We start from the raw sequence: 256,810 nt of genomic DNA on the forward strand, positions 1-256,810 counted from the left end.
CACAGTGTCACAGTCTCACAGCATCACACACACAGTCATACACACAGCATCACATACTGTCTCACAGTGTCACACACAGTGTTACATACCTTGTGTCACAAGTGTCACATACTCAGAGTGTCACACACACAGTGTCACAGCGTGACATACTCTCACAGTGTCACACACACACAGTGTCACACACATACACAGCGTCACACACACATCGTCACACTGTCTCAGTGTCACACGTGTCACACACAGTGTCACGCACAGTCACACACAGTGTCACAGTGTCACACATACACAGTGTCACACACTGTCACAAACAGTCACACACTGTCACAAACAGTCTCACAGTGTCACACACAGTCACACAGTCTCAGTGTCACACACACAGTGTCACACACACAGTGTCACAGTGTGACATACTCTCACAGTGTCACACACATACACAGCGTCACACACACAGCGTCACACTGTCTCACAGTGTCACACGTGTCACACACAGTGTCACGCACAGTCACACACAGTGTCACGCACAGTCACACACAGTGTCAGTGTCACACATACACAGTGTCACACAGTGTCACACACAGTCACACACAGTCTCAGTGTCACACACACAGTGTCACAGTGTCACACACAGTCTCAGTGTCACACACACAGCATCACACAGTGTCACACACACAGCGTCACAGTGTCACACAGACACAGTGTCACACACAGTCACACAGTGTCACACACACACACACACTGTCACACACACCTCCCACACTGTCACACACACCTCCCACGCCGCTCCCGCTCACCCCGCCCCCCCGGCGCTGCCCCGCCCCGCTCCGCTCCCGCCTCCCCGCGCGGTTCCGGCCCGGCGGGGGCGGTTCCGGTTCCGGTGGGGGCGGTTCCGGTTCCGGCGGGGGGCCGGTCCCGCGGGGCCATGGCGGACCTGGAGGCGGTGCTGGCGGATGTCAGTTACCTGATGGCGATGGAGCGGAGCCGCGCCGCGCCCGCCGCCCGCGCCTCGCGCCGCCTCGCGCTGCCCGAGCCCAGGTGAGGCCCGTCCGGCTGCGCGGCCTCTGTCCCGCCGGGAGCGGCCCCGGCCCGGCCCCGGCTGTCCGCGCCTCTCTCTGTCCGGCTGTCCGCGGGTCTGTCTGTCCCTCCCTGTCCCTGCGTGTCTGTGAGTCTGCCTGTCCCTCTTCCTGGGTGTCCATCTCTGTCTGTCCGTCCGTCTCTCTGTCCGTATGTCCAGGTGTCCATCCCCGTGTCCATCCCTGTGTCTCTCTGTGCATCCGTGTGTCTATCTGTCCCTCTTTCTGTCCCCGTGTCAGTCTGTCCGTTTCTGTCCAGGTGTCCCCATGTCCGTGTGTCTGTCCCTGGGTCAGTCTGTTTGCGCATCCATGTGTCTGTCTGTCCCCCTGTCTGTTCCTCCCTGTGTCTGTCTGGGTGTCCATCTACATGTCTGCCTCTCTGTCCATGTCTCCCTCTGTCCATGTGTCCATCCCTGGGTCCGTACATCCCTGGGTACGTCTTTCTGGGTGTCGGTGTGTCCGTCCCTCTGCTCTCTCTCTGGGTCTGGGTGTCCATCCTTGTGTCTGTCTGCTGTCTTTGTGTCTGTCTGTCTTTCTGTCTGTCTCTGTCCCTGTGTGTCCATCTGTCCATCCATGCCTCCTCCTGTCCCTATGTCCGTGTGTCCATCTGTCTGTGCATCTGTGTCTCTGTCCGGGTGTCCCTGGGTCCCTGTGTCCGTCCCTGGGTCCGTGCATTCATGTGTCCATCTGTCTCTTGAGCTGCCTGTCTGCCCCTGTGTCCGTGTGTCCATCCCTGGGTTTGTCTGTCTGTGCATCCATGTGTCTGTTTGTCCCTCTGTCTGCACGTCCATGTGTCCATCCCTGTGTCTCTCTGTCCGTGTGTCAGTCTGTCCCTCTGCCTGTCCCCATGTCTGTGTGTCCATGTCTCTGTCCAGGTGTCTGTGTGTCTAGGTGTCCACCCCTGTGTCTGTCAATCCATGTCTCTCTCTGTCCAGGTGTGTCTGTCTGTCTCTGTGTCAGTGCGTCTGTCTGTGTGTCCATCCCTGTGTCTGTTTGCATGGCTATCTGTCCATGTGTCTGTCCACGTGTCTGACCCTGTGTCTGTCTGTCCATCCATGTGTCTGTTCCTGTGTCTGTGTGTCTCTCCGTGTGTGTCTGTCTGTGTGTCTGCCTGTGTGTCCGTCCCTCTGTCTGGTCCTCCCTGCTCCCCCCTGCCTCCTATTTGCCCCAGGGGCACAACCGACAAGTCATGTGACATATGGGACGGACACAGAGATGTGGACACGGACAGACAGACACGTGGGTGCTGGTGCCATGGGCACACACAGACAGACGGATATAGACAGACACATGGATGTGGATGTGCGTGTCAGCTGGGCATGAGTACTTATGGACAGACAGACAGACATGTGGGTGCCAGTGCCTCAGTCATGCACAGACAGACAGAGACAGACACACACAGACATGGACGGATGGACATGTGTGTCCAGCCTGTCTTGGGCACCCACGGACAGACAGACACATGGACACAGACAGACGGACACACGTGTGCTGCTGGCTGGGCACCCACGGACAGATGGACGCGTGTGTCTCCGCAGCATCCGCAGCGTGATGCAGAAGTACCTGGAGGACCGCGGCGAGGTGACATTCGATAAGATCTTCACACAGAAGATCGGTGAGCGGGGGACACAGGAGGGACACCTGCAAACACGGGACACCGGTGGTGGCCATGGGCAAGTCGGGGGGGCTGGGGTGGTGGCTGTGTGACATAGATGGTGGCCATTCCTCCGTCAGGGAGGCTGGATTGATGGCCGTGTAACAGGGGTGGTGGCCGTGGTGGTTGTTCCCTCTGATGCTGGGAGACGGGATTGGTGACTGTGTGACAGGAGTTGGCCATGGCGACGTCCTCCACCCCTGGGAGGCTGGATTGGTGGCAGCATGACAGGGGTGGTGGCCGTTCCTCTGTCCCTGGGAGGCTGGATCAGTGGCCATGAGACAGGGGTGGTGGCCATACTTCCTCCCTAGGAGGCTGTATTGGTGGCAGCCTGACAGGGACAGTGGCCAATGGCCTGGGGGCTGGGTTGGTGGCAGTGTGACAGAGGTGGTGGCCGTGGTCGTTCCCTTCATCCGTGAGGGCTGGATTGGTGGCCGTATGACAGGGATGGTGGCTGTGGTCACTTCCTTCACCCCTAGGAGGTTGGATTGGTGGCAGGGTCACAGGGACAGTGGCTGTTCCCTCTGCCCCATAGCCTGGGGGCAGTGAGGCTGGGCAGGGATGCCCTGGGGGCTGTGGGTCCCCACCCGTGTTCCCACCCGTGTTCCCCCGTCACTTCCCCAGTGTCATGCGAGGCATCCGGCACAGGAAGCGCCTCTCGCTTCCTCCCGCTGGCTCTAGTGGTTTCCTGCCCCACAGCGCCTGCCTCTGCCCCAGCCCCACTGCAGCCCCGTAGCACCCCATAGCTCTGCTCTGCTCCTCTCTGTGCCCCTGCCCTGCTGCTGCCCCATAGCACCCCATAGCTCTGCTCTGCTCCTCCCTGTGCCCCTGCCCCACTGCAGCCCCATAGCACCCCATAGCTCTGCTCTGCTCCTCCCTGTGCCCCTGCCCCGCTGCTGCCCCATAGCACCCCATAGCTCTGCTCTGTTCCTCTCTGTGCCCTGCCCCACTGCAGCCCCACAGTGCCCCACAGCTCTGCTCCTCCCCGCACTAGCTGGTGGCCTCGCCTCACCTTGCCAAAGCCAAGCCAGGTCCCCAAGCCTGGTGTGGGCTGGTTGTGGGGACAAGTGGACCCAGGGGACACCCTGTGCCCCTTGGCGTGCACCGTGGGGCAGACACTGCCGCTCTAGGGCAGACCCCTCTCACCCCACGGCTCTTTCTCTCACAGGGTACCTGCTCTTCCGTGACTTCGCCTATAACCAGGCAGAGGAGGCCAAACCCCTGATGGAGTTCTATGAGGAGGTGAGATCCATCTGGATGTCCCTGTGGTCACTAAGAGGGTCGGGGTGAGATTTGGGACCTACAGGAGCCATAGATGAGGCACCAATGGTGCCAGGTGCCCAAGGGAGATGGTGCTAATGGGGCCAGGAGGTGACATGCTGGTACCGAGAGGATGCGATACCTATCAGATGCCCATGAGATGAGGTATCCATAGGGGCTGGAGCTGTGGTTCCTGGTGTACCAGGCCCTGGTGGCCACCCAGCCTCATGTAGGATGAAGGTTTTGCCCCTGTGTCATGGAGGTTGTGCCTTTCACAGATCAAGAAGTATGAGAAGCTGGACTCGGAGGAGGAGCGAACCACTCGGAGCCGCCACATCTTCGACCATTACATCATGAAGGAGCTGCTGGCCTGCTCCCACGTGAGGGACCAGGATGGGACCCTAGATCGGGTGGGAAGGAGGTACCAGTACTCCCACGAGTCTGGTACCCAGTGTCCTCAGAGGGAGCTCCAAACCCACTATCGTTATGGGTAGATGAGGTGCTCCAGGATCTGGGCAGGTGTGGTTGGACTTGATCTCAAAGGTCTTTTTCAACCAAGCCATTCTATGATCTTATGAAAACCACCACCCATGGATCTCTGGGAGCCACTGATCCAGCCCTAGGGATGAGGGTTCTTCCATGAGTTCCTCCACTTGTGTGGGGCTGTCTTGCCCCTGTGCCCATGTCCTTTCTGCCCAGAGTGACACGGTCCCACCTTGCCCCACAGCCCTTCTCCAAGAGTGCCACAGAGCATGTCCAGAGCCGCCTGAGCAAGAAGCAGGTGCCCCCGGACCTCTTCCAGGTGGGCATCGCCCGGGACAGAGAGGGCGTCCCTGCCACCTCTGGTACTCAGAGGGTTAATCCTTGCGGGGGGGGGTGGTGACAGGGGCCTTTAGGGGTGTTGGGAGGTCCCAGAAGATGTGGGGACCCTGAGGGATGCTAAGAAGGTCTCCAGGAGGTTGGGAGCAAGGGGGATTGCTGGTGGTGCCCATGGGGTGGGCTGGAGGTGACACGAGATCCTCAGAAGATGCTGGTTGGGACCCTGGACCTAGAGGTGACCCAGGGTGCCAGTGGGGTCCCCAGGAGTGAGGATGTTGGGGTCCTCAGAGCCTCAGGTGACCTTGGGTGGCAGAAGCATCCCAAGGGACCTGCCAGCAGAGATACATGAAATCCCAGGGAGGAGACCTCCTATAACGATGGGATCGGAGGGGAATGGGTGACCTGGGTGGCACTGGGGACCCAGCGCTGAGCCCCGTGTCCTCCCCAGCCCTACATTGAGGAGATCTGCCAGAACCTGCGTGGGGCCATCTTCCAGAAATTCATCGAGAGGTGAGATGGGGGGAAAGTCCCACATGGATCGTGGCGCCCCATCCCACTGGGGACCAGGATCTCCTGGCATGGAGAGGGACCAGGGAACCCTTCTTAGATAGGAGCTCCAACGGTGTCTGTCCCAAACCAGGAACTCAGGCGACTCTTCTCATCCTCAGGTCTGGCCCAGGGTCTCCCAGAGAGGAGTCCCGGGAGTGCTTCCTGTCTCCAGAGAAGTCCAAGGGGTCTTTCTGTCCCGAGATGGGTCTTGGGGGGTCTCTTCAGGGCCTCCACTCTTGCCCTCTCTGTGCTTTGTTGCAGTGACAAGTTCACACGGTTCTGCCAGTGGAAGAACGTGGAGCTGAATATACATGTGAGCAGGGACCTCTGCACCTTGGGGCACCTCGGGGTGCTTCCAGGGAGGGGGACATGGGCAGAGGGATAGGGCTGCTGCCCAGGACTAACCAGGGCTGGTGTGGGACCCTTGGACCTTCACACACAACCCAGGCTTTCACTCATTCACAGGTGGCTTCCACACTCACAAGGATGTGTGGAGCAGCCTCCTGTTTCTCACCTGGGGAAACTGAGGCACAGTGTGGCCTACAGACACACACAGCTCTTGGTGCAGAGCAGATGCTGCAGGGCCCAAGTGTCCAGGCTCACTCCCACCTTCTCTCCACACCCCCTCCAGCTCACCATGAATGACTTCAGCGTTCACCGAATCATCGGCCGCGGTGGTTTCGGGGAGGTCTATGGCTGCCGGAAAGCGGATACAGGCAAAATGTAATGGGTGATGCTCCAACACAGAGAGGGATCCAACTGCGGTGGGGCGAGTGCTGGGGTGGTGGTGGTGCCACAACAAAGCATAGAATCATAGAAGGGTTTGGGTTGGAAGAGACCCCAAAGCCCATCCAGTTCCACCCCTTGCCATGGGCAGGGACACCTCCCACTGGATCGGGGGTTCCAAGCCCCATCCAACCTGGCCTTCAACACCTCCAGGGATGGGGCAGCCACCACTGCTCTGGGCAACCTGGACCAGAGCCTTCCCACCCTCATTGTGAAGAATTTCTTCCCAAGAGCTCATCTAGATCTTCTCCTCTCCAATTTAAAGCCATTCCCTCTTGTCCTGTCACTCTAGGCCCTTGGAAAATGTCCCTTCCCAGCTTTCCTGGAGCCCCTTTCAGTCCTGGAAGCTGCTCTAAGGTCTCCTCAGAGCCTTCTCCAGGCTGAAGAACCCTAACTCTCTCAGCCTGTCCTGGTACAGGAGGTGCTCCAGCCCTTGGATCATCTCCATGGCCTCCTCTGCACTTGCTCCAACAGCTCCATGTCCTTCTGTTGGGGGTTCCAGAATTAGACACAGAGCTCCAGGTGGGGCCTCAAGAGCATGGTAGAGGGCCAGAACCTCCTCCCTGGCCCTGCTGGCCATGCTTTGGGTACAGCTTAGGACATGTTGGTTTCTGGGTTCCTGCAATTTTGATCTTAGGAGGTTGCAGGAATATTGCCATGGCTACGGATCTCAGGGGGATCCAGGGACAGCAGCATGGCCATGGGTGGAAGCTGGATGAGGTGATGTGGCCATAGGTGCTGGTGGTTTAGGGACACAATGGCGTGGCTGTGGGCAGGGTGGTGGCCCCGAGGCCACTGGCAGCAGCAGGACCCTGCATGGACTTCTTTGCGCTCCAGGTATGCCATGAAGTGCTTGGACAAGAAGCGCATCAAGATGAAGCAGGGCGAGACCTTGGCCCTCAACGAGCGCATTATGTTGTCCCTCGTCAGCACCGGGGTGAGGGGATACAGGCTGGCACCGCAGTTCCGGGCTGTGACATGGGACAGGGCGGGAGGGTGTCCCCAGGGCGCTGTTGGCGCTGCGTGACCCCATTTCTCCTGCCAGGACTGCCCGTTCATCGTCTGCATGTCATACGCCTTCCACACACCCGACAAGCTCAGCTTCATCCTCGACCTCATGAATGGTGAGAAGCTCCAGGAGACCCCCAAGGCTGACCTCAGAGCCCCCTGTCCTTACCGTCCCCAGAGCGCAGAGGACAGTGCCAGGGTGAGACCTTGTCCCTGTTATCACAGGAGGAGACCTGCATTATCACTTATCCCAGCACGGCATCTTCTCGGAGGCAGAGATGCGCTTCTATGCCGCCGAAATCATCCTGGGCCTGGAGCACATGCACAGCCGCTTTGTGGTGTACCGCGACCTCAAGGTGACTTGAGACCATGAGTTCCCATAGCCCTATGGCACCCTTGGACCCTGCAGGTGTCCCCAAGCCCTGTAGAACCCCTCAAGGCTCTGTGGGCACCCCCATGGCAGTGTCAGACCCTGCAGGTGTCCAGAGGTGCTTCTGGTGTCCCCAAGCCCTCTAGAACCCTTCAAGACTGTGGATATCCCCATGGCACCCTCAGACCCTGCAGGAGCCCTCAGACCCCATGGGCAGTCCCTGAGTCCAGAGGGTACTGCAGAGACACCCCCCCAAACTCCCTAGGGGTGGCACTCACAGACTCCACCGACACTTCTTGGTCCCCTCATTTGCTTGGGCACCCCAAGAGCCCCCCAGCCTTGGATACCCACGTGGGCATCCCCAGCATTGCTCAGGGGTCGCTGCGGTGTCTTTGGCAGCCGGCAAACATCCTCCTGGACGAGTTTGGACACGTGCGCATCTCAGACCTGGGCCTGGCCTGCGACTTCTCCAAGAAGAAGCCCCACGCCAGCGTGTGAGTGTCCCTGTGCTGCGGCCAGCCCCGCGCACCCCCCTGCCACGTCCCTGACCCTGCTGCATGTCCCTGCAGGGGCACCCATGGCTACATGGCTCCCGAGGTGCTGCAGAAAGGGGTGGCCTACGACAGCAGCGCCGACTGGTTCTCGCTGGGCTGCATGCTCTTCAAGCTGCTGCGGGGGTGAGTGTGTGGGAACGTCTGGGCACAACTGGGAATGACTGGGCATGAATGGGCTCCAACGAGCACCCCTCTCCCTCCCGGCTGCAGGCACAGCCCCTTTCGGCAACACAAGACGAAGGACAAGCACGAGATCGACCGTATGACCCTCACCATGGTGAGCATCCGGCACCTGTGTGCCCGGTGTGGGTGCACCTCTGGGTGTGTGGGTGCATTGTGAGTGTGTGTGCACCTCTGAGTGTGTGCACGCATCTTTGTATGCATACCGCTGAGTGTGTGTGTGTGTGTGTGTGTGTGTAAACGTGTGCATGCATCTATGTGTGTGCGCACATCTGGGCGTGTGTGCTCACATCCATGTGTGTGTGCCCATACGGTGTGTGCACGTGTGTGTGTGTGCTTGCACAGGGCTGGGTGTGCACACACCCATTCTCATGCGTGTGCAAGCACTGGTGCGTGTCACATGCATGTGCATCCCCATGTGCATCCCCGATGCCACCCCACAGGCTGTGGAGCTGCCGGATTCCTTCTCCCCGGAGCTGCGCTCGCTGCTGCAAGGGCTGCTGCAGCGTGACGTCAACCGCCGCCTGGGCTGCATGGGGCGCGGGTGAGTGCCGGTGCCGGGAGGGCGCTGGGGATGGGGCAGGAGGCAGCAAGGGGGAGAAGGTGGGCTGGGCAGCATCCCGGCCCCCCGAGCCCACAGCACTCACCCACCTCGCCCCGCAGGGCTCAGGAGGTGAAGGAGGAGCCGTTCTTCAAGGGCCTGGACTGGCAGATGGTTTTCCTGCAGAAGGTGAGCGCGGGCACGAAAAGGGGTTGTGGGTGCAGGCAGCCACCCCTCTAAAACCTCTTCCTGCCTGCAGTACCCACCGCCCCTCGTCCCACCCCGCGGTGAGGTCAATGCTGCCGACGCCTTCGATATCGGCTCCTTCGATGAGGAGGACACCAAAGGCATCAAGGTACTGTGTCCAGTTCTGGTGTCCTCAGCGCAGGAAGGACATGGAGCTGTTGGAGCAAATGCAGAGGAGGCCACGGAGATGATGTGAGGGCTGGAGCACCTCGAATCCGAGGCCAGGCTGAGAGAGTTGGGGTTGTTGAGCCTGGAGAAGAGAAGGCTGCAGGGAGAGCTTAGAGCAGCTTCCAGGACTGAAAGGGGCTGCGGGAAAGCTGGGGATGGGCTCTGGATCAGGGAGTGCAGGGACAGGATGAGGGGAACGTTTTGGAGCTGAAAGAGGGGAGATGGAGATGAGATCTTAAGAAGAAATTCTTCATGATGAGGGTGAGGAGGCCCAGGCTCAGGTTGCCTGGGGATTTCATGGTTGCCCCATCCCTGGAGGTGTTCAAGGCCAGGTTGGATGAGGCTCGGAGCCCCTGATCCAGTGAGAGGTGTCCCTGCCCATGGTAGGGGATGGAACTGGGTGGGCTTTGAGGTCCTTTCCAACCCAACCCAGTCCATGATTCCATACCAGAGAGGAAGGGCTGAGCCTGGTGGTGCTAAGGTGGTGGCACCTCCTCACTGGTGATGCCTCCTTGCCCACCAGCTGCTTGAGAGTGACCAGGAGCTGTATCGCAACTTCCCACTCACCATCTCGGAGCGGTGGCAACAGGAGGTGACCGAGACTGTCTTCGAAGCCGTCAATGCTGACACCGACAAATTGGAAGCTCGCAAGAAAGCCAAGAACAAGCAGTTGGGCCACGAGGAGGGTGAGTGGGGCTGGGTGGCCCCCGAGTGGCCACCCTGGTGCCCCCCCCTGACCCTGCATCTCCTGGGCACAGAGTACGCCCTGGGCAAGGACTGCATCATGCATGGGTACATGGCCAAGCTGGGCAACCCCTTCCTCACCCAGTGGCAGCGGCGCTACTTCTACCTCTTCCCCAACCGCCTCGAGTGGCGTGGAGAGGGCGAGTCGCCGGTAAGGTGGACGGGGGGGAGTTGGGGGGCACAGAGAGGTGTGGGGCAAAGTTGGGGGCACTGGGAGGCACGGGGCAAAGTGGGGTGAGGTGGGGGACACAGGGTAGTGTGGGGCAAGGTCGGGGCACCAGGCAGCACAGGGTGAGGTGGGACCCTTGGTGTGGACAAAGGCATCTTGATGGACACACGGTGGGGTTTGGGGGACTGGGGGCAAGGGTGGGGCTGAGCCTGTCCCCCCAGCAGTCCCTGCTCACCATGGAGGAGATCGACTCAGTGGAGGAGACGCAGGTGAAGGAGCGCAAGTGCATCCTGCTCCGCATCCGTGGTGGCAAGCAGTTCGTGCTGCAGTGCGATGTGAGTGTGCCCTGGGGCCATTGGCCACCCCCTGCCCTCACTGGCCACTTCTGGCTGCCACTCACTCCTGCTGGGCTCTAACCACCTCCTGCGAGCGAGCGGCTGGCCACCAGCCCCGCACATTTAGCCTCCCAAGCCATCGAGGGCACAAATAGAGAAAGCTTGGGGCACCCTGGGACCCCCATCCTGACCCAGACCCTGCCCTGACACCCTGAGGAGCCCCAGACTGCCTCCGTACTCTGCCTTGGCACCCCAAGGAGCCCCAGACCCCCGCAGGCCCTGACCTGGCACCTCGAGGAGCCCCAGACCCCCCCAGATCCTGCCATGGCACCCCGAGGAGACCCAGACCCCCACACACACCCTGCCCTGGCACCCCGAGGAGACACAGATCCTGCCTTGGCACCCTGGGATCCCTGTCTTGACCCCTGCCCTGCCCTGGAACCCAGGTGTGCCCCAGACTCTTCCCTGACACCCTAGGACCCTTATCCTGACCCAGACCCTGCCCTGGCACCCAAGGAACCCCGCTGTGACCTGTGTCCTGCCCTGGACCCAGGGGAGCCCCAGACTGTGCTGTGGCACCCAGGGGAGTCCCAGACTGCCGGACTCCCAGAGCCTGCCCTGACTCCCTGGGGAGCCCCAGACCCTTCCCTGGCACCCTGGGGCCTCATCCTGACCCGTGCTCTGCCCTGCACAGAGCGACCCGGAGCTGGTGCAGTGGAGGAAAGAGCTGCGGGACGCGCAGCGCCAGGCACAGCAGCTGCTGCAGCGGGTGCCGCTGATGCAGAACAAGCCCCGCTCGCCCGTGGTGGAGCTCAGCAAAGTGCCGTTCATCCAGCGCTGCACCAACGGGCTCTGACCCCGTGCCAACGCCTCCCCGCACCGTCCTCCCCTCTTCCCACCCCGCCTCTAATTTATTGGGTTGGGTTCCCGCGTGCCCTCGCTCCTTTGTGTCGTCCCTGGGTGCCAGGCACCGGAGGCTGCCCTGTGCCGGTGCGGAGCGGGCATGGCTGCCAGGTCGCCAGCCCAGATTCCGGCGCGTAGCTGGTGCTGGGCATGCAGTTCGGCACCTCTCCCTGGCATCCCCTTCCCAATCCTTTACGAACTCTCCGGCTAAAATGAAGGCAGCCCCCACGTGCCCTCTCCGTGCCTGCCCGCTTCGCTTCGCGTGCCAAACGGGGCCGGGTGAGTGCCAGCTCTGGCCGGGCAGGGAACTGGCCGGCTCTTCTCACCTGGAGCCTTTGCCCACATCCCTCCAAGCTGGCACATTCCAACTCGGCTGTGCCCGTCGTTTGGGTGCCAAGTGTGTGGGGGGTGTGTGTGTGTGTGTGTGTGTGTGCGCACGCGTGTGTGTGCCCAGCGGGACCCCCTGTAAATACTGTGCCATGGGTCCCCTGTGCCCCCTCCCCGGGCAAAGGGGGCGCCCCTTGCCTCCCCCCCTGCGAGCTGTGGGTCAGCCGACGAGGACGGACCCCCAAATCACCCTCGTGTGACGCTGGCCCCAGTCCCTGGCTGGTGGGCGTGGGGGGTCCCCCACCCCCTGCCCATCCGTGGTGGCATCTGTAAATATTGGTGACTTTGCCTCAGGGGGGGCGGGTGGCACCGTGTGACTGAGATTTTAATGAGCAGAGATGGGAGAACGCCAAAAAAAAAGAAAAAAGAGTTTTTTATAATAAAATGCTGAGAAAGCATCGTGTGGCTCCACCTTGTTGAGATGTCCCCGTACCCGCCTAGGGCCACCCAGCGCCCGTCACCTCGGGGATGTGGGCAAGGAGATGGGGATGGGATGGTGCAGGGAGATGCCAGGCACCAGGTACTCACCACAGCACTGAGGTCCACAGCTTGGACTTGGAATCTTCACCTGGAGCCCTGCGTCCAGTTCTGGAGTTCTCAGCACAGGGAGGACATGGAGGTGCTGGAGCAAGTGCAGAGGAGGCCACGGAGATGATCCGAGGGCTGGAGCACCTCCTGTCCGAGGCCAGGCTGGGAGAGTTGGGGTTGTTCGGCCTGGAGGGGAGAAGGCTGTGGGGAGAGCTTAGAGCAGCTTCCAGGACTGAAAGGGCTCCAGGAAAGCTGGGGAGGGGCTCTGGATCAGGGAGTGCAGGGACAGGATGAGGGGGAACTGGTGCCCAGTGCCCCCAGTGCTTCCAGTCCCCTGTCCCAAGCCCCAGCTCCCCGTTCTGCTGCCCCATCTGCTGCCCTCACACCCCAGTTCCCCCTCGCCTCTCCCACCGCCCGATGCCCTATGGTTCCCGTTTCAGGTGCCGGTGCCCTGTCCCTCCCCGTTCTCGGTTCCAGTGCCCGATTCCCTGCGGCTGCCATTCCCTGTTCCGGGCCTTGGCCCCCCCCGTTTCCCTTCCCGTTGCCCTGTTGCCCCTGTCCCCCCCATTCCAGGTGCTGATGCCCGATCCCCCCCCGCCCCGTTCCCGTTCTCATTCCGGTGCCGGTGCAGCGGTGCCGCTTCTGGATGCTGCTGCCCGTTAAGCCCTTCCGTTCCCTTTACCGCTCCTGTTCCCCTTCTGGATGCCGGTGCCGGTTTCCCCATTCCCATTCCAGATAACGATTCTCGGTGTCCCCCCCAATTCCTGCTGCTGATGCCCAGTCCCCCCCGTTCCCTTTTCCGTTCCGGTTCTGACGCCGGTTCCCCCCGTTCCCGTTCTCTTTCCTAGTTCCGGTCCCATTCCAGTTCTGGATGCCGGTTCCCCCCGTTCCCGTTCCGGACGCCGGTGCCGTCTCCCCCCGTTCCCTTTCACATCCCTGTTCCGGATGCTGATGCCCCGCGTCGTCCCCCGTTCCCGTTCCCTCTCCGGTTCCGGTGCCGTCTCCGGATGCCGCTGCCCGTTCCCCCGTTCCGGTGCCGGTTCCCCGGTTCCGGTGCCGCCGCCCCGCCCCGCGCCGCCGCTGTTCGCCGCCGCCCCCGCCCCGCAGCCATCGCGGCGGCCGGGATGGTGCCGGGATGGCCCGGCCCGGAGACACCTTCCCGCTGCACCGGCTCGTCTGGCACAACCGGCACCAGGCGCTGGACAGCGCCCTGCGCTCCGGGGCGGTGAGCGGGGCGGCAGCGGGCGCGGGGCCGGGGCAGAGGCGGCAGCGGGGGCGGCGGGGGCTGATCCGGAGCGGGGGCGGCGAGGGCAAAGCCAGAGCTGATCCGGAGCGGGGTTGGAAGCGTCACGGGCAGCGGGAGCGGAGCAGCGCCGGCAGCGGGCACCGATCCGGAGCCGATCCGGAGAAAAGCGGGGGCGGGAGCACCGGCAGCCGGAGCCGATCCGGAGCGGGGCTGCGGGCGGTGGGGGCAGCGGGAACCGGCCAGCACCGGCAGCGGGCACCGATCCGGAGCCGATCCGGAGCAGGGGCAGCGGAGGTGGCTCCAGAGCACCGGGGAGATGGGAAGGGGACGGGGATGTGAGAGTAGAGGGGCCTCGGGGACAGGGGACTGGGAGCACTGGGGGCACTGGGGGGGTGCTGTGCGCACAGGGGGGCTGGGAGCACTGGGGGAACTGGGAGTACAGGGAACTGGAATCACTGGGGGCACTGGGAGTATTAGAGGAGTCTGTGGGCACAGGGGACGGGGTGGCCTGAGGGCACTGGGAGCACAGGGAACTGGGGGCACTGGGGTGGGCTGGTGGCACTGGTTGCACTGAGGGAGGCCCTGGGCACGGCAGGGCTGGAAGCACTGAGGGAGACCGGGGTCACTGGGAGCACTGGGGAACCTGGTGGCACTGGGAGCACTGGGAGAGGCTGTGGGCACAGGGGACTGGAATCACCAGGGTGGACTGGGGGCACTGGGAGCACCAGAGGAGTCCGTGGGCACAGGGAACTGGGTGGCCTGAGGGCACTGGGAGCACAGGGGACTAGAAGCGCTGGCGGGGGCTGAGAGCACTGGGGGCACTGGGAGCACTATGAGAGGCTGTGGGCACAGGGCACTGGGAGCACTGGGGTGGGCTGGTGGCACTGGTGGCACTGAGGGAGGCCCTGAGCACAGCAGGGCTGGAAGCACTGAGGGAGACTGGGGACACTGGGAGAGGCTGTGGACACAGGGGACTGGGAGCACTGGTGGCACTGGCAGCACTGGTGGCACTGGCAGCACTAGGGGAGGCTGTGGGCACTCAGACTGGGAGCACGGGTGGCACTGGGAATACCAGAGGAGTCCGTGGGCACAGGGAACTGGGTGGCCTGAGAGCACTGGGAGCACAGGGGGCTGGAATTGCTGGGGGGAGCCGAGAGCACTGGGGGCACTGGGAGCACTACGAGAGGCTGTGGGCACAGGGCACTGGGAGCTCTGGGAGCTCTGAGGTGGCCTGGGGTCACTGGGGCAGTCTGTGGGCACAGGGGGGCTGGGAGCACTGGGTGGACTGGGGACACTGGGAGCACTAGAGGAGTCTGTGGGCACAGAGGAATGGGTGGCCTGAGGGCACTGGGAGCACAGGGGACTGGGGGCACTGGGGCAGCGGTGACCCCGCGTGCCCCCCAGCACGACGTGGAGCTGCCGGACCCCCGAGGACGGACCCCGCTGGAGCTGGCCGTGTCCCTGGGCCACCTGGAGTCGGCGCGGGTGCTGCTGCGGCACAACGCCAACGTGGGCCGCGAGAACGCCGGCGGCTGGACGGGTACGAGGGCAGCGGGGACACCGGGGCGGACACCGGCATGGGGGGGCTGGTGGGACTCAGCTGACGGTGCCCCCGCGTCCCAGTGCTGCAGGAGGCAGTGAGCACTGGGGACCCCGAGATGGTGCAACTGGTGCTCCAGTACCGCGACTACCAACGGGCGACGCGGCGCCTCGCCGGCATCCCCGAGCTGCTCAGCAAACTACGCCGGGTACGGTCCTGACACGGGCATTGGGGTCCCACCACCCTTCCCCAGCACTGGGATCCCACCACCAAGCAATGGAGTCCCACCACCCATCCCCAGCATTGGGGTTCCACCACTCACCCCCAGCACTGGGGTCCAAGCACCAAGTAGTGAGGTCCCACCACCCATCCCCAAGCACTGGGGTCCCACAACCTGCAACTGGGGTCCCACCACCAGGCAATGCAGTCCCACCAGCAAGCACTGGGGTCCCACCACCAGGCAATAGGGTCCACCACCAAGCACTGGGTTCCCACTCCGCATCCCCAAGCACTGGTGTCCCACCACACTGGGGGTCAGGGTGGGAAGAGAGGAGCCCCAGGTCTCGCCATGTCTCCCTAGGACCCCCATCTCCTCCCACTCTTACCCCAGGAAGCCCATGCTTACCCATCCCTGCCAGCCCCCACCCAAGACCTCACCCTGCATGATCCCCACCCAGGACCCTCATCCCTCTCTCCAAGACCTCCAGGTCTCCTTGATCTCCACCCAGGACCCCCATCCCTGTCCCCGAGACCCACCATGAACCCCCGATCCCCATCCAAGGCTCCCACCCCTGTCCTCAGGTCCCCAGTGATCCAATCAGGGTCCCCTGACTCCTCCATCTCCCCCTGTGTCCCCCAAGTGCTTGGTGACCTCCTCATCTCTTCCAGGCATCCGACTTCTACGTGGAGATGAAGTGGGAGTTCACCAGCTGGGGTGAGCAGGGCTGGCGGGGACCCGGGGGGAGTGGATGGGTGTCACCTCTTGTGGTGACGCTGAGGGGACACATGTTCCCGCAGTGCCACTGGTCTCCAAGGTCTGTCCCAGTGATGTCTACCGCGTCTGGAAGCGCGGTGAGAGCCTACGGGTTGACACCACGCTGCTGGGCTTCGAGCACATGACGTGGCAGCGCGGCCGCCGCAGCTACATCTTCAAGGGAGAAGGTCAGCTCCACCTCCCAAAGGGCACCCTGAGACACCAAATGCCTTCAGGGACCCTCCAGTGACCCCCAGAGCCCATATGCCATGAGAACACCTCCATAAGGACCACACATCCCCTATGGGGACCTCCTGGTGACCCCCGTCCAGCAGCACTGGGGACCACCTCAGCCTCCACACCATGGTCTGGATCTCAGTCCCTTGCAAGGACCCCAAATTCCCCACCAGGACCACCAAAACCTCTCAAGATGAGATACTGGGGACCACCTCAGCCCCCACGCCATGCCAGGGACCTCAGTCCCCTGCAAGGACCCCAAACTCCCCACCAGGACCACCAAAACCGCTTGAGATGGGACGCTGTGAACCCCAGGCTCAGAGGGTGCCATGGGGAGTCCTGGGGCAGATGTGGGTGCTGAGGTGGCCATGGTGGGTGCTGACCCATGTTCCCGTGCACAGATGAAGGAGCGGTGGTGATGGAGGTGGACCACGACAAGCAGGTGGTCTACACGGAGACGCTGGCCCTGGCCCTGCACGAGCCTGACCTGCTGCTGGCGGCCATGCAGCCCTCGGAAGAGCACGTGGCCGGGAGATTGACGTCCCCCATCGTCTCCACGCACCTCGACACCAGGAACATCGCCTTCGAGCGGTGAGTTGTCACCCCAGGAGGGTGCTTGGGGGTGAGGAGGGAGTGAGTGATGGATCCTTTGAGTGCATCTCCAGCAAGGTTGTTGATGGCACCAAGCTGAGTGGCATGGTTGACATGCTGGAGGGAAGGGGTGTTCTCCAGAAGGACCTTGAATTGGGAGGAGGGGCTGTGTGAACCTCACGAGGTTCAACAAGGCCAAGCACAAGGTCCTGCACTCGGGTCGAGGCAATGCCAAGGACAAGCATGGCTGGGTGGAGAATGGATTGGGAGCAGCCCTGAGGAGAAAGGCTTGGGGTGCTGGGGCAGGAGAAGCTCAACAGGAGCCGGCAACGTGTGCTCACAGCCCAGAAACCACCCGTGTCCTAGGCTGCATCCAGAGCAGTGGGACCAGCAGGGAGGGAGGGGATTCTGCCCTGGTGAGACCCCACCTGGAGCCCTGCGTCCAGTTCTGGAGTCCTCAGCACAGGGAGGACATGGAGCTGTTGGAGCGAGTGCAGAGGAGGCCACGGAGATGATCCGAGAGCTGGAGCACCTCCCGTATGAGGAGGGAGTTGGGGTTGTTCAGCCTGGAGAAGAGAAGGCTGCGGGGAGACCTTAAAGCAGCTTCCAGGACTGAAAGGGGCTCCAGGAAAGCTGTGGAGGGGCTCTTGATCAGGGAGTGCAGACACAGGATGAGAGGAAGGGTTTGGAGCTGAAAGAGGGGAGATGGAGATGAGATCTTAAGGAGAGATGTTTTGCTGTGAGGGTGTGGAGGCCCTGGCCCAGGTTGCCCAGAGCAGTGGTGGCTGCCCCATCCCTGGAGGGGTTGAAGGCCAGGTTGGATGGGTCTTGGAGCCCCTGATCCAGTGGGAGGTGTCCCTGGGGTTGGAACTGGTTGGGTTTTGAGGTCCCGTCCAACCCAAGCCATTCCTTGACCCTGGCCTGGACAGGACAGCGAGCACCTGCAGGGAAGGGGCCGTGCAAGTGCTCACACGGAGCCTCATGCGAAGGGGAAGGAAACGCTTGTGCAAGTGGGCTGATGCCTTCCCTCTCCCCAGGAACAAGTCAGGGATCTGGGGGTGGCGCTCAGAGAAGATGGAGGTGGTCAGCGGCTACGAGGCCAAGGTGTACAGTGCCAGCAACGTGGAGCTGGTCACCAAGACGAGGACGGAGCATCTCTCTGACCAGGACAAGTCACGCAACAAAGGTGACAGCCCAGTCGGCCAAGCAGAAGCCTGCGCACAGCTGGGAGACATCTCCTCCTGGTGCAAGGTCCACTCCTTTCTGGGTGGGATGGGTGGCATGCATTGAGTGCCACACTGGGTGTTGGGTGGGAAGCATTTCAGCCATGGGACAACATGTAGGGTGTCACCCATCAGATGTAGGACACTGTAGGTGACCCATCAGATGTGGCATGGGACACCATGGATGCTGGGTGTGATGTGTCAGGTGTTGCCCAACAGGTGTGGGACACCGTGGGTGACTCATCAAACATGGGACTCCATGGATGCTAAGTGTGACGCATCAGGAGTGGGACATCATGTGGGGTGTCACCCATCAGGCGTGGGACACTGGGGGTGCTGGATGTCACCCATCAGGTGTGGGACACTGTGTGGGCTGTGACCCTCAAGGTGTGGGTCACCATGTGTGGAGTGTCCCCTTATCAGCCCTGGGACACCATGTGGAGTGTGAGCCACCAGGCATGGGACACCATGGGTGTGGAGTGTCCCTCCTCAGCCTTGAGACACCGTGGGTGCTGCATGTGGCCTGTCAAGCGTGGGTCACTGTGGGTGCCACCACCAGTGGGTGACAAAGGCAGCCATGGGGGAGCTGTGCCTCCACGTACCTCCTCTTTCTCCTGGACCAGGCTCCAAGACCCCATTCCACTCGTTCCTGGGCATCGCGCAGCAGCATGGCACCCACAATGGGGTGAGTGCCCAGGGGTCCACGGGGGTTGGGGGGTCCTGGAGACAATGCTGAGTGGGGCTGGTGCCACCGCAGGCACCCGTGCTGCAGGCGGCCAGCCCCACCAACCCCACGGCCATCACCCCCGAGGAGTACTTCGACCCCAACTTCGACCTGGAGACACGCAACATCGGGCGCCCCATCGAGATGTCCAGCAAGGTGCAGAGGTGAGGCCACCACCTGGGGGCAACACGGTCCCTGAGAGGTGACACCAGGAAGGCAGGAGCCGTGGAGTGGTGATGGGGTCCCAGGGAACGTGGTGTTGGGTGTCAGGGCTCATGGGGTGGTGATGGGGCCCCAGGAGATGTGGTGTTGGGTGTCAGGGCTCATGAGGTGGTGATGGGGTCCCAGGGGATGTAGCACTGGGTGTGAGGGTGCTGGTGGGGTCCCAGGGGACATGGTGCTAGATATGAGGCTGGTGACAGGGTCCAAGGGACGTGGCATTGGCTATGAGAGTGGGGGGGGAGCCCCAGGGGACGTGGCGCTGGGTGTGATGGTGGTGATGGGGTGGTGATGGGGGCCCAGGGGATGTGGTGCTGGGGGGTCCCATGCCCACGCCGGTGCCCGGGCAGGTTCAAGGCGACGCTGTGGCTGTGCGAGCAGCACCCGCTGTCACTGGCGGAGCAGGTGACGCCCATCATCGACCTCATGGCCATCTCGAACGCCCACTTCGCCAAACTCCGTGACTTCATCACCCTCAAGCTGCCTCCTGGCTTCCCCGTGAAGATTGGTGAGGGCGGTGGGGCCGGGTGGGGTGGGGTGGGACCGATCCGGGGGACTCGCTGATCCCTGTTCCCCCAGAGATCCCCCTCTTCCACGTCCTCAACGCCCGCATCACCTTCAGCAACCTCTGTGGGTGCGACCAACCGCTGGGCTCCGTGCGGGTCTGCGCCCCCACCCAGCCCCCCAGCACCCACCCCCCCGGCCCCAAAGGTGAGGCTGAGGGACAGGGGGGACTGGTGGCTGTGGGGCTGCTCTGGGATGGGGTCTCCAGGGAGTTGAGGAGATCCCAAGGGTGGGGTGGGTGGGTGCTGGTGCTGGGGGGTGGCTGGGATTGCTGGGATGGGGCGTGTGGGGTGATGGGTGTTGTGGGGTGCAGGGTTGTGGGGGGTCTCAGGGCTCGTGGGACCTCTGTGGGCTGGGGGTGCAGGGCACTCAGGGGTGTGGGGTGATGGCGATGGGTGGAGGGTGCTGTGGGGTGATGGGGGTGCCATGGGAGGTCACGGGATGCCACAGGGTGCCGTAGGATGCTGTGGGGTGCCAAGGGATGCCATGGAATGCTGCAGAGTGCCGTGGGGTGCCATGGGATGCCATATGGTGCCATGGGTGCCACGGGGTGCCACAAGGTGCTTTGGGACACCATGGGGTGCCATGGGCACAGGGTATTGTGAGATGCCGTGGGACAGCGTGGGGTGCCATGGGGAGCCAAGAGGTGCCATGGGGTGCTGTGGGGAGCCAAGGGGTGCTATGGGCATAGGGTGCTGTGGAGAGCCATGGGGTGCCGTGAGGTGCTGTGGGGAGCCATAGGGTGCCGTGGAGTGTGGTGGGGAGCCAAGGGGTGCCGTGGGGTGTGGTGGGGAGCCAAGGGGTGCTGTGGGGTGCTGTGGGATGCTGTGGGGTGCCATGGGACGCTGAGGCGTTGTGCGGTGCAGGCTGGCCGTTCCCATGCGAGGTGGAGGCGGGGGTGTTCGAGGTGCCAGCGGGGTACACGGTGCTGGGCGCGGGGCGCAGCGAGCCCCTGCGGGACGAGGACGATGACCTGCTGCAGTTCGCCATCCAGCAGAGCCTGCTGGATGCAGGCACGGAGACCGACCAGGTGCGAGCCCCTGGCCACGCCCCCTGCGCACAAGCCACGCCCCCTATGCCAAGCCACGCCCACTGTAGACCAAGGCATGCCTCTGGTAGACAGACCCCGCCCCATTGGGGCCAGACCATGACCCCAGTAGACAACGCACGCCCCTTTAGGACCAACCCACGCCCCCGTGATTCGACCCACGTCCCTTAGAGCCAAGCCACGCCCTCGATTGCAAACCGCGCCCCTCTGATGATCAGACCACGCCCATGGGTGAAAGCCCCGCCCCTTACGGTCAAGCCCCGCCCCCCGCAGGTGACCATCTGGGAGGCACTGACCAACACCCGGCCCGGCTCGGAGCCGCCCCCGTACGACGAGGAGCTGCAGCTGGAGCGGTGAGGCCACGCGGGGTGGGCGTGTGGGTCGCTGGGTGGGCGTGGCCTGGGGCGGGGGCGTGGCCAGTCGGACCGGTCATCGGGGTGTGTGTGGCCTTGCCACGGGGCTTGATCAATGGAGACTGGGGAGTGATGTGGGCGTGGCCTCGCGAGGGGGCGTGGTCAGTCGAAGTGGGGAGCTGTGTGTGCGCGCCAATGGGGTGTAGATTGCTGAGTGGGAGTGGTCTCGTGAAGACGGCATGGCCAACGGTGAGCGGAAAGCCGAGTGGGCGTGGCCTCGTGAGGGCGCACAGCCACCTGGAGTGCATCCCTGTGTGGGCGTGGCCAGTCAAAGTGGGGAGGTGGGTGTGAATGGTCATTGTGAAGGGGGTGACCAATAGGGGTGGGGAGCTGGGTGGGCGTGACTTTCTCGATGGGGCGTGGCCATCTGGGTGTGGTTCGCTGGGTAGGCGTGGCTTATGCGAGTGGGCGTGGTCGATAGGACAGCGTGCTCGGTGGGCGTGGCCTTGTGAAGGGCGTGGGTAACGGTGAATTGAATGCGGTGGGCGTGATCTCGGGGAGAGGCGTGGCCAGTCGGAGCAGGGCGTTGGATGTCTGCGGTCACTGTGAGGGGGCGTGGCCAGACAGGGCGGTTAACTGGGCGGGCGTGGTTTAGCTAAAGGGGCGTTGGTACTGGTGAGTGGAGTGGGCGTGGCTTTCGCGAGGGGGCGCGGCCAATTTGGGTGCTGCGGTGGTGGGCGTGGCCTCTGCTGGGTGTGTGACCAATGGGGAGCGGTGTGGTGTGTGGGCGTGGCAAATCGAAGAGGGGAGCTGGGCATGTGCGGTCTATGCGAGGGGGCGTGGCCTCAGGCCGCCGGTCCCCGCAGGGCGCTGCAGGAGAGCCTGCTGCTGCAGGCGGGTCCTAGCGCCGCCGCCCCGGCCGCTGGCAGCCCCCCGGAACCCGGGGCAGGACCCCCGGCGCCCCCCGGCGGGATCGGCGGCAGCTTCGCGGAGCAGCTGCGCTTGGCCATGGCGCTGTCGGAGCGCGAGCAGGAGGAGCGGGAGAGGCGGCGGCGGGAGGAGGACGAGGAGCTGCAGCGCATCCTGCGCCTCTCCCTCACCGACAAGTAGCCACGGGGGCTGCTCGGGGGCGACACCTCCCCCCCGGCATCGCAAGGCATGGGTGGACACCCCGACACAGGCACAGCCTGGGGTGCCCCCCCCACCTCGTGCCAGGGCCCCCCTGGCTGCGGGCACAGTGGGGGGAATCGATCCAGGGATCCTCCTACCCCCGGCCCCCCCAAACTGGGCCCCGAGGGACCCCGCTGTGGGGACCCCAGCCCCAAGGACACCCCCGGCCCCAGGATCCCTCCCCCGATCTCTTCGCTGTTGTACCCCGGGGGGGGGGGGCAGGGTGGAGCCGGGGGTCCCCGTGGGATGTGGTTGAGTCCTGTTTAAAGGCCCCCCCAAACGTGGGGGCTGCGGGCACCCCCCAGGCCTCTCGGTGGCAGTGGAAGGGGGTCCCCAAATGTATGTACAGATCCATATACAGAGAGCTATATGTACGGGTGTGTGTGGAGTGTGCCTGGGGGGGACCCCGCGGGAAGGGGGGCTCGGCTGGGGCCCCACGGCTGAGCCGGGGGGAGAAAAGGGGCTCCTCGGGGAGCCAGGGCGAGGAGGGGGGCAGGGGGGGCTGGGAATGGTGGGGGAGAACTCCTGGAGGGGGATTGGGGACCCTGGAGGGGTTCCCACCTGCTGGGGGTTTGGGGGGTGCTGAGGTGCTGGGGGGAATCCCGGAGAGGGGGTCTCAGCTGCTGGAGGATGGATCTGGGGGGGATCATAGCTGCTGGAGATCCGGGTGGGGGGGTGGAGGGGGAGAGGAGAGGGGCTCAGGTGCTATGGGGTGGATCTGGGGGAGATTTGGGTGCTGGGGGTGAATCCTGAGGGGGGGTCTCAGGTGCTATGAAGTGGATCTGGGGGGGAGGAGAGGGGCTCAGGTGCTGAGGGAAGATCCTGAGGGTGGATCTCAACTGCTAGGGATCCTGAAGGGGGGTCTCAGGTGTTGGAAGGGGGATCCTGAAGGGGGGTCTCAGGTGTTGGAAGGGGGATCCTGAAGGGGATTCTCAGGTGTTGGAGGGGGGATCCTGAAGGGGGGTCTCAGGTGTTGGAGGGGGGATCCTGAAGGGGGGTCTCAGGTGTTGGAGGGGGGATCCTGAAGGGAGGTCTCAGGTGTTGGAAGGGGGATCTCAGGGTGGATCTAGAGAGGATTCAGGTGCTGGGGGTGGATCCTGGAGAGGAGGGTGTCTGAGCTGCTGGAGATCCTGGGGGGGGTGGGTCAAGGTGTTGGGGAGGGATCATGGTGGGAGGAGGGCTCAGGTGCTGGTGGTGTATTCTGGAGGGGCTCTAAGGTGCTATGAGTTAGATCGGGGGGGTGGGGGAGGTGGGGGTGGTGGTGTCTCAGGTGATGGGGGGGATCTTGGAGGCAGGGGTCTCAGGTGCTGGGGGGATGGATCCTGGGGGGGGAGGGAGTGTCTCATGTGCTGGGGAGTGAATTCTGGAGGGGTATCTCAGGTGCTGAGGGGTCTCAGGTGCTGGGGGATGGATCCTCGGAGGGGGGTGAGGGCTCCTGGCAGGGTTCTCTTGTGCTGGGCAGTGGCTCTCGGAGGGTCCCTGGGCAGCAGACATGGGGTAGGGGAGGGGTCTGGGGGGGTCCCTGGGCTGCACAGATGGGCTTGAGGGCGTCTGAGGGGTCCCTGGGCTGCAGAGATGGGGTCGCGGGGAGTTCTGGGGGTCCCTGGGCTGCACAGGTGGACCTGGGGGGGCTCTGGGGGTCCCTGGGCAGTCGAGATGGGGTCGGAGGGGATCTGAGGGGTCCCTGCGCAGCAGAGATGGGATCGCGGGGGGCTCTGGGGGTACCTGGGCTGCACAGATTGGGGGGGCGCATCTGAGGGGTCCTTGGGCTGCACAGACTGGGGGGGACGGGATGGAGGACACTCTGGGGGTCCCTGCCGGGGGGGGGGGCCGTGCCGTGCCCGCTCCCTCCCTTTCCCGGGCGGGCGGGGCGGCGGCGGCGCTTCCTGGAGCGGCGGGGCATGGCGCTGGTGACCGTGCGGCGGGAGGCGGTGAGTGCGGGACCGGGACTCCCCCGGGATCCGGATACCCGGGTATGGGACTCTCCGGGGCTGCGGGACCGGCCCGGGATACGGATACCTCAGGACGGGACGGGACCGGGACCCCCACCCGGTGCTGCAGGGATGGGTTCGGGATCCGGATACCCCTGCCCAGGATCCCACGGTGCTGCGGGACCGGACCGGGATCCGGATATCCCGGTACGGAACCGCCCCGGTGCTGCCGGGACCGAGAATCTCGGTACGGGACTGGTCCGGGATCCGGATGCTCCGATGCGGGAATCCCGGTGTGGGACGGGACCGGGACCCAGACTTCCCCCCGGTATGGGTCCTCTGGGGCTTTGGGACCGGTCCGAGATATGAACACCCCGATGCGGGACCCCCGTGGATGCGGGATGGGACCGGCATCCGGATACCCGGTACGGGACCCCCCCGGTGCTGCCAGGACCGGGGTCTGGATACCCCAGTTCGGGACCCCACGGCCTTTGGGACTGGTCCGAGATCCGAACCCCCCCGGGTACTGGACCCCCCGGTGCTGCAGGGATGGGTTTGGGATCCGTGTATCCCGGTGCGGGACCCTTGGGCTTTGGGACCTGTCTGGGATCTGAACACCCCGGTGCGGGGCCTCCCGGTGCTACCGGGACCGGGATCCAGACACCCCGACCAGGGCCTCCGGGGTTGCCAGGACCAGCCCGGGATCCGGATAAACCGGTACGAGAGCCTCGGGGCTGCGGGTTTGGACAGGCATCCGGATGCCCCGGTACGGGACCCCCGGTGCTACCGGGATCTGGATCCCCCGGTGCTGTGGGACGGGACCGGGAGCAGCAAGTGGGGGTCCCGAGGGGTCCCCGGGGCGGCTGTAGCGCAGAGAAAGGTCCCGGTGCAGGGCTCAGGCTGCTCCAGTGGCTTCCAGCTTATCCCAGTTGCTCCCAGTGGGACGTTATTGGGAGCCCAGGTGCTCCCAGCACGTGTCAGGGTTGCTGCTCCCAGCCAAGGGTGACCCCATCATTTGGGGAGCAGGGGCGGTTGTTCCCAATGGCTCCCAACCAGGCTATGGCTGTTCCCAGTAGCTCCCAGTATCCCTGTTCCAGTAAGCACTGGGCCTTACCAGAGTGTGCAGCCCAGGCCTCCCCTGCGAGTGCTTCCCTGCGGGGGGACGAGGGGACAAAGACCCCCCAGCATCCCAGGGCTGATCCCCAGGGACCCCTCTCAGAGTGACTGGCTCCCACTGTCCAGTTGGTATGTGCTGGGAGCACTGGGAATGCTCCTTTTCTCTGGATCGTGCTCCCCCCCCAACCCAGGAATGCTCCTTTGCTCCGGATCATGCTCCCGTCTGGAATGGTCTTTTGCTCTGGATCATGTTTCACCCCCCTAGAAATGCTCCTTTGCTCAGGATCATGCTCCCCTCTGGAATGGTCGCATTGCTCCAGATCATGTTTCCCCGCTCTGGAATGGTCCATTGCTCCAGATTGTGCTCCCCCCAGAATGCTCCTTTGCTCTGGATCAGGCCCACCCCAGGAATGTTCCTTTGCTCTGAATCATGTTTCCCCCCTCTGGAACGGTCCTTTGCTCCGGATCATGCTCCACTTTGGAATGCTCCTTTTCTCTTGATCGTGCTCCCCTCCAGGAATGGTCCTTTGCTCTGGATCATGTTTCCCCCCCTGGAATGCTCCTTCACTCCGGATCTTATTCCCCTCTCTGGAATGGTCCTTTGCTCTGGATTGTGCTCCTGCCTGGAATGGTGCTTTGCTCCAGATCATGTTTCCCCCCCTGAGAATGCTCCTTTACTCTGGATAATGCTCCCCACTCTGGGATGGTCCTTTAGCTCTGGATCGTGCTCCCCTCTGGAATGCTCCTTTGCTCCGCATCATGCTTCCCACCCCCCCAGAATGCTCCTTTGCTCCGGATCGAGCTCCCCTCTCCAGATCAGTCCGTGCTCCCCCAGAGATAAGCCCCCCCCCGTTTTTCAGGAGGAAGATGCCCCCCGGCGTGGCCGACTGCAGCGGCGGTGAGAGGGGACCCTGGGGTCGGGGGGGGACGGGACACGGGGACCCCTGAGGACCCCCCTGCCGTGCCCCAGCCCTGGGGGTGCCTTGAGGACTCCCCCATCCCGCTCAGCCCCCCCCGTGCCCCCCAGGCAGAGCTTCGTGCTGGTGCGGGGGGCGGCCCTGCTGCTGCCCGGCGAGGAGGCGCTGCCGGCAGAGCCCCCCGCCCCGGCCCCCGCGCATGCACTGCACCTGCAGCTGATGATGCAGCTCCTGCGGCCCCAGGACGCCATCCGGCTGGTGGGATGGGGACAGGAATGGCGTGGAATGGGGACAGGGATGGGAATGGCATGGGATGGGGACAGGGATGCGGACAAGGTTGGGAACGGGGTGGGATGGGGACAGGGCTGAGTTGGGATGAGGATGGGTTGGGATGGGGATGGGATGGGACAGGAATGGAATGGGATGGGATGAGGACAGGGACGGGAATGGCATGGGATGGGGGCAGGGGTGGGAATGGAATGGGTTGAGGACAGGATGCAGACAGGGTTGGGATGGGGACAGGGATGGGGACAGGGTTGGGTTGGGATGGGGACAGAAATGGCATGGGATGGGGACAGGGATGGGAATGGCATGGGTTGGGGGCAGGGATGGGGATGAGGACAGGGTTGGGGACAGGGATGGGATGGGGGCAGGGATGGGGATGGGGACAGGGTTGGGGACAGGGATGGGATGGGATGGGGACAGGGTGGGGGCAGGAATGGGTTCAGATGGGGATGGTGATAGGGATGGTGACAGGGACACTGGAAGTGATGGAAGAGGAAGGGGCTGGAGACAGGATGAGATGGGGCAGGGGTGGGGACAGGGATGAAGAAAAGGCAGCTATGGGAATGGAATATGGATGGGGACATGATGGAACGGGATGGAGTGGGATGAGATGGGATGAAGAAGGGAATAGGATGGGGACAGGATGGGATTAGGATGGGCCACAATGCAGATGGGAACAGGGAAGGGGACAGGAAGGGTATGGGAATGAGATATGGATGGGATGAGACTGGATGGGACATAGATGGGGCGAAGATGGGGATGTGATCAGATGGAATGAACAGAGGACAGGGATGGAGATGGACTGGGATGGGGACCCGTCCCAGCCTGTCCCAGTGTACTTGATGCCCCTGTCCCAGGCGGTGCGGCTGGAGTCGGCGCGGCCACGGCGGGTTCGGTACCTGCTGGTGGTGCGGCCCGAGGAGCCGGGAGCTGAAGGGCAGACGGCGCTGCTGGGTGTGGATTTTGCCCACGAGGGGTGAGCGGGGCACGGGGGGGGAGGACACAGGGGGAGCTGATGGCACCCCCTGACCTCTGCCCACCCCAGGGCCACCCGCTGCACCCTGGGCATGGTGCTGCCCCTCTGGAGCGACACCCAGGTCTTCCTCGATGGCGATGGGTAAGGGTGGGAGGGGATGGGCGTGTGGGGGTCTGTGGGAAGGGGACAGGATGAGGTGCCCACCCTTACGCACCTGTGTCTTCCCACGGTGTCCAGAGGGTTCAGTGTGACGTCAGGTGGGGAGACCCGCATCTTCAAACCCATCTCTGTCCAGACCATGTGGTGAGCGAGTGCCGGGGCTGCTGGTGGGCATGGGGGGATGTGGGGACGAACATGGGAATGGGCACCAATGTGGGCATGAGGGGATGTGGGCACAGGGGGATGTGGGGGGATGTAGGGACCAACATGGGTATGGAGGACGTGGGCACCAATATGGGCGTGGAAGAATGTGGGCACGAGGGGACATGGGTGTGGGGGTGCCTGGGCACCAACGTGGGTGTGGGGGATGTGGGCACCAATGTGGGCATGGGGGGATGTGGGGACCAATGTGGGCATGGGGGAAATGGGGGGATGTAGGGACCAACGTGGGTGTGGAGGACGTGGGCACCAATATGGGCATGGGAGAATCTGGAGACCAACGTGGGCATGGAGGATGTGGGCACAGGGGGACATGGGCGTGGGGGTACCTGGGCACCAACGTGGGTGTGGGGGATGTGGACATCACCATGGGCGTGGGGGGACCTGGGGACCACTATGGGGGTGGGCAACATGGGGAACAAGGTCAGGGACGTGGCGAAGCATGGTGGTGCCACCATCCCCACGGTGCCGGGGCGATGGTGGCTGGTGGCGTGCGGTAGGGCCGTGCTGCAGGAGCTGCATCGCGCCTGCGAGGAGGCCTCGCGTGGTGGCCACATCCCGGGCGGCCCCGCACTGGGCTGGGCCTGTGCCTACGCGGCCGCCCTGGACTCAGAGCAGAGCTGCCTCAACGAGTGGCTCGCCATGGCGGGGCTGGAGTCTGTGCGCCCCACGTCACCCCTGGGGTACAGGAAAGGGGCGGGGCGTGAGGGAAGGGGCGGAGCCAATCAGCCCCAGGATTGGGGCTGAGGGGCGAGGCTTGAGACCATGAGGGATGGGGCTTGAGAGAAGGGGTATTACTTGTGGGCGGGACTTGAGGGAAGGGGAGGGGTTGGGGCCAATTTGTGTCCTCAGGCTGAAGGGCGGGGCTTGTGGAAAGGGGCGTGGCTTCACGAAGGGGCGGGGTTTAGGTTTGGGAAAGGGGTGGGGCCAATCACAGCCTGAGGGGTGAAGCTTGATTGAGGAGAGTGTGGGTGGGGCTGAGGGGTGGGGCTTAGACCTAGGGCCAATCACTGTCTATGGGATGGGGCTTGGGGTGGGGCTTGTGAAAGGGGCGGGGCTTGAGGGAGGTGCAGGACCATGGCTGGAGGGGCTTTGTTGAGGAACAGGTGTGGGGATAGATTGGGCTGGTAAAGAGGCGGGGCTTTGTGGGGGCGTGGTCAATGGGTGGTGCTGAGGGGCGGGGCATGGGCTGAGGGTGGGGCATGTGTCAAAGAGACAGGTGACGGTTTGGAGCTGGATGGGAGTGGGGGCTTTTGCTGAGGGGCTCCTGGAGGGGTGGGGCTTGATGGAGCTGGGTGGAGCTTCCAGCCTGGGGAGGGACCATGGGAGGCTGGGCTTGTTACAGAGGAGGCAGGGTCTGGGCAGGTGGGGTCAGGGTGGGGTGGATGGGTGAAGCCACCCTTGACGCGGTGTCCACCAGACCAGCGGCATCGGAGCTGTCGGAGCAAACGGTGCGGGCGCTGCTGCGGGAGGTGATGGCCAGCGCTGACCTGGAGAGTGTCACATCCAAGGAGGTGGGTGCCACCATGCGAGGTGTCCTGGTGGGGCCAGAGCCTGGTTCCAAGCAGGGACAGGCTCATCCCTCATCCCACTGTGTATCCAGGTGCGAGAGGAGCTGGAACGGCGCATGGGGCACAGCTTGGCCCAGCACAAAGACTTCATCGACAATGAAATGCTGCTGGTGTTGGCACAGATGGACCGTCCTTCTCGCATCTTCCCACACCTCTATCTGGTGGGCAATAGGGCAGGCAGGGTGGGCAGGGTAGGCAGAGGTGTCCCCATCACTCATTGCTGTCACCACGCAGGGCTCCGAGTGGAATGCAGCCAACCTGGAGGAGCTGCAGCAGAACCGGTGAGTGTGGAGTGGCATGGGGTCATCTGGGGGGGCTTGGTGGTCATTGTGGATGGGCATGGGGTCATTGTGGGTTTTCATGGTGGGATAGGCATGGGGTCATCGTGGGTTGTCATGATAGAGTAGGCACAAGGTCATCATAGGGTGTCATGGTAGGGTGGGTATGGGGTCATTGTGGAGTTTCATGGTGGAGTGGGAATGGGGTCATCAGGAGCGTCATGGTGTGTTGGGCATGAGATCATTGTGGAGTGTCGTGGTGGGGTGGGCATGGAATCATGGTGGGGTGTCATGGTGGAGTGCCACAGGGTCTTCATGAGGTGCTTCAGTAGAGTGAGTATGGGGTTGTCATGGTGGGATGGGCATGAGGTCATCATGAAACGGCCTGGTGGGATGGGTTTGGGGTCATCAAAGGACACTGGTAGGGCCAACATGGGGTCATCATGGAACACTTGGCAGGGTGAGTGAAGCAGGGCCGTGGTGGGGTGGACATTGTGCAGTGTGGGGCATCCCACAGAGCTCAGGCAGAGCCCCAGCCTTGCACGCCCACCGTGCCCCCTGCCCATGGCACCACAGGGTCACCCACATCCTGAACGTGGCACGGGAGATCGACAACTTCTTCCCGGCGCTCTTCACCTACATGAACGTGCGGGTCTACGACGAGGAGACAGCCCAGCTCCTGCCCCACTGGAATGACACCTTCCTCTTCCTCTCCCGTGTCCGGTCAGTGGGGCTGAGTGGGCTGGGGGCACATGAGGGGTCACAGAGGGGCAGGGGCTGGAGCCAGGTGTAGGTTGGGAGGGGACACATGGGTGGGGAGGTGCTCAGGAAGGCTGGGGGTGATGGGGGCATCTTGATGACAGAGGGGCTGGAGGACAGTGAGGAGACTGGAAGCCTTGGGGACACTGGGAGCCCTGGGAGCTGTTGGGCCCTGGAGATGGTCCCTGTGGACACTGGTGGGCCTGGGGCACAGGGTCTCTGGGTACATGGGATCCTTGGGGACATGGGAAGACTTGCGAGATGGGATCTCTGGGGACACAGCGAGTACTGGGGACAGACGAGCCCTGAGACACAGGGTCCCTGGGGACATGGGGAACACTGGGTCACTGATGTACTGGGGACACAGGGAGCACTGGGTCTTGGGGTCCTTGGGGACACGGGATCCTTGGGATGTGGAGAGCCCTGGAGACACGGGGTCTGTGGGAACATGGGAGTCCCTGGAGCCCGGGAGCCCCGTGCAGTGGTGTGAGCTGGTTGTTTGCTGTAGGGCCAGTGGCGGTCGGGCACTGGTGCACTGCCGCATGGGGCTGAGCCGCTCGGCCGCCACGGTGCTGGCGTATGCCATGAAGGAGTTCGGGTGGCCCCTGGAGCAGGCGCTGCGGCACGTGCGCCACTGCCGCCCTGGCGTCCTGCCCAACCCTGGCTTCATGCGCCAGCTCGACTTCTACCAGGGCATCCTCAGCGCCAGGTGGGCGGGGCCGGGGCGGGAGGGGCGGGGCTTGTGTCGGCGGGAGGGGCAGGGCTGATGCTACCAACCCCATTGTGTGTAAAGGGGCGGGGCTTGGTGTGGCTACACCCCCCCAGCAGGTGTGCTGCATGGCCACACCCCTTAGCTGGAGGGTGTGGGGTGACCACGCCCCCTTAGTTGAGGGGTGGGGCTTGGTGTGACCCCGCCCCCTTGTACTGGAGGGGCGGGGCTGATACTATCAACCCCATTGTGTGTGAAGGGGCCGGAATTGGTGTGACTGTGTGGCCACGCCCCCTTTGAGTTGGAGGGTGTGGTGTGGTGAGAACACGCCCCCTTCAGCCGGGAGGGGCGGGGTTTGATGTGATCACACCTTGTGCATTTAGAGTGCTGTGGCCACGCCCCCTTGAGCTGGAGGGCAGTGCTTGAGCTGACCACGCCCCCTTTTGGGGGGGTTCCAGGGCTGATGCACCCTATTATGTGCAAGGGGATGGGGAGTGATGTGACCACGCTCCCTCTGGGCACGAGGGGTGGGGCTTCACATGCCCACGCCCCCTTGGGGCTTGAGAGCGTGAGCTGGTGAGGCCACGCCCCCTGTCAACGAGGGGCGGGGCTTACTTTGACCACATCCCTTTAGGTGGGGAGGGAGTGGGCTTATCTGTCCACGCCCCTTGAGTGGGAGGAGTTTATGTTGCTGTGGTCACACACCCCATTGACCAGGATGGGTGGGACTTGGTTGGACCACACCTCTTGAACAGGAGGGGGTGGGGCTTGGTGTGACTGTGCCTTGTTGTGAATGAGGGGTGTGGTCTCACGTGGCCATGCCCTCTTTTGGATGGGAGGGGCATGGCCTGATGTAGCCACGCCCCCTCTGGGCAGGGAATGTGGGTCTGAGCGCCTTTCCCGGAGTGGGCGTGGCTTCCTGCGACCCCACCCCTCATGTCACTTACGGGCATGTTTTGCTGCCCCTGTGTCCCCCTGGTGCTCGTCCCCATGGCATCCGTGGCCATCACTGATGTCCCCATGGTGGCCGTGGCCATCACCAATGCCCCTGCCTGCAGCCGGCACAGCAGCCTCTGGGAGCCCAAGGTGTTGGAGCAGCCGCCCCAGCCGGACAAGGAGAATATAGAGGTGGCCCCAGGGGACGTGGGTGCCCCATCCCCGCAGTCCCCTAAGGAGGCCACCTCGCCAGGGCTGTTGGGAGCCACCCGTCGCCCTCGCATCTCCCTCTGCGCCGTCATGCGGAGCATCAGCCAGATGGAGTCCCCTCAGGTCCCTGAGCTGCCCGGGGACCCCCTCGACGGGGAGGTGAGCACAGGGCAGACGAAAAAGTGGGGTTCACTAGCCCCATGGTGCTGGCTGAGTCCCACGTGTGTCCTCCTGCAGGTGTTCGAGGCTGTGGAGGCTCTGGGAGGTCCAACCAGTGGTGCCAACCACCCCGGAGGTCGGCCATCATCCCGGCCTCGCCGTGTTGTCCGCCAAGCCAGCCTGGATGGTGGCCCAAACCCCACCTGTGACCCCCAGCCCAGTGCTGACCCCATCTTCCCCTCCACCCCATCCCCTGACCCTTAACTGGGAGGGGATGAGGCAGAGCACCCCCAGCCCCACAGGAAGGAGCGAAGCCTACACCTGCTGGAGGCATCACCCCCCCCGGCTGCTGCACTTCGGGGGATGGAGGTGGCTCTGCCTCATCCCCCCCACGCACAGGGCCCCACTGCCACACCGCACCACGCTGGCACAAAGAATAAAGAGTGGCAAGGACTTGGTGCTGGAAGAGGAGAAGCTTGATGTGAGCCAGCAATGCGTGCTCCCAGCCCACAACCCACTCGTGTCCTGGGCTGCATCCAGAGCAGTGGGACCAGCAGGGAGGGAGGGGATTCTGCCCCTCTGCTCCACTCTGTGAGACCCACCTGGAGCCCTGCGTCCAGTTCTGGAGTCCTCAGCACAGGGAGGACATGGAGCTGTTGGAGCGAGTGCAGAGGAGGCCACAGAGGTGATCCAAGGGCTGGAGCAGCCTCCTGTCCAAGGCCAGGCTGGGAGAGTTGGGGTTATTCATCCTGGAGAAGAGAAGGCTGCGGGGAGACCTTAGAGCAGTTTCCAGGACTGAAAGGGGCTCCAAGAAAGCTGAGGAGGGGCTTTTTCCAAGGGCCTGGAGTGATAGGATGAGGGGGAATGGTTTTAAATGGGAAGGCGGAAGATTTATATGAGACTTTAGGAAGAATTTCTTCACAATGAGGGTGGGGAGGCCCTGTCCCAGGTTGCCCAGAGCAGTGGTGGCTGCCCCATCCCTGGAGGTGTTGAAAGCCAGGTTGGATTGGGCTTGGAGCCCCTGATCCAGCGGGAGGTGTGCCTGGGGTTGGAACTGGTTGGCTTTGAGGTCCCTTCCAGTCCACCCTGTTCTATGAAATGTGTGCCCCTGGTGTGAGCCCTGCCTGGAGGCGGAGGGCACAAGCGTGGGGCCTCCTGCGAGGCTCAGCCCCGCTGCAGGCACGGGGTCGGTGCTCTTCTCGCCACCAGTAGGGCCCAGAGTGAACGCCTGGGCCACGGGTGCGGGAAGCGCCATCTTGTCGGCGGCCGGGGCAGAGTGCAAACTACGGCTCCCGGCGTGCCTTGCGCGAGGGGCGGGGGTGTGCGCAAGCGCACCGATGTCCGTGCTGGGCGCAGGCTTCAACTAGAGGGCTAGGGCGCAGTGTGGGGCAGGGGAAAGGAACCAGGGACCGGGGCAAGGGATCAGGGGGACAGGGGACAAGGAGGGACAGGGATAAGGGACATGGACAGGACGGGGGACGAGGGTTGGGGCTGGGTTGGGACAAGAACAGGGGCAGGGACAATGAAAGGGGACAAGGACGGACAGGGATAAGGACACGGATAGGGGTAGGGGAGAGGGATGGGACAAAGGTCAGGCAGGGACAGGGGACAAGGATGAGGACAGGGGACAAGGGCAGGGGCATGAACAGGGGCAGGGACAAGGGCCAGGCAGGGACAAGGACTGGGCATCCCCATCGTGAACCTTATCCCCATCTCCATCTCTGTCTCTGTCCGTGTCCCCATCATGAACCTATCTCCATCCCAATCATCTCCATCCCATCTCTATCCCAATCCCATTTCCATCCCAATCCCATCTCTATCCCAATCCCATTTCCATCCCAATCATCTCCATTATCCCCATCCCGTCCCATCCCACCTGGGATTCAGCCCAAGCTCCTGCCAGATCCTCCCTTCCACCGCTGGATTGTGGGGCTTGGCATAAAACCAATTGCTTTTATTGATTAAGCAACAAGCTACCAGAGCGCTAATGAATTCAGTAATCAATAACCTGAGTAATCAAGAAACGCATCCTATGATTAATTAACAACAAAATTATTCCACACCCAACAATTGTGCCTTTTCATTCCCCAAATCCCACAGGACCACTCTTGGATGATGCCTCAGTTGCTCTTCCTTCCTCTCTGCTTTTGGAGGAACGATTCCATGGGACTCCTGATGGCCAGGTCGATGTCACCGCGGTCACCTCCACCCCTCAAACCCCAAAATTTCCCACCCCAGGTTGACCTTCACCTGATTTTACTACATCTTCTCCAATTTTTGGCCCTTTTTGGTACCCTTCCACCTTCCTTTCTCCACCCAGCCTACTCCAAAGTCATTTTTCTCTGCTTTTCTTTCATCCAGGAGAGGAGAGCAGCAAAGCCTCTTCCTCTTCTCTTTGAGGCCCTGGCCCAGGTTGCCCAGAGCAGTGGTGGCTGCCCCATCCCTGGAGGTGTTGAAGGTCAGGTTGGATGGGGCTTGGAGCCCCTGATCCACTGGGAGGTGTCCCTGCCCATGGCAAGGGGTGGGACTGGATGGGCTTTGAGATCCCTTCCCACCCCAACGTGTCCATGATTCCCAACAGATATGGAGAAAGGGAGAAGCATCTTCTGACCCACAGATGCCCCATGGTGGGGATTGTCACCTGTTCTGTAATGGGATCTGTGGGGCAGAGGCATTGCCACCTACTCTGTAACACAGGATCTGTGTGACAGAGGGATTGTCACCTGCTCTGTAACGGGATCTGTGGGGCAGAGGGGTTGCCCTCTGCTCTGTAATAAGGGCAATCTGTGGGGCAGAGGGATTGCTGTCTACTCTGTAACATGGGATCTGTGGGGCAGAGGGATGGATCTGTGGGGCAAAGGCATTGTCATCTGTTCTGCAACACAGGGGATCTGTGGGGCGGAGACGTTGCCATCTGCTCAATAACACGGGATCTGTGGGTCAGAGGGGTTGCCCTTTGCTCTGTAACACGGGGGATCTGTGGGTCACACCTCCCTGGCTCTCTCAGGCTGGGGGACTGTGCCCCATAGAGGGGCTCCCCCCGATCTGTGCCCCCCAAGCAGCATGCGGCAGCCCCACACCTGCCCCACTGCAGCCTTGGTTGCGGATAAGGCTTGGGGGCAGCGGCACGGCCCCCCCTCTTCCGTGGGGTGCGGGAGTCAGAGCGGATACTCGTGCCAGAGGCTGTGGGACACAAAAGAGAGGGGGTCAGGGGGTGCCCAGTGCCCCTCAGTCCCAGCTGTGGGCAGGTGGGGGGCACTGGGCACCCTCTCCATCTCTCAGTGCTCCCCCAGTTCTGGCTGTGGGGGTTGGGGAGCACTGGGAGAGGATGCCCAGTATGGATTGGGGGCACTGGGAGAGGGAGGGGTGCCCAGTGCCGCCCAGTTCTGGCTGGAGGGGGGGCACTGGGAGAGTGGGGAGGTGCCTGGTGACCCCATTCCTGACTGGGGGTCACTGGGGGGGTTCCCAGTGTGTGGGAGTCACTGGGGGTTGCTGAAGGATGTCACTGGAGGGTGCCTGGTGTGAGTGGGTCACTGGGAGGGGAGGGTGGGGATCCCTAGGGGTGCTCGGTGTGGGGGGTCTCTAGGGGGGTCCCAGTACATGGGAGTCACTGAGGGTTCCTGGGGGGGTCCCAGTGTGTGGGGGATCCCAGTGGGGGGGGTTACTGGGGGGGTGCCCATTGTGAGAGGGTCACTGGGAGGGGAGGGTGGGGGTCCCTGGGGGTGCTTGGTAGGGGAAGATTCTTGGGGGGGGTTCCCAGTGTGTGTGGGTCACTGGGAGGGGGGGGTCACTGGGATGGTGGGCATCCCTGGGGGTGCTCAGTGGGGGGGTCCCGGGGGTCCCCACCTGTAGGTAATGTCGGGGTGGTCGCGGTGCTCCAGGAGAGCCTCTCGCACAGTTGCAGGGGGGCTCAGCCCCAGCGCCTGCGCCCGCTCCCAGCGCTGCAGCCGGGTGATCCCTGTGGGGGAAGATGTTAATGGGGGATTCAGGGGGTCTGGGGGCTCCCAGTGCTGGGGGGGAGAGGTGTCCCTAGGGGGTCCAGGTGGTATGAGGGGGCTGGGGGGACTGGAATCTGGAATCTGGGGAGGGGGGGGGAGTTCAGGTGCCCAGGGGGGCTTTCACCCATACAAGTGGGTTTGAGGTCCCGGGAGGTTTGGGGGGGCTCTCAACCATGCAGGTGGGTTTGGGAGTGGAGGGGAGTTTGGGGGTCTCTCACTTGTGCAGGGAGGGCAGCTGGGGGTCCTGGGGTTGCTCTCACCCATGCAGAGAGGGATTTTGGGGTGACAAGAGTAGTGGGGGGGCCCAGGGACGTCTGGGGATGCGGAGCTCTCACCCGTGCGGGGGGGGCTTAGGAGTGCTAGAGGGGTTGAGAGGGGTCTGGAGGGGTTTGGGGTCCCGGGGCGGTTCTCACTCGTGCAGGGGGGATTTGGAGGTCCAGGGGGGTCTGAGGGGGCTCACACTCGTGCAGGGTTGGGACTGGGAGTCCTGCATGGGCTGTCACCCATACAGAGGGGTTTGGGGTCCCTGGGGGAATTTGGGGTCCAGGGAAGTCTGGGAGACTCTCACCCATGCAGAGGGGGGTTTCGGGGTGCCAGGGGGGCTGAAGGTGTCCAGGGCGGTTTGGGGGGTGTGGGGGGAACTCTCACCCGTGCGAGGGGGAGTTGCAGGGGGGTGCCAGGGAGGTTGGGGGGCTCTGGATGGGTTTGGGGGGGGCAGGGGGGCTCTAACCCGTGTAGGGGGGGTGGGGAGTCTGGGGGGACTCTCACCCGTGCGGGGGGAGGGTTGGGGGTGCCAGGCGGGTATTGGGGGCTCCTGAGGGGATCTCAGACGTGCAGGATGGGTTTGGGGATTCCAGGGGGAGCTCTCACCCATGCGGGGGCATTTGGGGGGCCCCGGACGGGGTTTGGGGTTATAGAGGGGCTCTCGGCCGTGCGGGGGAGGGGGGGAGGGTGTCCTGGGAGGGTTTGGGAGTCCCGGGGGGTGCTTGGGGGGGGCTGTCACCCTTGCTGGGGGGGGGGGGGGGGGGGGGGGGGGTGTCCTGGGGGTGTCTGGGGTCCCTCACCCGTACGGGGGGTTCGGGGGTGCCTCACCCGTGCAGGGCCCGTACTCCCAGGCCAGGTCGAAGCTGCGCAGCATCTCCAGCAGGGTCGGGTCCGGGACAGGGCGGGCCGGGGGGGGGTCCCGTGCCCGGGGGGTCCCGCAGCCCTTGTCCCGGTCCCTGTCCCTGTCCCGGTGCCGCCGCCGCCGCGGGAAGGACTCGGTAATGCGGGAGGGGCGCTGCATGGGGGGACCGGGACCTGCCGGGGACGGGACACCCCCGGTGCCACCCCCCTCGGTCAGTGTCACAGTCCCCCCTCGGTGTCACCACCCCCAGCTCGGTGTCACCTCCCCCTCGGGCACCGCCCCCCGCCACTGTCACCGCCCCCTGGATCGCTGTCACTCCCCCCCCACCGTCGTCACCCCCCCGCCCTTCATCTTTGTTACTCCCCCCATCCACTGTCACCCCCTCCCACCCTTCCGACCCTGTCACCACCCACTTCCACCCACTGTCACCTCCCCCCCCCCTCTGTCACACCCCCTCAGCCACTGTCACCCCCCTGTCCCCACACCCTCGGGCTCTGTCACCCACCCCCGTCCTCATCCCCATCACCGTGGCCTCTGTCACCCCCCCAGGCTCTGTCACCCCCCCTGTCCCCCATCCCCCTGGCCTCTGTCACCCCTCGTGTCCCCACCACAGTGGCCTCTGTCACCCTTTGTCCCCATCACCGTGGCCTCTGTCACCTCTTGTTGTCCCCACCACCCCAGCTTCTGTCACCCCCTGTCCCCATCACCCCGGCCTCTGTCACCCCTTGTCCCCATCACTCTAGGCTCTGTCACCCCCTGTGTCCCCATCCCCCTGGCCTCTGTCCCCCTTGCTGTCCCCACCCCCCTGGCCTCTGTCACCCCCTGTGTCCCCCTCCCCCTGACCTCTGTCCCCCCCTGTGTCCCCCTCCCCCTGGCCTCTGTCCCCCTTGCTGTCCCCACCCCCTGGCCTCTGTCACCCCCTGTGTCCCCCTCCCCCTGACCTCTGTCCCCCCTGTGTCCCCCTCCCCCTGGCCTCTGTCCCCCCCTGTGTCCCCATCCCCCTGGCCTCTGTCACCCCCTGTGTCCCCATCCTCCTGGCCTCTGTCCCCCTCCCTGTCCCCATCCCCCCGGCCTCTGTCACCCCCTGTGTCCCCATCCCCCTGGCCTCTGTCACTCCCTGTGTCCCCATCCTCCTGGCCTCTGTCCCCCTCCCTGTCCCCATCCTCCTGGCCTCTGTCCCCCTCCCTGTCCCCATCCCCCTGGCCTCTGTCACCTCCTGTGTCCCCATCCCTCTGGCCTCTGTTGCCCCCTGTCCTCCTGTCCCCCCCAGGAGTCGTGACCCGAGCTGTGACTCACGCCGTGCCACTGTCACCCTCTGCCCTGCGCTCTGGCTGTGTCACCCGTGGGTGCTGTCCACCCCGTCCCAGCCATGGTGACACTGTCCCACGGGGACACTGCAGGTGCCACCACCGGTGCTGATTTGCCTGTGGCTTTTCAGCCTCCCCAGGGGGGCCGAGAATAGAGACACGGCTGTGATGTCCTGGCACAGGGGACAGGGTGGCTCCCTGGGGACACAGCTGTGTCTTGGTGGTAACACCACTCTGCCGAAGCCACCAAGCTGGGTCACAGCTGTAATGGTTGGTGTTGGCGCTATAGACACAACCCTATAGCAGCCATCAGAGAGTCCACAAGGCGTTATCGGTTGGGTTTGGTTTTCTCCTTTGTCTCACAGTGTGGGGACATCGCTGCCCCAGGGAGGGGATGGGGGACACTCATGGTCCTGTGAGGACATCAATGGCTTGGGGAGGGAACCATGATCTGGTGGCGACATTGCTGCGCTGGGAAGGGAACCCATGGTCTGGCGGGGACATCACAACCCTGGAGAGGTGACCATGATCTGCTGGGGACATTGCTGCCTTAGGAAGGGGACCGGGGACTTATGGTCCAGCTAGGACATTGCTGGCTTGGAGAGAGGACCCGTGGTCTGGTGGGGACATCACTGCCCTGGGAAGGGGACCAAGGGCACTGATAGTCCAGTGGGGACATCACTGCTTTAGGGAGGGCACTCAAGGACTAATGGTCTGATGAGGACATCGCTGGCTTGGGAATGGGACCAGGGTCTCATGGTCTGCTGGTGACATCACTGGCTTGGGCATGGGACCAAGGGACTCGTTGTTTGGTGGGAACATCATTGGCTTGGGTAGGGGACTGGGGGGCTTATGGGCCGGTGGGGACATCACTGGCTTGGGGATGGGACCAAGGGAACATTGTTGGCTCGGAGAGGGCACCCATGGTCTGGTGGGGAGGAGACCCATGGTCTGGTGAGAACATTTCTGCCCTGGGGAGGGGACCAAGGCCACTCATGGTGCAGTGGGGCCACGGGTGGCCCGTAGAGGATCCGTGATGCTCATGGCAAAGCCTGGCACAGGCTGGGGTTGTGCAGGATGAAGCGACAAAGCTCGGGCAGGCGTTGGTGGCCCAGTCCCTCCTGCAGTCGCTGCATGGGGACATTGCCTGGGGCCGTGTGCCCGTAGGAGGGGAACCCCCTGGCGTGTGCCCTTTTTGCGGTGATGGCCAATGCAGCACGCATGTAACCATGGCGCCGATGAGCGCGGAGGGTGTAACCGTGAGCTCCAGTGCCGAAGTGGTCGGTGAGGACCCAACAGACGGGGTACCGGGTCTCATCCTGCAGGCAGAGGTTGGGCAGGCGGCTCAGCATATCCACCAGGTACTGCCGGCTTCTTGATGTCCCCCCGTATGGCCACGTCTCCGTCAGCAGCTCGGCGTGCTCCACGCTCAATGAGCCCACACGGATATTGGGGGGCAGCCTGCAAAGAGGTGGGTCAGTGGGGCAGGATGGGGGGCGCTGGGTGGGGCAGGATGGGAGCGGGGCGCTCACCGTGGCTCGGGGATGGTGCTGGGGTCGGGGTGCAGGAAGGTGTAGAACTCGGAGATGTCCAGCTCCACGCCCTTGGTGGCTGCCAGGGCCTGCGAGGTGGTGGCCAGGCCATCCTGCAGGCCTGGGGGGCAACGGGTGGAGTGGGGGATGATCCCCAGGCACCCCCCATTCCTCACCCAGTGACCCCATTCCCAACCTGACCCACCCTGCTCTGACCCCAGTGCCCCCATTCCCCTATTCTGACTCCAGTGCTCCCAGCACCCCCATTCCTGTCCCAGTATCCCCATTCCCACCCCTGATCCCCCCGTTCTGACCCCAGTGCTCCCAGTGACCCCATTCCTGCCCCAGTGCACCCACTCCTGACTCCCCCATTCCTGTCCCAGTGCATCCAGTGACCCCATTCCTGTCCCCAGTGCACCCACTCCTGACTCCCCCATTCCAGTCCCAGTGCATCCAGTGACCCCATTCCCACCCCTGACCCCACCTTCTGACTCCAGTGTCCCCAGCACCCCCATTCCTGCCCCCAGTGCCCCCATTCCCACCCTGACCCCCCATTCCTGCCCCCAGTACTTCCAGTGACCCCATTCCTCCCCCTGACCCCCCTATTCCTGCCCCCAGTGCCTCCATTCCCACCCCTGACCCCTCTTTCTGCCCCCAGTTTCCCCAGTTCCCCCATTCCTGCCCCAGCCTCCCTCTTTCTGACCTCAATGCCTCGCCAGCACCCCCAATTCTTTCCACCAGTATCTCCCAGTTCCTTACTCCTGTACCACCAATGCCTTTCCCCAGTGCCCTGTTCTCCCAGTACCTCAATCCCTTCCATCAGTACCTCCCAGTGCCTTCCAGTTCCTTACTCCCACACCACCAATACCTTTCCTCAGTGCCCCACACTCCCAGTTCCTCAATCCCTTCCTCCAGTGCCTCCCAGTTCCTTACTCATGTATGACTAATGCCTTTCCTCAGTGCCCCAGTCTCCCAGTACACCCAATCCATTCCACCAGTGCCTCCCAGTTCTTTGCTCCCTTATCACTAATACCTTTCCCCAGTGTCCCACACTCCCAGTATCCCCAATCCCTTCCACCAGCCTCCCAGTTCCTCACTCCCGTATCACCAACAGCTTTCCCCCATGTCCCACACTCCCAGCATGCCCAACTCCCATCCCCAGTGTGCATGACCCCTCCTCCCAGTGCCTCCCAGTGCCTCCCAGTGCCCAAGCCACCGATGATGTGGAAGGCAGAGTCCCAGCGAACGCAGCCGGGGGTCTCCAGCAGCGCCCGGTAGGCGCCCAGGTCGCGGTAGAAAGCGGCATGTGTGTTCTTGTAGGAGTCATCCACCGGCATCTGGGGGGCACCCATGGGTGACGGAGCCCCCAGGACACTGGGACACCTCCTCCCTCCATGTCCCATGGGTCCCCTCCAGCCACCTCTCCGCTTTGTCGTGCCAACACAGCGCCGAAGTCAGGCCACGAGTCCACGGCCACCTCCATCTCACCGGGGTTCCCCCGGTTGATGTGCATCACTGCCCCATAGACCTATAGGACAGAGGGTCAGAGCTGGGGGGGGGGCAGATCTGGGCGCAGGGGGGCAGATATGGGCACAGGGGGGCAGATGTGGGTAGAGGGGGCAGATGTGGGCACAGGGCAGTAAATCTGGGCGCAGGGGGGCAGATATGGGCACAGGGGGGCAGATGTGGATGCAGGGGAGCAGATATGGGAACGGGGGGCAGATGTGGGTGCAGGGGGGGCAGATCTGAGTGTGAGGGGGCAGAACTGGGTGTGAAGGGGCAGAATAGGTGTGAGGGGGCAGATGTGGACATGGAGGGGGGGCAGGTCTGGGTGTCAGGAGGGCAGATCTGAGTGCAGAGGGGCAGATCTGGATGTGAGGGGGCAGAACTGGGTGTGAAGGGGGCAGATCTGGGTGCAGGAGGGCAGAACTGGGTGTGAAGGGGGAGTAGAACCGGGTGCCCGGGGCAGAGCTGGGTACGAGGGGGGAGCAGATTTGGGTGCAGAGGGGTAGAACTGGGTGTGAGGGGGGCAGATCTGGGTGTGAGGAGACAGATCAGGATGCATGGGGACAGATCTGGGCGCAGAGGGGCCAATCTGAGGCTTCCCGGGGCTCCCAAAGTTATTGGGGGGGGGGGGGGGGAAACGCCCTTGCCCTCACCAAACATGTCTCCTCCACCCATAGATCCCAATAGGTGAAGGCATAGGGGCGGAGCCTAAGCCGGGCAGCCCCTGAGTGGGCGGGGGCTTGGGCAGGCAGGGAGCGTGCGATTGGCTGCTTTGCGCCGGTCTGGGCTGCGATTGGCTGGAAGGGGCCGGGCTGGGGCGGAGCCGAGCTGTGATTGGCTGGGACAGAGCCAGCGCAGGGAACGGGGCTCGCCCGAGAGCTGCCTTGGACTTGGGACCCTCGGGGTGGCGGGGGTGGGGACAGAGGGGACACTGTGCCTGCTGGGCGAGGCTGGGGAGGTGGCAGCGGGGTGGCCATCAGGGGAGGCAGGGGTGACAGTGGGGTCCCATCTTGGCGGTGGGGTGACAGTGGGGTCCCCATCACAGCACAGGGCAGGGGTGACAGTGGGGTCTTTGTCACTGGCAGGGGGGGCAGTGGATGATTGTGGCACGGGGCGGGGGGGGCAGCGGGGTCCCTGGTGGGAGTGACAGCGGGGTCCTTGGTGGAGGTGACAATGGGATCCATGGCGGGGGTGATAGCGGGGTCCCTGGTGGGCGTGACAGTGGGGTCTATGGCGGGGGTGATAGCGGGGTCCCTGGTGGAGTGACAGTGGGGTCTATGGCGGGGGTGATAGCAGGGTCCTTGGTGGGGGTGACAGTGAGGGTCCCTGGCAGGGGTGATAGCGTGGTCCCTGGTGGGGGTGACAGTGAGGGTCCCTGGCAGGGGTGATAGCATGGTCCCTGGTGGGGGTGACAGTGGGGGTCCCTGGCGGGGGTGACATCGGGGTCCCTGGTGGGGGTGGCAGTGGGGTCCGTGTCACCGGCAGCGAGAGGGGCAGGCTCCTCCTCAGCGTGGCCTCCAGACTCTGCAGCTTGGCTGGGCACGTCAGGATCTGCATGGTCCTGCCGAGAGACCCCATGCTGGCAGGGGCCTGTCCCCATCCCTGTCCCCACCTCTGTATTCATGTCCCCCAGCCCCCAGCACTCACCTCGCACCAGCTGTGGGTCCTGGGGGGCTGTGGGGCAGGAGGTGACACCAGCAGGTCCCTGCTCCTGTGGGGCAGACAGTGACACTGGTGGGTCCCAGAATGCCACCAGCTGTCACGGGCCATCGAGTGTCCCCTGCCTGGGGGGTGGCTCCAGATGGGGCAGTGGGCAGGGTCCATCCGGCGCTGCTGGGGGTGGGCATTGAACCGGGGCAGCCTGGGGTCACCACGTGCCACACGGATCCTCAGTGTCACCATATGTGCCATGGATCATTGGTGTCACCACATGCCACAGGCATCCTTCATGTTCCCACATGCCCAGTGGATCCTCGGGGTCACCATGTGCCCCATGGATCCTTGGTGTCTCCATGTGACCCACAGATCTTTGGTGTCCCCATGTGCCCCATGGATCCTTGGTGTCCCCACACACCTAACGGATCCTTGATGTCACCACCTGCCCCACTGATCCTCAGTGTCACCATGTGCTCCGCAGATCCTCTGTGTCACCAAGTACCCCACAGATCCTTGGGGTCACCACATGCCACATCCTTGGTGACACTGCCTGTGCCACAGATCCTTGGTGTCCTCCCATGTCCATGGATCCCTGAGGTCACCATGTGCCCTATGGATGGGGTTCCCTCAGGATAGGGACACAGGAGTGGCCATGGGCACCAGGACTGGGATTCTTCTCAGATGGGAACACAGTGGTGGCCACAGAGGACGGTCCAGAGTGAGCTCAGACATTGTCATGGCTCCCCGTTCACCCTGGTCCCTACTGATGGCGCCGCGGTGTCCTCGTGCCCCGTCGTCACTGGAGAAAGGCTTTTATTTGTTCATACAAGAATAGATCTTCTGCAATAAATACCCCAATAAATAACATCTCCAATAAATAAACAGTCAGACGCAGCGGGACCCCCCTGGGGCAGCTTGGGTGAGGGGGCGGGGCCTATTGCTGCTGGTGGGCGGGGTTAATCCTATGTTGGCAGGGAATTGGTCCTTTGGGGGTGGGCAGAGCTTGCACCCATTGCAGAGCCCTTAAGGGAGGAGGTGCTGTTGTCCTCACCCCATGGGGGGGTGGAGACAGCAGAGAGGTGGGGGCACCTTGGTGGCATCACCCCCTGCCTCAAGGAACAGGTGGTGGGGATGTGGCTTCGGTGGCACTTGGGGTTCAGGACCCCCTTTCTCAAGGGACATTGGTTATAGAAAGGAGACATGAGTGGCTTTGGTGGCACTTCGGGGTCAGGAGCTCATATCTCAAGGGACATTGATGTTGGAAAGGAGACATGAGTGGCTTTGGTGGCAATTGGGGGTCAGGACCCCATATCTCAAAGGACGTTGGTGATGGTGGGGGGATGTGAGTGGCTTTGGTGGCACTTGGGATCAGGAGTCCCATCCCTTAAGGTACATTGGTGATGGTGGGGGGATATGGGTGGCTTTGGTGGCACTTTGGGGTCAGGATACCCCTCTCTTAAGGCACAGGGTAGTGACAGAGGGGCTGTGGGGTGGCTTTGGTGGCAGTTTGGGTTCAGGAGTCCCATCCTTTAAGGCACAATGTGATGATGGCAGGGCTGTGGGGTGGCTTTGGTGGCATTTTGGGGTCAGGATCCCCATCTCTAAAGGCACAGCAAGGTCATAGTGAGGATGCAGAGTGGCTGTGGTGGCATTTTGGGGTCAGGAGACCCATCTCTCAAGACACAGTGTGGTGATGGCAGGGATGTGGGGTGGCACTTGGGGTCAGAAGCACCATCTCTCAAGGCACACTGGTGATGGAGAGGTAACATGGGTGGCTTTGGTGGCACTTGGGGTGAGGACCCCCATCCCGCAAGGAACAACGAGGTGAGGGTGGGGACGTGGTGGCCTGTCAGGGGTCCTGGCAAGGTGAGGTGGACGCTGGGGGGCGTTCAGAAGCCCCTTGCCTCCAGGCGCAGTGTGACCACGGCAGGTGGCACCTTCTTCTTGAGGCGGTTGAAGTCCTTGGCCGAGCGCCACAGCCAGGTCTGCAGCTCCTTCAGCAACCAGAAGTCATCCATCTTCTTCAAGAAGTCATTTGGAGCAACAGTGGTGCCAGGGGGTGCGGGGGGACCCGCTGGGCCGGCGGGCAGCGGGTACCCCAAGGAGGACATGACACTGGCGATGCTGAGCACCAAGCCTTGGAGGCTGGAGCAGAAGTGGCCGAGGCGGTGGCGCAGCTCGGCGGTGCCCGCCTGCCCATCCAGTGCCCGCAGGTAGCAGAGCAGGCGGCTGTAGGCACGGTAGTTGGCAGCCAAGCGGGCGTTGTCGGTCAAGCCTCGCCACAGGTCCAAGTCCACCGTGGCGCTGGGCACCCTCTCGGCACGCGCCAGTCGCGGGGGGTTGAAGTCGGGCTCATTGAACGGGGGGCCCAGGTAGTTCAGCTGTGAGGGATGGGGAGGCCGTGAGCCATGGGGGACAGGGAGGGATTGTCCCCCTTGTCCCCAGCCTCTGTGGACCCATGCCTGCCACGTTGCAAGTGCCCATGCCCACCATGCCCATCATGCCCACCATGTCCTCAGTCTCCATGTCCCCCAGCTCCCAGGTATCATAGTATTATGGTATAGCTACAGTTGGAAGGGACCTTAAAGATCATGTAGTTCCAAACCCCTCTCATGTGCAGAGACGTTCCACTGGATCAGGCTGCCCAAGGCCCCATCCAAAATGGCCTTGAACACCTCCAGGGATGGGACAGCCACAACTTCCCTGGGCAACCTGTGCCAGTGTCTCACCACTCTCATGGTGAAGAAATTCTTCCTAATGTCCAGTCTAACTCTGCCCCTCTCCAGTTTATACCTGTTCCCCCTTGTCCTATCACCATAAGCCTTTATGAATAGCCCCTCTCCAGCTTTCCTGTAGGCCCTTCAGGTACTGGAAGGTCACTATAAGATCTCCTCTGAGTCTTCTCTTCTCCAGGCTGAACAACCCCAACTCTCTCAGCCTGTCCTCATATGGAAGGTGCTCCAGCCCTCTGATCATCTTTGTAGCCCTCCTCTGGACTCGTTCCAACAGCTCCATATCCTTCTTACGTTGAGGATTCCAGAACTGGACACAGGTTTCCAGATGAGGTCTCACAAGAGAGGAATAGAGGGGCAGAATCACTTCCCTCGACCTGCTGGGTCGCTTCTTTTGATGCAGCCCAGGATACGGTTGGCCTTCTGGGCTGCAAGCGCACATTGCCGGCTCATGTCGAGCTTCTCATCCACCAGCACCCCCGAGTCCTTCTCTGCAGGGCTGCTCTCAATCACATCATCCCCCATCGTGTACTGAAAACGGGGATTGCCCTGACCCAGGTGCAGGACCTTGCACTTGGCCTTGTTGAACCTCATGAGGTTCTCAGAGCCCCACTTCTCCAGCCTGTCCAGGTCCCTCTGGATGACATCCCATCCTTCCGGTGTGGCAACTACACCACTCAGCTTGGTGTCATCCACAAACTTGCTGAGGGTGCACTCAATCTCGCTGTCAATATCATTGATAAAGATACTGAACAGCACCGGTCCCAGTATGGACCCCTGAGGGACACCACTTGTCACGGATCTCCATCTGGACTTTGAGCCATTGACCACTACTCTCTGAATAGGTTTCCATGTTTCCCTGTCTCCATGTCAATCCCTCTTTCCAGGTCTCCACATCCTCCTCTTCCCAGCTCTCCATGTCCCTTATCTCCACATCCCCCTCTTCCCAGCTCTCCATGTCCCATATCCATGTCCCCCTGTTCCCAGTTCTCCATGTCCCCCTCTTCTCAGCTCTCCATGTCCTGTGTCTCCGTGTCCCCACCATGCCCCCAGGTGGATATGCCCACCGTGTTCAGGTCCCATGTCCACCACGCTCACATACCTGCCCTGTCCCATGTCCCCCAGTTGGATGTGTCCATCACGTCCCAGGTCTCCATGTCCCCAGGTGGACAGGCCCCCCATGTCCCAGAAAAAACATGTTCCCCAGATGGATAAGCTCACCACATCCCAGGTCCCAGTCCCTGAGGTGGACATGCCCACCATATCCTAGATCCATTGTCTCCCAGGCTGATTTGCACATCGTGCTCCTGTTCTCCATGTTCTCCATCCCACCCCTGTCCCCAACCTCCACTTCCCACGGTACCCCCAGTCTCCCCATTCCCCCAGCTCCAAGCAACAGACTCAGAGGAACCCAGCCTCATGGCCATGCCACCATCATCACCGCTTGGCACCTCCTGTGCCGGCACCATCAGGGCTGAGCCAATGGCACTGGGGGCAAGTCAGGGCAGAGACAGGCAGGGAGAGGTGGTTGACTGCAACCCTACCTTCACCCTGGGCTGAGGGTGGGGGCCCAGGAGACGCCCTGCATCCCAAGGGCCCCCACCCTCAGCTGATGAGACATTTCCGTGGCCGCCAGCATGGGTGCAGCCTTGGCCACCTGCATGGGTGCAGCCTTGGCCGCCAGCATGGGTGCAACCTTGGCCAACAGAATGGGCACAACCTTGGCCACCAGAATGGGTGCAACTTCGGTTACTGGTATGGGTGCAACCTTGGCCACCAGCATGGGTACAGCCTTGGCCACCAGAATGGGTGCAACCTTGGCTGCTGGCATGGGTGCAACTCTGGCCACAAGAATGGGAGCAACCTTGGCCATTGGCATGGGTGCAACTTTGGCCACCACCATGGGCGCCTTCCTGGGGAGCACCACATCCCCCAGGAAGGGTGGGCAGCACCAGCACCGTTGGCAGCGACCAAGAGCACATGAGGGCAAACACGTCACCGGCCATTGCAGGGCGTGTCAGGGCACATGCGTGTGCATGGAGCTGCAGAAGAGCAGGAAGGGACACGCCTTGCGTGTGCATGGGGGTAGGAACTGTGCTGGATGCGCATGCGTGAGGCATGGAGATGCACACGTATGTGCAGGCACAAGCAGGTGTGTGCATGCACAGCAATGCACGCACACACGTACATGTGGGTACAGTGATGTGCACACACGCGTGTGCAGCCACCCCAGCACACACATGTGCACGCCTGCACACTCCCACATGTGTGCGATGCCCACCTGGTGGCTCCTCTGCCCCACCCATGGACTTGGTGCCCTCTGGCTGGGCTGTGGGGCGCGAGGGGGACACGGGGCCAGGGAGCGGGGGGGCACAGGACCCTGGTGGGGTGAAACGGCCCCAGGGAGCCTGGATGGGCTGGGGCATGGAATCATAGGTAGGGTTGTGTTGGAAGAGACCTCAAACCCATCCAGTTCGCCCCATGGGCAGGGACACCTCCCACTGGATCAGGGGCTCCAAGCCCCATCCAGCCTGGCCTTGAATGCCTCCAGGGATGGGGCAGCCACCACTGCTCTGGGCAACCTGGGCCAGGGCCTCCCCACCTTCACAGCAAAACATTTCTGCCTAAGATCTCATCTCCGTCTCCCCTCTTCCAGGTACAAACCCTTCCCCTCAACCTGTCCCTGCACCCCTTGATCCAGAGCCCCTCCCCAGCTTTCCTGGAGCCCCTTTCAGTCCTGGAAGCTGCTCTAAGGTCTCCCCACAGCCTTCTCTTCTCCAGGCTGAACAACCCCAACTCCCTCAGCCTGGCCTCAGACAGGAGCTGCTCCAGCCCCCAGATCATCTCCGTGGCCTCCTCTGCACCTGCTCCAACAGCTCCGTGTCCTCCCTGCGCTGAGGACTCCAGAACTGGACACAGGGCTCCAGGTGGGTCTTACAAAGTGGAGCAGAGGGGCAGAATCCCCTCCCTCCCTGCTGGTCCCACTGCTCTGGGACAGGTTGGTTTCTGGGCTGTGGGTACATGTTGCTGCATCTCCTGGAGGCGATGGGCATGGGGAGGACTGACAGGGGACACCCCAGGGCCATGGGGCTGGGTGGCATCAGCACAGTCAGGGAGGGTTTGGGGGACCCTCTACTCACGTAGGTGCCGGCGAGGGTGCGGAGCTGGTGCTCCAGGTAGCGGGTGAGGTCGTAGGTCTTCTGGATGGACTGGCCAGCCCCCAGCTCCTCGGTGCAGTTGAGGGCAGGCAGCGCCGGCAGGTTGCAGAGCGCCGCGCACAGGAAGGTGAAGATCCCCCAAGAGTCTCCTGTGGGGACACGGCAGCTCAGGGTGGGGCACGAAGTGGGGGGCCACCTCCTCCCACCCCCGGGCCTGGGGTGACAGGACCCCCAGTGCCCTGTCCGTGAGTGCCAGGGCGGCATGGCTGAGCAGTGGGGAAACTGAGGCACGGAGGGGGTACGCGTAGTGGGGCGAGGGGCACCCAATGCCTGCAACAGAGCAGCTCAGCACCTTCCCTGGCACAGAGCAGCCCAGCATCTTCTCTGACACCAGGCAGGTCAGCATCCCCCAGCACAGAGCAGCTCAGCAGCCTCTGGTCCAAGGCAGCTCAGCGTCCCTGTGAACACTGGGCAGCTCAGCACCTTCCCTGGCACAGAGCAGCTCAGCATCTTCTCTGACGCTGGGTGGCTCAGCATCCTCATGAATCCTTTGCAGATCAGCATCCTTATAGGCACAGAGCTCAGATCCCTCCTGGCGCAGGCAGCTCAGCATCCTTGTGGGCACCAAGCAGCTCAGCACCTTCCCCAGCACCAGGCAGCTCAGCATCCTTATGGGCCCAGGGCAGCTCAGCATCCCTGTGGGCACAGAGCAGCTCAGATCCCTCCCAGCACAGAACAGCTCAGATCCCTCCCAGCACAGAGGAGCTCAGCATCCCAGTGGGAACTGGGCAGCTCAGCATCCCTAAGGTCACAGAGCAGCTCAGCATCGCCTGGCACCAGGCAGCTCAGGAATCCCATGGGCATTGAGGAGCTCAGCACCTTCCCCAGCGCTGGGCAGCTCAGCATCCTCATGGGCACGGAGCAATCCTGCATCCCGTGGTCCAAAGCAGCCCAACATCTCCATGGCACTGGGCAATTCAGACCCCTCCCTGGCCCAGAGCAGCTCAGCATCCCCCGACCCCATCATGTCATGCCTTGGCACAGCCAGGGCAGCACTGGGAGCCTGGAGCGATGCTGCCGGCACGGCCAGTTCACTGGGGACCCTCTCCTTGCCGCACTGACCCCACCAGCGCCGCAATCCCGGGCTCCCCTCCACGCGCTCCCGCCCGCAGGCTGCAGCAACAATCCTTTATATGGTCTGGAGCTCGCACAGCTTGCGGCGTTCCCGCCGGGACGGCACAGCTGGGTTATATTTGGGCACCGTAACTCACCCACCAGCCACTCCGGAGCGGGCTGGGCATCCCACGGGGCTGCCAGCACCCCCAGCAAAGGCACTGCGACCCCACGGGGCGGACAGGGCGTGGGGTGGCCTTTGCCGAAGCTGCCGGAAACTGCCAACGGGGTCCCCGTCATCACCCCTGACGTCAGGGCGGCCTGATGAGCTGCGGCCTCGTTAGCCGGCGGCTCTGCAAAGGTCACGGCCCGCGGCCAGGATGCTCCAGCCAACTGGCACCTCTCAGCATGACGGAGATGGGCTTCCCGGCAACTCCTCCGCCGGGATGGCCCGCCGCTGGCGTGGCTCATCACCGCAAGCCTCGACGGGGCTCCCGGCGTGGGCAGCCGAGGCCGCCGGGAGCCCCGCGGTGCCCTCACACGTCACCACTCCCCGTCACGAGCCACCGGGAGCTTTGGAAAGGCGGGAGCAGCCACGCGGTGGTGACGCACAAAGGTCCTCGGGGACACTCGAGCTGTGGCTGTGCCAGCTCCACGGTGGTGGGTACCAGGCTGCCCCTCCGCCTGCGGCAGGGAGGCGGGTGTGCAAATCCCCTGCGGGCATGCAACACACCACAGGTGCCACGGTGCAGCCTGCAGCTCTGCAGCACCGGTGTGCAAAACATCATGTGTGCTAGGATAGACCTGGCGGGCGTGCAACGCATCACGCAAGTGTGCAACACTCCAGGTGGGTTTAACACATTGTGCAGGTCCATCACACACCATAGAGGTGTGCCGTGCACCGGGTGGGACCTCACATGCGTGTGACACACTGTGCACACGTGAGATGCACCACGCAAGCAGGTGGATGCGCGCTGTGACACGTTGTGCATGCGTGATGCAATGCAAATTCATGTGACACGCTGCGCACGTGTGCATGGTGCTGTGCAGGCCTGAGACACTGTGTAAGTGTGCAACACATCACGCATGCATGACATGCTGTGCAAGTGTGTGATGCAACACGCTGTGCATGCCTGACACAGTGTGAGTGTGCAACACACTGCATGCATGACACATCATGTGTGATGCACTGGGCATGCGTGAGACACCATGCAAGTGTGCAACACACCATACGTGACACACTGCATAAGTGTGCAACACGCTGTGCATGCATGACCCACCGTGTGTGAGATGCAACACGCTGTGTGTGTGTGACACACCATGTAAGTGTGCAACATATCGTGGCTGCACAACCCACTGTGTGACACGCTGTGCATGCATGACACACTATGAAAGTGTGCGACGCAACACACTGTGCATGCACGGCACAGTGTAAGCGTGCTACATGCCATGAATGCACGACACACTGTGTGAGTGTGTGACACACCACGCATGCATGACACACCGTAGAAGGGTGCAACACATCGTGCATGCATGACCCACCACATAAGCGTGCTATGCACCGTGCACACATGTGATGCTCCACGCAGGTGTGATGCACCGTGACAGACCGTGACGCACTCCAGACAGGTGCGACACATCATGCCCGCGTGCGACACACGGCACACGCCCCGCTGGCCTCGCCGTGCCTGTGGTGGGCACGTGTGACCACTCGCCCGTGCCAGTGCAGCAAGCCGCAGTTGTGCCTTGCGTGCAAGCGCGCGTGGGACGGGTGCCGGGGGGGCCCCGTGCCGTGACTCGCTCCCTCCCTGCGTGTTTGCTTTGGCCGGATCCTCGCCCGCCGCCGGCTCGAGTTTCCAGATTGGGATTTACACCAGTGCTGGCCCCGCGGCAGCCAAAGCAAACAGAGCCGGGGAGCCAGGACCGGAGGGAAGGGATGGGGACGGGGTGGAGGAGAGCGAGGAGGAGGAGGGAGGAAGGGAACGGGGAAAGGCCGGGTGGAGGTGGGTGGTGGATGGCCGGGAGATGGTGGGATGCACAGCAGGGGTGGTGGCACAACGGTGGCGGTGGAACAGTGGCAGCGGCACAATGGCAATGGTGACCACGGCACAGTGGTGACCACAGCACAGTGGTGGCCACGGCACAGTGGCAATGGTGACCGTGGCACAGCAGAGGCCATAGCACAGTGGTGATGATGACCACAGCACAGTGGTGGCCATGGCACAACCATGACCATTGCATTGTGGTGGCCATGGCACAGCAGTGATGGTGGTCATGGCACAGCGGTGACCGTGGCACAGCCATGGAGCAGCCACTCTCCCTCACTCAGCCCGGTCGCAGTGGCCTGGTGCCGGGTGAGGAATATCTGGGCACCGGCACAGACGGCAGTGGCGGCCAGCAGGGAGGAGGGAGCCCAGCACAGCTGGATCCTGGTGACGTCGGAAAGGAAGAGCCCGAGGGTTTCAAAACCGGCCCTGGACTCTATCCAGGACGATCCCAGCCCACGTAAGCAGCTCGTGGTGTGGCTGCCCGCCGTCACCCACCTGGTCCTGGAGACCCAGGGTGGCCAGGGGCCTGGGACCAGGGATCCCCCAGTGCCAGCAGCGCCCGGGGCACCCACAGTGCTGGTTCCGAGGGTCTGGGGGTGACAGGACACACTGTCAGTGCCACCAGCATCACCCACATGGCAGCAGGGATGTTGCTCCCTTTGGTGGGACACGCGTGGAGCCACAGGAACACAGGCAAGACCCCTGCCCCCACTGTGGCGCAGGGCGGCCAGCGCTGGCCAGACCTCCTGGCTAGTAGCCGAGGCGGGAGTGTAGCCGTGTGAGCTGTTCGCTGGGCATGCTGTGGGCAGAGCCACCGAGGTCAAGGGCGACCACAAGCCGCTTTCCCGTAACCCTCACACAAAGCGTTTCCCAGGGCGGGGGTGGCAGCCAGGAAGGGGGGAGCCCTCGCCCCGGAGCCCCGCGGGGCAGCAGATGGAGCTGAGGTGGCCCCATGGCTCCTCAGGCCATGGCGGGAGCAGCCGTATCTGATGGGCCGGTGGCCAATGGCCCCGGATCCCCAGCCCACCCTATGGCCCCAGTCGCGGCGTTCATTGAAAGCTCAGCTTGGGGGGGCTTGTGGTGGCCAGGCATGAATGTGGCACTGAAGACAAAGTAGCCCTGTCTGTGGGCAAGGAGGGAGCAGGCGGTGGCCACCGCCTTGGCCAGGCTGCCTGCAACTGCGACCAGCACCACTTAACCCTTCCGTGTGTGCTGTCGAGTCTCCCAGCCCAGCCTCTGCCCAGTCTTAGGGTGGGTGATGCCCAAGAGGACAAGGACAGACACCTCCATGTCCCCAGGCTGCCGGCATCTAACCTCACTGAGGCTCGGGAGGCAATGCCATGGCCACAGCAAAGCCACGTGTAGCTGGAGGTGCAAGGATGCTCATGCACTGCATGTCCCCAACACCCAGACATCACTGGTGACAGCGGCCTCTGAGCATTGATGGGAAAGACGTGTGTGTCCTTCATCCCTGGAAGTGGCCATGGCCACAGCAGTGGGGTCCCCACGCTGTGTCATCTTATCCCATCTCACCCCAGGCCATCCCATCCCACCCCATGCCATGCCATCTCATGCCATGCCATGCCATCCAATTTCATCTCATTTCATGCCGTGCCATGTTGTGCCATCTCATGCCATGCCATCCTATCCCATCCCATGACATCCAATTTCATCTCATCCCATGCCATGCCGTGCCATCTTATCCCATCCTATGCTATGCCATCTCATCCTATCTCATCTCATGCCATGCCATGCCATGCCATGCCATGCCATGCCATGCCATGCCATCCCATCCCATCCCATCCCATCCCATCCCATCCCATGGGATGCCACCTTCTTGCTCCCAGCCCTGCCTGTCCCACCCCTCTCTCCCAGCTTTCCAGGAGCCACGGAGCCCCACCAGTGCTGCCTGCAGCCTCTGCCTCTGCCCTGCCAGCACGTCCCACCACGCCCCACCGTGCCACCTCCTGTGGTGTTGGGCACCTGCGGGAGGGTCTGGGTGGGCAGGGGGAGCAGAGCCCCGTGTGTCCCCCCGAGCCGTGCCTGCGCTCGCGGCGCTGAGTGTTTACATCCTGTCTCGTCCGTGTGTTTATAAATGCGAGCGCGCACGGGAGACTCCAGCGAGGCTGTAATTAACCGGGCCTGGATTTCCCATCAGGCTCCAGCCAGCGGCACAAGGGATGGAAACACCCCCACCAGCGAGGGGGACACAGGCCCCTAATCCCAACCAGACCCTGCTGGCCAGCACGCACCACCAGCCCGGCACAGTACCCGGTGCCACCAGCACCATGCAAGGTGCCCATCTCCTTGCCCACCTCTCCCAGTGTGGGTCACGGAGCCGTGCAGACCCTGGAGCCATTGCCAGCCCCTCTGGGGTGTTCCACCAGCAAGGCCAGTAGAAACAGGGTGAGTCCAGCACCAGAATCAGGCTATTCCCTCTCCTGCAGAGCAGAGACCCCCGGTGCCAGCCCACGTGGTGCTGCAGAGCCCCGCACAGCACGGCCCTCTCCATCTCCTGGCACCTCCAGACCCGCTGCCATCACTGGCATCTCCTGCCCAGCAGCCACCATCATGCCATGGGGACGTTCCTTGGCCAGGTTAGCAGGGAGCCAGGAGCTCTGCATGGACATGACTACTGGGAATGGCCAAGTTCTGATGGGAACGGTCATGTCCTGATGGGAATGACCGTGCCCTGATGGGAAGGGCCATGATCTCCTGGGAATGGCCATGTCCTGATGGGAATGACCATGTTCTCCTGGGAATGGCCCTGTCCTTGTTGGAATGGCTATATCCTGATGGGAATGACCATGCCCTGATGGGAAGGGTCATGCCCTGAGGGAAACGACTATGTCCTGGTGGGAGTGGCCATATTCTAATGGGAATGGCCATGCCACAATGGGAATGACCATGCCCTAGTGGGAACAGCTGTGGCCTGCTGGGAACGACCATGCCCTGATGGGAATGGCCATGCTGTGATGCCCAAGTCGGCCCCATGTCCCCCAGCGTCCTGACCAAGTCTTAGCCACCTCCATCACCCGTGGGCCGCGTGGGGCCACCACGCCGATGGCTTGCCAGGCCAGCTGCCATCCAGATGTCCCATCTGTGCTGGAGCGAGCACATCCCCATGTTGGTGTTGGCGCTGCTGCTCAGCACATGGGTGAGGGACCACGGGTACCCTGTGCCGGGTAACGAGGTGCCACCCGCATGGGAGACCGGACAGGTAGAGTGGGGCTGGGTGGGTGATTTATGGAACTCCGTGCCACTTAGCAGGGCATAAATCTTCCCCCAGCCCGGCCCTGTAAGCAGAGCCCTCCGCATTTCCCTTCGGAGGCTGCGCCTAATGCAGCCCAGATGTGCGCCGTCACCGTGCCCTCGCGCAGCCTGCTAAGTAGGGACGGCGACATCGGTGCTGCCGAGCGTCCCCAAGTCCTACTAGAGCCAAAAGGCTCAGTGGCCACCTCATGAGGTTGCCCCAAAACAGGGAGTGGGGTCAGGGTGGTGGCTGAGCTCTCGCCTTGCAGCTCCTCCGGCTGTGCCGGATTTGGTGCCCCCTTCCCTGCCCAGTGCCGGCCACTGGCTAACCGCGGACCCCAGCAAATGGTTGTGCCACCAGCTCCGCTGGCTGCATCCACACGCCCCGGTGGAGGGTGGGAAGAGGAAAAAGTGATGGAGCCGCTGGGGATCCCGGCCTCGCTTTTCCGGTTCCCCGGCGCTCGCCCAGCTTTGCCCTGTCCTGCGTCACGGCAGCACCGCGGGAGACGGAGCCAAACCCGGCACCAGCCTCGTGTTGCCCCAACCCCAATCCCACCGGGTGGGAGCCTCGCAGGGCCCACGGTTTGCCCTTTTAAGGGGATTTTCCAGCCTTTTCCCCATCTTTTCCGGGTGAGGAGCCCCCGATCCCGGTGTGCCGTGGGGCTGGGCAGCCCCATAACCGTCCCAGCTCTCCTGGGACCCCCACGGCAGTTGCTTGAGTTGGGGGAACAAAGCCACCCCACAGCCATGGGGATGATTTCGTCCAGAGAGTGGCATTCCCAGCACCTCAAAACTCCCGCTGCCACCTCCCAGAGGGATCTCGCCTGCTTTGGCAAAGCTGTTTTGGAGACAAGCCCCGAAATCCAGCCTTGGGTAGGAAAAAGAACTCTTCCTGCCCCTCTAAATCCCGACAACTTGGCTTTTCCTCCCCTCTGTCAGTGGTGGGGTTTAATTCTCCGTGCTCCGCAGCGGTTCCCTCCCTGGTAATCACAAACATGCATGGAAAAGAGGGAAGGAGAGAAAGGGAAAGAGAGGGAAGGAAAAAAAAAAAAAAGAACCCAAACCCTAGAGAGGGGAAAGTCTTAAATCAATCCCAAAGCCAGACAGACGTTTTAATCACATCAAATTAAAATCAGCAGCGGCTCGGAAAGGAAAGAAACCACGGCAGGCAGAGAGCAAGCGGCCCCCAACCCCAGCGCCTCGCTCCTTACCTGAGGGCTCCCCAGCGACATTGAGCATAGTCGGGGTGCAGGGGGGGATTGGGAGGGCGAGAAGAGCCCAAAGTTGGGGTTTGGCTCTCGCTCCGAGCAGCCGAGCCCGCCTGCTCGCCTCTACCCTGGCTCCTTCGCTTGGGGTTGGGTTGGTTGGGTTTGGTTTCCACACACACCCCCCCTCTCTCCCTATTTGTTTTGGTTTGTGTTTGCTCGGGTGTTAGGTGGAAAAAAAAAAAAAATCAAAGCTCTGCGGGTGGGGCGGGTGGTTTTTGGGGGGCGAGGGTGGGTGCACGGGGCGCACCACGCTCCGGCTGCCTCGCTCGCCGCCTTTTCCCCCTTCCACCTCCCTTGATTTGCTCTTTTGATTGGTGTCCAGGAATGCAAGAATAAAAAAACGCGAGCTCGCGTACACCCTCTCCAAGCTGCTGCCTCCCTCTCTCTTTTTTTTTTCCTCCAGAATTCAAGTGTTAAGCAGAACCAGGTTGCTTTCAAGAATGTATTTGATGCAATTGTACACAAGAGCGGGCTCCATTCATTCCTTCCCTCTCGTCTGGCCTTTTCCGCCCCCCCAAAAACCCCCATTCCTGGGTCCCGGCACTGGGAAGAGGTGGGGAGGGAAGGAAAAGGGTTGTGGGGTTCCTGCAGCTGAGCCCCAAGGTGAGGGGAAGGGAAAGGGGTGATGGGGAGGCTGGAGCTGAGCCCCAAGATGATAGGGAGGGAAAGGGGTTACTGGGGTTACTGGAGTTGAGCCCCAAGATGATGGAGAGGGAAAGGGGTGATGGGGGAGGCCGGAGCTGAGCCCCAAAGTGGTGGGGAGGGAAGGGAATGGGGTGATGGGGGAGGCTGGAGTGAGCCCCGAGGCGATGGGAAGGGAAAGGACTTCCTGAGGAGGCTGGAACTGAGCCCCAAGGTGATGGGAAGGGAAGGGAATGGGGTGACTGGGGAGGCTGGAGCTGAGCCCCGAGGTGATGGGGAGAGAAAAGGTTGACTGGGGAGTCGGGAGCTGAATCCCGAGATGATGGGAAGGGAAAGGGGTTACTGGGGTTGCTGGAGTTGAGCCCCAAAGTTGTGAGGAGGGAAAGGAAAGGGGTTGTGGGGTTGCTGAGGCTAAGCCTCAAAGCAGTGGGGAGGGAAGGGAATGAGGTTACTGGGGAGGCTGGAGCTGAGCTCCAAAGTGGTGGGAAGGAAAAAGGCTTGTGGGGTTCCTGGATCTGAGCCCCAAAGTGATGGGGAGGGAAAGGGATGACTAGGGAGGCTGGAGCTGAGCCCCAAGTCGATGGGAAGGAAAAAGGGTTACTGGAGTTGAGCCCCCAAGGTGATGGGGAGGGAAAGGGGTGACTGGAGAGGCTGGAGCTGAGCCCTGAGGCAGTGGGAAGGGAAAGGACTTCCTGGAGAGGCTGGAACTGAGCCCCAAGGTGATAGGAAGGGAAAGGGGTTACTGGGGTTGCTGGAGCCAAGCCCCAAGGCAATGGGGAGGGAATGGGATGACTGGGGAGGCTGGACCAAGCCCCGAAGTGGTGGGGAGGGAAAGGGATGACTGGCGAGTTGGGAGCTGAGCCCCAAGGCGATGGGAAGGGAAAGGGGTTACTGGGGAGGGTGGAACTGAGCCCCAAAGTAGTGGGAAGGGAAATGGGTTTGTGGAGTTCCTCGAGCTGAGCCCCAAGATGATGGGAAGGGGAGGGAGAGGGAATGAGGTTACCGGGGAGGCTGGAGCCGAGCTCTGGTGCTACAGAAGGTGGTGGGAGAGAAGGAAAGAGGGTTCCTGGGGTGGCCGGAGCTGAACCCCGGTGCTGCTGAAGGGAGTGGGTAGAGAAGGAAAAGGAAAGGACTTGCTAAGGAGGCTGGAGCTGAGCCCCAAGGTGGTGGGGAGGAAAGGCAAAGGGGATCCTGGGGTGGCTGGAGCTGAGCCCTGGTGCTGCGGGAGGCAGAGGGGGAGGGAAGGGAAAGGGGGTTCCTGGAGTAGCTGGAGCTGAGCCCCGGCGCTGTGGAAGGCGGTGGGGAGGAAATGGAAGGGGGATCCTGGGGAGGCTGGAGCTGAGCCCCAAGGCGGTGGGAAGGGAAGGGAAAGGGCGATCCTGGGGTGGCTGGAGCTGAACCCCGGTGCTGCAGAAGAAGGAGACGAGGGAAGGGGGATCCCGGAGAGGCTGGAGCTGAGCCCCGGTGCTGCAGAAGGAGGAGAGAAGGAAAGGGGGATCCTGGAGCTGAGCCCCAGTGTTCGGCAGAGGTGGGGAGGGAAGGGAAAGGGGAATCCTGGAGAGGCTGGAGCTGAGCTCCGGCGCTGCAGAAGGCGGACGGGAGGGGGTTCCTGGGGTGCTGCTGCTCAGGAAGGAGGAGGGGGACTGCTTGCTCTCTGCCTCCCCTCGCCCCCCAGCCCTGTCTCCCTCGCGGCTTTTGTTGGGGGTCGGTGCGGGGCAGGGGGGGCTCGTACCTGCTCGCAGCTCCATGCGGGCTCGGGGCGGGCAGGCAGCGGTCCCGCACACCGGCCCGGGGCTGCGGCTCCCATTTGCCGGTCCCGAGCCCTCTCGCCTCTTCTCCTCCAGCCGTGCGGAGCCGCCGCACGCCGAGAGCCCGGTCCCGGGGGGGTGAGGGGGGATAAAGGGGGGCAGGAGGGGAGGGGGGGTCCGGGAGGGGAGGGAGCGGCTCCTTTGGCAGCGGCGATGGGGAGGGAGGGGGGGTTTTGGGGGGAGGGGGTGCCAGCCTGTGTCTTCCCCCCCCCGCTTCTAACCCCCCCTTTTCCTTCCCCGGGGCAGAGGTGGGAGCGGGGAGACGCGGGTGGAGGGATGGGAAGGAGCGGAGACGGGCGGGCAGCGAGGGACGGACAGACAGACAGACAGACATGCAGGCAGGGGGAGGCTGTCCTCGCCTCTCGTCGGGCACGGCCGGCCCCCTCCCCTGCCGGCAAAGACAGGGGGTCCGCAGGGGTGAGGATCAACCCCCCCTCCTCCCCTCCATTCCCCGGTTCTGCGGCCAGCGGCGGGGATGGGAGAGGGACTGGGAGTACTGGAACAGGGAGAACGGGGACTGGGAGCGAGGAGACCGGGTCTGGAAATTCTGGGACAGGGAGAACGGGGACTGGGAATACCGCGACAGGGAAAACGGGGACTGGGAGTACTGGGACAGGGAGAACGGGGACTGCGAGTACTGGGACAGGGAGAACAGGGACTGGGAGAGCGGGACCGAGAGGACTGGGAATGCTGGGACAGGGAGAACGGGGACTGGGAGTGCGGAGACCGGGAGAATGGGGACTGGGAGAGCGGGACGGGGAGAGCGGGGACTGGGAGAGCGGGACCGGGAGGACTGGGGATGCTGGGACAGGGAGAACGGGGACTGGGAATGCGGAGACCGGGAGAACCGGGACTGGGAGAGCTGGGATCGAAAGAACGGAGACTGGGAGAACAGGGACCGAGGAAGGGGAACGGGGAGAGGGAGGACTGGGAGAACGGGGACTGGGAGAACGGGGACGTGGGACAGGGAGAGGGGCGATAGGGAATGCGGAGACTCGGAAAGAGGGGATTGGAAGTGCAGGACAGGGAGTGCCGGGAGCGGGAATGCGGGGACCGGGAGCACAGCCGCCGCCCCGCTGGGCTGAACCCCGGGACGGGGCAGGTGAGCGGCCGGGAGCGGCTCCAGCTCCCAAACCCCTCCGTGCCGGGTCTGGGAAGCTTCTCCCGGAGCCCTCCGTCCCGGCCAGGACCCCGAGCCCCTCCTGCGGGATACGAGCGCCCCTTTCCTTCGCCAGGAGCCTCTCCCGTGGGGATGAGCCCACCCCGCTGCCCCTGGGGGCTCCGGGGATGCTCCTGGTGCTTCTTCCAAGCCCTCTGGGAGTGAGGGCAGCCCCTCGGGGCCAAGCGTGGGGCCAAACCCCCCTGAGCCCCCGCAGCAGAGGATTGAGGGAACCCGACAGCTGGACTCCCCTTCTTTCCCCCCCGTGACCCACATCCCCGAGTCGGGGCTGGCCCGGCGAGAGCCGCATCCTCACTGCTGGCCAAGAAAGCCAGAGGGGCTCCCCCAGCAGCGAGGGGAACATCCTCGCCCAAGCTGGCTCCCCCGAAAAAGCTTTGTTTAAAACAAAGGCGCTGCTGCTGTTCAGAAGCGCCAGGAGGTACAAGGCGGATTCGTTTCCACTCCAGCTCCCGGCCCTGGCCAGGTCTGAACCCTCCCAGCTCCTCGGCTGGCAGCAATCGCATCCTCTTGCTCAGAGCATTCCAAGTTCCCCAAATCCACCGGGACTCTCAAGGCTGAACCCACCAGGCGCGAGTTTAGGGACCCCCCCTGTGCAGATAAACCATGTGCTGCGGCGGTGCCGGGGTGATTTATTGCTTGGGAGCCATGGGTTTGGTGTTGGATCCATGAGGAAGCACCCAATCGATGTGATCCGGGATGGTTCTGGATCCCCCCAGTTACCATGGGGAATTCTCTGATGCCGCTGCTCGCTCACGGTGGGGAAGGCAATGCCATCAGTCACGGAGAGGGGAAGGCTCCCCAGGGGCCACGGAGGTGTTGGGACGTGGCTGCCCAAGTTCTTGCACCGGGAGAGCCAGCGAGAGTGGCTCTGTGGAGGGAAGGTACCTCGGCTCGGCTCCGGCAGCATTCCGAAGGGGTTCCCCACCTCCATCGCTGCTCACACGGCGTGCGGCCAGCTTCTCCGCTCCCCCAGCCGCTGCGTAGGGTATCTGGTTTCCCCCCTCCTCGAGCAAACAGCCCTCGCCAGCAGCGTGGAGCAGTTGGGAAAAGCCGTCTTCACGTCCCTGGGGGGCTGCAACACGGCCGGGGCTGCAGGAATGGCTGCCAGCCCGCGAGGGCCATCAAGTCCTGCTCCATCCCCTCCCCAAAAAGCAGCGCCAAGGTTGTTCTTGGGTTCTGGATGGCTCCTGCTGGGCCAACACCTGAGGGAGAAGAGAAGAGGAGGAGGAAAAGGCGGCCAGAAGACGTGGCACAAGCACCCCAATCCAGCAGCACCATGGTAGCCCCCCAAAGAGCCCACAGTGAGCACAAAACCCCCCACTCCAAGCTGGTGCCTTCCTCTCCGGCTGCCTCCCAGGTTCCCCAGCCTCGGAGAGCCCTGTGCCAAAAGGTGGTGCCAAGCTGAGCCCCAACCCCAGGATATGGGGGCACAAGGCAGGTCAGGCATCCTCCTCCTTCTCCGGCCTCGTGTGGGCGAGGCCGTGCACCCCTTGGCCTCAAGCAGCGCGTCACCGGCCGCACCGTGGGCAGCTGACCTCACCTTGGTCACGGCACGGGTCCCTCCGCCGGCGCCGCTGCCGGCTCTGCCTCCCACTGCTGACCTTTGTGTCGGGCAGCTCGCCGTCTGCCCGCCTGCGGCCACGCCACAGCCGGTGGCCACTCGCCCTCCTTCCTGGCGCCTCCGCAGACCCCAGTACCCAATGAGGGAGAGAAGAGGAGCTGGTTGGTGCCCAGAGCACTTGGACAGACCTGAAAGTGTGGCGTCAGGGAGGGGTTTACCCCCAAACCCTTGGAGCCGTGGGTCAGGACACCGAGCAGACATGGAGCCCGGTGGTGGGCGCCTGTCCCCTCCTGCCAGGATTCCAGCTGTGTCCGTCTGTCTGCCTGGGCGAGGGCACCGCGCCATGTGCTCAGAAATGGCGGTTCCCGGGAGAGCTGGCAGCCACCGGTGCGTGGAGATGGCCCCGAGCCCGGGAGCACAAAGGGGGCACCAAGGAATGAAGGTCTCCCACCCCCAGGGTTTGCTGGGAGAAGTAGAGCGGCAAGTTGAGGGGTGCCAGAGCCCCCCAAAGGCTGCCAGGCTCCTGCCCCCAGCCTGTATCCAGCCCTGTCGGCACTGGCTCGGGGCGGCCAAGGGAAGAGGGAGGGGTGCGCGTGGCTTTGGCCACCGCGGAGGTGTGTGTGTCACGACCGCAGCCAGCTGCGTCCTATCCGCAGCCCCATAAAACACCGAGCCCCGAGGCCAGAGCCCCTCTCCTGGGGACCTCCGCTCCAGAGGAACCCGGCTGCTGTTCAAGAGCTGGAACGGACGCTCACACACAATCCCATCCTCCTCCTCCTGGGAGGAAGGGGCTGGTAGCCAGTGCTCACCCCAGGGGCAATGGGAAGCAGATCCAGGCAACCTCGGGGGGGCTGGACCCCCAATCCCAGGCCAAGGCAAGGCTGGGAGTCCCTGGAGCTCCATTCATGAGGTCTGATCGCAGCCATACGCATGTGGCTTGGCCGCAGAGCAGCTCCAAAGGTCGAAAGTTTGCGTACCTGGAGGGGTCAGGTCCGAAATCCTGCATGTGGGTCATTCCAGGAGGCGCTGAGCACACCCGAGATGGAAAAGAGGAGAATCTTTGGCAATGCGTGGGAGGATGGCAGCGTGGGACAGGGGTTCCACACCCTATCCCACCTCCTGCTGGGGGTGTCAGCACTGCTGGCTGCGCTCTGGGACCCCTCGGCTCCAGTTCCACAGCCAATGGAGGAAGAACTTGGGCTGATGCTGATCCCACCACGAGCTGGCAGACCCTGCCGTGACTGCAAGATCCTCACAGCCAGATCTCCTGGCTCTTCCTCCCTTGCTCTGGTGTGGGTGCCTGTATATGGAAAGGTGTGTCCAGTTCTGGAATCCCCGATAGAAGGAGGATGTGGGACTGTTGGAATGGGTCCAGAGGAGGCCACGGAGCTGATCCGAGGGCTGGAGAACCTCTACCCATCCAGTTCCAACCCCTGCCACAGGTAGGGACACCTCCCACTGGATCAGAGGCTCCAAGCCCCATCCAACCTGGCCTTCAATCCCTCCATGGATGGGGCAGCCACCACTGCTCTGGGCAACCTGGGCCAGAGCCTCCCCACCCTCACAGCAAAACATTTCTCCCCAAGATCTCATCTCTATCTCACTTCTTTCAGCTCCAAACTGTTCCCCTCGTCCTTCCCTGCACTCCCTGAACAAGAGCCGTTCCCCAGCTTTCCTGATGACACCAAATTGGGCGGGAATATTGATCTACTGGAGGGCAGGAAGAATCTAGAGAGGGATCTGGACAGGGTGGATCCATGGGCTGGGTGGCAACCTGGCTCTGGGGAGCTGCAGCCCCTTCCCAGCCCCACAGACACAGGGGTCAGGGGGCTTGCGCATGGGTTCGGTGGCTTGGAGATGGGTCATGAGGGCTCAAGGTAGGGTTAGGAGGAGCTTGGGGATGGGTCAAGGGGCTTAGGGATGGGTCAAGGGGACTTGGGGTTGGGTTGACATGCAGGGCAACAGGTCAGAGGATCTTGGGGACGGGTTGGGGGAAACAGGATGGGGTCAGGGTGGCTAGGGGATGGGTTGAGGGGAAAGGGAATGTGTCTGGGGGGCTTGGCGATGGGTCAGGTGGACTTGAGGATGGGTTGGAGTGCACAGGATGGGGCCAGGGGGAATGGATTGGGGTCAGGGTGCCCCAGGGACAGGTCAGGGTGCCCCAGAGATAGGTTGGGGAGCTCGACAATGGGTTGGAGTGCATAGGAATGGATCAGAGGGGCTAGGAATGGGGTCAGAGGGCTTGGGGACAGGTCAGGAGGTGCAGAGATGGGTCAGGGGGCCTCAAGGATGGGTCAGGAGGCTCAGGAATGGGTCAGGGGTTTAGGGATGGGGTCAGGGGGGTCGGGGATGGGTCAGGAAGTGAAGAGACAGATCAGAGGGGCTCAAGAATGGGTCAGAAGGGCTAGGGATGGGATCAGTGGGCTAGGGAAGAGGTCGGGAGGTGCAAAGACAGGTCGAGGGGGCTCAAGGATGAGGTCAGGGGGCTTGGGAACAGGTCCGGAGGTGCAAAGATGGGTCGAGATAAGCTCGGGGTGGGACCAGAGGGCTCCGGGACGGGTCGGGCGGAGCTCAGAGATGGGTCGGAGGCAGCAGGAACCGTGTAGGAGCTCGGGAAGCAGAGCCAGGTGCAGGGAGCCCTGCAGCGAGTTCGCTCCCCGCGCCACGGGCCGTCGAAGCCCCATTGGCTGAGCCACACGTAGATCAAAACGCCGCCCAATCGCGGGCCGCGAGGGAGGGGGGAAGAGCCCGCCCCCCCTCGCGCTCACCGCCGGGTCACGTGAGGCGGAGCGGGTGGGAGGGCACCGGAGCGCCGTCACGCAGCAACACCGACCAATAGGAGCGTGGTAGAGGCGGGGCCAAGGCGAGTACCACCCAATGGGAGCGCGGAGTGGGCGGGGATAAGGCAGGGTTTCAGCCAATGGGAAAGCAGCTGGCGAGGGCGGCGCGGGAAGCGGGAAGGTGCTGGCGCGGCGCGGTGGGGAAGCGGGCGGAACCACTGCGGGGTGGGGAAGGGGGGGAGGAAGACATCATTGAGAGGGCGCTGCGGGGAGGCGGGGGGGGAAGGCCCTGCTGAGGCGCTGCAGGGCGGCGGGGGTGGCAATTGCTCGAGGAGGGAGAGGGCGTGTGCTGAGGGGGCGTGGCCTCGCACAGGGAGCGTGACCTCCGTTTTGTGTCGCGTGGGGCGTGGCCTCTGGGGAGTGTGTTGAGGGGGCGTGGCCTCCACCGAGAGCCGGACGCGTCGCTGAGGGGGCGTGGCCTCGGGTTCAGCCCAGTGGAGGCGTGGCCTCGCTCATAGGGGCGTGGTTTTTACAGCTGAGGGCGTGGCCTCAAATGGGGCGTGGTCTCAGTTTTGCATTGGGGCGCGATAGCCGCATAAGGGACGTGGTCTCAGTTTTGCATAGGGGCCTGGCCTCGTAGCAGGGGGCGTGGTCTCCACTTGGGGTCCAGATGAGCGCGCTGAGGGGGCGTGGCCTTACCATATAGGGGGCGCGCTCTTCCGGGCATGCGGAGAGGGGGCGTGGCCTCACCATATAAGGGGCATGATCTCCCCAGGCTTCTGCATGAGTGCACAGAGGGGCTCGTACTAGAGGGGCGTGGCTTACTCATAGAGAAGGCGTGACCTCGTGCTGGGGGCGTGGCCTCACGGGGGGCGTGTCCGGGCCCCTCAGGCGCGAAGACCCCACGTGTTGCTGCCCACGCCATGAAGTGCATCATCACCGGCAGCAATGTTAAAGGTGAGTGTGGCCCCGGGGGACCGGGGGAACAGGGGGAAACCGGGGGAAACCGGGGGGGCCCTGTGTCACCTCCGCTCCCCCCTGTTTCTACCCCAGTCCTCGGCCGAGCTGTGCACTCGCTGTCGCGCATCGGGGACGAACTGTACCTGGAGCCCACCGAGAGCGGGGTAGGGGATGCGACGGGGGCTGGAGCAGGGGGTGTGTGGCCCGTGCCCCCTCTGTCCCCATGGGGGGGGCACAGGTGGTGCCAGTGCGTTCTGTGTCCCCCCAGCTGTCCTTGCGCACCGTCAACTCGTCCCGCTCCGCCTTCGCCTCCTTTCTCTTCGCGCCCCTCTTCTTCCAGCTGTATGAGGCGGGTGGCCGCCAGCCCGACAGGGAGCTCGGCCGCTGCAAGGTCCTCATGAAGGTGCGGCACCCACTGCCCGGGCACCCCCAGAGCTCTGGGGACAAGGAGGGGGCAGGCAGGGTCACCGTACCCATATCCATCCCATATCCATCCCCACAGCCCTTCCTGGCCATCTCTGGGGACAAGGAGGGGCCAGACAGGGTCACAGTCTCCATATCTGTCCCCACAGCCCTTCCTGCATCTTGTTGGGGACAAGGGTGGACCAGGCAGGGTCACCATCCTCATAGCCATCCCCAAAGTCCTTCCCAGATGTCGTTGGGGTGTCACCAGGCAGGATGACAATCCATGTACCCATTTCTGTATTCGTCCCCATATCTGTCCCCACAGTTTATCCTGAGCATCTTTGGGGACAAGAAGGGACAGGTAGGTTGACCATCCCCATATCCGTCCCTACAGTCATTTCTGGAGATGAGGAGGGGCCAGGCAGGGTCACCATCCCTTAATCCATTCCCATATCCATCTCCAAAGTCCTTCCTGGGCATCTCTGGGGGCAAGACGGGACCAGACAGAGTGACCATCCTTATATCCGTCCCCACAGCCCTTCCTGGACTGTATGGGGACAAGGAGGGCCCAGCCATGGTGACAGTCCCTCTGTCTATCCCCACAGTCCTTCCTGGGGGTTTTCCGCTCACTGCCATCGCTGGATAAGACAGTGGGGCAGTGCCTGATCCTGCTGCGCCCCCGCGCCAACCGCCTCGTTGTGCAGCTTCACTGCAAGCACGGTGAGTGCTGGGGGGACACGAGCTGGGGACACGAGCACTGGCCCCGTCCTGCCCTGCTGAACCCATGTTGTCCCTGCCAGGTGTCACCAGGACCCACAACCTGGCCTTCCAGGAGTGCGAGCAGCTCCAGGCCCTCTTCGACACCCAGCACTATGGCAGCAGCCTCTGTGCCCCGGCACGGTGAGTGGGGGATGCTGGGGACACTGAGTAGCACTGGGGACACTGGGGTGGCAAAGAGGGCTCTGGGGACATTTGGGTGATAAAGGGGACTCTGGGGATGCTGGGGTAGCACTGGGGATACTGGGGTGACACCAGGGACAGTTGGTTGGCAAAGGGGATGCTTAGAACATTGGGGTGTCTCTGGGGAGGCAAAGTGGACTCTGGAGACACTAGGGTGGCACTGGGGACACTGGGGTGACACCAGGGACAGTTGGTTGGCAAAGGGGACACTGGGGTATCAAAGGGGACATTTGGAACACTGGAGTGTCTTTGTGGATGCTAGGGTGGCAAAGGTGACTCTGGGAACACTGGGTCGCTCTGGGGACAGTGGGGTGGCTCTGAGGACACTAGGTGGCACTGAGGACAGCGGGGTGACTCTGGGGACACTGGGGTGGGTGGCAGGCGGTCCCCGGGGCCGTGGTGCCTGGCGCCAGCCCCGTGCCGTATCCCTAGGGTGTTGGCGGAGGCCGTGCTCCACTTCTCTCCTGCGCAGGCGGAGGTGACACTGGGTACAGGTTCTGGGGACAGGATCGGGCTCCGCAGCCACGTGGAGGACATGGCGGGTGAGTCTGGTGGGGTCACAGGGTCCCCTCCCCAAGCAGGGGTGCCCTGACCCCCCCTTGCTGTCCCCCCAGAGCCCAGCAAGGCGATGATGACAGAGCTGTGGCTTGGCAGGGACGAGTTCCAGGCAGTGGCTGTGGCGCCGGGGTCCCACGTCACCTTCTGCCTCAAGGAGTTTCGCGTGAGCTTGGGCCTCCACCTGCCCTTTGTCACCTCCAGCCCTTTGACTCCTCCAACCTGCCCTTTGTCACCACCCAACCCTTTGTTACCTCCCCACCTCCCCTTTGTCCCCAGGGGCCCTGACCTTCACTGAGACCCCCACCCTGCCCTTTGTCACCTCCCCGGCCCTTTGTCATCCCCCCAACTCTTTGTGTCCAGGGGTCACTGACCTTCACCAAGGTCCCCAACCTGCCCCTTTCCCCCCCTCCACTCTGTCCCCAGGCACTGCTGACCTTCGCCGAGGCCTCCAACCTTCCCCTCACTATCCACTATGACACACCCGGCAGGTAGGACTTGTCCCCCTCCAGGTCCTCCTGTGCCACCTTTGCCCCTTTCCACCCTCCTCTGATGTCCCTGTGTCCCCAGGCCGGTGGTTGTCACCCTGGAGGACACAGTGTTGGAGGTCCACCTGGTGCTGGCCACCCTCTCGGACCTAGAGAGCAGCTCACAACCCGCCCAGACCAATCAGTAAGCAAGGCTCAGTCAGCTTTAGCGAGAGATTCCCAGTCCTTGCTCAGATGCTATCAGTAGGGACCAGAGTGAACAGTCCCCAACTGCCACCCCTGCTCACTTGCTGTCCCCACCAGCATCTCCCATCTCGCTGCCCCATCGGATGATGACTTGGAATCCTACATGATCGCCCTGGAAACCAGTGCCAATGAGGGAGGGTCAGGGGTGCCCCCCAGCCCCACCTTCCCCCTGCGCACCCCACGTTCTGCCTTGAGCGATCCCGAGGATGAGGATGATGAAGCAGCTGTGCCTGGGACTCCCCCTCACAAAAAGGTCTGGGATGAGCCGGGGGGGTGGGGGCAAGATATGGGCCTAGCCCCCTCCTGACCACATTTCTTGCCCCCCCAGTTTCGCTCCTTGTTTTTTGGCTCCGTGTTGACGCCGGGGGGGCCCGGCCCAGCCCCCAGCCAGGAGGTGCTGGCAGAGGACAGCGATGGCGAGTACTGAGAGCACGGAGCAGCCAACATCCCCGCTTTGCAAGCCCCTCCTGTGATCTGGCAGTGACCCCCAAACACACACACTCCCTGATGTCCCGTTAACAAGTTTATTCCCCCAAAATCCTCCTGTCCCCCCTCCCTGCCCCAACCTCCTCCACTGCTGTCACAGAGCTGGGCTTTGGGCTCCCCCCTCTGTGTTTGGTAGAGAGGGGGTCCCAGGGTTGAGTTCTAGGCTCCCCCCTGTGCCCCAGGGCTGTGTTTGGTGCAAGAGAGAGGTCCCAAGGTTGAATTCTGGGCTCCCCTCCGTGTCCCAGGGCTGTTTGGTGCAAAGGGGAGATCCCAGAGTTGAATTCTGGGCTCCCCCTCGCCGTGGGGTGTTTGGTGGAGGGGGGGTCCCAGGGCTGAGTTCTGGGCTCCTCGCTGTGCCCTGGGGCGTTTGGTGGAGGAAGGGGGTCCAGGCTTGGGCTCTGGGCTCCCCCCTCACCCCAGGGCTGCATTTAGTGCAAGGAGGTTCCAGCCTTGGGCTCTGGGCTCCCCCCTCACCTGCATTTAGTGCAGGGGGGGTCCCAGGGTTAGGCTCTGGGCTCCTGCCTCGCTCCAGGGCTATGTTTGGTGCCGGGGGGACACGGGGACGGACATGGCCAGGGGACGGAGCAGGAGCTTCCAAATAAAAAACAAGTCGAAAGAAAAGCGACCTGATGCTGCGGGTGGGGGCTTTTGGGGGTGAGGGGGGGCGGCACGCGGCTCATTTCTTGGCTTTGGCAGAGTTGCGGGGCGGGGTGACGGGGCGCCCGGCGGGGTTCAGCCCGCTGAACTGCCCGTACTTGCCCTTGTTCTTATCAGCCGGCTTCAAAATCTGAGGAGGTAGAGGGAGAAAAAGAGGTGAGTAGGGTCTGCACGTTGTGTCCATCGCTGGGTTGGAAAAGATCTTTGAGATCATGGAGTCCAAGCGTCCCTGTCCACTGCAGAACCGTCCCTGAGCACCTCACCCACCCAGCTTTTGAGCCACTCCAGGGATGGAGACTCCACCTCCACCCTGGTCAACCCCTTCCAGGGCTTCACCACTCTTTTGGTGAAGAAATTGTTCCTGATATCCAATCTGAACCTCCCCTGGCACAACTTGAGGCCATTCCCTCTCGTCCCATCGCCTGTCACTTGGGAGAAGAGCCCAGCACCCACCTCCCCACAACCTCCTTTCCAGGAGCTGCAGAGAGCGATGAGGTCTCCCCTCCGCCTCCTCTTCTCCAGGCTAAACAGCCCCAGGTCCCTCAGCTGCCTCTCATAACCCTTGTTCTCCAGCCCCAGCTCCATTCCCTTCTCTGGACGTGCTCCAGCCCCTCAATGGCCTTCTTGGAGTGAGGGGCCCAAAACTGAACCCAGGATTCAAGGTGCAGCCTCACCAGTGCCAAGTCCAAGCCAGGATGCTGGTGGCCTTCCACCTGGGCCACTGCTGGCTCATATTCAGTTGGCTGTCAATCAACACTCCCAGGTCCTTCTCCTCCAGGCAGCTTTCCAGCTGCTCTTCCCCAAGTCTGGAGCTGCTCAGGGTTGTTGTGACCCAAATGCAGGACCTGGCACTTGCTGAACCTCATCCTGTTTCCCTTGTCCCCTGGATCCAGCCTCTCCAGGTCCCTCTGCAGAGCCTGGACCCATGGATCCAGCCTGTCCAGATCTCTCTGCAGAACTTTGACCCCTGGATCCAGCCTGCCCAGATCCCTCTGCAGAGCTCTGACCCATGGATCCAGCCTGTCCAGATCTCTCTGCAGAGCTTTGACCCCTGGATCCAGCCTGCCCAGATCCCTCTGCAGAGCCTCCCTGCCCCCCTGCAGAACAACTCTTCCTCCCAGCCTGGTGTCATCCACGAGCTTACTAAGCATAACCCCCGCTCCAGCTCCTTGCTCTCCTCCTTCCTTGAGGGCAGAGGCTCCCTCCAGTCCCCTGGGCCCCCTCCTGTCACCCCAGCACTATGTGAACCAGTCCCAGGTCCTGGAGGAACCCCCTAAAGCCCTCCCACCTCCCCCAAAGCTCCCCCCAGCCCACCTGAAATGAACACATCAGTGTTTCGTCCACACTCATCATGGCGCCCGCGTTGTCAAACTCTCCGCAGTAGTTGGGTGCCGAGAAGAGGGTGACGAGCTGGCGCTTGGCGAAGAACTCGTAGCCGTCCTCTACCACCTGCAAGGGCATCAGAGCTGGAGCTGAACCCGACACCCCAGAGGCAAAAATCCACCCCTTGGCGCAAATACTCACCCCCTGGGGGCAAATAAAGAGCCCTATGGGGCAAACGCACACCCCTTGGCAAACCCCTATCCCCCAGGGGCAAACCCCCACCCCCTTGGGGCAAACAACCCTCATCCAGGGGCAAATGCCCAGGCTGTGGGGAAAATAAACACCCATATGGGGCACATACCCATCCCCTGGGGCAAATAACCATCCCTTTAGGGCAAAACTCCCCCTCCAGGGCAAATACCCATTGTCCAGGGGCAAATAACCACCCCGAGGATGTAAATACCCATCCCTGGGAGCAAATGCCTCCCCTTGGTGCAAATGCCCAACCTCTGGGGCAAGTACTCAATCTCCAGGGGGAAAAAAAACACCCCTCTAGGCAAATACTCCCCCAGTATCCATCCCACAAAAGCCCCTAACACCCTCAAGTTAAACATTCCCCTCTGGGGGCAAATGCTTCCCTAGGAACCCCACTTGTAGGGACCCAGACAGCCCCTAGGGGCAAATACTGCCCTTGAGGGGCAAATCCTGGGATTAGAAACGCCTGCCCCCAACCCGATACCCGTAAGGACCCCAATTCCACCCCAAATTCCCACAGCAGTACCTGGTGTGCCCGGCAGATGAGATCCAGGTCGTGCTTGTGCAGGAACTTGGCCACCACCTCGGCCCCGAAGGTGAAGGAGACGCCGCGGTCGTTCTCGCCCCAGCCCTGCACATCCTTGTCGGGATCCGACCAGAGCAAATCGCAGAGCAGGCCCTGATCCGGCACGTCCGTGGGACGCATGATCCGCCGGATTTGCTCCATCGATTGGAGGTCAGGAGACAACCCTATGGGGAGAGGGATCAGCATCAGGTCCTGGCTCTTCACCAACAGCCCCCATCCCACCCTAAAAGCTCCTGTCCTCCTCCACAGACACTGTCCCAAAGCCCCAGACGGGCTGTGCCCACCTCCATGGCAGCAGAAGATCTTCTCATCCACGATAGCGGCGATGGGCAAACAGTTGAAGCAGTCGGTGAAGGTCTTCCAGAGCTTGATGTTGTACCGCCGCTTGCCTGCAAGGCAGAAAGTGTGGGTGCCTAACATTGCTCCTCAAGGATGCCTGGGGCTCCCCATGACCCCACCATGGGTTTGTGCCTCCCAGGGAAGTCCATGCAGCTTCCCAGAGGCCCAACAGATCCACCAAAGCTTCAGCTGCACAGGGACAATGCCATGGGGTGTCCCAGGAGGGGGCTCAGCAGCGTGGGACACTCGGTGTGGAAGGTGCTGGGAGCACCACAGTGATAGAACTTGGTTGTAGGTCCAAGGGTGGCACAGGGGTGGCAGGAGGACTTCCCTGCTCGCAGCAGCTGAGGATGGGGCTGGTGTGGGACAGCACAGGGACAACACAAGTTGATTTGCAGATCACAGAACCATGGGTTTGGGTTGGAAAGGACCTCAAAACCCATCCAGTTCTAACCCCAGGGACACCTCCCACTGGAGCAGGGGCTCCAAGCCCCATCCAACCTGGCCTTTAACACCTCCAGGGATGGGGCAGCCACTACTGCTCTGGGCAACCTGAGCCAGGGCCTCCCCATCCTCTTCGTGAAGAACTTCTCCCTAAGATCTCATCTCAATCTCCCCTCTTTCAGTTGAAAAACATCCCTCCTTGTCCTTGCCTGCGCTCCCTGATCAAGACCCCTCCCCAGCTTTCCTGATGACACCAAATTGGGTGGGAATATTGATCTACTGGAGGGCAGGAAGAGTCTACAGAGGGATCTGGGCAGGATGGATCCATGGTCTGAGGCGAGCAGGATGAGGTTCAACAAGGCTGAGTGCCGGGTCCTGCACTTGGGTCACAACAACCCTGAGCAGCTTCAGGCTTGGGGAAGAGTGGCTGGAGAGCTGCCTGGAGGAGAAGGACCTGGAGCTGCCGATTGACAGCAGCTGAACATGGGCCAGCAGTGGCCCAGGTGGCCAAGAAGGCCACCAGCATCCTGGCTTGGATCAGCCATGGTGTGGCCAGCAGGAGCAGGGAAGGGATCATCCCCCTGGACTCAGTGCTGGTGAGGCTGCACCTTGAATGTGGGTTCAGTTTTGGGCCCCTTACTCCAAGGACATTGAGGAGCTGGAGTGTGTCTGAAGAAGGGAATGGAGCTGGGGAAGGGGCTGGAGAACAGGGGTTCTGGGAGCAGCTGGGGGACCTGGGGGGTTGATCTGGAGAAGAGGAGGCTGAGGGGAGACCTCATCGCTCTCTGCAGCTCGTGGAAAGGAAGCTGTGGGGAGGTGGGTGCTGGGCTCTTCTCCCAAGGTAGAAGTGACAGAACAAGCGGAAGTGTCCTCAAGTTGTGCCAGGGGAAGATTAGATTGGATATTAGGAGCAATTTTTTCACTGAAAGAGCGGTGAAGCCCTGGAAGGGGTTGACTAGAGCAATGATGGACTCTCCATCCCTGGAGGGGTTTAAAAACTGTGTAGATGTGGCACTTGGAGACATGATTTAGTCAGCACGGTGGGGTGGGGCTGATGGTTGGACTGGATGAGCTTAGAGGGCTTTTCCAACCTCAATGACTCCATGATCCTAACACTAACTTGAGGGGCACACAGGATGGCAGTGGGGTTGTGGGGACACACAGCCATGGCCGGAGCACTCACACTCATCGTAGAAGCCGTAGATGCGGTTGATGCTGGCGCACTCATGGTTGCCACGCAGCAAGAAGAAGTTCTCAGGGTATTTGATCTTGTAGGCGAGCAGGAGGCAGATGGTCTCCAGCGACTGCTTGCCTCGGTCCACGTAGTCGCCCAGGAACAAGTAGTTGCTCTCGGGAGGGAAGCCCCCGTACTCAAAAAGCCGCAGCAGATCGTAGTATTGCCCGTGGATGTCACCTGGAAGGGACACCAGGGGGGGTTTGGAACCTCAGTCCCTCACCAGGGAAGCACAAGGACCCCTGGTTGTCCCCTGCAGCCACCGCTGGGGCTGGCCCAGCCCGTGTGTGGTGTGGCATGGGCCTAGCACTCACCGCAGATCTTCAGGGGGGCCTCCAGCTCCAGGAGGATGGGTTGGCTGAGGAAGATCTCCCGCGACTTGAGGCACAGCCCTCGGATCTCGTTCTCCGTCAGCTGCACGTTCTTGCCCGGCCGTGAGCCCTGGACTGGTCCCCCCCCACCCCAAGAGAGAACAGAGTCAGGAATCGGGGCCCAGCCCATGCCCACGGAAGTGTTTGGGTGTCCTCCCCACTCCCCTGAGACCCCCAACTCCCCCCAAACTCCCCTGTTGTCTCCCAACCCAATATCCAGGCCTCCATTCCCTCACGATCCCCCCAGTATGCAGCCCCCCAACAGCCAAGCCCAAGACCCGCTCCCCACCTCTACGTGTTCTCACAGCCCTGAGCCACCCCAAGGAAAGGGGGCTGGTTGGGGGGGAATTGGGGTCAATGTGTGGGAAGAATGAGGATGTTTGGGGGGGGCTGGAGGCTGTTAGAGGGGTCTGGAGTCACTGGGGGTCGAGAACATGGCTGTTGAGGGGGGAAAGGGGATGTTTGGGGGCCCTGGAGGCTGTTGGGGGGGGAATAAGGATGTTGGAGGGGGAAAGGCGTGTTTGGGGGGGGAGCTGGGGGCTGTTAGAGGGGGCTGAGGTCACTGAGGGGGGGAGAATGGGGACGTGGGGGGGGGCTGGAGGCTGTTAAGAGAGGACTGAGACCACTGGAGGAAATGGGGCTGTTGGGGGGGAAAGGGGCTGCTTAGGGGGGGCTGGAGGCTGTTAGAGGGGCCTGGGGTCATTGTTGGGGGGAATGGGGCTGTTGGGGGGAAGGGGATGTTTGGGGGGGTCTGGAAGCTGGGGTGGGAATGGGGCTGTTGGGGGTGGAATGAGGATGTTGGGGGGAAACAGGAGTGTTTGGGGGAGCTGGGGGCTGTTAGAGGGGACTGGGGGTCACTGAAGGGGAGAATGGGGATGGAGGGAGAAGAGGAAGTTGGGGGAGAGACAGAAGGAATGCCTTTGGGGGGGTTCTGAGGCAGCAGGGGGTCTCTGAAGCCATTATGGGGGCGATGTGGTGTCTTTGTTGGGGGGGGACCCTGAGACCATTACAGGGGGGAGGGGAGGTCTTAGGAGGGGTTCCCAAAACTATTTGAGGGGGTTCCAAGCTCACGGGAGGGACCCAGACTGGTGCGGAAGGGGTCTGTGAGACCGCAGGGCGGGCTAAGATCGTTATAGGATGGAGGGGATGTCTTTGAGGGTGGAGGGGGTCTGAACCCATGGGGGGGGTCCCAGGCTGTGGAGGGTCCCTGATATCATTACTGAGGGGAGCAGGGGATCTCTTTGGGGGGGTCCCAAAACCAAGGGAGGATCCGAGTCCACTGGGGGTCCCTGAGACCATTATGGGGTGGGGGGATGCCTCTGGGGGAGGTCCCGAAGCCATGGCGGAGCCCTGAGACCATTATGTGGGGGGGGTAGGGGAGATCTTTGCGGGGGGGTCCCGAGGCCATGGGAAGGACCCTGGAGCCATTCTTGGGGGGAGAGAGGATGTCTTTGGGGGAGGTGCCAGGCTGCGGGAAGGCCCTGGGGCCATTGTGGGAGGAGCAGGAGATGCCTTTGGCGGGGGCCCCGAAGCCATGGGGGGGTTCCAGGCTACGCGAAGACCCTGAGACCATTGAGGGGGGAAGAGGATGTTTTTGTGGGGGTCCCGAAGCCATGGGGAAGGGGGGTCCCAGGCCGGTAGGAGGGGGGTAGGGAAGGTCTTTGGGGGGGTCCCAAGCTGCAGGGGGGAGACCTTGAAACCATTATGGGGAGGTAAGAGGATGACTTTGGGGGCGTCCCGAGCCCTCGGGGGGGTTCCAGGCCGCGGGGGGGCCCCAGGCCGCGGGGGTCCCCGAGGCCATTACGGGGGGGATGGGAAGTCTCAGGGGGGTCTCGGACCCTCGGGGGGGCCCCCGGGCCGGTGGCGGGTCCCCGGGGCCGGCGGCGCCGCTCACCCTCCAGGAGGCGGCTGATGATGGAGTCTAGGTTGAGCTTCTCGGTGTCCGCCATGGCCGCCCAACGAGCCGCCCCGCCCCGGCCACCGAGAGTGGCTCCGCGGCCAGAGCGGCGCCCCTGGAACCCGCCCGGACTGGCGCCCCCGGCGGGGAGGAGGGGGCAGTGCAGGGGGCAGAGGAGACCCGGGGGGGAACAGGGGAGAGGGGACAAAGGATGGAGAGAGGGGACAGGGAATGGGGAGAGAATGGGAACAGGAGAGAGGAGACAGAGGATGGGGATAGGGGACAGGGAATGGGGAGAGGGGAGAGGAACTGGGGACAGGGGATAGAGGACAAGGAATGGGGAGAGGGGACAAAGACTGGGGATAGAGAGAGGGGGCAGCAAAGAGAGGATGGGGGCAGGGAATGGGGACAGGGAACAAGGAATGGGGACAGGGGAGAGGGACAGAGGAGAAGGGATGGGGGACGGGGAGAGGGGACAAGGAATGGGGACAGTGAAGAGAGAAGAGGGGACAGGGTATGGGGACAGGGGACAAGGAATGAGACGGGGACAGGGGACAAGGAATGGAGATGGGGAGGTCAAGGAATGGGGACAGGGGAGAGGGGACAGGGAATGGGGACAGGTAAGAGAGGGCAGAGGAGAGGTGACAGGGAGTGGGGACAGGGAGAGGGAAAAGGGACTGTGGGCAGAGGGAGAGGGACAGGGACATGGAATGAGAAAGGAGAAAGGGGACAGGAGAGAGGGTATAGGGAATGGGGACAGGGGAAAGGGGATGGGGAACGGGGACGGGACAATGGATGGGGACAGGGGACAGAAGAGAGGGAACTGGAGACAAGGGACAGGGGACAAGGAACAGGAGGCAGTGGAAAAAGGACTGGGGAAAAGTCACAGGGGATGTGGGAGAAGGGACAGGGAGCAGGGGACAGAGGACTGGGGCAGAGCACAGGGAGCAGGGGACTGGGGACAGGGGACATGGGGAGCACAGTGACATGAGGACACCTGTGGTTTGGGTACACTCTGTGCAGGGGGACACCAGGTACCCCAGGTGCCCATATCCCAGTCCTGAGGGCACAGGGACAGCCTGGGGCCAGGGGGCACAGGGACAGCTTGGGGACTGGGATGGGGGCATGGGCACAGCCTGGGGACAGGGGACACAGGGACAGCTTGAGGACAGGGACAGGGGGCAGCCCTGGAGGAGTGAGGGCAGATGGGGTCCCTGGAATGGGGCTGTGACCGGGCGTGGGGATGCTCGGGCTCCCTGGCATGTCCCCACTTGGGGACTGCAGGGACACGTTGCGAGCAGCTCCAGGTGTTGCCAGGAGGCTGTTGCCATCCCGGTGTCCCCAGGGCCACCTCGAAGCCTGAGGTGTCCCCAAGTGTCACCCTGGACACGGGGAGGGGACTCTGGGGCCATGGCAGGGGACAAACTCGTAGAGGGTGGCAGCGCCAGGCCTGGGAGCGAGGGAAGGGATGCAGGGATTGTGTCCTCCCTGTTTGTCCCCTGCCTGCCCCCCTTCCCATCCCCTCCCTGCCCCCTCTCTCTCCCCCTGCCTGCTCTGCCTGTCCCCAACCTGCCCCCTTGCTCCCCCCCTCCCTTTCCCCTGCTGTCCCCCTCCTTGTCCCCTGCCTGTCCCCCCCAGCAGCCATGAATCAGCCCCCAAGGTGTGGCCCAGGTAAACAGGCCGTGGGGACAGATCAGGGGTGGCACTGGCACTGCCACCACCCGCGCTGTCCCATGCCAGGCTGTCCCATGTCATGTCGTGCCATGTTGTGCCGTGCCAGGCTGTCCCATGCCACACTGTCCCATGCCACGCTGTGCCATGCTGGCACATGCCACGTGTGCCATGCCACGCTGTGCTATGCCGGGCCATGCCGTGCCATTCCCCGTGTGCCGTGCCATGCCAGCGGGGTGGTGGGGTTGTCCTGGCTGGTGACATTCCCCTGGCCCCCGCGGTGACATTTCTGCTCCGCGGTGTCAGCTTCGCCGCCGGCCTGGGCTGACCCCGCTGAGCTGGCCCTGTCCCTGCCCCATCTCCCTTGTCCCCCCTCCCTGTCTCCTATCCACCATTCCTGTTCCTTTCCCCGTCCCAAGTTCCTTGTTTCCCTGTCCCCTATCCCCCATCCCTGTCCCTCTCTCCATCCCATGTCCAAAGTCCCTTGTCCCCTCTCCCTGCCCCTGTCCTCCATCCCTTGTTCCCTGTCCCACATCCCCTGTCCCATGTCCAATGCCCCTTTTCCTCTCTTCCTCTCTCCTGTCCCCCCTCCCTGTCCCCTATCCCCTGTCCCCCCCCCCGCCCCCCCGCCCCGCCCCCGGGGCCGCCCCGCTCGGGCAGGAGGCGCCGCAGCCACCGGAGGGACCGGGTGTCACCGCCACTGCCACCAGTGCCACCAGTGCCACCAGTGCCACCGCCGGTGGGTGCTGCCGCGAGGGGAGCGGGGCTGGGTGGGAGCTTGGGGGGCGCCGTGCACGCACCGGGGGCGGGGGGCTTGCACGAGTGAGTGTGCACGAGTGCGTGTCTGTGCGTGTGCACGAGTGTTTGCGTGTGTGCATGAGTGCTTGTGCACCAGCGGCTGTGCGTGTGCACGAGTGTGTGTCTGTGCCTGTATGTGCGTGTGTGCATGCATGAGTGTGTGAATGTGCACGAGTGTGTGTGCATGTATGTGTGTGTACAAGTGGGTATTTTTGCACAAATGTTTGTGTGTGCGCATGTCTTTGTGTGTGCATGAGTGTGTGTGTGCATGAGTGCTTGTGCAAAAGTGTGTGTGTGCACAAGTGTGCATGTCTGTGTGCCTACGACTGCGTGTGTGCACGAGTGAGTGCATCTGCACAAGTGTGTGTGCATGCATGGGTGTGCATAAGTGTGTGATGCTGTGTGTGTGCGTGTATGTGTGTGTATGAGTGAGTGTGCACAAACATGAGTGTGTGTGCATGAGCATATGTGCATACCTCTGTGTGTGTACGAGTGTGTGTGTGTTCACGAGTGAGTGCATCTGCACAACTGTGTGTGCATACATGGGTGTGCATAAGTGTGTAAGCCTGTGTGTGCGTCTGTGCACCTGCATGTGTGTCTGTGTATGTCTGTGTGTGTGTGCACAAGTGTGTGTGTCTGACATCGTGTGTGTGCACACGTGCATGTGTGTGTTCACATGCATGTGACACTGTGTATGTGTGCAATACCATATGTGTGTGCACAGGTGTGTGTGCATGGATGTGTGTGTTTGCACTAGGGCTCTGTATGCATGAGTGCATGTGTGTGCATGTGCATGCATCTGCATGTGTGTGTGCGTGCACACCGGGGCTGTGTGCATGTATGCATGTGTGCATGCCTCTGTGTGTGCACCCATGTGTATGTGTGTGCATTTGTGCATGTCTGTGTGTGCATGCGTGTGCATGTGTGCATGTGTGTGCATATGCACATATGGATGTCTCTGTGTGTGCATGCATCTATGTGCACGTGTGTGCACGCATGCATCTGTGTGCATGCATGGGTGTGCATGGGTGTGTGCGTGGGTGTGTGCAGTGCATGCATGTGTGCACGCGTGTGCAATGGATGCATGTGTGTGCATGCACACGCGTGTGCGCAGTGGCAGTGGGTGGCAGGCGTTGGCTGTGCTGGTGGCCCTGTGCCTGGGGTGACAGTGACACCGTAGGCAGCTGGAGCTGAGCCAGGGGACGTGCGAGGTGGCACCTCTGCCATGCTGGGGGGACAGGGACACACTGGCACCCGGAGCCAAAGCCCCGCTGCATCCCCACACCCCTCTCTGTCCCCATGGCCATGCTTTGCCCCCACCATCCTGCTGTGTCCCCACACCCCGCTGTATCCCCTGCCCCAGTGTCCCCACACCCCATTGTGTCCCCAAACCCCCCTGTGTCCCCAAACCCCTCCGTGTCCCTATGGCCCCACTTTGTCCCCATCATGCCCTTGTGTCCCCAAACCATGTCCCCCTGTGTCCCCGCACCCCACTGTGTCCCCACACCCCGCTGTGTCACTATGGCCCTGCTTTGTCCTCACCACCCCCTGTATCCCCACTGCCCCCCTGTGTCCCCACATCCCACTGTGTCCCATCTGTCCCCCTATGTCCCCAAACCCTGCTGTGTCCCCACCTTCCTGTGTCCCCACACTCTGCTGTGTCCCTACATCCCACTGTGTCCCCTCCATCCCCCCATGTCCCCACACCTCGCTGTGCCCCCAAACCCCCCTGTGTCCCCACACCCTGCTGTGTCCTCACTGTCCCTCTGTGTCCCCGTGGCCCCCCTGGACTCGTCCCCAGCCCTGGGGACAGGGGTGCGAGTGTGGCCCAGGGCGCGGGTGCCAACGCTTGGCACGAGGTCCCTGTTCCCCCCCGGCCCCCGAGGGGACAATGGGGCTCTGTGCCACCCGCCTAAGCTGGGGCACGGGGCTGGGGGACGGGCACCCCGGCTGGCACGCTGCGGGTTTAAAGGACAGGGTTGTCCCATGTCCCCTGTGCCTGGCGTCCCTTGTCCCTCTCAGGCCATCGCTGGTACCCCAAGGTACCCGGGGGTGGCACGGGGGACACAAGTGTCCCAGCTTGGGGACAGCAGGCATGGAGGGGGCACAGGGGGATCCCCGGCGAGGGGACACAGGGAGCCCTGTGCCAGCTCCAGGTCTGGGTTTGGGGGAGCCAGTAAGCAGGGGACTGAGCAATGTGTCCCCAAACCCTGTCACTGTGTCCCCAAACACTGTCACTGCATCCCCAAACCCTGTCACTGAGGGACACCATGAACGGGGGAGGGCTGCAGCACTCAGCTCCATGCCCAGGCGCCCTGCTGGAAGCTGGGGGACCTCCTGGAGGGCACAAGAGGACCCTGAAAGCCTGGCTGGGTGTCCCCAGGCCACCTTGGTACCCCTGGACAAGAGGTCGCACCCCACCACGCTGAGCCGGCACGGGATTACATTAATCCCTGTGCTGGCTCAGCTGCTGCCAGGGTCACCGGGGCTGGCACCGAGGGGACAACCCGGGGTCAGGGGAAGGTGACAGGGGGTGGTGGGTTCCCAGCAGCCCCGGTGATGCTGCCCGTCGGTCTCTTTGCAGCCTCTCGGTGCCCAGGATGGTGAGTGTCCCCCCCGGTGCCGGGCAGCAGGGCACACGGTGCCCACCGGCCGCGTCACCCCACGGGGACAAGGGACGCTTTGTCTGGCCCTGGTGGCCCTGGTGGTTGGCACTGCCCCGCTGTCCCCGAGGCAGTGGCACAGTGCCCGGCACACGCAGCCCCCCAACACCCACGGTGCCCCTGCCCCGTGCCAGCCCCTCAGCCCATACCAGCCCCACATCAGCCCCATATCAGCCTCACGCCAGCCCCATATCTGCCCCACACCAGCCCCATATCAGCCCCACACCAGCCCCCTATCAGCCCCATGCCAGCCCCTCAGCCCATACCAGCCCCACATCAGCCCCATATCAGCCTCACGCCAGCCCCATATCTGCCCCACACCAGCCCCACACCAGCTCCCTGCCAGCTCCATATCAGCCCCTTAGTCCCATGTCAACCCCTTAAACTCATGCCAGCCCCTTAAACTCATGCCAGCCCCATTCCAGCCCTATATCAGCTCCACAGTCCCATGCCAACCCCTTATCCCCATGCCAGCCCCATTCCAGCCCCATATCAACGCCACAGTCCCATGCCAACCTCTTATCCCCATGCCAGCCCAATATCAGCCCCACAGTCCCATGCCAACCACTTAAACCCATGCCAGCCCCATATAAGCTCCTTATCTCCCTGCCACACCATGCCAGCCCCATTTGAGCCCCTTATCTCCACGCCAGCCCCATGCCAATCTCTTATCTCCATTCCAGCCCCATGCCTGCCCCTTATTCCCATGCCAGCCCCATATCAGCCCTGTAGTCCCATGCCAACACCTTAAACTCATGCCAGCCCAATATCAGCCCCTTATCTCCATGCCACCCCATGCCAGCACCGTATCAATCCCTTATCTCTATGCCAGCCCCATGCCAGCCTGATGCCAAACCCTTATCCCCATTCCACCCCCATGCCAGCCCCATATCAGCCCCTTATCTCTATGCCAGCCCCATGCCAACCCCTTATCCCCATTCCAGTCCCACGTCTGCCCCTTATTGCCATTCCAGCCCCATGCCAGCCCCATATCAGCCCCTTATCTCTGTGCTAGCCCTATGTCAACCCCTTATTCCCATGCCAGCTCCATCTCAGCCCTATAGTCCCATGCCTGCCCCTTATCCCCATTCCAGCCCCATATCAGCCCCTTATCCCCATTCCAGCCCCATGCCAGCCCCATGCTATACCTTTATGCCCATACCAGCACCATTTCAGCCCCACAGTCCCATGCCAACCCCTCAAACCCATGACACCCCATGCCAGCCCCATATCAGCCCCTTATCTCCAAGTCAGTCCCATGCCAACCTCTTATCCCCGTTCTAGCCCCATATCAGCCCCTTATCTAGCCCCTGCCAGCCCTTTAAGTCCATGCCAGCCCCATATCAACCCCATTCCAGCCCCATATCAGCCCCTTATCCCCCTTCCATCCTCATGCCTGCCCCTTATTCCCATGCCAGCCCCTTGCCAGCCCCATATCAGCCCCTTGTCAGCTCCATATCAGCCAACCTCTTAAACCCATTCCAGCCCCATGCCAGCCCCCTATCTTCTGCCACTCCATGCCAGCCCCTTATCAGCCCCATCTCAGCCCCATGCCAGCCCCATCTTAGCCCCATGCCAGCCCCTTATCCCTATATCAGTCCCATAGCCCTGTGCCAGCCCCATGCCTGCCTCATCTCAGCCCCACAGTCCTATTCCAGCCCTTTATCCCCGTGCCAGCCCCACACCAGCCCCCTATGTCCCTGCCCCCCGTGCCAGCCCGCGTGTGCCCGCAGCTCTCGGTGACACAGGCGAGCGCGGAGCAGCCCCACAGCCCGAAGGAGCAGGATTGGGCCGGCCCCGAGGCGCTGTGCCCAGGCTGGCTGGAGGATGAGGGCCCCGATGGCCCCGTGCCCGAGGACAGCGGGGACCCCAGCGGTGCCACCCACGCCTACGAGGTGCTGCAGGGCGCCCTGCGCCACCTCGGGCTGCCCCACACGCTGGATCGCTCCTCAGAGCCCCGCACCGGTGGGGCACGGCGAGGGTGGCATGGGGGGACAGGGGATGGGGACACGGGGTGGCAGGGCTGGGATGGTGCTGGGGACACGGTGACAGGATGGGCACATGGGGGTGGTAGGGACTGGGATGGCAATGGGGACACAGTGACAGGTAGGGGACACAGGGGTGGAAGGGACTGGGATGATGATGGCGACACGGCACCAGGGTGGGGACATGTTGCCAGGGTGGGAACACGGGGGTGGCGAGGGCTGGGATGGTGCTGGGGACATGGTGCCAGGGTGGGGACATGGGGGTGGCAGGGGCTGGGATGGTGCTGGGGGCACAGTGACAGAGCGGGGATACTGTGGTGGAAGGGATTGGGATGGTGACAGAGTCATGGTGCCAGCCTGGGACATGGGGGTGGCAGGGACTGGGGTGGCAATGGGGACACGGTGCCAGCCTGGGGACATGGGGGTGGCAGGGACTGGGGTGGCAATGGGGACACAGTGCCAGCCTGGGGACATGGGGGTGGCAGGGACTGGGGTGGCAATGGGGACACGGTGCCAGCCTGGGGACATGGGGGTGGCAGGGACCAGGATGGTGACTGAGTCATGATGCCAGGTTGAGGGCACGTGGGTGGCAGGGACTAGGATGGTGCTGGGGACACAGCAGTGGCAGGGGACACGTCTCGGAGCTCCCAGGGTGCTGGGGACAGGATGGCAGCAGGGTCCCCATCCGCGGGGCTGTTAACCCTTGCCTGGCTGGCAGGATTTGGCCCACTGGACGTGACTGTCTGCATCCTGGGCTCACCCACCGTCTTCCTGCCTGTCCTGCTGGAGGGTGGCACCCGCTGCCCAGGTGGGTCCCAAACCCCCATCCCCACCCTGTGACCCACACGGTGGGCTCCCCATCCCCCCACCCTGGCTGCTCCAACCCTTGGCCAAGGGGTCCCCAGACCTTCCACCCCAAACCATGCACCTGCGGGACCAAGACCGGGAGGGAAACTGAGTCAGGGGGTGAAGGTGCCACCAGCCCCACATCTCCAGCCCCATTAATACCAGTTTGAACCAGTGCCAGCACCAGAGGCCACCCCAGGGTGATGGGGCAGCAGCACCCCCTTGCCCTGTGCACCCTCCCTGGGTGGGTGTCCCCCAGGGGAGGTCTCAGGGCAGGGGATGGGTGACATCCACTGTCCCCCCCAGGTGCCATGGTGCTGTGCCTGTCACCCACCTGGGCCACCCGCGTGCCCTCGGTGACGTCCCCCGGTGCCTGGTCCCTGCTGCTGTCCCGAGGGGTCTCCTTCGAGGCGGGGGGACACAGCACCCTGGACACCTTTGTCCCCCCTCGCCGTGCCAACTACGTGACAGGCACCATCGCGGCGGAGGACCCCAAAGGTGGCTGGGTGGGCGAGGTGGCCCGTGACCTCGATTGCCCCACGGGGTGCTCGGTGCCACTTGCCCACCGCCTCGAGGACACGCTGGTCACCCGGTGGGTGCTGGCAGCCCGCGCCGGGCTGCCTGTGCCCCCCACCCTGGCTTTTGTCCTGGAGGCTGCGGGCCACCTGCCCGCTGAGCTGGTGGCCCCCGGGGTGAGGCTAGTGAGGCTGGAGGATCCCCAGGGCCAGGAGAAGTTGGTGCAGGAGGAGGTGGACGCCTTTCTGGGGGGCAGCACCATGGAACCCTACAGCAAGGTGGGCATGGGGAACCCATGGGGCGTAGGGTGGGGTGGGCAGTGGCACCCAGGGACACGGATGAGGTGTAGAGGTCAAGGTTATGGGCATGGGATGTCATGGGAGGCACCCATGGGGCATGGTGGGGCAACCATGGGGTATAGATGGGGTGGAGGAGTCAAGGTCGTAGGCACCGGAGGGCGGTGGGATGGAACAGGGTGGCATGGTGACGTGGGTAGGTAGTGGGCTGGCCATGGTGTGGGTGACATGGGTAAGTGGTAGAGTGACACCATGGCATGTGGTGGCCCGTTGGTGCCCGCAGGTGGTGGTGCGGCCAGCGGGGTGGCGGTGGCGTGGGACGGGCGCCCGCAGCACCCACGGGAAGGCGGAGGTGGTGGCGGTGGCACAGGCGCTGGTGGCCCGGCTGCACGGGCTGCGTGAGGAGGACAGTGTCCTGCTGGAGGCCTTGGTGCCCACCGCCTGCCTGCCCGCGCCACCCCCACGTAAGCCCCCGCCACGCCTTGCCATGGGTGGGTTGGTGGCCACTGGGACAACGAAACTCCTGGGCTCCTGGGGCAGCACGTGAAGGCGGCCATCCTGGATCCCTATGGCCTCCTGGGGTGGGGGAGAAGATCAACTTGGGCCCCCACTGACCCTTGGGGTGGAGGGGATGGGGGCCATCCTGGTCCTTCATGGTCCCTTGGGGTGGGGGAGAAGGCCACCCTGGTCCCTCATGGTTGTCTAGAGCAGGGGAGAAGATCACCCTGGTCCCTCATGGTCCCCTAGGGCGGGGGAGAAGGTCACCCTGGTCCCTCATGGTCCCCTGGGGTGGGGGGAAGGTGACCACTCTGAACAATCACACTTCCCTAGGGTGAGGGAGAAGATCGCCCTGGTCTCTCATGGTCCCCTGGGGTGGGGGAGAAGATCACCCTGGTCCCTTGTGGTCCCCTGAAGCAGGGCAGGGTAGTGGGGTGACCACCTTGGGCTCCACTGGGACTGGGGGTGACCATGGCCCTGCTGTGTCCTGGGGCTGGGGTTGGTCCCGGGTGCCCAGGGGGTTGGGCAGGGTCCCCTGTCCCCAGACGATGGCCGTGCCTGCCCTGTCCTCGCCCCCCAGGCAGCCCAGCCCCGCGGCTGCCCGTGGCCCTGCGCATCTGCACCCTCGTCTGCAGGTCCTGGGGGAACCGGCCCCAGCTCTGCCAGGTACGGCCCTACCACCCCACGGGGGCCATCCCCACCCCCAGGCCATAGTGGCCATCCATCTCCCCACACCCTGGTGCTCCTGTGTGTCCCCAAGCCATGGTTGCCATTCATATCCCCACGCCCTGGTGTCCATCCATCCATCTCCTCATGCCCTCATGGCCCTGCATGTCCCCAAGCCATAGCTGCCATCCATATCTCCATGCCCTGGTGGCCCTGCACACCTCCAAGTCATGACAGCTATCCATGTCCCCATGCTCTGCTGGCCTCGAGTCCCCCCAAACTATAGTGGCCATCTATGCCCCATGCCCTGCTGGCAGCCAACGTCCCCAGGCTATGGGATGACAGCCAATGTCCCCTGGCTACAGGGTGGCAGCCAATGTCCCCAGGTGATGGGGTAGCAGCCAGCATCCCCACTCCCTGGGGTGGCAGCCAATGACCCCAGGCTATGGGATAACAGCCAGTGTCCCCACTCCCTGGGGTGGCAGCGGGTGTCCCCAAGCTATGAGATGACAGCCGGTGTCCCCATGCCCTGGTGGCAGTGGGTGTCCCCAGGCTATGGGATGACAGCCGATATCCCCATGTCCTGGGGTGGCAGCGAGTATCCCCAAGCTATAGGATGACAGCCAGTGTCCCACTCCATGGGGTGGCAGCAGGTGTCCCCAAGCTATGGGATGACAGCCGGTGTCCCCATGCCCTGGTGGCAGTGGCTGTCCCCAGGCTATAGGATGACAGCCGGTGTCCCCATGCCCTGGTAGCAGTGGGTGTCCCCAGGCTATGGGATGACAGCCGGTGTCCCATGCCCTGGTGGCAGTGGGTGTCCCCAGGCTATGGGATGACAGCCGGTGTCCCCATGCCCTGGTGGCAGTGGGTGTCCCCAGGCTATGGGATGACAGCCGGTGTCCCCATGCCCTGGTGGCAGTGGGTGTCCCCAGGCTATGGGATGACAGCCGGTGTCCCCATGCCCTGGTGGCAGTGGGTGTCCCCAGGCTATGGGATGACAGCCGGTGTCCCCATGCCCTGGTGGCAGTGGGTGTCCCCAGGCTATGGGATGACAGCCGGTGTCCCCATGCCCTGGTGGCAGTGGGTGTCCCCAAGCTATGGGATGACAGCCGGTGTCCCCAAGCTATGGGATGACAGCCGGTGTCCCCATGCCCTGGGGTGGCAGCTGACGTCGCCATGCCGTCGCGTGTCCCCGCAGGTGGCGTGTGCGGTGGGGCGCGCTGAGTGCCTGGTGGGGCACGGGGCATCGCTGCCGCAGGGCCTGGACTCCAGCCTGCAGCAGTGGGGCGTGGTGGCCCCCGGCCAGCGCCAGGCCCTGGCCACACGCCTCCAGGCGGCTGCCGAGGCCGCCATGGCCGCGCTCATGGCCACTGAGGCTGAGCTGAGTGCCCAGCAGCGCGGCGGCGCCCGCGCCCGTACCGACCTCCTGGGTGAGTCTTGGGGGGCAGCGCCAATCCCCACAGGCCACCCCACAGCGCTGGCCCGCGGTGTCACCATCTCTGTCCCCAGGGGTGGATTTCTTGTTGGCGTGCGTGGACGACACCCTGGAGCTGGTGGCCTTGGCTGCCAACAGCCAGCGGTGCCTGGAGACCTGTCTGCTCGCCGAAGCCATGGGGCGCGCCGTGGGGCAGCCCTCTGGCGACCTGCCCTGCCTGCTGGCTGAGGTGCTGCTGCACCAGGCGCAGCGTCACCTCGTCGAGGGCAAGGACATCCTGCTCATCGGGGCTGGTGGCATCAGCAAGGGCTTCGTCTGGGAGGCGGCTCGCGACTATGGACTGAGGGTGAGCGAGGCTCAAGGGGCGCTGCCATCAGTAGGCTTCAGAGTGAACGCCGGGTGCCAAGCAGTGGCACCTCATGTGCTGCCTCCACCCGGTTGGTGAGGTGGCATGGATGCAGCGCTGAGGTGGGCACCCGACGTCTTGTGTCCTCTACCATGGTGACACCTCTTTGGGGACGCAGATCCACCTGGTGGAGTCGGACCCGGAGCACTTTGCAGCCGAGTTGGTGCAAACCTTCCTGCCCTATGACAGCCGGGAGCACCGGCATGATGAGGAGCACGCTGAGCGGGTGACCGAGCTGCTCCGCGCCCGGGGGCTGCAGCCCCACGCCTGCCTCTCCTACTGGGACGACTGCGTCGTACTGGCGGCACTGGTGTGCCAGCGCTTGGGGCTCCATGGCTGTTCCCCCGCCGCTGTCCGCGTGGCCAAACAGAAGAGCCGGACCCACCAGCACCTGCAGAGGTGCTGCCGCGGCCGCCCACCACCCTCCACCTTCGCTGTGCCGTGCCACCGGCTGCAGAGCCACGGTGATGTGGAACGGGCGGCCACCACCGTGCCCTTTCCCGCCGTGGCCAAACTGGAGTTCGGGGCGGGTGGTGTGGGCGTGCGGCTGGTGGCGAATGCTGAGCAGTGCCATGAGCATGCCGCTCGGCTTTGGCAAGACCTGCGGGATGACGCTGATCACCCCGGCATCGGCTTGGGTTGGGGCAACGCTATGTTGCTGATGGAGTACGTGCCGGGCACCGAGCACGACGTCGACTTGGTGGTCTTCGAAGGGCGTTTGATGGGTGCTTGGGTGTCAGACAATGGCCCCACGCGTGTGCCTGCCTTTCTGGAGACAGCAGCGTGCCTGCCCTCGTGCCTCGCTGCTGACCGGCAGGCGCAGCTGGTGCACGCGGCGCTGCAGAGCTGCCTGGCGTGCGGGCTGCGCCACGGCGTCTTCAACGTGGAACTCAAGTTGGGGCCCGGTGGCCCCAGGTTGTTGGAGATCAACCCTCGCATGGGCGGCTTCTACCTTCGTGATTGGATCCAAGAAGTCTACGGGGCCGATTTGCTGCTGGCGGCTGTGCTGGTGGCGCTCGGCGTGGCACCGGTGCTGCCCGCACGCCCTGCGCCACGCACAAACTTGGCCGGCGTGATGTGCCTGGGCTCGGAGCACGGGGCAACGCTCGGGGGCGGCGGGGCGCTGGGGGCCCTGCGGGAGCTGCAGAGCCGCGGCCTCGTGCGCCTCAACCGCCTCTTTGAGGAGACATCGGGTGACGGCGAATACGAGGAGCCGTGCCTGAGTGTGGCGTGCAGCGGGGCGACGCGGGCGGAGGCGTGCCTGCGCCTGCTGGGGCTCTGCCAGGCACTGGGCATCGACTCGCCCCGCTACCCTGTTGAGCATTTCCTATCTCACTTCAAATAGCGCTGGGCAAGCAGCGGGGCGTGGGGAGCGAGGGTGACCACCCACTGCCCTGACACCCCCACCCAGAGCCCCGCCGCCCTTGGCCCTGGCATCACCCTGGCACCCTGTCCCACCACCCCATCCCATGCCATTGCTCTGACACCCCATCGCATCACCCAAATCCATGCCATCACCCTGGTACCCCATCCCATCACCCCATCCCATGCCATCACCCTGGTACCCCATCCCATCACCCCATCCCATGGCATTGCCTTGGCATCCTGTCCCACCACCCTATCACCCCATACCCTGTCCCACCACCCCATCCCATGGCATTGCCACGGCACCCCATCCCCTGTCCCACCACCCTATGACCCCATCCCATCCCATGGCATCATCCTGTCCCACCATCTGATCACCCCACCTCCATCGCACCGCCCCATTGCCCCATCCCATGGCATCACCATCCCATCCCATTCCATAGAAGCCCCCTGGCACCCCATCCCTGTCCCACCACCCCATCCCATGCCATCACCCTGGCACCCTGTCCACCACCCTATCACCCCATCCTCTGTCCCACCACTCCATCCCATGGCATCACCCTGACATTCCAACCCCTGTCCCACCACCCTATGACCCCACCTCCATCCCACTGCCCCATCCCATGGCATTGCCCTGGCACCCCATCCCATAGCAACCCCCCTGGCACCCCGTCCCCTGTCCCACCACCCTGGCACCCCATCCCCCAGCATCCCCCTTTCCTCCCAGTATCCCATTCCCTGGCACTTCCCCCTGTCCTGGCATCCTGAGACCCCAGCCCCTGGCATCCCCCAGCCCCTAGCATTGCCCCCCCTGCCCTGACTCCCTGGCCGCTAGCATCCTCCCCATCCTGGCATCCCATTCCTTGGCATATCTGCTTCCTCACTCCTGGCAATCCTCTCATCCTGGCAACCCCCCTGCCCTGAGACTCCATCCCTTGGCATCCCCCATCCCTGGCATCCCCCATCCCTGGCATCCTCTGCCCCTGCCCAGACTCCCTATCCCTTGCCATTCCATCCTTTCCTGTCACCCCATCCTGTGGCATCCCCCTCGGGTCCTGGCATTCCCCTTTTTTCCTGGCATCTCCCCAGCCCTGCCCTGACTCCTTATCCACTGGCAGCCCCTCTCACCCCCATCCTGGTATCCCATCCCCTGGCATCTTCCCCCTTGCCCTGAGACCCCATCTCCTGGCATCCCGCATGCCCTCATTCCCTATCCCTTGGCATCCCCACCCACTCCGGGCACCCCATGCCCTGGCATCCCCCCCCAATCCTGGTATCCCATCCCCTGCCCTGGCACCCCGTTCGCTGTCCCCCCATTCCAGCCGCAGTGTCCCCTGTCCCTGGCGGGGGGGGGTGCCTCTGCCCGCCCCGCGCTGTCCCCAGGGCACACAGGGTCCCCTTGGCCAACGGTGGGGGAGGGCAGCAGAGGAGGGGGTACCAACTGGGGGGGACACGGGGAGACCCTGCAACAACAAACCAGAGAGGGGAGACCCTACAAAAACAAACCAGAGACCCCAGAATAACAAAGGGCATGGGGAGACCCTACAAAAGCAAACCACAGAGGGGAGACCCCACAACAACAAACCAGAGTTCCTGCAACAACAAACCAGAGAGGGGAGACCCTACAAAAACAAACCACAGAACCCAGAATAACAAATGGCACACGAAGACCCTATAATAACAAACCAGAGAGGGGAGATCCTACAAAAGCAAACCACAGAGGGGAGACCCCACAACAACAAACCAGAGAGGGGACAGCCCACAACAACAGACCAGAGATGGGAGACCCTATAAAAACAAACCAGAGACCCCAAAATAACAAAGGGCACGGGGAGACCTTGCAATAACAAACCAGAGAGGGGAGATCCTACAATAACAAACCAGAGACCCTACAATGATAAACTGGCACAGGGAGACCCTGCAGTAACAAACCAGAGGTCCTGCGATAACAAACAGCGTGGGGAGACCCTACAAAAACAAACCATAGACCCTACAATAATAAAGGGCACAGGGAGAGCCTGCAATAACAAATCAGAGAGGGGAGACCCTACAATAACAAACCAGAGAAGGGAGACCCTACAAAAATAAACCAGAGACCCTACAATGATAAACTGGCACAGGGAGACCTGCAATAACAAACCAGAGGTCCTGCAATAACAAACAATGTGAGGAGAGCCCGCAATAACAAACTGGAGAGGGGAGACCCTACAATAACAAACCAGGGACCTCACAATATCAAACAGCGTGGGGAGACCCTATAATAACAAACCAGAGACTCTACAATAACAAACTGGCACAGAGAGACCCTACAATAACAAAACCAGGGACCTCGCAATAACAAACAGCGTGGGGAGACCCTACAATAACAAACCAGAGTGGGAAAGAGACCCCACAATAACAAACCAGAGTTCCTGCAATAACAAACCAGAGAGGGGAGACCCTGCAATAACAATCAAAGACCCTACAATAACAAAGGAGCCCCCAGAACTTGCTATGGGGGCAGAGCAACTAGGAAGAGAGCAGTGCTGGGAACCCCAGTGCTAAAGGGGGGCGCTGGGAAGATCCTAAAAGAACAAACCAGCCCCTATAGAGTCCCACGCCCTGCATGAACAAACCAGACCCTATAGAGCTCCACGCCCTGCATGAACAAACCAGCCCCTATAGAGCCCCACGCCCTGCAAGAACAAACCAGACCCTATAGAGCCCCACGCCCTGCATGAACAAACCAGCTCCTGTAGAGCCCCACGCCCTGCAAGAACAAACCAGCCCCTATAGAGCCCCATGCCCTACAGTAAAGCACAGACTCTATAGAGCCCCACACCCTGCAGTAGTGCACAGCCCCTATAGAGTCCCATGCCCTACAGCAATGCACAACCCGTATAGTCCTACACTCCACATTAATACACAGTCCCTATAGAGGCCAACACCCTACACTAAAGCACAGTCCTTATAGAGCCCCACAGCGATGCACAGCCCCTATAGAGCCCCACACCCTGTATTAATGCACAGCCCCTATAGAGCCCCATGCCCCACAGCAATGCACAACCTCTATAGAGTCCTACACCCCAGTGATGACCAGCCCCTATAGAGGCTGACACCCTACAGTAAAGCACAGTCCCTATAGAGCCCCACAGCCATGCAAAAACCCTATAGAACCCCACGCCCTACAGTAAAGCACAGCCCCTATAGAGCCCTGCATTGATGCACAGCCCCTATAGACCCCCACACCCTATATTAATGCGCAGCCCCTATAGAGCCCCACGCCCCACAGAAATGCACAACCCCCATAGAGGCCGACACCCTATGTTAATGCACAGCTCCTCTAGAGCTCCACACCCTATATTAATGCACAGACCCTATAGAGCCCTCCCCCGCCCAGTTCCCAGTAACACCAGTGCCACCCAACCCAGGGGGTCCCCGTGTCTTCTAGCACCGCCCCTCCTCTCCCGTGACGTCACGGCTCCGCAGAGGGGCAGGTCCATGCGGGGGATCCCCATTAAAGGCTGTGGGAGGCCAGCCTGGCTCTGTCGTGTTCTCCACGCGTCCCCCTCGCTCGACCCCAGGACCCCCACGCTTCCCACCGCTCGCAGGACTACAACTCCTGGCATGCCCCGCGGCGGGAGGATTACAACTCCCGGCATGCCGCGCGGCAGACACCCCCCCCCCTCGTACTACCACTATTTCTCCCGGCATGCCCTGCGGCGGAAGGACTACAACTCCCGGCATGCTGCGCGGCAGGGAATCCCTATAATGTAATTGTATCTCCGGGCGTGCCCTGCGGCGAAAGGACTACAATTCCCGGCGTGCCCCGCGACGGGGAGCCCCCCCCGGGCCGCGTGGGGGCGTGTCCAGCGGGAGGGGGCGGGGCTCCGGGACGGGGCGGATCCCGCCGGGGTCCCGGGGCGGTGCCGTCATGGCGGGGGTGTTCGACATCGACCTGGAGACCGAGGAGGGCAGCGATGGGGACGAACCCGAGCTCGGCGCCGTGAGCCGGGGCGGGGCGAGCGGCACCGGCTGGGAACGGGGCAGCAGGGACCGGGAACAGCGGGGAACGGGGGGAACGGGGGTGGGAGAGCGTGGAATGCGGTAGCTGGGACGGAGACGAGCCCCAGTTGGGCGCCGTGAGCCAGAGCGAGGGGAGCGACACCGGCTGGGGACGGGGGACACCGGGAGCGGCTGGAGACGGGGACACCGGGCACGGGGACACCGGGAGCGGCTGGAGACGGGGACACCGGGGACGGGGACACCGGGAGCGGCTGGGGATGGGAACACGAGAACCGGGAACGGCTGGGGACGGGGACACCGGTACTGGGGCATGGAGCGACAGGGACCGGGACACCGGGAGCAGGTGGGGACCAGGGGACCGGGTACTAGCGACCGGCTGGGAACGGGAGGCACCGGGGGTAGGGATGGAGCAACTGGGACGGGGGCACCGGGACCGGCTGGGGACGGGGGACATCGGTACTGGTGGGTGGATGGAGGGACTGGGATGGGGCCACCGGGACCGGCCGGGGACACAAGTACTGGGGGATGGAGCGACTGGGACGGGGGGCACCGGTACTGGGAGAAGGGAAGACTGAAGCAGGGACACCGGGACCGGCCGGGGACGGGGAGTGGCACCGGGAGCGGCTGGGGACAAGGGACACCGGTACTGGGGGATGGAGGGACTGGCTGGGGACAAGGAACACCGGTACGGGGGGATGGAGGGACTGGCTGGGGACAAGGGACACCGGTACTGGGGAAAGGGAGGACTGGGATGGGACGCCGGGACCGGCTGGGGACGGGGATGGGGACGTTGGGAGCGGCTGGGGACCGGGATGCGGAAAGAGGCGGGGAAAGGCAGCGGCACCGGGACCGGGGCGGGAGCACCAGGGCTGGAGAGACGGGGACCGGGACACGGGAGCTGCTGGGGACCGGGGGAGCGGGACTGGTACTGACTGGGGACACAGGACATCGATACCGGGGGATGGAGCGACTGAGACGGGGCGCACCAGTACCGGGGGATGGAGGGACCGGGATGGGGGCACCGGTACCGGCTGGGGGCGGGGCACACCGGGGATGGGGACGGGGGGAGCGTGGCCCGAGGTGGCCCGAGGTGGCCGGGACGGAGACCCCGGGAGCCGGTGGGGCGGGGGCAGCGAGGGCAGGGACAGCAGCCCGGGGGCCGCCGGTGCAGCCGCGGGGAGGGGACACGGGGCGGCGGGGACCGGGAGGGTGGGCAGGTCCTGTGTCCCCAAGCACCCTCCTGCCATGGGTGCTGTGTCCCCGAGCACCCTCCTGCCATGGGTCCCCTCCTGCCATGTCCCGTGTCCCCCCCAAAGCACCCTGCCCTGAGTCCCCTCCCTGTGTCCCCAGCCCACCCTGGGTGTCCCCAGCCCACCCTGGGTCCCTGCGTTGGGTGTCCCCAGCCCGCCCTGGGTGTCCCTTGCCCACTGTGGATCCCAGACCCTCCTTGTGGTCCCTGGATCCCTGCCCAGGGTCCCCTGCCCACCTGGGTCACCCTGTCCACCTTGTCCCCTGCTCCCCAATGATGGTGGGTTCCGTCCCGCAGGAGATGGAGATGGAGCCCCGGGGGAACGGCCTGGAGTAAGTGGGGAGCAGGAGGGTGGGGGGCAGGTAGGGGGGTCCATCCCCGCTCAGCCCCTGTCCCCCCAACAGGCCGGTGGGACACTACGAGGAGATCGAGATCTCAGAGAGCAGCGTCAACAATGGCCCTGAGAACATTGGGCCCCACTGCTTCGAGCTCCTCCGTGTCCTGGGCAAGGGTGGCTACGGCAAGGTGGGGGCCACGGAAGGTTGTGGGGGTGACTTGGGAGGCATCCCATGTTGTCCCCAACTACCCTCTCCTGTCCTTCCAGGTGTTCCAGGTCCGCAAAGTGCAGGGCACCAACACGGGGAAGATCTTCGCCATGAAGGTCCTGAAGAAGGTAGCGCCGTCCCGGCCCCCCTGCCCCCTCCGGGGAGCCCCCGCTCACCACCTCCCCCCCAGGCCAAGATCGCCTGCAATGCCAAGGACACAGCACACACCCGCGCCGAGAGGAACATCCTGGAGGCTGTCAAGCACCCCTTCATTGTTGACCTCATCTACGCCTTCCAGACGGGTGGCAAGCTCTACCTCATCCTGGAGTGCCTCAGCGGTAGGGATGGGGCGGCCTGGGGGGCCCAGGAGGGGCTTAGGGGGGGTCATAGAATCATGGAATGGGTTGGGTTGGAAGGGACCTCAAAGCCCATCCAGTTCCAACTCCTCCCACTGGATCAGGGGCTCCAAGCCCCATCCAACCTGGCCTTCAACACCTCCAGGGATGAGGCATCCGTGACTTCCCTGAGCAGCCTCCTTACCCTCATCGTGTGGAATTCTTCCTTACATCTAATCGTAGAATCATGGAAAGGTTTGGGTGGGAAGGGACCTTCAACGTCATCCAGTTCCACACCCTGCCATGGGCAGGGACACCTCCCACTGGATCAGGTTGCTCCAAGCCCCATCCAACCTGACCTTGAACAACTCCAGGGATGGGGCAGCCAGGACTTCTCCAGGTCCCACATGGTGTTTCTTTTTTGCAGGTGGAGAGCTCTTCATGCAGCTGGAGCGGGAAGGCATCTTCCTGGAGGACACCGCCTGGTAGGGATAGGGAGGGGACCATGGGGAGGTGTTGGGGGGGCTGCTGGGACCCCAACACCACTGACAGCCTCCCCCCAGTTTCTACCTGAGCGAGATCACGCTGGCACTTGGCCACCTGCATTCCCACGGCATCATCTACCGTGACCTCAAGCCAGAGAACATCATGCTCAACAGCCAAGGTGAGATGGGAGGGGTTTGGGGGATGCAGGGAAGGTCCCCAATCATGATATGGACTCCCTGTCCATCTCCCTCAGGCCACATCAAGCTGACAGACTTCGGGCTCTGCAAGGAGTCCATCCACGATGGGGCTGTCACCCACACCTTCTGTGGCACCATCGAGTACATGTAAGGCATGTGTAGCTTGGGGGGGACTTGGGGACCTTTCCTGGACCTAATTTTCTCAAGGAACCCCCTTCATGCTCCTCTAAGGGCTCCGGAGATCCTAGTGCGCAGCGGACACAACCGGGCAGTGGATTGGTGGAGCCTGGGCGCCCTGATGTATGACATGCTCACAGGATCGGCAAGTCCCACTCCTGCTCTTTCCTTCCCTGCGAGGTTGTGGGTGGGGAGGTCCCTGGTGGGGTGATGTCGAGCCTTCCTTGCCCACCTGGCTCTTCCTCACCACCCGGTGGTGCCTCTCGCAGCCCCCTTTCACTGCTGAGAACCGCAAGAAGACGATTGACAAGATCCTCAAGGGCAAACTGGTACTGCCACCGTACCTGACGCCTGATGCACGGGACCTGCTCAAGAAGGTACCACCACACCCTTGCTTGTTTATGGAGGTCCTACCGAAAAGATCATGGAATCACTGAGGTTGGAAAAGCCCTCTAAGCTCATCCAGTCCAACTGTCAGCCCAACCCCACCGTGCCTGCTAAACCATGGCTCAAAGTGCCGTGACCACATGGTTTTGAACCCCTCGAGGGATGGAGACTCCACCACTGCCCTGGGCAGCCCCTGCCAGTGCTTGACAACCCTTTTGATTAAGAGATTTCTCCTAACGCCCACTCTTTCGGTAAAGAAATTGTTTCTAATCTCCAATCTAAACCTCTCCTGGTTGCAACTTGAGGCCATCTCCTCTTGTCCTATCTCTTGTTACTTGGGAAGAGAGACCAGAACCCACCTCACCACAACCTCCTTTCAGAGAGCAATGAGGTCTCCTCTCAGCATTCTTTGAGCTGAAAGAGGGGAGATTGAGATGAGATCTTAGGAAGAAGTGTTTTCCTGTGAGGGTGGGGAGGCCCTGATTGCCCAGAGAAGTCAAGGACTTCTTCCCTAGGGGTGCTGAAGGTCAAGTTGGATGAGGCTTTGAGCAACGTCCAGAGCAGCGGTGGCTGCCCCATCCCTGGAGGTGTTCAAGTCCAGGTTGGATGAGGCTTGGCGCCCCTGATCCAGTGGGAGGTGTCCCTGCCCATGGCAAGTGGTGGAACTGGATGGGCTTTGAGGTCCCTTCACACCCAGCCCATGGTTCTCCAGACTAAATCCGAGCTCCCTGTCCTCCAGGATCTCCTCTCCATCCCGTTTTCTCTTCCAGTTCCTCAAGAGAAACCCCAGCCAGCGGGTCGGGGGAGGCCCAGGCGACGCGGCCGATGTGCAGGTACAGGCAGGGGTGGGCAGGGGGGGTGGATTCCAGCTGGACCCCCCCAACGTGTCCCCCCCAAAATGCCTGTAGAAACAACCCTTCTTCCGACACATCAACTGGGAGGACCTTCTGGCCCGCAGGCTGGACCCTCCCTTCAAACCCTGCCTGGTATGGCTTTGGGAGGGGGGGAGGGGGGGGACAAATGGGTGTTGGGGGACCCCTCGAGAAGCACCCACCACCCCCCCTGACCCTCCCGCAGCAGTCGGAGGAGGACGTGAGCCAGTTTGACACCCGCTTCACCCGCCAGACGCCAGTCGACAGCCCCGACGACGCTGCCATCAGCGAAAGTGCCAATCAAGCCTTCCTGGTATTGAGTTTTTTTTGGGGGGGGGGGCGGTGGTGATTATGGGCCCCCCCCAAACTGCAAAGAGGGGGGCACCCAGAATCCCTGACACCCCCCCTCCGCCCTGGCTTGCTCGCAGGGTTTCACCTACGTGGCCCCTTCGGTGCTGGAGAGCATCAAGGAGGGGTTCTCCTTCCAACCCAAGGTGCGCTCCCCCCGCCGCCTCAACAGCAGCCCCCGCACCCCCGTCAGGTACTGGGGGGGCAGAAAGGAGGGGGGCAGCAGCAGAGCAGAGGCTGGGGGGGCTTTGGAGTGGGGGGAAGAAGAGCTGGGAGCATGGAGGGGGGAGTTGGGGGGGAACAAGGAGGATGGGGGAGTTCTTGCGGATCATAAGGGTTGATGGGGGGACCTGGGGAGAGGGGGAGGGCAGAAAAGAGGGAATGGGGGGCAGCAGCGGAGCAGAGGCTGGGGGGGCTTTGGGTGGGGGGAAAAGGACCTAGGACCATGGCGGGGGGGGAGTTGGGGGGGGAACAAGGAGGATAGGGGGTCTTGGGGACCATGGGGGAGTGATGAGGGGGGGGCTTGGGAACTATGGGAGAGGGCTGGGAGGATGGGGGGAGCTGGGAGGATGGGGGGTGCTGGGGGACAATGGGGGGGAGCAGGGAGGATGGGGGGAGCTGGGAGGATAGGGGGTGCTGGGGGACAATGGGGGGGAGCTGGGAGGATGGGGGGAGCTGGGAGGATGGGGGGAGCTGGGAGGATGGGGGGAGCCGGGGTGAGGGCTTAGTATGGGGGCAGCAAGGAGAGAAGAGGGTCTGGGACGGGAGGGAACAGGAAAGATTTGGGGGGACTTGGGGACCAAGGAGGGGGGCAGGGAGGATGGGGGAGGCCTTGAGAACCCCATGTGCCCCCCCCTTTCCGCAGCCCCGTGAAGTTCTCCCCCTTTGAGCCGTTCAAGCCAGGAGGGGTGACGGCGGAGCCAATGGAATTGGGGGGCAGCGTCCCCCCCCCACCCGACAGCACGGCCCCCCTGCCCATCAAAACCTCGGGGGGGGGCAAAAAGCAAAAGGGGGGGCGGGGGAGGGTGCCCAGGTAAGGATTTGGGGGGCGAACACACCTGGTGCCCCCCGTGGGGTGTGGAGGGGCCCCCATGGAGTTGGGGGGGGGACACCTGGTGCCTCCCATGGGGTGTGGGGGGGCCTCCATGGAGTGCGGGGGACATCTGGTGCCCCCCATGATGGAGGGGGTAAAATGCTGCTGCTTGTGCTGCCCCCCCCTCCCCGGAGGAGCTGGGTTTGGGGGAGCAAGGGCAGCCCGGGGAGGGGGGCAATGGGGGGGAGGGTTAGGACCCACCCCCGGCTGCTGGATGTGTGCCAATAAAGGACTTGGTGATGCCATGGGGGTCCTGAACTGGGGAGGGGGCACTGGGGGAACTGGGAGGGCAAGGGGGAGAACTGTGGGGCAGAGGGAGACTGGGAGGAAAGTGAGGGGCAAGGGGCACTGGGGGGTGCAATGGGTGAACCAGAGGGTCGGGGGGGAACAGGGGGAGAAGGGGAGAGGCAATGGCGGGGAACTGGGTGGGAACTGGGGGAGCACTGGGTGCACAGTGGGGGCACTGGGGGGGATCCCCCCCTTCAGGTCACGCCCCCCTCGAGTAACACATGGCAGAGCTGTTATTTATTGGGGCAGTCTTGGGCGGGAGGGTCTCAAGGTGGTGTCACAGGGAGTGATTGGGGGGTATCAGGTTGGGGGTCTCAGGTGGCCCCCGGGGGGGTCTCAGAGGGCAGTGAGCTGTGGCCGTGTGTCCCCCCACACCGCCGTCCCCGAGAAGGCGTGCAGGTCACTGAGCAGGACCTCAGCACTGCCCCCCGATGAGTGACCCCCAGCTTCAGCCTCAGCCTCCTCCTTCTTCTTCTCCATCCCATCCTTCATCTTCTCCAACCCAACCTTCCTCTCCATCCCATCCTCCTTCTTCTCCATCCCATCCTTCTCCATCCCATCCTTCTCCATCCCATCCTTCTCCATCCCATCCTTCTCCATCTGCTGGTCTGGGCTCCATGACATCAACTCTTCCTCCTCGTCCTCCGGTGATGCCACCACCACGTCCTCCTCTTCCTCCTCCTCCATCCCGTCCTCCTCCTCCTCCTTCTCCATCCGCCGCTCTTGGCTCCATGGCATCAACTCTTCCTCCTCATCCCCGGGTGATGCCACCACCGTGTCCCCCCATGCATTGGAGTCCCCGTGTCCCAGCACGTCGAGTTGGCCGCGTCCCCTCAGGAGATGCCATCGTCCCCTTAGACTCGCCAGCGCTCGGCGTCCCCAGGGACGGGGCTGGTAGCGTCCCGGCGCCAGGCGGCAAAGATGGCGCCAGGCAATGGCCAAGCCCACAGCCAAGCAGAGCAGGAGGCCCACCAGGGCTCCCACTGTCCGGTCGCTGCCACCGCCCGCCGGCTCATCCGCCATCACCAGTCCGGCCAAGGCCAACACCAGCACTGGGCACCATCGCAACACAGCAGCCTGTGGACCAGGGCCGCGGCGTCACCTCCCAACCGTGGGGCTGGGACCCCACAGCTCCACCCCACGGACCCCCCCATGGATCTGGGACCCCCACAGCTCCACCCCATGGACCCCCCCCCATGGATCTGGGACCCCCACAGCTCCACCCCATGGACCCCCCCATGGATCTGGGACCCCCACAGCTCCACCCCATGGACCCAAATGGATCTGGGACCCCCTCCCAAGATCTGCACACCCACCCTGTGCCCTATAGCCCCCCCCCACCATGGGTCAGGGACACCCCCCACAATCTGCACCCACAGCCTCCATTTTGGGGTCCCAGCCCTTAATTTGCACCCCCCCAGCCCTCCAATTTCCCCCCCCTCCCTAATTTGCCCCCTAGCCCCCCTTGCCACCCTCACCCTCACAATCTGCCCCCCAATTTGCCCCATAACTTCCCAACCTGCCCCCCCAAATGCACCCTCAACTGCACTTTTATCACCTTTACCCCCCCAAAAAAGCTGCCTCCTCAGCTCCTGCCCCCCCAGCCCCACTTTGGAGGGGGGTTCTTGCCCTCGCCCCCCCCCCCCCCCCCCCCCCCCCCGGCCCTGGGGCAGCACCTTGAGGGGGGCAAATCTGAAGGAATCGCCTCCCCTGCCGCATTTCACAGGGGAAACTGAGGCACGAGAAGAACCTGTCCCCCCACATGGTCTCAGTGCCCCCCCAGGTCCCAGCCCACCTCCCCCCCCCCATCAGTTTTGGGGTGCTCACCATGAGCGGTGCAGCCGGAGCGGGTGCTGTGGGTACGAGCTGTGCTGGGGGGGGCTCCTCCCCACCCCCCCGTTGGGCGCTTCCTGCCCCCCACGCAGCGGATGTAGCGATACGGGTGGGGGATGGGGAGCTCTGTGACACCCCCCCCCCCCGTACCCAAAATGCACCCAGGAAACCCAGAGGGGGGCCCACTTTGCCCCCCATTCCTGAACACTGGGGTCACTGGAGGCTCTCCCCCAAACACTGGGGTCACAAGAGCCCCCCCATAAGAAGCCCAGGTTGGAGGGGCCCCACTTTGTCCCCCCTCCACAAATATTGATTGGGGTCCTTGGAACCCCCCCCCCAATCAGGTCACAGGCTGGGGGGGCCCACTTTGCCCCCCCAATACTGGGGTCACTGCCTCCCCCTCCCCATATACTGGGATCACTAGAGCCCCCCTTCCCAAAATACTGGGGTCACCAGAATCCCCCCATAAGGACCCCAGGTTGGGGGGGGCATTTTGCTCCCTCCCCCAATACTGGGGTCACCAGAGCCCCCCCTCCCCAAATATTTGGGTCATTGGAGCCCCCCATCAGGATCACAGGCTGGGGGGGCCCCACTTTGCCCCCCATAATACTGGGGTCACTGGAGCCCCCACGTAAGGACTACAGGCTGGGGAGGCCCCACTTTGCCCCCCCAGATACTGGGGTGCAACCAGTCCCCCCTCCCTAAAATCCCCCCCCCCTCAGTTTCACCCCTTTTTTCTTATAAAGTCCTTTATTTGAAGTGAAAATAGAGATTTCTGACCCTGCACTTTAACGGGGGAGGACGACAGGGGAGGCACCCCCAAAATATAGGCGGGGCAATATTTCACAGTCAGGGTGTCCATGGTTGAGGGGATCCATGATTTGGGGGGCTTGGTCCATGGTTTGTGGGGGTCGATAGCTTGGGGAAGGGGTCCATGGTTTGGGTGGGGAAACCATGATTTTGGGGGGTCTATAGTTTGGGGAGAGTTAGTCCATGATTTGGGGGGTCCATGGTTTGGTGGGTTAGGTCCATGATTTGAGGGAGGTCCATGAATTGGAGGGTGTCCATGGTTTGGGGGGGCTAGTCCATGATTTATGGGGGTGTCCGTCCATGATTTTAGGGAGGGCCCGTGATTTGGGAGTGTTGGTCCATGATGGGGGGGTTGGTCCATGATGTGGGGAGGGGTCTCCATAGTTTAGGGGGGGGATTCCATAGTTTGGGGGGGGTTGGTCCATGATATGGGAGTGGTTCGTGATTTTTGGGGGGGTCCATAGTTTAAGGGGGTCCATTATTTTGGGGGGGGGGCAGCACCCAGTAAGGCAATGGGGGCAAGGGAGGAGCTGCCAGGGGGGGCGATGGCTCGGGGGACCCCGGTGGTCCCTGCTTGGGGGGGGTTGGGGGGTCCCTGCGGGTGGGGGGTGTCCCGTGGGGGTGATAGGGGGGTCCCTGAGTTGGGGGGGGCCCTAGACGTGCCCATTCTCGAGGCGGCTGAGCTGCTCCTCCAGGCGGGCGATGCGCTGGCCCTGCTCGGCTACCAAGGCCCGCAGCGTGGCCACCTCCTGCAGCACCTCCTCCAGGCGGCCCCCACCCTGCCGAAGAGACCCCTGTCAGCAGGACACCCCCCAGACTCCCCGCTGCCAAAGGGACCCCTCCAAGAGACCCTCCTCCCCCTAGACACCCTCCCCCACTGTGGTGGGAACCCAGTCAGCAGGACTCTAGCGCACGCCCCCCACTCCCCAAGACCCCCCTGAGACACCCACTCACCCACCAGCGGGACTCTGGATCCTCCCCCAGAGATCCCCCCCTGCCACTGTCCTATCCTGAGACCCCCATCCCCAGAGACCCCTCACCCCCAGAGAACCCCATCCACTCCAATACCCTATGGACGCCACCCAGAGACCCCCACCCATTGTCTCACCCTGAGACTCCCACCCCCAGAGACTCCCCCTTTGTCCCATCCAGAGACCCCCACCCTACAGAGACCCCCACCCACTCCCAGACCCTACAGACACCCCACTCATTGTCCCATCCAGAGAACCCCACCCTACAGAGACCCCCACCCACTCCAAGACCCTGTAGATGCCACCCAGAGACCTCCACCCACTGTCCCACCCCCAGAGCCCTCCCTTATTGTCTCATCCAGAAACCCCCACCCACCCTACAGACCCCACCTCACAGACCTCCCACCCACTGTCCCAACCTGAGCCCACCACCCACTCCCAGACCCGACAGATGTCCCCCAGACCCCTCCACCCACCTCACAGACCCCCCCAACACCCCCAATCCCCCATACCGTGGGCGTGGGGGCAGTGGGTGCCGGTGCGGAGGCACGGGTGGGCATGGGGGGTGTGGGGGGCGCAGTGGCAGGGGTGGCGGGGGTCCCGCCGTCATGCAGGAGGCTGCGTCGTCCCCCCTTGGGGTCGCGCTGCTTGCTGGGGACGTAGGCGAGGCGCAGGGACACCAGCACGGGCCCCGCCGTGCGCCCCGCCACCCATTCGTCTGCCGCTAGCGCCGCCTGCGTCCCCGCCGTGTCGGGGTACAGGTCGTCCTGGAACAGGTCCGACTGCAGGGACAACATCGTGGGGGCTGGGAACCACAGTGGGGACCCCACACGGACCCCAGGGATCCCCACACAGAGCCATGGGGACCCCCAGCCAGGCACCCATCACAGACCCCACTGGGACCCCCACCCAGGCTCCATCTGCTGCCCAAGGACCCCCCACAGCCCCATGGGGACCCCCTCCCAGTAACCCATCACACACCCAACTGGGAACCCCCCACAGAACATATTGGGACCCCCTCCCAGTAACCCATCACACATTCAACTGGGACCCTCACCCAGACACCACCTCCTGCCCAAAGACCTCAAACAGACCCCACAGGGACCCCCCCCCAGACCCATGGGGTCCCCCAGCCAGGCACCCATTACAGACCCAACCGGTACCCCCCACAGCCCCATGGGGAGCTCTTCCCAGTCACTCATCACAGACCCAACTGGGACCTCCCTGAGACTGCAGGGACACCATTGAGGGGGTGGGACCTCACTCAGACCCATAGGGACCCCCAGCCAGGCACCCATTACAGACCCAACTGGGACCCCCACCCAGGCTCCATCTCCTGCCCAGGAACCCTGACCAGTGCACCTGGGGACCACTCCCCAGCCACCCTGACTGGGGACCCCCATCCAGACACCCTGAGCAACCTCGATGGGACCCCCACCCTGCCATCATCTCCTGCTCAAGGACCCCAGTACACAGCCCCCACGGGGACCCCCACCCTGCCACCTCCCCCTGCCCAAAGACCCCAAACAGCCCCCACGGACCTTCCTTGGCACCGTCATGATGATGGGCTCACACTTGCGCTCGTGCAGCTTGTAGAACCTGCCGGGGGAAGGTAAAGGGGATCATGGGGGGGACTGAGGGAAATGAGGACCCCCTCGCTGTCCCCACGCCCACCTGGCGATCTCGCACTTGCTGACGTCCAGCCCGCGCTTGGGCATCCAACCCATGCCCCGTTGGGGCTCCTTGCTGGTGAAGGTGTTGAGGAAGTGGATGTAGGGGGGCTCCTCCGTTATCTCAAAGTACCGGATGCTTGAGTCACCCTGAGGACACGGCATTAGAGAGATCCTCAAGTGGGCGAGGGGGACAGAGGGGACACGGTGGGGCCATACCTTCCCGCAGACATAGACCACGTTGGTGTCGGGGTCGTAGAAGGGGAGCAGAGTCCCGTTGCTGGAGTCCAGCTCCTGCAGTCCCATGGGTTCCTCCAGGTTCTCCTGGGGGGCAGGACATGGGGTCAGTGCCGTGGGGCACCCCAATGTGGTCCCATGGGACCCCTGGAGCCCCCCTCACCGGGTCCCACAGTGCCAGCTGCCGCTCGCTCATGCGGCTGAAGCCAGTGGTGAAGATCTTGCCATCAGCCAAGAAGATGGCCCTCATGGGCCGCGCACCCTCATGGGCCCGCTCCTTCTCCTGAGAAGGGGACAGAGGTCAGCAGTGCTGTCCCTGCACGCTGGGGACACAGACACCCAAGGGATGAGGCATCAGCACCCCAGGCTGGCACAGGGAGCAAGGGACAGGGACACCCATGGGACAGGGACTCCCAAGGTACAGGGACACCCAAGGGACAGGGAGACAACAGCAGTGTCCCAGCACCTCAGAGTGGCACAGGGAGCAGGGGACAGGGACACTCAAGGGACAGGGGGACAGCAGCACCATTCCAGCACCCCAGGGTGGCATAGGGAGCAGGGGACAGGGACATTCATGGAACAGGGACACCCATAGGACAGGGACTCCCAAGGGACAGGGAGTCAGCACCACCATCTCAGCACCCCAGGGTGGCAGAGGGAGCAGGGGACAGGGACACTCATGGGACAGGGACACCCAAGGGTGGTGGGACAGCAGGGAGCATTGGGGACAATGCTGGTAGATCTTCCCTGAGGAACAGGGCAGGATGGAGCCCTGGGGACATGGGCAGGGTGTGAGGACAGCCGGGGGACTCACGGCCACCACGGTGCCACGTCGGGGGTCGATGATGCGGATGCTCTTGTCCTTGCATGCGGTGCAGAAGCGGGAGCCGTCGCGGCTCCAGCTGACGCTATAGATGAGGTCGGGGTGCAGCCCATCCAGGCGGTACAGCTCCTCTGCCGTCCCCACGTTCCAGATCAGCACCACATTGTCACAGCCTGGATGGGAGCAGGGACATCAGCCAATCATGGAATGGGTTGGGTTGGAAATAACCTCAAAGCCCATCCAGTTCCAACACCAGGGACACCTCCCACTGGATCAGGGGCTCCAAGCCCCATCCAACCTGGCCTTCAACACCTCCAGGGATGGGGCAGCCACCACTGCTCTGGGCAACCTGGGCCAGGGCCTCTCCACCCTCTTCGTGAAGAATTTCTTCCCAAGAATTTCTTCCCCAGATCTCATCTCACTTTCCCCTCTTTCAGCTCCAAACCCTTCCCCTCATCCTAGCCCTGCTCTCCCTGCTCAAAAGCCCCTTCTCAGCTTTCTTGGAGTCCCTTTCGGTCCTGGAAGCTGCTCTAAGTTCTCCTTGGAGCCTTCTCTTCTCCAGGCTGAGCAACTCCAACTCTCAACTTGTACAGGAGGTTCTCCAGCCCTCGGATCATCTCCGTGGTCATCTGAGCCCCACACCAACCCCATCCATGGGTGGTCCCACCCCGTACCAGCGCTGAGCAGGACATTGTGGGCGGTTGGGTGCCAGGCAATGATGCCCACGCGCTTCGAGTGCCCTTCCAACACCACCACCGGCTCTGTCAGCGGCTGGCTCAGCCCATTCTCCGGGATCTGCCAGACCTGGTGGGCAGAAGAGGTGGTGGGCAAAGCCAGGGGGACCTCCAATTGCACCCCTGACCCTCCCTGAGCCCCCTGGCACCTCCTCACCATGACGGTGCAGTCCTCAGAGCCGCTGGCGATGACATGGTCATTGTGCGGACACCACTCGATGTCGAGAACAGGGCCTGTGTGTCCGCACACCGTCGGGTACGACTTGTCAATGCGCCCAGTCTGGGGACAAAGGGGACACGAGGACGGGGTCATCCATCAGCGCGGACATCCCAGATCCTCATTCCAGCATCTTGGAATCACCGCTGGTGGCACCTTGTGCAACGGGAGGACGAGGAAGGCGCCGCCACCGCTGGCCTCAACGATGATGGCGACGAAGGAAGGGTTGACAGCGCAGAAGGTGCTGTCCCAAGTGACACGGGAGACACGGATGTCATCGTAGCACTGCTCCGTCTTCACCGGCTGCCCAAACACGTGCCGGAATTTGCTCTGCCGTACCACCTTCCGGAACGACATGGCTGGGGCGCCCCCCAGGATGGTGTCAGCACCCCCAGATCAGGGTCCCCTTGCTCCTTGCTAGGTGGGGGTGACATTGACCCTGTCCCCCACCCCAGGGAAAGAGTGGCTTGGCTCCTCCTGTGCCCACCAGGAAAAGCAACCCCTCCCTGCCCTGCCCCACGGCGGCGGGTTGGGGGGACAGAGAGTGTCCCTGCTGGGATGGGGCCATGGGTGGCCCTTCCAGAGGTTGGGATGGGGACAAGGAGTGTCCTCTTGGGTAGAGGGATGGGGATCGAAAGGAGGGCAGGGACAGCCAGGTAGGGGCAGGGGACAAGGAGGGCAGGGATGAGGACACGGATGGGAACACGGAACGGGGACAAGGATGACCCTGCTGGGTAAGGCGACAGGGATAGGGACGAGGACATGAATGACCCCCTAGAGAGGAGGATGGGGGGGACCTTGGGAGACCAGGATAGGGACAGGGACTGGGACAGCGATAGTGCTCTGCGGAGGACGTTGGGGGACAGGAATGGTGACAGGGACAGGGATGAGTATGGGGACAGAAATGACTCCTGGGTAGAAGGATGGGGGGACTTTGGGGAACAGGGCTGGGGACAAGGATGGGGACTGGGATGAGGGTGAGGATGGGGTGACCCTTGTGGAGGAGATGGGGAGGACCTTGGGAGGTAGAGATGGGGACCGGGAACAGGGATAACCCTGCTGGGTAAGGGGTCAGGAATGGGGACAGGGGTGACCCCTGGGGAAGAGGATGGGGGGAAACCTTGGGGGACAGAGATCGGGACTGGGATGAGGACAGGCATGGGAACAGGGATGGGACTAGGATGAGGATGAGGATGCGGACAGGGATGGGGACAGGGCTGAGGATGGGGACAGGGCTGACTCCTGGGGAAGAGGATGTGGGCCGCTGTGGGCCGGGGCTGGGCCGGGGTACCCCAGGCCAGGCCCGGCAGCCCCCGCTCGCCCTCACTCACCGGCCGGGGGGGCAGGAAGTGATGGCGCCGCCCCGCCCCGCGCCTGCGCCGCACACGGGGGGACAGCCGGGGCGGGGGGGGGTGGGGGGTGCGCCGGGGCACCCTGGGAGCGGGGGCCCGTCCCCCAAGGGGTCCCCGTGGCCACAGCGCTGTCCCCAAGGTCCCCCCGTCCTCCTCCCCAGGAGTCATCCCTGTCCCCAGCCCCGTCCCGGTCCCTGTCCCCATTCCTGTCCCCCAAAGGACCCCCGTCCTCCCCCCCGGGGTCCTCCCTGTCTCCAGCCCGGCCCTCAGCCTCATCTCTATCCCTGTCCGCATTCCTGCCCCTCTCCCCATTCCTGTCCCCCAAGGACCCCCATCCTCCCCCCCAGGGGCCATCCGCATCCCTGTCCCCATCCCCGTACCTCTCCCTTTCCCTGGCCCCATCCCTGTCCCCATCCCCGTCCCTCTCCCTTTCCCTGGCCCCATCCCTGTCCCCATCCCAGTCCCTCTCCCTTTCCCTGGCCCCATCCCAGTCCCTCTCCCTTTCCCTGGCCCCATCCCTTTCCCTGGCCCCCAAGGTCCCCCATCCTCCCCAGGGCATCATCCCCGTCCCCATCCCGGTCCCCAGCCCTGTCCCCAGCCCCATACCTGTCTCCCAAGGTCCCCATCCCCATTGCTGTCCCTAGCCTTGTCCCTGTCCCCGGCCCTGTCCCTCAAGGACCCCCATCTTCCTCCCCAGGGCATCATTCCTGTCCCCAGCCCTTACCCCAGCCCAGTCCCCCAAGGTCCCCACCCCCATTGCTGTCCCCCAAGGACCCGCATCCTCCCACTCAGGGGTCGTCCCCATCCCAGTCACTCTCCCCTTTCCTGTCCCCATCCCCATTCTTGTCCCCTAAGATCCCCATTCCGGTCCCTATCCCTGTCCCCCAAAGTCCTCTCATCTTCCTCCGCAGGGGTCATCCCTGTCCCCTTACCCAGTGGGATCCATCCTGGTCCCTGTCCCCATCCCCATTCTTCTCCCCCAAGGTCCCCATTCCCATTGCTGTCCCCATCCCTGTCTTGCAAGGTCTCCCCATCCTTGTCCCCAAGGGGGTCATCCCTGTCCCCCTACCCAGTGGGGTCATCATGGTCCCCATTCCCATTGCTGTCCCCATCTCTGTCCCCCAAGGTCCCTCCATCCTCCTCTGCAAGGGTCACCCCTGCCTGCAGGCAGCGTCACCACATGGACAAAGTCACCACATGGGGCAGAGTCCCTGTGGGACAGCATCACCGTGGGCCAGTGTCCCCATGGATCAGAGTCCCCCTGTGGGGCAGGGTCACTGTGGGGTTGGATCATGTGATGGGGCAGGGTCATCCCATGGGGCAGGGTCCCCATAGGTCATGGCCATGGGGTGAGAGCATTGGGGACGTGGGTGGGTGCTGGGGACATGGGTGGTGGCCATGGAGTGAGAGAGTTACGGACAGTGGTGGGTGCTGGGGACATGAGTGGTGGCCATGGAGTGAGAGAGCTACAGACGTTGGTCGGTGCTGGGGACATGGGAGATGGCCATGGAGTGAGAGGGCTACGGACATTGGTGGGTGCTGAGGACATGGGTGGTGACCATGGGGTGAGACTGTTGGGGACATCGATGGTGACCATGGGGTCAGAGCACTGTAGATGTTGGTGGGTGCTGGGGACATGGGTGGTGGTAATGGGGACACAGCATTGGGGACATGGATGGTGGCCATGGGGAGAGAGTGTTGGGGACGTGGGTGAGTGCTGGGGACACAGGTGGTGACCATGGGTGACATCGTTGGGCGTGTTGGTTGATGCTGGTGTTGGGACTCAGAGCGTGGGCCTGGATGTGTGCTGAGGCCATGGCCAATGGTGGTGGCACCGTGGCTTTGTGGCTGTACCCTGGCACAAGGCCATGACCGATGGTGGTGGCCGAGGGCCGTTTCCTGCTGTTAATCACCGCTAATTGGCTTTGCGCAGCCCCATGTAGCCCACAGGGGTGGTGAGGACGACGTCGCCCTAAGAGGATTTCCCTGCTCCTCCTTCAAGCTTGGGCACCGCGGGGTCCTGCTCCTTGCCCACCCATGCCACGCTCGCGGGGGGACAAAGGGGTCCCCAAGGACACGGAGACCCCAGACAAGGGGAAAGGGGGAGAGGTGGGTGAGAAAAGCCCCAAAGCTCACGAAGACGGAGGCACCTCAGGCACCAAAAGCCCCGGCTCTGAGTCCCGGCATGGTGGCCACGGGCAGAAGAACAGCAAGAAGGGGGCTGGGGACGCCCACAGCGCGGCCACCAAGACCTACTCGCCCTTCCTCAACACCGTGTTTGGCAAGGTGGGCATGGGGATGATGTGGGACATGAGACACGGGGACAAGGTTGGAGTGCTCCAGGATCCTAGGGATGGAGGGGACGTGGAGCATGGGGATGGGGTTGGGGATGTTCTTGGGGAAGGAGGGGATGTGGAGCATGGGGACAAGGTTGAGGACACTCTGGGATCCTGGGGATGGAGTGGATGTGTGGCATGAGGATGGGGTGCTTCAGGATCCTAGGGGCAGAGGGGACATGGGGCATGGGGATGAGGTTGGGGATGGTCTTGGAGTTGGAGGTGACACAGGGCACAGGGATGAGGTTGGGGTGCTCTGAGACCCTGGAGATGGAGGGGACATGGGGTATGGGGATGAGGTTGAGATGCTCCAGGATTCTAGGGATGGAGGGGATGTGAGGCATGGGGATGAGGTTGGGGATGGTCTAGGACTCTGAGGATGGAGAGGGCATGGGGGCATTGAAGATGGTGTTGGGGATGCCTGGAAAGCCTGAGGGTGGAGGGGACATGCGGGCACTGGGGACAATGCTCCAAGATGCTGGGGATGGAGGCTCTGGGGATGGGGTTGGGGATACCTCAAGGCCTTGGGGATGGAAGGGATGGAGGGGACATTGGGACACTGGGGTTGGAGGGGACATGGAGGCACTGGGGATGGAGGGGACACCCCAAGGCCCTGGAGATGGAGGGGACATGGGGACACATGGGACGGGGTTGGGGACACCAGGGGACAGCATGGAGCCGAGCTGGCAGGGACCACCGCTGGTCCCCCCCCTCCAGAAGCATGGAGACCCCTTGGCAGCACCCAAGGGGGTGCCAGGGTGGGTGGTGGGACAGGGGACCTGAGGACCAGGACAGGGTGGGTAGGGGGGGCTGGCATGGGGCAGGGAAGGGCTTTGTCTCCAATCCCTCTAATCCCTCGCAACAGAGTTAATTTTGGCCCACGCTTAACGAAGGTGACACCGCGGGTGCCTGGGGCGGGGGGGTGGTGATGATCTGGGACTGATTCTGCTCCCACCCTTGGTGCACCCGGAGCAGGAGCGGGAGCTGTCACCAGAAGAGCTGGATGGTGAGCACGGGGCCACCAGGGGCTGGGGGGCATGTTCTCATGGAGGCATCTGCCATGGGGTGTGGTGCCATGGGGACACAGTGCATGGAGGCATCTGCCCTGGGGTGGAGTGATGTGGGCATACAGGGCATGGAGGCACCTGCCCTGGGGTGCAGTTATGTGGGGACACGGGGCATGGAGGCATCTGCCCTGGGGTGCAGTTATGGGGGGACACAGGGCATGGAGGCATCTGCCCTGGGGTGCAGTGATGTGGGGACACAGGGCATGAAGGGCTCTGCCATGGGGACACGTTCTCGTGGAGGCACCTGACATGGGGTGCAGTGTCATGGGAACACATGGCATGGAGGAATCTACCATGGTGTGCAATGCCATGGGGACATGGGGCATAGAGGCATCTACCATGGGGACACATTCTCATGGAGGCATCTGCCATGGGGTGCAGTGCCATGAGGACACATGCCATGGCACCACACCTAGGGTTAGTCCTACCCCATGGTTGCACGGTGCGTGGTGGACCTCCACATCTGATGTGGTGATGTCCCACGTGTCCCCACGTGTACCGGCAGAGCTGTTGGATGCCTTCAAGGAGTTCGACACGGACCAGGATGGGTACATCAGCTACAAGGACCTGGGCGCCTGCATGCGCACCCTGGGCTACATGCCCACCGAGATGGAGCTCATTGAGATCTCCCAGCACATCAAGATGAGGAGTGAGTGTGGGGGTTGTCCCCATGGGGCTGGGGAGGAGGTCAGAGGGGTGGGAGATGGGGCATGGAGCTCTGAGGTTGTCCCTTTTCTGTGTGCAGTGGGCGGCCGCGTGGACTTTGAGGACTTTGTGCAGATGATGGGGCCAAAACTGCGGGAGGAGACGGCCCACATGGTGGGCGTCAGGGAGCTCAAGATCGCCTTCCGGGAGGTAGGGTCACCACCACGGGGACCACAACCATGGGAGGGAACATGGGCATGGAAGGGATGAAGACCATGGGAAGACCATGGGGTGATGGTGACCATGGAGGTTGGTGGCCATGGGGATGACCAGTAGGCATGGAGGGGATGATGACCATGGGCTGATGGTGACCATGGAGGTTTGTGGCCATGGGGATGACCAATAGGCATGGAAGGGATGATGACCATGGGGTGATGGTGACAATGGGGGCAACACAACCATGGGAGGGAGCACGGGCATAGAGGAGAGAAAGACCATGAGGTGATGGTGACCATGGAGACGTGGCAACCACAGGCATGGAGGGGACGATGACCACAGGAAGACCATGGAGAGACTGTGAACACAGGGGAATGGTGACCATGGGGATGACCACAGGCATGGAGGGGATGATGGCCGTGGGAAGACCATGGGGTGACAGGGAGGGGGCTGGTGGGAAGGGTGACCCCGCACTGCGGGCGCTGCAGTTCGACATGAACGGGGATGGCGAGATCAGCAGCACGGAGATGCGGGAGGCCATCGCGGCGCTGCTGGGGGAGCAGCTGAAGGCGCAGGAGGTGGATGAGATCCTGCAGGACGTAGACCTCAACGGGGACGGGCGCGTGGACTTTGATGGTGAGGGGTCCCTCCTGCTCCCATGGCACGAGGTTGGGGGGCTGTGACGGGGGTGCTCAGCCCTGGGTCTCCTCCTTCGTCCCACAGAGTTCGTTATGATGCTGTCAACGCGGTAACAAAGCCTCAGTGCAGGAGAAGACCTCCCAGATCCTCAGCAGGAGGTCCCTGCCAGCCAACTGGCCCAGCCTCTCTGCCATCATTAGGGTTCAGAGTGAACAGCTGGAGCTGAGGTCACATCTGGGAATGGGGTGGACGTGAGAACCTCAACCTCACCAGCGTCCGGAGGGGGGTGGGTGGCGGTGCGGTGGGGCGACCCAATAAACCCCCTTGACCAGACCTGGGGGTACCTGATGGTCTTTGGGGTGGGGCGGGATGTGGGGTGGGGATGTCCCCAAGCCCTGCCTGTCCTGAGCCACCCTGGGGGGTAGCACAGGGGGTGGGAGCAGGTGTGGGGGACAGGCAGGAATGGGGTGACAGGAAAGGATGGAGGGCTCAGGAAGGGTTTGGGACTCCCCTGGCAAAAAGGGGGGGGACTGGGAAGGGGTCCCTGGGGAGATGGGGACACCCCCAACATGTCCCCTTGAGGCATGGGTGGCTCTGCTGGGGCTTGAACCCAGGTCCTTCTGCGTGTAAAGCAGACGTGATCACCCCTACACCACAGAGCCACAGGAGTGGTGCACCCCCAAATCCATGGGGGGGCCCTGGCCCAGGGAGGCTGGGCAGACACTCCAAGCCAGACCCCTGTGGGACTGGAGTGGGGGGCACGGGAGGGGGTTGGGGGACACCAGGGGTCCCACAGGCTGGGAACAGGCAGCAGGGACAAGGAGCAGGGTTTCGGGGGGCACAAGATTGGGTTGGGGGGCACAGGGGGGTCTCACAGGCTGGGAGGGGGCAGCAGGCACAGGAGTGGGTCTAGGGGGGCACCAATGGTCTCACAGGTAACAACAAGGACAAGGAACAGGAGTTCAGGCAGCACAGAAGGGGTTTGGGGGTCACAAGAGTGGGTTGGGGGTCACAGGGGGGTCCCACAGGCTGGGAACGGCCAGCAAGGACAAGGAGCAAGGATTTTGGGGGGCACAGGGGTTCACACAGGCTAGGAAAGGAAAGCAGGGAAAGCAAGGAACAGGGATTTGGGGGGCACAAGATTATGTTGGGGGGGCACAGGGGGATCCCACAGGCTGGGAAGGGACAGCAGGAACAAGGAGCCGAGGTTTGAGCGGACACAAGGGTTCACACAGGTAACAACAGGGAGAAGGAGCAGGGGGGTTGGGGGACACAGGAGGAGTTTAGGGGGTCACAGGGACAGGGGGCAGCAGGAACCAGGGTTTGCGTCCCCCAGGGAAGTGGGATGCACGGAAAGGATTTGGGGGTCACCCCAGGGTGGGAGGGACAAGGAGCCACGTCAGTGACACTTGGGAACCTCCAGGAAGAGGAGGAGCCTGTGGAGATATTGGGGGCACCTGGATGGGCTTGGGGCACACGGTGATGAGCCCAGAAAGTGAGAACAGCAGCAGGAGGAAGAGGAGGAGGCCGAGAACCATGACCTCTGCCCTGCACCCCAAAAATCTCAGAGCTGCTTGGGTAGCTCAGCTGACAGAGCATCAGACTTTTAATCAGAGAGTCCAGGGTTCAAGTCCCTGCTTGAGTGCTGTCCACCTATGTTTTTGGGGTGTAGGAACCCCCCCCGGATCCCTCAGTTATCCCTCTGTCCCTCACGACTTTGCCAAGAGCGTGGAGGCCCCCCAAAACCAGTGCCCACCCCCCAAGATGGAGCAGACGCAGCCGGGCTGGGGCATTCACAGATTTTAATTTAAGTTTTATCCTGGAAGAAAAAAAAGGGGGGGAAGAAAAAAAAAAAAGGCATCGTATGCTCCCCAACTTTTATTTTGGGGGTGCAGAGACCCCCCCCTCAGCCTCCCCCCAGCCCCTGTAGTGTTTTGGGGTGCAGGGATGGATGGGAGAGACCCCCCCTGCTTCCGAAACCTGGGAAGGCACCTCAAGGGGGGGGCCCAAAAAGGGGGGACAAGGCCCCCCAAGAAGGGCCCGGGTGCCCCAGAAAGGGGGGACAAGACCCCCCCCAAGAAGGGCCCCCCCTCTATGTATAATATACACCTATAGAACAGTGTGGGGCACAGTCCGGCCTCCCCTGTGCGCCCCCCCAACGCCTCGGGGAACCAAAAAGAGGGGAGAGACCAAGGCCAGCCTTGGGCTCGCCCCACTGCGCCCCAAAACCAGGGCAGTGATGAACATCCCCCCAAATTCTGGCTCCCCCTCCCCGCTCTCAGCATCAAGGTCAGTTTGGATGGGCTAAGGCAACCCCGGCAGGCGAGCGCAGGCGGTTAAGACAGACGGACAGACAGCTGGGAGCTGCGCCGGGCGGGCGTTACGGCTCCCCTGGCAGCCGGCCGGGCGCCTTTGTCCCCCTCTTGGCGCTCAAAAAATGTCCGGGCACAAAGACCAGTCCTGTTTCTCCTTGCTTTCCCAGTAACCACCCTTGTAGACGTGTGTCAACTCCTGCGTGACCAGATCCTTCTTCCTCTCAAACCACAGCGGCTTGTAGGGATCGTGGGGTGTTCCTGGAGGGCAGAGAGATGGGGTGAGGGAGGTAGGGCCGCGCAAGGAGAAAGATGAGGGTCACCAACTGCTTCCTCACCGTCCTCGGTGGCCCGGGCAGCCTCAGCCTCGCGTCTCTTGCGGGAGATGCGTTGTTTCTCCTCCAGCCGTTGTTTTTCAGCATTGGCTTCATCCCAGCGGCCATTCTCCATCAGGCGTTGGTCAGGTCGCCGGCGGCTGTCCGTGGGTGCTGTGCCGCTCTCTGGAGCGTTGAGTGTCAGCGCCAGGTCCGAGAAGTAGTACATGTTCTCCGCATACTTCCTGAGGCGAGGAAGAGGATGGAGCTCAGCCCCCTTGGGCTTCACACCCTTCACTGAGGGCCTGGAGGTGGCTCCCTCCCAGCTCTTGGGACACCTTATTCCATGTCCCTGAAGGCCTGAAGATGGTTCCCTCCCAGCTCTTGGGACATCTTATCCCATATCCCTGAAGGCCTGGAAACGTCTCCCTCCCAGCTCTTAGGACACCTTATTCCATGTCCCTGAGGGCCTGGAGATGGTTTCCTCCTAGCTCTTGGAAAACCTTATCCCACGTTCTGGAGGGCTTGCTTGGAGACAGCTCTTTCCCAGCTCTTGGGACGCCTTATCTCATGTCTCCAAGGACCTGGAAACAGCTCCCTCCCAGCTCCTGGGACACCTTATCCTACTCACGGGAGTGGGTTCCGCTTCCACAGCAGCACCCGGTTCTCCTCGGTCTCGTGGATTCTCTGCCGCCCCTCAGCTCCGTTGTCCCCAGAGCTTTGGGTCACCTTGTAGCAATCCATCTTCTCATCCCAAGTGCCCAGCAGGACAAAGTGCACCTTCCCTGTGGGATCCATCACCTCCCCAGTGACCTGGTGGGACAGGGGACAGCCTGAATCTAGATATCCCGGAGCCACAAGAACCTCAGAGCATCCCCCACGTTCTTCCCAGCCTTCCCACATCCCTACCTTCCTCGCCACATCCCGGGAGAAGTAGCTGTAGGGAACAAATTTGAGGAGGCATTTGTCGCCCGTCTTATGGTTGACGATCTCGATTTCACCTGACTGTGGAGAAGAAGAGGAGGAGAGGGTCAGAAAACCACGACACGTGGGATCCACATCTCCGTACGGGATGGGCACAAACGGGTTTCATCTCACCTGGTCTATCCAGAGCTTGCCCACGATGATGTTGTGCACGGTGGTGGTGACTTTTTTCCATGTGTAATGGTTGCCCGAAGAGTGGAAGACGCAGTGGATGGTACCTGAGGAGAGAAAGCTGGGTTGGGAATGGTTCCTTGGGGTAGAATCATTGGGGGTTCCTGGCTCACAGAGACTCAGGTGGTCCTCAAATTGCTCTGATCCCACACACAGTGCAGTATCCATCCCTTCCCAAGCATGTGAAGCTCACCCAGAGGCATGATGGAGAGGTATTTGCCCCTGAACTTGCTGGTGATTTTGATCTCTTGGCGAAGCGTCCAACCGTGCTTGGAGTCTGCGTGGTGGGCAGCGGCTGGCGGGTGGTGGCTCACCTGGCCGGGAGAGGGGACAGGTCAGTGCCGGCCACCCAGAGCGATCGGAGGGCTGGAGCAGCGGGACTGGCTGGTACCTGCTCACACAGGGAACGGTAGCCATTCTCCTCCAGGCGATCCAGCTCAAAGGTTTCCCCAAGGAGGGGGTTGAAGGGTTTGCTAGTGCGGAAGACGGTGGTGGAGTAGGAGGAGACGGTGAAGGCAGCCACGTAGCAGAGCTGCTCCAAGGAACTCTCGCACTTGGCCGCTCGGTCGAGCAGCTCGTGGTATTCCAGGTCCTCCGTCAGGCGCTGCAGCATGGACAGGGGCTCGTTGAAGTTCACCTGGAGGGGAACCAGAGGTAAAAAAGGGTTCCTGGGGTCCTCTGAGTGCACCAGCCAGCCGCATTCCCGCTCACCGGCATGGGGATCTTGGATAACTCCTTCCCGATGCAGTTCTTCATGATGCTCCAGAGGTTGAGGCTGTAGTTGGGTTTGTAGGGAATGCGCGTTCTCTTCTCCTTCTTGGTGTCCTCTACTTGGTGTTTGTACTGGGGGCAAAACGAGGGCTGCTGAGACCCCCACCCCTCGCATCCACCCCAGATCTGCTCCTCCAAGAGCCAGCTCAGCGCACGATGCCGGCAGAAACCCTCCCGTTCTACCTGCTCATCCAGGCTGATGTCGCTGCTGGTGCCACTGATGTTGCTGCCAGTGCGCCTGGAGCGGGAGGAGAAGGGCAGGATCAATCTCGAGCGGAGCGTGGCGGGCGGGTGGGCAGCCCCACATCCCTCACACTCACTTGTGGCCCATGCTCTCCAGCGGCATGGTGATGATCTCCGGCGCATCAAAGAACTCGTTGTCATCGTCTTCGTCACTCAGGTCTCCTTTTGCGGGGCAGCATGGATCTGGGAGAGGGAGGACGGGTTCAAGGTTCCTTCCAGTTTCCCCCAGCAGGGAAGTGGAGGGTCTCCCATCACCTCCAGCCGGGTGAGGAGCCACACACTGCCCCTGTCAAGGCGGACAAAGCTTCTGAGGAGCAGGGCAAGCTTCCTGGCGGTCAGTGATGCGAAGGAAGGTAAACCTGGCTTAGGAAAGGGGCTGGAAGCAGCCCTGGGCACAGCACTGTTGGCTTCCTTGACCCCTGTCCTGTACCACTAGCTCCATCCTGCACCAACAGCTCCGTCCCCCACCGCCAGGTCCATCCCACACCACCAGCTCCACGCCCTGCCATCAGTTCCGTCCTGCACCATCAGGTCCCCCTAATCCAGCCCCAAAAAAACCAGCACAGCAGCTCCTGACATCCCGGTGGTACCTTTGGCAGAGCCGCCGGTGCCAGACACGCTGGCGGGCAGGACGGTAGCACCACGGAAAGCCCTCTCCAGGTGGTTATGCTGCTTGGCCAACTGCTCCAACGTCTCCTCCAGCCGGATGCGCTGATCCCGTTCGTGCTGCAGCGATTTCTGCCACTTCTTGCTATGAGTTTGTGCCAGCACCAGAAAATCCCGGCAGGCCTGCGAAGAAGAGTGTCCCAACACCACAGGGTCCATGTCATGGCCCCACGAGACCCCCTGCCTTGCCCCACAGCATGTGGGGCGCATGAACTCACGTTGATCATGGCGTTGGAGGTGATGCGGAAGAGCGTAGCTCGCTCGTTCACCTGCTTGATCTTCTCGGTGCTCTCGGCCGGCAGACGGAGGGTCTCCAGCTCACTGAGGGAGCGCTGCAGGGCTGTGCCGTGCTTGGCGATCAGGTCGTTGCAGGTGCTCAGATCCTCCACCTTGCTGGACAGGGTGCGCAGCGTGCTCTGCAGCTCCGTCTTGTCCGTCTGCGACACCGATTCGTCACCGGAGTCATCTGCCAGCAGGATGGGATGTTAGCGGGGCCTGGTGGGGCCTCTTCTCTCCCCGCCAGGAGACGGGTGAGAATCGTGGAGTGGTTTGAATTGGAAGGGACATCAAAGTCCACCCAGTTCCACCCCCTGCCATGGGCAGGGACACCTCCCACTGGATCAGGGGCTCCAAGACCCATCCAGCCTGGCTTTGAACCCCTCCAGGGATGGGGCAGCCACCACTGCTCAAGGCTGCCCCACCCTCACAGCAAAACACTTCTCCCCAAGATCTCATCTCAATTTCCCCTCTTTCAGCTTCAAACCGTTCCCCTTGTCCTGTCCCTGTACTCCCTGATCAAGAGCCCCTCCCCATCTTTCCTGGAGCCCCTTTCAGTCCTGGAAGCTGCTCTAAGGTCTCCCCGAAGCCTTCTCTTCTCCAGCCTGAACAACCCCAATTCTCTCAGCCTGGCCTCAGACCGGAGGTCCTCCAGCGCTCGGATCATCTCCGTGGCCTCCTCTGCACTCGCTCCAACAGCTCCATGTCCTCCCTGTGCTGAGGACTCCAGAACTGGGAGCAGTTGCCCTTTGATCCAGGCCGGGATCTGACCACAGGGCTGCCGGGACGGGCACCACAGGCAGCAGCCCCACTTCCCAAAGGCCAAGAGCTGAACATAGGACACTCCTGACCACCACCATGGCAAGACAACGGCCACGAAGCACGGCAGGGAGCGGCAGCCTGGAGCAGATGGCGCACGAGCCGTCACGCTAGCAAGGAAGTGTGTGCCAGGCTGCTGGCAGCTCCTCAAACCAAAGCTGGGCAGGAGGAAAAGCTGGCTCCACGCCAGCATGGCTGCAGCAGGGCAGGACAGAATTGCCAAACTCACACACCGACAGACACGGCCACCCCTTCCAAATCCTGCTCAGGGAGCAGCCATCACCACCCCGGGCCACTCACTGTCTCCAGCAGGGACAATGTGACCCAAACCCTGCTCCTCATCCCAACTGGGAACGGGAGATGGATGGGGAAAAGCAGGTTCCTTGCCGCTTGGGAACTCGGATGGCGCTTGGAACAGCGACGTGACGTGGGATCATGTTTTACAGATGGGAAAAACAAGATGGGAAACCCACATGGGAGTCAGAAGTGGCTGGTGTTGCTGCCTGGCTCCATGGAGACCCACATGAAGTCATCCCAATGCGAGAGCCCTACCTGACTCCTCCAACATCTTGACGGCTTTGGCTTTGGCCAGCTCTAGTGCAGTGACCCAGCGTTGCCGCTCCACCTCTGAGCTGGCCTTCAGGTGATAGGTCTGGGCGCCGCCGTTGGAGATGATGAAGTTGCAAGAATCCTCCACCGTGATGTTGGCCGTCGCCAGGTTGATGGTGCCGCGGCAAGTGTGCCTCATCTCTGCCTTGGAGCTGAAAGAAGGGTGGCGAGGCGGGGTTGGAGGTGGCTCGTAGCCTGGCCAGGCAGTGGCCAAGCCCTCGGGAGGCCAGGGAGGGGGATGACATTCCCAGCTGGGCAGGCAGTGCTATTAATAGGGCTCTGCCGAGCTGGGCGGGTGCGCAGCCGGCGTGGGGTTTCACCGCTGGCGTGGGGTTTCACCGCCTGTGCCGGGTTTCACCGCCAGTGCCAGATTTCACTGCCAGCACGGGGGTATTACTGCTGGCATGGGTTCACTTCAAGCATCGGGGGCTTCACCGGCAGTGTGGGGTTCACCACCACTGTGGCATTTCACCGCCAGTGCTGGGGTCTCACCGCCACCGCAGGGGGTTTCACCACTGGTGTGGGCTTTCAGCACCACCACAGGGCTCTCACTGCCAGTGCGGGGTTTACCCCTGGCACAGGGTTTCACCACCAGTGTGGGGTTCATCACCAGCATGGGGGTTTCACCACCAACACAGGGGGTTTCACATCAAGCATGAGGGGTTTCACCACCGGCATGGAGTTCACCAGTAGCGTGGGATTTCACTGCCACTGTGGGGTCTCACCGCCAGTGCGAGATCTCACCGCCACTGAGGAGTTCAGCACCACCGTGGGGTTCCCCACCAGCGTCAGATTTAACCACCAGGCTTCACCACCAGCATAGGGTTCACTGCTGGCATGGGGGTCTCACCACTGGCACGGGTTTCACCCCCACTGTGGGATCTCACCGCCAGGGCCGGGGTTTCACTGCCATCACAGGGGGGTCACCGCCAGCGCCATTTAACTACCATCACGGGGGTTTCAGTGCCAACGTGGGGTTTCACCATCAGTGCCAGGTCTCACCACCAGCGTGGGGTTCTCGCTGCTGACACAGGGTTCACCACTACCAGTGCGGGGGTCTCGCTGCCAGGTTTCACCACCAGTGTGAGGTTTCACCGCTGGCATGGGGATCTCACCGCCGTTACAGGGGTTCACTGCTGGTACCAGGTTTCACTGCCAGCGTGGGGATCTCCACTGGTATGGAGGTTACACCACCAGCGAGGAGGTTCACTGCCATTGCATGGGGGTCAGTGTCGACATGGAGATCACCACCAGCATGGGGTTCACCGCCAGTGCGAGAGCCTCACCACCAGGTTTCACTGCCAGTGTGGGGTTTCACTGCTGACATGGGGATCTCACTGCTGGCATGGGTTTCACCAGCAGCGCAGGGTCTCACTGCCATAGCCGGGGGGTCACCGCCATGTGGGGGTTCACCACCAGTGCCAGGCTGCACCGCCAGCGTGGGGGGTCTCACTGCCTTGTGGGGTCTCACCACCAGCATGGCGGTTCACTGCTATTGTGGGGGTGTCACTGCCAGCATGGGGTTCACTGCCAGTGCCAAGCTTCACTGCCGTCATGGGGGGTTCACCACCAGTGCCAGGTTTCACCACCAGCGTGGGGGTCTCACCATCAGGTTTCACTGCCAGTGTGGGGTCTCGCTACCAGCGTAGGGGGTTCACTACCATCACAGGGGATCCCCACCAGCACTGAGTTCATTGCCAGTGCGAGTTTCACTGCCACTGGGGGGGTTTCACCGCCAGTGTGGGGTTCACCGCCACAATGGGGGTCTCACTGTCAGTGTGGGTGTTCGCTGCCATCGCATGGGGGTCACTGCCAGTGCCAGGCCTAACCGCTAGCACGGGGGTCCTACGGCCAGGGTTCGCTGCTGGATCAAGTTTTCACCGCCGGTGCCGGGGTTTGGCCCCGGTTCGGGGTTCCCCGCTGCTGTGGGGTTCAGTGCACCATAACGGAGCACAGGGTTCTGCGGGGGCTCCTCCGTGCCCATCACTCCCCGTTTCACGGTCCCAGACGCCGGGCTAGCCTGGCACCGCCGGGGCCCGGTACCAGGAGGGCGGGCCCGGTGCCTCCGGGACGCGAATCCCGAGCTTCCCGCGGATTCCGGTTCCCGGTCCGCCCCGGGAGGGGGTCCCGGGTCCCCGCTGGGCACCCGTCAGCGCCTCCTCCCCACCCCCCCCGTTCACCCCGGTGCCAGCGGAGCAGCGGCTGCTCGGGGCGGGGAACAGCGGGAGGCGGGTCCCAAGGTCACGGAGGGGCGGGTGCCCGGTGCCGTACCGGTAGTAGCTGAGGAGCCCGTTGCTGAGCACGAACCAGCGCCGCTGGTAGCCCTTGATGTAGTTGGTCCACTTGAACAGCCACCCCTCGCGGGCCGAACCGGCGCCGCCCGCCCCGCCCGCGCCGGCCCCGCCGCTGCCACCGCCTCCCGCCGCCGCCGGGGGCGCGGGGAGGGCCGGGGCGGCGCTGGGGGCCGCGGGCAGGGCCATGGGCCCGGGCAGAGCCGCCGCCACGGCGGCCGCGGCCGGGCCGGGGGGTACGCGCAGCTCCGCCATCGCCGCCGCTGCGTCACGCGCCCGCCCGCGCCGCGCCCTTTGGCGGGAAACGGGCGCTGATTGGCGGCGAGGGCGCGGGAGGGCGGGAACTTCTCGCCCATTGGTTGCGGCGGGAAGGCGGTGCTCGCCCATTGGCTGCCCGGCCGCCAGGGCTCTGCCGCGCGCTGATAGGTGGAAAGGGTAAAGAGGGGCGGGGACTGCGCTTTCATTGGTTTTCCCTCCTCGCTGACTCAGCCGCACGCTGATTGGTGAAACGGCATGAGGGGGCGGGGCCTGCGCGCCCATTGGCTGCCTCGCCGCTCTGACTCAGCCGCGCGCTGATTGGCGAAAAGAGCCGAGGGGGCGGGGACTGCGGGCCCATTGGTTGTTTCGTCTCCCTAACTGAGCCACACGCCCATTGGTGGAGCGGCCCCAGAGGGGCGTGGCCTGAGCGCCCATTGGCTGCTCTGGGATCGCTGCGCGCTCCCCCTGCGCTCCCATTGGCTGCCGGGCCGCTCTGACTCCGCCTCGAGCCAATGAATGGGGGAGGCGGAGGGGGCCTCGTGGCGGAGCGGTGACTCCGTGCCTGAGGGGGCGGGGCGTCGCTCTGCCATTGGTTGGCGGCAACCGGATCCGCGGGAGCCCCTCCGTCCCCCCGTTAAGCCGAGCCAGTGGTGGGGAGGGGCCAGACAGGGTCCTAGGTGCCCCCTAATGAGGGGGGATTTCCTGTCTCTGCACATGAGTTGGGTGGGGTCCTCTTCTTGCACCCTCTAAGGATGGGGGGGCCCTGTCCTTGCACTCCACGATATGGAGGGTGTCCTCTCCCTGCAACCCCTGAAAAAGAGGGGGGTTCTGTCCCTGCACCCCCTGAGTTGAGGGCCCGTCCCTGCACCCCCTGAGAGAAGGGGGGAACCTGTCCCTGCACCCCCTGAAAAAGAGGGGGCTCCTGCACCTCCTGAAAGGGAGGGGCTGGGTCCTGCCTGTGCCCCACCTCCCCAAGCAAAGCCCACGCTGCCACCAGTATACAATTCATCTTTATTTACAATACCCTATAAAAATGTAAATTTAGAAACTTTATTCTCATTAACCAGAACCAAAAACGAGGGCGGGGGGGGGGGCACAAAGAAAAAAAAAGAAATAATAATAATAATAATTTGATCGGTGGGAGGAGAGCGAGGGGGGGGCCGGGAGCAGGCGGGGAAGGGCTGGTTAATGCCAGGGAGGAGTCACAGGTTGTAAAATCCTTACATGTGCAAATCTTTCTGGTTTCTTGTTTAAAAGCAAAAAGAATAAAAATCCAACATCCCCTCCTCCCTCCCTGCCCCCCCCCCCCTTCCCCAATTCCAGAGGGAGGGCACGGCTGAGCCATCCCCGCCCTCAGCCTGGAGCTGCCGGGAGAGATCCCGGTGCAGGAAGGAGGGCAGGGAGGCTCGGGAAGACAAGGCAAGTGTGCAAAAATGAGGTGTGTGTGGGCGTTCACACAGCGATGTGGGGCTGGGGGGGGGCGGGGAAGGAGGAGGGGGCACCCCACGGAGCGAGGGGAGGGCTCTCTCAGCCCTGCCCAAGCTCCGTTCCTCCGTAGTGTGCGTGTGGTGGTGGGGAGATGCAGCAGCTGTTGTTGTTGTTGTTGGGGGGGGGTGCAGAACTTTGGGGGAGAAGCAGCCAAATTGCTCCCTTTCCGCCCCACCCCCCAGCCCGGATCCTGCACCAGGGGACAGCGGGGATACACCGTCCCACAGGGATCGATAGCAGGTGGGCCGCGTGCCCTCCCAATCCATCCTCTGGAACGTGGACGTGTCCTACCGGATCCCGTGCACCAAGCTGGAAGCGGGGAACAAGTGCAGAGAAGTCAGAGGAGCCGTGGAGGCAGCGACTCCCCTCATCCCGGGCTGCTCCTTGCACCTGCCCTCGGGTTTCACCCTTTTCCATCCCCTCCCATGGGAGAAAAGGGCAGGAGCTCTTCCTTTGCCCAGGATTTTGCCCTATTCCATCCACTCCAGTGGAAGAAAAAGGCAGAAGCTTCTCCCTTTGTATCTGGTTTTGCACTTCTTCATCCCCTCCAGTAAAAGGTGGGGACTTCTCCCTTCACCCCTGGTTTCACCCTCTTCCATCCCTTCCTGCAGGAGAAATGAACGGCCAACACTTACTGCAATTTCGTCTCCAACAGGTTCAGCTTCTGCTGGTCAACGTAGCGAGAGAAGAGGGAGATCAGGTTGGAAGGGGTGGACACTGGCTTCGCCAAGGCCGCCTGAGGGATCCGCAGGAGCTCCCGGGTCGCCATAAGCATCAGCTCCGTCCTGCCGGAAAGAGGCAGAGGAGTGAGAGGCGTCAGGAGCCGGGCGCTCTCCCAACTCCCCTCTGGGAAGAGGGAATTGCCTCGGGCCTGCCTTTCTCTCTGGCTGTTTCCAGTGCTGCTGTGCCGAGAGACCGTAATTAAACCTCCTTCTTCTTCATCAACTCCGACCCCGCCGGCATCGCCGCCTTCCCCCCAGCCCGAGGTGCAGCCAGGGATGACGCTCACCACTGGTTGTCCTGCATTAGCTCCGTGGTCGCATCCGAGCTCTGCAATTCCTCCCCGCGGCTCAACACCAAGTACAGCAGGGAGAGGCCAAACTGCGGGAGAGAGAGAAGGCATCAGGGGGTGCTGGTAAGACCACATTCTTGCTGGGAAGGCCATATTCCTGCTGGTCCTATCACAAACCGGTACTGGCACTCCGAGGGCTGCCAGGCATCCCAAGGAAATCCCTGCGGGCAGGGCAAGGTGAGCTTTCCTCCCACCGCTCCTCCCCTTTGAGTGTTCTTGGGTGCGTGGGAGAATAACCTCTGCTTTCCAATCCTGGGGATTCCCAGTTCCTCCTGGTGACTTCCTAATCCCTCTCAAGGACTCCCAATCATTCCTAAGGACTCCCAACTCCTCCTAGTAACTCCCAAGTTTCCCGGGGACTCCCAACCCCTCCCAGGGACTCTGGCACTAGCCAGAGGATCCCCAGCTGCCTTTGCAGACCCCTGAGGAGGAGGAGGATGAGGAAGTTTAGTGGCCTGAGTCACGCAGGCACTACTGGGGCTCCCCCATGATGGACCACTCCGTGCACAGCTCCGAGGGACGTTTCCACAGAGCCACGGCAGCGGAGAGGCTCTCCTGCCCTGGATTTCAGAGCAGGGATCTGCATCTCAGTGGGATAAACAAAGGAGCGGGCTGTGAGACTGCAGCAAAGTCCAAGGCCAGCTCAGAGGGGCTGATTAATCACCCAGGCACCCTTGTTAATCAGCAAGGGAAGGGGAGAGGGGCTCCTGTGCCATTCCTGTACCCAGTTTCACCATCCAGTGCCAGGACGCTGCCAGAGAACAATGCTTCCCAGCTCTGGGGAGACAGGAGGAGCTGCTGGGGTGTAGGAATGCGGGAAGCAGGGTGAGGGGAGCACCTTGTTTTGGAGCACAGCAGTGAGGTGTGGGTTGGTGGGCGCCGTCGCGCTCTGAGGTAGGTTCGTTAGCTGCTGCACAAGGCTGGTGACCGTTCCCAAGGGAAGGTGGTAGAGAACGTGTGAGAAGGGCCTCAACAGGCAGGGCAGCACCTGCAGAGAGCGGAACAGAGGGGTCAGGAGCAGGGAATCATGCTTCCCCAGGGCCAGACAGCCACTCCAGTGCCTCATGGACCCTGACAAGACGCTGCCTTGCTTCTACAGAACAAACTCTTCCTGAGTTCCAGCTCAGATTTATCTCACAGGCACCTAGATTTTTGTTCCCTGTGTAAAAACTACCACAAAGGACACTGAGAGCATGGAAGACGCTGCCCTCTGCTCCCTGTCTGTGGAAAACGGAGTCTCCCACTGCCACCCAATGAGTCAGAGATGCAGCCCTTTGGACAAGCACTTGCCAAGAGCTGGGATCGTTAAACAAAGGCATCATTTATCAGGAACACTCCCTGCTTCCTTCCCGGCGAGGCTGGGATGGGCTGTGCCAGCCGGCAGGCACGGGAAATGGATCTGGCAGCCTCCCAGGAAAGCCAGAAACAATCACCCGTTAGCCACATGATGCCGTTTGACATCTTCCTCCACGGAAGAGAGGAGATCTGTCTCTAGCCCTTGGAATCTCACCTCATCCTGAGCATCCTTCTTGATGAGGAAGGGCAGGTTCCTGGCCGTTGCCATGAGCACGTCGGCCGCTTGCTCGGGTGACAAGAAGGGGAGGATCCGGGCCACTAGGCGTTTCCCTTTCCGGATGCACATGATCTGCATGAAGTGGTCATCACTCAGCCTGAGGAGAGGAGAAAGGTGTTGGCCCTCCGCTGGGAGCACCCCAGGACACACGTGGTGTTCCACCCACAGGTGGCTCTGGGCAGAAAACACACCTGAGTACAAAAACATCCCCAAGGAGGGAAAAACAAGGCAGGAATGACAGCCCTGAGCCCAACCTCTGCCTGTCTGACAGGCTGGGCAGGAGAATCAGATTGTTTGGTTGGCAAAGACCTTTGAGATTGAGTCCAACTGTACCCGTCCAGTAGTACCTAGTCCAGTAACCATAGCCCTGAGCACATCTACCTGTCTTTTAAACCCCACCAGGGACAGGGACTCAACCACTGCCCTCGACAGCCCCCGCCAGTGCCTGAGAACCCTTTCAGTGAAGAAATTGTTCCTAATATCCAACCTAAATCACCCCTGGCACAGCTTGAGGCCATTTATTCTCATCCTATCACTTGTTACTTGGGAGAAGAGACCAGTGCCCACCTCACCTGGGAGCTGTAGAGAGCGATGAGGTCTCCCCTCAGCCTCCTCTTCTCCAGAGCAAATCCCCAGGTCCCTCAACTGCTCCTAGAACCCCCGTTTCTCCAGCCCCTTCCCCAGCTCTGTTCCCTTCTCCCCGTGTCCATCCTTGCCCATCCCTGCTGCTGCAGCTATAAAGCAGGCGAGAGGCCAAACACTTGAAACCAGGCAGCCGGAGATGTGCCAGGGTGGAAAGATGCCCAGCAACAAGGCAGACAAGCACTGTGTGCCACACCAGAGCTGCAGGGATGGAAGTTGTCATAGGACCACAACCACATCAACCAATCCCATGGGGAAAAAGGGGAAAAAAGGTAAAAAAAAAAAAGGGAAAAAGTGGTTCTTTCAACTCCCAATCCACCCCTGGAAGAATAATCCCAACTCTTCTTTGGGAAATAGGGCTTTGGAAAGCTGATTTCGGCGGCTGCATGTGCTTGTGGAATGCTGGAGCCCCAGGCAGTGACCAAGCCCTGCTCACCTCTCCTGCCCGGGTGCCTTCCCCCTAAGATTGTCATACATATCGCAGATCTTCTGCTTCCTCTCGCCCATCAGGGCCGGCCGCTCGCCTTCCAGGCTCAGGAGGTAGCGTCTCTCGTAGTCCTCCACGTCCAGGAGGAGGCTGTACGTCTGCAGGAGAGATGATGGTTACAGTGGGAAACTAGGATCTGCTCCACAGAGACCCAGGAGGGTTCCAGCCAAGGCCCTCCCATCTCCTTTGCTCCTACAGGAATGGTGCATCCAGCCCCGACCCCATCAAAGCTTCCCTCAGACCCAGCATGACAGCAAAATCAGGAAGGATTCTGTGAACGCAAGTGCCCACCCTCTCGCCCAGCGGCTGAAGTGTCACTGCCCTGGAGCTGTGAGTCACTATTAGACCCTGCAAAGCCCACCCAGGCTGTTTTGGGGCAGGGCTGGTACCCAGTTCCAGCTTTTCTGCTTCAGGGAATGCTCTCCTGCAAGCAGGAGCTCAGCCATTGTCAATTGCTGGCTTTTCCCCACCAGCTGGATGTCCAGACAAATTCATCTCCGTGGTCTCTTCCTTTGTTCCAGCCCCACCTTGGAACTCACCTTCTCGATTGTGACGAGGGTCTGGCGCCTCTTGTCCCGAACCTGCTTCTCCTTCGTCTCCTGGTGGGGAGGGACAGCGAGTGAGAGCTGCAGCTGCAGAGCTGCGTCGGCAGGGAGGCAGGGCCAGGACTCACATCATCCTCGCTGCGGGAGGTCACCACTGCGTCAATCATCTTCCGGGGGTTGTTCACACTGGACACCGTCAGCTTCCCGAGTGAGCCCTCAAACTGCACTGCAGGAAGGAGGGAGAAGGGAAGCAAACGGAATCAATCCAGGCCTGACCCCACCTCGCCCCCTTTTATCTCTGGCCCAAAGGCAGACCTGTGGTTTGCTCCAGACTTCAACTGGCACCAGTGAGAGCCCCTTCTCCAGCCTGGAAGGAAAACCCACCACCTTTCCCAACTGTGTGGAGAATGGAGAGCTTACCTGGCTTGTAGGCGTGCTCCAGCTTGGCCACCTGAGGTGTGATGAGTTTAGTGCGTTCCTTCTTGGGACCCTCACCCTGGACTTCCTCTGCTGCTGACAACTTCTCCAGCTTCTGGAAGTAATTCTGAGAGGGAGGAGGTTGAGACCCTCAAAAATCAGCTGGCGAGGACTGATGCAAGGCAATCCTCTCTCCAAAATGTGCTCCATCCCTCTCCCACCGCATTCCGCTCTTCCCAACACCAGCAGCAACATTTCAAACCACCATCCCCAGTGCACAATGGGATGACTGCATCCTCCTCCATCATCCCTTGAGGTGACTGTGGCTAAGGTTCCTCCTCAGCCTTCCCTTTCTCAAAACAATGACAAATCCACTCTCTCTGCGAGATCCTCAGCTTTCAGTTTGTCCCAGCATGCTCCAGTAACCTGCCTGGCTCTGTTAGCACCATGCTGGGGCCTCCCACATGGCTCCCCACGTGCTCTTCCCACCCACCCCGGCCAACGTTCACCTCTTTCGCAACAGCGCAGCTTTGTTGACTCAGATCCTGGCTGTGGCCACACCAGTTCCTCTCCTCTACTGGGGATCAGCTCATCCAACGGCTCCCAGAAAACCTCTGTCAGCACGAGGCCTTCCGCCAGCTCCAGAGCAGATGGACCCACTTTCCACAGCTCCCACTGGAGCCCAGACGGAGACGACTGGACTGCTTTGACCCATTTCGACTGCCCTCCCTGCTTTGCTCCACACTCACAGTCCCACCGGCCACTCCAGGACCTTTCTGGGCATATGGCTGCCATCTCCACACCCTGCTCCACAGAGACAGAGGCCAAACCCCCAGCACAGCTGGCAACTAACTGCCCTGGAGACGCTCCCAGACACTGTTCAATCTCCATCCTAAAGAGCTTAAAGCCCTCTGCAGATTTCCCTCATGTGAAGCTGCCTCAAGTTCCCTCTGTCCCAGCTGAGCTTTGAGCATCCACCACCATCAGCAAGAGCCCAGCTGCCACCTTGCTCCGTCTGCTCTCAGTCTAGCTCCTTCCAGCCCTGCCTGGTGCTCCTTATTCTTGAATGGAAAGGAGCAGGAGCAGTCTTTCCCTATCCACCTTCTCCACCTCGCCCTTTGGATCCCATGGGCTCCATCACCACCGAAGTCCTCCTTACTCAATGCAAATTTCCATTCCTTCCCCAGAGCTCTCCTCTGTGTTTTCCATTTACCCGCCTCCCTGTCTCCCCTTCTGCCTGTTTATTTTGCGGCTATCAGGCACAGATGAGCTACTCTACCGTTCTCCTCCTGCTGCACCCTCCAAATCCACGCTGCCAAAGTCTTCTCACCCTGAGAGACTGTGCCCAAGAGCAGGAAGGCAGCTTTCCTTTCTGGGAATGCTTGCCCCAACTCCATCCCTGCCTCCCTTCTCCAGTGCATTGTTCCCCACGACTGGATCTAGGAACGCTCCCGCACTACATCACTCTCAGGATTGGCTTCCTCTTCCCACCCAACTTGGCACAGTGGCCATGCTGGGAAGACACCAGATCACATGGGAGCGTTATGCCAGCAGCCGCGGACACGGGATATGCAGCAGAGTGAGCCGAGCGCTTCCTCCCCAGTACCTGGTAGTAATAGTCATCCAGGTAGGGATCAGTGCTCTGCAGCTGCATCATCTGGATCTTGGACACCCAATCCTTCTCCCGCTGCAGCATGAGGTTGGCATAGGGATCTTTGCGCATCTGCTCCTGGTGGCTGCTCCGGTGACCCCCTCGGTCCCCCACAGAGCCGTTGAGGCTCCGGTGCTGGCTGGCAGGAGGCAAGAAGGGCACCCGTGAGCAGACAGGAGCTACAGGAAGGGACAGAGAGCGGGGACAGGCTAGCCCCGGCAGCACAACATCCCCGCGGCTGAGGGGCGATGCAATTCCCCCCTTCCTGGCACCAGGCAGCCCCTCTCCCAGCTCTGGCGCTGGGCCAGCACTCACTTTCGGTTCTGCTGCTGCCGCTGATGCAGGAGCCGGCGGTGCTGGGGGTGCAGGTGGGTGGTGTCCGGTCGGAACATCTGGGGCTGCGGCCTGGGTAGAGTGGGAAGTCTCAGAGGTGGGTGTGGAGAGCGGGCAGGCATCTGGGAGAGGGATAGGACCTACCGGAGGCTCTGCAGGTGGGATCCAGGGCCTGGCGGGTGCTGCGGCTGTGAGGGAGGAGGAGCGGGAGGAGCCCCAAAGAAGGCACGAAACCCACCGGCTGGAGACATCATCTGCCCAACTCTACCCTGGAGCAGCTTAGGATTGACAGAGGGGAGGGGGCTTCCGACCAGGCCAGAGACCCGGGCAAACTGGCTGGGGGACATTCGGCCGGCCTGGAAGAGTAGAAAGGGCGCCTGCAGTCAGGATTTGAGGACAAAGGGAAAGGCCCAGCCAGGGAGGGCCAGGAAGAGCCAGGTGGAGGCAGCTCCCACAAAGGGAAACGCAGGATGCTGCCAGCATAGGAGAGAAGGGAGCTTTACCTGGGCTCCTCCAAGCAGCTGCGCTCTCTGCAGGTGGGTGAGGACAGGAGAGACGCTGTGAGGGAACGGGTGGCCCAGGAGGGAGGAATTCTGCAGGAAGAAAAGGGAAGAGAGATGCTGATCACAGCCCTGGCATAGCCGACAGCACAAAATGAAGTGCCAGGAAGCCAGGCTGGGTTGGGCAGCCGGGCTGATCCAGGCAGGACAGGGTTATGGAAGCAGAGACGAGCAGCTGGGTGGTTGCGTGTCACACAGACAGTCCAGCGCTGCCAGGGCCCAAAGGTGTGGGTGAGAGGAAGAGAAAGGGGCTTTAGGGGGTTCTGGGGAGGCTGGAAAACCTCTCAGCAACCAGAATACCAAAAGCAGTGCCAACACAGAGCAGAACAGAAGTACCGGTACGTTGCAGAGCTGGTTGGGGGACATCCTCTCGCCGTAGGAAGGAGGGTAGCGCTGTTGCATGGGAGCTCGGATGTGGACAGGCTTCGGACACAGGATCTAGGAGAGGGGAAGTGGCCCAGTTTCCCTGTCAGCTCCCCAGGGAGCAGCCCGCGCCCTCAGATCCATGAGCGTGGCCAGCCAGAGATACCTGCTGGTTGAAGTTGGGCATGGTGGCCTGCTTGGGAGGGGTGCCGATGGGAACAGCCCGGACAGGAGGGCTCCCGATGACAGGGGACGAGGAACGCCGGGGCAGCGCTCGCTCCGAGGGGTCCCGCTCTTCCTCTCGAGGCTGTGCGGGTCTCTGAGGCAGAGCGTAGTCCAGCACGGACACCGATGGCATCTCCTGTGAGCAGAAGGGGAGGGAAAGCTCCCCCCAGGGTAACAGTCACTGACTGGGATGGGCAGGATGAACACTCAGGGATGTGCCCAGGCAGTGACAGCCGCATCCTTTCTCCTGCCAGGTCTCCTCCACATCCCACTGCGTTTTCCCAGGAGCCCCATGTGATGGCAGGGGGTTCCTGGGGACCTCTAAATGCCCACTAGGGTGACAGCACTGCATGACCACAGGGTAGGAACTGGATGCCACACACCGGCTCACTTCCCAGCCTTCCTCAGCCCTGCTGAGCCGAGACAAAGCCAGCTGCGCTGCGCGCTCCGCTTGCACTTAAAAACCTGACTCTTAAATAAACTGCAACAAAAAAAAAAACCCTCTGCCTTGAAGCGCCGACATGCCCAAACCCTGACGAGAGTGTTGATGCCTCTCAGACGCAACCAGGCACCACGGATCCATGAAAAGACCACAACCTGGCTCTCTAGCCTCCAAGCAGGGATGTCTAAGAGCCAAGCGTGGCCACCTGAACCCTGCCAGTGGCAAGGGGAATGCTCTGCTATCCCAAGCCGATCTGGAGGTGCCAATGAGCCCGTGCCAGTGGAACCACAAGGCTTCAACGGGTGTTAGGGGAGCCACAGTGGCTGCTGCCACCACCACCCAACACCATACCTGAGTGAGCAGCGGCCCCCGGATGCGCTGCAGGACGGCCGAGCTATCCCAGATGCTGGAATTCAGCCCCCCAGGCTGCTGGAAAAGACACACGGAGTCAGCAAGGAGCTTGCCAGGCCCACGGGCACCTCACCCAGCCCTGCTCCCACCTGCGCAGGGCCCCTCGTCTGCACAGCCTGCATGATGGCGGGGTCCTCCAGCTCGCTGTCAATCACCAGCCGGGTGAGCCGCTCTGCCAGCGCGTCCTCGGGGTCACCCAGCAGGTCTGTGTCCTCACCGCCGCCTCCATCCCGTTCCCTGTTGGCCACCGGTTTCTCCTCCAGTTCTGCCAACCGCTCATGCGCCTCCTGCCAGTCATCGTCTGCCAAGCAAGTGCGGTCAGTTGTCAGGCCCTGTCCCTCCAGCCGTGTCCCCCAGATGTCACAGCTGTGTTCACAGTTGTGTCCCTCATTCATCACAGCTCTACTCCCCCAGCTGCAACCCCCAATTGTCACAGCCCTGTCCCCCCACCTGTCCCCTAGTTGTTATGGCTGCGTCCCCAGACATGTCCTCAACCGTGTCCCGCTATTATCACAGCCCTGTCCCCCTAGCCATGTCCCCCAGTTGTCACAGCCCCTCCTCCCAGCCACGTCCTGTGCCATTTCCCCCAGCTGTCAAGCCACATCCCCAGCTGTGTCCCCCAGTTGTCATAGCCGTGACCTGCAGCCATGACCCCCAACTGTCACAGCCGCGTCCCCCCAGCCTTGACCCCCAACTGTCACAGCTGCATCCCCCAATTGTCACAGTCCTGTCCCCAGCTGTAACCCTCAGTTGTCACAGCCCTGTCTCCAGCTGCATCGCCCAGTTGTCACACCTGTGTCCTCACTTAAGACCCCCAGTTGTCAGAGCCATGTCCCTTCAGCTCTGTCTCCTAACCCTCACAGCCACACCTCCCCCCCACCGACAAAGCTCAGTGACGGAAAGCAGGAAGAGCAGCAGGGAAGCAGCACAAAGATCACAAAGGGAGGGAATTCTGGGCTGGGGGTAAATTTTACCGACAGCCCCAGCTCCAAACGTGTCATCATTGAACTGATCGATGTCTTCGTCTTCCTCCCCCAACGCTTGGAAGGCGTCTTCATCCTCATCCAGCGGGCAGTCCTCCAGGGACTGCGGAGAGCGAGGAGCAACGAGAAAGAGGGAAGTCAGGGCCTCCCTGAGCCACAGAAATCACCGGCCCCGGTGCGGCCTAGTTGGGGCGGGGGGCTGCGGGGGCGGGGGGACGCCGGGCTGGACGGCCCAGCGTCCCCTCTCCCCACCTCCGCCCCTGCGGGCCCCCTGCCCGTGCTCCCAGCTTTCCCCTCCTTCCCCTCTTTCCGTTTTACCTGGTACCGGAACATGGCGGCGGCGCCCACCGCCCGCAGGCCCCGCGCGCCGCCCGCTCCCCGGCGGCCCCGCGCATGCGCCGGCGCGCGCGCATGACGTCACACACGCAGGGCGCGACTAACGGAAGGAGGGGGCAGGGCTTAATGATAGTTATTAGCATAAAGGCCGCGCCCACTGGAGCTCTTAAAGGGACAGCGGCCGCTGGGGAATGGGGAGGTGACAGCGACAGCGACATAGGCTCTGCACTGTCCCCAGAGTCGTGTCCCCACATTGTCACAGCCCTGTCCCTCCAACTCTGTCCCTCCATTTCTGTCCCCCTAGTCGTGTCCCCGATTGTCACAGCCCTTTCATCCCAGGCCCGTTCCCCATTGTGTCCCCAGTTGTCATAGCCCTGTCACCCCCAGCCCTGTCCCCAGTCATGTCTCCAATTGTCACAGTCCTGTCCCCAGCCCTGTCCCCAATTGTCACAGCTGTGTCCCCCCAGCTCTGTCCTCAGTCATATCCCCAATTAACAAAGCCCTGTCCCCAGCTCTGTCCCCCAACTGTCACAGAGGTTTCCCCCAGATCTGTCCCCAGCTGTGTCCCCGAATCATCACAGCCATGCCCCCAAAAGTGTTACAGCCCTGTCCCCAGTCATGTCCCCAGTTGTCACAGTCCTGTCCCTAGCTCTGCCCCCAACTTGTCACAGCTGTGTTCCCTCAGCCCTGTCCCCAGCTGTGTCCCCAGCCATCACAGCCGTTCTCCCAAATGTCACAGCCGTGTCCCCCCAGCCCTGTCCCCTATCCAGAGCTATGTCCCCAGCTCTGTCCCGCAGTCGTGTCCCCTAGCTGTCACAGCTATGTCCCCCGATTGCCACTCCATCCAGAGCCTTGTCCCCAGCTGTGTCCCCAGTTGTCACAGCTGTGTCCCCAGCTGTGTCCCCTAACTGTCACAGCCGTGTTCTCAGCTGTGCCTCCTCTCCCCACCCCTGCCCTGGAGCCTTGTCCACAGCTGCTTTTTCCCTGTCCCCAGCCGTGTCCCCTCCTCCTTGCCCCTCTCCCTAGCCTTTTCACCAGCCATGTCCCTTCTGCCCAGCCTTGTCCTCTGTTCCCAGACATGTCTCCAGCCATGTTCCCTCTCCCTAGCCGTGTCCCCTTCCCCAGCCGTGTTCCCTCATACCTGACCACTCCCCAGCCACGTCCCCTCAGCCGTGTCCCCTCTCCTCAGCCATGTCCCCTCCGCTGTGTCCCCCTCCCCAGCTGTGTCTCTCAGCCATGTCCCTCCTCCCCAGCCATGTCCCCTTATCCCTGTCCCCCCTTCCAAGCCATGTCCCCTCAGCCATGTCCCCCTCCCTAGCCGTGTCCCCTCAGTTGTACCCCCTCTCCCCAGCCATGTTCCTCTCCCCAGTTGTGTCCCCCTCCCTAGCCATGTCCCCTCAGTTGTGCCCCCTCTCCCTAGGTGTGTCCCCTTCTCTGGCCATGTCCCCTCAGCTGTGTCCCCTCTCCCCAGCTATCATAGAATCATAGAATCACCCGGTTGGAAAGGACCCATTGGATCATCGAGTCCAACCATTCCTAACACTCCCTTAAACCATGTCCCTGAGCACTTCATCAACCCGTTCCTTAAACACCTCCAGGGAAGGCGACTCGACCCCCTCCCTGGGCAGCCTCTGCCAGTGCCCGAGGACTCTTTTCGTGAAGAATTTTTTCTGACATCCAGCCTATGTCCCCCTCCCTAGCCGCGTCCCCTCAGCCATGTCCCCTTATCCCTGTCCCCTCTCCCCAGCCATGTCCCTTCATCTCTGTCCCCTCTCCCCAGCCATGTCCCCTCATCCCTCTCCCCTCCGCCATGTCCCCTCCGCCGTGTCCCCCCTGCAGCCTGGTGACCCAGGAGGACACGTCGTTGGTTCGTGACCCTGGTGGAGACCCGCTTCTCCATCGCCTGCGAAGCGAGGCCACCCCATCGCCGTCCCTGCCTGGCTGTCCCCTCCCTGGGGTCGCCTTTAACCGAGCCGGTGTCCCTGGGTGTCCCAGGTGCAGGGTGGCTCCACCTCGTCCCTCCCCTCGGCGCCTTCCTGCCTTCCTTGTCACTGTCACTGGGGATTAGCGAAGGGACAGCCCCAAGCCAGGGCTGGGGGACGGGGACAGGGCCACCGCCACCTTGCCTGGATGTAGAAGGCCTGGTAGGACCCCAGGGCTGCATCCCCCATCCCTGCGGTGGCCAAGGGGACCCCCCTGAGCCCCGCCAGCCCTTGGGGGCACCATGAAGGACCGGCTGGAGCAGCTCAAGGCGGTGAGAGGGGACGGGGGCCACCTCGGGGGGATTCTTGGGCTCGTGGGGAGGTGGGGGAGAGAGGTGACATGGGGATGGGGGTCTCTGAGAGCCCATCCTGTCGTCCATGGGGCCATCGCGGGGATGGGGGAGTTTGTGTCTTGGGTCTGGGGGGGATGAGGACATCATGGGGTGGACGGCATCATGATCTCACCCCATGGTGGATGGGGGTGTTGTGGGGGTCCCTGAGACCCCAGCCCGTGTTGTGTGTGGGTGTCCTGGGGGTGGGGGTTTCTGAGAGCCCAGCCCATGGTGCATGGGGGTCCCTGGTGGATGGGGGTCCCTGAGACCCTGCTCCATGCTGGACGAAGGTGCCAGGGGGATGGAGGACACTGAGATTCCCGCCACAGGGATGGGGGACCCTGAGATCCCAACCCACACTGGACAGGAGCACCGTGGGAACAGGGGACTCTGAGACCCCAAACCATCCTGGACGGAGCCACCACAGGGATGGGGAACCCTGAGATCCCACCACAGGGATAGGGGAGTCTGAAATCCCACCCTATGCTGGATGGGGTCACCATGGGAACAGGAGACCCAGAGATCCCACCTCACGCTGGATGGGACCACCACAAGGACAGAGGACACTGAGACCCCACCTTGTGCTGGATAGGGCCGCCACAGGGATGGGGCCACTGCATGGATGGGGCTCCTTTGATCCCACCTTGGGGATGGGAGACCCTAAGACCCCACCCCCTGCTGGACAGGGACACCACGAAATGAGGGTCTCTAAGACTCCATCCCGCACTGGATAGTGGCACAATGGGAACAGGGGGCCCTGAGACCCCATCCCATGCTGGATGGGGGCACCACAGCGATGAAGGTCCTTCCAAACCAGCCGCCCAACGAGGGTGCCAGGTGGAAGGAACTGGGGTGGGGGCTGAGCCCTCTGTGTTCTTTGGGGCTTGGGAAGGTTTTTTTGGGGGATCAGCCTCTAAGACAAGACCTGGACCTCCCCATGGGGTGCAATGAGGAGTCACCAGCTGCCATGTGGGGCTATGTGTGGGGCCATGGAGTAACTGTGGGCACCAGCACCCTTCCCACACCCCACACTTCCATCACCGCTTCCTCTTTCTCTTCCCGCACTGCCGTGGGGCTCCGCAGATCCTCAGGGTCCTTCACCCCCCATCTTCTCCCCGTGGGGTGGTGGTGGTGGGGCCCTGGAGCCCCCCAGCTCGCACCCGGGCCGCAGGAGGGAGGCTTGGCAGGGATTTAGTGGGGATTACGGCGCCAGCAGATAAAACCCTTAGGGGGGGAGAGAAGGGATTAATTTTATTTTTACTCCAGCAAGAAGAAGCAAAGGGGGGGGGGCTCCAAGCAGGGGCTGTGTCCCCCCAAATCCCCCCTTTGGGGACACCACAACCGCACACCCCAGGGTGGTGCTGGAGCTGATGGGGTCAAGGGGATGTGTTGAGTCTCAGGGTGGCACTTGGGGAAGCGATGGAGGCAGGAGATCGCAGTGGTGGGACCAGGCCTGGCATCAGGGTGTTGGGCAACCATTGCTTTTGGGCCCCTCACCAAGCCCTGATGATGCAATATGAAGGTTGGGGTCAGAAAATTTTGTCCTGTCCCCATTCCCATCCCTGTCCCCTCCTTCCAGCCAAGCCCAGCAATCCCTTAATTCCCTCGCTGTGTGTGGCCAGATGTGAGCAGAGCTCACCCCCCCGCCACGCTGCAGATGTCCCCTCCCGGGGCCCCCGGGGACCCCTGGGGTCATCACGTCACCATGGCTGCTGCCACCTCGTCCCTTCTTGACCCCACAGAGCTGGGCTGGCTGGTGGCCACCTTGGCCCCATGGGGTGGTTGTCATCTATGGGGGTGTCCCCAGGGTGCAGGTGGGTGGTGGCACCCCTGAGCACTGTCCCCTGTGCCCCATAGAAGCAAGACCCTGACGATGACACCGAGGAGCTGGAGATCGCCATTGACAACACAGCGTTCATGGATGAGTTCTTCTCGGAGGTGAGGTGGGAACAAGCATGGGGCTGGGGGTGCGGGCCTGCCTCCTGATCCCCTCCTCCATCCTTCTTGGCTTCTCCAGATCGAGGAGACCCGGCAAAACATCGACAAGATCTCGGAGAACGTGGAGGAGGCGAAGAAGCTCTACAGCATCATCCTCTCAGCCCCCATCCCTGAGCAGAGTGAGTGCGGTGGCCGTGTCCCCTCCATCCCCAGATCTACAGGTCCTGGAGACATTCCCTTGGTGGTGTCCCCATCTCACGTGCCATGAATCTACAGAGACCAAAGATGACCTGGAGCAGCTGACGGCGGAGATCAAGAAAATGGCCAACAGTGTCCGCAACAAGCTGAAGAGTGAGTGGCTGTGCCCCACTGCCATGCCACCCAGCCCCATGGTCCCTTTGTCCTCATTGGAAGGGCAGGGTGTGCAGGCAACACCAGGGTTGTGGGGTCTGGTGGGTGGGGAAGGTCCCTGATGGGCTGGGGTCTGATTCTCACCAGGCATGGAGAGGAACATCGAGCAGGATGAAGCACGGTCCTCTGCTGACCTCCGGATACGCAAGTCCCAGGTGAGCTCTGGTCCTTGGGAGCCACTGTCCCCACCCACTGGCCTCCAGGTCCTGAGGACCCCGACTTCCATGGGCTGGAGGTGTGGCATATCCTGGCTGTCCCCATGTCCCCCATCTCCATCTTCTGGCCCCACCCAGCACCCCAGGTCCTGAGCACCCCAAGGCTGTCATGGGTGTTATTTGGGGTGTCCCTGTCCCCAGCAGCTGGCCCTGTTACTTAGGGCTGGGACATACCATGCCTGAGGTGTCCCATGTCCCCATCTCTGTCCCCATCTCTGGATCTTGACCTTGGGGAGGTGTTATGCCAGGGTGTCCCCACCCCATGTCCTTGTCCCCAGCTGTGGACCCTGACCCCAGGGGCTGGGGAGGTGCCATGCCGAGGGAGGTGCCATGCCCAGGGTGTCCCATCCCCATGTCCTTGTCCCCAGCTCTGGATCCTGACCCTGAGGCTGGGGAGGTGCCATGCCTGAGGTGTCCCCATCCCTGTGTCCTTGTCCTCAGCTCTCTGTCCTGACCCCAGGGGTCCAGGAGGTGCCACATCCATGGTGTCCCCACTCCCATCTCCTTGTCCTCATCCCCAGCACTCGGTCCTGTCCCGCAAGTTCGTTGATGTGATGACCAAGTACAACGAGGCGCAGGTCGACTTCCGGGAGCGCAGCAAGGGCCGGATCCAGCGCCAGCTGGAGATCAGTGAGTGTCTCCCTCCCCACCACCCCCCAACTCTTTGGCAGAGGTGGGGCTGTGACCTTCAACCCCCCTGGGTTTGATGGAGCCGGTTTGGGGTCCCCACTGAGCCCACGTGCCCGCAGCCGGCAAGAACACTACGGACGAGGAGCTGGAGGAGATGCTGGAGAGTGGGAACCCCTCCATCTTCACCTCTGGGGTGAGCGACCACCATGCCAAGGGGGACAGGAGGGGACATTTGGGGACCAGGACGTCCCTGCTGATGGCTTCCGCTTGCTCTTGCTCCGTTCCAGATCATGGACTCGCAGATCTCGAAGCAGGCGCTGAGCGAGATCGAGGGGCGGCACAAGGACATCGTGCGGCTGGAGAGCAGCATCAAGGAGCTCCATGACATGTTCGTTGACATCGCCATGCTGGTTGAGAACCAGGTACGGGGACACGGGGATGGGCAGGGGCCTGTGCGTGGGGACAGGGACAGGCAGGGACTTTGTGTGTGGCTGGATGGAGACAGGGACAGGCAGGGACATGTGTGTGGGGACAGGGACAGGCAGGGATCCATGTATGAAGCCAGATAGGGACTGGCACATGGGGATAAGCACGCTGGGAATGGTACAGAGGAATTGTCACACAGGGACTGCCACACTGGGACTGTCACACCGGGACTGTCACACTGGTAATGGGCACACTGGGATGACCATGCTGGCACTGGCACACTGTCACTGTCACACAGGGAATGGCACACTGGGGCTGGTACATGGAGACGGATACACTGGGATGGTCACACAGGGACTGGGACACAGGGATGGGATGCTGGGAATGGCACATAGGGACTGACACGCTGGGATCGGCATGCGGAGACTGGTATACAGGGACTAACATACTGGGGCTGTCATGCATGGACTGGCACACTGGGAATGGCATGCAGGGACTGGGCACACTGGGAATGGCATGCAGGGATGGGCACGCAGGGACTGAGTACACTGGGAATGGCAGGCAGGGACTGGGCACACTGGGAATGGCATGCAGGAACAGGGTACAGTGGGACTGGCATGCAGGGACAGGCACGCTGGGAACGGCATGCAGGGATGGACATGCAGAGCTGCTCCCGGCTCCCTGGGCACACCGGGTGGCACACAGCCCCCTTGGCACCCGCACTAGCCCACCCAGGGCAGCACAGGGACACATTCCGGGTGACCCACACCTGGAACCCCACCAAGCTGGGGGGGTGCCCATGTCCCCGCGGTGCCCCCGGCACCCAGCCCCATGGGGACCTTGGTGTGGGGACATGTGGGGGGGTGGGGATGCACCCCACGCTCTCTTAGCTCCTCTCTGTCCCCTCCATGCAATGCGAGGAGCCCGTGTACGCCCCGGGGAAGGGTGAGTACCCGCGGCGGGGGGCTCTGCTGGGGCACTGTGCCCCCGGGTCCCCGCTGAGCGTGTCCCCTGGCGTATCCCTGCAGGGCGGGCTGCTGGACAACGTGGAGCAGTATGTGCTGCACACAGCCGAGCACGTGGAGCAGGCGGCCCAGCAGACGAAGAAAGCAATCCAGTACCAGGGCCAGGCGCGGAAGGTGGGTGGGGGGCAGCACCTCGGGGTGCTCTCAGTGTGCCCCCCCTTTCTTTTCTTGCTGTCTCTGCCTCTGCTCCGCCGTCCCCCGCCCCGTGCCCCGTAGGGATCCATGATCGACCGCATAGAGAACAACATGGACCAGTCCGTCGGCTTCGTGGAGCGAGCCGTGGCTGACACCAAAAAGGCCGTGAAGTACCAAAGTGAGGCCAGGAGGGTGAGATGGACCAACGGCCCCAGTCACCCCAGTGTCCCCTCTGTCCCATAGGCATCCTATGTTCCCCAGTGTTCCCTCAATCCCAATGGTATCCATCCTGAGTCCTCTAGTATCCCCTCCATCCCAAAGGAACCCCCAGTGTCCCCTCCATCCCAAAGGGATCCTGAGTCCTCCAGTGTCTTTTCCATCCCAAAGGATTCCTGTGTTCCCAGCATCCCCTCCATCCCACAGGCATCTTGTGTTCCCAAGCGTCCCCTTCATCCCAAAGACACCCTGTGTCCCAGTGTCCCTTCAATTCCAAAGGCATTCGTAGTGTCCTCACTATCCCAAAGACACCTCCGGTGCCCTCTCATCCTAAAAGCAATCCCAGTGTCCCCTCCCTCCCAAAGGCACCCCCAGAGCCCCTCTCTGTCCCCCAGCATCCTTTCACATCTCCTAGTTCCCCCAGGATCTCCCCACAGCCTCCAGCAGCTCTGAAACTGCCCTGTGGCCCCCAGCCACCCTAACTGGTCCCTGCTCCTCTCCCTTGTGACCTCCATGGTGCTGGCAGCTGTCCCTCTCTGTCCCTCTGCCCCCCTCAGGTGTGATGAGCTGGTGAGGGCTCAGCCTCTCCTGGCCCTGGGTCTGCAGCTTCTCTGGCTTTTCTGGGCTCCTCTGTGCCCACCTCTGCTCTCCATCCCCACCTCAGTACCGGGCAGGGATAATCGGCCCCACGTCCCCTTTTGCCCCTCCAGAAGATGCTCATTTTGGCGGCCGTAGTGGTGCTCTTGCTGGGGATCCTTGCCCTCATCATCGGACTTTCTGTGGGGCTAAACAAGAAATAGCCCCAGAGGCGGGGGCTGTGCTCTGTAAGTGCTGGGGGGGGCAGAGAGTCCCGCCGTGGGGCTGGAGGGTCTGGGTGGGATTGGGGATGGTGGGAAGGCATGGCCCCACCATCATGTCCTGTGTCCTCGTGCCATGGTCTGGCTCGGAGGTGCTTTGGTTTCAGCTGCTTTGGGGCTGAGGGTGCTGAGCTCTGGGTGCTCGTCAGGAGGCACAGGGTCTGCAGTGTGTGGAGCTCCGTGGGGCTCGAGGGTCTGCAGTGCTTGGGGTCTGCAGTGCTCACGGGTCTGCAGTGCTTGGGGTCTGCGGTGCTCACAGATCTGCAGTGCTTGGGGTCTGCGGTGCTCACAGATCTGCAGTGCTCACAGGTCTGTGGTGCTCACGGATCTGGGATGCTCGGGGTCTGCAGTGCTTGGGGTCTGCAGTGCTCGAGGTCTACATTTCAGCTCTGCGCTTGGCTGTGCATCCCCAACATCCCTCTCTCCCATCCCCTTATCGTTTTCCCCCCTTCTGGGTGCTGACTTCTCCCCCTTTCCCTCCTCCAGACCTTCCAACCATCCCAGCGGCGATGTCTCCCAGAACGACCCCCCCTGGCACCGCAGCCAGGCCCCCTCCTCGCCTCGCTCTCTCAGCCCTGCTGCCCTCAGCCCCACGACCCTGGACCATGCCCTGCAGCCCCTGCTGTCCTGCCCATCCCTGGGGTCTTGTCCCCGTGTCCCCTGCAGGAAGGGGACAGGACTCAACTATTTATTACCCCTTTTCTGATGAATCAACTTCTCCTGGACCCCATCTCTTGTTGAGGGCCTGCCACCATGGGGAAGTCCCAGCGAGGGGACACTGCGAGGGCTGGACCCTCACCCACGTGGGCATCCCAGGAGGATGAGGGATGGGAATACGGTCAGGATAGGGTGTTTGGTGGCACCAAGCAGGTGGCAGACGGAGCCCCCCGAGATGCTGTCCCCTCTTGGCCTTGATGTCTGCAGCTGGTGTGGCCCCAGATGCTGACTGCGCCCAGAGCCCGGGGTGGCAGGACGCAGTTGTCGCGGTTCTTTAATTCCCATTCCAATAAAGATCCTGCTGATGCCCACCCTGTGCCTCTCTGCTCCGTGCAAAGCACGATGCCGGGGTGCTGTGGGGACAAACAGGGTGCTGGCACCCCTAGACACCCCTATTTTAGGTCACAGCGGCTGTGGCATTGCGGCCAGGCTGGTGGCTTTTGCCAAGCTCCAGGGCTCAGGGAGCAGCCCGTCACAAAGAAACCACTCGGAGTGGAGATGTGACAGGGAGCACAGGGCAGGGGACACCCCCAAACCCCAGGGTGCTGCCAGCCCGGGTCAGTGTCTCCCGCCACGGGTCTGGGTAAGTGACAGTGACAGGGACACGTCCCCTCAGTGTGCTGGCACTTGGCTGCCTGTCCCAAGGGGACATTGGGACACAGCCACTTCCTGGTGTCACCCACAACGAGCTCACACCTGCCCCACTGCTGCCTCAGTCCCTGCCGTGTCACTTGTCACCCGTCCCCAGCCCATGTCCTTGTCCCTCCTCTCTACCCGTCCCTTGTCCCCACTCCCCAGCCTATCCTTGTCTCTTGTCCCAACCCCTGTGCCTTGTCCCCCACTCCCCAGTCCATGTCCTTATCCCTTGCCCCTCCTCCCCAACCTGTCCCCCGCCATCAGCCTCTGTCCCTTGTCCCACTGTCCCCTCCCCAAACCCCGTCCCCCACTTCCAGCTGGTCCCTTGTTCCTCCCCAGCTCATGTCCTTGTCCTCCATCCCCCATCCCCCATCCCCCATCCCATGTCTTTGTCCCCCCCTCCTCAGCCCATGCCCTTTTCCTCCAGCCCCTGTACCTTAATCCCAGCTCCCGTCTCTTGTCCCCCAGCCCCTGTCCTTGGTCCCTCAGCCCGTTCCCCTTCCCCAACCCCTGTCCCTGTCCCCCAGCCCCCTGTGGCCCTGCCTCACAGCCCCTCTCTCCCCATGCAGAAGAAGATCATGATCATGCTGTGCTGCATCATCCTCGTCATCATCTTGGCTGCCAGCATTGGGAGCATCTTCGCCTGAGACGCCCACCCGCTGCCCTCCAGGTGAGCGGGCGCACAGCAGGACGGTGGCAGTTGGGGCCCCTGGTGTCACCCCATACCTGGGGGGGTGGGTTTGGGTCTTGCTAGGGTTCAGACGAGTGGGATTCCTCCTCCTTGGACTTGCCAGTGTCCATTAGGCGCCACAAGAGACCAGGCACCCCCAGGCAGCCACATCGGGGAAGGATGGGGACAGGCAGGCTGGTGAGAGCCATATCCCCTTTCTCAGTGGTGCCTCACCTTCCCCCCCGCTGCAGGTGGCCTTTCTTCCTTCTGCCCCGATCCTGCCCACATCCACCTGCGGCTCCAGCCATCGGAGAGACCCCAACTGCCGGCCCTGGGCCCCACCTGCCAAGCCCTCATCCCTGGAGCCCCAAGGACATGCCTCTACCACAGCCCGTGTGTTTCTGGAGGAGTGGATCCCGCCTGTCCTGCTCCCTCTTTCCTGTCCACCACCAGGTGAACACCCTGACATCCCCCTCCTCGCTCCCCTCCTCCTCTGTTTGGGCTGAGGGGCAGCGACCCCTGCAAAAACCAGGGTGGCACAGAGTGGCCGGAGGAGCCGTGTTTCCTCCCTGGGGCAGCGTAGAGGGCTCTGCCTCGCTCAGGGTGGAAGGAGAAGCCTCTCCCCTCACTCAAGAGCTCGTCTGCGGCGACTTGATGTTGCGTCTTGACAGCTCTTTGGATGTGCAACCACCTGCGCCAGAGCCCTCTTCCCGAATAAAGAGATCACCCAAACTCTGCTCCGGTGTTTTGGGAGGGGGTCCTGGCCCTCCCCGATGCATAATCACCTCTAGAATGCTCCCAGCCCTATGTTTGTGCCTCCAAAAAACATGGTGGTATGCAGGTCCTTGTGGGAAAGTTTAATTAAGACATCCCCAGCCCTGGCTGCTGGTTAGACCCTGTGTTTGAGGAAGAACTTGCCCCAGTATCGTCCCTTTAGCTTCAGGTCGTAGGGGCTGAGGTATTTGCGCATTCCCAGCATGTTGCCTGTGACGACACGCTCAAAAGTCCAGGGATTTTGGTTGTTGAGCCTCTTTTCCTCCTCTTCCTTTCGCATCTGCTCGAGGCCATCGCGGCTGATGGCAGTGGCGGGGAAAGGCAGTTTCTTGGCCACCTGAGTGAGGAAAGCTTCCACCTCACCAAACTCACAGTGCCCGCCGATCTCCACCACCAGCCGCCCGCTCTTCACGGCCGTCACGTAGTGGTCGATGGGGCCTTTGCCTCCTCCCATCCGGTGGCCCAGGCTCTTCCGTGTCACCGGTTTGCTAGGGGGTGGCACACGCCAGATAGCAAACATAGTTTTGGGGTCCATGTTGCGGCCGATGGTCAGGCGGATCATCTCAAAGTGGCCCCAGTGGAGGTAGCCACCCCCTAAAGCCTACAGAGAGAAGGAGACACCTCAGGGACCAGGAACCGGTAGAGTGAGGAGGACAGAGGCTCCCCTGTCCCACCAGCTCTCTCCTAAGACCCTTCATGAGCGCTTCTGGCCAGGAGCAGCCTCGCGAGGATGTGTCAAAGCTGCTTATCAAACTGCATTCAGTTGTGGAGTCCTCAGCACGGGGAAGACATGGAGCTGTTGGAGTGAGTGCAAAGGAGGCCACAGAGATGATGCGAGGGCTGGAGCAGCTCCTGTTCAAGGCCAGGCTGGGAGAGTTGGGGTTGTTCAGCCTTGAGAAGAGAGGGCTGGGGGGAGACCTTAGAGCAGCTTCCAGGACTGAAAGGGGCTCCAGTAAAGCTGTGGAGGGGCTCTTGATCAGGGAGTGCAGGGACAGGACGAGGGGAACAGTTTGGGGCTGAAAGAGGGGAGATGGAGATGAGATCTTGGGGAAAAATGTTTTCCTGTGAGGGTGGGGTGGCCCTGGCTCAGGCTGCCCAGAGCAGTGTTGGTTGCCCCATCCCTGGAGGTGTTCAAGGCCAGGTTGGATGGGGCTTGGAGCCCCTGATCCAGCAGGAGGTGTCCCTGCCCATGGCAGGGGGTGGGACTAGATGGGCTTTGAGGTCCTTTCCCACCCAAACCATTCTATGGCTCTGTAACTCCATTCCTATCCCCTTGCTTAGGAAACTGAGGCCCTTCCCAATGGTTGTAGCTCCATCAATCCAATTTTTTGGAGTCACTTTGGCACCAGCCCCCTCTGCTGCTAGTTTGACTGAAGTTCTCCCCACCCACGCCAGAACTTAGCACCTGACAGGTTCTCCAGCCTGGAGATGCCCACAACTGCACCTCCTGGTGCCCAAATGCAGCCCTGGCCCCTCCGGCTCTTCCCTTGCCACCTCCCGGCTCCGGCTGCTCACCAGGATCCCGTACTGGCCCTGGGTGAAGTCGGTGGCTTCCTGGGACGGGCCACGGATGTCACGCAGCTGCCGGGGCTCCCGCCTGACCTTGGGCACCGACGGCACCTTATCCACGAACTTCAGCTTTGTCCTCTCCGGGATGATGATCCCTGCAGGGAACACAGCTGTGAGCGTCACTGGCCCCACGCTGGGTCAGGGGGCGCCCCCACTGCCCCACAGAGGGGGTTTCTGCCCTCACGGGACACCTTACCACTGTAGTCCGGGGGTTGCGTGTACTGCTTGAGGCCTGCCCGGGGGATGACGAGACCACCAGGACCTGGGGGACACAACGGAGACTTGGAGGAGGGCCTGGCACACTGGGATATGGGCCCGAGAGCGGCTCCAGCAGCACCAAGAGGGACCCTTTGCTGGATCCCATCACCCCCTCCTGTCCACCACGGCTTGCCTGCCAGCCCCAGACCCCAGCACCATGCAGGAAGGTGCCTGGACATCCTGTTACCAGAACCTCTCTGACCCTTGTCCCCCCACTCCAGTCCTTGTCCTCCTGTCCCCCTTCCCCAACCCGTCCCCCCTCCCCAGCCCGTACTCCCTCTCCAGTCCCTTGTCGCCCCTCCCCAAACTCAGTCCCCGCCACTCCTTCCCAGCCCATGTCCCCGCCTGCCGGTCCCCTTGTCCGCCTTCCCCAGCCCCTTGTCCCCACCCCCCTTTCTCTGTCCCTCGTACCCCTGCCACTGTTCCCCCCGCCCCATCTCCTATCCCTTGTCCCCCTCTCCCCCTCCTCTGTCTCCTGTCCTTGTCCCCCTCTCCCCATTCCCTGTCTCCCTCTCCCCATCCCCTGACCCTTGGGTGTCCCCCCCTGCCCACACTCTGTCTCTGTCCCCACCCCCGTCCCCTCTCCCGGACCCCGCTCGATGCGGATCCCCGGCTCCTCCCTCACCCGCCCGGGCCGCGAGCTGCGCCGGGAGCCACCATCGCCGCATCACCCCCAGAGCAACCACTTCCGATGCGGGGTATGGGCCTTCCGGTCCCCCCCCCCCCCCATCCCCGGAAACGCAGAGCGGAACGATCGTTCCGGGGTGGGAAGGGACCTCAAAGCCCATCCAGTCCCACCCCCTACCATGGGCAGGGACACCTCCCACTGGATCAGGGGCTTCAAGACTCATCCAACCTGGCCTTCAACACCTCCAGGGATGGGGCAGCCACCACTGCTCTGTTCCAGGGCCTCCCCACTGTTATGAAGCATTTCCTCCTTATGTCAGTCTAAAACTTCCCCCTTCCAATTTAAAGCCATTCCCCTTGTCCCATAACTCCACACCTTTATAAAAAGTCCCTCCCCAGCTTTCTTGCACTTTTTCATGGCACCAACTTGAAAAGACCTTTGAGGTCCTTGAGTCCAGCCATACCTATCCATTACTAAACCATAACCCTGAGCTCTTCTCGCACAAGAAGCACTTACTGTTACAAGAATTGGAATATTTTGATGTAATCTAGAGTTTAGTTTCATCTCAGTAGCTGTGTTCTTTGAAAGTTAGACAGAATGTCCCCCTGAGAGGAGGTTTTCTCCCTCTGACAACATGTTTTCTTTCAAGCCATATTTTCGCAGACACTGTTCATTTTTTGGAGATGATAACGCCTTGTGCTCAGTGTGATCCATGCTGAGCAGATGTTTCTTCTCTGATCATCTCAGTCTGCAGCCTTCCCCCATCTCAAACACAAGGTCAGACAGAGCTACACCCAGCTCTGAATTAGCAAGAGATTTGACTGTTGTGAAGTTCACAATAACATTAAAATGAGTCCTTGGAAATAACAGAATGTGCATAAGATTTCTGCGAGAATTTATCCATCTGCATGGAAGTGGGAAACACATTCTGTCCCAGCTCTTGTCTTGCTGCACAGCATTGATGGAGATCACTGCCTCGTGGTGCCCAGCCCTGAGTAAAGGGTGTTTGCTTCCTAAAACTTCAAAACAAGTTGTAGAGAGTTTTATTTGCTGGCGTTTTCAGTATCATTTCATCTACCTGTCTTTTAAAGCCCTCCAGGATGGGGACTCCCCCAGTGGCCTGGGCAGCCTTTGCCAGGACCTAAGAACCCTTTCAGTGAAGAAATTGTTTCTGATATCCAATCTGAACCTCCTCTGGCACAACTTGAGGCCATTTCCTCTTGTTCTATGACTTCTTCCTTGGGAGAAGAGCCCAGCACTCACCTCGCCACAACCCCCTTTCCAGGAGCTGCAGAGAGCAATGAGGTCTCTCCTCAGCCTCCCCTTCTCCAGGCTAAACAGCCCCAGGTCCCTCAGCCACTCCCAGAACCCCTGTTCTCCAGCCTCTTCCCCAGCTCCGTTCCTGTTTCTGGACACGCTCCAGCCCCTCAATGTCCTTCTTGGAGTGAGGGGCCCAAAACCAAACCCAGGATTTGAAGTGCAGCCTCACCAGCACCGAGTGCAGGGGGACGATCCCTTCCCTGCTCCTGCTGGCTGCACCATGGCTGATCCAAGCCAAGATGCCATTGGCCTTCTTGGCCAGCTGGGCTACTGCTGGCTCACATTCAGCCACTGTTGACCAACCCCCCCAGGTCCTTCTCCTCCAGGCAGTTTTCCACCCACTCTTCCCCATGCCTGGAGCTGCTCAGGGTTGTTGTGACCCAAGTGCAGGATTTGGCTCTTGGCCTTGTTTAATCTCAAACAATTGGCTTTGGCTCATCCTTTTGTATCCATTTATACCCTTTTTATATTGAGATGTCCAAACCTGCCCCCAGCACTCCAAGTGGGGCTGCACCCCTGCGGATCAGAGCGGGACAATCCCCTCCCTTGACCGGCTGGCAATGCCACGTTGGACACCTCCCAGGTCACGGTCACCCTTCTTGGCTGCCATGGCATGCTGTTGGCTTGATGACATGTCTTCCCATGATGTTGTTCCCACCCTGGACTGGGCAGGATCCCCCTGTCCACCTTGGTGTCCCACTAAGGCACTTATTTCCCCCTCCGAGGTCCTGTCCCAACTGATGGATCCATGCCCTGAGGGGTGGGGTAGCTGTGGGTGCCCTCTCCCCTCAGCCTCACGCACACAAAGCTCTGCTGGAAATGCCTTTTTATTGCCACCATGGTGGGCCCGGCAGGGCCATGTGTCCCTCGGTGGCCTCAGTAGGTGCTGAAGATGGCCTCGATGTGCTCTCCATTCCACGGTTTGTAGGTGCCGACCCCTGTGGTAGAGGGTTAGGGATGAGATTGGGGCACCATGGCCACCAGCATGGTCCGCACGTCCTCCCCAGGCTACCCACCTTCCTGGAGGGGCTCCTTCCCGCTGAAGAACTGCCAGTAGGTCTTGTCATTCGTGCTGGCAGCCAGCTTGTGGATGGAAACCACCATGGGACCCCAGGATGTCTGCTCCGTCTTGAAGCTGCCGGACGAGGTGGTTGAGTTTGGGGCTTACGGCCACCAATCCCCTCCAGCCTCACCTGGGCTCTCACCTGAATTTCTCGGGTTCCTCATTCTCTGCTTCCTGCAGAACCTTCAGCAGTGTGGAGCCAGCTGGGACATGCACGGTGATGGAGAAGCTGAAGTGCTTTCCCTGCAGGTTGTTGGTGATGGAGTAGTGCACCGTGATAGAGTCTGCAGGGAAGGGAGAGGAGCAGAGTGGGCTCCTGGTGCGGGGCAGGACAGGGCTGGGAGCATCCACCCAGCAAGGTGGGAGCAGCTGTGAACTCCAGTTGTATCCAGCTTTGGGGACAGGGACAGCTATGGGCTCAAGGACCTACTGGAACGGGCACAGTCCAGCTTAGATGCATTCAGGTAGGACTTGCCCACGAGGGCAGGCAGGACCTGGGCAATGGCCATGGGAAGGGTGTAGTCATGTTTGTACACAACAGAGAAGGCCTGGGTGCAATCCCACTTCCGCGGGGCATAAAACTTGCTGGTGGCGTCCAGCGCCTGTGGAGGGGAGGAAAGGAGAGGAGGTGTCACCATCCTGGAGGGCAGGAACTGGGCAGCCATGGTGCTGCAGCTCCTGCTGTACCTGCAGGACCAGCCCCATGCTGTAGATGTTCCCAATCATGCCATCGTTCTTCTCCTGCTCATCAAGAAAGCCGGAGGTCACCACCAATAGTGTTTCTGACAGCAGGTCCTGCAGGTCACTCATGTCCGTGTGCTCGTACGTGCATGTCAGCGCCAGGGCTGCCACAGCATTGGTGTCTGCGAGATCATAGAATGGGTTGGGTTGAAGGGACCTCAAAGCCCATCCAGTCCCACCCCCTGCCATAGGCAGGGACACCTCCCACTGGATCAGGAGCTCCAAGACCCATCCAACCTGGCCTTCAACACCTCCAGGGATGGGGCAGCCACCACTGCTCTGGGCAGCCTGGGCCAGGGCCTCCCCACCCTCACAGCAAAACATTTCTGCCTAAGATCTCATCTCCATGTCCCCTCTTTCAGCTCCAAACCATTCCCCTTTGTCCCATTCCTGCCTGCCCTGATCAAGAGCCCCTCCCCATCTTTCCTGGAGCCCCCTTCAGTCCTCTAAGGCCTCCCCGCAGCCTTCTCTTCTCCAGGCTCAACAGCCCCAACTCTCCCAGCCTGGCCTTGGACAGGACGTGCTCCAGCCCTTGGATCATCTCCGTGGCCTCCTCTGCACTCGCTCCAACAGCTCCATGTCCTCCCTGTGCTGAGGACTCCAGAACTGGACACAGGCTCCAGGTGGGTCTCACAGAGTGGTGCAGAGGGGTAGAATCCCCTCCCTCCCTGCTGGTCCCACTGCTCTGGATGCAGGCCAGGACATGGGTGATTTCTGGGCTGCCAGCACACATTTCTGGCTTCTGTTGAGCTTCTCCTCCCCCAGGATCCTGAGTCCTTCTCCTCAGGGCTGCTCTTGTTGTCCCCCATCCTGTACTGAAGCTGCAGATTGCCCCAACCCAGGTGCAGGACCTTGCCCTTGTTGAACCTCATGAGGTTCACACAGCCCCACTTCTCCACCTTGTTGAGGTCCCTCTGGATGACATCCCAGCCTTGTGGGCACAGGGATGAGATCCCAGTGTCACTGATGAGCCCACTGGGACAGAGCAGAGGGCACATGGCAGGACTTACCCACAGAGCGGCGGCGCTCCTCGGGGTCCAGCATCTTCTTGGCCAGGGCCACAGATGCCTCTTGGTAGCCGCCCACATTCGCCAGGCACAGCCCCAGGATGTCCAAGCTCACGCTGAACAGCGAGGTCTTTGGGACACCATCCACATCTGCAAATCAAAGGGTGGTGAGCTGACGGTGGGCTGGGTCGTGGGGATGCAGACCCCTCCAGGCACCCCGGTCTCCCTTTTGTCCCATCATACCCAGGCTGGTGACCTCCTCATCAGTTTTCTTCTGCAGGATGCTGATCAAATCAACGGTTTGGCTGAGGGCATGGACCTGCTGGGGGTTCTCACACGAGGAGAGGAGGGCGAGTACGTACAGAGCCACCTCTCCTGAGGACATGTCTACAAGGACCAGAGAGAGATGGTGGTGCCAAGCCTACAGTGCTGGCTCCTCCAGGATGGAGTGGGATGTCCCCCTCATCCTCCCCTACATTTCTCAGCTGTGTTCACGGCTTCCTCCTTCATTTGGTGGAGCAGCAGCTTGTGGTTTTCCTTGTCGGTGTCCCCAGCCAGGTTCATGGCCAGCAGGATGCTGGGGTTCGGCTTCTCGTCCACATTGATGGATTCCTCCATGCGTTGGAGCAACTTGGAGACCAGATGGTGTGAGGCAACTGGGAGAAGAGGGGCCTGGAGGTCACCAGGGACCCTCCGCTCCTCCTCTGGTGCCTCTGCAGGAGGGCTGGCACTCACCACATTTGTCACCAGCCATGCCACCCACCAAGGCCATCAGGACCCCCATGATGAAAGGGCTGGCACTCACCACATTCGTGACCAGCTGTGCCACCCATCAGGGCCAGCAGGACTCCGATGCTGAAGGCCACACCGAGCGTCATCTTGTCCTCACGGGAAGCAGGTCCTCTCAGACTGGCAGAATCCCATGGGCACTCGTTTCTCCAGGTGTCCTCTCTGCTTTTAGCTGTTCCAGGTGACATTCTTGGGTGACCCGCCCTCCCAGAGCCACCCCGGCACTGCCAGGCACCACCCACTTCTCTGTGTGCCCAAGAGTGTCAGAGCAGTGGAGAGTCACCGTGGCAGGGACAGTGATTTTCCATCAGAGGACACTGAAATTCCAAGCAACCAGGTGAATATCCATGAGGAATCTAGATGGGATCCATCCCAAGGCACTGAAGGAGCTGGTGGATGTCACAGCAGGGCCACCCCTTCCCATGTTTGGGTGCCTGGGGAGGTCCCTGCTGTCTGGAAGCTCGCCAGTTGTATCCCAGTTTACAAGAAGAGCTTGTGCTTCTCACAAAACCCCATCACTGTTGGTCCAATCTCAGGAAGATGATGGAGATGATCATGGTCACCCTGAGTGCATTTTAAGGACAATGCCATGACCATGACCCTGTCTGACTGGTGTATTATCCTCCTACAAGAAAGTCATGGATGAGGGAAAGGAGGTGGATGTTGTTTTTTTCTGGCTTTTAGTAAGTTTTTTATCATCTCCTTCACAGCAACCTTCAGGATAAGGTGTCCACCAGTGAGAGGAATATTTACAGGGTGGATAGGGTGAAGACCAGGCTGGATGGGGCTCAGAAGGGTGGTGGGAATGGAAGATCTGTCCAATCCAGCCGGAGATCCGTCACCGCAGCCGAACACACCCTTAGCAAACTTGCTGACAATACCCAGCTGGGAGGTGCTGAGGACTCTGGAGGCATGAAAGCCCTATGGAGACATCTGGCTGGTGGGGAGCTTTGGGCAATCGCCAACGGCAGGAAGTGTAACAGGAACTAATGCCGGATCCTGTGCTTGGGACCTTCCTTGTTGGGTGACCATGGAGATGTGCTCTTGGGGTGAGCAGGACACCGGGACTCGGGGGCAGCTTCAGGTCCACCAACCAGATCATCTTCTGCTCCAGGCTGCTCCCCATGGGCTGTGGAGTGTCCTGGGCTGCCGAGGGGGACAGGGTCCCCTATCTCCTGCCTGTCTTGGTGCCCCCAGTACCGTTGAGGAAGCTGGGGTGAGGAGGATAGGCTGGGGCTGCCTAAGAAAGCCACGTGCCCCCTCATGCCAGCAGGAGAAACAGGGGTCAGTGTCCTTCTGTGCCTCAGTTTCCCCAGAGGCTCTACTGCTGGAAGGTGTTGTTACCCCCATTTTCATAGAATCATGGAATGGTTTGGGTTGGAAGGAACCACAAAGCCATCCAGTTGCAACCCCAGGGACACCTCCCACTGGATCAGGGGCTCCAAGCCCCACTCAACCTGGCCTTGAAAACCTCCAGTGATGGGGCAGCCACCACTGCTCTGGGCAACCTGGGTGAGGGCCTCACCACCCTCATGGGAGAACATACCTAGGTCAGGATGCTGGTGGCCTTCTTGGCCACCTGGGCTGCTGCTGGTTCATGTTCAACCACTGTTGACCAACACCCCCAGGTTCTTCTCTGCCAGTCACTCTCCCCTAAGACTGGAGCTGCTCGAGGTTGTTGTGACCCCGCAGAGGAGTTGGGCTATAATGGAAGGTGCCCCAAGGACATGATTGTCACCCTACATGCAGGGACCAGCCTGCTTTTGGGGTGAGGAGACCAGCAGATGGCCAGAGATTGTTCCCCACCTTCTCTACCACCTCTACAGGCAGGGACAGGGACCAGAGCTGGGGCAGGGACCAGGAGCAGGGCAGGAGAAAGAGCCTGAAGCCCTTGATTTGCCCTCTGGGAGGAGGACAGCTCTGTGGAGATGGACCCCAGGTGGGTGTGAGGGGCTGGGCTTGGGGCTGCAGGGACCACCCAGCCTCCCATTGGAAGAGAGGCAACCGCCCACCTTGGCCCAGGTGTAAAAGCCATCAGTGGGGGCTGCTTCTTCTCTTCCTTCTCCATCACGATGAAGGCTCTCAGGAGAAGGTGGTTGGTGCTCCTTCTTGTGGCCGCAGCCTGGGCACAGGATGCCCTGGGTAAGAGGTTCTTTGTGTGAAGTCCTGCTGGCCCTGTATGCCCTCCCTGGGGTCAGGGTGCTGGGTGCTCCTGCCCTGGGCACAGCTCTTTGCGATGGGGTGGTGGGTGTGGGCCCTACCTGGAAGGGAGGACCATGGTGTCCTCTCCACACTAGATGGGAAGTTCTGTGGGTCAGACTACCCCGAGCACCAGACTTGAGGTTGGGAGGTTGGATCCAGAGCGAGGGAAGCCCTGGAGTGGGTCCTGCATTGCCCAATTTCCCTGTGCAGACCCTTCAGGAACATCATGACCCTGTCGGTCCCTGGGGAGGGGCCAGCACAAAGCACCTCATCCCCTCAGGCCACCTCCTTCCCTGTCTGCCCCAAGGGTGTAGGTGCTAAAAGGAGGACATTCGGGGTCCATCTGTGCTGGGGTATTTCTGGCTCGCTTGCCTGGCAGCTTGGGTGTCCTCGGTGAGCTGGCTCAGCCCTCCTTCTCCTCACCCTGCTGCAGTCTCGGTGACGTGTGGCCACACGTGGCTTTCTGTGACCGTGCCAGCTGGCGTCCTGGGGAGCCATGTGGCCGCTGGGGAGCTGACACTGGGATCCGGTTGCGGGGTGACGGCTGCTGACAGGGACGGGTACCGTCTGGAGCACCCGCTTGGGGGCTGTGGAACCACTCTGGAGGTGAGGAGCTAAGGGTGGCCATGTGTCCTTCGTGGAGGTGCTGTGGAAGCGTGGCCCTCCTTGGGGCTGGTGTAGGATGGAGAGGGGTAGGTGGGGAGAGTCCCATGTCCCAAAGTGGGGGACAGCAGCAAGACTTCCTTGGCTGTGACTATCAAAGCCTCTGTGACGGGAAAGGAAACCACTTGGGATAGGTGTGATGGGTCCTTCACAGCCACCTCTCTCCCCAGGGTGTCAACACCACCCTTGTTACAGCCCCCATGGATTGGATGAGCTCCAGGACTGGACCTCTGGGTCCTGCCATCCTCCTGGCATGGTCCCCAGAGACAGACACCACTTGTGAAGGTGGGAGAACCAGTTAAAACGAGCAGGGCTGCTACTGATGACCTGGAAGGCTCTGAGGAGGCCTTAGAGCAGCTTCCAGGACTGAAAGGGGCTCCAGGAAAGCTGTGGAGGGGCTCTTGATCAGGGAGTGCAGGGACAGGATGAGAGAATCACAGAATCACAAGGTTGGAAAGGACCCATTGGATCATCGAGTCCAACCATTCCTAACACTCCCTAAACCATGTCCCTAAGCACTTCATCCACCTGTTCCTTAAACACCTCCAGGGAAGGCGACTCGACCCCCTCCCTGGGCAGCCTCTGCCACTGCCCAATGACTCTTACTGTTAAGAATTTTTTTCTGATATCCAACCTGAACCTCCCCTGATGGAGCTTCAGGCCATTCCCTCTTGTCCTGTCCCCTGTCACTTGGGAGAAGAGGCCAGCTCCCTCCTCTCCACAACCTCCTTTCAGGTAGTTGTAGAGAGTAATAAGGTCTCCCCTCAGCCTCCTCTTCTCCAGGCTAAACAACTGCAGCTCTCTCAGCCGCTCCTCATAAGACTTGTTCTCCAGCCCCCTCACCAGCTTTCTTGCTCTTCTCTGGACACATTCCAGAGCCTCAACATCCTTCTTGTGGTGAGGGGCCCAGAACTGAACACAGTATTCAAGGTGCGGTCTCACCAGTGCTGAGTACAGAGGGAGAATAACCTCCCTGGACCTGCTGGTGACCCCATTTCTGATACAAGCCAAGATGAGAGGAAGGGTTTGGAGAAGAAAAGGGGAGATGGAAATGAAATCTTGGGGAGAAATGTTTTGCTGTGAGGGTGGGGAGGCCCTGGCCCAGGTTGCCCAGAGCAGTGGTGGCTGCCCCATCCCTGGAGGTGTTGAAGGCCAGGTTGGATGGGGCTTGGAGCCCCTGATCCAGTGGGAGGTGCCCCTGCCCATGGCAGAGCATGGAACTGGATGATCTTTAAGGTCTCTTCCAACCCAAACAATTCTATGAAGCCTGGCTCTCACCACGTCCTGAGAAGCTTTCTCTCTCCTGGGGTGCTGGGGACCAGGAGGGGATACACTCTTTGAGCCAGCTGACACCTCCAGCCCCATGTCTGCTCGTTTCCCAGATCCTCCAGGACAGCATCCGCTATAGCAACGTCCTCTACTACTGCCCCTCGGCCAGGGCCCCTGTGGCTCGTGCCAGGCCCTTCTCCCTCCCCGTCAACTGTTCCTACCCCAGGTAAGGGGGTGTTCCATGGAGCTGGGCCCACGGGCCCAGACTCCCTGGGGGTGATCCATGGTGGAACCCCTTGGTGATGGGTCTACCAACCCATCCTGGGTGGGCAGAGGTGCCTTGGGGCCCTGTTGTCCCACTCAAGGATGTTTTGTGGTGCAGGACAGGCAGTGTCTCATCCCAAGCCATCCAGCCCACCTGGGTCCCCTTTGGCTCCACCATCGCTCACCGGACACCTTTGAGCTTTGCCTTGGATGTGTATGACAGTGAGTGGGGGAGCCCTAAAACCTCCTTCACCTTGTGCGGAGGGGACCCCCCTACCTGGCTGGGACCCCTGGGTGGTTCTTGGGGCACCCACAACTCCGTGTCTCCCAGGTTCCTGGTCCTCCCAACTGCACCAGCCCACGTATTCCCTGGGGGAACTCATCAACATCGAGGCATCAGTGAGCTCTGATGTCCATCTGCCCCTGAGGGTCTTTGTGGATGAGTGCGTGGCCAGCCTGAGCGCAGCACCGTGGTCGGGATACAAGGTCATCACTGACAATGGGTGAGGAATGGGGATGGTTGTGGGGTGGTGGCCCAAATTCCTGCCCTCCCCCCCTTGCTGGGAGCCTGCGGGTGGTGGCAGTGACCATCTTGCCCCATCTGCCATCCTGGTAGGTGCCTGCTGGATGGGCAGCTTGGTCGTTCCCGCTTCCTCCCCCAGCGTGGTGACCACTTCCTCCGCTTCCAGCTGGACACCTTCCTCTTCCCAAACATCTCCAGCAGCCAGGTCTGTGTTGGTGGGGTAACACCCACCCATCCATGCAGGGAGGGGGTAGTGGATGGGGATCCGTGGGGCAGGCCAGGTGGAGATCCACAGTGGGGAATCCATGGGGCAGGTCGGCTGATTGATCCATGGTGGAAGATCCATTCTGAGGGATCCATGGGGCAGGTCAGGGTGTGATTCATGGTGGAGGATCCGTGGGGTAGCTCAGGTGGTCTTCCATGGTGGAACATCCATGGAGCATCTCAGGTGGAGCATGCTTGTCCCTACAGCTCTACCTCCGCTGTCACCTGAAGGCTGTGGCAGAGGGAGCTGGCAACAGTGTCGGCAAAGCCTGCTCCTACGACCACGTGGCAGCTGCCTGGCACTCCCCAGATGGGGCCAACTGCTCATGTTGTGGTTCTCCAGCCAGCTGTGGAGGCCAGCGGCAGCGCCGGCTGGCTGGCGGTGGAGGTAAGAGGACCTTCTTGGTGGGCTCCATGAACCCTGTGAGAGATGCTGGTGCCTGATGGGTTGTCCTTGCAGGGCTGCTGGGGGAAGCCAACATCCAGCTTGGACCACTGCTCGTCTCTGCCCTTCCCACTTCACGCCCAGCTCCCACTGGGCTCCCCACAGCACCAGAGCCCAGCACAGCACCACCTCGCCGCCCCTCAGTCCCCGTGGTGCGAGGGGAGAAGAGGAGGGACTCTGGTGAGTGCAAGGTGCTGGGGGGTGGCTGAGGTGACCCTGCTGTCCCCCTCACCCCATTGCCTCTCCCCATAGGGCTGGATCTCCCCGTCCCTGCCACCACGCTGGTCATGGTGGCCATGTGCTCCATCCTCGTCGCCGTGGGCATGGCCGGGTGCTACTGCTCGGTGCGGCGGCATCGCCTGGGGGGCTCCGAGGCAGCACCAGGGGACCCCCGAGCTGTGGCCATGGGTCCCACCATGGCTAGTGGTGGCCCTGGGGACCTCCTAGCTCCTGCCATCACATCCTTGGGTCAGGAATAAACCTGTGGCAAAGAAGGCTGTGGTGGGTCTGTGTGGGAGGGGGCTCAAGGGTGAGTGGGTGGGGGATGTAACTCCTCCAGGGCCTGTGGACCCCTAAAGGTCTCCCTGGCCCTCCAGGGTGCTCCTGGACAGTCAGAATTGTAGAATCCCTAGGCTGGAAGAGACCTTTGAGATCATCAAGTTCAACTGTCCCTGTCCACTACTCAACCAGATCCCTGAGCACCTCGTCTGCCCATCTTCTGAACCCCTCCAGGAATGGTGACTCCATTCCACCACCTCCCTGGGCAGCCTCTGCCAGGGCCTGAGAACCCTTTTCATGAAGCCATATTTCCTAATGTCCAGTCTGAACCTGCCCTGGTGCAACTTGAGGCCATTCCCTCTCATCCCATACCTGTCACTTGGGAGAAGAGCCCAGCACCCACCTTGGCACAACCTCCTTTCAGGAGGATGAGGTCTCCCCTCAGCCTCCTCTTCTCCAGGCTAAACAGCCCCAGGTCCCACGGCTGCCTCTCATAACCCTTGTTCTCCAGCTCCTTTCCCTTCTCTGAATATGCTCAAGCCCCTCAATGGCCTTCTTGGAGGGAGAGGCCCAAAACTGAACCCAGGATTCAAGGTGCAGCCTCACCACTACAGAGTGCAGTGGGATGATTCCTTCCCTGCTCCTGCTGGCCACACCAGGGCTGATCCAAGCCAGGATGCTGGTGGCCTTCTTGGCCACCTGGGCCACTGCTGGCCCATGTTCAGCTGCTGTTGTCCAGCACCTCCATGTCCTTCTCCTACAGACAGCTTTCCACCTGCTCGGGGTTGTTGTGATCCAAGTGCAGGACCTGGCACTTGGCCTTGTGGAACCTCATCCTGTTTGCCTTGGCCCCTGGATCCAGCCCAGAAACCACCTGTGTCCTGGGCTGCATCCAGAGCAGTGGGACCAGCAGGGAGGGAGGGGATTCTGCCTCTCTGCTCCACTCTGTGAGACCCACCTGGAGCCCTGTGTCCAGTTCTGGAGTCCTCAGCACAGGGAGGACATGGAGCTGTTGGAAGGGGTCCAGAGGAGGCCACGGAGATGATCTGAGGGCTGGAGCATCTCCTGTCCGAGTCCAGGCTGGGAGAGTTGGGGTTGTTCAGCCTGGAGAGGAGAAGGCTTTGGGGAGACCTTAGAGCAGCTTCCAGGACTGAAAGGGGCTCCAGGAAAGATGGGGAGGGGCTCTTGATCAGGGAGTGCAGGGACAGGACCAGGGGAAGGGTTTGGAGCTGAAATAGGGGAGATGGAAATGAGATCTTGGGGAGAAATGTTTTGCTGTGAGGGTGGGGAGGCCCTGGCCCAGGTTGCCCAGAGCAGTGGTGGCTGCCCCATCCCTGGAGGTGTTGAAGGCCAGGTTGGATGGGTCTTGGAGCCCCTGATCCAGTGGGAGGTGGAACTGGATCGCTTTGAAGTCCCTTCCAACCCAACCCCTTCCCTGGTCCTGTCCTGGAGCACGGATGCTGAGGCTGCTGGTTCCTCACACCCAGCCCCACCTCCTGGCTGTGCGGGGCAGAGCCCAGCCTGTGGCGATGCTGTTTCCGCAGGGACGAGATGTTTCGTTCCTAATGGCCTTTGATGGATCATTCTTCCAGGAACTCACTGCTGAGAGCTTCTTCCTTTCTATTTTTTCTCCTTTTGCCACTCCTGTAAACACAGCTTTGGGCGGGGGAGGGGGCGCTGCCAGTGTGTGTGGGGGACACTCACACTTCTGGGGGTGTTTAGGGCACTCTTGATCCCCTGGCACCTCGCTCTTCTCTTCTCCCTTTCCTGTCAGCTCGGCCATGGTGTGGGCTAGGGTCTCAGCGGCTTCCCTGGTGGGGCTGTGCTGCTCTTGACCTGTGAATGGAATGGGGGGGGGCCATGCTGAGCAGCTCCCCCCTGCCCCGCACTGCTGGGGTGCTCTCCTCTCCGCGCTGGGGGCTGTGCTCATGGGTGGGGTGGGGTAGGGGGATCATAAGGGGGGCTGAACCCATGGATGGGGCAGTTATAGGGTGGCTTTAGGGGTGTGGGGTGGGCTACATCCATGTGTGGGTGTTTTGAGGGGGGGGCACGGGGGAGTTGAGCCCATGGATGAGGGGCTTTAGGAGGGGACAGGGGTCTGAACCCATGGGTTGGGTGGTTTGGGGCGGCACAAGGGAGTGGAACCCATGGATGGGGTGGTTCTGGGGGGTACGGGGGAGTTGTAACCATGGATGGGGTGGTTATGGGGTGGCTTTAGGGGCATTGGGGGGGTTACATCCATGTGTGGGGTGGTTTTGGGGGACTGAACCCACAGATGGGGTGGTTTTGGGGGTCATGGAGGGGCTGAACCCATGGATGGGGTGGTTTGGGGGGTCGGGGGAGCTACATTCATGTATGGAGTGGTTTTGGGGTGGCTGAACTCATGGATGGGGTAGTTTGGGTGGCTTTAAGGGCATGGGGTTCCCTACATCCATGTGTGGGGTGGTTTTGGGCGGGGCATGGGGTTCCCTACATCCATGTGTGGGGTGGTTTTGGGCGGGGCATGGGGGTTTGAACCCCTTGGATGGGGTGATTTGGGGGATCATGGGGGGGCTGTACCCACAGCTGTTGTGGTTTTGGGGGGGTCTGCGTCTGCAGATGAGATGGTTGGGGGGGACATGGAGGGGCTGAACCCCTGGATGGGGTGGTTTGGGGGGTTATATCTCCTCCCATCTGTGTCCCTCAGCCACCACCGAGGTTGGGGACCCCTGGAGGGAGTCCTCTCGGTGGGGTGGGGGGGTCCCCTTGTTGGGGTGTCCCCCCCCCCCGCTCCGTGGTCTGGGCGGTGCCCAGGGATGCTGCAGCCTCTGACATCAGCAGTGCTGAAGCCAATTGGAACCCGAAGTGTGTGTGTGTGTGGGACACGCACACACGGTTCCCGGTGGGTTCTGGGGCTGCTCGGGGGGCAGGGGGTGGGGGGTGGTCCTGCTGCCCCCCCACCTCCATGCAGGGCATGGGGACCCTCCGCCTGGGCAGCCGCGCGGTGATGTACACGGCCGAGACCCTGCCCAAGGGCAAGAACCGGGTGATGGGGGTGAGTCTGGGGGGGAGGGAGGTGGGAAAGGGGGGGCATCCCTGGGGCCACCCTCCTTTGTCTCATATTTTGGGGTCTCTACCCTATTCTTGGGGGTTTCTGCCCCCTATTTGGGGGTTTCTCCCCCATACCTGGCGGTTTCTGTCCCCTATTTTAGGGTCTCTGCCCCAGTCTTGAGGATTTCTGCCCCTTATTGGTGGTTTCTGCCCCATTCTTGTGGGTCTGTGTCCCTTGTTTTGATGTTTCTGCCCCATACTTGGAGGTTTCTGCCCCTCTGCTCACCCGTTTGATGATGCTGTGGTCCAGAAGGAGCTTGGGGAGCAGGGCATCCCCATCCCCAGGGAGGTGGGGGTGGTTGGATTTGCCCCAGTCTCACCTTACTGCATCCCTCTAGACCATCCAGATCATGACCGGCTTCATGCACATCGGGTTCGGGATCGTCCTGACGACGCTCACCAATGTCTACACCTCTGTCTTCATCATTGGCGAGATCCCTTTCCTGGGCGGCGTGTCCGTGCGTAGCGTGGGGCCAGGGGAGGCGGGCCCACCAGGGAAAGGATGTCCATGGAGAAGGATGCCCACTGGGGACAGGAGGCCCACCAGGAAGGGATGCCTGTGGAGAGGGATGTCCACTAGGGAAGGGGTGCCCATGGAGAAGGATGCCCACCAGGGAAGGGGTGCCCAAGGTGAAGGATGCCCACCAGGGAGGGGATGCGCACTGAGGTCCCAGGGCTCCAGGAACTGGGGATGGGGTTTCTTAGTTCAATAGATGTGAAACTTGAGGTGTAACGATGTCCAAGGAGGGGTCACCATGCCCCAGCGAGCTGTGGGGCTGTGCCCGTGGGCAGTTTGTTAATGCTGCGTGGGTGTTTGGTGACCATGGGTTTGGGGGGCTCAGGGTGACCAAGGTGGTGGCTGACTGTCCCCTCTCTCCCGGCGCAGTTCATCATCTCCGGCTGCCTCTCCATCGGGGCGGAGAAGAGCCCTACGGAGTGTGCGGTGAGCGTCCTGGGGAATCCCCACCACTGCTCTATTGGCTGGAGGAAGGGGATGGGTGGGAGCTGCTCAACCTTGGGTGAAACCTATTGGTACAAAGCCACCTTAGAAGCTTGTACCAGGGTTACTTCTGGTTATGAGGTGCTACTTGCAGCTGATACCCTAAGTGGTGATCCCTGTGGATTTTGGGGTGTGACACCTGCCTCAAAGCTGTCCCCAAAGCCTCTCCATGCCCACAGGTGAAGGGCAGCCAAACCATGAATGTCATCAGCGCCATCTTTGCTCTGCTGGGCATCGTTGCCTTCATCGTAGACCTCAACCTGAATGGGCTGTACCGCTCCAACTTCAACCACGACAGCTATCTCGTCCTGGTAAGCTGCGGGCGTTTCCCCTCCTCCACCCCTTCCCCTGTGACCCCTTCGCCAGCAGTTGCTGTTCCTCCCCCTTGGATGTTCTCGAGGCCCTTCCTTGAGGGAGGCTTTGCCCAGCTCCTCTGCTGGGTCCAGCCCCGTCATCATTGAGGAGCAGTGCGCTCATGACTGGTGACAACCCAACGGCACAGCTGTCTGCTGGCGCGGTGCCTGACCTATTTTAGATTGATACCTTGGGAGATGACTCAAGCACTGGAAGCTCCCGTGTCTCTCCAAGCTTTAAAAGCCACAAGGTTGGAAAGCTCTGACCAAGACCTTGGTGCTCATGGAGGGAGGCTGCAGTGCTTGGATTTGGTGGGAGATGGAGGGTGGTGAGGTGGGATCAACCCTGTGGTGCTGAGCTCCTGGGCGCTGCTTGATGGGTCTTTCCTCATCCTGGAGCTCGCAGGGAACGGGATTTCCATCGTGCTGCTTATCTTCACCATCCTGGAGTTCTGCATCGCCGTGGCCACTGCTAATTTCTGGTGCCGGGCCACCCGCCTCAGCTCCAACGAGGTAGGACAAGGGTGGTGAAGGGTGAAGGAAAGGAGTTGGGGTGGTGTGACTGGACCCCCATCACTGTCTCCCACCTTGTTCTCCTCCAGTCCATGCTGATTGTCCCCAGCACCACGCGGGTGGACTTGACGGTGCCACCGGCTGAGCTGCCCCAGCCACCCAGCTACGCCGAGGTGATCTACACCCCCAAAGAGCAGCCCAGCTAGGAGCATCCGACCCCTGCCTGCATGCCAGACCTTCTCCCACCACTGCTGGTGCCTCCCCAACCCTGGGAAAGCATGCCACCCCAATCCCTGGGGAGCACCTTCACCTCGCTGTACCAGCCGCTGCTCCAAGCATGGGTGTGGGCGCAGGAGAGGTCAGAGACCCCCCAGACCCTGTGGGACAGAGGGTGATGGGGGCCACCTTGAGCCCTGGACCTCTCCGAAGCAGCAGTTCTTTGGCTTTCTTTGCAGCTGGTGGCCCCTGAATCCTAGGAAGATGCTGGAACCAAGGACATCGGTGTAGGGTCCTGTCTCCACACTCTGGAATCCGTCCCCAGCCAGGTCCCTGCCACCGCGCTGCAGGTTGGGATGTGCTGGTACCCTCTCCTGAAAGCCAGCCAGCACACCCAAATTGTCCTTTCCTTACCTGTCTCCTGCCCTAGATCTCAAAGAGGGGCTCGGCACTTGCTGGCTGCTTTGGAGAAGGGGCTTCTTCTGGGGGTGGAGGGGAGCATCTTGGGGCTTTGTGAGGTGTTCCTGTCTGTAAATACCCAGTTGGTTGCTGGGGTTTGTTGTTATTTGGGTTCAGGACCTCCGGAAGGTCTGGTGGCCATGTAGCAGGTAGCTTATAGAGACCACGACGGGTTGCCAGACCATCTACCTCTGCTCGTACCCTGTTGGCTTGATTTTATCTTTGAAATAAATGCTCTGGCCAGGCTTGTGTCTCCTCATTTTGGGCATTTCTCATGGTGGGACCTGAAGCGCTTCCTCTCAGAGCTGCAATACACCAAGCAAGGGGCTCATCCTGTCCAGGTTCAGGGGTCTCCTGTGCCCCTCACCTTCCTCCTCCCAGGACTGAAAGGGGCTTCAAGAAAGCTGAGGAGGGGCTCCTGATCAGGGAGTGCAGGGACAGGAGGAGGGGAAGGGTATGGAGCTGAAAGAGGGGACATTGACATGAGATCTTAGGGAGAAATGTTTTGCTGTGAGGGTGGGGAGACCCCACAGGTTGCCCAGAGCAGTGGTGGCTGCCCCACCCCTGGAGGTGTTGAAGGCCAGGTTGGATGGGGCTTGGAGCCCCTGATCCAGTGGGCGGTCTCCCTGCCAACACTGAAGGGGGTAGAACTGCATGGCTTTGAGGTCCCTTCCAACCCAACCTATGCCACGATTGTATGATCTAGTCCTACTGGAGATGGTGAGACTCACGGTCCTCCCCAGCACCTGCTCCCCACAAAGGAATCTGCCCTCCTAGATCCCCGCTGTTATTACACAGCAGCACAGGTCGCTATATTTAGCGCTGCCAGAGCAGCCGGTCAGCCAGCAGTGGTGGTGGTGACAGCAGCATCTCTGGGTTCCTCCGTGAGCTGAGGAGCTGCCCTGGGGCTGGGGCTGCTCTTTGGGGTGACACGGGGACACCAGTGACATGTGCTCTCTGTTCCCATAGGGCTGGGTGATCCTGTGTGATGGGAATGGAGCCGAGGGACCTGGTGAGAGTTCCCAAACCTCAACTGTGCTGGAGTCCCTCAAAAATCACTCATTTGGGGGCAGGGATTGAGACCAAAAGGCTCTTGACCCATTTTTAACCAGCAGAGAGCTTTGTTGGCTCCTGATGACCTTGTTAGTGACTTCCATCCTTAAGGACCCTGCAGCAGTGGGGTTGCTTGAGAACCTGAGGAGGAGCGAGGGTGGGGATGAGCGTGGAAACAGGTTATGTAAGGAACAGCTGAGGTCATGGAGAGCTTGGGATGGAGGTGAGGAGGGAGAGTCCGATGCTGATTGAGCAGACTGGGGAGCTGTTGGTGCCCTACAAAGAGGAGATCTCCATCCACCCTTGCTCCCACTGCCTGGGGACAGTGTCTGACCCCCAACTTCTCCTCCAGCCCCAGAGTAGGGTCAGAGAGCACCTGTTAGAAGCAAGTCTTTAGTTTTGGGTTGAGGGAGATGTTTTCTTGCTTGCTTCCCTCCCCCCCCACACACCCCCAGTGCTGCTCCCAGTGCTCAGCCAAAGCCTCATGGATTATTCACTCACGCTCAGTTATTTCTGTTCCTGGCTCTGAAAAAATAATGAGCTGGGTTGGTAGGAGAAACCCCAGGGACTGGAGGAGCGGGGATGAACAGGCTGGCTCTGCTCACCCAGTGTCCAACTCCAGCTTCTAACCTGTGGCTCTAGAGCCTCCTGTATCTCCTCGCCCAGGACAGCTGTCCCACCACAAAGCTCTGCTGTCCACCCAACCAAGTTGGGTCACTCTACCTTTGCCAGTTCTCCTCCTTGGTGGTGTTGGGTTTGGTTTTTGCAGAGCATCCCACTGCCCCGTCCCGAGGTACTGCTGGACTGGGGTCAAGGTGGCACTTCAGCAGAACACCCCATCCTGCGAAATCAAGCGTCAGCGTGGTGATAACTCAGAGCTCCTTGGAGGTCCTGGTCCTTGGTTGAGACAATTCCAAGCACAAACCCGGGCTGGGTGGAGAATGGATTGGAGCAGCTCTGAGGAGAAGGACTTGGGGTGCTGGGCAAAGGAGCAAAAAAGGGTCAACCTGCAGGGAGGAGCAGACAGGATGGGGAACCCAAAATTGCCCAGTGGGGTGTTCCATCCCATACATGTCATGCTTGGGATAAAACTGAGACATCATGAAAGTCAAGCTCTCTTCTTAGACATCAGGAGAAACTTCTTCACTGAAAGGGTTCTCAAGCCCTGGTGGAGGCTGCCCAGGGCAATGATGGATGGAGTCACCATCCCTGGAGGGGTTTGAAAGGTGGGCAGATGAGGTGCTTAGAGACATGGTTTAGTAGTGGACAGGGACGGTTGGACTTGATCTCAAAGGTCTTTTTCAACCTAGGGATTCTATGATTCTTTCATGGCTGGTGTCCAACATGGGCATCGTCTGTCCTTCTGTCCCCTGATTCATGCGTTCCAGACTCCAAGTCCTGAGCCCAGCTTTTGTCTGGTGCCGAGTCCAACCCAGGACGTTTCTCCATGTCTGCAGCGCAGCAGCAGTGGTGATGTACTCATCGAGGGGTTCGATTTCCTATACCCGTGTATATTTTATTAATAATATTTTCCTTTTTATTATTATTGCTTTGTTAAAGCTCTTTGAGTTTTAGGTTCCAGCCCACAAGTCCCTCTCTCATTTCCCTCATTTCATGAACAATGGAGACAGTGAGATTGAGGGCACCCTCAGCAAGTTTGCTGATGACGCCAAGGTGAGTGGTGCGGTTGTCACACCAGAAGGACAAAATGTCATCCAGAGCAACCTGGACAAGGTGGAGAAGTGGGGCTGCGTGAACCTCATGAGGTTCAACAAGGCCAAGAGCAAGATCCTGCACCTGAGTTGGGGCCATCTGCATTTTCAATACAGGATGGGGGACAATGAGATCAGCCCTGAGGAGGACTTGGGGTACTAGAGGAGGAGAAGCTCAGCAGGAGCCAGAAACATACGCTCCCAGCCCAGAAACCACACGTGTCCTGGGCTGCATTCAGAGCAGGGGGACCAGCAGGGAGGGAGGGGATTCTGCCCCTCTGCTCCACTCTGTGAGACCCACCTGGAGCCCTGTGTCCAGTTCTGGAGTCCTCAGCACAGGGAGGACATGGAGCTGTTGGAGCGAGTGCAGAGGAGGCCATGGAGATGATCCAAGGGCTGGAGCAGCTCCTGTCTAAGGCCAGGCTGGGAGAGTTGGGGTTGTTCAGCCTGGAGAAGAGAAGGCTTTGGGGAGACCTTAGAGCAGCTTCCAGGACTGAAAGGGGCTCCAGGAAAGATGGGGAGGCGCTCTAGATCAGGTAGTGCAGGGACAGGATGAAGGAAAGGGTTTGGAGCTGGAAGAGGGGAGGTTGAGATGAGATCTTATAGAGAAATGCTTTGCTGTGAGGGTAGGGAGGCCCTGTCCCAGGCTGCCCAGAGCAGTGGTGGCTGCCCCATCCCTGGAGGTGTTGAAGGCCAGGTTGGATGGGGCTTGGAGCCCCTGATCCCGTGGGAGGTGTCCCTGCCCATGGCAGGGGGTGGAACTGGATGGGCTTTGAGGTCCCTTCCAACCCAACCCATTCCATGATTCCCTTTCCCTGTGTGTGTAGGAGCCGGGATCCCAACCACTCGCGTTTAGCTGCCGACCAAGCCAGGAGTGCGCTTGAACCGCGGCAGCCGGGAAACATGGCACAGACAAACACCAGCTGCTTTTTTTTTTTTGTTTAATAACTCCTAAAACCTGTCCCAGCAAACATTGCTTTATTGTTCTGGCACCAGGATCCCATCAGCCCTGTGAGAACTAGAAACACTTGGAGGCAAAGTACAACCGTTGACTTGTTGGTATTTTTATGGGGATATAAAGTCTTGCACAGGAAGCAGCGACTTTGTGGGAAGCATTTCTCCATTACAATCTATTTTCTTTGGAAAAAAATCAGGGCTTTTGGGGTTGGAAAAAGGGCTTTTGGGTCCACCAGGCTTGTAAACATCTGCGCTGGTGGGAGGGGATGCTGGGACTCTTGAGGAACCTCCACCAGGCTGAACACCCAACCAGGCAGTCCCCATCCATGCTGGGACATCCCAAGGGAAACTGAGGGTTGGAAGGGGGATTCCCCATGGAAGCAGGATTCACGAGCTGCCAGACTGAGATTTTTCCACTCTTCCAACCGTGCCGAAAGCCTCGCTCATGGTGCAGATGTCGCACCTATCACCAACAAGTGTGTGCAACTCCTGGTGATTTAAAAGGAAGAATAAGCATCAAAGGGAAGATTTCCAGCTGTCAGGAGAGCAAACCTGAAAAAGAATGTGTTGATACGTCAGCAAAGCCAGAACTTCTGGCAAATAAAAGGCTGGAATGGGCCACCACCCACGTTTGCCATTTCCCTGCATCTGCTCAGCCTGGAGCTTAAGAGCTTCACCTCTTCTGGCATCCAAAAGAAATCATAATATCCCAGCTTGGGTTCCTGCCACCCCCAGCTGGACCTGGCTTGAGTTGAAAGGGGAAAAGCTCTTTCTCCACGGATACCTTGCTTGGAAAAGGGGGTTTTGCTCAGCCTCTTGGGCTGGTGCAGTTGTGGCTGTTTCTGCCCAAGAGGCTGATACTTCAGGAATGCTTTAGGAATGCGAAAAGGCGGCTTTTGGAAGGAAATCCACCCTAGCAAGCGGTTTCAGTTGGGAAGACAAGCTGTAGCTTGTGCTGGAGGCCATCCCACTTGTTTAAAGGCTAAAGAAGGGATCCTAGCATTTCCACGGCGGCTAAAGCGTCACTGACCCCACGGGTGCTGCTGGGGCTGGAACGGGATCCCAGCCAGCCCTGGAGTCGTTAGCAGCGGGTGTTGAGAGGTGCAATCCCTGCGGAGAGACATGCTGATGAGTGACCAGGCTAAGAGGCAGCAGGAGGGTGATGAAAAGGAGGAATCTCATCCGTCTCCGTGTTTTTCCTGGAAAGCCATGCCGCCAGTTGCAGCCCTTTACAAGGCCAAGCGTCTGTGCCCCAGCCAAGGCTTAGGAAAGTCATGGATGACATCAAGCTGCGAGGAAGCATTGATCTGCTTGAGGGTAGGGAGGCTTTGCAGAGGAATTGGACAGTCTGGATCCAGGGGCCAAGGCTCTGCAGAGGGATCTGGATGGGCTGGATCCAGGGGCCAAGGCTCTGCAGAGGGATCTAGATGGGCTAGAGCCATGGGTTGAGGTTCTGCAGAGGGACCTGGGCAGGCTGGATCCATGGGCCAAGGCTCTACAGAGAGATCTGGATGGGCTGGATCCAGGGGCCAAGGCAAACAGGATGAGGTTCCACAAGGCCAAGTGCTGGTTCCTGTGCTTGGGTCACAACAACCCCAAACAGCTCCAGGCTTGGGGAAGAGCAGCTGGAAAACTGCCTAGAGGAGAAGGACATGGAGGTGCTGGACAACAGCGGCTGAACATGGGCTAGCAGTGGCCCAGGTGGCCAAGAAGGTCACCAGCATCCTGGCTTGGATCAGCCCTGGTGTGGCAAGCAGGAGCAGGGAAGGGATCGTCCCACTGCACTCGGTGCTAGTGAGGCTGCACCTCAAATGTGGGTTCAGTTTGGGGCCCCTCACTCCAAGAAGGCCATTGAGGGGCTGGAGTATGTCTGGAAAAGGGAATGGAGCTGGGGAAGGGGCTGGAGAACAGGGGTCATGAGAGGTGGCTGAGGGACCTGGGGGTTTGGTCTGGAGCAGAGAAGGCTGAGGGGAGACCTCATCACCCTCTGCTGCTCCTGGAAAGGAGGTTCTAGTGAGGTGGGTGCTGGGCTTTTCTCCTAAGTGACAGATGATAGGATGAGAGTAAACGGCTTCAAGTTGTGCCAGGGCAGGTTCAGGTTGGACACCAGGAACAATTTCTTCACCGAAAGGGTTCTTGGGCACTGGCAGAGGCTGCCCAGGGAGGTGGTGGAGTCTCCATCCCTGGAGGGGTTTAAAAGACAGGTAGATGAGGTGCTCAGGGATCTGGTTTAGTAGTGGACAGGGACGGCTGGACTCCATGATCTCAAAGGTCTTCGCCACCCAAGTGATTCTACGGAAGGACACCACCAGGAGCTCTTCCCTGGCATACAGTGGCTGCGAGCGCCTGACGCTGTCAGCAGCAGCTTTTCTCCGCCTGATGTCTTCCACAATGGGATAGGGGATGCAGACGGGATGTCAGCTGTTCCAGCTGTCAGCTGTTCCAGCTTCTGTCTGAGGCTGGTTTGGTGGGAGATCCCTCCAGCTATGGGCAAATCTGTTGCTGTGCCAAAATATCCTCCCACTCCCTGGCACGTGGGAGGAGGGGGAGGATACGGCCTGGCCGTGTTTCAGCTCATTATTAAATGGACAAGGAGTTTGGGAAGCGACCTGGGTGCAAGAACCCAAAACAGGACAAAGGAGAGCTGAGACCTTGCAGCCCCAGCACCGTACTCTTTCCTCTGCAGCTCCGCCTGCTTCCAGGTTCGCGGCAATTGTCCCACTCAGCCGCTGCTCCATTTTCTGCTTTCCAGCACAGCAGGGATGCCAATAAAGCCTTCAGAGAAGTTCCTGGAGAAATATCGGATCTGCAGGGATGTGTGGCCAGACAGCTTTGCTCCAATGTCTCTGCAAACTCAAGAGACAAGGAGGTGGCCACGCCGCTGGTCCTTCTGCTCTCCCAGGAGCCACCAAGATTTGGCCGCTCTCCTGTGTCCAGGTTTGGGAACAGCTATCCTTCGGTTCTCCACAAGGATGGGGAGGCTGTTGCTGCTCACTCCTGGCTGGAGATCACGCCTCAACCACTGGCCCCAGTGCTGGGAGCCTCTGGGAGCTCTGGAAGTGCTGGTGCCTCAAAATCAAGTGTCTCAGCTCCCTCTAGGGTGAAAGGAAATGAAAAGCTCTTCCACCTGCTCCTAAGATCCTCAGCTGGAATGGGGCTGTGGAGGGTCCCCAGGCGCTGTGGTGAGGGGCTTGGGCAGGGACAGGGGTGTCGGGGTCCCTAGTGTTGATGTCCATGGCCAGAGCCAGCCCCAACTGGTACCCAAATATTCCAGTTCCACCAGGAAATAGTCTGGGAGGTGGTGAGACATTCGCAGCCTCCAAGGAGAGGAAAAGGGCAGGTTCCAGAGCTATGTCCACCAGCCCGGTGCTCTCTCACCCGCTCTATGAGCCAGCTCCCATGTCTGGTCCCATGGATGGAGGTCCAGTCAAACCTCATCCCTGTTGTCCCGTTCTCTGGCACCGCAGCACCACTGGGAATGAGGGGCTCAATTCTCCTGAGTGGTTCCAGAGCTGGAGGTCCCTGCAGCACCCAGCACAGGGGAGGATGAGGATGGGAGGGGCTCATAGAATCACTAGGTTGGAAAAGACCTTTGAGATCATCAGTTCCAACTGTACCTGTCTACTACTAAATCATGTCCCAAATCACCTCATCTACCTGCCTTTTAAGCATCTCCAGGGACGGCGACTCCACCACCTCCCTGGGCAGCTTCTGCCAGTGCCCGAGAACCCTTTTGGTGAAGAAGTTGTTCCTAATGTCCAATTGGTCCTGATGGGACCATCACCCAGCATCCTGGCACACGGTGTCCTACTCCCCATCCACTAAACATCCAGAAGAGCTGGGGGGTCCTCATGGACCAGTGTGGAGGACCTCAGCCCTCCTGGTGAGCAGATGGGGACGGAGGCCACAAAGGAAACCGCTGTTTTCTGGCAGACCTGAAGATCGATGGCCAACAGAGGGAGGAAGGGGCCTCCGAGCTTGCCCTTTGGGAGCCCCTCACCATGTGTGGTGGCTCCATTCCCAGGCTGAGCTCTCATTTCCTATTGGAAACAATCACATCTCCTTTCCCTTTGGCTCTTGCCAAGCCCACACCAGAGCCGTCCGGCACTGCACACTGCACTGCCATCCCCTCCTGGCTCACTCCTGCGGGTGGGTAGGAGCACTGGGAAGGAAGGAGAACCCCAAAGGAAATCAAAAGGCAAGAAAGGAGCTTCTCTGAGACCTTTAGAGCCTAAGGGGGTGTTGTGAGGTTTGGGAGGTGTCCTATTTCATTCCTTCTTTTTCCTGTAAGGCAAATCCCCAGCACTCGCTCTCTCATAGTGGCCTTAGTGAGGGCAGCCAAACAAATCTCTGAGTGCCTCGTTAGGGCTGCTATGTGGCTAATTATGGAGATGATGCCCAAGCAAAGCATCCACAACTCAGGATGGAGAGAACTTGCCCAGAAGCGGACAAGGGGGGTCTCCTCCTTGGAGCATCCCAAGGGCCAAGCATCTAAGCCCTTCCCCAGGCTGCAGCAAAGCCCTCAGAGGGGCTGCAAAGCCCTTTCTCCCCGCCACCCTCTCCCACCCCAGGCTGAGTTTTTGCCAGGCTCTCCGTTACCTCCATTGGCAAAGCCACCTTGTTGAGCAAGAGGTCTCCATGAACAAACTTCCTGCAGGGAGCAAAGGGCAGCAGGACCGCATCCCTGCCTAACCACCACCTCCCCAGAGAGGTTTGGAGAGCAAAGGCACCACAGCCGTGAGGAGGAGGAGGGCAAGCCCAGGCTGAAGGAGGTACCTTGCTTGGAGGAGAGGATGAGGTGTGGGACATCCTTGTCAGAGGATGTCCGTGTTCCTGGTGTCACCATTCCATGGGCTGGTCCCTGGGCAGAGTGGGAGCTGGCCTGGGCTTTCAGCTTCATTGTCTGCCCCAGCTCCCCAGCCCGGCTCTGCCCACTGGCAATGGCAGCCACCACAGTGACCGACTCCGGGGGTGTGAGGATCATCACGGAGGTCATCCCATCCACAGATCCCCGTGCAGCCCAGCTTTCCTCTGGCTCCAGACCGCTGGCATCTGCCATCTCGTCGTTTCAAGTCAGAGGCTTCAGAAAGGCGCAGCCCAAGGTGCTGGGGGTGAGAGACGGCAACCCAGGCGCAAAATGAGGACCGAGTATCCCCAGGGATTGTCCTGCTTGAGGTTCTCCTTGGCTGGGTCAGAGTTTTGGGACCAGCTTCTGGGGCTCCACCAAGCGCCAACACACCCAGCTGCCCTGAGTTCCCTCTCGGCACTGTGGGGTGCAGCCAGGACATGGGGAGGCAGTGGGATTGGGGTGGGACACAGCTAACAGCCGTGATATCCAACTTTTGCTGGTGTCGGCAGACCAGCAGTGCTTTGGGCCAAGAGTGATTTGGGCCATTGCTCTCCCCCATCCTTCCACAGACCATCCATATCTTCACTGGGATCATCCACATCTGCTTCGGGATCATCCTGACGATGTCAGAGCATGGGAACCCTTCCATTCCTGTGGCCAGTGGGATCTTCTTCTGGCTCGGGCTCCTGGTAGGAAGGGACATGCCTGGCCTTTGTCTCTGGATGAGGACAGGGGGATCTCGGGGGATCAGGGACCAGATCCCCTCATCACCAGGGCTTCCTCTTACACCCACATCTTATGGCCATCTTCTCAGGGATGGAGGATGTGTGCATGTAGCCCTGAATCCCAGCTGGCAGCTGGAAAGGTGCTGGGATGTGTGTGGTGGGTGATGGGGAGGACTTCCTTGCTGCTGATGCCCTCCTCCCTGTTTTCTGAGCAGCTCCTGGTCTCGGGTTCTCTGCTGGTGGAAAGTGAAAAGAGAGACAATATCTTGCTGGTAAGGAGGTCCCCTGCAGCCAGACTGAGAGGGACAAAGCATTCCCACCTTGCTTCCATAACTTCTGCCCCTCTGCAGCTTGGATTCACCCCGCAGGGTCGACAGCGAGGCACCTACAGCCTCACTCATTCTCCAGAGGTGCCCAGCTCCCTCCCTGTCAACCAGAGGGTGGGAAGTCTTTCATGGTCCAGGGCCTCCACGAGATGGTTGGAGTCTGGGGGAGTTACTCTTGGCTGAGAAAAGGTCCTAGAACCACAGAATCATTAAGGTTGGAAAAGCCCTCTAAGCTCATTCAGTCCAACTGTCAGCCCAAACCCACCGTGCTGACTGAACCATGTCCTGAAGTGCCACAGCCACATGGCTTTTGAACCCATCCAGGGATGGAGACTCCACCACTGCCCTGGGTAGCCTCTGCCAATGCTTCACCACTCTCACAGTAAAGGAATTGTTCCTGATGTCCAATCTAAACCTCCCCTGGCTCAACTTGAGGCCATTTCCTCTCATCCTATCCCTCGCCACTTGGGAGAGGAGATCAACACCCACCTCGCTACAACCTTTTTTTCAGGAGCTGCAGAGAGCAATGAGGTCTCCCCTCAGCCTCCTCCTCTCCAGACCAAACCCCCAGATCCCTCAGCTGCTCCCAGAACCTCCGTTCTCCAGCCCCTTCCACAGCTCTGTTCCCTTCTCTGGACATGCTCCAGTCCCTCAATGTCCTTCTTGGAGTGAGGGGCCTAAAACTGAACCCAGGATTCGAGGTGCAGCCTCGAAGGAAGATCCCTGCCCTGGCCCTGCTGGCCACACCATGCGTGATCCAAGCCAGGATGCTCTTGGCCTTCTTGGTGTCATGGAGGGTGTTTTTCCAGGAGGATTTCTGTCCTGAGCCGAATAATCCAGCTTGGAGCTGCCCCTGCTCAGACAGCTCAAAGACAAAGCCCCAGGTGGCCTCTCCCTCAGCTCTGCAGAACCTTGCAGGGGTCTGCAGCAGAGTGGGAGTCGTGCTGCCACCCACCCAGGTCCTGGCAGGAGCAGAAGGGATGGAGTTGATGCGAAGTAACTCCCACAGGTGAAGACTTGCTGCATTGTCAACATGGGAGTCATCCTGAGCACACTGGTGGCCACCCTTCTCCACACCACAGCCATCACTCACAACATCCCCGGCTGCCAGGCCAACGTGCTCTACCAGCTGAGACCCGAGTGGTGCTTCAGCCCAGAGAACAAGGTAGAACCTCCTGGTCCTGCTTGGTTCAAGCCTCTCACTGCTGTGTGGGACAAGCAACAGGGACAATGATGAGGGGGGCTGTGGCCTCCCTTCCGCTCTCTTCCCCACAGATGATGAGCAACGGGCTGGATTCCATCTTTGTCATCTTCAGCTTCCTGGAGTTCTGCGTGGCCGTGGTGGCCTTGGCTTTTGGCTACAACGCCATCAAGCAGCACAACTACACTCGCATGGTGAGGGGTTGGGCACCCAGAGCCCTGGAAACACCTGAGGAGCATTCCAGGATTCCTCAGAATGACCAAAAAAAGTGGGATTTCTCCTTTTTTCCCTCTTTCAGGTGCTGTAGCCAGGACCAAGCTTGCGACCATCCCTGTTCAGAACACCGACATACCCCAGTCTGTGCTGGAACCCAGAAGAGGTCTTGGTGCCCAACTGTGGAGCCTGAGCACCACAGTGCAGGTGTCTCTGTCTCAGCCTGGCCCCAGGATGGTGGCCACTGGCCCCAATAAAGTCCTCAGCCCCCCAGGCCAGGCCATGCATCTCTCTGGGGCTCCTCAGGGTGTGGGGGGAAGCCTCACTTTGGAGCAGCCCTGAAGAGAAGGACTTGGGGTGCTGGGGAGAGGAAGCTAAATAGAAGCCAGAAACGTGTGCTCAAAGCCCAGAAACCACCCGTGTCCTGGGCTGCATCCAGAGCAGTGGGACCAGCAGGGAGGGAGGGGATTCTGACCCTCTGCTCCGCTCTGTGAGACCCACCTGGAGCACTGCATCCAGTTCTGGAGTCCTCAGCACAGGGAGGACATGGAGCTGTTGGAGTGAGTGCAAAGGAGGCCACAGAGATGATCCGAAGGCTGGAGCACCTCCTGTCCAAGGCCAGACTGGGAGAGTTGGGGTTGTTGAGCCTGGAGAAGGCTGTGGGGAGACCTTAGAGCAGCTTCCAGGACTGAAAGGGGCTCCAGGAAAGTTGGGGAGGAGCTCTGGATCAGGGAGCGCAGGGACAGGATGAGTGGAAGGGTTTGGAGCTGGAAGAGGGGAGATGGAGATGAGAAGATGAGATCTTAGGCAGAAATGCTTTGCTGTGAGGGTGGGGAGGCCCTGTCCCGGGTTGCCCAGAGCAGTGGTGGCTGCCCCATCCCTGGAGGTGTTGAAGGCCACGTTGGATGGGGTTTGGAGCCCCTGATCCAGTGGGAGGTGTCCCTGGGGTTGGAACTGGATGGCTTTGAGGTCCTTTCCAACCCAAACCCTGATTGTACAACAGTGCAATGCGCACAGCTCCGCACCTGCCCGGCACAAACATGGCGGTGCCTTTGACAAAGCAGGAAGGGCTGCCCGATACTATAATGGCGATTGGGGACTACTAGTAGCCTCGCCTCCTCTCTGCGCATGCGCAATACTGTACCTCTGACGTCATTATCAGGCGCCGTGGGTAAAGGCGCAGCGTGGACCATGGACGGGGAGCGCGGGGCGGCGCTGGGCCCTGAGGAGCCCAACGGGGCGGCCCCGGCCCCGGCCCCGGCCCCGGCCCCGGCCCGGCGGCGGCAGCAGCAGCAGAAAGCGGCCAAAAAGCGAAAGGAAGCGGCGGCAGTGGCGATCCCGCGGGGCAGGCCCAAGTCTGGGCGGGTGTGGAAGGACCCGGGCAAGAAGAGGTGGGGGAGGAGACCCAGGACACGGGGAGGGGAGGGGGGGGGGGGGGGGGGTCCCAGGCCGCGGAGGGAGGGGTCTGATGGAACAGTGCTCTTTGGGGGCTCGAAGAGAGGCACTAAGGGTGTTTGAGGGGCGACTCGTTTGGAGCAGGGCCATTCTGGGGGTGGATTAAGCCAGGAGGGGTTTGGGGTGGGCTGATAGCGAAAATGCCAGCAAATAAACTCTTTAAGGCTTGTTTTGGGGTTTGAGAAAGCGAACACCCTTTAATGCAAGTGTGGGCAGCAGATGGCAGTGATCTCCATCAGACATCATCATCCTGTGATGGATGGATGGGGCTTGGAGCCCCTGATAAAGTGGGAGGTGTCCTTGCCCATGGCGGGGGGTGGAACAGGATGGGCTTTGAGATCCCTTCCACCCCAAACCATTCCATGATTCTATGAAAAGCATCCACCAAAGTGACTGTTATTCCTGGAAGGCACAGAACACAGTTTTTTACATGGGAAGCAGCTGGGAGTTCATCAGTGATACAGAAAATGCCAGCAAATAAAGTTCCCAAGACTCATTTTGGAGTTTTAGGAATTGAACACCCTTTGCTCAGCGCTGGGCACCACAAGGCAGTGATCTCCATCAATGCTGTGCAGCGAGACAAGAGCTGGGACAGAATGTGTTTCCCACTTCCATGCAGATGGATAGATTCTGTCAGAAATCTTATGCACATTCTGTTATTTCCAAGGACTCATTTTAATGTTATTGTGAACTTCACACCAGCCAAATCTCTTGCTAATTTGGAGCTGAGTCCAGCTCTGTCTGACCTTGCCTTTGAGCTGGAGGAAGGCTGCAGACTGAGGTGATCAGAGAAGAAACATCTGCTCAGCACAGATGATGCTGAGCACAAGGCGTTATCATCTCCAAAGGACAAACAGTGTCTGTGAAAACATGTCTTGAAAGAAAACATGTTGTCAGAGGAAGAAAACATGCTCTCGGGGACATTCTGTCTAACTTTCAAAGAACACAGTTACTGAGATGAAATTTAACTCTAGCTTACATCAAGAATGTTCCACTTTTTGTAATGGGAATTACTTCTTGTATTAGGGCCATGTTGAGGGAGGCTGTAGGGGGATCGTGGAGCGGCTGGAGGGATGTGGAAAGGGGACAAGGCTGCTTTGGAGAGTTCTGAGCTGAGGGAAAGGTTTGGAGGGAATATTGGGGGGCTCTGAGCTGGGGATTGCAGAGTTCTGGCCCAAAGAGCATCTGGAGGGATCCAAGAGGGGGACAAGGCTGCTTTGGAGGGCTCTGAGCTGGGGGAAAGATTTGAAGGGCATGTTGGAGGGCTGAGGGTGCTGTTGGGGGGCTCTGAGGTAGAGAGGGTCACAAAGTTCTTGTCAAAGGAGCATCTGGAGGGACCCAGAGGGGGACATGGCTGCTTTGAGGTGGCTCTGAGCTGGGGAAGGGTTCACAGAGTTCTGGTCCAAGGAGGTTCTGGAGGGAGCCCCGAGAGGGAAAGGCTGTGCGTGGTTCCTGTGAGCCACGGGGCCTTGGCTCTGCCTCCTCCTGCTGCTGACACGGCCCGTTGGCCCACACAGGTTCTCCCACATGGTCCAGGACAAGGCCCTTCGCACCTCCTGGGCACGGAAGATGAAGGAACGGCAGGAGAAGAAGCTCGTCCAGGACCTGGCACGGCAGCTGCAGGAGGGGAAGCAGAGAGAGCGAGAGGTAACGAAGCTCAAGAGCTGGGTGTGGGGCTCAGGATGCTGCAGGCAGCATCTCCCAGCCCCTCTGTGCTTGCTGTCTCCATGGGGCAGGTTTGGAATTCCCTCTTGTCCTGCCAAATCCAGGCTGCAACGGTCACGTGCTGCAAGTTACTGACTCGGATTAAGCTCACTCAGTCAGTTCAAGCCTCATTTGCGAGGGAGAAGCACTGCTGGCTTGGCTTTGTGCAGCAGATTTCATGCTTGGGGAGGCGTTGCTCGTGCTGCTGGAGCCGTGCAGCTCCTGGACCGGGGAGGTGTCTGCATCAGCCCTGCGTCGATGCTGGTTTGGGTTTAACCCTGGAGGGGGAGAGAGTGCTGCAGGGAATGATATTTTGGTGCTGCTCCCGCAGGAGAAGAAGCGGCGACGGGAGGAGAACCTGAAGCGGCGCCTGGAGAACGAGCGAAAGGCGGAGATCGTCCAAGTGGTGAGGCTCCAGTTTGCTCCTCTTCCTCTCCTTGGCTCCTCCTTTGAAGGATTCTGTGAGCAGCAGTGGGAGGATTGGGGAAATCCTACTAAACAGCTCCAGAATGGGGTGGGGGAACAGCTCTTTTGAGCTTGAGGAAACCAGAACTGAGGTTACAGAGCAAGGGAATGTGGCACTCATGTGCCACACACTGGGCTTTCATGTGGGGGAGTCACAGCTTTTCCAACTGGAAAAGCCCTGGGTATGGTGAAGATCGAGGATGAGGTTATTGCCTGTCTTCTCCAACTTGGAGATGTTCCCAGGGAGGAGTTTTAGGATAAATCTGATCAGGAGCTATACAGCTTTGTCATCGCTGCACCCGCTGTTTGGCAGCAGGAGGAAGAAGATTCCATCCCATGCGGAGCAGCTTGGCTCTGGCTGGGGCTGTGCCACAGGGGTGGAAGGCTGAGAGTCCCATCCTGGCATGGTCTCTGTGTCTCAACGCGCCCTCTTCTTCCCTTCCAGATCCGGAACCCGCTGAAGCTCAAGCGAGCAAAGAAGAAGCAGCTGCGGCGGGTGGAGAAGCGGGATACGCTGGCCCTGCTCCAGAAGACACCCGTACAGCGCAAAGTGGCCACGGAATGAGATGGAGGACAGGGCACTGTGATGCCCGGCACATGCAGCCGCGGTTTTTGCAGGTCCTGCTCCTCTCCTGCGGTGCTTCCTTGGCTCAGCGGGCAGGAGTCGCTGCCTGCGACCTTGGTGTTGGACAGACAGAAGGACAAGAGCTGTGATTTGCCCGAACCCGCTGCTGGATCCCCCTTGTCCCAGGAAGTCGGGGTGTTGCTGGCAGCTGGAAGAACTGTTTCACCTGCCCAAATTGACATTTTTTCTATATAAAACTGAATAGAATCTGACGCAGACTCAATTCCGATGGTTTTGGGGAGACTGCTGGCTTAAAATCTGCAGGTCACAGAGCACTATGGCCACAGGAGACCCCACCTGGAGCCCTGTGTCCAGTTCTGGAGTCCTCAGCACAGGGAGGACATGGAGCTGTTGGAGCAAGTGCAGAGGAGGCCAGGGAAATGATCCGAGGGCTGGAGCACCTCCCGTCCTAGGAGAGAGTTGGGGTTGTTCAGCCTGGAGAGGAGAAGGCTGCAGGGAGCAGCTTCCAGGACTGAAAGGGGCTCCAGGGAAGCTGTGGAGGGGTTCTGGATCAGGGAGTGCAGGGACAGGACAAGGGGGAATGGTTTTTAGATGAAATAGGGGAGACTGAGATGAGATCTTGCGGAGAAACGTTTTGCTGTGAGGGTGGAGAGGTCCTGTCCCAGGTTGCTCAGAGCAGTGGTGGCTGCCCCATCCCTGGAGGTGTTGAAGGCCAGGTTGGATGGGGCTTGGATGGAAGTGTCCCTGTGGGTGGAACTGGGTGGGCTTTGAGGTCACTCACAAGCCAACCCATTCCCCAAATTCCTCTGTTGGGAAGGAAGAGAACATGGGGTGCAGCCTCCTGTTTCCTTCCTGCGGTGCTGGGGGGGCAGAGCTGCTGCAGGGTGGGTTTGGCGGGGCTGGAGACAATTGGTGGGGGGCTTTGGGTGAGGAAAACCTCACAAATCTCTTCACCTTCCTGGTTTTTCTCACCCTGGCAACGCCCCTTTCTGCATTCCCGATCAGGGCTGGGTCTTCTGTCTGCTGTGAGCCAGAGCGAGTGGGGTGGGGGGCATTAGGGGAAGGGGGGGGGCAAAGGGGTGAGAGGAACCCTGAGGAGCCATGGGGTGGGTGAGCAAGGTGATGTCCGGGTCCAGACGCTTCATCCTGGCATGGCAGCTGTGGGGGGAGGAGCTTGTGGCCCAAGGAGGAGCTTGGGGGGAGGGCTGGTCCTGAGCCTCCCAAAGCAGAGCGAAGGGTGGGGTGGGTCAATCACAAGCTGGGGGCGTCGCGGGGGGACCCTGGTGTGGGGCAGAGCTCCCTGTTTCCCCTCTGAGTTGGAACTGGGGGGGGGATGTTGGTCCCAATCGAGGGGAGCCCCATGGAAGGGGTGAGGGAGCTGCTGGGAGCTGTGGGGCACAGGGGAGCTGTGGGGCAGCTGGAACCTGGCCCTGGGGTCGTTGGCCAGGAGGGCTCAGTGCTCTTGGTTAATGTTTGCCAGGACCATAAAAGCGAGCGTGGGGCACCCACAACCCTTCCTGCCTTCCCCCGCCGCCCCCCCAGCACAGCCCGAGGTGGGTAAGAGGAGGGCTTGGAGCCCATTCCCGTGGCTTCAGGGCTTTGGGAGGGGGGGGAGGGGGCTGCTTTCCTGGTGGGGTGGCTTTGGTGTCTCCTCCCAGGGCTGGGCTGGTGCCAGAACCTCGCCTGGCTCCCTGCCCGCTGCCACTGCCTGCCTAATTGGGAGAAACTGGGTGTGACTGGTAAGGGGAGGGCTGTAGCTGCTGCCCCCCAACCCCTGCTCTTGTCTGGCTTTGGGGTGCAGAGACGGGGGGAAGGGGACACCAGGGCTGGGGGGGAGAAGAAAGAGAGGTGTTCCTACTGGTGCGTGGGTTTGGGGGGAAGCAAGAGGTGTTGGCATGTCCTTGGTGGGGGGGGTGAAACAGGGACCAGGGATGCAGAGGGACCTGCTGGGCTGCAAACCCCATTGTGTGATTGCCAAGGGGGGAGAGACCCCCTGTGCCAGCCTGTGGTGGGGCCACCAACAGCCCTCTCATTTGGCGTGGTGACCATGGGGCCCAGGTGAGATCATGGAATGGGTTGGGTGTGAAGGGACCTCAAAGCCGATCCAGTCCTACTCCCTGCCATGGGCAGGGACACCTCCCACTGGACCAGATTGCTCAAACCCTGGTCCATCATGCCCATCCATCCATCATGGGATGCTGATGCTCATCTCCAACTGTCCTCAGGTGCACCATGGTGGAGGTGACGGTGACACCACAGTCCTCTCTGGCCGACCGGCCGGTGCAGGTGAAAGTGCGAGGGTTGTCCCCCTCCCAGCTGGTCACACTGCGGGCATCACTGACAGACGAGCTGGGCCATCGCTTCCAATCTCGAACCTTCTTCCGCGCCGATGGGGCAGGCGAGGTGGATCCCGGGCACCACGCAGCGCTGGGTGGCAGCTACACAGGCGTCTGGCCCATGGGTCCCTTCTGGTTCCTGCAGCCCGACACCCTCTTCCAAAGGCTGATCAAGCGAGATGTGGCCGGCAGTCCCTTCCTTGTCCGTCTGGAGGTCTTCGATGGCCTCTCGTTGGCCACCAGCCCCCAGGACCAGCCGCTGGCCTCCTGTGAAGCCGAGAGGTGGTATGTGGGTCCTGGCGTGCAGCGTGTGCCCATCCGGGAGGGCAAGGTCCGTGGAGCCCTCTTCTTGCCACCTGGTGAGTGACCTGCCCAGTCTTGGTTCGCTATGGACACCCCAGGGTGTGGGATGGCTCTGGTGGCTCCTCATCCCCAACGGTGACAGTTTCTCTGTCTGCTTGTAGGACCAGGACCCTTCCCAGGGGTGATTGACCTGTTTGGTGGTGCTGGTGGCCTCATTGAGTTCCGTGCGGGGCTGCTGGCCAGCCGGGGCTTCGCAGTGTTGGCATTGGCCTTCTTCGCTTATGATGATCTTCCCCGCAACATGCTCGAGCTCAACCTGGAGTATTTTGAGGAGGCGGCCAACCTGCTCCTTCGGCATCCAAAGGTGAGTCTTGGGTCTCACTGATGAGCAGGAATGTCCTGGACACATCCTGGTGAGTGGAATGTCCTGGTGACCAGGGACATCCTGATAAGCAAGATGTCCTGGTGGCTGAGAGCATCCTGGTGACATCTCAGTGACTGAGGACATCCCGTCGAGTGGTTGCTGCCATCCAGTTCCATTTCTACCCTCTACAGGTACGAGGCACTGGCTTGGGCGTCATCGGTGTCTCCAAAGGAGCAGAGGTGGCCCTGGCCATGGCCACCTTCCTCCCACAGGTGGTGGCCACTGTGTGGATCAATGGCACAGCCTACATCCATGGTACTCCACTTATCTACAAGGACCTCCACATCCCTCCCATCCCTTATTACGGTGAGCGCTTGCTCTTCATGGAGATGGGAGCCATGGACAACTCAGCTGTCTTCGGTGACCCCCGGGACCCTGCGTACAGCGCCTCGGCCATCCCAGTTGAGAAGGTCCGTGGGAAGGTCCTCTTCATTGTGGGGGAGGCCGATCGCAGCTACAACAGCAAACTCTTCGCCGAGCTGGCTATGGCACGGATGCCAGCGGGAAGTTGTCGGCTCCTCTCCTACCGTGGAGCAGGACATCTCATCGAGCCCCCCTGCTCACCCCTCTGCAGCATCTCCAGGATCCGGGCCAGCCCCTGGCTGGTGCTGTGGGGTGGTGAAGCCCAACCCCACGCCAAAGCTCAGGAGCATTCGTGGCAGGAGATCATCCAGTTCTTGAAGCTCCATCTGGGTTCTGTTGCCACCACGAAGCTGTGATGGCTGCAGGGAGGTGGGTGGGAAGGGGCTCCCACCACTCAATAAAGTGTAGCCCGTGGTACCCAATCTGCTTAATATCTTCATCGATGATGGAGACAACGAGATCGAGGGCATCCTCAGCAAGATTACAGATGACACCAAGGTGAGTGGTGTGGTTGTCACACCAGAAGGATGGGACATCACCCAGAGTGACCTGGACAAGGTGGAGAAGTGGGGCTGTGTGAACCTCATGAGGTTCAACAAGGCCAAGGGCAGGGTTCTATATCTGGGTCGGGGCAATCCCAAGCTGGGTGGAGAATGGATTGGGAGCAGCCCTGAGGAGATGGAGCTGAGGGAGGAGAAGCTCAACGTGAGCCGGCAACATGCGTTTGCAGCCCAGAAACCACCCATGTCCTGGGCTGCATCCAGAGCAGTGGGACCAGCAGGGAGGGAGGGGATTCTGCCCCTCTGCTCTGCTCTGTGAGACCCACCTGGAGCCTGTGTCCAGCTCTGGAGTCCTCAGCACAGGGAGGATATGGAGCTGTTGGAGTGGGTGCAAAGGAGGCCACGGAGATGATCCAAAGGCTGGAGCACCTCCTGTCCAAGGCCAGGCTGAGAGAGTTGGAGTTGTTGAGCCTGGAGAAGAGAAGGCTGTGGGGAGACCTTAGAGCATCTTCCAGGACTGAAAGGGGCTCCAGGAAAGCTGTGGAGGGGCTCTGGATCAGGGAGTGTAGGGACAGGACAAGGAGGAATGTGTTTGAGCTGGAAGAGGGGAGATGGAGATGAGGTATTGGGAGGAAATTCTTCACTGTGAGGGTGGGGAGGCCCTGTCCCAGGTTGCCCAGAGCAGTGTTGTCTGCCCCATGCCTGGAGATGCTGAAGTCCAGGTTGGATGGGTCTTGGAGTCCCTGATCCAGTGGGACATGTCCCTGCCCATGGCAGGGGGTGGAACTGGATGGGAAGTCCTTCCAACCTAACCCAGTCCATGGTTCCATGACTCCTGGGGTGGGGGTACCAGGCTGGATGTCCGTGGGCTCCTGGTGCAGCCACAGTGGTGGGGCCGGGGGTCTCAAGAGCTGACACCACTCTTGATGCCAATTTAGGGCATTGTAGCACCCCCAGCTCTGGGCACCCTTTCATCGTCACCCTGATGCCACAATCCAAGAGGACCTGGGGGTGGGAAGGAGAGGACAGGAGCTCCCATGAGGCAGGAGACTTGGAACCCCTCCAAACCACTGAGCCTGGCAGCTGGGTTGGCAAAGAGTCACCTGGACACGTTGCCATTTGGCACGTGCGGGGGCAGGAGCCAGCTGTGACCGGTGAAGCGCGGCAGAGGGGGTGATGAGATCTGGGAGGGCGATACCTGGTGAGTGAGGCAGAGGGAATCCATGGAGCACGAAGCCACTGAGGGGACCAAGGTCCTTCATGCCCATCCCAGGTGCCGGTGAAGCTCAGCTCCAGCTTTGCCATGTGTGCCAGGCCATCGATGGACTGTGTTCACCTTCCTGCATGGAGCTTGGGGACAAGGATGAGCATCCCGGGGCTCAGGTCCCCCATGGCACAGCTGGTGGGACCCCAACACCACCTAGTGGGACCCCAACACAGCTGGTGGGACCCTAGCACAGCCAACAGGACCCTGACACAGCCGGTGGGACTCCAACACAGGTGACGGGACCCCATCACAGCTGGTGGGACCTTGGGTGTGCAGCCCATGCCTCCCTGGTTCCTCCCAGGCTCTTCGTCCCACAGCTGCCCTGGCCAAGGATCAAGGAACCAGATGCCACCAGCTTGTGGCAAGTGCAGGTGGGCACACAATAACCCCCTCCTTCTGTCCACATGGCTTGGTCCAGCTGGACTTCCTGGCCAGTCTCCATTCCTTGTTTGTAGGGATAACGTCTCCTGTGGTGGGACAAACAGTTTCTTTGACCGGCTTTTGGTCCCTCCCTGGTCACTCTGGCACGGGGCCGAGGGCAGCGAGGTCGCCAGTGGCAGGGGAGCGAGGAGCCCTGGGCAAGCTACATCCTGGCACAGCCACGCTGGTCATCTGATCCCTCCCGTGTCCCGGCTGGCGGGGTATAAATCCAGTGACCTACGGAGAGCCCCGTGCTCCGACCTCACTCACCACCATGGGATGGAGCTGCTGCTTCCTCCTGCTCCTGTTCCTGGGGCCAGGAGTCATCTTCTCTCTCCTACGGTACCGCTACGACTGTGGGGACTACGGCATGCAGCTGCTGGCGTACCCCACCCGTGGTCGCACTGTCCGCTTCAAGGTCGTGGGTGAGTGGGGAGCGGGCAGGCATGAGTCCTCCAGCTTGAGTCGGTGCCCATGAATCAATCTGATCTTACCCCAAAACCCAACTGTCTCGGGGTGTTGGTGCTCTGATGGGTTGAAAGAGCATTTGGTGGTACCCCAATGCAATGAAGGTGGTTTTTATTGTCCCCTGATGGTTTGAAGGAGTGTTTGGTGCTTCCCTGATGGGTTGAAGGAGCATTTGGTGCTGTCCCAGTGGGATGAAGGTGTGTTTGGTGGTGGCCTAATGGGCTGGAGGACCATTTGGTGGTGCCCCAATGAGTTGAATGAGTGTTTGGAGGTGCCCCAATGAGTCGAAGGAGCATTTGGTGGTGCCCTGATGGGTTGAAGGAGCATTTGGTGGTGCTGCCAACAAGGGTTTCGCACCTGCATCCCCTGGGGAGCATCACAGCACCTGCTTGTGCCATCTCACTCCTCACCTTGTGTCCACCGTGTCACCGCAGATGAGTTTGGCACCCGCTTTGATGTGGCCAACTGCTCCATCTGCCTCCACTGGCTCAACACCGGCACAGATGGCGCTGTCATCTTCTCAACTGGCTACGAGGGCTGCCATGTCCTGGTGAAGGTAAGGGTCCCATCCTACCCACTTCCCACCCCTGCTGGTGGGCTGGAGGTGACTGTCCCTCCTACAGGAGGACCACTACGTCCTGAGGGTGCACCTGGAGGAGCTGTTGCGCAGTGGGTTCCTCATTGCCTCCTATGAAGTCAACATGACCTGCACGCAGCCGGGGGACTACGACATCCTCGCCAATGGCAACATTCACACCAATGCTCAGGCTGGCCAGGGCAACGGTGTCCACCACAGCCAGGCTGATGTCCTTGTCCCCCTGTCCCAGCCTGGCCTCCTCCACCATATGTCCCAGTCCACCCTGACCCTCTCGGGACCCCAGCTTGCTCCGCAAGGCAACTCGGAGAAGGCTCCCACCATAGCTCGGACTCAGCCGGAGCAGACAAACTCTGGGCTGCAGTTCCAGTCTGGCCGGGCTCGCCCAGGTCTTCAGCCCCAGCCTAGCGTGGTTCGCCCCATCGCCGAACCCCAAAACCAGCCTGGGATGGTGCACTCTGGAGGTCAAACCCAACCAGGGGTCTTTCACCCAGGTCTTCAGACCCAAAACCAACCTGGGATGGTGAACTCTGGAGGTCAAAACCAACCAGGGGTCTTTCGCCCAGGTCTTCAGACCCAAAACCAGCCTGGGATGGTGCACTCTGGAGGTCAAAACCAACCAGGTGTCCTTCGCCCAGGGATTCAGACCCAAAACCAACCTGGGATGGTGAACTCTGGAGGTCAAAACCAACCAGGGGTCTTTCGCCCAGGTCTTCAGACCCAAAACCAGCCTGGGATGGTGCACTCTGGAGGTCAAAACCAGCCAGGGGTCCTTCGCCCAGGGATTCAGACCCAAAACCAACCTTGGATGGTGCACTCTGGAGGTCAAACCCAACCAGGGGCCCTTCGCCCAGGGATTCAGACCCAAAACCAACCTTGGATGGTGCACTCTGGAGGTCAAAACCAACCAGGGGTCCTTGGCCCAGGGCTTCAGACCCAAAACCAACCTGGGATGGTGAACTCTGGAGGTCAAACCCAACCAGGGGCCCTTCGCCCGGGGATTCAGACCCAAAACCAACCTTGGATGGTGCACTCTGGAGGTCAAAACCAACCAGGGGTCCTTGGCCCAGGGCTTCAGACCCAAAACCAACCTGGGATGGTGAACTCTGGAGGTCAAACCCAACCAGGGGTCCTTCGCCCGGGGATTCAGACCCAAAACCAACCTGGATTGGTGCACTCTGGAGGTCAAAACCAACCAGGGTTCTTTCGCCCAGGGCTTCAGACCCAAAACCAACCTGGATCAGTGCATCCTGGAGGTCAAACCCAACCAGGCATCCTTCGCCCAGGGCTTCAGACCCAAAACCAGCCTGGATCAGTGCATCCTGGAGGTCAAGCCCAACCAGGTGTCCTTCGCCCAGACCTTGAGCACCCTGGAGTCCAGTCTGGCTTGACACACGCTGGTGCTCAAACCCAAGCAGGCTTTGTACGCCCAGGAGCTCAGCCCCAAAGCCACCCAGGCTTAGCTCGTCCCAACCTTCAGACCCACTCCCAAGCTGATCTCCTCCACCATGGGCTTCACGGCCAAGCTGGGCTGGTCCATCCTGGCCATCCCCGACCAGCTCTGACCCATCCAGGGCTCCAGACCCAACAAAGCTTGGTCCGCCCTGGTCTTCAGGCTCAGGCTCAGCCTGGTTTGCTGCATCCTGGGCTTCAATCGCAGCCCAGTCTGCTCCGACCCACAGCGCTCTTCTACCCCGCGGCAGGAGCAGGTGAGCCACCACGGGGGGGTGGAGAGGACAACTGGGGCTGGGTCCTCCCTGTCCTGCTCAGAGCAGATGCTTGGGGTCGGGATGCTTGGAGGGCAGGAGATGCGTGGGGGCAGGGAGGTGGTTGGGGACATGGGGGATGTTGGGGTGCAGGGGGGGTGGTTTGGGGACAGGAGGGTGTTGGAGGGCAGGAGATGCTTGGGGGCAGGGGATGCTTGAAGGTCAGGAGGTGCTTGGGGCCAGGGGGGTGTTTGGGGACATGTAGGGTGTTTGTGGGCAGGAGATGCTTGGAGGACATGGGGAGATTGGGGAGCAGGGGGTGCTTGGAGGGCAGGAGGTGCTTGGGGGGCCCCTGAGGTCCCCATCCCCCTGTCCCCCCAGCCCCCCAGCTGACGCGGGAGCAGTGCCGGGTGCCCGTGGGCAGGATGGCATGCGTGGTGGTGCCGGGGCGGGTGGCATGCCTGCAGGCTGGGTGCTGCTACGATGACACGGACCGCGTCACGCCATGCTACTACGGCAACACGGGTAGGCACCTCAGTGGGGACCCACGGCCAAGCGCCTTGGCCAGAAGCTGCTGGGATGGAGAAAGGGGGCTGGAGGTCCCTGGTTCCTCGGCTGATGGAGCCATTCCCCGGTGGCACAGCCACCGTGCAGTGCCTGCTGGATGGGTACTTTGTCCTGGTGGTGCCGCGGGGCTTGGCCACCCAACCCTACAACCTGGACAGCGTGCGCCTCGCCAGCACCCAACCCGGCTGTGAGCCCGTCAGGGCCACCGAGACCTTCGTGATGTTCCACTTTGCTGTCACGCAGTGTGGCACCACCGTCCAAGTAGGGATGGGACCCCCCCACACCCCAAAAGCCCTCAGAGCTCATCTGGGGACCCTCACCCTGTGTGCTCCTCCAGGTGATCGAGGACCAGCTGGTCTATGAGAACCAACTGATCTCCACCATCGATGTCCAGGGGTCCCATCGTGGCTCCATCACGCGGGACAGCACCTACATGTAAGGGGAGGGTGGGTGAAGCTGGGCCACCCCTGAGCAAAGCCCATCCTGCTCCCCCTCGCCCTGCAGCACCCCCAGACCAGCTGCTCCCCTTCCTTGCTCCTCTTGGTGTTTCTCTTGGAGACCCTTCTGGTGGGTGTCCAGTGGTGCCCACCCCTCCTTGGGCTTGGGGAGCCGACGCCACGGAGGACCCAGAGGGCATGGGAAGGGCATCCAGATCCACTCTGCTCCTGCAGCCTCCAGGCTCGCTGCATCTACAACGCCTCTGACCTCCTGCCGTTCCGCATGGAGGTGGCTGAGCCCACCACCGCCAGCACCATGACCATACCGGGACCACTGGGGCTCCAGCTGCGCATCGCAACTGGTGAGCAACCCACCTGCTCCCCAAGCCCAGTCACCCCCTGTCCTCAGCCCCGGCTCAGCCTCTCACCCTTCCCAAAGACGAGAGCTACAGCTCCTACCACTCCGACGGCGACCACCCCTTGGTGAAGGTGCTCCGGGACCCTATCTATGTGGAAGTTCGCCTCCTGCAGAAGACAGACCCTAACCTGGTGCTGGTCCTCCACCACTGCTGGGCATCCCCCAGCACCGATGCTGGCGCTGAGCCCCAGTGGCCCATCCTGGTGGACGGGTGAGCGTGGGAGACAGGAGGATGGAGAGTGAGGGGTCACCTACACCAACTGAGGGTTGCTCTTGCACGCTCAGGTGTCCTTTTGAAGGGGACAACTACAGGACGCAGCTCGTACCAGTTGGACCGGCATCGCCACAGGTGCCCTTCCCGAGCCACTACCAGCGCTTCGTAATCTCCACCTTCACCTTCGTGGAGCCCCCATCTATGGCAGCGCTGGAGGGAGAGGTGAGGGGGCCAGAGGTGCCCCATGGCTTCACTGCAGGGATTGCTCATGGCCTTCTGAACCCCCAGGTGTTGGCAAGGCTCCATCTCGGCACCCCCAAAACCATCCCAGCACCCTTCCTGACCAAACCTCCTGGTTGCTCATGGTGCTGGTGCAGCACCGTAGCCCCATGCTGCTCTGTTCCCCGGCACCACAATGGCAACGGGGAGAGCCCACGCAGCTTGAAGGGGTTCCTTGGGGCTTGGAATACCTCCTCCAGCCTCTACCAGCACCACTGGCCACCGATGGCGGCCCATTTGGCTTCCAGGTGTACATCTCCTGCAGCGCTTCTGTGTGCCACCTCTCGCAGCCGGAGCCCTGCCGGCGCTCCTGCCAGCTGGGAGTGCCCTCACGTAAGTTTGGGTGCCACCACAGGAGGGTCTCTACCTGCTCCCCCTTCCCATGCCAAGTCCCTGTCCTCTGCAGGAGCGCGCCGGGCTCTGGGAAACCGGAGAGATGAAGGCGTGAGTGTGGTCACCTCTCAGGGACACATTGTCTTCCCCAAGGTGCCCAAGCTACGGAGAGGTTGAGCATGAAGGTGCTGGGTGAGTGTCCCTCTTCTCCCCAAGCTGATCCTTCATTCCAGCTCTAACCAACTCTCCTCCTCTCCCTCTTGCACAGATCCTGCCTCCAGCCAGACACCATCAAGCTGGAAAAATAAACTAGCGAATAGAACGGTTCAAACTGGAGGCTCCAGAGGTGGTTTGTCCCCTGGGATGGGGGGAATCATGGACTGGGGTTTGGGTCAGAAGGGACCTTAAGTCCTAGACAGGGGTGAAGCAGAGAAGTTAATATCAAAAGACCTTCAGCTCTGTCTGAGAGAGCTCACCCCAGGTGAGAACTGGCCCATCACCAGCCTATCATGGAATCATGGAATGGTTTGGGTTGGAAGGGTCCTCAAAGCCATCCAGTTCCAAACCCACGGACACCCCCCCCCCGGATCAGGGACTCCAAGACCCATCCAACCTGGACTTCAGCACCTCCAGGCATGGGGCAGCCACCATTGCTCTGCGCAACCTGGGCAGGACCTCCCCACCCTCACAGTGAAGAATTTCCTCCCAACACCTCATCTCCATCTCCCCTCTTCCAGCTCAAACACATTCCTCCTTGTCCAGTCCCCACACTCCCTGATCCAGAGCCCCTCCACAACTTTCCTGGAGACCCTTTCAGTCCTGGAAGATGCTCTAAGGTCTCCCCACAGCCTTCTCTTCTCCAGGCTCAACAACCCCAACTCTCCCAGTCTGGCCTTGGACAGGAGGTGCTCCAGCCCTCGGATCATCTCTGTGGCCTCCTCTGCACTTGCTCCAACAGCTCCATGTCCTCTCTGTGCTGAGGACTCCAGAACCCGATGCAGGGCTCCAGGCAGGTCTCACAGAGCGGAGCGGAGCAGAGGGGCAGAATCCCCTCCCTCCCTGCTGGTCCCACTGATGGTCCCCTCATTCTGTCCCTGCACTCCCAGATCAAGAGCCCCTCCCCAGAAAGAGGGTCCCCATCCCAGTGGTGGCAACACCCACCCCTCCTCCCAGCTCTGTCGGAGCCTCCTCTCCTCTGTGCTGCGTCCCAGCTCCTCACAGGAGCTTCCTTTATCCTTGGGACAAGGACTGGCACGCGCTGCTGTGGTGGATGGTTCTTTATTCCCGGAATGAAACTGGAGAACTGCTTACAAAACCAGCACGGTCCTCCCCTCCCTCCCACATTCCCACCATGATCCCAGCCACAAACATCCACCAGGAGCCTTCTTGTTGCATGTTACAACCACAGAAAAAGAATCTAAAGCAGAAAAGACACACACGAAACTGGAAAAGAAGAAAACTAAACCATTAAATCCATAAAGCACAGGGGGAAGGTGACATCCAACTTCCCCTCTGCCAAGAGCTAAAGCAGGGGAGCCTGGAAAATTAAGGAACCACTCGCCTCCCACCCTCCCTCCAGCCTGACATTCCCTCCCGCCCTCCCACCCCAAATCCCACCACGGCAGCAAAATCCTGGCCTCACATCTGGAGCTACAGGCTGTAGAACTTCAGGCTCCGGTCCATGCCCGTCGAGGCAATAAATTTGGCGTGGTGGCCAAATGCCACTCCTGTGGTGAGGCCGCTGTGCTCTGGGGAGGGAAGACAGTGTGTGGTTACAGCATCAAGCAAGCCAGTCCCTTGCCAACTCTTTGCCAAAGGTGGAACAGGCATCACCAGGGCATCTCCACACCAGCTTGTGCCGAGGAGGCCGAGTGCCAGGCTGGAGGGTCTCGCTGCCGTGGTGCCGATGGGGTGGGCAGCGTTTTGCAGCAGGCAGCTCACTCCGCAGAGCTGGGACCTGAACGCCTTCCTATCTCACCTTTGCCCTCTCCCAGCATCTCCAGCCACTCACCTGTGAAGTGGAGGATCTCCGTCCATTGCTTGCAGATGTAGATCTGGACATCCGTCCCACCCAGTGCCAGGTAGGTACCGCTCTGGTCGAAGATGAGAGACTTCACCTGCAGAGGAAAAGGACGAGGCTTCAAACTGGGCTCAGGAACCTTCAAACCCGGCCCGGGAGGCTCCAAACAGCCTCTCAGGGTGTCAGGGAGGGCAGAACCTCAGCATCAGTCTCCCCCAGAGCACGGGCAGCAGCAGGGCTGGGATGGTGGGCACTGGGAGAAGAACCTGCCAGCCTGCCCAGGCTGCTCATTGCAGGGAAAAGGGACAATCACAAACCTCGAAGTTATTGTCCAGCTGCAAAGTCTTGAAGTTCTTGAGCTTACGCAAGTCCCACAGCTTGACGGAGGAGTCATCCGCTGCTGTGGCCAAGTAGTAGCCGTTCTCGGAGAAAGCGATGCTGGTGATGGGGCCCGAGTGTCCTGGGAAGTTGGCCACGTTGGTGCGTTCCTGGGGACAAGGCAGTTAGAGACGGGCTGCCCGCAAGGAACCGCAACACTCGACGGCCAGGAGGGTGGATCCTTGCAGCTGCAGTTCAGCTCGGCATCGTCAGAGTTAAAAACTGGCGGGTGACTGGACCACACGCTCTTTGTTGCCCTGAATTACAGCTCCAGAGGCCAATGTGGAACTTGGAGTAGATCTGCTGACAGCTGGAGCTGCTCCAGCATGGATTCATCTGGCCACAGAGCCAGGCAGCTGGCCTGCAAACCCTCCTGCTCCTCCCCAACTCTCTTGAAGACACAGCAAACACCCCCTTAACACAAAACCCCAGCTCTGGCACCAGAAGTGGCTGCTCCTGAGCTGAAGCTTGTATTTTTGGGAGAAAACCTCAGCAGAGGTCCCCCAAAGCCCCACTCCAGCAGACACCATGGACTGAATGCTCTGCTGGGCTCCAGAGCTCCCTCCCAGCTCCCCATCCTCCCCACGCACTCAGAGCCAGCCCTACCTTCAGATCCCAGATCTTGATCTGAGAATCCATCGTTCCTGTTCCAAAAATGAGCCCGTCTGGGTGGAACTGGGCACAGGTGAGAGCTGCAGAGACACAGGGGGAGGATTCAGATGGTTGGAGGGACTTTCTGTTACCAGGGTGAGTTCTTGTGAGCTCCAGGAGCCTGGGCAGAAAATCCCTTCTCTGCAGGCTCTCAAAAGCTTCCCGAGGTGGGGATACTCAGCCTTACCACAGCCAGAGCTCTCATCTGTCACCTTGGTGAGGACACGGCCTGTCTGGATATCTGAGAAAGCCCAGTACTGGAAAAGAGGAGCAGAATGTTGAGTTCAGAGAGATGAGAAGCAGGAGGAGGGGTCTCTGTGGCCTGGGGATGGGTCTCACCTGGTCATCAGAAGAGCTGAGGAGGTAATCGCCGGTCGCGTGGAGACTCAGCCCTGTCACAGAGCCCTCGTGGGCACGGACAACCTGCACGCATGAGGCGTTGGGCACAGACCAGATCCGGATGGTAGCATCAGGAGAAGCTGAGAACACCAGCTCCTAAACAGGGATGAGAAAAGGAGATTAACATCAAAAAGACTTTCAGCTCTCTGAGAGACCTCCCTGCAGGCAAGAACTGGCCCATCACCAGACCATCATGGAATCAGAATAGATCAGGCAGCAAGGGACCTTAAAGCCCACCCAGTTCCACCCCCTGCCAAGGGCAGGGACACCTCCCACTGGATCAGGGGCTCCAAGCCCCATCCAACCTGGCGTTCAACACCCCCAGAGTGAAGAACCTGGGCCAGGGCCTCCCCACCCTCACAGCAAAACATTTCTCCCCAAAATCTCATCTCAATCTCCCCTCTTTCAACTCCAAACTGTTCCTCTCGTCCTGTTCCTGCACTCCCTGATCAAGACCTCCTCCACAGCTTTCCTGGAGACCCTTTCAGTCCTGAAAGCTGCTTTAAGGTCTCCTCACAGCCTTCTCTTCTCCAGGCTGAACAACCCCAACTCTCTCAGCCTGGCCTTGGACAGGACGTGCTCCAGCCTTCGGATCATCTCCGTGGCCTCCTCTGCACTCGCTCCAACAGCTCCATGTCCTCCCTGTGCTGAGGACTCCAGAACTGGATGCAGGGCTCCAGGTGGGTCTCACAGAGCAGAGCAGAGGAGCAGAATCCCCTCCCTCCCTGCTGGTCCCACTGCTCTGGATGCAGCCCAGGACACAGGTGGTTTCTGGGCTGGGAGCACATGTTGCCTGCTCCTGTTGAGCTTCTCCTCCCTCAGCACCCCAAGTCCTCCTCCTCAGGGCTGCTCTCAATCCCTCTGCTGCACGAGGCCGACAGCCCACCAGAACAGAGCACCAGAAAAAGGCCCAGAACACCCAATCTGGGGCAGCCCAGCTGTGAGGGAAGGGGCTGAACGCAGGCCTGCGCGCACCTGAGATGGGTGGAACACAACACTGGTAACCTTCTTGGTGTGCCCTTTGAGTGTTGCAAGGATCTGCTCTGAGCTCTTGTCAAAGACAATGACGTTTTTATCAGCTCCACCTGGAAAACAAACCAGGGAACGGTGAGAAACAAGAGTCTGAGTGCAACCAAGTCCAAATCCACCCATCTGTCCTGGAGACCACCACCTCGAGAAGCTTTGCCAAGAATCTCTTGCATTCCTTGCCCCTCTTCTATCCACCAAAAGCACAGAGAAGAGGACCTGCCCTCAGGCAGCCGCAGGCTCTTAGCTCATACCAGGCCATCCCCAGCAAGCAGAGGCAGCTCCCTTACCGGTGAGGATCTTGTTGGTGTCGGAAGGACAGAGGTCCAAGGCAAGGATCCCTGGGATGCTGGCGCTGTGCAGCCCCTGTGCGAGGTAGGAGGATGCCAGATTAACACCACAAGCAAGAAAATGCCCCCAAAGCAAAGTGAGAGACCCTTGAAGGAGCCCAGTGTTTCATTCCAACGGCAGGAGACACTGCCACATCTACTCTGGCACAGATCCCTGCTGGCACAGAGCAGCACAGCTCTCTCCTGGCTCTGCCGGCAGTGGATTCATCCCTTATTGATGCTGTGAAGCGGCACAGGAAAGACCCAGCTGCACGGGGGAGTTTCTGAGCCCTGACCCTCATCAGAACACTCACCACATGCGAGGCAACCTGACGGTACTTGCTGAGCTCCTCTGGCTTCACCAGCTCCTCTGGAACAGTCTTTCCTCTCTGCAAAAGGAAAACGGCATGGAGATAAACATTGGGAAACCACGGCTTGGTGCTGCAGCATCTTCAAACTAAAATAGAGCCACTCACCTTCTTACGCTCCGTGGTCAGCACCGTAGCCTTGTCTTGAAGCTGCAAAAGAGAAAAGGGGTCACATCCTGACCGAGGTTCCCACTGGGAGAGGTTGGGGACCGGCCACCACCATGGGCTGCAACAGCACAAGTGGAAGATGCCTTTACCTTCTGGATGATCTCGGGGGTCATTCCTGCAAGCTCTCCCAGATCCATGGACTCCCCAGCTCCCTGCACAGGATAGAGAAGGGCTGGTTACACCCAGAGGGGAAAGGAGTGGAGACTGAAAGAGCACGGAGATGGGAAGTGAGGACTCACCGCCACATTTGGCTGGGCAGACGGCACCGTCTGGGGCACAATCAGACCAGCCTGCGGCTTCAGAGTGGCCAAAGCTGCAGAGGGAGAGAATGGCTGTAAGTTTAATGTACGCTGGAAGGGGAAAGGAGACAGCACGGAGTGCAGCCAGAGAACCATGGAATGGTTTGGGTTGGAAGGGAACTCAAAGCCCATCCAGTTACACCCCCTGCTATGGGCAGGGACACCTCCCACCAGATCAGGGGCTCCAAGCCCCAGCCAACCCGGCCCTGAACACCTCCAGGGATGGGGAAGCCACCACTGCTCTGGGCAACCTGGGACAGGGCCTCCTCACCCTCACAGCAAAACATTTCTCCCAAGATCTCATCTCAATATTCCCTCTTGCAGCTCCAAACTCTTTCCCTTGTCCCATCCCTGCATGCTGTGATCAAGAGTCCCAGCTTTTCTGGAGACCCTTTCAGTCCTGAAAGCTGCTTTAAGGTCTCCTCACAGCCTTCTCTTCTCCAGCCTGAACAACCCCAACTCTCTCAGCCTGGCCTCGGACAGGAGGTGCTCCAGCCTTCGGTTCATCTCCATGGCCTCCTCTGCACTCGCTCCAACAGCTCCATGTCCTCCCTGTGCTGAGGACTCCAGAACTGGACACAGGGCTCCAGGTGGGTCTCACAGAGCAGAGCAGAGGAGCAGAATCCCCTCCCTCCCTGCTGGTCCCACTGCTCTGTATGCAGCCCAGGACACAGGTGGTTTCTGAGCTGTGACTACACGTTGCTGGCTTCTGTTGAGCTTCTTGTCCCCCAGCACCCCAAGCCTTTCTCCTCAGGGCTGCCCTCAATCCATTCATCACCCAGCCGTGCTTGCCCTTGGCATTACCTGACCCTGGTGTAGGACCTTATGCTAGGCCATGTTGAACTCCCTGAGGTCATCAAGACCCCAGTCCCTGCTCACTCCTCCCCAGCTCCGCTTCCCCAAGGTCCCCAGCCCCACCTTGTCACCCCCGTCACCTTCTCTGGCAGCGGTGACCTCCTTGGTGAGGCGAGCGATGACACGGCAGGCGGCGTCGTGCTGGTAGAGCGCGTGGGACAACTCCTGGCGTGTGGTCTGCAGCTGCTGACGGAGGGTGAAGCTGTGCAGCATGACGGCGTCCTAGCGGGATCGGGCAGAGTCAGGCAAGAGAACACCTCCATCCTGGTGCTCCACTCCATTCCCAACCCTGGCACTCACCCACTCATCCTGGAGAGCTTTCAGGATGGCTGGGATGCTCGTGGCAGACGGAGGCTTGGGCCGAATTGGATGGGCGACTGCCAAAGAGACAGCATGAGGACATCAACCGTGGCCTGCCAATCCCTTTGGACATCATCACCACAACCCCAGCATCCCAAGCCCCGCGGCTCAGCATTCCCGTCCGCCTCCTCCTGCTATAAAGTAGCGGTAGAACATCCCTCATGGATCCCTCATCAAGTCCTTTCTCCCTCATCCTGAAGACTCACAGCTCACCCACGACAGGATAGTGTGGCCAGGTTTGGAGTCTGCCCAGCGTCCCCCATCGCTGTTTTGTTTCCAAACCTTTTCTCCCGGCCCTCCTCACGCCTGGGAGAAAAGGGATAATCCCAGTCCCCAGTTACCTTTGATGTCGATGAGCTGTTCCTCGGACAGGGGCTGGTTGTTGACAGGATCAGTGCCATTCTCGGCGATGTATTTCTCAATCAGGCGCCGCTCATAGACGTGGTTGGAGACTGGCGAGACGCAGGGGTGCTCGGGCACCTCGTTGGAAACTGCCGTAGAGACGGAGGGAATGAGGAGGGAAACGTGGACCCCCACCCCGGGAACAACGTATGCCCAGTAACCCCTACCCTCCCGGTACTGCCCTCCTGGTAATTCCCTCCCAGTAACTCCATTCCCCGGTAACCCCCAGTAACCGCCCCTTTCCGGTAACCACGCCCCCATTAACTTCCACCCCTCCCGTTAACTCCCATATTAACCCCCACCCTCTCACCGCACTCCCACCTCGGTACCTGCTCCCCGTGAGTTACTCCTGCCCCGTTAACCCCCTCCCCACCAGTAACCGCCCCCTCCTCGTTAATTCCCGCCTCAGTCCCCGCTCCCATGTTAATTCCCGCCCCCGTTTCCCTCTCGCACTGGTCCCCGCCCCCGTTTCCCTCTCCCCGCGCTCACTGGAGCAGATCAGCGCCATGGCGGAGGCCGGGCCCCTCACCCCCCCCTGCGGCCCCTCCGGTTCCGGTCACACGGCGGTCGCGGCGCCCCCAACTGCTCACGCGGGCGCCGCCGGAACCGGAAGCAGACCCTCGAACGGGAAGCGTGCCCGAAGCGGAAGCGCTCCCGGCATGCACTGCGCCAACTCCCTCCCCCCCCCTCCCTCCTCCCTCCTCCTCCCCCCTCTGAGCGGTGCCTCCACGGCGCCGCTCACCTTTCCTCCCCCTCCCCCCTTTCCACTTGTTGCCATAGCGACGCACTCCCAGGATGCAACGCGGCGCGGCGACTCCGAACTACAACTCCCGGCGTGCCCCGCGGCGGTGGGGGGGGCGCCCTGGGTACGCTCTTCGGCGCCCCCTGGCGGGTGGGCGGAGGGAGAGCGGGGGGCGTCCCGGGGGGGGGAAGCAGGGATTGGGGGGGTCGGGGGGGAGCACTGAGGGGATGGGGAGGGAGGGGAGAGGGGAAAAGGAGGGGCAGGGATTTAGAGGCTGTGAGGTGGGGGGCAAGGATTGGGGGGGCAGGGATTGGGGGGCCTCTGAGGAGGATGAGGAAGGGGGGGGGGGAAAGGGGGAGTCAGGGATTGGGGGGGTCACTGAGAGGGATGGGGAGTGAGTGGTGCAGGGATTGGGGGGCCTGGGGGAGATAGGGTGGGAGGGGATGCAAGGGGGACAGAGATTGGGGGGGTCCTGAGGGAGGGGGGGACACTGAGGGGCATGGGGAGGAAGGGGGAAATGGGACAAGGGGTGCCCTGAGGGGTGGGGGGCACTGAGAGGGAAGGGGGGGGAAGGGGGGAATGGGGACGGGGGGGATGCTCATGCTGTGGAAGGGGGTTTGGACAGGGGTCCCCAGCAAGTTGGGGTGTTGGGGCGGGACTGGGGATGCAATTGTGGGGGAAAAGGGGTCTTTTGGGGGGGTCCCTGTGACATAGGGTGCTGGGGTTGCTCATGGGGGAAAAGGAGTTTTGGGGAGGTCCCAACAAGCTGGAGTGCTGGGGGGGGCATTGTGGGGGAAAGGGGGTCTTTGGGGGGGTCCCTGTGACATGGGGTGCTGGAGGGGCCCATAGGGGGGGAAAGCGGTCTTTTGGGGGGGTCCCTGCAACAGGGAGGGCTCATGGTACGCGGGAGGGGCTTTGGGGGGGTCTCAGCAAATTGGGGGGCACTGAGGGGACTCCTTGGGAGGACGATGGTCACAGCCAGCGGTGGTGGCTCCATCACAGAACAGGGATGGTGTCCACGAATTGGGGGAGTCCCACACCGCTCCCCCCTCGCCTCTCCCGCTCCCCACAGAGACTCCGAAGTGGAGACAGGGGCCAAACGGGAAGGCAATCTGGGACGCCGGCTGCTGCAAGCCCTGCTGCTGTGCAGCCTCTTCCTGGGAGCGGTGGAGGTGTGGAACCGAGTGAAGGATGAGCATGACAAGGACATCTTTTTGGGCCTCCAAGGCGATGACCCACTGTCTCTGTTGGGCTTGGCTATCTGGAGGACTTTGGAGAACTGGGTGGGCCGCCCGCCCCTGCGGGTGGTGGCACTGGTGAGGGCCTGATCCCAAGGTTTCCCCACAGAGATGAGGGCTAAGATGTTGGGGTTGGAGCAAGGTGGTGGGCTCTTCTCCTAAGTGACAACTGATGGGGTGGGAGGAAATGGCCTCAAGTTGCACCAGGGGGTGTTTAGGTTGGAGGTGAGGAACAATTTTCTTATGGAAAGAGTTGTGAAGCACTGGAAGAGGCTGCCCAGGGAAGTGGTGGAGTCTCCATCCCTGGAGGGGTTCAAAAAACGTGTAGGTGTGGCACTTTGGGACGTGGTTTAGTGGCTGATGGTTGGGCTGAATGATCTTGGAGGTCTTTTCCAACCTGAATGATGCCATAGTTCCAAGTGGTGGAGTCTCCATCCCATGAAGGTTCCAAAATTCACGTGACCAGGGCACTTTGGGACATGGTTTGGTAGGCACAGTGTGGTTTGTCTGGTGGTTGGACTGGATGCTCTTAGAGGTCTTTTCCAAACTCAATGAATCCATGATTCCCTCCAGCACTGCTCTTCCCCTCAGGTCCTCCTTGTCATCCTCTGTATAGTGTCTGCTGTGATCTCGACAGTCCTGGTCATGGTTGGTGGACTCCTGAGGTACATCCTGATCTCCTACAGCATCCCAGGTGAGCGAGAAGTCCTGGATGGGGAGGGACATGGGTTTGGGAGATATGGCTGTGCCATCAGTGACGTCCACCTCTATCCCAGGGGAGCACCTGGTGCACATGGCGGAGCTGAAACCCAGCGAGGTGCAACGGGTGCTGCTGTGGGCTTTGGCCGCCGTGGTGGTTTCCTGGTTGCTCTCGTGGCTTCAGGTGCTGCTGTCACGGCTGTGGGGGATGGTGGTGCCCATGCTTCGTTGGGTGAAGCTCTTCTGCATCTTGGGTGTCTTCTTACACATCGCCGTCTCCAAGGAGAGCCCCACGGCGCAGGCGGGGATGCTGCTGGGGCTTTGGGTGCTCTGCACTCTCCTGGGGCGCTTGGTGGGGTCTCCAAACCCCGACACTCAGCTCGATGTCGCCGTCCGTGTCCTGGAGTGGAAGGTGGAGGAGCTGGAGCGGCGCCTGGAGTGGGCGAACCCTCGGGACTGGGATTAACCCCCAGATCCCAAGGGGTGACCTGGCCTCCCGGCCCTGGTGCACCCCAAGGCTTGGCTCTGTACCCCAAACCACGTGGTTGCCCTGCTGAGCCTCACCTCCTGCTGGCTCCCAGAGGCGAGGAAGGAGAGCATCCTCATCGTCACTCGCCCATCCAGCTGAGGCAAAGAAGGAGAGCATCTTCATCCCTGCTCAACCATCCTCATCCTTGCTTACCCATCCAGCAGAGGGAAGGAAGGAGAGCATCCTCATCCTCGCTCACCCATCCTCATCGCCACTTGCCCATCCAGCAGAGGGAAGGAAAGAGAGCATCCTCATCCTCGCTCGCCCATCCAGCAGAGGGGAGGAAGGGGAGCATCCTCATCCTCGCTTGCCCATCCTCATTCTTGCTCGCCCATCCAGCAGAGGGGAGGAAGGGGAGCATCCTCATCCTCTCACCCATCCTCATCGTCACTTGCCCATCCAGCAGAGGGAAGGAAGGAGAGCATCCTCATCCTCGCTCGCCCATCCAGCAGAGGGGAGGAAGGGGAACCCTGAATTTTAAGCTGCTCTTGAACGGTTTTGATACGTGGCTGGAATAAACAGGGTCCCCTGGACTCTGGGCTCCTCTCCCATCAGGAATGGGGCGCAGGGAGAAGAGGAGGGGATCCCTGTCCCCCCCAAATCCCACTCGGGGTGGGGTGTCTCAGTTGTGGGGTGTAGGGAAGGTGCCCCCTGCTTGCCCCATCTGTGTCCTTCTCCCTCTGTTTGCCGAGGCCCGTGCTGAGCACGGAGGAGGAGGAGGGAGTTGATCCGTGCCAGGATCCAGCCCCTCCTCCATGTCCTCATCGCCCTCCAGTTGTCCCCAGTGCTGGCTCCGTGCCCCCGGCCACATCTGCCCTCCAGTCCCTCCCAGGGACAGGGAGGGGTGGACGCTGGGGGTGTGAGAGCTCCTGCCCTGCTTGGGGGTCCCCACATGGGGTCTTGTGCTGGAATTGGACCCTGGAGTGGGAATGGGGATGAGGAATGGGAATGGGGACAGAGGGTGGGAATGGGGATGAGTGGGAACAACAGGGAGCAAGGATGGGGAGTGGGGGTGGATTTGTGGAGCAGGGATGAGGATGGGGAGTGAGATCGGGATGGGGACCAGGGATGAGGAGTGGGGATGTGGGTGGGATTGGTTTTGGGAGCAGGGATGGTTTTGGGGAGCAGGGATGTGAATGGGGTTTGGTTTGGGGAGTGGGGATGGGGAGTGGGGAAGTAGATAGGAGTGGGTTTGGGGAGCGGAGATGTGGATGGGATTGGGTTTGGGGAGCAGGGATGGGGAGTAGGGATGTGTTAAGATCGGTTTGGAGAGCAGGAATGGGAAGTGGGGGTATGGTTGGGACTGGGATTGGGGAGCAGAGATGCGGATGGGACTGGGATTGGGGAGCAGAGATGCGGACTGGGGATGTGGATGGGATTGGGGAGATCGGGAGCAGGGATAGGGATGGGACTGGAGAGATGGGGAGCGGGAATGTGGACAGGATTATGTTTGAGGAGCGGGGGTGGGGTTGGGTTCGGGAAGTGGGGATGTGCCAGGGATTGGTTTCGGGGAGCAGGGAGGCGGATGGGATTGGTCTGGCGGCTCAGTGCCGGGTTCGGTGCCGGGTTCGGTGCCGGTTCCCCGCTCGGTGCCGGGGCGGTCCGGGGCCCCGCGGGGCAGGCGGTGCCGGGGCGGTCCCGCCCCGCTCCATTGTCTGCGGCGGGGGCGGAGGGAGCGGAGGGAGCGGAGGGACGCGCTCCCGGCCATGGCCCTGGCGCTGCTCGCACTGCTCTGCGCCGCAGGTGAGTGCGGGGAACCGGCCCCGGGGATCCCCCAAAAACGGGAATCGACCCCTCTCCGTGCCTGGGGTCCCCGCGTCCCCACCAGTTCCTGTCCCTCTCTATGCCAGGGATCCCCGCATCCCGATGGGGTCCACCCAGGAACGGGGGAATCGCCCCCCACCCATGCGTGGGGTCCCCGCATCCCGAGGGGATCCGGCCCCTCTCCATGCCAGGGATCACCGCATCCCGATGGGATCTCTCCAGGAACGGGGGCATCTCCACCTCTCCGTGTGTGGGGTCCCCGCATCCCGAGGGGATCCGGTCCCTCTCCGTGCATGGGATCCCCGTATCCTGACCGGATCCCCCCAGGAACGTGGGAATCTTCCCCTCTATGTGCATGGGATCCCCCAGGAACGGGGGAATCGCCCCCCACCCATAAGTGGGGTCCCTGTATCCTGACAGGGTCCATCCACTCCTGTGCATGGGGCCCCTGCACCTCGAAGGGATCTGGTCCCTCTCCGTGCCAGGGATCCCGGCATCCCGATGAGATCCCCCCAAGGAAGAGGGGAATCTTCCCCTCTCCATGCATGGTGTCTCTGCATCCCCGTGGGATTCGGTCCCTCTCCGTGCATGGGATTCCCCTATCCCAGCCAGATCCCCCCCAGGAACATGGGAATCTCTTCCCACCCACCCCCCCGGATCCCTGCATCCTGGTGGGATCCAGTCCCTCTCCGTGCGTGGGATCCCCATATCCTGACCGGATCCCCCAGGAATGGGATAATCTTCCTTTCTCCACATGTGGGGTCCCCATGTGATCTCGATGGGACCACATGATCTCGATGGGACCAGCTCCCCTCCATGCATAGGATCCCTGCATCCTGACTGGATCCGCTCCCTCTTCGCTGCCTCAGATCCCTCCCAATCCCGATGGGATCCTTGCATCCGGAGGGAATCTGCTCCCCCCTCTATCCCATGGGATCCCCCACGATCCCAACAGGATCTCCCAAGGAATACGGGAATCTTCCTCCCCAGTGCACGTGGGATCCCTGCATCCTGAGGGGATCTGCTCCCCCCATTCCTGGGATCCAAGGATGTGCCCCAGTCCTGTCCCCACTCCCTGGATCCCCCATGATCTGCCCTGGGAGCTGCTCCCTCCTGTCCCTGCTGGGAGCTGGGGATCGACTGGGGTCTGCTCCTGGAGCCCTGGATCCTGGCGGAATCTGCTCCCTGCGGATCTGGATATCCCTGGATCCCACCCCTGGGGAGCCGGCACCATCCCTCTCCCCACTGGCTGAGCGGGTCCTGGCTGCTGCTGGCAGAGAGGAGTGACCTAATGAACGCCACTTCGTTAGCGGGGAGCAGCCAGGCCTGAGGGATCCCTGCTGGCCCCCAACACTGACCGTGGCTCGGGTGGATTCCCATCCCATTCCAACCACATTCCCATCCCATTCCTCCCCCATCTCATCCTCATCCCCTTCGCATCCTACTTTCATCCCACTCCACCCCACTTCCATTCTACTCCCATCCCATTCCCCCCACATTTTCATTCCATTCCCACCACATTCTCCTCCCATTCCTATCCCATTCCCTCCCCCTTTCTCCTCCCATTTGACCCCACTCTCATCCCATTCCCACCCCATTCTGACCCCATTCCCACCTTATTCCCATTCCCATTCCCATTCTGACTCCACTCCCATCCCATTCCCAATCTATTCTGAACCCACTCCAACCCCACTCCCATCCCATTCCCATCCTATTCCCAGCCGTGCCAGGAATGACCTCAGTGACCCAAGGCTGGTGGGGGCTGCGAGGTGCTCGATCCGAATCCAGCTTTGCCAAGCTGGAATCGGCATGGAGCTCCCCCGCTTTGCCACTGTGGCGACCAAGGGTGGTGACAGAGACCCTGTCCTAGCAGTGAGGGGTGACGGGGACCCCCCCGACCCTGTCTACCTGCCGGCGGACCTGGAGGTGCTCGGCGTGCCGGAACATTACCGGCTGCAGCGGGCAGACCAGGACCTGCCCGCCAACGCCTCCCTGAGCGCCCGCACCGAGACCTTCCTGCTGCTGCGACGTGGTGACACCACACAGAGCTTCGGTTCCACCACGGAGCCCCTCGTCCAGGCCACCTACTCACCCTTCAGCACCCGGCAGGTAAAACCACTATCCCCACCATCCCCACTACTGGGGCATCCCAGCACCCCGGCATCATCCCACCATCCTGGTCTCATTGCAGGAGGTGCCCACAGAGACCCCTCCCGGTGCAGAAGCCTGGGCCATCCGTGCTGTGTCCCTGGAAAGCGCTGTGTCCCCGGCCGAGCCCTTTGCCCGCGTCCTCTTCCACCTCCAGGGTCCTGACTGGCTGCCAGGGCAGCAGGACCACCTGGAGAAGCAGGACCACCTCAGGAAGCAGGACCACACCAGGGAGCAGGTCCACCTTGGACAGCAAGACCACCTTGAGCAGCAGGACCACCTTGGGAAGCAAGATCACCCCAGGGTTCAGGACCATCCCAGGGATTGGGACCACCTTGGGCAGCAGGACCACCTTGGAAAGCAAGATCACCCTGGGGATCAGGACCACCCTAGGCAGCAGGACCATCTCAGGAAGCAAGAGCACCCAAAGGATTGGGACCATCTTGGGCAGCAGAACCACCTTGGGAAGCAAGATCACCCCAGGGATCGGGACCACCGCAAGGATCAGGACCACCCTGAGCAGCAGGACCACCTTGGGAAGCCAGACCACTCTAGGGAATGGGACCACCTTGAGGAGCAGGACCACTCCAGACAGCATGACCACCCCAGGGAGCAAGACCTGCCCTGTGTCACCCTCCATGTCCACCACCGTGGCCGGGTTGTCCGTGGGACCTGCCGCCTGCAGGTCAGTGCCATCCACCAAGGTGAAGCCCCCCTACCCCAGGAGGACCACCCTGCTCAGCCCCCATCCCTGCTTTCCCCTCCAGGCACCCCTGGGTGCCTGCATGGTGGAGATGGAGATCCCACCACGCTAGTTCTCCCCACCATACCTGCTTTCCCCTCCAAGCACCTTTGGTCATCTCTGTGGTGGAGCTGGAGATCCCATCACACCGGTTCTCCTCACCATCTCCTGCTGAGCCTCCGCTCTTGCTTTCCCCTCCAGGCACCTCTGGGCACCTGTGTGGTGGAGCTGGAGATCCCACCGCGCTGGTTTTCCACACCATCCCCTGCTCCACGTAGCCGAGCTGCTGAGCCCCCCGAGCAAGCTGAGCTTCACTACAGTGTGGTGGGGCCAAGAGCTTGTGACCATGCTGGGATTCGGGATGGAAGCCGTGATGAGGAGACCCCACCGCGCTCGCTGGGCACCCTGGAGCTGCGGGCAGCAGAGCCGGCGCGGCGGCAGGAGGTGCAGCTGGATGAGAAGGTGCTGCTGAGGGTGCCCGACACCACGTTACGCCCCGGCCAACGCTTCACTGCCACCGTCGCCCTACGGCACAACTTCACCGCCGAGCAGCTCACACTCCGGTGAGACCACACGGGTGGGCGAGGGACCCTCGGGGGGGGAATGGGACATCGCATGATGAGGATCTGCTGTTAGGATCAAGGCGAAGAAGGGGCTGCAGGTGGTGGGCGTCCGTCCGGCATCCCCAAATGCCTGGACCACCCAGTTGGAGCGCAGCCGGGGACCCAAACACTCGACGGCCGTGGTGACGTGTCGGCGCACCGGGGACGCCCCCAGCGGCACCAGGTAGGGACCAGCGGGACCCCCGGGATGGGAGTGGGCTTCTATGGGGAGAACCAGTGACCACCAGTACAGGACAGGGCTTCTGCGTGGAGAACCAGTGCTCCCAGTACAGGAGAGGGCTTCTGCGTGGAGAACCAGTGCTCCCAGTACAGGAGAGGGCTTCTGCGTGGAGAACCAGTGATGCCAGTACAGGAGAGGGCTTCTGCATGGAGAACCAATGACGACCGGTACAGGGCACGGCTTCTGCATGGAGAACCAGTGATCCCAGTATGGGAAGGAGTTTCTGCGTGGGGAAACAATACTCCACTCCCATCCCAGTATGGCCCAGTTAGACCAGGAGAAGCTCTGTTTTACCCCACTGTCCTCCCAGTATGTCCCAGTCAGAGCAGGAGGAGCTCTGATTTTCCCTCTCCCATCCCAGTATGATCCAGTTAGACCAGGAGAAGCTCTTACCCCACTGTCCTCCCAGTATGTCCCAGTCAGAGCAGGAGGAACTCTGTTTTACACCCTTCCCTCCCAGTCCATCCCAGTGAGGGGGTTGTGCTGCACCCCTCTCCTCCCAGTGCATCCCAGTGGGGTGTCTGTGCCCCACCTCTCCCCTCCCAGTATGTCCCAGTCAGAGCAGGAAGAGCTCTGCTTTACCCCCTCCCCTCCCAGCATGACCCAGTTAGACCAGAAGAAGCTCTCTTTTACCCTAGTCCCCTCCCACTATGTCCCAGTCAGAGCAGGAGCTCTGTTTTACCCCCTCCCCTCCCAGTCCATCCCAGTGGGTGTCTGTGCTGTACCCCTCCCCTCCCAGCATGACCCAGTCAGACCAGGAGAAGGTCTGTTTTATCCTACTCTCCTCCCAGTATGTCCCAGTCAAAGCAGGAAGAGCTCTGTTTTACTCCCTCCCCTCCCAGTCCATCCCAGTGGGGGGATTGTGCCGCACCCCTCCCCTCCCAGTCCATCCCAGTGAGGGGGGTGTTCTGCATCCCTCCCAGTCCATCCCAGTGGGGGCGTTGTTCTGCGCCCCTCCCCTCCCAGTCCATCCCAGTGGGGGGGTTGTGGTGCACCCCTCCCCTCCCAGTCCGTCCCAGTTTGGCGCTGGGCTGACTGGGTGCGTCAGGGCGCTGCTGCACGCGGAGGTGCTGGTGGAGGACGGGCCGGGGCCGCCAGCGCGCCCGCTGTCCTGGCAGCTCGAGTACCCCGGGCAGGATCCCGACTCCCAGAAGGACAAACTGCTCTGGGAGATCCACGTGTCCCAGCGCGACGTCCGCGCCCTCGTTCCCCTCGTGCAGGTGGGTGACCCTCATCCCTCCCTCCTTTTCCACCCCATGGAACGGCTCCAAACTCACCCATCTCTTCCCCACAGGAGCTGGAGATCCTCAACACGGCGCCGCTCACTGGTGTCCCGCGAGTCGTACTGGTTAAACTGGTGGCTGTGGAAGCGGGGGGCAACGTGGTGGAGCTCAGTGAGGCGCCGAGCTGCGAGTCGGCCGACAAGCAGGTCCTGCAGGTCAGTGGGGCTTCTCTAGGGGTGTCCCCCCACCGAGTTTGGAGCCGCCCCCGCCTGCCCCACGGCGTGTCTCCCCCCAGGTGTCGGAGGGCTGCGACGCGGTGTTCGTGGGGGGCAAGGAGAGCCGTGGGGCGCGGGGGGCGCGCGTGGATTTCTGGTGGCGGCGGCTGCGCGCGGCGCTGAGCTTCACCGTCTGGGCGCCGCTGCTGCCCCTGCGCGTCCAGCTCGGTGACACCACGCTGGAGCAAGTGAGGGGCTGGCGCCTGCCTGGCGGCCCCGAGAGGTGAGAGGCGGGGGAAACCCTGCCCCATAGACCTGCCCCACAGCCCTGGGGTGGGGGGGGGGGAAGGGAGCAGAGCCCCACTGAGCTTGTAAGGTGTAGACCTGCCCTGCTGAGGTCCCACACACTCGTGACACGTGTGCCTGCCCCACCAAGCCCCACGGTACCCATGGGGTGAGCCCCTGCCCCACTGAGCCCCCACGCACTTGCGACGCATGTCCCTGCCCCACCGAGCCCCCACGCACTTGCGACGCATGTCCCTCCCCTGCTGAGCCCCCACGTACTTGTGACACATATCTGCCCTGCTGAGCCCCCACGCACTTGTGACACATGTCTCTGCCCTGCTGAGCCCCCACGCGCTTGTGACACATGTCCCTGCCCCGCTGAGCCCCATGGTGCTTGAGCTGCTCATCCCTGCGCCCATGCACTCATAACACACATCCCGGCCCTACTGAGCCCTATGGCACTTGTGACACATGTCCCTGCCCCACTGAGCCCCGTGGCACCTGTAAGGTGAACCCCTGCCCTGCTGAGCCCCCACACACTCATGACACGTGTTCCTGCCCCACTGAGCCCTATGGCACTCGTGCCACCCACCCTGCTGCGCCCCACGGGGTGGTGACACGGGTGTCCCCAGCGCCGAGGCGGAGGAGCCTGGGGAGGAGGGGGAGCGTCGGGCGCGTGGCTGCCGTCCCCAGTACCAGCGCACAGCGCTGAGGGTCCTGGCGCACTTCGTGGCCCACCCACTGGATGGTGGCCGTCACCTCGCCTACCTGCCCGGCCCCGAGTGGCTCCTGGATGTCACCCACCTGGTGGCCGGACGGACACGGGTGCAGGACCCTCGCGTGGCATCGCTGGAGGGGGGCACCGTGGTGGTGGGACAGGAGCCTGGGGTCACCTCTGTGGAGGTAGGGTTGGGGGGTGTGTGTGTCAGCCTTTGGAGGGGTGCGGGGCGGGGTGGTCCTGGGGATAGAGATGGAGGTGGGGGTGGAGGAGTTGGAGGGATGAAGATGAGGGGCTGGAGGAGTTGGAGGGATGGAGATGCAGGGCTGGAGGAGGTCCTGGGGGGAGAAGGAGGGAGATGGGGGGTCAGATGGAGATGGGGGTGGAGCAGTTGGAGAGATGGAGATGGGGGGCTGGAGGGGGTCCTGGGGGGAAGAGGAAAGAGATAGGGGATGGAGATAGAGATGAGGGGCTCAAGGAGGTCCTTGGGGGAGAAGAAAGGAGATGGTGGGTGGAGATGGGGGGCTAGAGGAGTTGGAGAGATGGAGATGTGGGGTAGAGGGGGTCCTGGGGGGAGAGGGGAGGAGATGGGGTCTGGAGGAGGTCCTGGGGGGAGAAAGAGGGAGATGGTGGGTGGAGATGGGGGGCTGGAGGAGTTGGAGGGATGGAGATGTGGGGCTGGAGGGATTCCTTCAGGGAGAAGGAAGGAGATGGGGGCTGGAGAAGTTGGAGAGATGGAGATGTGGGGCTGGAGGGGGTCTTTGGGGGTGGAAATGGGATGGAGATGGAGATGGGGGGCTGGAGGGGATCCTGGGGGGCAAGGAAAAGAGGTGGTGGGTGGAGATGTTGATGTGGGGTCCTGGGGGAAGAAGAAGGGAGATGGGGGCTGGAGGGGGCTCTGGGGGGAGAGGGAAGGAGATGGGGGGTGGAGGTGTTGGAGAGATGGAGTTGGGGGGCTGGAGGGGGTCCTGGGGTCTCACGAGGTCCCCCTGTTGTCCCCTGTGCCCCCAGGTCCGCTCCCCGCTCTCAGACTCCATCCTGGGGGAGCAGATGCTGGTGGTGTCGGAGGAGAAGGTGACGGTGACGGAGCTGCGCGCCCAGGTGGTGTCGGGGCTGGCCCTGACGCTCCGCCCAGAGCCCGGCCACCCCGGTGTAGTGACGGCCACCACGCAGGGCACGGCCACCTTGCGTGTCCCCAAGCAGGTGAGAGACCATTGTGGTCGTGGTGAGGGATGCCCGGTGTCCCCTCGGTGCCATCTCACCTGGCGTCCCTGGCAGGAGGCAACGGTGTCCGTCTGGCTGTCCTTCTCCGACCACACGCTGGCCCCGCTGGAGCTCTATGGCTGGCAGGACGCCGCGTTGACCGTCACCTCGCTGGACCCCTCGGTGGCCACCGTTGGGGGCTCACCCGGGGTCCTCGGTGCCCGGCCATGGGTGGTGGCCGAGGGACCGGGCCGCGGGGACCTTCTGCAGCTCAGCCTGCTCCCCCCAGATGCCTGCCGCCGCGGCCGGCACCGTGCCACCGCGCTGGCCACCAGCACCGCCTGGCTCGAGGTGGGCAGTGGTTGGAGAACCCCAACCCCTGGTAGCCCCCGGCCACGTGGTAGTGGCCCCCGGCCCAGCGGTGGTGGCCCTCGGTCCAGCTCGCCCTTCCCACGCGCTGAGGGGGCCATGTCTGGTGAAGCGGTGACGGCGGCCAGCGAGCCGCGGCGCAGGGACCCCGCCGGCGTAGGACCTGCCTCCACCAAGCTCCATGGGTTGGGGTCTTCCTCTGAGGAAGAGGAGGAAGAGGAAGGCTACGGCCACAACCGCACTGGCGGGGAGGAAGAAGAAGAGGAAGACGAGATGGTGAAGGCTCCTCAACGGGTGACCGACTTGGAGATCGGCATGTACGTCCTGCTGGGCGTCTTCTGCTTGGCCATCTTCATTTTCCTAGTCAACTGCATCTTCTTCGTCCTGCGGTACCAGCAGAAGGAGCTGCCGGACACCGCCGCGGGCCCCGCTGCCCCCCAGCCCCACAACTGGGTCTGGTTGGGCACCAACCAGGAGGAGCTGAGCCGGCAACTGGACCGCCGGCAGCCCGAGCCACCCATCCCCGAAGCAGGTGGTGAAACCGGGCGTTGTTGTTGTGGGGTCCCACCAGGTACGGCGCCCACTACCGAAGCTGGGGGTTCCCCCGGCACCCCGACCCCCGGCGCTCCATTGCTGCGCAAAGAAGGGGCGACGCCGGGGGGAGGCCGGAGGAAGCGAGTGGAGTTTGTCACCTTCGCTCCTGCCCGCGTCCCAGAGGAACCCCCTCAGCCCGCCCCCAACGTCCAGTCCATCCTGGTGGCCAGCGAGGATGACATTCGTTGGGTGTGTGAGGACATGGGGCTGCGGGACCCTGAGGAGATCAGGAGCTACATGGAGAGGATCCGGGGCAGCTCCTGACCCCCGGGGTCCCTCCAGTCCCAGTAAGGGACCAACCTCCTCCCCACATCACCCTGGAGGGGGTCCACGTCCCTGCTTTCCATGTCTGTGGTGAGCATGTTGCTCCTGGGGACCACAATTCATCCCTCATGGTGGCCCCCAAGAAGGCCACCCAAGGGACCAACCCCAGATGCCCACAGAGGGGGGAATCTCCTCCACCCACCCCTTCTTGAGGTACATGGTGGCCCCATCACTTCATTGGGGAGGAAGCTGGGGCGCCTTTAGTGCTTTGGGTCTCATTGTGACATTGTGTTCATAGTGATGATGATGATGATGATGAGTCCTGTGGTCTGATCCAAAGGAGGGTCCCGTGCCCCCCACCCCACCTGCACCGCAGGGAGGAGGTGGGCATGTGTCCTCCTCACCTTCATCCTGGCCACACATCGGTTTTTGTACGCCTGGCATTTTCTACCTGTCCCGGGGCTGGTATTTATGGGAGATTTTTAATTCTGACCTTGGTACAAAAATAAAAGACTCAAAAAAGAAGAGGCAGCTCCCAAACCATGGTGTCTGCTCCCATGGGTCACATCCTGCCTCCAGCCCAGGGGAGGGGGGATCAGAGAAACGTGGAATCATTGAGGTTGGAAAAGACCTCCAAGCTCATCCAGTCCAGCCATCAGCTCAACACCACTGTGATGACTAAACCAGGTCTTGAAGAACTATGGCCACATGGTTCTTGAACCCTTCCAGGGATGGAGACTCCACTACTTGGAGTCATGGAATCGTTAAGATTAGAAAAGACCTCTAAGCTCATCCAGTCCAACCCCACTGTGCCCACTAAACCGTGTCCTGAAGTGCCATGGCCACACGGTTTTTGAACCTCTCTAGGGATGGAGACTCCACAACTTAGAACCATGGAATCACTGAGGTTGGAAAAGCCCTCTAAGCTCATCCAGTCCCACCATCAGCCCAACCCCACCGTGCCGACTAAACCATGTCTCCAAGTGCCATGGACACACTATTTTGGAACCCCTCCAGGGGTGGAGACTCCACCACATGGAATCATTAAGGTTGGAAAAGACCTTCAAGATGGAGACTCCCCCACTGCTCTGGGCAGCTTCTTTCAGGGCTTCACCACTCTTTCTGTAAAGAAATTGCTCCTCTTATCCAATCTAAACCTCCTGCGGTGCAATTTGAGGCCATTTCATCTCGTCCTATCACTTGTGACTTGAGATGGTGGAGATGTGGTGCTTGAGAGCACCACCATGGTGTTGCTGGTAGCACCTGGCCCTGCCAGGCATGGCCAAGGTCATTGGGCTCCCAGGGATGGACATGTTCCCTTGACCTTGGCTCCACGTGGGGACAAAGCTGAGCTGGTCCTGGCAGTGACCCAGTCAGGGTGACCTTGGAGGAAAAGGAGGTCCCTCAGTCCCATCCTGCCATGAGGAGGGGCTGCCACCTTCCTCCTCCCATCCAGGGCAAACATGACCAGGGAGAAGATACTAGAGGGGATCTTAGGGAGAAACGTTTTGCTGTGAAGGTGGGGAGGGCCTGGCCCAGGTTGCCCAGAGCAGTGGTGGCTGCCCCATCCCTGGGGGGTCCAAGGCCAGGTTGGATGGGGCTTGGAGCTCCTGATCCAGCGGGAGGTGCCCCTGTCCAGTGGGGGGTGGGACTGGATGGGCTTTGAGGTCCCTTGCAACCCAAACCGTTCTATGATTTCCACCCCCTAAGCCCCTCATTTTCTCCTGGTGATCCCAAAACAACCCCAAATCACCCCAGGTGATGGCAGGAGAGGACACCCAAACTTCCCCTCCCTCTGCCCCACACGGGGGCTCAAACCATCCCTGTGGCTCCTCAAAAACCCTTAAAGCCACAGAGATGGGTGACCATTGTGGTTGCCCAAGGTCCTGTCCCTGCTGACCCACTGGCACTGGGACCAGCATCCCTGTCCCCAGGCAAGGAACGTGATGTCCCATCACCGTGTCAGTCTTCCACCAGCCTTGGGCAGCGGTGGGAGGCACGCAGCTGTGGTGGCCGGCTCTGGTAGCACCTGGACATCCAAATGAAGAGCAAGCAGGTGACCAACTGGATGCCGGCCAGCAGGAAGAAGTAGTTGCCCATGTGGCAGCTGTTGATGTTCCCTGTCAACGGGAAGATGGTCAGAGTGAGGAGTGGCCCTCAGGACAACCCCATGTCCCACACCCCTTCCCCACTGTTCACAAAGGTGTCCCAAAGCAGGAGGTGACACCCGTGTGTCCCTGTGCCGCTGCTCACCGTAGTCCTCTGGGCAGCGCATCCACCCATGGATGGGCAGGGAGAGGAGGGCCACGAGCCCTAACCCCAGCAGCAGGCCCACCCCGGACATGAAGAAGAAGAGACCCATGGTGGCTCCTTTCATGGACTTGGGGGCCTCAGCGTAGGCAAACTCCAGGCCTGTGTGGAAGCGGAGAGAACATGAGGAAAGGCTTGAATCCATTGAGGTTCCTCTCCACTGTGGTGGAGGGGCTGCCCTGGAGCCAGGAGAGGTGGAAACCACTCACCAGGGATGATGACAAAAAGCTCGCTGATGCCCATAAGCAGGAACTGGGGGACCTGCCACCAGATGGGCAGCGTGGCAGCCAGATAGTGGTCCTTGCCAATGAGCTGTGGCACCGTCTGGTTGTGGCGCACGTACCACAGCCGCTCCCACTCCACAATGCCTGTGGGATGCGGGCAGAGGGCTCAGCACCCATCAAGACCCTGCCCATGGCAGCATCCCACCCCAGCCCAGGTCCTACCTGCTGCAAGGACGGAGGCGAGGCTGAAGAACATGCCCAGCACCGCCTGCTTGAGAGCTGAGGGCAGCAGCCTCCGCCTGGCTAGGAAGGGGTCAATGACGTGGTCCTTCAGGGGCACCAAGGCCAGCAAGACCACCACGTTAGCCAGGAGCAGCCAAGCATCAGGGAACTGTGGAGACAGGTCAAGGCTGAGCCCACGGTGGGGAGCTGAGCACGAGCCATGAGCTCCAAGGAGCTGATGGCCCCATCCCTCACCGTGTAGCCCTGGAGGGTGTCGGTGTGGTCCTGGTCATGCTGGAAGATGTTGGGGATGTGGAGATTCAGACCTTGCAGGTAATATGTTGACTGCATCTGAAAGGCAGTGGCATGGTTCTCCACTGGCTTAGTTCACAGAGGGACCTGCCAGCACCGATGGTCCCTGCCTGGAGCAGCACTCACCCCACCCCTCACCTGGAAGTAGACCATCCAGTATGGAATGAAGGTCAGCATCACCGGCAGGATCCGGGCAAGCACTTGGAAGTTGGCAAGGTCCTCCTCGGGTGAAGGGGCTCCAGGCTGGGCTCCCTTGTTGGGTGGAAGGTCCCACCAGTGAGCGCCCAACCTGGGGAGAGGGACAGGGTGAGAAAGGCTGGGACTTGGAGGGCTCAGACCCTTGAAGACCCCCCTCTCCCTTCTCACCTTTCCCTGGTGCCCCCCAGCCAGGAGCAACCCCAGCTCTGCATGGCCAGCTTGATCATGGCAGAGACCTCGCTGCCCGTCGGGGGCTTGGTGACAAAGGTAGGGGTGGCCAGGAGGAAGATGAAGAGGGCCAAAGCCAAGCAGGTGACAGGGGTGAGGTAACCAGCCAGAAAGCTGATGTTCTGCTGGACAAAAGCCACCACCAGCAGGGAGAAGACAGCTCCGATGTTGGTGCTCCAGTAGAACCAGTTGAAGAAGTGCTGCGTGGTGTCTCTGCCCTGGTTCTTCACCTGCCAGCAAGGAGGGATGGGCCAAGGGCTGCCTCTGAGCTCAGCAACGCTGAATGCATGGCTTCTCCTTCATCCCCAGTCCTACCACCCTTCTTCATCCTTCTATGTCCCATTCCATCACCCTTCCATGCCCCACCCCACCCCTCACCTCCTAGTTCCTCTCCCTCAGCAAGGATGTCCCAAGGGTCCTGAAGGGTCTGGAGGTGATCTGTGGGGTGCAACCACATCTCCTCTACCCCATGGGAGACTGTACCCAACTTGGATCAGCAGAAGAAGACCCGCAGGTCCACGGAGGAGCTGGTTGGGAAGGGGCAGAGGGAGAAGGATGCTGCCATGCTCACCTGGTCGGCGCCAAAGGAGCTGAGGTTGGCTCTGATGGAGCTGACACCCAGCGCCAGGAGCATGAGGCCAGTGTAGATGGTGGGGGCACAATACTGCTGCTGCCCTTGACATGTCCCACCACCATGCCCAGAGCAGTTTTGGGTGGTGTCAGCAGGCAGCTGCCCACACACCGAGAGGCGTCCATCCGGCCATGCGGTGACAGGCAGCAGGCATGCTGCCACCAGGTAGATCATGAAGCTGAGGAGCACGGTGCCATAGCAGCCCAAGTAGACGTCGGCCAACCAGCCACCGATGGGCGAGAGCAGCTAGGAAGCTCCCAAGAAGAAGAAGCAGGCGTGGGACGCCTGGGTGCCCTCCCAGCCGAAGGTGCTGCTGGAGAGGTAGAGCCTCAGGTTGGCAGTGATGCCAAAAAAAGCTGCTTGCTCCAGCCCTTCCACCACCAGTACAGCCACGCGTGCCACTCCGTGTCCCTTGAGGGGTCTCCAACCCAACAAGGGGGTCCATTCCCCACTGTCCCACGTCCTAGGCATGCTCTGTGCTGCGTTTCTACCCTTCACCGCCCCAACTAGTGGGTTCCTGTCCCACCACGGCCCCTTCTCTGTCCACCACAGCCTCTTCTCTGTCCTCCTCGGCACCTCTCTGAGCTGCTGGGTGGGTGTCTTCTTCTGTCCCACCCCAGCTCTCAGTTCCCCCTTCCTGCTGCACAAACACAATCATATGATGGCTCAAAAGCGAAAATCCCCATCAGCCAGCACAGCTTCTCCTTCCTGGGGGCTTTCCCATTGTCCCCACCAACGCAGCCGTGATGGGTCCTCAGCATCAGAGCCCCTTGCTGAGGCTGGGGTCTCCTCCAACTTGGGGGGGATCCCATGTGCAGGGGGAGGTTGGGCACTTTCCCAGTCGTCTGCACCCCTAAATCCCGCCCATCCCATGGAGTTTCCAGCCCCTCACAGCATCCTCCAGCTCCCCCACATCCTTGCACCTCCAAATCCCACGCAGACCATGGAGCTTCCAGCCCCTCACAGCATCCTCCACGTCCTTGTACCTTGCTCCTGCCCAAAGAAGCTTCTCCAGAGTCCCCAGAAGAGGGTAAAAGCCCCAAAGCAGTGCTCCTCACCTGCAGAGGTGGCTCCTGGCATCCCCCCAGCAGAGATGGTGGGTACCACCTCTTTGGGATCACCATGGGTTGTCCCCTGCAGGTCCTTGGGGCTGAAGCAGCATCCAAAGGCACTGGCCGTGTCACGCTTCCCCATAGCCTCAAAAGCATCCTCCTGCCCACCTCAGCCTCGGAAAGCGAGGGAGAAGGAGAGAGCCCTGCTCTCAGCTCCATCCATCCAGGGAGGTCACAGAGCTTGGGAGACCTGGATCCCACCGTGCCACCAGTGTCCCAAGCCCATGATGCAGTGGGACACCAGGAGCTGCAAATCCTGGCTCCTGCAGGCTGAGCATGACCTGATGTGAGACCACCTGGTCCCCAAGGCTCCTGTGACCCTGAAGGACGCCGCAGGTGCATGGGGTGGTCCCCGAGCAGAGCTCACCTCCGCCTGACCCCCACTTCCCCAAAGCGAGTGTGGAGGATGGAGCCACGCTGCTGTGCTCCTCCGCCCCACAGCGCTGAGCTGGCTTCCTGCAGCCCTCAGCCACAAGCTGGGAACTGAGAGCACCTGAGTGGCAGCTGGCGTGCGGGGACACCTCCAGACCATATCCCCAAGCCACTTAGAGAGGTGGCAGGAGGACAGGACCACCACACCCCCAGCTCCTCCTCGTCTGCTATGAGGCTGACCCACAGCCGTTGAGCAGGATGGAAGGGCTCTGCCTGCTCTTGGTGGCTGTCTCCACTGCAGCGCCTGGACAAGGTAGATCAACATCCCCATCCTCTCCTTTTCCATCCTTCTCCATCTGCTGGGACCCCGGGGTGATGGCTTTGCCAATTTTGGAGCTGGGTAGTCCTGGGGTTGGGACCTGCTGGGGCAGGAGGTCCCAGTTTAGCACTGAGCGAGGATGCTCTGCAGGCAGCTCTGCAAAGCTGAGCTCTTCTCCTTCCTGAGGTGCTCAGCATGGCTGGTCCAACGTCTGCTTCTCCTGGATACACCTCTCCCTGCCCAGTGGGACTAGAAGGAAGTCCCTGCTTTGGGATGGGGACCCTAACAGGGCTCTCTGGAACTTCCTGCCCACCAGTTCCTACCTCCAGCCCCATGGGGTCAGGGCAATGCTCTCCTGGTCTTGGTAGCCACAGGCCAAAACCCATCTCGCTTGTGTCACCAGCATCACCCCAGGATGAGTTTTGGGGATGATGCCACCTGCCACTTCTGGCCTGGCAGAGTTTAGGGTGGTTTCCCACCCAAACCAGCTGCCAGAAGCCACCTCGACACCTCTGATCAATTGGGGAACGGTCGCCATCGCTCTCATTTCCACTAACGGCTCCTTCCTGCATCTTCACCGGTATGAAGTTCTCACTCCATTCTCACTCCAGACTCGAGGCACGGGGCTACTGGACACTGGGATCACATGGAACTGCTCTTCCCCATCTCCTTTACCTTCATCCCTTAAGTTGCTTTTTATATTTGGAATGCTAAACTAGTGCCCATCAGTGAAGGTGGTGGTTTCCCATGGTAGGCTCCATGGGAAACCTACCACTAGGTCCTCCACCCAATGCACCCCAAGTATCTGTGAGTTTCTCTCACAGCTCTCCATGAGCAAAGGTGGGACCAGGGTCTATTGGCACAGCAGGATGATGCAGCGATGCAAAAATTGCCCTTTTTTGGCCCAAAATGCAATGATTACGTTATCCCACGCCGTGAAGATAACAGGCACAAGAGAAAGCCACACTGGTGGTGATGGCAGCAAACCCACCTCACCTCGTCCATGAGGGTAATCCTCCACCATGGAGGAGCCAAATGGAGAAGTTTGGTGGTGATCACCATGGGAGCGTGGGAAGCTGGGGGGTTGGAGCAAAGGGATGGGACGGAGAAGACAGGGAGGACAGGATGGAGCCCCACATCTGAAATAGTCTCATGTCCTTGGGGTGCCAAAGAAGAGGAGAAACCAAAAATGAGCCCATGGTGGCAGCAGCACCCATAGCACCAGGTTGGGGTGCAAGTGAGTGGGTGCAGGGAGCAAGGAGACCCTCTCTGTCGGCAGGGGTGGCGAGTGGGAGGTCGTTGGCATCGGCAGCCATGGCATCCCACACTTCCTCACCAGTGAGTTGTGCCCCAACACCACCGCATTTAGGGCCAGATTCTTTCTCCCCAATCCTGTAGGAGACCAGATGCCAGGGTTTGGCCCCAGAGGACGTTCCCCAAGGAAAGGATGACCAGGGGATGTGGGGATCGAGTTTTAGGGGTACGAGAAAGCCATGTCTGCATGGACAGGGCTTGAAGGAGCTCCACATGGTGCCATCCATTTTGTGACAGCTCAGAGATGCCATTTTGGTCACTGTTCCCAGATCAGCATCACTTTTGGGGTGATTCCTGTCCCCCTCCATCTGCCTGCCACCCTCCCCATCTCCGAGCCCCCTTGGTTTGCCATCTGCGAGCCACCGTGCTCCCGGCAGCTGGCACAGGAGCAGCGAGGAGCCAGCATTGCCTCTAGCGATGGTGGAAGCTGATCCGGCTGTTCCTCGCTACATCCTCGCCGTTGCCAGGAGAGCCGGGGCTGAGCCAAAAAGGGGGTGGTGTCCCCTTCATATCCACTGACCTCTATCCTTCTTTCACCTTGGTGGCTGCCATCTCTCAGCTGGGGTCTGGTGGGGGTCTATCTGGTGGCGTGTCTGTCTGTCCTCCTAAGCGCCACCATCCTGCTCTGCTCAGAAGGGACACTCAACCCTGGGCGAGGGGTTGGGTGGCCCTGATGGGCTCAGCCCCTCATAACCTCTGTCCTTTCCTCCTTGCAGTCCCTACAGAGCCAACAGCACCTCCCAGCACCCCAGTTGAGAATACCTCGGTGATACCAGGTAAGCACCAGGGACCTCCTTGAACCAACTTTTAGTGGGGAGCGGAGAGCCTGGGGCATCCCACGGAGCTGGCGGTGGCATCAGGGACAGTGACAAGGCCACTCTACCCCCTTCCCTTGTGTCTCACCCAGGTCCTGTCATGCTGCGGCTGGCTGGTGGCCGGAGCCGGTGTGAAGGTCGGGTGGAAATGGAGCAAGCAGGTGCTTGGGGCACAGTGTGCGACGACGCCTGGGACTTGGCCGATGCCGATGTCGTGTGCCGGCAGCTTCGGTGTGGCCGAGCCGTGCGCGTCCATGGTGATGCCACCTTCGGCAGGGGCACCGGCCCCATCCTCCGGGATGAGGTGGCCTGTGAGGGGCAGGAGGAGCATCTCTGGGATTGTCCTGCTGCAGTGGATCACGACTGCACCCACAAGGAAGACGCAGGCGTTGTGTGCTCAGGTGGGTCCAGCAGGCATCAAGCAGGGTTTGGGCTCCACTGAGCAGAGACACCAAGCAGAGCATCCCCAGATTTGCTCTCTGCCTGCAGAGCACCAGGAGTGGCGGCTCTCTGGGGGCCAGGATGGCTGCGCTGGCCGGGTCGAGGTCTTCTTCCGTGGCATGTGGAGCACGGTGTGTGACAGCACGTGGTATGAGGTGGAGAGGAGTGTGCTGTGCCGGACGCTGGGCTGTGGGGAACCCCTCCAGAGGCTCTTCTTCGACCACACGCTGCCTGGCAGGATGGTCTATGAGTGTGAGAGCCACCAGCCATCGCTGGCCCATTGCCAGTGGACCTACAACAAATCAGCTCCTTGCCACCAGTCCCGGGCAGCCGGCGTGGTCTGCAATGGTACAGGATCTCCCTCTGCCCGGCCCCATGGATATGACTGTGCTTGTAGACATGAGATCCCCTGCAGATGAGCTGCAGCCCAACTTCTTCTGAACCCCATCCCTGTCCCCCTTCTACCAGGCTCCCAAGGCTTGCAGATGCCAACCGCAATGGCCATGGTGACACCAAACAACATCACTCTCCTGCACGGTAAGTGTCCTGCAGAACCTCAACCATGAACTGCCGTGACCAAGCATCCAACTCCCCTGCCCCGCTACCTGCAGAGAGGAGGTCCTGGGTGTCACGAGCTTGTCCGTTCTCTGTTCCAGCTGAGGAGGGGTCCCCAGCCGCGGTGGCACAGTCCTCTCTGCACACGCTCCTCTTCATCCTCTGCCTGGTCCTGGCAGCGCTGCTCCTGCTCACTGTGCTCGCCTTCACCACTGCCCTGCTGAGGGTGAGGAAGATGAGTGGTAAGGAGCTCCTCTGGGGCGCAGCAGGCTCTGGCCATAGAGAGGGGACTTCCAACCCAGCCGAGACCATCCCTGGTCTTGGACAATCCCAGAGAGCTCTGGATTGGCTGAGTTGTGGAGCAGGGCTGGCTGCTCCATGGAGTGCTTGCACCCGTGTTGTCCCCACAGCCCATTCTGTGTCCTCCCTTGGGCTAGCTGGGCCGGTGTTCGTGACCCACAGTGCCCAGAGCCCTGATATGCCTTCTGGAAACTCCAATGACTACAGGGAGATGCCTTCCAGCCTTCCCAAAGAACCAAGTAGGTCTGGTAGGTCACTGCCCTGTTGTGGGGCTGTGGGGCAGGAGGTCCTGCCTGGTGATGGTTGCCCCATCCCCGTCTCACCCCTCAGATCCACCAGTCACCGCTCTTCCCGCTGCCAAGGAATCAGATCCCGACTCTGACTATGAACACTACGACTTCAGCAGAGAGCCACCCATGGCCCTCTCCACCTTCTACAGTAAGCTGGGACCCCCAACGCCCTGTCCCAGGGTGCTCCTGGGGTGCCACCACTGATGTCCCATCCCTACCTCTCCTGCAGACTCGCTGCGCCGGCAGCCCGGGGAGCAGCTGCGCCCGCTGATGCCCAGCAAGGATGGGATGGAGCCATTCGCTATGGACGGTACGACATGAAGGGTGTCCACCCCTCTGTCCTCCAGCTCTGATCATCTGTCCACCCTGCCCATGGGTGGGCGAGAGGCAGCATTGGGGTTAATGGGTGCCCTGTGCCCCACAGCATCGGCCAGGTTGGGCCCTGTGTCCCACAGCAGGGCCAGCAGCTCCTCCACCTCCTCCTTCTCCTCCTCCGAGCCCTATTGCAATGGCAGCGCACCCGCCCCATGCGCCTGGGTCTGCCCACAGCCCCCCACCGGGGGCACCCACCAACCTGCAGAACCCACCACCCACGGCTACGTCGACCGCCCCGGCACAGGTAGCGGCTGACGATGGGTGGGGTGGTCCCAGGGGTGAGAGCAGGGATGGGGAGAGCCCTGGGGATGGGAATGGGGATGGTGGAACCCCAAAGATAGGAGTGCAGGTGGGGAGAGCCCTGGGGATGGTAATGAGGGTGGTGGAACCCCAAGGATGGGTGCGGGGATGGGGAGAGCCCTGGGGATGAGAATGGGGATAGAGACACCAAGGATGGGAATGGGTATGAAGAGCAGAGAGGGGATGGAGAGACCCCAGGGATGGGAACAGCTCTGGGGAGGGAAATGGGAGTGGAGGGACCCCAAGGATGTGGGAAGCTCCAGGGATGTGAATAAGGATGGGGACAGCTCTGGGGAGGAAAGCAGGGATGGGGAGACATCAGGGACAGGAATGGGCATGGTGGAACCCCGAGGATGGGAGCAGGGATGGGGCCAACCCCAGGGAAGCAATGGGAGTGGGGGGAACCCAGGGGAGGAGAGTAAGGATAGAAGGTGCCAGTAAGAGAGTCTGTTTGCTCCAGCGATGCCCCACGTGCCCGCCCCAGCACTCTCCCACCCCGGAGTCCCTGTGTCTCCAGCAGACCCTGCCGACACCTCCAGCACCTCCTCGGGGGAGTGGTATGAGAACGTGCAGGGCATGGAGCTGCCCGGGGACTCATCCTTGCACCCTGGTGAGGACCTTGTGCCGTGAGTGGGCAGGAGCAGGATGGCATGGAGGGACACAAAGGTCCTCTGCCCTTGCAGTGTCCTCCTCCCTGCCCAGTTCTGATGGGCTCTCACCTTTGCAGGGTGGCCAACTCCATCCTTGGGCGGATGCACGCAGGACCCAGACTCCTCTGAAGGCAGCGACTACGATGACATCCAAGGCTATGCTTGATCAGCCCAGAGCGTGGCATTCCATGCGGTCAAGGACTCTCCATCCCACTGCCAAATTCTCCTCCAGACTTCTCCAGCTGTCTCCTCTGTGCCAGGGCATGGGCACCAGTTCTGGTGGCACTTGGGCGATGCTCAGCACAGGCTGAGCTGTTCACTGCAATTAAAAGCTTTTCCCAGTAGGTCACTGTGTCCCTCAGCCGTAGCGGTGGTTGGTCACCAACCCCACTGGATCACCAAGTGGTCTCATTTGCCCATAGGGCAGCAAAGGGATAAGTGACCAACACATGTCCCCAAACATGTCCCCTGCCTTCCTGGTCACAGGGAGCAGCATTGCCTGCACCCTGGCTGCCAGCAGATGTTGTCCCCTCTGCCCACAGAGCTGTCCCTGAGCTGGGCATGGCAGGAGCATCCAAACCCCCAATTCCACTCCAGGGAGAGGGAAAGCATGGTCTGATCCAGCCTCGCAGCACTGAAGGCCCCCACAGCTAGGACGGGATGGGACCTGTCTCCGGGACTGGCCTTGGAGGCAGGGAGATAGTAGGGATGTGTGGTGGTGGTGTCCCACAGCCATTCTCAACATCTTGTGACAGCACAGTGATGGATACAGAAGCCCCTCCTGAGCTTCCCAGCATCCTCGCCCCACCATCCATGGAGATGACCACTGTCCTCTGTGTCCCACGGACACACTGGCCACTGTGATGACTGGGGGGCTTGAGGAAAGCCACCGGCTTCCCACTGTTATTACAGTGGACGGTGCTGTGAGGTGGTTCTGGGGCGTAACAGATGCTCCTGGACCCTTCTCACCCCAGCATGGGTCTGATACCAGGTGGGACACAACCAGCTTCCAGCCCTTGGCAGGTTTTTCCCCCTCTCCTAGGGCTCATTGGGGTGGGGTAGAGCCCCCAAGGGACGGATCCCCCCCTTCTCCACCTCCTGGGATGGGGGAAAATCTGGAGCCCCCCAGAGCCCATCCAAGCCCCACCAGCGATGCAGCATCACCAGGCACAGATTGGGAACGGGGACACTGATGGGATCGGGGGCTGCACCCAGCCATCACCCCCACCTTTCTGCACTGGAGAGGCTTCCCTGCACCCCACATGGCTCTTTCTGCCAGCAAATTGAACCCCAGGGCACGTTCCCACCCCAGCATCCATGGTTCCCACCCCTGCACCCGCCGCTGGGTTTCCATCTCCTCCAGCCCAGCAAGGGGGAGCCTCGGGGGAGGCTGGGGTTCAGTCCCACCCCCGTGGAAACTTTGTCCCCTCACCACATCCTTCAGCTGTTTACCGAGGCGAGAGGCTCCGGCAGCCCCGAACAAAGGGGCCACACGCCGCAACAACGGAGGAAGCACCAAAATAGCAACCAAACCCCAGACAAAGGGGAGAGGAGCGAGGCGAGAGCAAGGAGATGAGCAGAGCAGAGAGGGCACAGGGGGTGCTCCTCCTGTGAGGGAGGACATGGTGGTACCTTCACAAGGGTGGCTGTTGGGACCATTCAGACCATGGGCAGCAAGATGGGAGATGCTGATACCCAGGGATGCTGATGCCCGGGGATGCAGGTAACTCAGTGTGTACCAATGCCCTAGGAGTGGTTCCCATTGCATCACAAGACAAAAGATATATGTGTCATCTCCAGCCCCAGGTCTACCAGTGCAAAGCATTCACTCGAGCAGCTGCAGCTCCTGCATGTGGTGACAGGCGCTGGGAAATGCCTTTTCCACCATCACTCAGCTAACAGCATCGTGCTGACAGCCGACAAGCCCGTGCCTGCTCGCACCAAGGAAGCTTCTGCTTCTTAAAAGGCTGCTCACGAGCAGGCAGCGTGTCAGCGCTTCCCCTCCTCGACTGACCCCTCCGGAAAGATCTTATAATCATCCTCATCTGTCACAGCTTGCAGACGGTGCTGAGCTGACTCGCAGCACCAGCAGCGAGCAGAGATGCTCAACCCGAGCTGCAATGCAAACCCTGCTGGTGCGAGCTCAGGGCCAAGAGATCCAGCTGCACCTTGGAGGGGAACCCTACATCCATGAGGGATAACAGGGAGAGGCAGATCTTTCCAAGAGGGAAAGCACCCTGAGATGCTCGAGGTTAATCCGCTTTGGGTTGGTTTAAGGTGAGAGGGGCTCAGCTCCTCCCTGCAGACCCCCAGAGCAGCTCCAGATGAGTCCCACAGGAGTCTCACCCTGCCCCTTTCCCAGTGCCTTGCCAAGGCTGTAGGAGGGTGAGGGGCAATGTGAGGACCCCCAGCATCTGGTGGGACACCCCAACAGGCCTTGCTCCCATCACAGCCCCAGCATGGTCTTAAGGGCCACCAGGACACTCAGGAGAGGATGGGAACAAGATGTGGGTGCAGGGAGCAACCCTGCATCTCCAGCATCACCGGGCACCTCTGCCCCATCTCTCTGGGCATCTCTGCCTGCCACCACCACGCCCCAACGCGCTTCCTCTTGAGTCATGGAAAATCTTCAACCCAGAGAGAAACCTGGGGCAGGAAACTCCCAGGGGAGCTGAACCCTCGCTCTGGGGCTGGGGACCAAAGCATCCCATGGCTCCAGACAGTCCAGGGTGGTGGAGTGGGAGAGGACTGGAGCTTGCCCAGACCTCACCGAGCTGTCCGGGAGCTCTCTAAGCTCAGCCTCCCCAGCACCAGGCAGGCTATCTCCTTTCAGCAGAAACACCACCGGCTCAATGGAAAACAGCTGCCTTTGTTAGCATGCATGACCTGGATTTGGAGGAATTAATTAGGGCCCAATCAATTAACGCCTCTCCCTTCCCTGGTCCATCACCGCCTGTGCCCCACGTGCCCTTGAAGGGGTATGGGATGTTCCTGGATTGCTAGCAGCTGGGAGAGGCAGGGATGGAACCTCTCCAGACCCCACCTTGGGGGGGCATCATGGTGCTTTGGGTGTGGAGCACATGGTAGCATAGCATGGCACAGCATGGAATGGAGTATATCGGCTCCTCTGCAGGAGCTGGTGGCACGGGCAGCACCCGGCGTTCACGTTTCCTGTCCCGGCCGGCGTGGCTGTGCCGCTCACCTCGAGCGGTGACCGCAGGTGACAGTGAGGGTGGTGGTACAGCTGGGGCAGAGCTGAAGCGAGCTGGCAAGAGGAGGAGAGAAGCCGCCACTGGCAAGCAAAGGCTATTTTTAGCAGGGGCTGGTGTTACGTGAGGTCTCCCTGTGGCAGCGAGTCGATCCAGCCCTCGTGGGAGCTTGGGTTTAGTGGCCAAAACCATTTTCCTGGTTTGACAGCTCCTGGACCACTGCACTGGCATCAAGGAGATGCTGTCGGGGCTGGGATGCCGTGAATACTGCATTCACCACCCAGAACCCCTCTGCACCCCAGGTTGTTCCCCTCCAAATCTCCGTTGGGTGTCACCTTTGGGTGCTCTGAGCTCTTGCTCAGCTTTGAGGCCACCAGCAGCTTCGTGGGGACCCACAGGAGAGCTGAAGTCCCTCTGATCACCCACCACTGGCTGCATTCTCCACTTCTCCAGGCTCAGCCCTTCTGCAGAGATGGGGGACCCCTGGGATGGGGGTGCAGAGGGGCTGAGCCCCCCAAGTTTCTCTCCCCTTCACTCTTGCTCTCAGCAGGACCTGGATAGGCAGCTGCCAGGTTGAGACTTCAAACGAGTGTAGACGTGACGCAGAAAACCACAGAGGGAGGAAAAACAGCTTGTTCCTGCCCGTCCCCCCTCGCCTGCCTTCTCCGGCCTGGGTAGCAGAGGCGGTGGTGCCCCTGGCAGCCTCCAGCGCCGATGGCAGCCGGGCAGCCCACCCTGTGCCTGCTGCTCGTGCTGGGCATGTGGGGTGAGTACAGTGCGGGGCTCGATCTGGAACGGGTATGGGGTGCTGGGGCTGTGGGTGCCTCACCTTGGTGTCCAGAGGGACCCAGCTCCATCACGATCCCTGAAATTCCATGGCAAACCCTCCTGGTTTTCCCATACTTGGCAGCCAGGCACATTTTGGGGGACTCAACCCCATACCCTCAGCCATGGATGCATGGATGCTCACCTCGGCATGCCCACAGCACGGTGCCAGTGGTCCAGCGTGACCACCTTGGCAACCTCTAAGCCTGGGGGCTTGGGCCAAGCACAGGGAGAGGGGTTGGTGCCCAGTGTGAGGTGGCTGAACCCCCACTGAATCGCAGGCGGCAAGGAGAGCATGTGCATGTCTTGCCCAAGGCCACGCGGGTCTGGTCTCCCCAGCTCAGAGTGTCCTCAGGATGCTCGTCCCACCCCAGGAGGGAGCTTAGGGAGCAGTCAGCCATCCCCCCATCCTCATTCCCTGCCGGTTCCCGCTGTCCCCAGCCGCCCCTTGATCCACGTGGCACAGCGGGTGGCCACACACACCGTCCCGCTCTGGCTCACCATGGGGATGGTGGCACCATCCACTGCTGCTTGGTGGCACCTTCCTATCTGTAGTGATGCAGTGGTGGCTGCCCCATCCCTGGAGGGGTTCAAGGCCAGGTTGGATGGGGCTTGGAGCCCCTGATCCAGTGGGAGGTGTCCCTGCCTCTGGCAGCAGGTGGGACTGGATGGGCTTTGAGGTCCCTTCCAACTCAAACCACTGCATGCTAGCTACTTAGCAGTAATTAGCAGGTGTAATTATCTGTCTTTTACAGCCATAATTACCCACCATCAGAGGGATGGGCCACCTGGCAGGCAGCAATGGCCACTTGCATGATGTTGATCATATTTATCTTAATTAAAGGCATGAGGAGGAGAAGGAGAAAGAGGAAATTCACCAGGAAAGTCAGAAAATGCTCTTCTTCTGCCAAGGAAAAAGCCAGCATGACCCGCTCACCTCCTCCTCACTCTGCTCCTGGTCGCCACCACCAGCTCCTGGCCAGGAGCAACACCTTCACCTTGGTGAAAGGCTGAGCCAAAGCCTAGAATTGCCTTTCTCCCTCAAAATAATCAGTGATGGAGCAGGACTGACGCCCCATTCCCTTCTCTCTTGCAGCCATCCCCGATCATGGAGGAGCAGCCCTAAGCCCTGGAGGTGAGCGTGCGTGTGGACAGCAGCTCAGGGACTACGCCGGGGCTTCATTAGTGGCTCCTCAGCCATGGAGCTGCTCCATGGAGCTCCTCAGCAGCTCCACGTTCATTAGCTGGAGCTGCCTTGGCTGGGAAGGTGGCTCTGAAGCATCACAGGCTTTGTGCAGCCAGGTCTCCCAGCTCAGCCCTCTGCACCCCCAAAACTCTGTTTCCATCCTGCTCCACCTTGCGAGAAGCCCCAGCTGTCATCGTCGGTGCCAAGCAGCAATGAAGGAGCAAAGGCTTTTGAGCCCCAGATGGAAAACCTGCTGTGAAGGGAAGGAAAGTCCCTAACACTTGTGCTTTCCCTGCAGAGCCCAGCCTGAGGCTCATCGGTGGCAGCTGCCGCTGCGCCGGGATGCTGGAGGTGATGTGGGACAACAAGTGGAGCCGTGTGTGCTGGGGCAGCGTGGGCAGAGCCAGTGCGGAGAGCATCTGCCAGGGGCTGGGTTGTGGCCCCACCATCACCGAGCCCCTCTGGTTCAGCTCCACCGGTGAGAAGGAGCCACGCACACAGTCGCTGAGGTGCCTGCCGCTGCCGGCCAACCTGGTGGGATGCCACTGGCTGCCGGCAAACTGCACCGAACATGTTATCCTTGCCTGCCATGGTGAGCCTGGATCCCCACCCTGGCCATCTCCACCCCTGGGGACCACCTGCCCTCACCTGACCCCTCGCTTTTCATTTCAGAGCTGGTGAAAACTACCCCTGAGCCTCCGTTGCCACTGCCGGTCACCACACCGGAGCCCCCTGGTAAGAGCCCCATAACGGAGGGGAGCAGAGCCCAGTGGGGGACACACAGCGCAAAGCCAACTGTCCCCTGGTTTTTGAGATTGCTTGATCTAATTAATGGTTGCAGCATCGACGGAGCAATGAAGCTTCAGATGCGGCAGGACTTTCTGCTCAGTCATAGAAAGGGTTTGGTTGGAAACGACCTCAAAGCCCATCCAGTTCCAAGCCCAAGGATACCTCCCACTGGATCAGGAGCTCCAAGCCCCATCCAACTTGGCCTTCAACACCTCCAGGGATGGGTCGGCCACCATGATTCTGGGAAACCTGAGCCAGAGCCTCCCCACCCTCATAGCAAAACTTTTCTCCCTAAGATCTCAATCTCCCCTCTTTCATCTCCAAACCCTTCCCCTCGTCCTGTCCCTGCACCCCCTGATCCAGAGCCCTTCCCCAGCTTTCCTGGAGCCCTTTCAGTCCTGGAAGCTGCTCTGAGGTCTCCCTGCAGCCTTCTCTTCTCCAGGCTGAACAACCCCAAGTCTCCCAGCCTGGCCTTGGACAGGAGGTGCTCCAGCCCTCGGATCATTCTTTGTGATCCTGGTCCATAATGAGCTGCTTTTTCTCCTGCCCCTCCCCAGGACCCCCCAGGCTGCTGCTGGTGGATGGGGACTTGGTCTGCTCAGGCTTCGTCGAGCTGCACATGGAGGGGCTGTGGGGAGCCGTGGCGAGCAGCCCGGGCATCCGGCCAGAGCTGGCCACCCGCATCTGCCGGGCTCTGCACTGCGGCATCGCCATCGACGGCCACGGCCACGCCAAGCTGGAGGGGGAAAGCTACCTGCCAGTGCGGTGGGAGGTGGTGGAGCCCTGTGAGAGCCGCCCGCTCCTCGACTGCTTCAACAGGACCAGTGCCCTACAAGGAGTAGCACCTGCCTTCATCATCTGCTCGGGTGAGAGCTTGCCTGGCATGGCCATGCTCCTTCTTGTCCCACCGACCCTTTCGGCTGATTCCGACATGCTCCGGGGCTGCTTTTCCCTCTGCAGAGATGGGGGATCTGCATGCCTGGGCAGCTGAAGCCCCGAGAAGAGCACCAACCCCATCCCCATCTGCCCCACACACCCCATCCACCCACTCCCGCTCTTGGTCTCCTTGCGTGCAAAGGCAAAACAGGAAATCTCTCCGGCACGCTCGGTTCCTGGCAGCGGCACACCAAGCCCTGGGCTTCGAATGCAAAGCAAGAACCCTGTTAGCACCCCAAAACCGAGAATGGGTGTGTGTGGGAACCAGGTAGAACCCAGCACCCTGCTTGTCCCCACCTCTTGAGTGCTTGCTCTGAGCATCTCCCTGCCACGAGCATCTCCTTGCCACGAGCATCTCTCCATGGAGCAGCTTGGTGCTGGTGCCGCAGCACAGAGAGCTAAGCTGCAAGGCGAGGAGCAGGCTTGCTCTGGGTCCCACCATCTGCCCAAGCTTAGAAGCCCTCCTGCAGGATTTCTGGGTTTAAAAGGCTCCCCTGCTGCATTTCCCACAGGGACAGCTCAAAGGTTTTCAATGTGTGGCCCTGGAACAGCTCACGCGCATCCCCCGGGCCCCGCGGCACAAAGGGAAGCTGGGAGCATCCCTGTGCCAAGAGCTGGTCCAGGGCAAGGAGAACCACACTCAGTGATGTCTCCCCATGGCTCGGACCCCTCTCTGCCTCTCTCCCCCAGGCTCCCAGCCCCAATCCCCACAGCATAGGGGGTAGCAGAGATCCCAAGAGCATCACTGTGCCAAGAGCTGGTCCAGGGCAAGGAGAACCACATGCTGGTGGGATGCTGAGCCCCATCAGCACCTCTGATGTCTCCCCATGGATCTGATCCCTCTCTCCTCTCTCCCCAGGCTCCCAGCCCCAGGCCCTGCGGAGGCTGGCAGACGGACCCACACCTTGCGAAGGGGACATCGAGGTCTTCCACGAGGGACGGTGGCGGGTGCTGTGTGACAGCCGGGTGCAGCGAGCCGAGCGGGGCAGGAGGCTGTGCCAGGAGCTGCAGTGTGGGAACCTCTCCTCCAGCACTGAGATCCACGACCCCCCTTCCATGGGCGTCACCTGCAGCGTCCCCAACCTGCACCTCTGCCATGCGAACCTCGGGCCCCTCCAGACCTGCTCCAGGACCAGAGTTGTGTGTAAGCTGCTCGGATTGGGTTTGATGCTGGGGAAACATGGGGTACGGGTGGCGCTGGGCATCCCTGGGTGATGCTGGGAGCTGGGATTTCCACTTGTGAATGCCTGGGGAATGGGCAGAGGGTGTGAGCTCAGGGCAGGGGATGGGGAAAGCCTTGTTGAGGTGACCAGCAGAGTGGTGGGTGTTCAAGCTCTCAGCATCAGCTGGACAAGGGTCTCATCCAGTGACTCCCATCCTCTCCCCAGGCCAGGACTCAAAGCCACATCCAGTCAGCCTGGCTGCAGGCACCATCGTGAGCATCTGCCTGGCCCTGCTCCTCTTTGGCATCCTTGTGCTCATCTGCGGTCCTCCTGCCTACAGGAAGCTGATGAAGCGAAGTAGGTGCTGAACTCCGCAGCCTCTCCTCCTCTTCATCTTCCTCCTCTGGCTCTGCCTCCCTCAGCCCGGCCATCGCCACAGGGCAGCTCAGGGGCTGCCAGCTCCACGCTTCCATCCCTGCCGCTTCTCCCTGGTCTCTTTTGGGGGGGTTTGGGACACGCACGTGCCACTCAGCCCCACAAATCCCATTGTCCCCATTGTCCCCAAGCAGCACGGCACAGAGAGGGTGGTGCCAGGGGGAGCAGGATGTGCTTTGAAGGCTGCGGGGAGGATTAGGCACCGAGCGGACACAAAAGAGCAGGTGGGGGGTCTCAGGGGCGGCGAGGGGATTATTTGAGATGGCATATGGGGCTGGCGGGGGGGGGGACACAGCAGGAGGAAGCGAAGCTTGGGTTAGGGGCATCAGGCAAGTCCTCAGAGAGATCCCCCTCTCACCACCTGCCTCTGCCTTCCAGTCTCCAAAAAGAAGCAGCGCCAATGGATTGGCCCCACGGGACTCAACCAGACGGGTGAGGAGCAACTCAAGGGTGTCCGTGTCGTGGGGAATGGGTTTGGTTGGGGCTGATTTGGGGGCCACTCGCCCCTCAACCGCAGCAGGCGCTGGCGGGTGGAGGTGTGAGCGGGCTCGCACCAAGCCCCGGTTCTCGCTTCCTGCTGCCGTGTTGACTCATCAGCACGATATTAACTCAACCGGGGGAACCGAGTCCCAGCTGCCCCAGCTCATGGCACAAGAGCGGGTCCTGCTTTTAGTCAGCCCCCTTTCTCTCCCAGGCTCTGTGCCTTGAACCTTCTGTTGCACCCCCGAACTGCACCCCACCGCCAAATCCCCTCTCCTATCTCCTCCAATCTCCTTCCACTGCAACAGCACCATCACCCAAACCTGTTGCTGCACCCCTAATCCTGACTCCTTTCCCACATCTCTTCCAGTCTATCTCCATTGCAACAGCACCATCACCCCAAACCTGCCCCTGCACCCCTAAACTGCACATCCCCTGAAATCCTGGCTCCTCTCTCCCATCTCTCCCGGTCTCTCAACCTCAAGAGCACCATCACCCCAAACGCGAACTGCACCCCAGATCCTGACTCCTCTCTCCCATCTCCTCCAATCTCCTTCCACTGCAACAGCACCATCACCCAAACTTGCTCCTGCACCCCAAATCCTGACTCCTCTCTCCCATCTCTTCCAGTCTCCTACCACAACAGGACCATCACCCCAAACCTGTTCCTGCACCCCAAAACTGCACCCCATCCCTAATGCCTACTCTTCTTCCTCTATCTCCTCCAGTCTCCTTTCATCTCAACAGGATCATCACCCAAGCCTGCTCCTGCACCCCAAACCCTGACTTCTCTCTCCCAGCCTTCTTCCACTGTAACAGCACCATCACTCAAAACTACTCCTGCACCCTAGATCCTGACTCCTCTCTCCTATCTCTCCCAGTCTCCTTCGATCATCCAGCACCATCACCTAAACTTGTTCCCGCACCCCCAAACTGCAATCCAACCCCAAATCCTGACTCCTCTCTCCCATCTCTCCCAGTCTCCTTCCATCTCAACAGCACCATCACCCAAACCTGCTGCTGCACCCCAACTCCTGACTTCTCCCCCCCATCTCTTCCAGTCTCCTTCCACCGCAACAGCACGGTCACCCTGAGGTCGCGGTCAGAGGGGCAGCGGGCGCAAGGCGGGGACAATGACTATGCTCAGGCCCCTCAGAGGAGCTCCCAGTTCTCGGCTTATCCAGGTAAGGGCAGAAGGATGCTGGGAATGGCTCCTTGTGCTCCCTTCCCGCACGTGGGGATGGACCACCCTGGCAGGCCTTTTGCCACCAGGAGGTTGTGCCGCGACTGGGATTAACCCCCAGATTCTGTAATGAGCCACATCCTTTCCTCTGCAGCCCTGGAAGGCAGGTGTAGACCATCCCACCCTCCGGATAACTCCTCTGAGAGCGACTATGACCTTCACTCTGCCAGCAGAGTGTGACCGCCCTGCCCTGGTCCCCAGACGAGCCACCCCTGTGGACCACCCCGTGCTGTCCCAGGGGGGTCACAAAGCTGTGCAACTGCTCAACTTGCGGCTTTTCTTGCATTTTTGGGAAGAGTCTGCCTTCCCTTCAGCAGGCACCTTCCCACCCTGCAGGCAGAGGTGGGCTGCAGCACAAGGAAAGGAAATCTCTTAGGAAGGAAACCTGTCTTCCAGCACAGGAAAGAAATTGTTGGAACGAGTCCGGAGAAGGCCACGGAGGTGATCCAAGGGCTGGAGCACCTCCTGTCCGAGGAGAGAGTTGGGATTGTTCAGCTTGGAGAAGAGAAGGCTCCAGGGAGACCTTAGAGCACCTTCCAGGACTGAAAGGGGCTCCAAGAAAGCTGGGCAGGGGCTCTTGATCAGGGAGTGCAGGGACAGGATGAGGGGAATGGTTTTCGCCTGAAAGGAGTGAGATGGAGATGAGGTCTTGGGGAGAAAAATTTTGCTGTGAGGGTGGGGAGGCCCTGGCCCAGGTTGCCCAGAGCAGCGGTGGCTGCCCCACCCCTGGAGATGTTCCAAGGCCAAGTTGGATGAAGCTCTAAGTGAGATCCAGTGGGAAGTGTCCCTGCCCATGGCTGGGGATGGAACTGGCTGGGCTTTAAGGTCCCTTCCAACCCAAACCATTACATGAGTCTATGATTCTATGAAATTTTGAGCACCCCACTAGAGTGAAAGATGCCCCTGGGTTGAACAAGGTGATCTTTGAAGGTTCTTTCCAACCCAAACCCTTCTGATTGTATGCAACACTGAACGGAGCAAAGCTAACGGACAAGATGATGGATCCCTGCGCTGCTCACCACAGAAGAAAGCCTGTCTGCATTCCCTGAGCGCGATGGGAGACCTCTGGGGCCACATCCCTCCAGAATCGGAGCCCAACTCCACTCGCGGGGAGCACCAGGCACGCATTGATCAGCTTATCTTGGCTTCGGCTGCACCCCAGGCACCTTTCTGAGAAAGCTTCCCCTTGCTTTTGAGCCCCTCTCCTGGGCAAGTCCGAGGTGGGGAGAGTTTAAGCTATTTATATGAGTCTAAGAGGTTGCAGAAGGCTTCATACCTGCCCTGAGAGTGGAGCTGCTACACTCACAGGGGTTTGCTGGCTTCTCCGTCTCTCTAAATTGGGATAACCACACTCTTCCTCGCCACCCAGGCTGGGCTGAAAGCGAAACTGGCTGCTGTCCGCCAGGTGCTTCGACGCCGGGGTCTGAGATTCGCGAGAAAGGCTGAGAGACCCCACATCTGCCAGCTTTCCTGGAGCTGCGATGACACGCGCTCGGCTCAGTTTGTGTGGGACGTGGGCAAACACAGAAACCACAGACACAAGGAGGATGGGGAGAGGGAGAACAAGTCTGAGATATTTAATAAACAACAATTGTTGCAATAAAACTTTTTTTTTTCTAGTAATAATGCCTTGTACTCTTCCTCCCATCGCTACCAGTGCGCTTCCATACACCACCACTGGCTTCCCAGCCAGGGAGGAAAAACAAGGGCTGGAGCCAGAGGAGGAGGTGCAGAAGAGCTACAGGGTGCCTTAGATGGAAACAAGAGCAGGAAAGATGAGTTGGAAGACAGTCCTGTAAGAGGGGAAAGGGTTCATCGACCACACCAAGAGGGAGATGGTGTAAGGACGCCAGGAGGGCATAAAAATCAATCGGAAGGGTCAGCTGGACGCCCCACCACTTCTGAAAGCAACTGCTGCTACGGCCTCACATCTCATTCATCAAATTTATTACTGTAATTAACCACAGAAAGGGAATTGTTTCCATCAAACCCCACAAGGGTCTGCTTTGTTCTAGTCCATTAGTAATCTTTCCTTGTCAATAACTTACAGGGATACAGGCAGGATTGGTAGGATAAAGTGCTGAGCAAAGCAAATCCTGTGGTGGCTCCCTCTGGTACATAGTGTTTCCTGAGAAGGGGGATGGGAGGAAGGCTGGAGCCTGGAGCATCCCAAATATCTACCTCATTCCGCAGGGATACGGGAGGTTATGGAGCCCCAGCCTTTCAGACCTGGGCAGGAGGCACCGACTCCCGTTCCTCCCTGTGATCCGAGGCACGTGCTCCCAAAGCAGCAGCAGCCCAAGACATCACGCCAGCCTGGTTTACTCCAAAAATCAGGGATAATATCCATGCATTTAGCTACCAGGACTTCGGTGAGACAGAGCACAGCCAGCACAGGCTGGGAAAGGCACCAGTGCTGGACAAAAGCAGCAGCAGCGAGGCTTTCACTCCCCAGTGAGCTGGGAGAGCCTGAATCTAAGGAAAGATCTTGGCTTCAGTGCACGCTCGTACCCACAGAGTACCTCAGGCAGCTGGAGTTATCCCACACCGACATAAAAACCCAGATCCCAAGGTCTGGACCACCTAAGAGGTGAGCTAACTATTTCTCCCTGCTGCAATCCATTTAGAATCGCCTACAAGCCAGGCTGGCTCTGCTCTCGCTGACAGGAAGGTCCTTGGCCCATCCAAGCGGCTGCTTCTCCCTGCTGTAATCCATTCGGAATTGCCACAAGCCCAGCTGGCTTTGCCTCTCACTTCCAGGAAGGTCCTTGGGAAGCAGTGAGTATTTTGTGTCAGAAATACTGTCAGAAATTCCCATCGTGTCTTTGGAAAAGGCTTAGAATGCCGATGCTACATCCGTTATCCCTAAGTGAATGACAGGGATGCACGGAGAAGTCTCTCTTGCACACACAGAGGGATCTGGCTCTTGGCAGCTGTAATCAGTGCACATCATTCCAAGTACCTGGAAGACCGCTCGGCTTTCATCCCAGAGCATGGATGAGCCGATTTGGAAGCAAATTCTTCAGCCCACCAGTGATCTGCACAAACAGAACCCAGAGGCACAGCCTGCCCAATTCCTTGGAGCTGCTTCTCTCCCTCATCCCGCATAATGCTTGCGCACGGATAGATCCAAGAGCAATGCTCTCAGCTTGCTCAGATTCCTCAGTTCACAAAAAGAGGAGGGAGCAGATGAGGATGCTCCCAGGAGTCCCATTTTTTTAGTAGCCAGGCCAAGCAGGGCGTGGAGGGTTTGGAGGTGGGGGGTATCCAAAAGGTGCGGGCGGTCCAGGAGGATAAGGAGGCTGTGGGGGGACCGGAAAACTAGGGAGAGGGGGCTGCGTTGGGTAGGGGCACTGCGGTCTGCCCGCTCCAGGGGGGAAGTAGGGAGGGTATCTGGGTCTGGGAGGCACCGGGGGCTGAGGTGGGCCTCTGGATGGAGACCAGGAATAGCCCAGCGCTGGAGATAAGCCTCCTGAGGGGGGTTTGGGATAGCCCGGCACCGAATCGGCAGCCTGCACTGGTGGATACCCAGCACCTGGAGGAGGCTTGTAGGAAAATGAAGGCTGGGAGCTGGGCTGAGAGGAAGCAACATGTCCCACGGCGACTGGAGAGCCAGGAAAAGGAGCAGCAGGGAGAGCTCCATGGGCCATGGGACCGGCTGGCATGGTCGGGGCTGGGCTGTAGGGCAATGGGAAGGAAGGAGCTCCTGATGGGAATGGCTGCGGCTTCGGCGGCTCAGGTACATGAGGAGGCAGCTGCTGCTGAGAGTCCCTGCCGGGCTCCTGCGATGCTTCCAACTTCCTCAGGATCTCCTGCAGCTTCTCAACTCGGACCCGGCGCAAGTGGGACAACTTCCTCATGACAGCAAACTGCTCCAGAAACGTCTCCAGGGGCACCTCACCCTCCAGGAACTTTTCAGCCATTTTCTGGAAGAGAAAACAGCCTTCGGTTCAGCACAACATCCCTCAACTCCAGAGAGCAGTCCCGATGAAGCCAAGGAGATGATCCAAGGGCTGGAGCACCCCCCGCATAAGGCCAGGCTTGAGAGAGTTGGGGTTCTTCAGCCTGGAGAAGAGATGGCTCTGGGGAGACCTTAGAGCATCTTCCAGGACTGAAAGGGGTTCCAGAAAAGCTGTTGAGGGGCTCTTGATCAGGGAGTGCAGGGAGAGGACGATTGGGAATGGCTTTAAATTGGAAGATTTGGATTAGATATAAGAGAGAAATTCTTCATGATGAGGGCAGGGAGGCCCTGGCCCAGGCTGCCCCGAGTAGTGGTAGCTGCCCCATCCCTGGAGGTGCTGAAGGCCAGGTTGGATGGGGCTTGGAGCCCCTGTTGGAGGTGTCCCTGCCCAAGGCAGGGGTTGGAACTGGATGGGCTTTGAGGTTCCTTCTGATCCAAACCATTCCATGATTCTATGGCTCCTCATCGCCAAGCCCAGTTTAGGATTCCTGTCTCTTGGAGACACGCAAAGAACCATCACCCAAGCAAACAAAGGGCAATCCAATATTTTTGGAGCCAGAACACCAAACTACAAAGAGATAATCCTTGACTTAAGGGATTAGGCTTGTGAGTGTAGTTACAAGTCTTTGAGAGCTAATCATGTGAATCACTGATGGGTTTAAACCTTAAGCTCACCTCAGACTCCTCCTCGATTTTCTGGCTTTCCACCTGCAGAAGATCCAACAGGGTTTGAGGTTGCATTGCTGCAGAAAATCTCTCTGAGGAAACAAAAGAGAGTGGCAGAAGAGAGTGTGAAACACAAACCAGGGCAAAATCATTAGCTTTGAGGTCCCTTCCAACCCAAACCATCCAATGATTCTATGATAAAACCCGAAGAGGAAAGAACCTGAGCCACTGTTGCACCAAGCAAGGGTTTTATCCTGGGACAGCACCTTTGATCTGCCTGATTGAGTCTGACCAGGAAAACCGGGATTTTACAGACAGCAGAGCACTTTCTGCCACCACTCCGGAGAGCTTCCCTGCTCAGCATGGCCAAGATGGTCAGAAAAGGGGAAGGATGCTGCACTACCCACAGCTGATGGGGTTCCAAGATTTGGAAATGCTCACCTAGTTTTGCCTTTTGCTCTTTACAGCGCTCAGCCAGCTTCTGCAGCTCCTCGTATTTGTTAGAGAGGTCGGTGCGCCCTGTCTCCAGCGGCGCCTGGAACTTCAGGTTCTGCTCAGCCAAGCTCCGGTTGGCAGCCAGGGCCATCTCCCTTTCCAGTTGCAGCTCCTGAACCTGGGAAGGAGAGAGAATGATCAGCGCAGATGAGGTGCTAGAGAAAGCCAGCCTGGATCACGTCGTCAACTTGTACCTCCTGGGACTCCAGTGCCAAGCGCTCAATCTCCTCCGCATTCTCCTGCAGCTCCTGGAGCTCCTCCACCGTCCGGTTCCGCAGGGTGTCCATCTTCCCAGAGGAGCTGCAGGCTCCTAGGACAGCACAAAAGTCAAATAAAGATGAGGTTTGCTAAAACCAACTGCAAATAAGTTCTAATCCTATTAGGGATTTAAAATCAGCTTGGCCGAACTGCTTGAAACAGCTATGCTGGAGAGGTTCTGCTGTAAAGAATCAGCGAGACCACTGGCAGAGCGAGAAGGAAACCAGAACGTATACACTCGTTCCTGCCTTGGCAACTGGCTTTTTCCCTTTCCACAGATTATTGGGAAGGATTACTTGTGAATGCCGGATGGTTTTGTCAAGGAAACGCTGACTCTCACCCCCTTGACATCAAAGCGATGTTGGGATCTGCTCACATCTGACTGAGCCCACAGTGACCTGTCACCATCGCTGTGCGTGTCTTCTCATAATTTGCCACCCCTCCAGCTTCTTAGCTCTCGTCTCATTCTATGCATTTTCCTTCTCTGTGCTTTCCCTTCTACCTCTCTGCTGCCATCACTTAGAGCCACAGAATGGTTTGGAGTAGCAATGGACCTCAAAGCCCACCCAGTTCCACCCCCTGCTGTGAGCAGGGACACCTCCCACTGGATCAGGGGCTCCAAGCCCCATCCAACCTGGCCTTCAACACCTCCACGGATGGGGCAGCCACCACTGCTCTGGGCAACCTGGGCCAAGACCTCCCCACCCTCATGGCAAAACATTTCTCCCCAAGATCTCATCTCAATCTCCCTTCTTTCAGCCTCAAACTGTTGCCCTCAGCCTATCCCTGCCCTCCCTAATTTCCCTCACCTTTTCCCTTAGACAACACTAAGTGATGTCATTATTCACAGATGAACTTAACCAAACACTTTAGATTAGAAAAATCAGTGAAATATGACTAAAATTATTAATATAAAGGATATTCTGCACTAGTTCTCCCCTGATATATTCCAAAGAATCAGGGCTGCTTGACAATATTTAGCAGATTTCGCGTATTCCTGTCACTGAGGTGGGATGCAATAAGATGGGAATGGATGTAAAACCAGGTGAGAAGCACAGGAGCAGCGTGGTCCTGCTGAGAGGGAAAGGAACACACCTGACAGCCGACAGGGATTGCAGCACCTTCCAGACTGCTCAGGGCTCTTCTACCTTTCCCCCAGGTGAAACATCCCAATGATATCGCACTGGGAATGTTGCATCAGGCTCTGCACCTAACACAGATGGAGAAGGGTTACCAAATCTCCTCACCCAGCATCTGGACAAACCCGTCTGAGCACCAGCTATGGAGAAATGGGGAAATCAGCTCCCCTGCTGCATGGAAATGGAGGGAACTTCATCGCTCAGCCAACTGGAATAAACTTGGGGAGAGTTTTTTGTTATTTATGAGGCTCATGGAGCATTAGAGCAAAAAAGGAGGAGCAGAGGCAAATGGGAAGCTCAGTTCTTGCACGTGTGGGATTGTGAGAAAAGTCAAAATAGTCCCTGGAAGGGTGGATGCAAGGAGGTGGTGACCAGGAGACCAAAGGGAAGGGAAAGGGCGACCGGGAGGCCAAGGCGGGGGAAAAGGCGACCGGGAGGCCGAGGGGGGGCCGGTGGCCACCGGGACGAGGCCTGGCCTGGCTGAGCGCTCCCCCCCGGCGGATTAACGCCGCGCTCACTCCCCAGCGGGGCACTCCCGAAGACAGCGTCAAGGTTGAGTCCTGCTCCTCCTCCCCGCAGAGGCGACCCCACCACCTTCCCCATTACCGGAGCCGCCACACTCACCTCCTCGCAGCCCTGGGCCCTACTTCCGCCCCGCACTTCCGGCTTCCGGCGTGGAGCGGAAGGGGTGGAGCCACTGGGCGGGAGAGCGTGGCGGCGCCGCCATCTTGTGTTGCAGGGGGCGGGTGTGGGCTGGGCTGGGCCTCTGCGCCGGCCCCACGGCGCCCGAACTGCGCACATATCATGGGTTTTAATTAAATACCACGTTTCTGCCTGTGCCTGCAGCACTGCTCGAGCTGGGGCTGCTGCAGCCTTTGCCCTTGACACTCCTAAGGCAAAAAGTAGCTACAAAAAGTGAAAAATTTTGATACAAGCTAAAGCAGAGTGCAGTTTTCACTCAAATAACTCTATTTGTTTTGGATTTAGGCTGAATGTCCATCTAACTGCAAGAGTTTTATAGCATTTTTTTTCCCAAATAGTGCTTTTCCACACACTATTACAATACAAGAAGCAGTTCCTATGCAAAAAAGTAGAATATTTTGATTTAAGATAAAGCAGAGTTAATTTTTCTCCCAAATAACTATTTTTTGAAACTTAGACTTAATGTCCCCCTGATTGTGAGGGTTCTATAGCATTCTCCCCCCCCCCCCCCCCCAGTAGTGTTTTTCCGCACACTGTTACAAGAAGCAGTTCCTATTACAAGAAGTGGAGTATTTTGATTTAATCTGGAGTTTAGTTCGGTTTCCACACAAATCTATTTTTTGAAAGTCAGACTGAAGGTCCATCTGGTTGCAAGCTTTTTACAGCATTTTTTTTTTTTGCAAATAGTGTTTTTTCAGGCATTGTCATGATACAAGAAGCAGCTCCTATTACAAAAAGTGGAATATTTTTTATTTAATCTAGAGTATAGAGTTTGATCTGGAGAAGAGGAGGCTGAGGGGAGACCTCATTGCTTTTCTGCACCTCCTGGAAAGGAGGTTGTGGAGAGGTGGGTGCTGGTTTCTTGTCCCAAGTGACAACCAGCAGGGTGAGAGGGAATGGCCTCAAATTCCACCAGGAGAAGGTTTAGATGAGGAACATTTTCTTTACTGGATGAGTAGTGAAGCATTGGAAGAGGCTGCCCAGGGTAGTGGTGGAGTCTCCATTCCTGGAGGGCTTCAAAAGCCATGTGGCTGTGGCACTTGGGGCCATGGTTTATTCAGCATGGTGGGGTTGGGCTGATGGTTGGACTGGATGAGCTTAGAGGGCTTTTCCAACCTTAATGATTCCATGATTCTGCCATCAGGGTTGGCGTGGTGAGGACAGCTCTGCCATTTTGGATGTTGATTCAAAGTCTCCGCAGGAGCCCTGAGCAGCAGCTGCTTTGGGGACGCTTTTGTCTTCACCAGCTCATTCCAACAAAGCAGAAATCTGAGGAGCCACAGGCAAAGATGAGGCGAGATTAATCATTATGACAAGAATTAGCAGGAGGGCGTTGCAACAAAGCTTGAGAATCACATGCCAAGCAGGCAGCTGGTTGAAATTCAGGTTTAGGCTGGATTCATGGTGAAATTTAAAGCGGTTTCTGCCTTTTCACCACCTCATCAGTGCCTTGCGGCAGCCTCTTCCCACATTTTGTGTCTACGGAGGTCATGGAGCAAAGAAGGCTGCTGCAAAGCCATGTTGTTCTCCACGGGTTACCTCGTGCTGAGTAGCAGCTGGTGTCACAGGGTCTCCAAAGCCTGTTGTTTCACATGACTTGGAATTCGGTTGGCTGTAATCCTGGTCAGTCCAGCCCTGTGAGAAAGGAAAATGAAATTAAAACTTCCTTGGTGAGTGAAGGGATGGAAGGAAAGTGAACATGGAGAGGGAAGTGGCAGTGAAGGTGTGATGGAGGTGGAGATAGGGGATAAGAGTGAGTGGAAGTGCAAGACAAGAGAGGACCAAGAAGCAGAGGATGCGAGGGAATAAATACGGAGTGTTTTGCTGTGCATACAGGCCCCATCAACCTCCCCAAAATTCATATTCCAGCTTTTTTTCCAGGTGGCATAGCTGGTGCCAAGAGATAAAAGTAAATCCTTCTTGAATACCTTCATTAGCTCTTCCTCTCCTGAAACAGGAATCTTCCTGAGGAGCACAAGATGGAGGAAGGCCCAATCCCATCACCCTCTACTCAAAGCCGGCTTTTCTGCCGCTGGGAGCAGGACTAAGGATGATGTTAGGATGGGGAAAAGCTCCACTTTACCAGAGGAGACAGGCTGGAGGTGCTGAAGGGAGAGGAGAGTAAAGGAGACTGGACAAGGTCACCCAGCTGGTAAAGAAGTACTGTGATTCAGGCACATATCCCACAAAAGGCGCCTCTTGTCCCTGCCAGAGCCACCACGTGAGGTTTGTTGCATAAGAGATATGAGTCACAGGAATCCTAACATGTTCCCTGTGGGCTGATCAAGGGCGATGTATTCGTAGTGGGGCTGATAACCGATGTTATTGCAAGAAAGGGGACTTGGCTTTCCAAAGGGAGATCGATATTGTCGAGGCTTGTTTGAGGAGCAGTTTCCATCCACACGGAAGGGCTGGAGCACATTCAATTAACAATTTATATTAAACAGAACTGGGTAGAGGATAAAGTAAGTTTTATTCAAATTTGCTGGAGGAAGGAAACAGAAGGGCTTCTGGTGAAATGATAAAAGTGTCACCCAGCAATGAAAAATGTGAGGAATGGGTATTTTCCGGTTGTCTTCTTACTGGGATCCTTGATTTGTGTGAGATGCTTTCAGCTGGACATCACAAGGTTGCTTTATCAGGTCAAAGGCTCAAAGGCCGATATTAAATATGTGCTGTGAGCTAAAACAACCAAAACTGAGTTAGTATTCCAGTTACCTTAGGTACCAGGTTTCCAACCTGTCCTGCATCCCCATAGAACTTGTGGCCAAGATCAAAGCTGCAGAAACATTTTCAGTGAAGAGCATTCAGCTCCTGAGGTGGTTTAGGTCAGTTTGAAGTTTATTACACTGAAGAGATGGAACCGTAACCCAGCAAGTGTTTTAGAGTCAAATGGAAACTTTCCGGAGCCAGCTATGGATGCAGGAGCTTGTTAGTGAAACTGATGATGTTTGCAGCTCCTTGGGCTCCCAAGTGGAGGGTGGCAGGGTAAGACTGGAGAGCAAATAGAGACACACAACCAGGGAAAGGTCAAAAATACCCTCACGTGTTGATCTCCACAATACCGATACTTGGTCGGATTTCACCTTCTGTTTGTTATCTGGCCAAGTTCATTCGTGATTTTCCTTGAATGTTCCTTCTGACCCTAGAGGTCAGAAGAAATTTGGAGCCTTTCCCAACAGAAAGGAAAAAATAAAAAAATTGATAGGAAATGCTGTTTGTTTTCATAGAATGGTTTGGGTTGGAAAGGACCTCAAAACCTATCCAGTTCCACCACCTGCCAGGGTCAGGGACACCTGCCATGGGATCAGGTTGCTCCAAGCCCCATCCAACCTGTCCTTGAACACCTCCAGGTTTTCAAGACAAAGTTAGGCTTTTGGAGGTGCCCATCGTTCATGACTTGGCTGCTTGAGGAATCCTATGTGTTATCTCCAACGTATTTCATGTTGTTGTTCCTCACCATGGATCCAGATGACCCGTTCTCAGGATCCCACCCATCTTTTAGCTGGGAATTTATCGGAAAGCACTGTTTCTCTCAGCTCTTCTCAGCACAGACACAACCCTGGCCTTGTCCAAGCGAGCTGCAATCAAACCAGTTCTCTTTCTGCGCTCGCCCTCAAACAGTGAGGAAGCTCTGTGGTCGGTGTGGCGCAGCTGCTACCGAGGCAGTCTGGTTAGAGGAAGCATCAGTGATTTAGCAACCACAGAGCGAGGGTGCTGAAGGTGTTGATTGATGGCCAGAATCCCCCTAAAGCTGGTCCAGCTGCCCAGTTTTCCCATGCCAATGAAATTCCCACCAGCACCAGGTCAGTGAGGATCATCCCTCACCTCTGGGGCTGCCTTGGTCACCTCATCAAATGTTCTTACATTGAACTGTAGAGGTTTGACATCTCAGGAGCCTCAAACTGGACCTTTCTGCCTTCGTGCCTTTCATCTGAGAGGTCAGATATAGCAGCCGTGTGGTATACAATAAGGCCTTTATGAGAGGGACATGAAAAACCAGGAACAAGAACTGGAAAACAAGTTTGTTTCCTTAATCTGCAGTTACTGAGATAAGGTCTATCTCAATAGGGTGATTTTTTTTCAGGCTGAGCTTTCCAAGCCTGCACAGATAAAGTTGGATAAGGCTGCTCCTGAAGTGAGTCAGTAGAGTCCTGTGCCGAACAGAAAGCCGGGAAGTCCTCATACGGCTCTGTTTGGGCTGCGGGGCGAGCCCCATGATGGCCAAATGCAGCACAAGGATTATTGCCTGATCTCCTACAGCCTCCGTTGAGACTTCCTGGCACCTGGCCATCAGGATCCATCACACAACTTGCAGCAGTCTCCCAGCTTTGTGTCCATTGCATTCCAGACAGGGATCCACATGCAGGGAACGCTTTAGCTGCTGCTCCGGGCCCATCTCAGAGCCAGGGTGGCTTTTGGAGGTGCCCAGTGTTCATGACTTAGCTGCTGGAGGAGCTGCTGCTCCTCCCATAGGACTCGCTGCCCATCCCTGGCAGTAGCAAAGCATGAAAGACTCCTGGTCCTTTAACACCTCAGCATCAGCTCTTCTCCTTAGTGAGGTCATGGTCACCACCCAACCCTTTTGCCTCTGCAGTCAATCACAACTGCTTCAGTCACAAACCAGCTGAGTTATGGTTTGTTATCTTGGTGCTCCTTTTGAGTCATTTAATGCTTCTGCATGGCCCAAGCCAATCATGAGCCCAGGCACACAGGAAGTCAAATCCAACCTTGCCCAGACACGAAAATCTTATGTTTTTCTAGATGCAAGCATGACTCCATGGGGATTTCATTGAGCAGGATCCTAACCCAGCCACAGCAGTATCAGGAACAGACAAACCAGAACTAAGACCTCCAGCTGGTCTTCATCTGCTTTTGGAGAACACGGTGGAGGTCTCTGCATCATTTGGTGTCCTCTGCTGCCAGGCAGAGTTGGATCAGAGCAGCCCCTCAGCCCTGCACCCGTCCGGTGGCCCCTTGTGCCATCCCTGCCCTTCTCTCAGCCACCTCCTCTGCCAGGGTGGGGACGCAGCAGAGTTGTGTTTTGAGCTCTTTGTAGCTTCGTTTTGGGTTCCCTCAAGGTTCTCTGCTGCCTTTGGGGAGCAAAGGTTAGATTTTTCCAAAATCCAACATGTCTCATTCCATCCATTTCTCTATCAAGGCTGGAAACATCCAGATCAGCAGCTAAACCATAAACCTAAGCCTGGCTCCTTTTGTTGTCCACTTCCCTTCACCGCCACCTCTGGAGTCACCCTGACTTTGCCAAGGCGATGAACCCACCAAGCTGTTTGTGCTACTAATGCCCCTCTCCCATACCATGGCAGGAGGCTGGAAGGGTATTAGGTGGTCACACCACCTCTACCTCCAAACTCCAAGGGTCTGGGGTTCCTCAGGGAGCTGTTAAATTCATAATAATAAAGGCTGAAGGGAAAAGAGAACTTGGAAAAGAGGTGCAGCCATGGAGTCACACTGTCACCAGGACACCTTATCTCTAGAGCCACTACCTTTTCCAGCTCAGGAAGGGCCAAGCCCATGCATTCTGGCAGCAAAACGCTTTCTAGAGGAATCAGCCCTCAAGATTGCAAGGAAGGAGGCTGCCAAGTCCGTGCTGAGAGCTGTGCAGTGCCTGGGCTAAACCTTCTCTGTGGGCATCAGATCCTCTTCAGAGATTCTCATCTGAGGTTTTTCTCGTGCTTAGCTCCACAACTTCTTCATTTTGTGTGTAATGAAGCATGCAAACCTCCATTCCTATCTGGATACACACAGATTTTCCTCCGCTCCTGGTGATGGGATCTATTGCCAGAAGAATGACTTCATCCCAGATCTCCCTGCAATTTGAAAACTTGTTGCTTTCCATTGAAAAAATGAAATCCTGATCCTTGATGATCACAATTTTGCACATGGAGCTGTGTTTCACCAACTGGACCTGCAAGAAAAGAGACGAAAATTGCTTAAAGTCTTCATTCCACAATAGAATCCCTGAATTTGGGATAGTTTGGGTGTTCGGAGGAGGCCACCTCGCCTGTCTATCAGCCCAGAAACACAGTATATACCTTTCTGTCCAAATGAGGGGCGCAAGGAGACCAGATCATATCGAGTCTGGACCTCAGTCCTTGCAGCCCAACCCCCTGACTTGCTCCAAAGGAAGAATTCAGCCCATGGAATGTTCAGCTTTCCAGTTCTCCAGGGTGTTTCTGTGCTCATTATCAGGATGAGCATCAGTGGAGGACACCATGGAGGCAGCTCACCCATAGATCACACCACCCTGAGGAATTGTGTTCTACTCAATCGATGTGCCAGCTAACAACTTTCCCTTAAACAGACGGAAATCCACCCTGGCATCACCAGCACCTCCAAATCTGCCCTAGAAGAGAGGACATTGACGTCCCCGCTCCCCTGCTGAATTTCTCCTTGTCCACAGCCACCAGTTACCTCCCATTCCCTGCAGTGGGGCTGGACTATGGACCATTTCCACTTTCCAGTAGGACCTTCCACTCCATCATAGCCTTTCTGATCATAGAGTCATGGAATGATTTGGCTTAGAAGAGACCTCAAAGTCCACCCAGTTCCAAACGCCTTCCAATCCATTCTCCTCTCAGCCTCTGTTTGTGCTTGGGAATGCCCCGACCCAGGTGCAGGACCTTGTGCTTGGCCTTGAACTTTGTGAGGTTTGTACAGGCCCACTTCTCCAGCCGGTCCAGGTCCCTCTGGATGTCATCCCTTCCCTCCCTGATGAGGCACAGCAACACATGCCCCAGGCATCTGGCTTTGCATAGCTCCAACCACCACCTCCCACTGCCCACACCAGCTCCTGTGGACCTCCTATGCATCACGTACCCCAGCATGGAGAACGTGGCAAGCCTGGCAGCTCCTGAGCTGCCTCCTTGGACGAAGCCCTGGCTCTCAGTCCTTGGAGGGCAAATGGGTGTGAAGGTGGGAGCTCTCACAGCTCTCCAAACTTCCTCCCATGAGTGCTGCCAAGTTCTGCAGAGGTAGAGCATTTGCCTCCCACCACTGCCAAGGTGCAAGGGAGCTTCCAAAGGGCTCCCAGCATGAGGTGATCAAGCAAATCTCAGCTCTGAATCCCTCTCCTTTAGGAACGGGATTTGCAGAAGTTCAAGGAGTTCACCATAAGCCCTTGTGCCAGATGTCTCCGTGCAGTGGTGGAACACTCTGGGTGCTGTGGAGAAGAGGGCTTTTCCCACCAGGTACAGCATCTTCCCTGCGTGCAGACACCCAGCGTGCTGGGGCAAAGATGCCATCTAAGAGCCCTTTGGAGCAGTCCCAGTGCAGCTTCATAGAATGATAGAATAGTTTGGGTTGGAATAGACCTTAAAGATTATCTGAAGATCATCCAGTTTTCTTGCCAAGGGATGTGTCCTCAAGTGCTCTGCTCCGATAACCTTCTACAAGTAAAGGTTTTCCACGTGTAGCGCCGCAAGGACGTGTTTGCAGCCAACCTGTTCTTTCCTTCAGCTTCTTATCAGCACAAGGCGCTGTGATGGAGGCCAGGTCAGCTGGTGCAGCACCAGGCGCCTCTGACGCAGCCCCGAGCGGGCGACCTTGGTATTATTCAACCAGTGGTATCCCAAGCTGGTCATTCCCTCAGCTGGTCCCAGTTCCACAAGCAGCACTGGGATAGGTGGAGATGGGTGAAGCCCCATCACAAGAGGGGCTACAAGTAAGCTGGGGAAGGGTTCTGTCAGTGAATATCGGGATATGATGAGGGAGAATGGATATAAGCTTAGATTTAGTTGAGATCTTAGAAAGAAATTCTTCATGATGAGGGCAGAGAGAGCCTGACACGGGGTGCCCATAGAAGTCGTGGTTGCCCCATCTCTGGAGGTGTTCAAGACCAGGTTGGATGGGTCTTGGAGCCCCCTAATCCAGTAGGAGATGTCTTGCACTAGATGATATCTAATGTGCCTTCCAACCCAAACCCTTCTAAGATCCGTCATCCTAAGCCGGATGCCCGCAGTGCCACCTCCACCATGCTCTGCCCAGGCTGACCCCAGGCTCCCGGAGTACGGCATGCTGGCTCCTGCTCGGCTCATCCACAGTGGAGGACGGGGGCTTCCAGCCTTGGTGCTCCAGGGCAGGCGGACAGAGCCGCGTGGTGTTGAACTCAGAGGAGCTGGCATCAGGAATGGAAAAAGCCGGTGACGAATGTCTGTGTTTGCCTGTTGGATGGAGGTGTGAAATTAAGCAAACTTATCCCAGATTTGCCCCTGAGCCCCTGACGCTGATGTTTGGTGGAGCCTTGTGTGCAAAGCCAGGCACGCAATGAAGCCGTAGCTCGGCTGCCACCCATGGGTGGGCGTCCCAAGGACGCCCAGGTGGTGCTGCAGGAGGGGCACAACCCTCCTAGAAACAGAGAATTGCTTGGTTGGAAGAGAACTTTGAGAACATTAAGTCCAATCATACCTGTCCACTACTAAAGCAGGTACCTCAACACCTCATCTACTCAGGTTTTGAACCCCTCCAGGTCTGAGGAATCCACCACCTCCCTGGGCAGACCAGGGGACCAAGGGACCCCAAAGGACCAATGTTCCCATGCCAGATGCACACCTCCACGCTGGCTCGAGCCCAAGAAACCCTTGCAGGCAGCGATTCTGCTCTTCATAGGATGGTCCAGAGCAGCGCCAGGACCCTCCATACCACAGATCGTAAGGTTTCCAACTGGAAAATCAGTGCCCATATCTACTGGTGCAGGATTTGGCTGTGGTTCCTTGGCCACGGTGGTGTTGTTGGCTTGTGTGACGCATGAGTAGTCAACGAGGGAGGGGACATGCCCAGAAATGGCCTCAACAAGCCCCATGTCCTCTTTCTAGCTTCCAATGCCTCCCCCTCAGGATACAGACCAACTGGAGAATGCATCCCTCTGTCCCGGCTGTGGTTGTTGACCTCAGTGAAGATGGAGAGCTCTCAGTTTGACGTTCTCCTGCCGGTATCCCTTAAGGACATTGTGATAACTGCCCCTGGGTCGTTTGCTTTTCTTATCGGTGCCGCCAGCCAAACAACCACGGTTGGGATATAAGGAGCTCGGCTGGAGCGGGTGGCACACTCAGTGTGCCACTGCACCTCGAGTGCTCAACTCGAAGCCACCATGAAGCTGCTCCTGCTTCTCAGCTTGGTAGCCCTGGCCCAGTGCCATGGCCATAGGTAAGTTCTGGGCTCTTGGGGTGACCACCACAATCCTGAGGGCTCCCAGCAAGGATATAGGGACAACCTGTGTTTTGCAGGATCAAACCCTATAACCCAAAAAGAGTTATAAAGCAGGTATGTTTATTTCCAGCGCTGAGGGGCAAGGCAGGTTCTTCTCCTAGCTTGCACACCATATAGCTTAACAAGCATCTTCTTATAGTGTAAAGACATGCATAGGTATAAGCGCCTACTACATATTCATACCCTTTCCCTGCTTCGTATTATAAATAGTTCTGGAAAGTTTGCTCCAGTCTTGCATCTGCGTAGTGCCTCCTGATGGTCGTGGGCCGGGGTCTTACGGATGAAGTAGGAAGTCTTCCTCGGAATGAATATATTTCTTTTTGAACTTTCCGCAGACTCAGTCTCCTCTGGCTGTTTTCATACTCCTGAACCAAATGCAGCAGCTTTCTGCATTCCAATGCCCACTTATCAGTAAACTGCTGCTAGCTGGCTCCTTCATTATCAACTTCCAAGGTCTTCAAGGCGAATAACGCCGAGCTCTAATGAACACTCCCAGCCCCCCTTGTCTGCTTTCACTCATCACCTGAACCTCTTGGTGGCGACGGAGAGGATGGGGCTGTGGGACGAGGTGGAGGGTGGAGGTCCCTGCGCAGATCTCACTGATGGGTGAGTTCCCGTATCCCCTGCATGCCAGGATCTCTCTGCGGAGAGGGAAGTCCATGCGGCAGGTCTTGCAGGAGAAGGGCTTGCTGGACCGCTACCTGAAGGAGCACCCCTACAACCTGGCCGACAAGTTCCTGGCCGCTGGCACCTCCACCGAGCCCCTGCAGAACTACCTGAATGTGAGCAGGGCGGGCAAGTGGCTGACACCTGTGGGGCAGCCATGGGGCCACTAAGCTGTCCTGCTAGCTGCTTTCCTAGCCCACTAGCCCCTTTGCTATCTGGCTAGCCCCTTTCCTGACCTGCTAGCCCCTTACTCGTTCCCCTTACCCCTCACCTAACCCACTAGCCACTCACACATCCTCCTAGACCCCAAGCTGACCTGCTAGCCTCTTACCCATCCCTGTAGCCCCTTACTTGACTCACTAGCTCCTTGCTAGCCCACTAACCCCTTACCTGGCCCACTACCCCCTCATTCATTCCTGTAACTCGTTATCCATTCTGCTAGCCCTTTATCCGCCACATTAGCCTCTTACTCATCCCACTAGACCCTTACCCATATTACTAGCCCCATACCCACTCCTCTAACCCATTACCCATCCTGTTAGCCCCCTTACCTGACCCACTAGACCATTACCCATCCTGCTAAACCGTTATCCATCCCACTTGCCCTTTATCCATCACATTAGCCCCTCACCTGACCCACTAGCACCTTAACCATGATGCTAGCCCCTTACCCATCCTGCTAGCCCCTTATCCCTCCTTCTAGCCCTTTATCTCTCCTGCTAGCCCCTTACCTGACCCAAGAGCTCCTTACTTGTCAGCATAGTCTCTTCCTCTTCTAAACTGTTACCCATCTCACTAGACCCTTACCCATCCCGCTAACCCCTTACCCATCCTGCTAACCCCTTACCTGTCCTGCTAACCCCTTACCCATCCCACTCTGACAGAATGAGTACTTTGGCACCATCTCCATCGGTACCCCAGCCCAGGAATTTACCGTCATCTTCGACACCGGCTCTTCCAACCTGTGGGTGCCCTCCGTGTACTGCTCCAGCCAGGCTTGCAGTAGGTGTCCGGTAGCCATGTGCCAATGGGGGAAGGCAGGGGAAGCCCTGGGCTCATCCAAACTGGCTCCAGGAGTCCCTGTGGGAGTCTTAGAGATGAGGATGACTCTGTCCTGTCTCTCTTGAGGGACATCAGAAAATGGGGGAGGTACTGGAGGGTCATCCTTGGTCCTTGAGGACAGGACAGACTGTGACCATCTCCTACAGGCAACCACAACCGCTTCAACCCATCGGCTTCCTCCACCTATGTTGGCACCAATGAGACCATTGAGATCACCTATGGCACTGGCAGCATGACCGGCATCCTGGGCTATGACACCGTCGGCGTAAGATGGGGCACACCAACCTCCCCATCCCACGGGAATAAGGCCACCAGGCCACCACCTGCCCAAACCAACCTTCTTTCTCCATCTCCTCAACCAGGTTGCAGGCATCAACGTTGTCAACCAGATCTTTGGTCTGGCTGAGACTGAGCCAGGTGATTTCTTCTACTACAGCCCCTTCGATGGCATCCTGGGTCTGGCTTACCCAAGCATCTCCTCCTCTGGAGCCACTCCCGTCTTTGACAACATGATGTCAGAAGGTCTTGTGGCTGAGGACCTCTTCTCCGTCTACCTGAGCAAGTAAGCCCTGCCCAGAGCCACCCAGTCCTTGCTGAGGATTTCCTCCTGTTTGCATCGCACGGGGGTTGGCTCCGGCACTGTTCCCTTGTGGTGTAATGTCCCATGGATCCTGAGGGACATCTTTCACCACTGCCAGCATCGGAGGATGGCAGCAAGCACCCCATGGGGTGGTGGGATGGGGCCTCAACTTAATGGACGTCTCCTTGCAGCAACGACCAGAGCGGCAGCTTCGTCCTCTTTGGTGGCATCGATTCCGACTACACCACCAATGGCATCACCTGGATCCCCCTCTCTGCTGAATCCTACTGGCAGGTCAACATGGACAGGTAGTCCCTGAGCAGCCCACAGGCTTGGTGGCTCCTCTTGCCCCCTGGTAGGTGGTTGTTGGGGTGCGACCGCTTATCCCACACCCAAGAAGCTCACCCACATCCTTCTCCCTCAGCGTCACCGCCAGCGGCCAGGTCATTGGCTGCGCTTCCGGTTGCCAGGCCATCGTGGACACCGGCACCTCGCTCCTGGCTGTGCCCAACACTGCCCTGAACAACATCGTTGCCAGCCTTGGTGCCAGCTCCAACGGCCAGGTGAGGCCCCAGGGGAGCAGCGGATGGTCTGTGGGGTTCCCCATCGCTCCCCAGGCTGTGGGCTCCCTCCTGCGGTAGCCACTGACCGCCACCTTCCATGTGTCCCCTGCAGATCAGCTGTGATGCCATCAGCACATTGCCCACCATCTACTTCAACCTCAATGGCAACAGGTTCCCAGTGCCACCCAGTGCCTACGTGATAGAGGTGAGCATCCTGCCAGGAATGGGATTGGAAGTGGGATGGGGATTGGAGTTGTAATTGGGATTGGAAGTGGTTCAGGACCTGGTAACCTCCATGTGTTTGATTGCAGAGCGATGGATACTGCAGCCTCGCCTTCGAAGGCTTGGACATCCCCACCGAGTCTGGCGAGCTCTGGATCCTCGGAGACGTCTTCATCCGCGAGTACTATGTGATCTTCAACAGGGGCAACAACATGGTGGGACTGTCCCCGCTGTCCTAAGCGCTCCGCCATTCCGGGGACAGGCAGCGCATCCCACTGCCACTGCGTCCCCAGCTTGGTGGCTGGCCCTTGACCAGCACTGCCTTCCCCTCCTGCCACAGCCACCGAGCACAATAAAGCCGTGGAGAAGCATCTCTGTGTTGTGCCTCTCTGGGAAGGGCTGGCTGGGTCGCTCTGGGGCAGAGAATCATGGAATGGCTCAGGCTGGAAAAGACCTCAAAGCTCATCCAATTCCACCCCCTGCCATGGGCAGGGACAACTCTCACAGGATCAGGGGCTCCAAGCTCCATCCAACCTGGCCTTCAACACCTCCAGGGATGGGGCAGCCACTGCTGCTCTGCGCAACCTGGGCAGGGCCTCCCCAGCCTCATGGTGAAGAATTTCCTCCTGATGTGCACAGGGCCACTGTTTTCCATACCCATGCCATGAGGTGGCTGTGGCTGTTGGTGGTTAGGTGGGATGGAGGAGGTTAGAGGACTCACATCGGAGCAGGACAGGAGCACGTCTCTGCCCCTGCCAGCATCCAATGCCCGTGTTTGGGTCTGGAGGACCCAGAGCTGGGTCCCATCTTGGGGCTGTGGGTGCTTTTTGCTGCTCATCACCACCTCTCCTTGCTGGACACCACTTAGATAAAGCCCTAGGAAGCTCTTAGGGGCCATGGACGTGGCTCTTCACACCTCCCTGTGTAGAGCTGACCTCCGGGAGCCTCTTCACAAGGACAACACCAAGCTCAGCACCTCGTGAACGCTTCCCAGGACCAGGAACTTTGCTCAGGTCAAGCCCTTGGAAAAGTCTCCACTGGGAGCAGCTGAAATCGGATGTTGGCCCCAAGAAACCCTTTGTGCCCCACTCAGCTCCATTCCCTCAGGATAAACCAGCAGCCACGGGGACCATCCTGTCCCCAAGCCATGCTTGGAGGGGCTGAGCACCTCCAGCACTGCCCTCCTCATCCCAGGGGAACCCCAAAATTCCTCCGAGTTGGGATCAGTGGATTCAAGCAGGAACAGGACAGGGATAGATACCAGGATGACTTTATTGGTGGCCAGGAGGGCACCTCGTCCCCTCCCCAGGGGTTCAGGCGGCTCAGGGCACCCCAGGAACATCTCCCAGCCCCACATCGTGCACCTGGAAAGCTGGGAAGGTGGTGATGGGGCTGATCCTGCCCCCCAGTCCTGCCTCAGTGGGGCGGTGAGGGGCTGGAGGACCTCAGCACCTTGACGTATATGGGATCCACTCAGCTTCTGCCTGAGGGAGGCAGTGCCCGGGCACCCATGGGAGTGGGGATGGAGCCCTGGGAGTGGGGATGCACCCCTGGTAGTGTGGATGGAGCCCTAGGAGTGGGGATGGACCCCTGGGTGTGGAGATACAACCCTGGGAGTAAGGATGGACCCCTGGGAGCGGGGATAGACTCTTGGGAGTCAGGATGTGCTTGTGGGAAAGGGGATGGACCCGTGGGAGTCAGGATGCACCTGTGGGAGTGGGGTGGACGCTTTGGAGTGGGGACACGACATCTGTTCGCAGCTCAAGTCCTTGAGTTGGCAGCGACGGGGAGAGGTCATAGAATCATGGAATGGGAAAGGAGATAAACCCATCCAGTTCCAATCCCAGGAACACCTGCCACTGGGTCAAGGGCTCCAAGCCCCATCCAACATGGCCTTCAACACCTCCAGGGATGGGGCAGCCACCACTGCTCTGGGCAACCTGGGACAGGACCTCCCCACCTTCACAGCAAAGCATTTCCGCCTAAGATCTCATCTCCATCTCCCCTCTTCCAGCTTCAGACCCTTCCCCTCATCCTGTCCCTGCACCCACCGATCCAGAACCCCTCCCCAGCTCCTCTGGAGCCCTTTCAGTCCTGGAAGCTGCTCTAAGGTCTCCCCGGAGCCTTCTCTTCCCCAGGCTGAACAACCCCAACCCTCTCAGACTGGCCTTGGTCAAGAGGTGCTCCAGCCCTCGCATCATCTTTGTGGCCTCCTCTGCACTCGCTCCAACAGCTCCATGTAATCCCTGATCTGAGGACTCCAGAACTGGATGCAGGGCTCCAGGTGGGTCTCAGAGAGTGGAGCAGAGGGTCATAATCCCCTCCCTCCCTGCTGGTCCCACTGCTCTGGATGCAGCCCAGGACACGGGTGTTTTCTGGACTGGGAGCAAACGTTGCCAGCTCCTGTTGAGCCTCTCCTCCCCCAGCACCCCAAGTCCTTCTCCTCAGGCCTGATCCCACTCACAGCATCCCCCATCCTGGATTGAAACCATAGACTACACTGACCCAGATGTAGAACTTTGCCCTTGGCCTTGATGAACCTCATGGGTTCATGGATTCAAGTTATAGAACCATAGAATCATTAGGTGGGAAAAGATCTTTTGAGGTCATCAACCCCAACCGTAAAGTTAGGGATCATGAACCACCCTACCATCCATTCCCCAGTCCCACAGACACCCCACAGATACCCCACTGCTCACCTGGCAGGTACAGCGCATGCAGGGCTGTCCCTCAGGGATGAAGGTCTGCCTGTTCACCACCTTCCTCCCCTGGTAGTTGTAGTCTATGCAAAGGAGCACATGTTGAGGGGCTCAAGAGGTTCTAGGGGTCCCTTAATCCCCCTAAAACCTCATCTCCGTCTCCTACCGTTACAGACGGGGCAGCACTCGCCCTCGGGGTGGAAGGGGTAGGTGCAGAAGATGGCACAGTCCACAGACGAATAGGCCACCGAGCCCAGCTGCGAGAGACGGGAGAGACGCGCGAGGGCCGGGCGTTAGCGCCTGCCAGGATGGGCTGGGGAAAAAAAAGGGGGCAACCCTCAAACACCGAGGAGCTTTTTTCCTTCAACGGTGGGAAAAACTGGGACTCCACCCATGGAGCAGAAGCCAAAAGCATTTCGGGGTGCCCAGCGCAGCCCTCACCAAGCAGATGCAGCTGAGAGAGGGGTCCAGGACAGAGGGGAAGGTCTCGTTGTTGTAGAAGATCCTTCCCATGTAGGTGCAGCCTACGAAGAGGAAGGAAAGGGGATCTTGGGGTCCTCGTGTGGCTCAAGAACCCCTTGGAGATCCCTCTGCTTAAGGCCAGGCTTCTTGGGTCTGGTCTGGGATGCAGAGGAACCATCGTCCATCACCTGCCGAGCAGTTGGGGCAGCAGTGCCCAGGGATGAGGATGGGGTAGGGACAGGTCTTCACGCAGTCCGTCCTCTTGCAGCTCACCGAGGGTTTAAAGCCAAGGAGCTGCCAGGGACCATGGCCACGAGCAGCCCGGCATCCCGAGGGAAAGGAGGAGGGGGCCAGGAGCTGTGCGCTGGGGCAGAGGCGGGGAGGAGAGCTGAAGCAGAGCAGGTTCTCATTCACCTGGCAGATGCATAACTCACAGGGATCACCTGGAGACCAGATCTGTTCGGTGGGAAACTCCACGCTGTTGTCATACATGAAGTAACCTGCAGGATACGGGGTAGGAGGGAACATGGGCACCCGGAGCACATCACCCTCCTCTGTGCACGGCTGGACGTGGGTGTAGTTCCCATTCTGTGCTCTCTCCACCTCAAATGCTGTGCATCCCCCCAGTGCCAGGCCAATCCCTCCACACCCCCACATCCTGCTCTCCTCTTTCCCCTGCCCTCCCTATCCCAGGTGGCCCTGACATCCACCATCCTTGTCCCCAGCTCTCCCACAGATCCCACCCTCCTTGTGCCCAGATATTCCCCACATCCAACCCCTCCGTCTCCAAAGGTCCCAAACATCACACCCTGCCTATCGCAGATGTCCCCTACGTCTTGTCCTTGTCCCCAGCACTTCCCCCCATCCCACTCTCCATCCTCCACATCCCACTCTCCCCAGCCCCAAGTGTTCCCACATCCCATCATCCCTGCCCTCAGGTGTCTTCCATATCCCAAGTGCCCCCACATTCTGTTCCAACTGTTCCCTACATCCCACTCTCCCTATCCTAGCTGTCCCAGTCATCTCACTCTCCCTATATCCTAATGTCCCCGGATCCCATCCTTCCTGTCTCCCTCATCCCACTCTCCCTGTCCCAAGCTGTCCCACCCATTTCAACCTCCCTGTCCACAAGTGTCCCTACAACCTGCCCCCCTGTCCTCTACATCCTGCTCTCCATGTCCCCAGGCATCTCCCACATCCCGCTCTCCCTATCCCCTATATCCCAGTCTCCCTGTCCCCAACTGTCCTCCCCATCCCACCATACCCAACCCCAAGCATTTCCCACTCATTATCAGGATGAGCATCACTGGAGGACACCATGGAGGCAGCTCACCCCGAGGAGTTGTGTTCTGCTCAATCAGTGTGCCAGCTAACAACTTTCCCTTAAACAGACGGAAATCCACCCGGCATCGCCAGCACCTCCAAACCTGCCCTAGAAGAGAGGACACCGACCATTCCGCTCCCCTGCTGAATTGCTTCTCGTCCACAGCCACCAGTTGCCTCCCATTCCCTGCAGTGGGGCTGGACTATGGAACATTTCCACCTTCCAGTAGGACCTTTCACTCCATCATAGGCTTTCTGATCATAGAGTCATGGATTGATTTGGCTTACAAGACACCTCAAAGTCCATCCGGTTCCAACCCCACTTCCATGTCTGGGGAAACGTCCCACTGGATCAGGGTCCCCAATCCCCATCCAACCTGGCCTTCAACACCTCCAGGGATGCCCTCCTGGGCAACCTGGGCCAGGGCCTCCCCACGCTTACAGAAAAACAACTCTCCCTAAGATCTCATCTCCATCTCCCCTCTTGCAGGTTCAAACCCTTCCCCTTGTCCTGTCCCTGCACGCCATGACGAATAACTCCAATAGCTCCATGTCCTCCCTTTGCTGAGGAC

The 256,810-nt window shown here is 60.7% G+C and overlaps 32 protein-coding genes and 1 non-coding gene across 69 annotated transcripts; 18 read left to right on the forward strand and 15 right to left on the reverse strand.

Moving 5' to 3' along the window:
- Nucleotides 1–874: 874 nt before the first annotated feature.
- On the forward strand, nt 875–12,117 carry GRK2 (G protein-coupled receptor kinase 2). 2 transcript variants are annotated; one of them, XM_054068771.1, is made up of 21 exons: nt 875–1,032; nt 2,609–2,685; nt 3,893–3,966; nt 4,263–4,364; nt 4,712–4,786; nt 5,252–5,313; nt 5,614–5,665; nt 5,984–6,075; nt 6,976–7,075; nt 7,184–7,262; nt 7,372–7,502; nt 7,916–8,010; nt 8,086–8,193; nt 8,281–8,347; nt 8,694–8,794; nt 8,914–8,980; nt 9,051–9,146; nt 9,729–9,891; nt 9,964–10,100; nt 10,343–10,453; nt 11,148–12,117. In XM_054068771.1, the coding sequence occupies exons 1-21, from the start codon at nt 920–922 to the stop codon at nt 11,307–11,309; spliced, it is 2,064 nt and encodes a 687-aa protein (XP_053924746.1). In that variant the 5' UTR covers nt 875–919; the 3' UTR covers nt 11,310–12,117. The 2 variants fall into 2 exon arrangements, with proteins under 2 accessions (XP_053924746.1, XP_053924745.1); XM_054068770.1 differs by having other exon boundaries at nt 10,340–10,453; nt 11,148–12,116.
- A 1,186-nt stretch (nt 12,118–13,303) lies between these two features.
- On the forward strand, nt 13,304–22,550 carry ANKRD13D (ankyrin repeat domain 13D). 3 transcript variants are annotated; one of them, XM_054067867.1, is made up of 14 exons: nt 13,304–13,496; nt 14,922–15,057; nt 15,149–15,265; nt 15,946–15,991; nt 16,075–16,218; nt 16,669–16,858; nt 17,896–18,044; nt 18,705–18,766; nt 18,854–18,969; nt 19,375–19,532; nt 19,604–19,735; nt 20,455–20,618; nt 20,910–20,989; nt 21,856–22,550. In XM_054067867.1, exons 1-14 carry the CDS (start codon nt 13,396–13,398, stop codon nt 22,097–22,099), a joined length of 1,839 nt encoding a protein of 612 aa, XP_053923842.1. In that variant the 5' UTR covers nt 13,304–13,395; the 3' UTR covers nt 22,100–22,550. The 3 variants fall into 3 exon arrangements, with proteins under 3 accessions (XP_053923842.1, XP_053923841.1, XP_053923843.1); XM_054067866.1 differs by having other exon boundaries at nt 13,318–13,496; nt 18,839–18,969; nt 21,856–22,544; XM_054067868.1 differs by having other exon boundaries at nt 13,329–13,496; nt 15,141–15,265; nt 18,839–18,969; nt 21,856–22,544.
- Nucleotides 22,551–24,017: 1,467 nt separating this feature from the next.
- SSH3 (slingshot protein phosphatase 3) lies at nt 24,018–33,798 on the forward strand. The gene is made up of 14 exons (XM_054069019.1): nt 24,018–24,090; nt 26,067–26,104; nt 26,234–26,381; nt 27,266–27,384; nt 27,454–27,525; nt 27,622–27,687; nt 28,263–28,445; nt 29,183–29,276; nt 29,366–29,494; nt 29,568–29,614; nt 30,188–30,334; nt 30,879–31,079; nt 32,138–32,384; nt 32,463–33,798. Exons 1-14 carry the CDS (start codon nt 24,061–24,063, stop codon nt 32,646–32,648), a joined length of 1,707 nt encoding a protein of 568 aa, XP_053924994.1. The 5' UTR covers nt 24,018–24,060; the 3' UTR covers nt 32,649–33,798.
- Nucleotides 33,799–34,040: 242 nt separating this feature from the next.
- POLD4 (DNA polymerase delta 4, accessory subunit) lies at nt 34,041–38,953 on the reverse strand. Of its 3 annotated transcripts, none has more exons than XM_054067673.1 (4): nt 38,821–38,953; nt 37,447–37,681; nt 36,231–36,342; nt 34,041–35,567 (listed from the first exon to the last, which is right to left on the reverse strand). In XM_054067673.1, the coding sequence occupies exons 2-4, from the start codon at nt 37,665–37,667 to the stop codon at nt 35,388–35,390; spliced, it is 513 nt and encodes a 170-aa protein (XP_053923648.1). In that variant the 5' UTR covers nt 37,668–37,681; nt 38,821–38,953; the 3' UTR covers nt 34,041–35,387. The 3 variants fall into 3 exon arrangements, with proteins under 3 accessions (XP_053923648.1, XP_053923647.1, XP_053923649.1); XM_054067672.1 differs by having other exon boundaries at nt 38,805–38,939; XM_054067674.1 differs by lacking the exon at nt 38,821–38,953 and having other exon boundaries at nt 35,408–35,567; nt 37,475–37,757.
- A 133-nt stretch (nt 38,954–39,086) lies between these two features.
- Nucleotides 39,087–43,715, reverse strand: GLYATL3 (glycine-N-acyltransferase like 3). 5 transcript variants are annotated; one of them, XM_054067660.1, is made up of 6 exons: nt 43,501–43,626; nt 43,333–43,404; nt 41,768–41,875; nt 41,564–41,684; nt 40,348–40,468; nt 39,133–40,276 (listed from the first exon to the last, which is right to left on the reverse strand). In XM_054067660.1, exons 1-6 carry the CDS (start codon nt 43,621–43,623, stop codon nt 39,856–39,858), a joined length of 966 nt encoding a protein of 321 aa, XP_053923635.1. In that variant the 5' UTR covers nt 43,624–43,626; the 3' UTR covers nt 39,133–39,855. The 5 variants fall into 5 exon arrangements, with proteins under 5 accessions (XP_053923632.1, XP_053923635.1, XP_053923633.1 ...); XM_054067658.1 differs by having other exon boundaries at nt 39,134–40,276; nt 43,333–43,414; nt 43,501–43,715; XM_054067657.1 differs by lacking the exons at nt 43,333–43,404; nt 43,501–43,626 and adding an exon at nt 42,507–43,312 and having other exon boundaries at nt 39,087–40,276.
- Nucleotides 43,716–43,850: 135 nt separating this feature from the next.
- On the reverse strand, nt 43,851–59,575 carry CLCF1 (cardiotrophin like cytokine factor 1). Of its 5 annotated transcripts, none has more exons than XM_054067671.1 (3): nt 59,455–59,575; nt 49,382–49,548; nt 43,851–45,890 (listed from the first exon to the last, which is right to left on the reverse strand). In XM_054067671.1, the coding sequence occupies exons 1-3, from the start codon at nt 59,468–59,470 to the stop codon at nt 45,399–45,401; spliced, it is 675 nt and encodes a 224-aa protein (XP_053923646.1). In that variant the 5' UTR covers nt 59,471–59,575; the 3' UTR covers nt 43,851–45,398. The 5 variants fall into 5 exon arrangements, with proteins under 5 accessions (XP_053923646.1, XP_053923644.1, XP_009563818.2 ...); XM_054067669.1 differs by lacking the exon at nt 59,455–59,575 and adding an exon at nt 57,024–57,346; XM_009565523.2 differs by lacking the exon at nt 59,455–59,575 and adding an exon at nt 50,671–52,040.
- RAD9A (RAD9 checkpoint clamp component A) lies at nt 59,149–69,130 on the forward strand. Of its 4 annotated transcripts, none has more exons than XM_054067663.1 (12): nt 59,149–59,250; nt 65,827–66,008; nt 66,105–66,175; nt 66,280–66,414; nt 67,022–67,136; nt 67,217–67,316; nt 67,809–67,918; nt 67,991–68,097; nt 68,358–68,422; nt 68,502–68,603; nt 68,723–68,918; nt 68,994–69,130. In XM_054067663.1, exons 2-12 carry the CDS (start codon nt 65,975–65,977, stop codon nt 69,090–69,092), a joined length of 1,134 nt encoding a protein of 377 aa, XP_053923638.1. In that variant the 5' UTR covers nt 59,149–59,250; nt 65,827–65,974; the 3' UTR covers nt 69,093–69,130. The 4 variants fall into 4 exon arrangements, with proteins under 4 accessions (XP_053923638.1, XP_053923637.1, XP_053923640.1 ...); XM_054067662.1 differs by lacking the exon at nt 59,149–59,250 and adding an exon at nt 65,169–65,232; XM_054067664.1 differs by lacking the exon at nt 59,149–59,250 and adding an exon at nt 65,255–65,276.
- On the reverse strand, nt 60,452–64,164 carry LOC128852264 (uncharacterized). Of its 2 annotated transcripts, none has more exons than XM_054067654.1 (2): nt 63,876–64,164; nt 60,452–63,571 (listed from the first exon to the last, which is right to left on the reverse strand). In XM_054067654.1, exon 2 carries the CDS (start codon nt 63,172–63,174, stop codon nt 61,648–61,650), a length of 1,527 nt encoding a protein of 508 aa, XP_053923629.1. In that variant the 5' UTR covers nt 63,175–63,571; nt 63,876–64,164; the 3' UTR covers nt 60,452–61,647. The 2 variants fall into 2 exon arrangements, with proteins under 2 accessions (XP_053923629.1, XP_053923630.1); XM_054067655.1 differs by having other exon boundaries at nt 60,452–61,912; nt 62,251–64,164.
- Nucleotides 69,131–69,239: 109 nt separating the features above from the next.
- On the reverse strand, nt 69,240–76,413 carry PPP1CA (protein phosphatase 1 catalytic subunit alpha). The gene is made up of 7 exons (XM_054067666.1): nt 76,255–76,413; nt 74,304–74,435; nt 73,939–74,169; nt 72,257–72,361; nt 71,913–72,136; nt 71,123–71,257; nt 69,240–69,938 (listed from the first exon to the last, which is right to left on the reverse strand). Exons 1-7 carry the CDS (start codon nt 76,307–76,309, stop codon nt 69,828–69,830), a joined length of 993 nt encoding a protein of 330 aa, XP_053923641.1. The 5' UTR covers nt 76,310–76,413; the 3' UTR covers nt 69,240–69,827.
- Nucleotides 76,414–78,628: 2,215 nt separating this feature from the next.
- Nucleotides 78,629–90,331, forward strand: CARNS1 (carnosine synthase 1). 5 transcript variants are annotated; one of them, XM_054068397.1, is made up of 10 exons: nt 78,629–78,667; nt 81,311–81,329; nt 83,123–83,354; nt 84,093–84,182; nt 84,527–85,014; nt 85,316–85,496; nt 86,048–86,196; nt 87,395–87,626; nt 87,706–87,977; nt 88,156–90,331. In XM_054068397.1, the coding sequence occupies exons 2-10, from the start codon at nt 81,327–81,329 to the stop codon at nt 89,380–89,382; spliced, it is 2,874 nt and encodes a 957-aa protein (XP_053924372.1). In that variant the 5' UTR covers nt 78,629–78,667; nt 81,311–81,326; the 3' UTR covers nt 89,383–90,331. The 5 variants fall into 5 exon arrangements, with proteins under 5 accessions (XP_053924372.1, XP_053924371.1, XP_053924373.1 ...); XM_054068396.1 differs by lacking the exon at nt 78,629–78,667 and having other exon boundaries at nt 81,312–81,329; nt 83,067–83,354; XM_054068398.1 differs by lacking the exon at nt 78,629–78,667 and having other exon boundaries at nt 81,312–81,329; nt 83,067–83,354; nt 86,111–86,196.
- Nucleotides 90,332–93,265: 2,934 nt separating this feature from the next.
- On the forward strand, nt 93,266–99,055 carry RPS6KB2 (ribosomal protein S6 kinase B2). 5 transcript variants are annotated; one of them, XM_054068403.1, is made up of 15 exons: nt 93,266–93,387; nt 94,954–94,988; nt 95,061–95,181; nt 95,261–95,329; nt 95,392–95,539; nt 95,964–96,021; nt 96,100–96,200; nt 96,276–96,366; nt 96,451–96,541; nt 96,666–96,773; nt 97,554–97,616; nt 97,692–97,769; nt 97,861–97,968; nt 98,084–98,196; nt 98,869–99,055. In XM_054068403.1, the coding sequence occupies exons 1-15, from the start codon at nt 93,316–93,318 to the stop codon at nt 99,038–99,040; spliced, it is 1,428 nt and encodes a 475-aa protein (XP_053924378.1). In that variant the 5' UTR covers nt 93,266–93,315; the 3' UTR covers nt 99,041–99,055. The 5 variants fall into 5 exon arrangements, 4 of the variants coding, with proteins under 4 accessions (XP_053924378.1, XP_053924380.1, XP_053924377.1 ...); XM_054068405.1 differs by lacking the exon at nt 93,266–93,387 and adding an exon at nt 93,651–93,750; XM_054068401.1 differs by lacking the exon at nt 93,266–93,387 and having other exon boundaries at nt 94,611–94,988.
- Nucleotides 99,056–99,613: 558 nt separating this feature from the next.
- On the reverse strand, nt 99,614–101,319 carry PTPRCAP (protein tyrosine phosphatase receptor type C associated protein). Its single transcript, XM_054068516.1, has 2 exons — nt 101,212–101,319; nt 99,614–100,461 (listed from the first exon to the last, which is right to left on the reverse strand). Exons 1-2 carry the CDS (start codon nt 101,212–101,214, stop codon nt 99,721–99,723), a joined length of 744 nt encoding a protein of 247 aa, XP_053924491.1. The 5' UTR covers nt 101,215–101,319; the 3' UTR covers nt 99,614–99,720.
- Nucleotides 101,320–102,627: 1,308 nt separating this feature from the next.
- CORO1B (coronin 1B) lies at nt 102,628–108,068 on the reverse strand. Of its 2 annotated transcripts, none has more exons than XM_054068839.1 (11): nt 108,011–108,068; nt 106,836–107,038; nt 106,620–106,742; nt 106,403–106,532; nt 105,720–105,901; nt 105,069–105,188; nt 104,888–104,992; nt 104,673–104,818; nt 104,540–104,597; nt 103,475–103,780; nt 102,628–102,806 (listed from the first exon to the last, which is right to left on the reverse strand). In XM_054068839.1, the coding sequence occupies exons 2-11, from the start codon at nt 107,034–107,036 to the stop codon at nt 102,681–102,683; spliced, it is 1,497 nt and encodes a 498-aa protein (XP_053924814.1). In that variant the 5' UTR covers nt 107,037–107,038; nt 108,011–108,068; the 3' UTR covers nt 102,628–102,680. The 2 variants fall into 2 exon arrangements, with proteins under 2 accessions (XP_053924814.1, XP_053924815.1); XM_054068840.1 differs by having other exon boundaries at nt 102,629–102,806; nt 103,511–103,780.
- An 813-nt stretch (nt 108,069–108,881) lies between these two features.
- Nucleotides 108,882–113,234, forward strand: CABP4 (calcium binding protein 4). Its single transcript, XM_009565500.2, has 6 exons — nt 108,882–110,317; nt 111,343–111,373; nt 111,940–112,083; nt 112,180–112,289; nt 112,784–112,931; nt 113,019–113,234. The coding sequence occupies exons 1-6, from the start codon at nt 110,069–110,071 to the stop codon at nt 113,045–113,047; spliced, it is 711 nt and encodes a 236-aa protein (XP_009563795.2). The 5' UTR covers nt 108,882–110,068; the 3' UTR covers nt 113,048–113,234.
- Nucleotides 113,235–113,523: 289 nt separating this feature from the next.
- TRNAV-UAC (transfer RNA valine (anticodon UAC)) lies at nt 113,524–113,596 on the reverse strand. Its single transcript has one exon. It is a non-coding gene; the product is annotated as a tRNA-Val (tRNA).
- A 1,245-nt stretch (nt 113,597–114,841) lies between these two features.
- OSBP (oxysterol binding protein) lies at nt 114,842–122,645 on the reverse strand. Its single transcript, XM_054068844.1, has 14 exons — nt 122,371–122,645; nt 120,043–120,251; nt 118,614–118,861; nt 118,320–118,518; nt 117,807–117,912; nt 117,670–117,724; nt 117,427–117,558; nt 117,107–117,352; nt 116,909–117,029; nt 116,659–116,762; nt 116,470–116,565; nt 116,192–116,373; nt 115,585–115,805; nt 114,842–115,507 (listed from the first exon to the last, which is right to left on the reverse strand). The coding sequence occupies exons 1-14, from the start codon at nt 122,643–122,645 to the stop codon at nt 115,365–115,367; spliced, it is 2,337 nt and encodes a 778-aa protein (XP_053924819.1). The 3' UTR covers nt 114,842–115,364.
- Nucleotides 122,646–123,789: 1,144 nt separating this feature from the next.
- Nucleotides 123,790–134,309, reverse strand: PATL1 (PAT1 homolog 1, processing body mRNA decay factor). Of its 2 annotated transcripts, none has more exons than XM_054068861.1 (19): nt 134,159–134,309; nt 133,832–133,943; nt 132,947–133,158; nt 132,798–132,872; nt 131,946–132,140; nt 131,753–131,854; nt 131,360–131,449; nt 131,001–131,212; nt 130,839–130,928; nt 130,479–130,662; nt 128,876–128,999; nt 128,584–128,681; nt 128,450–128,509; nt 127,860–128,008; nt 126,719–126,878; nt 126,047–126,196; nt 125,146–125,237; nt 124,772–124,921; nt 123,790–124,445 (listed from the first exon to the last, which is right to left on the reverse strand). In XM_054068861.1, exons 1-19 carry the CDS (start codon nt 134,171–134,173, stop codon nt 124,424–124,426), a joined length of 2,292 nt encoding a protein of 763 aa, XP_053924836.1. In that variant the 5' UTR covers nt 134,174–134,309; the 3' UTR covers nt 123,790–124,423. The 2 variants fall into 2 exon arrangements, with proteins under 2 accessions (XP_053924836.1, XP_053924835.1); XM_054068860.1 differs by having other exon boundaries at nt 132,798–132,875.
- A 1,843-nt stretch (nt 134,310–136,152) lies between these two features.
- On the forward strand, nt 136,153–145,088 carry STX3 (syntaxin 3). 4 transcript variants are annotated; one of them, XR_008450182.1, is made up of 14 exons: nt 136,153–136,430; nt 138,348–138,428; nt 138,508–138,607; nt 138,705–138,779; nt 138,927–138,994; nt 139,576–139,684; nt 139,804–139,877; nt 139,972–140,106; nt 141,031–141,055; nt 141,139–141,249; nt 142,197–142,310; nt 142,830–143,643; nt 144,266–144,366; nt 144,618–145,088. XR_008450182.1 is itself a non-coding variant. In XM_054068799.1 (11 exons), exons 1-10 carry the CDS (start codon nt 136,401–136,403, stop codon nt 142,284–142,286), a joined length of 873 nt encoding a protein of 290 aa, XP_053924774.1. In that variant the 5' UTR covers nt 136,181–136,400; the 3' UTR covers nt 142,287–142,310; nt 142,830–142,969. The 4 variants fall into 4 exon arrangements, 3 of the variants coding, with proteins under 3 accessions (XP_053924774.1, XP_053924773.1, XP_009563797.1); XM_054068799.1 differs by lacking the exons at nt 141,031–141,055; nt 144,266–144,366; nt 144,618–145,088 and having other exon boundaries at nt 136,181–136,430; nt 142,830–142,969; XM_054068798.1 differs by lacking the exons at nt 141,031–141,055; nt 141,139–141,249; nt 144,266–144,366; nt 144,618–145,088 and adding an exon at nt 141,352–141,462 and having other exon boundaries at nt 136,188–136,430; nt 142,830–142,969.
- A 111-nt stretch (nt 145,089–145,199) lies between these two features.
- On the reverse strand, nt 145,200–147,681 carry MRPL16 (mitochondrial ribosomal protein L16). The gene is made up of 4 exons (XM_054068801.1): nt 147,593–147,681; nt 146,906–146,971; nt 146,656–146,804; nt 145,200–145,741 (listed from the first exon to the last, which is right to left on the reverse strand). Exons 1-4 carry the CDS (start codon nt 147,633–147,635, stop codon nt 145,256–145,258), a joined length of 744 nt encoding a protein of 247 aa, XP_053924776.1. The 5' UTR covers nt 147,636–147,681; the 3' UTR covers nt 145,200–145,255.
- Nucleotides 147,682–149,727: 2,046 nt separating this feature from the next.
- On the reverse strand, nt 149,728–153,897 carry CBLIF (cobalamin binding intrinsic factor). Its single transcript, XM_009565533.2, has 9 exons — nt 152,532–153,897; nt 152,203–152,382; nt 151,970–152,113; nt 151,730–151,876; nt 150,666–150,841; nt 150,409–150,580; nt 150,121–150,262; nt 149,932–150,050; nt 149,728–149,853 (listed from the first exon to the last, which is right to left on the reverse strand). Exons 1-9 carry the CDS (start codon nt 152,701–152,703, stop codon nt 149,792–149,794), a joined length of 1,314 nt encoding a protein of 437 aa, XP_009563828.2. The 5' UTR covers nt 152,704–153,897; the 3' UTR covers nt 149,728–149,791.
- A 751-nt stretch (nt 153,898–154,648) lies between these two features.
- Nucleotides 154,649–158,624, forward strand: LOC128852239 (zona pellucida sperm-binding protein 3-like). Its single transcript, XM_054067079.1, has 9 exons — nt 154,649–154,657; nt 155,042–155,323; nt 156,763–156,875; nt 157,032–157,135; nt 157,245–157,416; nt 157,530–157,641; nt 157,908–158,088; nt 158,161–158,325; nt 158,398–158,624. The coding sequence occupies exons 1-9, from the start codon at nt 154,649–154,651 to the stop codon at nt 158,622–158,624; spliced, it is 1,365 nt and encodes a 454-aa protein (XP_053923054.1).
- A 2,906-nt stretch (nt 158,625–161,530) lies between these two features.
- LOC128852427 (membrane-spanning 4-domains subfamily A member 12-like) lies at nt 161,531–164,500 on the forward strand. Of its 3 annotated transcripts, none has more exons than XR_008450264.1 (7): nt 161,531–161,677; nt 162,072–162,191; nt 162,620–162,676; nt 162,913–163,044; nt 163,486–163,599; nt 163,689–163,957; nt 164,055–164,498. XR_008450264.1 is itself a non-coding variant. In XM_054069173.1 (7 exons), exons 1-7 carry the CDS (start codon nt 161,588–161,590, stop codon nt 164,073–164,075), a joined length of 618 nt encoding a protein of 205 aa, XP_053925148.1. In that variant the 5' UTR covers nt 161,531–161,587; the 3' UTR covers nt 164,076–164,499. The 3 variants fall into 3 exon arrangements, 2 of the variants coding, with proteins under 2 accessions (XP_053925148.1, XP_053925149.1); XM_054069173.1 differs by having other exon boundaries at nt 163,689–163,772; nt 164,055–164,499; XM_054069174.1 differs by lacking the exon at nt 163,689–163,957 and having other exon boundaries at nt 164,055–164,500.
- An 8,152-nt stretch (nt 164,501–172,652) lies between these two features.
- Nucleotides 172,653–175,577, forward strand: LOC128852336 (membrane-spanning 4-domains subfamily A member 15-like). 3 transcript variants are annotated; one of them, XM_054068407.1, is made up of 7 exons: nt 172,653–172,768; nt 172,909–173,107; nt 173,415–173,534; nt 173,786–173,842; nt 174,906–175,061; nt 175,172–175,291; nt 175,396–175,577. In XM_054068407.1, exons 2-7 carry the CDS (start codon nt 172,937–172,939, stop codon nt 175,402–175,404), a joined length of 633 nt encoding a protein of 210 aa, XP_053924382.1. In that variant the 5' UTR covers nt 172,653–172,768; nt 172,909–172,936; the 3' UTR covers nt 175,405–175,577. The 3 variants fall into 3 exon arrangements, with proteins under 3 accessions (XP_053924382.1, XP_053924383.1, XP_053924384.1); XM_054068408.1 differs by having other exon boundaries at nt 172,909–173,098; XM_054068409.1 differs by lacking the exon at nt 173,786–173,842.
- A 923-nt stretch (nt 175,578–176,500) lies between these two features.
- On the forward strand, nt 176,501–179,771 carry CCDC86 (coiled-coil domain containing 86). The gene is made up of 4 exons (XM_054068149.1): nt 176,501–176,701; nt 178,283–178,412; nt 178,801–178,875; nt 179,380–179,771. Exons 1-4 carry the CDS (start codon nt 176,502–176,504, stop codon nt 179,497–179,499), a joined length of 525 nt encoding a protein of 174 aa, XP_053924124.1. The 5' UTR covers nt 176,501; the 3' UTR covers nt 179,500–179,771.
- Nucleotides 179,772–180,983: 1,212 nt separating this feature from the next.
- Nucleotides 180,984–183,374, forward strand: LOC104063337 (acyl-coenzyme A amino acid N-acyltransferase 2). 2 transcript variants are annotated; one of them, XM_054068146.1, is made up of 4 exons: nt 180,984–181,073; nt 181,746–182,215; nt 182,321–182,523; nt 182,715–183,374. In XM_054068146.1, the coding sequence occupies exons 2-4, from the start codon at nt 181,753–181,755 to the stop codon at nt 183,300–183,302; spliced, it is 1,254 nt and encodes a 417-aa protein (XP_053924121.1). In that variant the 5' UTR covers nt 180,984–181,073; nt 181,746–181,752; the 3' UTR covers nt 183,303–183,374. The 2 variants fall into 2 exon arrangements, with proteins under 2 accessions (XP_053924121.1, XP_053924122.1); XM_054068147.1 differs by lacking the exon at nt 180,984–181,073 and adding an exon at nt 181,130–181,259.
- A 17-nt stretch (nt 183,375–183,391) lies between these two features.
- ZP1 (zona pellucida glycoprotein 1) lies at nt 183,392–190,482 on the forward strand. Its single transcript, XM_054067081.1, is given in 14 exon segments — nt 183,392–183,444; nt 185,169–185,366; nt 185,368–185,558; nt 186,036–186,157; nt 186,225–187,905; nt 188,284–188,427; nt 188,546–188,730; nt 188,807–188,904; nt 189,141–189,268; nt 189,346–189,535; nt 189,610–189,760; nt 190,066–190,150; nt 190,224–190,342; nt 190,419–190,482. Coding segments are annotated over 13 exon segments (3,330 nt in total). The 3' UTR covers nt 190,328–190,342; nt 190,419–190,482.
- Nucleotides 190,330–200,913, forward strand: TMEM109 (transmembrane protein 109). Its single transcript, XM_054067082.1, has 7 exons — nt 190,330–190,342; nt 196,693–196,883; nt 197,376–197,552; nt 198,186–198,271; nt 199,220–199,463; nt 199,977–200,079; nt 200,162–200,913. The coding sequence occupies exons 1-7, from the start codon at nt 190,330–190,332 to the stop codon at nt 200,548–200,550; spliced, it is 1,203 nt and encodes a 400-aa protein (XP_053923057.1). The 3' UTR covers nt 200,551–200,913.
- PRPF19 (pre-mRNA processing factor 19) lies at nt 191,757–198,050 on the reverse strand. Its single transcript, XM_054067155.1, has 16 exons — nt 197,895–198,050; nt 197,345–197,494; nt 196,944–197,020; nt 196,724–196,865; nt 195,729–195,802; nt 195,579–195,641; nt 195,430–195,471; nt 195,268–195,342; nt 194,915–194,990; nt 194,574–194,683; nt 193,539–193,694; nt 193,387–193,456; nt 193,155–193,240; nt 192,488–192,658; nt 192,162–192,267; nt 191,757–191,898 (listed from the first exon to the last, which is right to left on the reverse strand). The coding sequence occupies exons 1-16, from the start codon at nt 197,911–197,913 to the stop codon at nt 191,801–191,803; spliced, it is 1,515 nt and encodes a 504-aa protein (XP_053923130.1). The 5' UTR covers nt 197,914–198,050; the 3' UTR covers nt 191,757–191,800.
- A 1,199-nt stretch (nt 200,914–202,112) lies between the features above and the next one.
- Nucleotides 202,113–210,990, forward strand: TMEM132A (transmembrane protein 132A). Its single transcript, XM_054067153.1, has 11 exons — nt 202,113–202,356; nt 204,251–204,486; nt 204,569–205,210; nt 205,469–205,830; nt 205,904–206,053; nt 207,159–207,330; nt 207,405–207,548; nt 207,629–207,831; nt 208,466–208,736; nt 209,563–209,754; nt 209,830–210,990. Exons 1-11 carry the CDS (start codon nt 202,320–202,322, stop codon nt 210,979–210,981), a joined length of 3,561 nt encoding a protein of 1,186 aa, XP_053923128.1. The 5' UTR covers nt 202,113–202,319; the 3' UTR covers nt 210,982–210,990.
- Nucleotides 210,991–212,940: 1,950 nt separating this feature from the next.
- Nucleotides 212,941–216,296, reverse strand: SLC15A3 (solute carrier family 15 member 3). The gene is made up of 9 exons (XM_009565540.2): nt 216,165–216,296; nt 215,047–215,419; nt 214,416–214,705; nt 214,188–214,338; nt 213,993–214,088; nt 213,738–213,906; nt 213,501–213,659; nt 213,235–213,393; nt 212,941–213,101 (listed from the first exon to the last, which is right to left on the reverse strand). Exons 2-9 carry the CDS (start codon nt 215,278–215,280, stop codon nt 212,944–212,946), a joined length of 1,416 nt encoding a protein of 471 aa, XP_009563835.2. The 5' UTR covers nt 215,281–215,419; nt 216,165–216,296; the 3' UTR covers nt 212,941–212,943.
- Nucleotides 216,297–216,679: 383 nt separating this feature from the next.
- On the forward strand, nt 216,680–233,678 carry LOC104063375 (deleted in malignant brain tumors 1 protein). Its single transcript, XM_054067083.1, has 19 exons — nt 216,680–216,903; nt 218,940–218,999; nt 219,131–219,439; nt 219,528–219,827; nt 219,948–220,016; nt 220,136–220,582; nt 220,665–220,772; nt 220,854–220,934; nt 221,049–221,243; nt 221,760–221,909; nt 222,027–222,104; nt 227,405–227,761; nt 227,842–227,904; nt 228,516–228,824; nt 229,754–230,038; nt 230,283–230,414; nt 230,871–230,924; nt 232,034–232,156; nt 232,310–233,678. The coding sequence occupies exons 1-19, from the start codon at nt 216,849–216,851 to the stop codon at nt 232,393–232,395; spliced, it is 3,261 nt and encodes a 1,086-aa protein (XP_053923058.1). The 5' UTR covers nt 216,680–216,848; the 3' UTR covers nt 232,396–233,678.
- Nucleotides 233,679–233,957: 279 nt separating this feature from the next.
- VPS37C (VPS37C subunit of ESCRT-I) lies at nt 233,958–239,433 on the reverse strand. The gene is made up of 6 exons (XM_054067156.1): nt 239,359–239,433; nt 238,691–238,805; nt 237,532–237,647; nt 237,284–237,455; nt 236,852–236,934; nt 233,958–236,141 (listed from the first exon to the last, which is right to left on the reverse strand). Exons 3-6 carry the CDS (start codon nt 237,622–237,624, stop codon nt 235,434–235,436), a joined length of 1,056 nt encoding a protein of 351 aa, XP_053923131.1. The 5' UTR covers nt 237,625–237,647; nt 238,691–238,805; nt 239,359–239,433; the 3' UTR covers nt 233,958–235,433.
- Nucleotides 239,434–248,475: 9,042 nt separating this feature from the next.
- Nucleotides 248,476–252,118, forward strand: LOC104063377 (pepsin A-like). 2 transcript variants are annotated; one of them, XM_054067914.1, is made up of 9 exons: nt 248,476–248,598; nt 249,296–249,443; nt 250,212–250,329; nt 250,536–250,654; nt 250,752–250,951; nt 251,161–251,277; nt 251,394–251,532; nt 251,645–251,737; nt 251,844–252,118. In XM_054067914.1, the coding sequence occupies exons 1-9, from the start codon at nt 248,543–248,545 to the stop codon at nt 251,991–251,993; spliced, it is 1,140 nt and encodes a 379-aa protein (XP_053923889.1). In that variant the 5' UTR covers nt 248,476–248,542; the 3' UTR covers nt 251,994–252,118. The 2 variants fall into 2 exon arrangements, with proteins under 2 accessions (XP_053923889.1, XP_053923890.1); XM_054067915.1 differs by having other exon boundaries at nt 248,478–248,598; nt 248,997–249,443.
- Nucleotides 252,119–256,810: the final 4,692 nt, after the last annotated feature.

This window comes from Cuculus canorus, chromosome 5 (assembly GCF_017976375.1).
Source record: "Cuculus canorus isolate bCucCan1 chromosome 5, bCucCan1.pri, whole genome shotgun sequence".
Taxonomy (NCBI): Eukaryota; Metazoa; Chordata; class Aves; order Cuculiformes; family Cuculidae; genus Cuculus; species Cuculus canorus.

Bases quoted from the DNA above. Each gene is read 5' to 3' on its own strand.
- GRK2 (XM_054068770.1), top strand. From the start codon at position 920: ATGGCGGACCTGGAGGCGGTGCTGGCGGATGTCAGTTACCTGATGGCG. The intron at 3,967-4,262 runs GTGAGATCCATC...TGCCTTTCACAG, and splicing joins TGATGGAGTTCTATGAGGAG to ATCAAGAAGTATGAGAAGCT. The intron at 4,365-4,711 runs GTGAGGGACCAG...CTTGCCCCACAG, and splicing joins AGCTGCTGGCCTGCTCCCAC to CCCTTCTCCAAGAGTGCCAC.
- ANKRD13D (XM_054067866.1), top strand. From the start codon at position 13,396: ATGGTGCCGGGATGGCCCGGCCCGGAGACACCTTCCCGCTGCACCGGC. The intron at 19,736-20,454 runs GTGAGGCTGAGG...TGTGCGGTGCAG, and splicing joins CCACCCCCCCGGCCCCAAAG to GCTGGCCGTTCCCATGCGAG. The intron at 20,619-20,909 runs GTGCGAGCCCCT...CGCCCCCCGCAG, and splicing joins CAGGCACGGAGACCGACCAG to GTGACCATCTGGGAGGCACT.
- SSH3 (XM_054069019.1), top strand. From the start codon at position 24,061: ATGGCGCTGGTGACCGTGCGGCGGGAGGCG. The intron at 28,446-29,182 runs GTACAGGAAAGG...GGTGTCCACCAG, and splicing joins CGCCCCACGTCACCCCTGGG to ACCAGCGGCATCGGAGCTGT. The intron at 29,277-29,365 runs GTGGGTGCCACC...CTGTGTATCCAG, and splicing joins AGAGTGTCACATCCAAGGAG to GTGCGAGAGGAGCTGGAACG.
- POLD4 (XM_054067673.1), bottom strand. From the start codon at position 37,667: ATGCAGCGCCCCTCCCGCATTACCGAGTCCTTCCCGCGGCGGCGGCGG. The intron at 36,343-37,446 runs GTGAGGGACCCC...CTTCCCCCACAG, and splicing joins CCCCCGAACCCCCCGTACGG to GGATCACCCGGCTGCAGCGC. The intron at 35,568-36,230 runs GTGGGGACCCCC...TGTGTCCCACAG, and splicing joins CACCCCGACATTACCTACAG to CCTCTGGCACGAGTATCCGC.
- GLYATL3 (XM_054067657.1), bottom strand. From the start codon at position 43,247: ATGCTATCACCCCTGCCAGGGACCCTCACTGTCACCCCCACCAGGGAC. The intron at 41,685-41,767 runs GTGGCTGGAGGG...GGTGCCCCCCAG, and splicing joins TGGCACGACAAAGCGGAGAG to ATGCCGGTGGATGACTCCTA. The intron at 40,469-41,563 runs GTGGCTTGGGCA...GTTGCCCCCCAG, and splicing joins CTCTGCCTTCCACATCATCG to GCCTGCAGGATGGCCTGGCC.
- CLCF1 (XM_009565523.2), bottom strand. From the start codon at position 50,983: ATGAGCCACGCCAGCGGCGGGCCATCCCGGCGGAGGAGTTGCCGGGAA. The intron at 49,549-50,670 runs GTGAGTTACGGT...GTGTCCCCACAG, and splicing joins CGCTCCGGAGTGGCTGGTGG to GAGACTCTTGGGGGATCTTC. The intron at 45,891-49,381 runs GTGAGTAGAGGG...CATCCCTCACAG, and splicing joins GCACCCTCGCCGGCACCTAC to CTGAACTACCTGGGCCCCCC.
- LOC128852264 (XM_054067654.1), bottom strand. From the start codon at position 63,174: ATGGAGCTCCAGGGACTCCCAGCCTTGCCTTGGCCTGGGATTGGGGGT.
- RAD9A (XM_054067663.1), top strand. From the start codon at position 65,975: ATGAAGTGCATCATCACCGGCAGCAATGTTAAAG. The intron at 66,415-67,021 runs GTGCGGCACCCA...CTATCCCCACAG, and splicing joins GCTGCAAGGTCCTCATGAAG to TCCTTCCTGGGGGTTTTCCG. The intron at 68,098-68,357 runs GTGAGCTTGGGC...CTCTGTCCCCAG, and splicing joins TCTGCCTCAAGGAGTTTCGC to GCACTGCTGACCTTCGCCGA.
- PPP1CA (XM_054067666.1), bottom strand. From the start codon at position 76,309: ATGGCGGACACCGAGAAGCTCAACCTAGACTCCATCATCAGCCGCCTC. The intron at 74,436-76,254 runs GTGAGCGGCGCC...GGGGGGGACCAG, and splicing joins CATCAGCCGCCTCCTGGAGG to TCCAGGGCTCACGGCCGGGC. The intron at 74,170-74,303 runs GTGAGTGCTAGG...TGTCCCTTCCAG, and splicing joins GGCCCCCCTGAAGATCTGCG to GTGACATCCACGGGCAATAC.
- CARNS1 (XM_054068396.1), top strand. From the start codon at position 83,084: ATGTCCCTGCCCCCCGTGCCAGCCCGCGTGTGCCCGCAGCTCTCGGTG. The intron at 84,183-84,526 runs GTGGGTCCCAAA...TGTCCCCCCCAG, and splicing joins GGGTGGCACCCGCTGCCCAG to GTGCCATGGTGCTGTGCCTG. The intron at 87,627-87,705 runs GTGAGTCTTGGG...CTCTGTCCCCAG, and splicing joins CGCCCGTACCGACCTCCTGG to GGGTGGATTTCTTGTTGGCG.
- RPS6KB2 (XM_054068401.1), top strand. From the start codon at position 94,702: ATGTCCCGTGTCCCCCCCAAAGCACCCTGCCCTGAGTCCCCTCCCTGT. The intron at 95,330-95,391 runs GTAGCGCCGTCC...CCTCCCCCCCAG, and splicing joins CCATGAAGGTCCTGAAGAAG to GCCAAGATCGCCTGCAATGC. The intron at 96,201-96,275 runs GTGAGATGGGAG...CATCTCCCTCAG, and splicing joins CATCATGCTCAACAGCCAAG to GCCACATCAAGCTGACAGAC.
- CORO1B (XM_054068839.1), bottom strand. From the start codon at position 107,036: ATGTCGTTCCGGAAGGTGGTACGGCAGAGCAAATTCCGGCACGTGTTT. The intron at 106,533-106,619 runs GTGAGGAGGTGC...TCTGCCCACCAG, and splicing joins CTGAGGACTGCACCGTCATG to GTCTGGCAGATCCCGGAGAA. The intron at 103,781-104,539 runs GTCCGTGGGGGC...TTGTCCCTGCAG, and splicing joins TCATGACGGTGCCAAGGAAG to TCGGACCTGTTCCAGGACGA.
- CABP4 (XM_009565500.2), top strand. From the start codon at position 110,069: ATGCCACGCTCGCGGGGGGACAAAGGGGTCCCCAAGGACACGGAGACC. The intron at 110,318-111,342 runs GTGGGCATGGGG...CACCCGGAGCAG, and splicing joins TCAACACCGTGTTTGGCAAG to GAGCGGGAGCTGTCACCAGA. The intron at 112,932-113,018 runs GTGAGGGGTCCC...TTCGTCCCACAG, and splicing joins CGGGCGCGTGGACTTTGATG to AGTTCGTTATGATGCTGTCA.
- OSBP (XM_054068844.1), bottom strand. From the start codon at position 122,645: ATGGCGGAGCTGCGCGTACCCCCCGGCCCGGCCGCGGCCGCCGTGGCG. The intron at 118,862-120,042 runs GTAGGGCTCTCG...TCCTGCTGGCAG, and splicing joins CAAGATGTTGGAGGAGTCAG to ATGACTCCGGTGACGAATCG. The intron at 116,566-116,658 runs GTGAGATGAAAC...TCTTCTCCACAG, and splicing joins GCAAGCTCTGGATAGACCAG to TCAGGTGAAATCGAGATCGT.
- PATL1 (XM_054068860.1), bottom strand. The intron at 131,450-131,752 runs GTACTTCTGTTC...TTCTTCCTGCAG, and splicing joins ACCAGCTCTGCAACGTACCG to AATTCCTCCCTCCTGGGCCA. The intron at 128,009-128,449 runs GTGAGTTCCAAG...TCTCTCCTGCAG, and splicing joins CCCTCGTCACAATCGAGAAG to ACGTACAGCCTCCTCCTGGA.
- STX3 (XM_054068799.1), top strand. From the start codon at position 136,401: ATGAAGGACCGGCTGGAGCAGCTCAAGGCG. The intron at 139,685-139,803 runs GTGAGTGTCTCC...ACGTGCCCGCAG, and splicing joins CCAGCGCCAGCTGGAGATCA to CCGGCAAGAACACTACGGAC. The intron at 141,250-142,196 runs GTGGGTGGGGGG...TTGCCCCTCCAG, and splicing joins ACCAGGGCCAGGCGCGGAAG to AAGATGCTCATTTTGGCGGC.
- MRPL16 (XM_054068801.1), bottom strand. From the start codon at position 147,635: ATGCGGCGATGGTGGCTCCCGGCGCAGCTCGCGGCCCGGGCGG. The intron at 146,805-146,905 runs GTAAGGTGTCCC...TGTTCCCTGCAG, and splicing joins GCAACCCCCGGACTACAGTG to GGATCATCATCCCGGAGAGG. The intron at 145,742-146,655 runs GTGAGCAGCCGG...TTCTCTCTGTAG, and splicing joins AGGGCCAGTACGGGATCCTG to GCTTTAGGGGGTGGCTACCT.
- CBLIF (XM_009565533.2), bottom strand. From the start codon at position 152,703: ATGTCACCTGGAACAGCTAAAAGCAGAGAGGACACCTGGAGAAACGAG. The intron at 152,383-152,531 runs GTGAGTGCCAGC...CTCTTCTCCCAG, and splicing joins CACAGCTGGTCACGAATGTG to TTGCCTCACACCATCTGGTC. The intron at 150,842-151,729 runs GTAAGTCCTGCC...ATGATCTCGCAG, and splicing joins GGAGCGCCGCCGCTCTGTGG to ACACCAATGCTGTGGCAGCC.
- LOC128852239 (XM_054067079.1), top strand. The intron at 157,642-157,907 runs GTCTGTGTTGGT...TTGTCCCTACAG, and splicing joins CAAACATCTCCAGCAGCCAG to CTCTACCTCCGCTGTCACCT. The intron at 158,326-158,397 runs GTGAGTGCAAGG...CTCTCCCCATAG, and splicing joins GGAGAAGAGGAGGGACTCTG to GGCTGGATCTCCCCGTCCCT.
- LOC128852427 (XM_054069173.1), top strand. From the start codon at position 161,588: ATGCAGGGCATGGGGACCCTCCGCCTGGGCAGCCGCGCGGTGATGTAC. The intron at 162,192-162,619 runs GTGCGTAGCGTG...CTCCCGGCGCAG, and splicing joins CTTTCCTGGGCGGCGTGTCC to TTCATCATCTCCGGCTGCCT. The intron at 163,045-163,485 runs GTAAGCTGCGGG...CTCATCCTGGAG, and splicing joins ACGACAGCTATCTCGTCCTG to CTCGCAGGGAACGGGATTTC.
- LOC128852336 (XM_054068407.1), top strand. From the start codon at position 172,937: ATGGCAGCCACCACAGTGACCGACTCCGGGGGTGTGAGGATCATCACG. The intron at 173,843-174,905 runs GTAAGGAGGTCC...TAACTCCCACAG, and splicing joins AGAGAGACAATATCTTGCTG to GTGAAGACTTGCTGCATTGT. The intron at 175,062-175,171 runs GTAGAACCTCCT...TCTTCCCCACAG, and splicing joins GCTTCAGCCCAGAGAACAAG to ATGATGAGCAACGGGCTGGA.
- CCDC86 (XM_054068149.1), top strand. From the start codon at position 176,502: ATGGACGGGGAGCGCGGGGCGGCGCTGGGCCCTGAGGAGCCCAACGGG. The intron at 176,702-178,282 runs GTGGGGGAGGAG...TGGCCCACACAG, and splicing joins AAGGACCCGGGCAAGAAGAG to GTTCTCCCACATGGTCCAGG. The intron at 178,876-179,379 runs GTGAGGCTCCAG...CTTCCCTTCCAG, and splicing joins AGGCGGAGATCGTCCAAGTG to ATCCGGAACCCGCTGAAGCT.
- LOC104063337 (XM_054068146.1), top strand. From the start codon at position 181,753: ATGGTGGAGGTGACGGTGACACCACAGTCCTCTCTGGCCGACCGGCCG. The intron at 182,216-182,320 runs GTGAGTGACCTG...GTCTGCTTGTAG, and splicing joins AGCCCTCTTCTTGCCACCTG to GACCAGGACCCTTCCCAGGG. The intron at 182,524-182,714 runs GTGAGTCTTGGG...TACCCTCTACAG, and splicing joins TGCTCCTTCGGCATCCAAAG to GTACGAGGCACTGGCTTGGG.
- TMEM109 (XM_054067082.1), top strand. The intron at 197,553-198,185 runs GTATGCCCAGTA...TTGTTGCCATAG, and splicing joins ACCCCCACCCCGGGAACAAC to CGACGCACTCCCAGGATGCA. The intron at 200,080-200,161 runs GTGAGCGAGAAG...CCTCTATCCCAG, and splicing joins GATCTCCTACAGCATCCCAG to GGGAGCACCTGGTGCACATG.
- PRPF19 (XM_054067155.1), bottom strand. The intron at 196,866-196,943 runs GTGAGTGCCAGG...CGATCCCGCTAG, and splicing joins AAGCTCTCCAGGATGAGTGG to GACGCCGTCATGCTGCACAG. The intron at 195,642-195,728 runs GTGAGTCCTCAC...TATCCTGTGCAG, and splicing joins CTGCCCAGCCAAATGTGGCG to GGAGCTGGGGAGTCCATGGA.
- TMEM132A (XM_054067153.1), top strand. From the start codon at position 202,320: ATGGCCCTGGCGCTGCTCGCACTGCTCTGCGCCGCAG. The intron at 206,054-207,158 runs GTAGGGACCAGC...TGGGTGCGTCAG, and splicing joins GACGCCCCCAGCGGCACCAG to GGCGCTGCTGCACGCGGAGG. The intron at 208,737-209,562 runs GTAGGGTTGGGG...CTGTGCCCCCAG, and splicing joins CTGGGGTCACCTCTGTGGAG to GTCCGCTCCCCGCTCTCAGA.
- SLC15A3 (XM_009565540.2), bottom strand. From the start codon at position 215,280: ATGATCTACCTGGTGGCAGCATGCCTGCTGCCTGTCACCGCATGGCCG. The intron at 213,660-213,737 runs GTAGGACCTGGG...CGCATCCCACAG, and splicing joins CGCCTCCGTCCTTGCAGCAG to GCATTGTGGAGTGGGAGCGG. The intron at 213,394-213,500 runs GTGAGTGGTTTC...GCTTCCACACAG, and splicing joins GCTTTTTGTCATCATCCCTG to GCCTGGAGTTTGCCTACGCT.
- LOC104063375 (XM_054067083.1), top strand. From the start codon at position 216,849: ATGGAAGGGCTCTGCCTGCTCTTGGTGGCTGTCTCCACTGCAGCGCCT. The intron at 220,583-220,664 runs GTAGGTCACTGC...CTCACCCCTCAG, and splicing joins CAAAGAACCAAGTAGGTCTG to ATCCACCAGTCACCGCTCTT. The intron at 221,244-221,759 runs GTAGCGGCTGAC...TGTTTGCTCCAG, and splicing joins CGTCGACCGCCCCGGCACAG to CGATGCCCCACGTGCCCGCC.
- VPS37C (XM_054067156.1), bottom strand. From the start codon at position 237,624: ATGGACACCCTGCGGAACCGGACGGTGGAGGAGCTCCAGGAGCTGCAG. The intron at 237,456-237,531 runs GTACAAGTTGAC...TCTCCTTCCCAG, and splicing joins TGGCACTGGAGTCCCAGGAG to GTTCAGGAGCTGCAACTGGA. The intron at 236,142-236,851 runs GTGAGCTTAAGG...TTTCTCTTCCAG, and splicing joins AAATCGAGGAGGAGTCTGAG to AAAATGGCTGAAAAGTTCCT.
- LOC104063377 (XM_054067914.1), top strand. From the start codon at position 248,543: ATGAAGCTGCTCCTGCTTCTCAGCTTGGTAGCCCTGGCCCAGTGCCAT. The intron at 250,655-250,751 runs GTAAGATGGGGC...CTCCTCAACCAG, and splicing joins TGGGCTATGACACCGTCGGC to GTTGCAGGCATCAACGTTGT. The intron at 250,952-251,160 runs GTAAGCCCTGCC...GTCTCCTTGCAG, and splicing joins TTCTCCGTCTACCTGAGCAA to CAACGACCAGAGCGGCAGCT.